At 39.6% G+C, this 288,358-nt stretch overlaps 1 protein-coding gene across 3 annotated transcripts; it reads right to left on the bottom strand.

Moving 5' to 3' along the window:
* Window positions 1-47,030: 47,030 nt before the first annotated feature.
* Window positions 47,031-286,946, bottom strand: LHFPL6 (LHFPL tetraspan subfamily member 6). Of its 3 annotated transcripts, none has more exons than XM_038573159.1 (5): window positions 286,791-286,946; window positions 285,256-285,834; window positions 275,022-275,117; window positions 76,430-76,528; window positions 47,031-48,146 (listed from the first exon to the last, which is right to left on the bottom strand). In XM_038573159.1, the coding sequence occupies exons 2-5, from the start codon at window positions 285,638-285,640 to the stop codon at window positions 48,028-48,030; spliced, it is 699 nt and encodes a 232-aa protein (XP_038429087.1). In that variant the 5' UTR covers window positions 285,641-285,834; window positions 286,791-286,946; the 3' UTR covers window positions 47,031-48,027. The 3 variants fall into 3 exon arrangements, with proteins under 3 accessions (XP_038429087.1, XP_038429086.1, XP_038429088.1); XM_038573158.1 differs by lacking the exon at window positions 286,791-286,946 and adding an exon at window positions 286,206-286,713; XM_038573160.1 differs by lacking the exons at window positions 275,022-275,117; window positions 286,791-286,946 and adding an exon at window positions 286,206-286,708.
* Between the last annotated feature and the right edge of the window lie 1,412 nt (window positions 286,947-288,358).

Here is a 288,358-nt window from a genome sequence, read left to right as displayed (position 1 = left end):
GGGCAAATTATGTCTCAGAACACTGAAATTACTTTTAAAAAGATACATGAGACATTGCCAATGTTTTTTGAAAACCTATGAAGAAAAGATCTAACAGTTCATGACTACACATTGTTTCGATTCTTCAAAAGAAGAAAATAGATTATTTTACTCATGACAGCCATCTTAAGGAAAATTCTAAAATTAATGTCTTAGAAAGAATGGTTTGTGAGGTAATCTTTAGAAGAAAGAATCGTGATTTCCAACCTACAATGTGTTGATTTAAAATTCATGTACGATTATCTACATTTTCTTTTTCTGAAAGGATTACTAGACTGTCAGAGCAGAAAGTGATAGATATAATGGTTCTGGAATTCAACAAGTTATTTAACATAAAACACAGTGGACATGCTGGGGAAATTTGGTTTGGATAAGATTACAGCTGAGCACCTTTGAAACTGATGAATAAATAGTTGCTTAAAAGCCCTGATTGGTTTTCTTGATTCTGGTTCATGATTTTAAGCAATAGGATGTTTATAAAATTTGTGAGTTACATGAAGCTGTGAGGGCGGAAATATGCATTAAGTGACAGAATATGGTTCAGAAGGATCTTTTAGGCTACCCTTCCACATTTGGGGTAGGTAAATATAAAGTCAAAAACTTGAATCCAAATATAATATTGTTGAGACTGGGCTTAACAGTGGTAAGTGTGAAAAGAGTTTTAACAACCCTTTAGATCAAAGTTGAGAGTAAGTTCAATATGAGGCAACAGTGCAATGGAGCTTCCAGAAAGTCTATCTGGTTACTATCATAGAAGTATTATATATTGAAAGGAGAATGCTCCTGGGCAGATATACTTGGAATATCAAGTTTGTATCTCCCCAAACCCCAGAATTTTATAATACCTACTGAAATGTGGTATCTCATCAGAAATTCTAGAAACCAGATTCTTCACAAAGCAATGGAAAACAACAGAAATTCAACAGAAAGACAACAGAAATTCCAAAGTGAAGGAATGTAAGTTGGCAATTTCTTTGATGAATGATGATGGCTTGGGTATCTGGAATACTATCATCAAAGAGCAGTTGTTGGTATGCTAGGGCAAGATCGAATTTTACAAAGGCCTTCCTACTCCCCTCAGTTAAATCCATAGAAAGTTGCTGACCCAACTGTAAGCAGTGGAAAATTGCACAGAAAAGGAAGGGACCAGGTTGGTGCTTCATGCACAGTGCACTTGAACTCTGTGTGATTTCCTTTTCCATTAGGCACTATTGATACATAGGCAAAAGGCTCAAGAGTACAGTTACATGTTTACTCCTTGGCAAAGTTTTTCTTTGTTTTGTTTTGTTTTCATCTCTGTCAGGCAAGTTTTTCTCAAAAGGAGATTCAGGGATCCCTGGGTGGTGCAGCGGTTTGGCGCCTGCCTTTGGCCCAGGGCGCGATCCTGGAGACCCGGGATCGAATCCCACGTCGGGCTCCCGGTGCGTGGAGCCTGCTTCTCCCTCTGCCTGTGTCTCTGCCTCTCTCTCTCTCTATCTGTGTGACTATCATAAATTAAAAAAAAAAAAAGGAGATTCACAGACCATTTGTTCCTCAAGAACCAGGACAGTAGTGATTATGGTCAAATAAGTGGGCACGCTTAGTTAACAGTATTTTTAAATTTTTTTTAATTGAAGTTTTATTTGTTATCAAGTAACAAAAGAACACAATGTTTAAAAATCAGATGCTTCCACAAACTTAAATAAAAATACTGGTGCCTCCTCCCATTCTTCTCATCCCCAATCCTCTTTAGATGAGACCCGACTTGTATTATTTTTTTAACCTCTCTGGAAGCTTTTAGGACATTCTTTTTGTTCCCTGAATTTTAAACTTCATGTTCTGCCACAGTTTGTTTTCTCCCTCAACTAATGCACATTCTGCTTTGTAACTTTCAGAATTTGGATGGTGTCTCTTGTCTGTTCTTTACTTCTTTTCTATTTCCTGTTTTTTAAATCCCTTTAACTGACATTTAAACAGCAATTAATGAGGGAGCACATATAAGTGTTTGTGTGTTGGATCCACTAGGTTTTCTAAACATTTTCTTCACTGTTGGACTTCCCAAAACCTAAAACGTGTAATTCTTTATGAATATCTTAGAGGAGGACACTCTGTGCAGTATTTTTATATTGGTTAGCTTTGTTGCAGTACCAAGCAACCCCTCAGCTTCAGTAGCTTTCAACACGGTGAAGATCTCTTTTTATATACATGTGAATAGATGCAGGTTATCATAGCTCTGATCCACATGTCTGCCCATTCCAGGACTTGGGCTGAAAGAATATACATGGCCTAGAACATGCTATTCTTGTAGCAGATATGAGAGCAAGGAGGCTAGCAGAAACTTCCAAGGCATCTTGGAGTTATGCTTGGATGCTCACATTCCATTAGCCAAAGAATGTCTATCCATCTCCCAGAAAACACTGTGTATCACACAGCAGTTGGTAGCGTGCATGATTCTCTTAAAAGGAAAAGGAGAGTGGATAATTGAGAATGAGAGTATCTACCAATGCACTACAAACTTGTTTGACCATGGAACTCTGCCCCATCCCAAACCTTTTTTTATAATTGCTAACATTTTATAGGATTCATGTTTCAGGGAACATGACTTGGGAAAATATTTTTGATGAAAGTTAAGTATTATTGATCAGGAAATAGAGTGATGTCAAGGGCAAAACCTCCAAGTTTGAAAGCCAAACTTCATTTTAAGTAATAGTTCTATCACTTGCTTACATATGTGGCTTTGGGAAAGTTAATCTTTCTGAGGGATTTCCACATTTGTAAAATAGATATAATAAAATGAACTCCTCAGCTTGAATGAGAAGATTAGATATAATATATGTAAAGGGTCAGTGTGTCATAGTATGCCAGTGATAAATATTTATTGAATAAATAAATGAATGGATGATTAAATGAGTGAATGAATAAAAGCTTTTAAGTGAAGTGGTATAATGGCTCAGTTTAGTTAAATTTGGGCTCACTCTGTCATTTTAAGCTTCTAATGTCTTGAAGAATTTTTTGAGTAACCCGTAGTTGAATCACAGTAATCACACCATTTTAATGGTGTAAACGGTTTTTAATACAATTTCTTCCCAAGAAACTTTTGCATTGTTCTTGCAAAATTGGTATTTTAAGCTTGAGTCTGCAGCACAGTGTTAGTATAAACTATTCCCTACATGATCAGAAGGACCTGGGAGGAAGGAATGTCCTGTGTTCCCATGTTACACTGTTGGCATACGTTCTTAGCTATATGCTATGGACATTTAGAAGCTGTTTCTTCCATTTTGAGCCATTTTGTGAAATACTTTTGCTACTATGGGTCCATTTTATTGGATAATTTTAAATAATAAATTTCATTCACCTTGAGATAGCTTTTGGAGAAATTCACCATGGACTCCAGATACAAAGATATATCCCATAATATATCACCTAAAAAGTCCTTTTACCTCCATTAAAAAAAAGTTGAATGAGAAAGATAATCATGTAAATAATTAAATGAAATACAAGTCAGAATGAAATAAGAACTAGAACAAAGCCAAAACCAAACAAACAGGTCATCAGAATGTCAGTATGGAAACAGATCATTTGGCTGTATAATGTAATTAGAATTGCCTTTACAAAATTGTCAGTTCTTTTTATCAGATGTTTGTCTGACTCTGAATCATTAACAATCATATTGTTGAGAAATATACCTTTAATTATTCTAGAAGTCTTGCCAATTCCCTGGTTTTAGATGATGGACCAATGGTGGGACATTGTGTTGTGGGAAACATTTGCACTTTGTGAATTGTCACCAGCACATTGCATCTGACTGAAAACCCTTTATTGAATTTTCTTCCAGACAGAATGATGGCCATTGCTCTACATGGCTTTCAGGAGGCTGACTGAATAACCCCAAGTTCATCTAGATACCCTGTATAGTCATTTACAGTACATGGTCTTTTGGGATTTTCTGGAAAGCATATTAATAATAAATTACTAGTACTAGTAGTTTTTTTTATCTTATTATGAGTTAAGATTTCCTTGAGTGGGGGGAGGGTAGGAAAAGTCAAAGAGACTATAAAGTCTTAAGAAAAAAATTATCTTTGCTGTGGCATAATTATTCTAGCATAATGCCACAGATCATTGAGGAGTACCGCCCAGGAACACAAAAGAATTGAAAAACGCTAATGTTAAATCACACGTTTCTCTGTGTACATGCTTAATAGGTCCTTCTACCCTAAATTATTTGAAATGAGAAAAAAATCTGAGTCAGGTTTGTGCTTATAAAATAATTTTGAAGTGCTCTTTATCATTTTATAGGAAAAAATTAGCAGTGAAATGAAAATATCCACAGAATCCAATACTAAAGGAATCTGTTCTCCCATGGGTTACTCCTGAAAACTTCTATAAGGAAGAAAATGATGCAGAGCGATCCATTACATTAATAGGTGAAAGAACGGACTTTCCGGAAAAGAATGAGTAAGGAAGTCTTCACAGACTGTAAGAACACAGGAAGGTATTTTTCAGGGCAAGCTATCTGATATTCTAAAATAGATATTCTACTGTTAAATCAGGAAGAGATGGACCAATTTTCCAAGCTTTAGGGGTATAGTCAATTGATTTCATTAGAATAGTCCTTGGTGTCCACTTGAAAGACTCCATCTTTCTGTCATTGGCTGCCTGGCTCACCCATAGCACCTTTCATCAAATGGAGAACATAATCTGGGTTTTCATTAAAGCAAAGATGCTGGAAGGACTAAGTAGGAAATAATGGTTGGTAGCTTATCTTTCATCAGAAGACTCAAATGCTTTCCAAACATGATTTTTTACATCTTTTCCCAAGTTAAGATGGGTTAAGATGATAAGTACTTAATAGTTACAGAACTCATGGTCTATGCTTGACCTGTGTGACCCCAAGAACTGATGACTAAGCAACAGTTAACATACGGTGGAACAAATGTAGAAGTATAATGTTCTATGTAAGAGTAGAAACAGCCTTTGTTTTATGATAACCCTGTTTCCATTGCCATACTTGATCTCCCTCTACTTCTGTGAAAGTGATTTTTGTAAGACCTAAAAATTGCAAGTATATATGTTCAGTGTCCATCTCGGAGGATCCTCAATGCCCATTCATGTTCAGGGTCTTTAAGAGAGATTTTCATGTGCTTCTTCAGATGTCCATCTAAATGTCTCAAAGAAAATCATATGGAAACTGTAAGCTTCAAGTATCTCTTTTTTAAAGGAGCTCTTTGAAGCAGAGCTGATTCTCTATCAGAATTTAGGTTCATGCGTGACTTGTTTATAATATAAAGCCTCATATCTTTCCTTAGACCCATGTCCAAAACCTTAACAAAGGAAATTTCTTTGGAAGTGTGCTTTGGACTTGTGCTTACTGCAGAGTGCAGAACCAAAAGCCTATTTTCAAAAGCTCAGAGGTACACTTGAAAAACACTATAAAAATGGACAATGGCCGGACCGTATGTAAAAACAGAACTCTGACCCACAACCTGCAGCTACCCGCCTAGGGAGCCAACTCCTTCCTATAACTACAACAAATAGCCCAGGAGTCCAGCCTGCCATGCCTAATGCTTACAGGAAGCCAGATTGCCTCCTCTAGTGACAATCCAGGAAGTTGAACAACTTCTGTAATATTGAACCTCAAAAGACCAGGACCTAATTAATAATTAACAGTTTCTCTCATTTTTGTCTCCTCTTCCAGTTTAGGACCAGAGAAAGCCAAATATTCCCTTAACCAATCACACAGCATGCTCTGCTTCCAGCTTCCCTTTGCCAACAGCCTCTGATCAGGGGACACCTGCTCCTTTCCCTTTTTCTACCATAGAGCTCTCCCACTCCTCTCCCTGCCTTTGAATCTCTGCCAAATACCAGTGGTGGAGGCTGACTCCTTGGCTGTGGCAAGCTCTGAATAAATCGCCTTTGCTTTTCTCATTTAATTGGCCTTTGTGTTTACTTCCACACATTCAACTTCTAAGAGAAGTATGACAACTTGTTCAAACTCTCTGGGGCTAATGAATGTAGTGTGAATGAAAAAGCCAGGGGAATACTGAAATGTTCTATTACAAAAATTATCAAATATTTAGAGCTGATATTACAAAAATAACACTAACCACTAAAGAAGTGGCATTGTCTTTTCAAATGATTTGCTTTTCCCAAACAAGCCTGATTGAATGAGGTCAGGATAACATGACATTGTCCAGAAGACACAAAGTTGTTAGGGTTTAAAACAGCAAGACATGCGTGCCGTGACAGACAGGCAACTGTGGCTTACTCCAGGAATGCACAATTAAAAAAAATCTGTTGCCAAAACAGAACAGCTGGAATATGAACACAAGAGGTTTGAGTTTCACACTTAGGCCTATAATGTTAGTAAACCAGGAAGGAGGTGGCCTTGTCTGTCATGCTTCTCTGTAATTTCATATTGAACCGTCCAAGCAAGGATTGAAGGGTAAGGTTGCAATAATAAAAAGATGAAATAAATAAAAACCAAAGGCTGTTTAAAATAATGATTATACAGGTCAAATACTGTGAATGTATTTCTCTCACCAAGAAGCCTGTTCTTAGCTCTTGTACTTTAGGAGCAAAGGTCACAGGGGAAGCAGAAAAGGTAGAAAGAACATTGTTGTACAGTATTTCAGGGAAGACATGAGAGTACTTCACTCTGGGTCAAAATGGTCATCTTCACTTGGTCATCTTCACTCCTAGTCATAAATTAGGATGAATGAATTATTGGAATTAATTATTGCTTGTCAGCTCTCAGTACGTATTTGCTAAATGATTGAACAGCTTGCACAATCAAGTCATGCCTAAGAGGATGAGAGACTTTTTCAACTGTACTGAGCCAAGGGGACATTTTCAGTACTGTGAGCCCACATTTATACTGCTACCTTTTTAAAAAATATATTTATCTATTTGAGAAAAAATGGACAATGGCTGGTCTGTATATCAAAACAGAGCTCTGCCCCACAACCTGCAGCTACCCGCCTAGGGAGCCAACTCCTGTAACTACAATGAATAGCCCAGGAGGCCAGCCTGCCATGCCTAATGCTTACAGGAAGCCAGATTGCCTCCTCTAGTGACAATCCAGGAAGTTGAACAACTTCTGTAATATTGAACCTCAAAAGACCAGGACCAATTTAATAATTAACAGTTTCTCTCATTTTTGTCCCCTCTTCCAGTTTAGGACCAGAGAAGGGAGGACACAAGTGGGGGGGGGGGCGGGAGGTGGAGAGGCAGAGTGAGAGGGAGAAACAGACTCCTCACTGGCAGGAAGCCCTTTGCAGAGCTCTATCTAGGGATTCTGAGATCATGACCGGAGCCCAAGGCATATGTTTAACTGACTGAGCCACCCAGGCACCCCATATTACTACCTTTTAATCAAAGTGGCCCTAACCCAGTATTTGTGGGGGGTGGGCATATGCTGCTTTGATTTCTGATCCCTGCTTTGTTATAACCGATGGCACCGAGGACATGTGTGGGAGCTGAAGCATTCATATGCAGGTTTGGTACCAGGTAAATGAAGCATCTCTGGGAAGTCCTCTGCACTCATCTGCTATTGCTGTTGTCATAAATTCCCACAGCTTCAGGCAACACTTACCTATTATTTCACAGTTCCTGTAGCAGGAATCCCCGAATAGTGGGGTTCAGCTGGCTTTCTGTATAGGTCTCACTGTGCTGACACTAAGGTGTCAGCAGGGCAGCATCGGAGCGTTCCCAGCATGTAGGCTGCCTGCATTCCAGGCTCAGGTCCCCTTCCTCCACCGTCATAGCCTGCTTCTGCATCTTTTCTGTTTCCTCTTCCTGCATCTCTGACTGCCATTTCTGCCCCAACTCTTCCACTTTTAAGGGCCCATGTGATTACACTGGGCTCACTTGGTAATCTAGGATAAACTATTTTAAGATTTGTAATCTTCATCTCATGTGCAAAGTCCCTTTTACCATGTAGGGTAGTGTCTGAAGTTTGTACTGGTTGGGGCATGGACATTTCTGGAGGGCCATTATTCTGCCTACCACAACCCTCTCTAAAACCACTCTAATATAGATGTTCTGTACCTATTTTGAGTGGCAGCATGTCACTGCCACTGGACCCTTTCTTTTAGATGAACCAAGATAAAGCATGTTCTTGGAACTCTGGTTATCATCCCTACAAATGCAAGGCTATTTTTCTAGTTCACTGTGAAGGTCCCTTTATATGTTTTGGTCAGAAAAAATAAAAATAAAATCCAGAGTGCTTAGCTCCTATTTATATTCTTGAGTATCTTTGCAAAACATCTCTGATAATCCTATCTGTATTCTGAGCCTGTATCTCTTTCTAGCAGCCCCAGTGGATTGATTGCCATAACATGGAAGGTTACATTTGTGCAGGGTCTTAAAAAATTCGAAAATCTTGGGAGAAAATACCATTATTGAAGCCCTTTATGCATTGAAAACTGTGCCAGGTGCTTCACATGTGTGATTTCACTTAATCTCCACAACAATCTGTAGGGTAGGTACTGTGTGACCATTTTACAGGTAAGAAAAATGAGGCTGCAAGAGGCCACATGACAACTACTGAGTGTGTCTCCAAGACATAAACTCCAGCTCTAAAGCTGGTGCCCTGCCGGCTTCAAGTTGGAAGAAGATGGGGGGATAGAGGAGAAATAATTATTCCAGGAAGATAGCAGTTTTGTACAACAATGTGTAATTGATTGGGCTCATTTTACTTTTAGCTGAGGAAGGAACAAGAAACAATAGACCCCAGGGAGCTAAGCCTGACAACGACAGAAGGAATAGAAAGAGGAAAAAGAGGAGTAGACCTAAGTCTAGGTCCAAGACTTTCAAATAAATACAAGACTCAGAAAGTCCAAGGATAAGATTTCTTATAAAACTTGTAAAGCTCCCAGAACTGCAGCCAGGCCAGAAATTCCACAGGCCCAGATCACTGCCTGTTTTTCTCTGGTTATTTCTACTTTCATTCTCCAGCAAAAGTGGGAATGTCCAGAGTTTGGGAGGGGATCTCATTCTCCTATTGTACTCGTTTCCCTCAAGCCAACAAAAGTAAATCTAACATCTCAGAATTTGTTCCAGAAGTAGTAAAATAATGAAGAAAATTCTTCCTGTTTCCTGTCACAATTTGGTAGAAAAAAATATGTTAGTTAGGATTCTCCAGAAAGACAGTGTGTGTCTAAAGAGAGAGGAAGGAGAGAGAGAATATTAAAAACTAGCTCATGACTGTGAAGACCAGTAAGTTTAAAATATGCAAGGTGGGACCCCTGGGTGGCTCAGCGGTTGAGCATCTGCCTTTGGCTCAGGGCATGATCCTGGGGTCACAGGATCGAGTTCCACATCGGGCTCCCTGCATGGAGCCTGCTTCTTCCTCTGCCCGTGTCTCTCTCTCTCTCTCCCTGTGTCTCTCACGAATAAACAAATAAAATCTTTAAAAAATATATGCAGAGTGGACCAACAGGCTACAGTCCCAGGGAAAAATCATTGTTGCAGTTAATATCTGAAGTCTTGCTCAGGGTGGGAATGAGAAGTGAAGATTAGTCTTTGTTCTATTCAGGCCCTCAACTGATTTGTGAAGCTTTCCCACATTATGGAGGGCAATCTGTTTTACTCAAGGCTATCAATTTTTTAAAACATATTTTATTTATTTATTCATGAGAGACACACAGAGAGAAAAAGAGAGGCAGAGACACAGGCAGAGGGAGAAGCAGGCTCCATGCAGGGAGCCCGACATGGGACTCGATACCGGGTCTCCAGGATCACGCCCTGGGCTGAAGACGGCGCTAAACCGCTGAGACACCAGGGCTGCCCCTCAAGTCTATCAATTTAAAATGAAATTTCCTCAAAAACATTCTCAGAGAAAGATACAGAATAACATTTGACCAAATGGCCCAGTCAAGTTGACACATAACATTCACCATCACAGGAGCTCCTGGGTGGCTCGATGGTTGAGCATCTGCCTTCAGGTCAGGTAGTGATCCTGGAGTCCTGGGATTGAGTCCTGCATCAGGCTCCTCATAGGGAGCCTGCTTCAAAAAAAATCTTTAAAAAAAATTCACCATCATATGCAAGTTAGCAACCATTTATCAACTTCAAGGGCCCCACCATATTTGTGTTTTAAGATCTCTTTGTTTAGTGAAGTTGGTGGAGCTCACAATATCCAATTAAACTTCTTGAAATGCCTTGTAGAGGAGAAATATTATGGCCTCTTTCCAATTGGCTGATTCAATATGTCGAGAATTCTATAACCCTGGGGTGCAATTAGGATAAGCTCTGGAGCCTGTACAATTCAATTTTTATTTAGCCATGTCAATAAACCTACTCCAGAGAATAAAGGATGAGATATATGAGACAAAAAGCAGAGGCAGCTCATATGTTTTGTGAGACCAGAGAGGAATGTAGAAGAAAAAAATATTAAATCACTTGGACACATTTAAACATTTTCCTATACACATTTCACAAAATCACCTGAAAAATTTCAAGTATTTCCTTAAATATACACATTTATTTATGTGTATATACATATATGTATATATATGTGTGTATAGACGCACATATATATGTATACACACCTCACCTGAAGCATTTCTTTATTTAAATATTTAAATCTATATATTGAAATATCTTCTGATCATATATTTCAAGCAAAACCCAGCCTCATCCTTAATGCTAAAAAATACTAGAAGCATTCTCATTGAGGTTGGAAACAAGATAAGGATATCTATCTTCCATTAACATAGTTATTTAGCTCTTTTGTCATGGGGGTAACAGTCAAGGCAAGAAGAAAAAAATTAAGAGACAAAACATTTTAATAAGAGAGTACAAATTATCTATTAGAGGATATGATTGTAGGTCTAGAAAGAACCCAAGCCAATCAACTAAAAAATTATTCATATACAATAAGAGATTTCTGTAAAGTAAATAGATTCAAAACAAGTATACAAAAATCAATAGCCTTAGTATACATAAGCAACTATCAACTAGAAAAATTAAAATGGAAGAAAAGATATTATTTCCAAGAGCCATCACAAACAACACTAGAAGTAAACCTAACAAGTGATGAGTTAGATCTGTGAGAAAAATTTTTTAATAGTTCAAAGAGGACCTGAGTATAAAGCAAGGTATACTCTGTTCTCAGGCAAGAAGATAATAATATAAACATACCAATTCCTTCTAAGTCAATCTATAAATTATAGTTTATCCCACTATAAACTACAAATAGAAAACTTTTAAACTTAACTACTTCTAAAGTTCATGTGCAAAAGTATATTCTTGTGCAAGCATATTTAGAACAATTCTAGAAATGAAAAGATAAGAAAACTGGAGTGTTAAAATATTTTAAAGAAAAAAATAAATAATGTGCACATAGAAAAACACCATTTTGAGGAAAAGAATGCAGACACAGAGAATACAAAAACCAAGTACATAAAGTTATAACATGATAAAGGAGGTGTTGCTGGAGGTGGGAAAAAGATAAATTCTTTAATAAGTGAAGTTTTGTCAACTTGATAACATTCTGTGAAAAAAGAAGTCCATTTTTTATTACAAAATTTCTAGGTGAATCTAACATTAAATTAGAAAAAGAATAAATTATAAAAGTACTAGAAGAAAATGTGGGTAAACTTTTTTATACACTGTAACACTATTATATACTTTTTTCTAAACCCAAAAAGATTGACAAAATTGACTATATTAAGAAAGAAAAGACAAAAGTTGAAAAAGAACCTTTTAATATGTATGTCTCACAAAGCCCTCATTTTCCTAATATCCAGAGAACTACAAATCAAGAAAAAAAGGTCAACAATCACGTACAAAATGGGATGAAAATCTTAAGTAGTCCTCAGCAAACAAAACTACAATTAAAAACTCTAAGGAAAGAATTCTAATTTATCAGATTAACAGAAGTCAAAGTTTGATGAGGCATTGTGTGTATAGGGAATGGGAGCTGGAAAGGGTGCACTGCTGCTCTGAACGTATATCATTGCATGTTATGGAGGTCAATTTGAAGACATCTAATAAAATGCAAAATGCAGATTGCTTTGACTCGCAGTTTTATTTCTTGGAAATCATCCTACACATGGTCTCTCACATGTGAGCAAAGACATATGTCGAAGGATATTTATTCCGACATTGCCTGCAAGGGCAAAATGTTTAAAAACAACATAAATGTACATCAATAAATATTTGTAAGTCAACTACAGTCTACTCACACAATAAAATACTAGCAGATATTTTTATTTCTTTATTTAGAGAGAGAAAAAGAGTGAACGGGGGGTGGGGAGAGGTAGAAGGGGAGGGAGAGAGATAGAGGGAATCTCAAGGAGACTCCAAGTTCAGCACAGAGTCCAATGCAGGGCTCAATCTCACAACCCAAAGATCACAATCTGAGCCAAAACCAAAAGTTGGACACTTAACTGACTGAGCCACTCAGACGCCCTAGCAGATATCTTTAAAAGTCATTTCTATATGCATTAAAATGGAAATATTTCCAAAATATAATAAGTGAAAAAAGCAAGACATAGAGAACTATGTGCAATATGCTACTGCATATGTAAACTAAAGGGAGTGTTAGTCTGTATGATTGGCTTAGGAAAATGTCTTGTCTACCCAAGGATGCTTAAAAAACTGGGTATAATGATGAGAAACCAAGGACTGTGGAACAGGATGGGAAGAAATTACTTTTTACTACTGTATATTATTTTGTGCCTCTTAAAGTTATACACCAAGCATATACATTATGTCTTCTAAATGAATAAATAAATTCAAAGTTATTGGAAATTTTATGGATGGCCAATTCACAAGATCAAATTGTAAAATAAATGCTATTATAGCACTAGGAGCTCCTGATGATCACACTACATAATCTGTTCAGAGCATTTTTGGATTGCCAAAGCCTGGGTATAGGAAGTCTTCATATGTATATATGTGTATATATATATATATATATATTTGATACTAAAAAGCTTGAGGAAAAAGAGTCAAGCAAGACATGACAATTCTTAGGCTACAGAGTGTAGGAATGACATTATTCCTTTATTTAAAAAAGAATTGAACACAATTATATGTCAGGAGGTAGAAATGATAACAAAAGAGGAAAAGAAAACTCTTATTTCTTGCACTCAAGTCACTTCAAAATTACTAGACAAAAGGGTCCAGAATACAAGAAAGACAAAATAATTAAAATTAATAAGCAACATGAATTAAAATGATTCCAGGTGGTTCCACTAACAGTAAAAGAATAGAGACTAAGAGAAGTTTTGTAGAAGTTAAAATCGTGACCTTGATTTTCAAGACCTTATGAACTCCCTTTAAAAAGCGTAAACTCTTCCAGCTCCAGGAGCAGTTCTCAGCTACTACCAATAGTCCTCCCCAACCCCCAAGTACCCACATAGTTTCAGTTAGCAGAGAATATTCTGTTCTGACCTTGTACATAACAGAGATGTACAGCTGTCAAACAGCCAGTAAGTCAGCCACAGAGGTCAGGAGGTCTTGTCAGGCTGTAGCAGGGAGGAGTTCCCACAAATAGGGCCAAAAAGCTTCATGAAACACTTTGGAATCATTACCAGGAATATCTCTTTAGGACTTGGAAGGATTCAAGTAACAATTAACTAGAGATATTCTGATAGATAATGCAAGTGTGTAGAAAGTTCCAAACCATCCTGGTTTATCTTTATGTTATAATCCATCCTTTTCAGGGGATTTCTCGAAAGCAATATTTCCAAAGGTACAGTTTTTTTTTGCTTCCTCCTACATTGATTTACATAGCCCATTGACTTACATATAATCTGTTTAAACTTGACAATTCATAAAACCTAGACTTTGGTTTTAAATTTGGCTTGAATGGAAGTGCCATCAACAGTTCATTTAGAATTTGAAGTTCTTTTCCAAAAATTCAAAAAGATTCAAATATAATCACCTCAGATGTGTAGATCAGGAGTCTATAGCCTATGGCCTGAGAACCACATCTGGCCCACCAGCTGATTTTGTAAATAAAAATTTGTGGAGCACAGCCATATCTTTTGCTTACATGCAGCCTATGGTGGCTTTCACAGGGGAACAGCCAAATGGAGCACTTGCCATGGGGACCATAGGACCTACAGCCTAAAATATGTTCTGTCTCATCCTTTTAAAACAAATTTGCCAACCCCTAATTGAAATTCATGCAGTCAGAGCCTGAAACATCCAGAAAAACTTCATTCTTAATGATGTGATCACATTAGCAGTAACTAAGATTCTTCCTTTGATAATAGCCAAGAGTTTAAAGCTGGACAGACTTGGCTTTCACTCTTGTCTATAACGCTTTTGCATATTTTAATCAAGTTACTTATTCTCGTGGTGCCTGTTTTCTCACCTGTAAGACAAGGATAATAATATACATGGTGCAAGGTTATTATGAGGATTATAAAAAGATGCCATTTATAATAGTCAGGAGGTAAGGCAAAGAGGCCAATGGATAAGAATCCAATAACTATCTCAAAGAACGTAACTTTTTGTGTGTTTGATTATTTATTGGGCTTCGGACAACAATGATTTTATTAGATCACAGTTCTGTGGTTTAGGAAATCAGGCAGCACTCATGGGAGTGATTCCATTGTTCTAGATGGTATTTTCTAGATGGACTGGTCTGGAGGTTTCATATAGCTTCACTCCCATGTGACTTCTTAAGCTGGGCTCTGCTTGGTTGGTCAACTCGATCACCCACATGTGGCCTCTCAGGCCTGGCTGTTCCAGGGGGAGTGGACTTACCAGAGGACAGCTCAGGACTCCAGGAAGCATTCCAGAGACAAAGACAAAAGCTGGAAGACTTCTTGTGACCTAGCCTGAGAATCACACAAATGTCACTTCCACCACACGCAAGTGAGCCTCTGAGGCCAGTCTTTACCTCATAATGGTAGGACTCAGAGAGAATCTGTGGCCATCATTAATCTATCATGCCCTGTTTTATGTACATAAAACAATTTCACTAAAACCAACCACCAAAGCAACAAGAATTGGACTCAGCCAAAGACTTGGAGAATTTAGGATTGCATGACGCTTGTTTACATTACTTTTCAACTTGTCCTCAACTTGTTTTGGCAGCAGCTAAGCACAACTTGTCCCTTCTAACAACCAAAGGGGCTGGAATTTTCATTTCCCAGAATTTACTAGATTAGCTGAGTCATTATTCTTATTCTTACTACACCTATAAGATGAATGAAAGAAAGGCATTGTCCTTTTCCAAGAGAAATAAGTACAGTGTACCTGAAAATATAAAGGATTTTAGCGATATTTGAGAAGTATTTTGTTGGAAAGTAGTAGCCACCTGCCATCTTTGTTCTTTCCTCAAATGTGGAAATGTAATTTTTCAAATCCATTTTTATTCCAAATGTGTTGGAGGGGAAAAATCCCTGTGATGGTGAGGAATTCAGTCATATGTCATTGAGCTGATCCAAGTGGTTCTACCAAGAAATGCAGTAAAACTAAATGGAGGGATCCCTGGGTGGCGCAGCGGTTTAGCGCCTGCCTTTGGCCCAGGGCGCGATCCTGGAGACCCGGGATCGAATCCCACATCGGGCTCCTGGTGCATGGAGCCTGCTTCTCCCTCTGCCTGTGTCTCTGCCTCTCTCTCTCTCTCTGTGTGTGTGTGTGTGTGTGTGTGACTATCATAAATAAATAAATTTAAAAAATTTAAAAAAAATCGCGAAAACTTATATATATATATAAAAAAAAAAACTAAATGGAAAAGTGAAGTGAGATCAGCCCTCATGTACCGAACAGATGTTAGATCTGAAATAGACACAAGGGCTCCAGAGCTTAGCTGAGGCTGAAGTTCTGTGGAACAGGTTAGTGGAGTCACTTTCTGTGTCTTCCTGCAAGTAGTAAAGACTTTAGAACTGCGTTGGGGGCAAGATCTGATAGTTTATATCTGAGAAAGAATATCATTCTCCAGATGAGAAACACATAATCCAAATCCCTTTTGGAAACTCCTTTCGGGCAAAGTTATAGGAAAGAATCTTTGTAAAATTTACAGTTTTACTCACTCTCTGATATATAAAATCAACAAATTTTTGATAATGTTTAATGTACTATGTCACTTGCATGGACATAGCAGGGTGGCTGGATGGGAGGATGGCCAATAGAATCCTCGGAGTTTGCTAGGCTTGGAAACACAGTTTTTTTAACCACTAGTGTTTTACTTGATGAGAATGAATACTTTAAGATTAGGAGCACTGTTTTCGTTTCCAAACAATGCTTCCAAAAAGAACAGCCATTAATCAGCAAGTAATATTTTTTTAGTTTAAATAACACAAGTCTTTCCTTTTTTTTTCCTCTAGGAATGTGACCTACTTAAAACTCACACACACTAATATCACTAAAAATGTTAACAATTATTTAATATTGTTATTTTAAAATTTAAATTGTAAAAATTTGTTGAGTCTATCATTTAAGATATAATAAAAGAAACTGGAAACCAGATTTTGCTCTTAAAATTTGCATTTAAAAATTAGCTTTTTAAAATGCTTTGGTTCTGAGGTTTGTTCTCAGTGGGAAGATCTCAATTTGGCACACAACTTATATCCTCACACTGAAGAATGCCATTCCTGAAAGCCTGAGTATGCAGGCATGGGGCTGTGGCTTCTTAGAAAGGAGTCATTGAGAATACCCCCTGTTGAGAATAACGCATATTTATAGTACATTGCAGCTTACAAAATGCTTTCACATAAATTGCCTTACTGGTTCTTCATACATGTGAACTAATTTTCCTTGGCCCATTATGTAGTTAAAGAAACTGAGGATCTGAAAAGATAGAAGGTTTTTCCCTTTCCTCCAAATCCCGACTATTCTGAGCTGAGGCAGGACCCTGACTGACCTAAGGTGGCTTTTCACCTTCCACATGGCTCACCAGTATTACCTATTCTGAGCAAGCATGTCATTTCCCTTCTGCCTCCCACACAGCATGTTCTCTCTCACCTATGTGTGCTGGGTGGTTTTGTGTTGTTTGTTTAAATGCTTCTCATGTCCAAAAATGTTTAACTCAGGAAGATTTCCCTAAACGTGTCTGCTCACATCTCTCTCACATTTTTATAACACCCTACACCACATTTATGTGTGATGCGTCATGGCATTTGCATGTGTGATTTCCCTGTTCCTTCTCTAATATTTGCATGTCTTAGGCATCCAAATGGCAAATCAATACCTTGAGTGCTGGGGTTGTGCCCTTCATCCACACTCCTTCACCTGAATGCCAAGCACATTTCCATGTATGGAGTAGGAGAATACTTATTATTCAAAAGAACAATCTGACAATCTCTGTTGCTCAGTAGGGTGCCCGGGTTTCATTCCTCTATTTCAAATGCCCTCTATGCTCCCACCTTTCCAACTATCCTGAACACCCAGCTCCTGAACATCAAGGGAGACTTTAGTCACTGTCTTCCAGCATTTGTCATTTGTCATTTACATGCCCATCTTTCCCAACAAACTACCCAGAACATACACACAAGATCAATAACCACCACAGTTTCAAATACCTCCCATGTTTTCTTTAATTGCTAATAGAAGGAATTCTTAAGCCCTAGGAGACTATAAATTCTTTTAGAGTAGACAATATGTCTTGGGAGATATTTGTGGGGTGAACACAGTCTTTGGAAAAAGATCAGCACTAAAACAGTGAAGTCACCTCTGACAAAAAGCACTCATCCCCGAAAACGAATAAACTAACTCTGTGAAATCTTTCTGAAAATCACTCCAACATTTTTCAGAGGAAGTTGGTATGCATATCTGACATTTTTTTAAAAGATTTTATTTATTTATTTATGAGACACACACACACACACACACACACACACACACACACACACACACAGAGGCAGAGACACAAGGCAGAGGGAGAAGCAGGCTCTATGCAGGGAGCATGATGTGGGACTAGATCCCGGGTCTCCAGGATCACACCCTGGGCTGAAGGCAGTGCTAAACTGCTGAGCCACTCGGGCTGCCCTGAAATTTTTTGTTGTAAACAAATCATTATATTCGCAACACACTTGGCAAAATCCTATTGGAAGAATATTGATGGTGAGCAAGGAGAGTTGTCATGTGAATCATTTTTTTACAATGAAAATGTCTGATGCAAATATTTCTCATAACTCTAGGATGAGCATATTTATGAGCTCCATAAAGATTTCATCTAATTCTAAAATATATGGATTTTGGATTTCCATAGCATATTTTATACTCAGGATAATGAAAAGTAATGAGCTGAATATAGACCATTATATCAAAGTGAATAGGATGGTCATTATTCATTCCTAATATTAGAATCTATTTTCATTACATCTTAGGGAATTTAGCCTACCTATAATAATAATATATAGTAATATCTTAGTAAATTTTATAGTACGAAAATGCATTTAGACTTCTTGATCTGTAATGGCAACACCACATATACAAGACCAGCTTTATATGGGAATAAATATAGGAGCCAGAGCTCAAATTGCAGTATAAGGATCACTGGGGAAATTTGTTAAATATCTAAATAGTCTGGCCTCAGTGTAGAGATCTGAATCAACCTTTATACTTTGAACAATAGCAATAGTGATTCATTCTAAAACTGGGAAGCCAATGGACTAGGGGGATCAAAGTGGTGCCACACAGGCTTGCAAGAGCAGATCATGCCCATCCCTCTTCCCAACCCTGCATTCACTGACGACCTGGTGCTAACTCAGTCAACCATGGCAGCAGTATGTAGACCATGCAACATGATGATGACTATGTTGCTAAACTTTTACCAGCTGTCCACCAGATAAGAAATCAGAGCCTTGGTCTCTCTCCATAAGAGAATTTTTTGGACAAACTTTGGTCCTTTGAAAACTTTCTGACAAACATTCTACTGTAGGTATAGTAAGAGGCTCAAAGTTACCAACGTGTGAAATTCAGTATTTTCCTTTAATGAAGTGAAAATAACAAGGCTCAAGGAAGGGAGCTAATAGTCAATCCGAAGCAAGGGAAACTAAATTTTCTTGTGAGTGGTATTGTTAAGGATTTATGGCCAAGGCTGTACCCTGGGTAAGGTGATTCAGGGGAAGATGTGAGAGAAGAGGGGCCTATAGATCTGCTTTGCCAACTTTCTCATATCTAATCAGGTCCAACTATCCTGTGTCTTTCAACTGCAAGCTAACTTTGCTCAAATATGGTGACTTAATAAGGGGACATTCAATAGCACACCTCTCCTATTCCTCCTGGACATGTAGTCACTTAATGCTCACCTAAGAACAAATCAGAACTAGATAGAGATGATGCTCACTTAATATTTTATTAAATACCACAGGAAACTTAGAGATCGGGCTTTAAGATTTGGATTCTTTCTTCCCTACAGCATTACATGTGAGTTTTGGAATGACTGGGTCAGCAACAAGTCCCATGACTCTGAGACATATTCATGCTCTAACGGCCTGTGTGCAGTATCTTTGGGTGGGAAAACTATAGTTTTGAAGGAAAAAAGAAACTATCTTGCAATTTCAATCACTGAGAGAAATTGAGTGATGAAAACCTTCTTTAAAATAACTGGCAGAACAGCAAAGGATACAGTCAACAAAACTAAAAGACAACCTACAGAATAGGAGAAAATATTTGCAAATGACCTATCAGATAAAGGGCTAGTTTCCAAGATCTGTAAAGAACTTATTAAACTCAACACCAAAGAAACAAACAATCCAATCATGAAATGGGCAAAAGACATGGACAGAAATCTCACAGAGGAAGACATAGACATGGCCAACATGCACATGAGAAAATGCTCCACATCACCTGCCATCAGGGAAATACAAATCAAAACCACAATGAGATCCCACCTCACACCAGTGAAAATGGGGAAAATTAACAAGGCAGGAAACCACAAATGTTGAAGAGGATGCGGAGAAAGGGGAACCCTCCTGCACTGTTGGTGGGAATGTGAACTGGTGCAGCCACTCTGGAAAACTGTGTGGAGGTTCCTCAAAGAGTTCAAAATAGATCTGCCCTATGACCCAGCAATTGCACTGTTGGGGATTTACCCCAAAGATACAGATGCAGTGAAACGCCGGGACACCTGCACCCGATGTTTCTAGCAGCAATGGCCACAATAGCCAAACTGTGGAAGGAGCTTCGGTGTCCATCGAAAGATGAATGGATAAAGAAGATGTGGTTTATGTATACAATGGAATATTCCTCAGCCATTAGAAATGACAAATACCCACCATTTGCTTCAAGGTGGATGGAACTGGAGGGTATTATGCTGAATGAAATGAGTCAATCGGAGAAGGACAAACATTATATGTTCTCATTCATTTGGGGAATATAAATAATAGTGAAAGGGAATATAGGGAGAAGAAATGTGTGGGAAATATCAGAAAGGGAGACAGAACATAAAGACTCCTAACTCTGGGAAACGAACTAGGGGTGGTGGAAGGGGAGGAGGGCGGGAGGTGGGGGTGAATGGGTGACGGACACTGAGGGGGCCACTTGACGGGATGAGCACTGGGTGTTATTCTGTATGTTGGCAAATTGAACACCAGTAAAAAATAAATTTATTATTAAAAAAATAAAATAAAATAACTGGCAGAGTGCACTAGGTCTTGATTTGCAAGGAATTATGAAAGATCAGTCCTTTAATAGAGTACTAAATATACAAAAAAATTCTTAGGGATAGTCTGCAATCTAGGCACCACGTGGGGTCCCATATATATTGATAATCTACACCAACTTGCCTGGTACAGTTATGATTTTATAAAATTCCATTTTCTCCAATAAAAGATTTCCATTACTGGACTAATCAAATGAGACTTATGCATAGCTTATAAAAAATTAGCTTCACAAATTAAAAAAAAAAGAAACAACAACTTTAGTCAGATGATGTGTCCCAATTTGAGATTTGGAGAGTATATTCACCATGTTTATAGAACTCATGATAGGTGCCTGGTAGTTAGATCTGTGTCCAAAGGCAGGCTCTGTGTTTTAAACATGAGAGCATAGCACAAGGACACTCCCGGTGTCTTGAAGCACATGCAAGGCTTATTTCCAGGCCCCTGTCTTCCCCTGATTCACACCTTCTACTTCTCTAAAGCTGAAAGTCTGTTGAATTAGGCAAAGGCAAGCAGCCCCATATGTCACAAGAAAGGTTAATCGATGTGTCTGAGGCTATGGGCTGCCCTATGAAACTAAGTAAAAAAAGAGAGTAAGGAGTACACAATAAAAGCTTGTTGGAGAACTAGAGTATTTTCCTAAATGATTAACTTTCTGCTGTTTCCCCATCCCCACCACCAAATTCCGGCCTCTCCTTGATAAAAGTCATTAAGTGTAGGAGGAGGTCTGCTGGGGAGGAAGCCTGAGAACTTAGGGAGTACATGAGGAAACAAACTCATTATATGGCGTGGAGATTGAGTTCTGGGTGGTCCTTGCCTGATCCAGGCTGTCCTGAGGTGCTGGAACAACACAGATGCCAAGGGAGAGCCCACGCAGAGATTGCTCTCCTACCTCTTATTTTCCATGAGAAACTTTGCATGACCTTTTCCAGTTTTCCTCCTCACATGGACAACTTGTGGCGATATTAGGGCCCAACATTCATGAATGCACCTTGCCCACCCCCAGGGAATATTTTGAATTATCATGTTTTCAAAGAAAAAACATTCCTAACTTAAATATTTCTTTCAAAAAAAGATTTTGTTTATTTCTTCAGGAGAGATACACAGAAAGAGGCAGAGACACAGGCAGAAGGAGAAGCAGGCTCCATGCAGGGAGCCTGATGTGGGACTTGATCCTGGGACCCCGGGATCATGCCCTGAGTCAAAGGCAGACGCTCAACCACTGAGCCACCCAGGAGCCTCCTTAACTTAAAGATTTAAAAGATTTTATTTGGACCGGGAGAGGAAGATGAAGGAATAAGTAGTGGTCTATATTAGTAGTTTCTAAAGCATATTCTATTTTGGGAAAGCATGTTTTACACCCTCTCACTTCAAATAACATTGCACTTGAGCATAATCAACACTCTGAGATATCCTACAGTTAAAATAATCACCCTTAGATTAAAAAAAAAATTGTTGTGTTAACACATATGTATTATAAAATTTACCATCTGAGCCATTTTTATGTGTGCAGTTCAGGGGTATTAAATCCCCTCATATTGTTCCGTAGCCATCACCACTGTCCATCCACAAAACTCCTTCCATCTTGTAAACTGGAAACTCTGTCCCCATTGAATAGGAACTCCACGTTCTCCCCGCTCCCCGGAACCACTGTTTTACCTTCTGTCTCTATGATTCGACCAAGTACCTCATGTAAAGTGAAATCATACAGCACTTGTCCTTTTGTGACTGGATTGTTTCCCTAAGCATAATGACCTCAAAATTCATCCATGGTGTCACCTGTTCAAGAACTCCCTCCCTTTTTACTGCTAATATTGCATTGCGTGTGGACACCACATTTTGCTTAGCCAGTCATCGGTTGTTGGACACATATTTTAGCTACTGTGAACATGGGGGTGCAAATATCTCTTTGAGACATTGGTTTAAATTCTTTTGGGTGTATACCCAGAAATGGATAGATTTGGTTTCATTCAACATTTCCAAAGCTTGTTAATTGCAGAACCCTTCAGTTTATACTCAAATTAAATTGAACCCCATTGATATTAACAACAGCACAAGAAATTCATGTTCTGCAGCCCACTAGTTAGAATATCACTCATATATGTCACTTTTTTTTTCAGAAACCAAGCAAATAAATAAAAAACCTCTGAAAGAGGCTCCTTCCTTTATATACATCTTTATACACAAGAATACTTCACCAGATCAACCCACTTCTGAAGTAATTGGGTCCTGAGCAAGAGCCATGCCGCAGGCCCGGAACTGGACTCCTGAGGTCCTCAGAGCAGAGCACCGTTGCTCGGAAGGGAGGCCCGCCAAGCCTCCATTGCTGGAATTGAATGGTTTTCGTTCCAGAGATGGCACTTCTGCTCAGATGCCAAATGTCACTCCTTGACAATTTATAATTGAAGGTATCAATTTCCTTTTCTGAGGGGTTTTAACTATCTGCCACATGTGCTCTTTTTGTGCATTTACTATCGAATTATATTTTGTAACTTTCTCTTGCCAAATTATTCCTCACCATAAATTCTCAGTAAGTTAACACTTCACCCCAAGTCCTTTGCAGCAATCCACAGTACACGTGGGTGCCGAGACTCTCAGTAATGAAAGGAAAGCTGCTAATGTCGACATAACCATATATCTTAAAGGAGCAGATGGACTGAGACCTCAATTCTTCAGGAAGTGGGGATGTTCTGATCTTCGTGATTTACTCACTAGGCTTTCTTGAGTCAAAGGTTACTTACTACCAACAGACACATCTCTTTCATCCCTTTGAGTCCTGAGGTTCTCCCTGGGTTTAAGCTCCTGGCATTTGAGATGAGCTTCTCCCGTGTTTCTTCAGCGTCCACTCCACAAACACCAAGCAAAGGAAACATTAGCAAGGGGGAGGAATGGAGAGGTCTGTGTTGCAGCTTGGGAGGCAGCTCTGGGAAAGAGGAGCACAGACATTGTAACACCAAGAACTGAGCACTCAAGAGAATTTGTATTCGTTGGGGCTTGTCCAATGGGTTGTCAGGGCCTTGGTGAGTGGAGTAGGCTTCTGACTGCACTACAGACGTGTCATATCTGTATCTGTGCTGGCTGGAGACATGGAATATGGAGGCACTACCTTTCTGCCTCATGGTTCATCTCCTGCAACATGATTACCACCAGACAGCCAGGGCTCCTACCCCAAGTCCTGCCTGTTGGAGTGCCCTGTTCTGGCCAGCCATCCTTCAGCCATGCTTCTCTGTGGCAGACAATTCTGAGCACCAAGCCCGTGGCACCCTCTGCTTCCACACCCTATCCTGCATACCCAGGATCAGAAATTCCCCATCTCAGGGCTCAAGCCACTGCCAGCCGGCAAGGAGCTTTTCCATGGATATATGGGTCTCTGGAGGACCCACTTATAGACCTGAGAGGTGGCCAAAGAATGGTTAATTGCAGGGCAGGAGGGAAGTGGGTTTGGACAGAGCTTAGACATGCAGATAGGAGCATGACACACATTCATGGGTGAGGTATCTTGCAGTGAGAGACAGAGCTGAAATTGGGAAGAAAGTAGAAGTGGGCATACATGTGTATTCTTGCCCCCAAGCCCTGTAAATGATGGAGGTGAACCCGCTGAATCTGTCCTAGTAAGACACTGGGCAGGGGACGACATCTCCATACATTAAAAAAAGGCTTCCTTGCTTTGCTGGCTACCAGCCCTTCATGTGTATTAGACTCTGTGCTAAGAAGTTTACATTCATTGCCTCCTCGAATTAACCAAAATATAGAAGAACTAATATCAGTCTCATTTACAGATGAAGAAATAGAGGCCAATAGAGATTAAGTAATTCACCCACATTAACACAGCTTGTAAGTGGTGGGCTGGGGTTCAAATCCCAGAAGGAGATCTCTATCCTGTGTGAGTGAAGGGAAGCAGAGAAGGCTGAACAGATACAGGTAGGGGTTGGTTCTCGAGAGGGAGGATAACCTTGGAAGGGGTCAGGAGGGATGCAGACACACTCACAGAAAATGAACCGGCGAAGAAGGAAAAAAAGCAGGTCAGAGGCCCAGGACAAAGTGCTGCCTAGAGCCGGGGATCTTGGGGAGGCTGGCTAAAAATTCCAGCTTTGCTTCTGAGTAGAGCCCAACTCTACCTACCAGTGATCTTAAAGCAAATTATTCAGTTCCTTACATAGGACACCTTATACCTATTGGACCAAAAAAATTCTTCTTGAAGGAAGATTTACATTTTATTTATTTATTTATTTATTTATTTATTTATTTATTTATCTATTTATTTTTAACGATTTTATTTATTTATTCATGATAGAGAGAGAGAGAGGCAGAGACACAGGCAGAGGGAGAAGCAGGCTCCATGCAGGGAGCCCGACATGGGACTCAATCCCGGGTCTCCAGGATCACGCCCTGGGCCGAAGGCAGGCGCCAAACTGCTAAGCTACCCAGGGATCCCTACTTATTTATTTTAAAGATTTTATTTATTTACTCATGAGAGATAGAGAGAGAGGCACAGACACAGGCAGAGGGAGAAGCAGGCTCCGTGCTGGGAGACCAATGCGGACTCAATCCCACGACCCCAGAATCATGACCTGAGCCAAAGACAGATGCTCAAAACTGCTGAGCCACCTAGGTGCCTTGAAGATTTACATTTTAGATATAAGTAAATAATTGGCTCTAAATGTTTGTAGTTTGAAGGAGGAATTGCCCACACCCCTTTTTAGTTAACATCACTAGAAAAGATATGAAAGACCTTTGTCATGAGCTCCTTTGCACAGTTCCAACAGCTGAAGTTTGGTTTTGTCTGTTGTCTCAGAGCCATGGAGGATGTGCAGGGCTGAATTTCTGAAAGAGGGCTTACAGCCATCAGATCAAGGCAAGTAGTGATAAATATTCTGAATGTAAACTATTTAATAAAACACTGTTGTTTTATTGAGGTCCAATTAAAGTCGGCTTGGCAAATTTGGGGAGAAATTAAAAGTAATGAAGAAAAATGACCAAATTAATTTCAATGTATCTTCTACTTCTTTTTTAAATGTGGAAGAGGTTTATAAAGCATCTGTGTGTAAATGAATAAAGAATACTCCATTATTTTCCAAATACATAAGTTTTACAGTGAATGAACAGAGAAAAAGTAAGTAGTATCAGTGCTCCATGTAATAAAAATGAAGTACAAAGAGCATCACAATCTCTCATTACTTTGCAATTTTGCCCTTGATGCCATTATATCCCTGTTTGTTCTCCATTAATGAGCTCTTATCAAAAAAAGCCCATCTTCCTTCTCTGACTAGCTAGTCTGAAATTTTCCTTCTTGGTGATTGCCAAAAATAAAAATAACAATCCATATCCACAAGAGAAAAATTAGTTGTTTCTTGTTTTGTTTTGTTTTGTTTTTTCAGAATAAGAGATGAATACAGCAGGAAAGAAGGGACACTCTTTTAGCCATCCAATGGGCCTGCTGGCACCTGCCCACTGACAAGAAGATTCTAGATCTGTCTGTCTTTTGGAGCACTGTTCCTTACTGGAGGCACTTTATATAGGTTATATTTTGTAATCCTCACAACACTTTACTTGTTGTGAGTAAAGGAACAGTTAAGGAACTGAAGGCTCATTAGTCAATATATTTTTATTTCATGTAAGCTTTAGCTTAATTGTCTTAAACTTGCATTTTTATTTTAATACTAATAATTTTTCAAACATCTCAATTCCCCAAAGGTGGCTTGTTAAGGTACAAAAATAGGGATGAAATAGGAACATTAATACTCCAACTCAGAATAGCTTCATCATAAAGAACAGTGAAGAGGTCCCCAAACTAAATTGAGAATTCAACTCTGCATGTGTTGGGATAGTGAATCTGTAAATGAAGGTTTTTCACAAGCATCCAAGGAATGACAAATATTTGAACACTGAATTTTATTGGATTGTCTTTTGTTTAACATGAGTCCTTAGAGTGTTTTCTTTTAGGAAAACTTGTTATATTATGACATTAACCACAGATGCTTTTGTATCATTTTTCAAATAAAGAAAAATTGCTTTTATGATAAATCAAAAGAGTTTCTTCAAAACTTTCCATTGCAAAGCTGATGTTCTTATTGCTGTAAGTAGCACAGTCTAATGGGGCACAGGCTTTGAAAGTAGATGACCCATTGTAAATTCAAGCCTTGCCACTCACTACTTTGATGACTTTGGGTACATTACTTTGGACACAATGTCTCTTTACCACCCCCTCCCTTATATGTAATATTATAGATTTGTTATGAGGGTGAAATGAGCACTATGCCTGGGAAAGAGCAAACACTCATTAAGCACTAGCAATCATCAAAGACAAAGTCCAAACCTGCAGAGGGTTCTTGGCATCACATTCTTCATGAATACACACATACAAATGATAGTAATCTTGAGCTCAGAGAAATAATCTAATAACAGATTGCCAAAAGCCTTTATCAAATGGAGCCAGGGATACTTCACACCCTGATGAATACACATGCTGCTAGGATAAACTTTGCATCTGCGTGAAGATGCACGTTATCGAATAAGGAATTTATCTGGTCGTTGTCCCAGGTTTCTGAGATAGAGCTTCTAAACTTTTGAAATATCCTGAGTGACAATAGTGGATGCCTAGATAGTTCCAGGATGGGGGTTGGCCATGCCAGAAAGACCTATTATGTAATCAGAGGGTTGGGGCTTTGAGCCATGTGATACTAGATATACCTCCAAGGAGGAAGGAAGGCCATGGATTGAGTTCAGTCACATGCCAGTGATTCAATCATTCATGCCTATGTGATGAAATCCCAGCAAAAACTTTTAACCATTGAAGCTTACTTGAGATTTTTGGCAAATGAACACATTTATGTGCAAGGAGGGTGATATTCTGATTTCACAGGAAGAGGACATGGAAACTCTGCATTCAAGATTGTTTCAGACCTTGCCCTATATGCTTCCTCTTTTGGCTGATCCTTTGTATGCTTTATAGTAAGACTGTAATCATAATATGATAATAAAGAGCTTTCCTGAATTATGTGAGTCATTTTAGTAAAGTATCAAAGCTGAGGGGATCAGGGGAACTCCTGATTTGTAGCCATTTGGTTAAAAGTCTAGGTGGCCTGAGGACTCCAAAATTTGCAACAGGCATCTAAGGTGGGGCAGCTAGTGGGGAACTCCGCCTTTAACCTGTGGAGTATGCATTAACTCTGGGTAATTAGTATGAAAAATGAGTTGTGATACTGTACTGTATGAATCAGCTCTTGGCATATGTATACCACATGTATTGAGTAGATGAGCTTGATGGCTTTTTGACTGATTCAACATTGAAACAATGATTTAGAAAAGGAAACTTTTTTTAAAGATTTTATTTATTTATTCATGAGAGACACAGAGATAGAGAGGCAGAGACACAGGCAGAGGGAGAAGCAGGCCCCATGCAGGGAGCCCAACGCAGGACTCAATCCCAGGACCCCAGGACCACGCCTTGGGCCAAAAGCAGGGGCCAAACCACTGAACTACCCAGGGATCCCCAGGAAACTTTTTTTTAAGTCAGGGATTCCTTCATGAGCCATGGTGTGGACTGGAGAAAATGTGTTAACATTAATACTGACAAAACATGAGCTAAGGGCTCATCTGTCACTATCCACTGAACACTTTCTCAGAGACAGCAGTTGTCAGCCAGGGTTTTGGTGAGAGGCACAATTGTAAGGCAATGAAATCAAATACCCACAGAATAAAGGTATTTTCTTCTTATTGTGCAAATAGATTGGAAGTGTAAGCCTACTTCTCATTCTGAATTTCCTTGACTGTCAAATGAGAAGATGCTTTACATCAGCCTTTGAAATTAGTGATAAAACCACACAACACTTATAAGGCCATAAAAAATTTCTGTGATTTCATGAAGCTTATTAAAGTGTCGTAGCTCAATAATATATCAAGAACTCTGAATAGCCTAGACCTATCTCTTCAGAGATGAAATTTCAAGATGTCACTTCTAAGGATATGATAGTAGGATTTTATAAGAAAGACAAGGTATGATAGATTGATTGCTGAGAATTTGGCTTTCTCCAAAAAGTATGTGAAATACTTCATTCACAGGAATTAGTTGGCTTCATATTAGTTGGTTATATTTTAAAACAACCTCCACAAGATGCAATAGATATGGGGGGGGGGGGTTCAGAGTGGAATGTAATCAAAGTGTAGGTTAGGAAAAAGTAAGCTACTTTATCCCAAGCTAAAATACTCATAAGCCTGTTGACTTTACACCTGATGGTGTGCCAGAAGTTGTTTTCAGTGAAAGATGACTCCAGGAACTTTGAGTCCTTGCCTTGTTCTGAAAAATAGCTAACAAATTCACAAGTCACGTGCTTTCTTTTCGAGTTAGCTGTTCTCAATTAGTAAAAAATAAAGAAAACAAAAAACATGAAAACCATACTGAGTGCCAAACCTCACTTATGGCTAATGTTACCTGCCATCAAGGTGAATACAGTAATCTGGGAAATATTATCCATTTATCTAATATGGATTTATCATGTTTAAATTATTTTCATTAACAATAGTAATAACATTTGTTTTATATTTATGTAACATTGACAGTTTGATTCCTGGATGCCTATTAACTGAGGCTTAAAATTGAAAAAGTGGCCTGTTAGGGGATAGGAGTTCTGGAATGGTGATGTGAGCCTCTAGATGGGGATCTAGGGGAATGATTTTCCCAGCAAAACAACCATTTAACTGGTGGCAGTTGTAAAAATAGAAATAGAAACAACTATTTAAAGTCTCTGGAAATTTCCCTAAGGATATACAGCAAACAGCCTGATATTTACTCAAATTATTCTAAATCTTTCTTGATAACAAACAGAAAAAAAGTTTTCAGCATTTGAATTAGGGCCAGCTGTCATCACACCATCACCTACCTACCCACATTTTGTGTAATGGAAAAAAATATTATTTTGAGGAGTAGACAAAAAATAGGGTCTCCTGCTCTCCTTAGCTTCAAGTCTAATTCTATGGTTCACCCTGAAAGTAATAAGCCACTAGGATCTCTCATCCTCCACAGTCTCATGTTGGGAAAGCACTGTTTAGAGCAGGCATGGCAGAGAAATGGGACTGTTGTCCCCACCTCCAGCTCTGGTTCAGGGACTCTGGGCGTCTTCTCTGGGGTGGAACAGGCTCTAAGACTGGAAGACTCCACACCTCCCTCTGACAGGAATGACTTTGAAATGAAGCATTTGCCAATACCCAGGGAACTTTAGAGCACAAAGAGTGGACCTTAATGTATGTAAAAACACTCTTTTAAAAGAGGATTTTATTTATTTATTCACAAGAGACACACAGAAAGAAGCAGAGACACAGGCAGAGGGAGAAGCCGGCTCCATGCAGGGAGCCCGATGTGGGACTTGATCCCGGCTCTCCAGGATCACACCCTGGGCCGAAGGTGGCACTAAACCGCTAAGCCACTCAGGCTACCCTCTAAAAACACTTTTTAAAACATCATTTAGAAAGTGAGGGCATCCCAGGACAGAATGAAGAATGTGAAAAGTTACCTAACTCAAATAAGAGAGACAGAAGTGAAGTGAAAGATAGACAAGTCAACAGTAACAGCTGGGGACTCCAATATTCCACTTTCAAAAATTGATAGAACAATTAGGTAGAAAGTCAATAAGGACAAACAGCAAACCTCTACAGCTATAAGCCACGAAGACCTAACAGACACTTCACTCAACCACAGCAGAGTACGATTTCCTGAAGTACACATGGAACGTTTCTCTGAATGAAATGTTAGACCATAAAAACTAGGCTGTGGCTTTAAATTCTTGAGTATAATGGACCAGATCCTAGATTTATTCATCCAATTCAACACACACTTATTGAATATCTAATAAACGACAAGCACTGATCTGGAAGCTGAGGTAAAAATAACCAACAAGAAAGACAACGTCTCTGCCTTCAAGAAAATTACACTCAGGAAAGGCAGACGCACAAGTCAACAAAACATCAGCAGTATAAATCCAGTGTTATTATTAATGTGGAAGAAATAAACAGAAAGATAGGATAGTACTTAGGCTGTGAAAAGGGGGCAGGGGCGTGGTTGTGTAAACCACTTTAGAGAACGAGATCATGAAAAGATTACTGTACTTGAACTGAGGTCCAAAGATTTTCCTATCTTTGAAGGATAACCCTTCAGCTCAGCTATTGAGAAGGCCAACATCTAGCAGTGGGAACAGCAAAGTCGAAGGCCCTGAAGATAAGGTGAAGAAGGCAGGGGTAGCAGGAGACTGACCATGGATAAGATGAGGTTGGAGAAGCAAGAGGCACAGTCCAGAGCCTTTCTGGACCTCAGTTAAGAACTTGATTTTTTATTCAGAGAGTGATGAAAAGCTAGTCAAGGGTCAAAGGCAGGGAAGTGGCATGATCAGATTTATATTTTGGTAAAAGAGATAATTATTACAAAAACACAAAAACTTTTATTTTATTTTATATTTTATTTATTTATTCATGAGAAACACACAGAGAGAGGCAGAGACACAGGCAGAGGGGTAGGCTCCCTGTGGGGAACCCAATGTGGGACTCGATCCCAGGACTCCAGGATCACAACCCAAGCCAGAGGCAGATGCTTAATCACTGAGCCAGGTGCCCCAAATACAAAAAATTTTAGAGGCTTGGATTAAAGGAATAGCCATCAGTGGAGAAAAACAGACAGATTTGGGATTCATTTTATATTTGGGCCTAGGTGAAAAAAAAAAGAACGAAGATGAATTTTTTACTTTCAGCTTCATTAACTGTGGGTACAAGTCACTGATGGAGATGAATAGAACTGGAGAAAAAAATCAGAACCACAGAGAAAATGAAAAGTTCTGTTTGGATATACTTAGCTTGAATGTTGTTAAATATCTATGTGGAAGCAGCATGGCAGCCGTTAGACGTTTGACTATGGTGCTCAATGAGAGGCCTGGGCATACAAATGTGGCTGCCATCAGCAATTAAGTGGCATGTTAGGCCCTTGTCCCACTCACTAGCCCCATTCTACTCTGTCCTGTGTTCCTGCCATAAACGAACCGCTTTTATCTCCCTACAGTACCCAACTATCTTATGCCTCCATGTCTTTGCTCATGCTGCTCTTGCTTCCTGGACGTTCTCTCTCACCGTGTCCAGCTAGTGGATATCTACTCATTTTCTAGTGCTGAGGAAGAACTTGCAGTAACATCCACTATATATGTTGCTATTTGCAAGAGTGGTAACTTTAATCTGTACCTAAATTTGCTTATCTAAAAATTCTCACGAAATGAAACAAAGCAACAACAACAAAACTCACAGAAATTGGACATGTGTGTGCCAGACCAAGCCAAAGGTGGATCCTAAAGATCTAGACAGGAAGACTGAGGCCAATTTGTGAAGCATTCTTACCAAGTATTCAGTCCTAGGTCTTGGTAAACCACTTCCTCTGCCTAAAAATTCTATCTTAGGATTCTTGAGAAGCATCTTTACTGACTCCCATCTGTGTGTCTATGTGTGTACACATGGCTATAATAAATTCTGACAAGTGCTCGATGCAGTTGCTGGGTTATCTTTAACAAGAATAAAACTCAGGTGGCAATTCCTCTCTATATTGCTTTCTGTCAAAAGCAAGAGAGAATGACCACTTCCTACTGTCTTCCTAACTGGATCGTGTACAATTTTGTATAATTGTAGTTCCGTGTGTGAACAGACTGCCGCCCAGTTAGACTGCTTTTTGAGGATAAGGCCCTTTGTTTGTGGTGCATGCCCTCTCACATACAGCACGGTTCTTGCCCTCACAAATGGAAGGCAGGCAGAAAGGAAGGGACAAAGGACTAAAGGAAGGAGGACATTGTGTGTAGCATGTTTCAAAAGTAATCTGTTCCTAATACTTTATTTAATAGACATTTATAATTTACATTTTCTGTTTTCCTAGAACAGTTGGCAGCCCTGATTTTTTTAAAAAAAGATTTTATTTATTTATTCATGAGAGATACTAAGAGAGAGGCAGAGACACAGGCGGAGTGAAAAGAAGGCTCCCTGTAGGGAGCCCGATGTGGGACTCCATCCCAGGGCCCTGGGATCACGACCTGAGCCGAAGGGAAATGCTCAAGCACTGAGCCACCCAGGTGCCCAGCAAGTCCCAATTTTTAAAAAATTTATGCATGTAGCTAATACCGTATAACCAGAAATTGTTGAAACACAGTAATCTATTCAGTTGCTTAACTAGGTCAAAACACATTTCCCTCTGTCTCATGTCTTCCCAAAGCACCCAATCCTTTTCTTTACTAACTGAATAGCTCAAAACCACTTGCCAGAGGCAGAAAAAAAAAAAAAAATCAGTGCCTGAAAATGTCTGCATCAGCAAGCTGACACTCGTAGCTATAGCTCATGGGAATTGCTGCTTGAGAGCCTTCCTAGGACTGGGAGCAGCCTCACACCCTGGGAAAGCCTGCTGACAGCCTCCAGCCTCCAGGGAGGGTAGGCTCCACAGGCCTGGGGAGAGCCCCAAGATTCTGAACTCAGGAATCAATGTAGTGCTCCTTCTGGCCACTGGTTCTGCGGTCCTTTGGTTTGTGCTGAATATTTCTTACTCATTTCAGGGAACATTGCAGGTGGTGAGCACTCAGATTTCTGTGTCTGTTCCCTGCACATCATGCCCTTCCTTCTTCATGTTAGCCCATGTCCTCCTCCTCTGGCACCTTGATTAGACACACAGAGCTCTGAAGTGTTACATCTTCATTTAGAAGGTGTAATTTAAACAGCATGAATGTGGTGAGGTGCAATTAAAAATACCAATTGGTGGGAAAGAGGTGCAGAGCCCTCTTTCCTGAGGTGGTGGTCTGATGAACTGGTCATCAGTGTCTCTAACTCTGCTGGAGACTGCCTGGTGGGCTTTCCCACGTTCTCCAAGGTAAGTGACTCCCAAAGGACTCTATAGTAGTCATGGACAGAAATTTTCCAATTCAGAGTCAGAGAGAGACTCTCAACTTCATGTAAAAGAGGTTCTCATAGCTTCTTTAATATGTAACTGAGGGGCAGCCTGGTTAGCTCAGCGGTTTAGCACCGCCTTTGGCCCAGGGTGTGATCCTGGAGACCCAGGATTGAGTCCCACATCAGGCTCCCTCACGGAGCCTGCTTCTCTCTCTGCCTGTGTCTCTGTGCCTCTCTCTCTCTCTCTCTCTCTGTCTCTCATGAATAAATAAATAAAATCTTAAAAAAAAGAGATATAACTGAGTACCAGATTTCAAAATGTGATCATATTAATGGTGAAAATCAAAGGAACATTTCCTGAGCACTCATGACTTGACAGGCACTGGATTTTGAGTTTCTCATTAGGTGAGTATGAGCATCAGCTCTGGTTAACAGATGAGGGGTCAGAAGTTTAGAGATTAGGACATTTGTCCAGCTAGTAAGTGGCAAGAACAGGTCTCTGATGTAGACTCGTTTTACAGTGACATACGCTGTTACTAGACCATGGCTTTAAATACCAAGCATAGCCAGAGTTTAAAACAACAAGTAGGATGATTTAATAAAACAAAACAGAACAAACAAACCAACCCAAGGTACAAAACATAGAACAGGAAAGGTGAGAGCAACCTGTCCAAGGCTCTGAGGGCGAGCAAGTGGGACTCTTGCCAGGTCAAAAATATATTGTCCGGAGAAATCTGCTTAAGGTACTTCAATACTGTTCATTCTTGCTTCCAATCCGTATTCGCCCCTCAGCCTACATTCCCACCAAGAAGTCAACAAAGCCCTTGCATTGCTAATTCATAACCCTCTACCAACACATATGGGTCATACTTTTAGAATAGCAGCTTTTTCCAACAACCATCAACTGAGTGACATTTTGCTCTTTTTATTTGAAAATTAACTTGTGGATCCCTGGGTGGTGCAGCGGTTTGGCTCCTGCCTTTGGCCCGGGCACAATCCTGGAGACCCGGGATCGAATCCCACGTTGGGCTCCTGGTGCATGGAGCCTCCTTCTCCCTCTGCCTGTGTCTCTGCCTCTCTCTCTCTCTCTCTGTGTGACTATCATAAATAAATAAAAAATTTAAAAAAAAACTGACTTGCAAGTATATTTTTCTTTGGAAAGAAAGTGTGTTCCTGTTTTAAGCCAAAATACTATAGGTATATTCATGTATTAAATGTATTAGAGAATCATGCTGCTTACATTGTTATCCATCATTTATCTCTTGTGGAAGTTTAGGTTTCTCTAATAAAGAGAAATGAGGAAGCCACACTTGTGTTAATAAATATTGCTGAAAAGACAATGTAGACCGTTCCCTGTAGAAGAAAAAGAAATTACCTCTTTTCTATTCCCTCATTGGTAATACTACTTACTTCTTTTTTTTTTTTTAAGGTATTTATTTATTTATTTATTTATGATAGTCACAGAGAGAGAGAGAGGCAGAGACACAGGCAGAGGGAGAAGCAGGCTCCATGCACCGGGAGCCCGATGTGGGATTCGATCCCGGGTCTCCAGGAACGCGCCCTGGGCCAAAGGCAGGCGCCAAACCTCTGCGCCATCCAGGGATCCCTACTACTTACTTCTGTGCCAAACTCAAGGTACCTCATTTTCTCACTAGGTTATCCCTAATAACCCCTGAGATCACTAGTCTCCCTAGTGGTGAGGACTGTAACAGGATGGGACTCTACAACCAATACAAGTGAACTAGATCCATGTATATGGACAGGGTTAATATGGATGTTCGCTATATACTTCCTTATGGCTTTCTCTGGCTTTTAATGTCTTGACTTATTTTTTGAAGAGCAAATTAAGAGGCCCTGGGCCAGACCTCCTGAATAATAATCTTTGGACGCAGGTCCAACCATCTGTATTTTTAACAAGCAATACAATAGGGGGAAAATTGTACGATGCTTTTAAGGCCTGAGAGGTTGTTGACAATCTTTTAATGTATAAATGATCTCTTTCATTGCCTTCAAGGCACCGTAGAATAAAAAAACAAAAACAAAAACAAAAAACAATCCTTGTAATACAAACAAATAGATTTCTAGCCTGTGTTTGCTTGAACAGAGCAGATAAATAGATTTTGCACTCTGTAGGGTTTCTCCATGTGGAATGACTTCACAGCACAATTTCCCAAACTAGTTTGCTGGGAAACTTCCTTTGACTCTCATTAGAAGGCCCTCCTGTGCCCCACCTCTGACCCCTGCTTAGTCTCCCCAGGAGACTCTGAAGAAGACTGATGGAGAAATTGTGCTGCTTCAGACGTAATACACGATTATTTGCGTTCATGTTGTTCTAAGTGTTTCTCTTCTCGAAGATCACTGGAAGCCATCAGATAAAGAGATTTAGATTTCAAAGGATATCATATTTATACTTTCTCTCTATACAATACAATTTGAGTAATTAATATGCCATATCATTTTCTAAGGAATCCTACTGAAGAGCCTATGCCAATTGATAGTCCCAGACGTAACCACAAATCTGTATTCCAATAGGAAGCATAATATAAGCCTGTGGCTGAAGGTCCTCAGATATAGTACAGCTCTTAAATTCATTCAGTCCTGTGACCAATATTTATTGAATACTAACAATGAGACAAAGGCAGGGCTAAGGGAGGACATGAGCCTTGTCCCTAAAATGACAACAGTCCAGTGACAAACATCAGGCAATTCATTGCAACTTCAGTCACAGGCGGGTCTGTCAAGAGGCTCACTCATCCGAGGAGTCAGTAACGACTTTAAGTTGTGGCCTCATTACACATAGGGTTTTGTCAGGCTGAGAGAGGTAGAGAATGATATTCTAGATGGGAAGACAAAAGTGAAAATGCTACAAGACACTTGCTATCTCAGCTAATCGAGGGAACATAAAGGAGGACAATGCAGCCCAGCACAGTAAATCCGAAGAGTGACAAAATGACAAGATACATACAAAGCAGGTAAAATGAGACAAGTGGGAAGGCACCAAGACAAGGAAATGATTAGGTCTATGATTTTGATTGTTTTACCCGTGTGGAAAGTGAATTTACAGGAGAGCAAGAGAGGTCATGGGAAGATGCCTTAGAAGTATACAGATGGACGGGATACATTGTCTGCAATGTGCTTTTTAAATGTTCTATGTAAATATACATACGAATGTGCATATTATATAACATATATGTTGTATGTAACTACATACAAATATATACACTTTTTTTTACATTTCCATCCTAGAGGTGGCTACTTAACATTCAATTTACCCTCATCAGACATCCATTCCTTAGAGGCCGCTACAACAAATGTCTTCAAATTGTACCACTAAACCTTCCCCACAGTGTCTGTTAATTGGCATAGGAATGTTAGAAGGAATAACTGCGTCGGTGAAGGAGAGGCATTCAAAATTTATGAATTGATGCCTAGCAATTATACATCTACTTCCACCTTTTGAATCATTTCTACCTCCTCAGAATCTCACAAGCCCTGCAGCCTCTCTCATCGGCCTGCACAGGAGCCTAGGCCTTAGAAACCAGACACTTGGTTCTGCATTCCTTGTTTAAAAAAAGATTTTATTTATTTATTCGTGAGAGACACAGAAAGAGAGGCAGAGACACAGGCAGAGGGAGAAGCTCCTTCCCATAGGGAGCCTGATGTGGGACTTGATCCCCGGACCCCAGGATCATGCCCTGGGCTGAAGGCAGACATTCAACCACTGAGCCACCCAGGGGCCTCTGGTTCTGCATCTCTAAATGGAGGATTCTGATCCAAAAGAAGGCGAGCTAAATCCTGTGCTAGAAGACAGTAGTCACATCTCCTTGAGGAGACCCTTCAGCTTGGGTACTCTTCAAAATGCCTAAAGTACAAATAAGTGGGACAGATTGTATGACAGTTTTTGTGCTTACTTGCAAACAAATGCTTGCAATATGTGGCAGAATCTGGTCAGAGACTTGCTTTAATTGTAACATCCCATCTGGTGGCAAACTTGTGGAGGAAGATATTTATAGCTCTCACAAACTTCCAGACATCTTAAGCTAGTGATAATTTGCAACAAGAATCTGAACAGGATTGGGAAATTGGATTGGCTCAGGTCAAATACCATAAACTGGATTAAGATAGTATGTACAGAGATGGAGAGAGGTGGCAGTTCCTCCTCGGGGGTGGATTGATGTGGATGGGGGTGGTTTCTGGCATGAACAACTTGGTTCCTAGCGGTATGATACACATATGAACCCTGGCGATGGAGCTGGTTTAGGAGAAAGATTGTAAGTTCAGCTTGGGCCAGTGGGTTTGATATATTTGGGAGTTTGCTAAATGGAGATGTTGCATATGCCTTTGGGTATGAGAGGTCTGGGGCTGAATATGTATCTGTGGGAACCTTTGACAAATAGATGTAGTTAAAGCCACGAGAGTACATGGGTTTGCCCGGGGAGAAAGTGGCTTAGAAGAGAAGAAAGCCCTGAAGAACTCCAACATGTAAAGTCTGAGTACCCGGAGCACATAAATCAATAATGATTTCGGTGTTACCACTCTAGCAAGGATGTGGCACTTTTATATCACGTTAGAACTGAGAGCAAATTTTCAAGTAAGCTTTGCCTTTATTCAGAAAAATAATTGCACTAGAATAAATGTTAAAGTAACAACACTGGAACACAGAACCACTCTGCAGGAGAGAAAGAGTATTTATTTTGCTTTATAAAGAAGGGAAGAGGAGAGAGGAAGGAGGCCAATGAAGAGAGTGGGCTAGCCGGTTTATAGGAACTCTCACCATGGAACTTCACCGTGGAAGGGCAGCTAAAGGAAGGTTCTCATGTTTCTGTTAAAGTTGCTTGAGAGGCTGCATTGCCTCTTCACCTGACAAAGAAAGCTTCAGAAAAAACAAAACAAAACAAAACAAAACAAAATTTAAAATCTCAAGTTCTTATTGTGAGTATTCTTTCTTTTAGAAACCAGAAAAGAAGCAGAGTTTCAGGTCTAGGGCAAAGAAACAAGGGACGAAGACAAAGGCAGCCTGTAGGTCCATAAGGGATAGCCTCTGAAAATATCCCTCCAGAAATATGCAGAAATGCAGGGGCTGGTTTTGAATGTTGTAAGACTGTGGACCTGAAGGGTTTGTTTTTCATGGATGTTGAGGGAAGGTATATCTGTCATCTCATCTCTGTATTATACACCTTTAAATGATCTTTGTATTCTTTTAAAATTATTTTTGAATAAGTAGCAGTCACAAGTTTGACAATACAAAGGTCCTGTAAAGTTAAGTCTCCTTCCCACCTTTGTCTCTTTTTTATTTTATTTATTTTTGTCTCTTTTTTAGAAGCAACCATTATCATCTGTTTCTTGCTTACCTTTCTAGAGATATTCCTTTTGTATAAAGAAAACTCATGGCTCTTCTTTAAAAATGTTCTTAGAAATTTTAACATACAGTACAAACTCTTGGACATCTTGCTCTTCTTTCTTAAAAGATCCTGGATATCTTTCTGTATCAGTACAGAGATGCTGCTTTCTAAATGGCCATCTAGTTTTCTACATTTGGATAGACCATAATTTATTTAAGGATTTCCCTACTGGTCATCATTTAAGTTGTTTCCAGACTTCTGCTGTTATTGAAAATGCCTCAGAGAAAACCTCATCCACACATCATTTTGCACAGGGGCAAATTGAAATGATTCTTCTCGCTAAAAGACTTTAAAGCTCTCTTATCATGACAAAGGGCAGACCACGGAGGAGGCAGGTGCCAGGAGGAACACAGAGGCTCAGAAAGCTCAGCCTAGAATCTCAGACAGCTGCAACAGCAAAATCACAGGCAGCATGTTTCAGGCCAGTTGGAGGAAAGCAAAGCATTGTAGAGAAACTGATATGGACTTACGACTAGAGATTGGTGTTTTTGGAAGAAGACAGTCTAGAGCATATAAGACCTCACAGGACAAAGCAATGTGGATCACACAGAAGACAAACTAAATTAGCAAGAATCATCCCCTTAGCTTCCTTAGAAAAGGGTGATTAATGGGTCTTCAGGAGAAATAGAAGACAAGGATTAGAAAGTGCATTTTGTCTAGCTTTTACAATCACATATGGACATGGCATTTGTAACAAATCTTTTTAGATGCTTTTTAAAATCTGGAGTTCTTTTACTTCTTTCTCTCTTTTTTGTAAGATTTAATTTATTTATTTGAGAGAGAGAGAGATATTGCAAGAGAGAGCAGTAAGGGGGGGGGGGTAGGGGTGAAGGAGAGGGAGAAGCAGGCTCCCTGCTGAGCAGAGAGTCTGACCTGGGGCTGGATCCCAAGGCCATGGGATCATGACCTGAGCTGAAGGCAGACACTTAACCTACTGAGCTTGATATTGTTACAGACATATACTTGGAATGCATGGACTCTCTCTATTAATCAAAACTCCAGGCCCAGAATGAAACAAACCCAAAACTAATGACAATAACAATGATTAACATGTATTGAGTGCTTATCACCTGCTGAGAACTACAAAGAGCTCCCCATTGATGATCTTTCGTTATTTCCGTGAAACTCCAAGAAGATGAGGTTATTGTTCAGATTCTAAATGAGGAAACTAAAGGTAAGAAATTGGCCTAAGTTCACTAGATTAAGGCATGATGGAATCAAGATCCAAACCTGGGCACTCTGAGTCAGAAACTGAAGCACTGACGTACATTTTAGCCAAACTAAAGCATCTAAGTCCATTGCCTGTAAGTAGCCCCAACCTATCCATCTCTTTGTGTTAGCTCTATCCTTAACCCCAAGGCTGCCTTCGAGACCTGGTGTTTGTCAGTAAAGTGGCTGGGAAACCAACCACTTAATAATTCACCTTGGGCAAATAATAATTCACTCTCGGTAAGTGCAGATAAACAGCCCTTATAATAGTGTCTCCTAATGAAGCTTATTTCTGTGTGTGCTACAGGTTAAACATTCATTTTTTAAAAATTATTATTAGTAGCACTGTGGTCTAATATATGCTTACAGAATTGCAACAAAGAGTATTTAAGAATTTAGAGGAATAGAAACACTTAAGGCCCATAGTAAGGCATAGATGTGTCACAGTGTGTGATGTGTAGTATGTGATCAGTAACCATTTTTTAAATAAATGAGTAGTTAAAAGAAAAATACCAGGACATCAGAAGTCATAAAAAAAGCATTTTGGGTGAGCTAAACAGTATTTCAGGCAATCATACATAGAAGGCACAGCATAATCTTCGAAATAGGGTGAGTAACAGTCCTTTCCTATATCCCAGAGAAACAGCAATTATGAAAGTCATTAGGAAAAAAAATAGAATAGGAAGAGTTTCAAGATCCAATTGCTGATGGAAGTCATTTACAGTCAGCCTGGCCACAGATGGCCTCCTAGCATGGCATTCTCTCCTTGCTCTCGTTCATATTAAAATATTCCCAATTTTCATTGCTGCTTAAAATTCACTTTCAGATATGAACATTTACTTTAACTACCACTTAAGTACATAAAACTTGGACTATAGAACTAAAGAAGACCTGGATGATAAGAATATTGTTCTCTTTCTACAATAGGTGAATTCCTCCAGGGAAAAATTACTTATTTTCTCATTGACCCCCATTGCTATGTGTTAGTGCAGTGACTCAGTTCATGGCATCCTTTTGCCTTGTTCTGGGGAATTAGTGCTGTGCTGTTCACTCTTTTTTTTTTTTTTTTTAAAGATTTTATTTATTTATTCATGAGAGACAGAGAGAGAGAGAGAGAGAGAGGCAGAGACACAGGCAGAGGGAGAAGCAGGCTCCATGTAGGGAGTCTGACGCGGGACTCGATCCAGTGTCTCCAGGGTCAGGCGCTGGACTGAAGGCGGCACTAAACTGCTGAACCACTGGGCTGCCCTGGGCAGTTCACTCTTGAGGGGACAGGCAATTTCTTCTAGGCCCTATGAGCTTGCTCACCCTGATGGTCTTATTTCCATTAAAGCCCTCTTGAGATGCCTCCTCCATTTTGAGAGAAAGCCTGAATCAGAGATGGGTGCATGATGATGAACATTTAATGTTCTGACAAATCACTCCAGTCACCAAGGATTGCAAAAATGAGTCCACAAGGATCCTTTTAACAAACGTGCTGAATGAATTTTGTCTTTCATCTTCCCTTCCCAGCTACGTTTCTTTTTCTTTTTACAACTTAATGAGGTATACAAAATATACAAAAACTGCACATAATTAAATTGATACAATTTGATGAGTTTGGGCATATGCATACACCTATAACCTCATCACCACAATCAAGGTAATAAACATAGCCATGACCTCTAAAAGTCTCCTTGTATCCCTTCTGCATGTGTGTGTGTACTAAGAACACTTTACATGAGATCTACCATATTAACACATGTTTAAGTATGGTCAACTATAGGTACTATGTTGTAGAGCAGATCTCCAGAGCTCACCATCATGTGGGGCTAATAATTTTATACCCATTAGGCAGCAACTCCTCATTTTCTCCTCCCTTTGACAGTTGATTGCTTGAAAGGCCACTCTATTATTATCTCTTCTTCCTCCTCTCTTATTCACTCTTCTTTGTCTAACAATTTCAGCTGCAGTCTGCCACTCTACTAATAGTGTTCTCTTCTGAGGGCATTATTCACCCTCAGGTTACCAAATCAAATAAATATAAATTGACTCCCACAAGACATCTGCCATAAACACTATTGAGAACTCTCTCCCTCTCAAAAGTCTTTTCTTTTCCATGATTGCTCCTTCTACAGGGATCCTATCCTTTAGATGATGATGTTCTCTAAGATTTCTCTTGCATTCCCTTTCTTTTTCAAGTATCACAAGGTTTATGTACAATCAGAGCATGCACATGACTTGATAAATTAAGTAGACATCATTTCAATACTATAATAAGAGGGGCCAATTCAAATTCTCACCACGTGTTTCACACCCACAAAACCACTTCAAAGGCATTAATGATCATTCAAGACTGATCAATTTTGTGCAAGTAAATGATGTTTCTTTTAAAAAGACTTGTGCACTTGTCCAGGCTCAAGGATATTAAAATCCAGTACATAAGGTCCATTACTAGAAGCAGATATACAGGCAATATACTGTTACAGCAACGACCATCAATTAGAGTAAAGAATATTTCAGTCACAACCAATGGATAATCAAATATTGAAACCGCTCAAGTATTACTGAGTAAATCGCATTTCTACAGTATGTTCGGTCTTCTAACGTAAAAACTAAGATGACTGATAGCAAAGAGGGTTCTTGGAATAGACTGCTTCTGCCAGAGAATTTGTGATGTAATTATTGCATGCTGCTAATATACTATTTAAACATTAAAGCTATTCCTAAAAATCTTTGATGGTAGTCTATGATTAAGACATTACACTACAGGGACGCCTGGGTGGTTCAGCGGTTGAGTGTCTGCCTTTGGCTCAGGGCCTGATCCCGGGGTCCTGGGATCAAGTCCCACGTCGGGCTCCCTGCGTGGAGCCTGCTTCTCCCTCTGCCTATATCTCCGCCTCTCTCTCTCTCTCTCATGAATAAATAAATAAATATTTTTTTAAAAAAGTTACACTACAAAACAAAAAAACAAAAAACAACCCTATGCCAAAGGAAATCGTAGCTGATGTGCTTCTGCTTTAAATATTGTGAAAACATTCCTGCATTCATTTCTTATTGATGCTTGCATAGTCATTGATGTTGCCCATATTTGTTATTTCTATATCCTAACTTTCTCCTGAGCCTAAGACCTTAATTTTCAACTACCCATTAGGCATCTCCCCCTGGATATCCCACAGGCACCTCACACATAAAGAGTTCTTAATTACTTTGATGTTCTTTCACATCGTGTCTTGGTGTGGCATTCCACACTGGAGATCAGAACCACCTCTGCTCTCATCCTTCCCACTTTCTACATCTAAAGATCTATTGATTCTATCCTCCTATTCCCTCTGATCTGTCCCATCATCTCCACTTGCACTAATTTTGGTTCTCACATGATGACATCAACCTATTTGTTCACCTCCTTGTCCTAAGCACTTAGACCATAGTAGGAGCTCAAAACTCTTTGTTGGTAAGATGAATACATTGTAACAGTTCCTCTTTCCACCTCTGCTATCCAGTGAGGAACCACCAGAGTAGCTCCAGGGATCTTTGTAAACCACCCAGGTAGTCAGGCCCCATCTTCCCACTTCCCACGTCAAATGCTTCCATTACCTCCGGGATCAATTGTAATCTTCTTAGCATGGCCTACGAAGCACTTCTTGCCTTTCCATCTCATGTCTACCACATCTCCCACCATACCCCAGTGCACCCTCACTGTAGCCTCAGGAGACAGCAGGCAGCACCAGAGCTCTTTAAGGTCCTTCTCCCACTTTTTAGCAATCTATGATTAGCATATGGTAAGGCACAGACTTCGATTGCTCATATGGATGGATTCTGAAAAATGTGCACAACTGTAACCATCATCCTAAGCAACACATAGGACAATTTCCAACACCCCAGGAAGCTCCTGTGTCCTCATCAGTTAATGCCTTCAGGTTAACCATTGATCTGATTTCTATCATGATATATTAGTTTTGCTTGTACGTCTGGCTTCTTTAGTTCAACACAATATGAGATTCATGTGTGTCATCATGTATATCTGAAGTACATTTTTTTTTTATTGTGGAGTAGTATTCTACTTAAATATATCACAATTTCTCTATCTATTGGCAGATATTTGAGCTGTTCCCAGTTTGGGATTATTATGTGTCAAACTGAAATGTACATTTTTATACAATGTTTTTGTGGACAGAAGTGTTTTGTTTTTTGTTTTGTTTTGTCTTTTGGTGTAAATAGCTCGGAGGGGAGTTAGTTTTGTTAGCTTTGTAAGAAACTGCCTAATGGTCTTCCAACCATGCATCATCACTATGCTTGGTAATGTTGGGTGTTGTTAACATTTTTATTTTGGTCATTCTAGTGTACGTGAAGTGGTGTTCCATTGTGGCTGTAAGTTGCATTTTCTTCTTCACCAATGATGTCGAGCACCTTTTCAAAATGATTATTGGCATTTGTATAGCCTCTTTTGTCCTATATCCCATTCAAGTTGTTATTCACTTAAAAAAATTGACTTGTTAATTTTTTTATTGTTACTCATTTGCCAGACATATAACTTCCAGTCTCCTTTTCATTTTCTTCATAATGTCTTTTGAAGAGCAGAAATTGTAATTTCTCATCTTTTTTTTCCTATGCCTTTTTAATTTGTGCAGAATTATTTATCCAGGTGGAACTGCCCTCTCCTCCATCCCCCTCTTGAGAGTCATTTGGCATCATAGGATATGGAAATCACTGATTTTTTTTTCTTCCCTTTTCCCCACAAGCTTGAGAGGAGGCCAACTTGAGAGCAGGAGTCATGTTTTATGGATTGCTTTATATCTAGTGGAATACCTAGCAAGTAGCAGGTGCTCAAGGACCATTTATAACCCCAATATACAAATGAATGTGTTGAAAATTGGAAGAGTTGGTTCAATTTCATCAGTTCGCGTGTTGCATATCATTTTCTGAAAACAAGGAAATCTCCCCACTTACCTCACAAGCATGTACAAGAGAGGAAAGCTTTATGAGGTTGTGAAAATGGAGAGGTTCTGCCTCTAAGTAAGTGTATATCAGTGAGCAGCCTGTGAATAGACACGTTTCACACATTTTACTATTGCTGTTGTAAAGCAATAAGGATTATTTCATGAATCCTGTTTTTATTTGAAAGGAAGTATATGTGATTTTTTGGGTAATTCTTAATAAATTAGATGCTCCTTATTAAATGCTGGGACATCTTGAACCCAAAACACAAATGACTAGTCAGAACTCAAGATGTAAGTGTTTGCCATTTGACTGCATCCTGTTGGAGTAATCAGCTTTTTTATTTTAGTGAGGTACATTAATGTCTAAAATCATATGGGTCACATAAAAAGGACAATGTCATCATTAAATCTGTCCAAGAAATAATCTTAATGAATTCCATAGAGAATCCCACTTGATAATGGGAGCTAGAAAATCATAATACTATTCTGACAGGAAGGTGTAGTTAAAAACATTTGAAAAGCACCAGAAACAATAAAAATGATGGGTTCATTGAATAAGCAAAGTGTAATCTCCTCTCTTCAGGAAACCACAAAGTGGAGAAGCCCCTGCTCAGTGGACAATGAGACACAGTCAAAGGACATTCAGCCCATTATGAATTAAGCATTTGAGAGCAGAATGATTTTTTTTTCCATGGCAACAAAGCCTTAGAAAGTCCAGAATTTCATTGGCTAGATTCTTGTATTGTTCTCCCAGGGCAGCACAAATCCTCACACTAGATGATTAAAAGTATCAGAAGCAGATTGTGGAGGCCGAGAAAAATTAAGGCCATTCCACCTCAAGTTTAGCATTAGCACAAGTACAGCCATCTTAGGCCCCTGGGAATAAGAGCTGAACTTTACAGGAAAAACTGCAGAACGTCCTTGGCAGGGAATCCCATATCGGAAAGACATAAAGCTCAGAATGCCCTTGGCAGAGAATCCCATATCAGATCTTAAGAAACTCCCCAACCCTTTCCCCCATATTGGAATGGAAAAAATTCCTCCATCCCTTCTGAAGATCCCCTAGACCAGCCCATAAAAAACCCAGCTGTAACCCACTTCGGGGTCCAAGTCCCTGCTCTGCTGTATGGAGTATACTTGGACCCAAGCTCGAGCTTGTAGATAAACCCTCGTGTACTTGCATCGGTGTCAGCTCCTTGATGGTTTCTCGGATTCGCAATCTTGGGCACAACACAGATGTGACATTCAGATATTCAAACTAAATTGATAAATATGGATAGGAAGAATAGAAAATAGAGTTACACGTATAAATAACCAGAATGTGCAATGCCACCATTCAGAAAGTACACAATTTAGAAACTAATGGACACTGAAGTTTTAAGGATTGGATTGTTGTAACTCAGGGTTGCCTAAGAAAATAATACATCCATTACCCAAGATGCAACCTTTGCTCCTGGAAGTGTAGGTTCTGCTACGGGGTGATGAGAAGGTCCATATCCTTCACTTCAGTTGAAGCTTTATTCTGGGAGCAGACATGTGAGATAATCTTTCTCAAATGGCCAAGAGCCGTAAAAGAGAGGGGTGTGAAGTTGTCCCTGGCACAGAAGTACTAAGGAAACCCAGTGCCTTGTTCAAGGTGGAGCGGCAGCAAGTCACAGGAGGCTTGTCATGACGCTGGCATATTCCTGGACACTGCTGGCCCAGACATTGCCCAGGCTCTCCTTGCCCTATGCCATGTCCGAATATTGTCCAGATTCTCAAAGTCAATCCAAAAATAGACTTGAAATTCTTCTCTCATGAGAATCTGGTCATGATTTAAATGTAGTTAGAATTCTAGTTGCAAAGAATTTAAGTTGAAAGCTGGAACTCTTACCTTTAATACTTTGTATGCCTAAAACAATGGTTGGTTGGGTGATTAGAGAGAATTAATGGCAGGATTTAGGAGGAAAAGGAAAATTTACAGGACTGTTGGAGTTGAAAGACTATTTAGAAAATTAAAGAAGCAAATCCAGTCTGAATTAACACTTCATGGCTCGTTTATTGATCAAAGAGAATTTATTCACAGAGTTTTTCAAATACAAACAAAAAAAAATAGCACTTTAAAATTTTTTAATACAAAATGAATATTGAAATAAATGTGGTACAGCACAGTACAATAATGAACAAAAGAAAGCAAGATCTAATGAATGGAAAATGTCTCTCATTACTCTCACTCCTTCAACTGAATTCTCTCCTACAGTGGATAGGAAGTTGCCTCTTTACTTCATAAGAATATCATAGCAGAAGCTACTCAAAGAGATCTTGAATATTTTTGAATAATATTGAAATACAAAGGCTTAACTCTATATGTCTGCATATGCAGGATATACAAAATACTGATAGAGTGGCTTATTGGTCCATTTATTAGGTTTAATGTATGCTTTATAAAGTGATAATACTGTATTTTAAGTGTACATTAAAAAGAAAACAGAGGAGTAATGCATTGCTGAACCTCCCATACAATCTGTGCAACAATGTCTATGTTTGTGTGTGGGCATGTGTGTGGATGCGCATGACTCGACTCTATGTGCTTTCAGAAGTGCCATGACCTACAGGGAACATCTGTGGGTTACCCTGCTTCCCAACATAATACTGTTTCTACTAGCCCTTTTAATTTTCTGAGTCCTCGTCTTTAAAAAAAAAAAACAACAAAGCTTTTGTTTGCATATATAGGTTTGTTCTGTGTGTGTATGTGATCTACATTAACAATACTCTGTGGAATAGAAATACTCAACACCCTGCAATATTTTTAGCCTTTGGTCCATTTTTCTCTATTTTTCCATGTTCGCTATTTCTTTTGTAAATCTTGCATAACCCTCTGACATTACATAATGTTTATCATACCACTGGGTTTCATTTCATTTGCACTGTATGGATTAGAGAACCACTATTCCACCTTTTAAAGTAGCTGGATGTTCGTTCTCTCCAGACCCCTTCGGTTTATCTTCTCCTCTGTTTACTCTTGGTGGCTCCATCTCAGTATGGGTACTGCTTCTGTTTCTTGCCTGAGAAGCAAGCCAGCCATGTGCACAGCAGCATGGCGGTGGCAGCACCTGCTCCCGTGCAATAGTAGGCCCAGCCAATCTCACACTTACCTAGGGACACAGGAGAGGGAGAGAAAACAGGCACAGATCAGGATGAATTTTCCAGATGCTCTATTATTTCTCCCAATGTGTATGAACCTGGTGTACTGAAGTAAAACTGAAATACCCATTAAAAAATGTGGCATACTCACCCAAATGGAATGATAACAAGTGCTAAAAGCTATCTCAAGACTAAAGAAAGCCATAATGGTTGTGTGCATTTCAAAAGGACCTCCCCCAGCTACCCTCCTGCTAGCTAAGAAGATACAAGATAGAGGCCTATTCTCTTCCACCAATGCCCACTCTTTTGGCTGAAGAAAAGGAGGAATGATAGCAATCAGGATAGAAGAGATGAAAGTACTAGTCCGAATTTAAATCATCCAAATTCATATGCACAATGAAAAAAAATCAAAATATAGATACAGTCTTTCTGCAAAGGGGCCACTCTGTGGAGGAGATCCATTTGAAGGATGATGTGGAAATGAATACTGCTATTTATATAAAGTTGCCAAATGACTTACATTCTACCTTTTGAATTGAAGAACAAAAACTCCCAGATTCTTCTGGGATCAATACTCCTCTTTAAATTAAAATGTCATCATATGTTCTCATAGAACATAATGAAAAGTGTTCAAATGAGCCCTGACCAGAGTTGGATTAGTACTACTGGTAATAATAGCACACCCACAATTCTAAAAATATAATTAGTAAAAGAAAACAGAAGTAGCTATTTTAATTTCAGAGAGAGCAGACTTCAAAGCAAAAAAAGTTATCAGGCACAAAGATGGGCATTACATAATGATAAGGGAGTGAATTTTTCAAGAAGACAAAATAATCCGTAATGTGTGTGTGCCTATCAACAAAGCATCAAATTACATGACACAAAACCTGATAGGAGAAACAGATAAACCCATTATCATAGTTGGAGACTTCAACACCATTCTATTGGAAACTGACAGATCCAGCAGGCAGAAAATAATCTGGAAGGACATAGTTGATATCAATCAACTGAATTGATTGACATCTAGAGTACTTCAACCAACAATAGTAGAATACACATTCTTCTCAAGGCCACATGGAAAATGCAGCAAAATTCTGGGTCTTATATAATACACACTTTAAAAACATTTAAAAGAATAGGAATCAACATTATCTATTCTTAGCCTACAATGTAATTAAACTAGAAACCAGTGACAGAAAGATCACTGGAAAATACGAAAATTTGTGGTGATTAAACAACACACTTCTAAACAACACAGGGCCAAAGAAGAAATCTCAAACAAAATTTAAAATAGTTTGAACTAAATGAAAATGAAAACACAACTTATCAAAATTTTACACAGCAATGGAAATGGTGCTTAGAGGGAAATGAATAGCATCAAATTATATATTAGAAAAGAAGAAAGATCTATAATCAATAATATAAGATTCTGCTTTAGAAAACTAAAAAAGAAGAACATATTAAACTCAATGTAAGCAGAAGAAAATAAATGAGTTAGAGCAGAAATCATTAACATTCTATGAGACCATCATTGCCCTAACACCAAAATCAGATAAAAATATTACAAGAAAACTACAAACCAGTATTTCTCATGAACAGAGATACAAAAATTCACAACAAGCTATCGCAAATTGAATCCAACAATGTATAAAAAGAAACACACAACCAAGTATAATTTATCCCAAATATACAAGACTAGTTCAGCATTCAAAAGTCAATTAATATACTGAGGTGCCTAGGTGGCTCAGTTGGTTAAGTGTCTGACTCTTCATTTTGACTCAGTTTATGATTTTGGGGTTGTGGGATCAAGCCCCACATCAGGAATCCATGCTTGGTGAGGCATCTGCTTGAGATTCTCTCTCTCCTGCCCCCCCCCCTTCTGCTTGCTCTCTCTCTAAAATAGGTAAATGAATCTTTTTTAAAAAGTTAATTAATATAATGTATCACATCAAAACACTAAAAGAAAAAAATCACAAGGTCATATTGATAGATGAAAAAAAGGGATTTAACAAAATCCAACATCCATTCATGATTTGAAAAAATCATACATTCATGATTAAAAAATCTCAGTGAACTAGGAATAGAGGGAAATTTTCTCAACTTGTCAAAGAATATCTAAAAACATTTACAGCTAATGTCATACTTCATGGTGATAAACTTAAAGCTTTTATTTTCAGATTAATTTCCATTAGTACCTGTAAGACATTCAGGAGAATTTCGAGTGATTGCCATTTCAATGATGTTGATGAAACTGCTTAGATATGGTTAACATTAAACTTCAATAAGAAAGTCCCATAATTTATTAATATCTTCAGGGTAAACGAGATGGCAGAGGGAGACTGCTCCATTGTACTGTGTTGTGCCTTTCTCACAAAGCAAGGATGTTCCCTCTCACCACTCCTTTGCAACATTTTACTGAAGGCTGTTGCTAATGCAATAGGGCAGGAAAAGGAAATACAAGGTATACAGATTGGGAAGGAAGAAATAAAACTGTCTTTGCAGATGGCATGATTGTCTATATAGAAAATGTGAAAGAATCCACAAAACAACAACAACAACAACAACAACAACAACAAAACAAAACAAACAAAAAAACCACTCCTGGAACTAATAAGCAATTATAGAAAGGCTGTAGGACATAAGGATAATATACAAAAGTCAATCACTTCCTATATACCAGTAATGAACAAGTAGAATTTGGAATTCAAAAGATAATGCCATTTATATTAGCACCCCCCAAAATGAGATAATTAGGTATGAATCTAACAAAATATGTACAATTAGGTATAAATCTAATAAAATACATACAATATATGAGAAAATCTACAAAACTCTGATGAACAAAAATCAAAGAATTAGATAAATGGAGAAATATTCCATGTTCACAAATAGGAAGACCTGATAGTATCAAGATGCCAGTCCCTCCCAATTTGACCTATAGATTTGGTGCAATTCTATTCAAAATCTCAGAAAGTTATTTTGCAGATATTGACAAACTGATTCTAAAATTGTATAAACTGTATAAAGAGAGGCAAAACCCTCAGGATAGCCAACATAATACTGAACAAAATTCAATACAGTTGGAGAACTGATACTACTCAACTTCAAGACTTACTCTAAACCTCCAGTAATCAAAACAGGGTAGTACTGGTGAAAGAACAGACACATAGATGAATGGAACAGAATGGATAGGCCAGAAATAGACTCACATAAATATAGTTAACTGATCTTTAACAAAGGAACAGAGGCAATAAAATGAAGCAAAGACAGTCTTTTTAATAAATGGTGCTGGAATATCTGGACATTCACATGCAAAAAAGGAAAAAAAAAAAGGAAATTGGACATAGACTTTACAGCCTTCACAAATATTAACTAAAACTAGGTCATAGACCTAAATGTAATACATAAAACTACAAAACCTCTAAAAGATAACATAACAGAAAACGTAGGTAACCTTGAGTATGGTAATGACTTTCGATATAACACAATCCATAAAAAGCACAATCCATGAAAGAAATAATTGAAGGCTGAACTTCATTAACATTAAAAAAAAATTCTGCGCTGTGAAAAGCAGTGCTAAGAGAATGAGAAGATAAGCTACAGGCTGGGTGAAAATATTTGCAAAAGATATATCTGATAAAGGAATCTCATCCAAAATATACAAAGAACCTTTGAAATTCAACAATAAGAAAACAAACAACCTGATTTTTAAAATGAGCCAAAGATCCTAACAGACACTTTACCAAAGAAGATATACAGATGGCAGATAAACATATGAAAAGATGCTCCCCATATTATATGTCATAAGGGAAGTGCAAATTAAAATGAGATACCACTTCAGACTGATTTGAATGGCCAAAATCTGGAATACTGACACCACCAAATGCTGGTGAATATGTGAAACAAGAGGAACTCTTATACGTTGATGGTTGTGGAGGCCGAGAAAATTAAGGCCATTCCACCTTAAGTTCAGCATTAGCACAAGTACAGCCATCTCAGGCCCCTGTGAATAAGAGCTGAACTTTACTTTACTTCAGTTAAGCCCCATATTAGAAGGAGAACAGAGCTCAATGCCCGTGGCAGAAAGTCCCATATCAGAATGAGAACAGAGCTTAATGCCCTTGAAAGCCCCATATCAGAATGTAAACAGAACTTGAGGAATTCCTCCCCCCGCTTCTGGAGGTCCCCCAGACCAGCCCATAAAACTCAGCTAGAACCCACCTCGGGGTCCAAGTCCCTGCTCCGCTGTGTCGGGTATACTTGGACCCAAGCTCGAGCTTGTTAACAAACCCTCGTGTACTTGCATCGGGGTCGGCTCCTCGGTGGTTTCTCGGATTTGCAATCTTGGGCACAACAGTGTTAAGGATGCAAAATGGTACATTCAGTAATCGCACTCCTTGGTATTTACCCAAAGGAGCTGAAAACTTAAATCCACAAAAAATCTGCATATGGATGTTTTTAGCAGCTTTATCCAAAATTGCCCAAGCTTTAGAGCAACCAAGATGCCTTTCAGAGCCAGGACTCAAACTTGGGTTCTGTGTTCAAGAATAAGAAGTCATTGACCCAGAATATCCTATTTGAATGAACAAAATAGTTTCCTGCATTCATTAATCCTCCCTTCCTCAATTTTTTTACAGCATTCAAATTATTCTTTTTGTGTGCACAGTATGGAAGGCCTCTATATCTTTCATCGAACATTGTCTTTTCTGCTCTAATTTTAATCCCTCTTTTAGCCAGTTTTAGGATATTATCAGAAAATGCTTTAACAATATTTTTCCTTCCTTTTTTGCTATCATTTATACATTACAGTAGATATAAACACATAGATTTCAGTCATGCAACGCATAAGCCATAGATTGAAAACTATATCATTTTTTAAACAAGTCAGTCATTTTATCTTGTTCATTAGTAACTTTTCTCTTGAAAAATACAACGACTGTTAAATGTAGCATGCAATTTGACTTCATATCTTCTCTGAGGTTTACTGGAGGGGTAGTCAGCATGCAGCCCATGTACAGATAAAAGGTGAGATCAGGCAAAGCTAAGTGAGTCATTGGCTTGTGGTCATTATAAAGCAATAGCAGCAGGATTAAATCAAGAGTACACTACCCAGGGACATAGAAAATAGGCTATGTGCAGTCTTCACCCTAGGTGTCATCCTTGATTTCTCTCTCTCCATATCTAATAACAATTTAAAAACAGCAAACACGTATTGATTACTACTTGATCTGAACTGTTAGAAGAGCTTTACAGGGAGTAAATGTTAATGCATTTAATCCTCATAAGAACATGATGTGATAGGTACATTCAGATGGGAAAACTAAAGCCAAGAAAAATGCAATAATCTGCTCAAAGACTCATCCTTAGTAAGTGGCAAGTCCTTTGCCCCTCTCCAAGATTTATCTTCTGTGCTACTGCTCCTCAGATGCCTGCAGCACCCTCATGAAATCTCATCTGCCATCACTGCTTTCCTGTCTCCCTGTTTCTGCTTATGCTATCACCAACAGCAAAGCAGACAGCTACCTTCTTAAAGATAAATCTTAAGGCACTGCCTTACTTAAACTTTTCAAATGAATTGTCAAACACCCAATCTCCTTCCAATGGCCTATCAGGCCTTGAATGATGATATCTGCCTACTTTTCAAAACTCATGACTGACTTCCCTCTTGTCCACTTTCAGACATATTGTCTGCCTTCTCTAGACCTCATGAGGCTTGTTGCTGGCTTGGGTGCTTCATGTTCATTATTCTTTCTACTCAGAAAGTTCTACTCCAGATCATTAGACAGCTGGCTCCTTCTGAAATGGCAGCTCTGTAAAGATATGTCCCAGCCCCCACCTACTTCATCAAAGTCACACTATTTCTCTACCTCACTTTATTGCTTTTGCAGCACCTACCATGGTTTGTAAATTGTGTGTGTGTGTGTGTGTGTGTGTGTGTGTGTGTGTGTGTGTTTAACTTCAGTCTCTTCCACTAGAATGAAAATTTCAATTAGGGGAGACATTTGCATGTTTTCTTCTCTACTCTACCCCTACAAAAGTGCCTGTCTCATAGCAGGTACTCACTAAATAAACGCTGAATGAAAGGCAAGGAAAAGGAGGAACAGAAAGAAAGGAAACAAAGTAGGCAAATAGCTAGTCCCTGGAAAACAGAGTAAATCTGGAATTTTATTATATAGATAACTCTAGTCCTGTTTTGACACAGAACTTTCAGAGAGAAGTTCCCAAACCAACTTTATAGCATTTACAGAGTGTGTTAAATTTAACAGGTTAATAGATCCTGAAAGATTACATCTCCACGGCAGGGTAGGTCTCACTGGCACAGTGACCTCCATCAAAACAGACTCAGGAAGTATTTTTTCAAGAGTAACAGAGTCCCGTTCATGGACCAAATTTTCTGGTAACCATCTACAAATGTGGCTGGAGAATAATCTCCATTTTTAATTATTCTTTAGCTGGATTAAATAAATCTAGGAGGGAGAATTAATAGGTCGCAAAGAGATGGCAAGAGGTTTAGAACCTTTCAAGAAGCCAGCAAAATTTGTGGGCTATCCATTCAGCCTGGGGCTCATAACATGGAACACGATTGTTCATTAATAACAAGGTATTGACCTACACACAGTTCTGTGACCTAACAGGAAGAGCAGAGTACATAATTCTTTATTAATTATTGACACTTATTCAAGAAAAAGTAACTGGTGAGGGCAATTATTTGAAAATAGTCCATGTGACAGTGGCCATGTATACTAAATAAAGATGAAAAGAAGTTACTAAATAATTGACCACTGAGGACCCAGGAGAGAGAGAGAGAGAGAGAGAGAGAGAGAGTGTGTGTGTGTATTTTTTTTGCCTCCAGGGAAGTCAACAGAAAATAGGGGTTCTTAACTGGCAAAGCTGGGAGCAGACCATATAGATATTCTATCTAATTCCTTTATACCCCTTAGGCGATCCTGAGTTCTCACCCTTAGCTTCTGATCGTGCTCTTCTCCTAACAGCTTACCCTTGCGACCCTCTGCAGAGGACCCATGAGAGTGGAGCCACATTGCCCCAACTCTCAGAGAGCTTAAGGGCCCTTGGTGTGGCCAACAGCCACTATACAGAAGTATGAAAGCCGGCTTTCTCACCTCCAGGGGAGACAGACTGTCTGGTGGAATGAATGTTCCAGAGCCCCAGTGAGTTCAGACTGAGGCCGGGACCTCACCTCGAATTGTACCCTTCACATTTACTCTTTTACTACTTTACTTCCCATTTCCTTACTGGTTTCTTGAATATGAATCCTCATCTAAGGATCTGTTCTGGGGAACCTGATTTAAGACAAGAGCAAGGGAACAAAATCTTTCTTGCTTTATCTTTTTCCTAATAAAGGTCTGTGAGGTCTTCGTTGTTAGAGGTTTAACCACCCCACCCACCTACCCACCCCACCCAGGCCCTGTCATCACTGAAAGACCCACAGAACAGAGCCTTGAGTGAGGTGGGACACAAAGACAAAAGAAAAACATTTACATGTCCTTACTACTTATAACTTGGCAAAGTCCTTGAAACAGGGAAAGTGACCTTCCTCTGGGAGCTCAGCTGCCTCAATGTTAATACTTTGCTAGGGGCAAAAGGCAAACTTAGCTTAAATTCTTCCAACCCTCCAGGATCCAGGGACTCTCCTTAAACACATAAAAATTTCTTTGGAAACTTCCTTTATCTCTACCCCTCAAGATATATGTTGGCAATCATCCCCCAAGCATACCCCATTGATATACATCTGAAGGGTTTTGTGACTGGGGTTTTACTAAACAGTAATAAATGATCTTTTCCTAACAATAGCTAGCCTTCTCAAGGTCCTGGAAACGTTGCCTCCAAAATTCCTTACAGACTTACACTATCCCTAACACACTATCCACTTGAAAGTAAATAATCGGCCACTCACAACCCCAGGGCAGCTCTTTCTGCCCACGGATCCTATCCCTGTGCTTTAATAAAAACACCTTTTCCCACTGAAGATGTCTCAAGAATTCTTTCTTTCTTTTTTTAAAAAAGATTTTATTTATTTATTCATGAGAGACAGAGAGAGAGAGAGAGAGAGAGAGAGAGGCAGAGACACAGGCAGAGGGAGAAGCAGGCTCCATGCAGGGAGCCCGATGTGGGACTCAATCCCTGGACTCCAGGATCAAGCCCTGGGCCAAAGGTGGCAAATCCAACTCCATGTCTTGGTAAGTATGTGTGTATTATTTCTAATAATTGTTTCTGGAGCCCTTCTTGTTTGTGTCATAAAACATATAGTCAACTCATCAAACCAGCTATTTATCAGATGAAAACAGAAAGGAGGCTAAATGAAGTTATTTTAAAAGTGTGCCATAAGAAAAGAAAATGTTTGAGGATATCAATTGCCACTAATTACTCATACATGCAAATTTATGTACATAATCTATATATTTTGTGATTTAAATCCAGCAATGGGTTCAGATCCAAAATAAGCAACTAATGTTCAGTGTGATTTATGAAAAAATCTTCTATTTCAGATATGAAGACTTCCACTTAGTAATTCATAAAATACAGAATCATTAAATCAATATGGACTTATCCTGGTATTTAGATTTTTTATTTATATTTTTTAGAAATATACCTAGCCCATCAAATGACCCTCAAAAGAATATACAAAAAAGCACACACACACACACACACACACACACAAATATCTTTTGAGAAGCAGGAGATGGTGAATATCAAATATCAAGATGATATTGGTAAGATCAAGATGTGTCAATAGGATTTAGGCAAAACTACAGGAACATTAAGTCTGACTCTTGATTCCCTTTCTCCCATTCTTCCTTTCTCCCTCATTTCGCTCATTGATTCAACAAATATTTATTAAGTGTCTATTTTGACTAGGAATTGTTGGGCTGGCGAGACTGGGGACCTCAAAACGGCGGACCCCAGGCCAGCAACCTCCCAATAATGCCGCCTTGCAGCCCTACCCCTATCTTCCCACAGAAAACTCTTTATAGACTCCCCTGCGGTTTTCCTGGCCCGCGACTCCCGCTCTCTCCCTCCCCTGTGGGCCGTGGAACCTCGCCCACGAGCGCGGCCCATTAAAAGCCTGTTTTGACCAACTTTTGCCTTGACTCTCTATTCCATTTCACTACCGATCGGATTAAACCTGACAGGAATCACTGGGTGCTGGGGATTTTGTTGCAAACAAGATAAAAGCAGTCCCTGCTATCAAGGAGTTCTGTCTAGTCAAGGAAGTACTAAACAATAATTATGCAGATAATTATATAATGATAATCAAGGCATGTGCTTTTAAGAAAAAAAATTTCAGGATGCCAAGACAGCAAATCACAAGGGATCTTTAGAGTGTGGTCAGTGAAATCGAACCTTAAATTAGAAATGAAATATATATTGAGACTGGAAAAAGAGCAGGCGCCAGCCAAGTAGAAATGGGAGAGGGCAGAGAAGAGTGTACCTGCACTTGGGGACTGAGAAATGGAGAAATATGGGCAAATTTAGCTCTTGTTCAAGTATTGCTCAAGAAAGAAATAATGCCACTTGGGGTGTAAGCAAGAGATGGGGCTGGGTATGAACATCTCCAGAGTTTGATCTCTCCAGAATTTTCACCTGTACCAGTAGATAGAAATGTAAGCTGTGGAGGCCGAGAAAATTGAGGCCATTCCACTTTAAGTTCAGCGTTAGCACACGTCCAGCCATCCCAGGCCCCTGCGAAGAAGAGCTGAAATTTACATTACTTCAGTTACAGGAAAAAAACAAAAGTTTACAGCTTAATGTCCTAGAAAGCCCCACAATAGAATAAAAACTGAGCCCAAGCCAAGGGCAGGAAGCCCCGATTAGAATGAGAACAGAGCTCCATGGCCTTGAAGGCCCCATATCAAAATGTAAACAGAACTTGAGGAATTGCTCCAGCCCTTCTGGAGGTCCCCAGACCAGCCCTTAAAACTAAGCTAAAACCCACCTCGGGGTCCAAGTCCCTGCTCCGCTGTGTCGGGTGTACTTGGACCCAAGCTCGAGCTTGTAAATCAACCCTCGTGTGTTTGCATCGGGGTCGGCTCCTTGGTGGTTTCTCGGATTCGCAATCTTGGGCACAACAAAGCTACTCAACATTTGTCAATAAATCCTGAGCACCCACTGTATGTGTTGCAATGTTACAGGAGCCAGAGACTCAGCAGTAAACAAGACAGGGTCGTTGGTCTAACAAGGTTTATGTTCTAGTAAGACTGATTCTCAAGTCACTCACATCACTTGCTTTATTTTGAAACTATCCCTTGTATATTCTACACATATATTTTGTATAAGTTCAGTTGGATGAAATTGACCAGATACAGAGGGATTTTTTTTTCATGAAACATAAATATAAACACAAAATATCTAGAGTTCATGAGAGTTCTGAGATTTTCCAGCTTGCACTCTGGACACACTGTACCTTGAATTTCTCCAGAGGAAAAAGAAAAGTAGATATTTTTTCCTCTTTGAGCATGATTTCATTGTTAAAACCCCCATGCTCAATGTAAGAAATTAGCACCATGTTTTACAATAATAAGAGGAAAAAGTCTTTTTGAGTACAGTAGGCTATCAGGAAAGTTTATATGTTTTAAACAGCATGATAATCCCTGAGTAGTAACAGGACTAAATGAAACCAGGAAATGCAGGACCTTTCTTCCAAGCTCCTCCTCCCTCTCCCCAAGCCGTGGCAATAAATGCTTGTTATGATAATGCAAACAAAAAGCATTTTACTAGAGGGCAAGTTCTGTCTGTGATCCTTTCAGGAAATTAGAGAAGCAAATCTGTTTAAACTCTCCCTTTTGCTCTGTGTAATGCTCCATCAGACAGGACTCCAAGCTTGCTTGGTTGGCAAATTGCTGCTTTCAACAATGGGGAATACTATTCTTGACAGATAGAACAGAGGTTAATGGGCAGAAGGCAGCAAACCACAGCCACCTGCTAAGTCAATAGGAAAAGATGCTGTGGCGGCGTTCCAGGGCAGCCCCGAGGAGATGGGGTGCGAGAGGTGTGTCTGGTGTTTTCGGAGAGGCTCAAGTTCATTTCTTTTTGTCCAGCTTTGGTCAGGAATAGAGACAGAAGAAAAAGTAGAAAGAATCCAGCCTCACTGTTAGTTAACAATGGAATTCCAGAGGTCTTTTCATCTTTGGAGGAAATGGCAGTTTAACATCTGCCGCAATAATTGGTGTCATTAACATTACAGAACCTACTATGGGCCACCACGCCTCCTCTACTCTGGTAGCTTGGTGCTCAGTACAATGCCCAGGCCACAGCGGATGATCAATATATGTTCATGGCATGAATGAGTATCAGACACAGTACTTGGGCTGAGAAGAGGAATCTGAAGTTAATAACGAGTGTTAACTCGTCACGTATACAGATTGCGAGCCAGGTGTCATCTCACTTCATCATTTTTGCCTCTGATGCTTTCCAGAAATCAGAGAAGCAAATCTGTATGTATTTTCCCAGAGTTCTTCCCACTGTGAGGATGTAGAAATGGAGTTCCATACAAGGTAAGTAATTTATTTAGTATCTCAGGTAAATGGTGAAGCTTCAACTTGAACTTGGGTCAGACTCTGATCCCAGAACTTTCTCCTGTGCTCAGATAAGGTAGTAGGGTGTTCTACATCAAATGCATTTTCCCCGTTTGTTAGATAGTACTTGTCTTTGTTAGAACTTACACGCCAACAAGAAATATATTTTACTCCTTTGAATTCGTGGGTCTCCTTAGAAGACTCCACGTCCCTGTGTCCACCTTGCACAATTCTAGTTATTAAAGGCCTACCTTTGACTAACTTGGTACCCAATTCCTGAGGTGACAGAACCAAACCAGCACTCTCTGGGCAACCCCATCTCTTCTAGACAATGTGGATAACTGATTCTTCCTCGATGTGAACCTGGCTATGAACATGCCCCAAGCTGTGTGTTTAGACCCTTCTTGGGGTGCTGTCAGTAAGCCCTCAGCAGGCTGGCAGGAGCCATCATGCCATCCTCACCCCTATGCAGAGATGTGGCCACAGTGCCACCCACTGCTTACACTGTTGCTGTAGCACAACACAAAACATGGTAGCTCAGCAGTCCCATCCTCTCACTGATGTGATCTGACACACAACTCCATGTGTGCCTGGCCTTCCTTCCTGGGCTCTGCATGTGAACCCGAGCTCCACCTCTTCCCAGCTTCTTTCTTTCTTTACTGATCACTGCTATGTTCCCAGACTTGTGGCCACAAGGGCCCGAGTTCAGATATAATAAAACCACTGACTGCATTTATCAAAGGAGAATATCTTTCCTCTCTGATATTTTAAAATTTTCACTATGTTAAGATACAAATGCACAGCCCATGTAGAAAAGAAGCAGACATTTTCAATTTCATCCTGTTTGCCATATAAATAATGAGGGCTGGCAGGTGGAAGGATCAGAGGAGAGACAAAGATTTTTGTCCTCTTAAAAACCCGCCCAGAAGTTTGATATGTCTTGCTTCTCTTGAATAAATTCCTTCATGTCTCTTCATATTCAGACCATCTTGTCTGCATACACATTAACAACAACAACAACAAAACTCCCAAAACAATCAAGAACAAAAAGAATCTGTCACAGGACCCATTCCATTTGCTCCTTTGTGAGTGACCCAACAAAGGTGTCACTGGTGAAAAAAGAAACAAGTTTCAAACCTTCCGCCTAAAACATACAAAAGCTTTAATTCAAATGTTTAAAAGAACAAGTGGCTAAAATGATACCTTGTATGACTGAAAAGAGAAGAATGCTCAATCTTGGTTGTGGGGGTAAAAAACGGAGAAATAAAAAGACTGAGGAAGGGCAGCCCGGGTGGCTCAGCGGTTTAGCACCGCCTTCAGCTCAGGGCCTGATCCTGCAGACCCAGGATTGAGTCTCCTGTCGGGCTCCCTGCATGGAGCCTGCTTCTCCCTCTGCCTGTGTCTCTGCCCCTCTCTCTCTGTGTCTCTCATGAATAAATAAATAAAATCTAAAAAAAAAAAAAAAAAAAAAAAAGACTGCAGAAGAAAGTACAGAAAGTATGCCTCTTTCTCAAGCTCCCATACTTGTAGTCCATCTGTTCATCACTCGAAGTATAAACTCACATTGCTTATCAGGGCTGTCCTGTATACAGCTGCAGGGATTTATTTATTTATTTATTTATTTATTTATTTATTTATTTACAGATTTATGCATTTATTTGAGAGAAAGAGAATGAGCAGGAGGGGCAGAGGGAGAGAGAGAGAGAGACAGAGAGAAAATCTCCAGCAGACTCCCCACTGAGCACAGAGCCTGACGTGGGGCTCCATCTCACCACCCTGAGATTATGACCTGAATGGAAACCAAGAGTTGGACAGCGCTACCCAGGCGATCAGGGCCCCAGTTATATATTCTGTGTACCCCATGGGGATGTGCTCTATGGTTTCTGCAAGCAGATCTGGGGCACGCACACACCCTGTTAGTACTTCCCCAAAAATAGATAATGGGGAGGTATGTGTAATGTGAGAATCCCTTAAATCCTAAGCACTGAATGTCCCAAAACATCCTAGCAAGGGGTGGCCATGTTGACACCTCAAATTCCAGAGCAGTACCACAGTGGGTGGGCACTGTGTTTCTCTTCAAGGACTGTGGCTTTTGACTCAAATAGAGTAGGCTGACTGTATCCACCTGTTATCTCCCTCATTCCCAGGTTCAGGATACTGAATAGTAGGACCTGAACTCTCTGGAAATTGAATGATATCTCTTCCCCCAAACACAGAACATGCCTCATTGAATAATGATCTAGCTCTGAGCACTGGAGTCACTTAAACAAAAAAGAGGAGGCAAGAAATGTCTTAACAGATCCTTCTATCTTCTTTGTTTACACTACTTTCTCCACAGAGTTAATCAGGATGTTAATAATCAGAATATAAAATGTAAATAAATAAATAAATAACCGAATCAGAAGCTGAAGGCCCCCCCCCACCAACACACACACACAAAAGATAAAATGCAGACATGTCCATTGGTAAGAACTGAGATACTTAAGCCATGGCATTAGTAAGGATTTTCACCACTATGTGTGTCAAAGGGAATAGGGATTTACTCTCTGAAAAAGATAAGATAGGCATCTACAAAGAGCCCATAACAGCATCATATCTAAGGAGATATGTTATGGGTAAGTTTTATTTCTCCGTTTTTTACCCCCACAACCAAGATTGAGCATTCTTCTCTTTTCAGTCATACAAGGTATCATTTTAGCCACTTGTTCTTTTAAACATTTGAATTAAAGCTTTTGTATCATAAAATAGTATGAAATGTTAAATGAAGGGCCTAGTGTGCAGAATACAGGTGTCCAGGTGAGGAGGAAGTGGAGCACCAACTCCATCTGCTCCAGGACGTACCAGGCCAAGACCAGAGCGGCACTGATGCCTGATGCCTTTTCATCCGCAAAGTGCCTCCAGGCTAGAGGTTGTATATGGTTCGCCATGGGAAACAACACTTCCCACTGAAATCCAGCCGATATACAGATTTTACATGAGCAAAGCATATGCTCCATAAGAAAAACCCACAGAAAGTTTATGTACCATCAAAGTCATCCCTGGCAAGTCAGGCTGTGAGTGCTTGAGACAGAAGGACATGGCAGGAGGACGCAGGGTCAGGAGCAAGGAACTCAGAGGCAGAGCTCAGAGGCAGAGCCTCAAGGGCAGAGGCTTTTCTACATTCGAAGCCTTGTCAAGAACCAGTGCATCACACCTCCGTTGCTGTGTCCTCGTGACTTTATCTTTTCTTCCCTCCTCCTCTTCCCGCCTAGCATATCGCAGCATTACAGATTTTAGAGCAAAGGGACATTAGAGAAGGACCATCTAAGGCAAGGGTTGAAAACCTTTTTCTGGGAAGGGCCAGGTAGTAAATCTTTTAGGTCAAAAGCAGCCAGAGACACCAAGTAAGCACTCAAGCATGCCTGCGTTCCAATAAAAGTTACTGAAAAACAAGCAGGATGGATTTGTCGCGCGGCATGCTCACACCCTTGACATCGGTCATCTCCTGTATTTTGCCAATGAGGATACTGTAGCTCGGGAGACAAAAGTCCCCTTCCCTGGTCTCTTGAATGTGTTTTCTTCAGTAGGAGAGCTTTCTCTTTGTTTAGAATTTAGAATTTCCAGGTTCCAATCTAAAGCAGGGTGCTGATGCTGGGTTATTCTTAACCAAAAATTTAGTCCTGGACTATCTGGGTAATAAGTATGTCCACCACATCATTACCTACCTGTACTTTAAAGTCAAATTCACAAAGCCAAAGCAAATAATTATAACGTTGGGGGAGGGGGGGATACACCAACAATCTCTTTTACCAACCAACCAGTGGAACAGATGTACTTTGTGTCAATATAAATAAATCCTCAGTGTGAAAACAACTCTAAATCTCTAGATAAAAAATGAACAGATAGACAGAATGTTGTGTACCCATTTAATGGAGTATTATTCAGGCCTAAAAAAGGAATGAAATTTGGCCACACACTACAACATGGATGAGCTCTGAAGATATCATGCTAAGTGAAAGAAGGCAGATACAAAAGGACAAATACTGTAGGATTCCATGTATGTGAGGTACTTTGAATAGGCAAATTCATAGAACGGTGGTTACTAGGATCTGGCAGTTAGAGATAATGGAGAGTTATTGTTTACTGGATATAGATGCTGTTTAGGATGATGGAAGAGTTCTGGAAATAGGAAATAGTGATGATGGTTGCACATTGTGAATGTACTTAATGCCATTGAGTTGCACACTTAGAAATGGTTGAAATGATAAATTTTATGTTACATACATTTTGGCACAGTGTAACAAAAAAGGAGCTGTGTTATGTGGAGGTAGAAAACAGAGTAGAGATGGGTTAATCAGAGAAACAATCCTGGAAGATCAAAATAATAGACATTCGGGTGATTTTGCACAGGAAAGGTGGCTTCACTTCCTCTCACACCAAGACTGTCAGGCGTGTTTCCTGATCCTACCACACTGAGCCTGTTTATTGTTTTTCCTGCCCATCAGATCCATTCTGGGTCCTTCCTCTTAACCTCTGCACTGATTCAAGGTCCTGCATCACCCCATCCTGAATTCTGGTAAAAACCATTTAACTGTGAAACAGGTCGCAAATATGCTCTGCCTATGTAGCAGGCCTGTGCCACAAAGGGATGTTAAAGAAAATAACGACCCTGGTGCTTCTAGAAATATAATCGAATTTCAGCTTAAGTGTCATAATATAGGGTAAGTGTATCTGAATTCTTATGATCACACCAATCAAATGGACCTCTGTTCTGCGTCCCGGTAAATAATTTTGTTAAGATAAACATTTGCAAGATTTATACATAAAAAAATGGTTTTCCCTCCGTCCTGCCTGGCCATCTGAGTCTCTTTAGCACAGAGACTTAATTTTATTAATCTTTGTTATTAATCTCTGCTCTTAGCACCAAATCCATCCTGAAAGTTTCACTAGAGATAATGCCATCGTTAAGGTGATAAGGTGCACACATTGGCTCTAGATACACAATGTACACTGGTGGCCTTTGTGATCATGCTGTCAACTGACACAGAATCTGCTCTCCATGTGGGGGGAGGCTGAGGTCACCAGTGGTGTTTATTCAGCATATGGTGACAGAGTATCCTTTAGTTTCTGTCTATCGCTGCTGTTTATAAAGGCCGGAATGACCTGAAATTCAGCTCCTCTGACTCATAAATGGCCCCAAAAGATAGTGTGAAAGGACCTAGACTCTCTCTGATTGCTAGTCTTCAGTGTAGCCTGCAGCTGCGGCCAATTTTCCAGCAAATCCACATGAAGAGTTGCCGCACTCCATTCTGATAGCATTTTATCTGCCCTCCTCTGTTGGTCAGGCTTCCCTTGCCATCAAGCTGCCTCTGAATAGCCTCTCTATATCCAGTTAAATGGAAATGGGCTGCAGCAAGCATGGCTTTGATCTTGGTTCTGCCCTCCATCTAAGAGGTTTTCCTGGATGATCCCTCCTTATGTGTCAGGTGGCTGCTTGGGGACAAGCCTAATCCAATTTGGTCAAGCACAACCTTGAGACTTTCTGGTAAATTACAGCAAATGTTGAAAAAGTGTGAGGGATGGTGTCTGGTAACCACTCTCCTACAACCTCATTTCCAGTTTAGAATGAAAACAAGTCTCAGACCAAATGCTGCTACACATAGAGATGTTCAAGAAACAGTTATCAAAAAGCAGACACAAATCAGGTCATCAGCCTTTTCTGGAAGCTAGTCAAAGCCTAGTTAGCTCTCTATCCTTTAAGTGTTTGGAAATACCACTTTGCATGAGGGAACCACTGGAGCGATGTTTTAGGGCAGGATTTGGTTCCCTTTGGCAACAAACAACCAGAAATCCTCCACATAAATACTGGAAATTGAGCTTTTTAGGGATGATCAAGCCTTGGCTGCCATTCCTAAGGGCAGCAAACACATAGCTGGAATGCTTTAGTGAAGCTGTACCAGTTGTTAAAAATCCTAAAATATGTCCCTCTGGGTACTAGTGGGTAAACATCCACTTCTCCAAGTTCCCCAAGTGTCCTTTCTCTGTCTCTGAGAACTCTAGAGAATGCTTGCCTCATGTTCCAGCAACCAAAGAGTTAGTGCCTGGCAGAGCAGGGTCCCTAGGGAGTCTGCTCTAGTGCTGTGGCCAGGATGTGTTTTAGTTTGGATTGGTTAGAGCCTACGAAAAATTGGCTGCTAGATATTTTTCATATCACTGGGACTTAGAATAATGGCTGTATGCCTGGATGGATGTTTCCATCCCTTCACACAAGGATAGGGGGTATCTTTAACTCTTTGGGTTAATCCACAATCCTGAATGTCTTTAATCTCATTGGTAGAAACCCATTTTTAACATTTATCATGTTAATTAGTAAGATATTAACTCCACCAATAAAAATCCATTTCTGATATTGCTACACTAATAGCAAAGCTTCTGGTTTTGGTTGAGATACGGATAACAGAGCACTGTGCTAGCAGCCCTGAGTATCTGTTCTGGAGGATGCACCTGAGTAGTGACTTCTCCTAGCTGATACACATCTCACTCTTTTTTATCCCAAAGCATTTTCAAACGAATCACAGGCATTATAACAGTGATGTCAAGAACTATCAAGAGTCTGAGATTTTACTCTACTTGCAAGCTAGCAAATTAAACTGCCACAATTTCACAGATGCTAGAAAAGCCAGGAGACTCCCAAGTCAGAGATGGAGGTGTACATCACTCACAGCACAGGAAGCAGCTTGAGCTTCACATTTGCACCCATCCCCTTGCCTCCCACATTGCACGGGGGCTGATGTGGCAAACTCAGTGAGTTTGGGCCACAGTTGAGGAATCCCATGCTTAGGGAACCCCAATTTCTTAAAATAGGCTGCAAACAAATCTGCCCAAATTTTGCCCCAGAGGGAGACATTATCTTCATTACACTAAACAAGAAACAAACTTGTCCTCTGCTCCAGAACGATTCAATACCTTCCAAGGCTGCTCATTATACAAACATCTTTGACAAGATAGTTCAGAACCAAAAGCTCTTGGGACACGCCGAAGAGCTGTCTCCTGATAATGGCACCAATGAAACGGACTAGCAGTCTAAGTGGAAACATATTCAATTCACTAGGAAGGTTGAACACTCATTTTTACAATATGATTTCAAAGTAGAATTGGTATATGGGAGCATCTATTTGCAATAATGCTTACTGTAAGTACGATGTTTCCCCTACAACATCCCTCTGACAAACACCTCCACAGGTAATGAAATCAAGTCAAAAGGGTTCAGTGGCTCTCTAGTTTCCTGGGATGGGATGTGTGTGTGTGTGTGTGTGTGTGTGTGTGTGTGTGTGTGTGTGATATTTGAGGATTGTTTGGCAGGGAAAGTCTAGAGATCAAGTTTCTCAGCTTCCTAATGTCACACTTCCAAATGTGGTTTAGCAGAGATTCTAAGTCTTCAGGTGTCAGGAACGTATTTGAATACTGTATGAAAGCTTTGAATAAATTCTCCAGAAAACAACATGTACACATAGCCATATAAAATTTGCACATAATTTCAGTGGGGTCAGAAATCTCTGAAGCCTATTAATGGACTTTGGACCCTCGAATGATCTGAATATATCAATCCCCAGAACAAGGCTTATTGAAACACTGAACTCATTTACCAGTGTCATCAAAATATCCAGTTGCCAAACCAAAGTAGCTTACTATCCAGATATCATGTAGCTGATATTCTTGGCTATCCAAAACATGACCCCAAATCAGGAAATAAGGAAAAATAAAACTGCCCAGAGCATACAAAAATCAGTACTTCAAAGATATATGGTGCACAGAAATAGAGCTGAACTGTGTTCAGAGAAAACAGGAGAGCACCAGGTGGAGGGGCAGAGGTTGAGAGTATCTTAAGTCAATTCTGCACTGAACACAGAGCCCAGTATAGGGCTCCATCTTGCAACCCTGAGATCAGGACCTGAGCCTAAACCAAGAGTTGGATGCATAACCAACTGAACCACCCAGGTGCCCTGGACTGTATTCCTTGAAAAGCATGATTTAAAGGTGGTTTATTATGATTTAGAAAGCATACAAACCAGATGTGAAGAAATGAGAGAAATCCATGATTAATAACTGCAGTGAATAATTGCTGACAGTGGGACATAAAACTTTCGCAAAACAACAAAAAGCTAGAAAGAACTCAATTTTTTCACTCTTGGTTATTTGGTTATTTAGTGTAAAGTTAAATCATTCTACAAAGGCCCATGACTCTTAGTTATGACTCCATCTGAGTCATGAGACCACAATCGCTAATGATTTTTTTTAAAGACTTTTAAAGACTTTTTTATGTTTCATGTATTCTGGCTAAATGAAGGATTCTGGCTATGATACATCTACATCCTCAAACTGTTTCAACATGATTAAAATAGGAAATATGTTGACCTTTCAGGCAGGAAGGAAGAACTAATGGTTACTGTAGGTCTTCCATGTTTAAAGGGCCTTGCACTCTCATCACATTTAATCCTTTCAACGGGCCTGTGAAATAGGGATTGTCATTCCCTTTTAGAGAAATTCTGAGAGGCCAAACCTGTCCAGAATCAACCAGCTAGAAGAGAGTGAAACTGGGATTGAAACCAGTCCGCGCTTTTCCCATTAACTATTCCTTTGAGGGGGGAAATTCATTACTCTGGAATAATCCATTCACATGGAATTTCATGAAAAGATCTCATAAATTAGTTTTGCTCTACAAATTCTCTACATTAATTAGTTTTTGTCAACATTCCAACAGGTTAAAAATCAGATTAGAAGTCAGTTGAGCCTTTTGATGACTTTGTTGTGTTTTTGGTCTTATTCTAAAACACTTTTGATGCGTTGTTAATCAATAATGCTTACATGTAGCCATTTCTTAACAGAAGACCCACTAACAGAGGCAAAAATACACAGGTTACAAAACACATGAGTTCTCAATTCTGGGGCAGAAATATTTCTCCTGAGATTAAGAACCATAACATCAAGATTTGAAAGAACTCTAACATTCATGTAGACAAATCTCCCAGCAACAACACTGGAAGGTCTTTCTTCAGTGTTCCTATTTAATAAGAGAATGTTCTAAGAAATCTGTGACAAATCTCTCAACTATAATCCCTTTGAGGGCAGGGAGCAAGTAGGGGACTGACTTCTCAAGTGGGCTGCATTAATTACATTATCGAAAGGGGTGCACTTCGGTATGATAGGAGGGGATAGGCTCTTCTTCCTAATTAGCAGATTATTCTCCAAATCCTTAACTACTAAGACATTTTAATAAAATCTGCAGATTTATTCAAGATGATGTTCATATAGCTGATTTACGTTAATTGCTCTTTCTTTCTTAGAGACATCATTGATAGAGTAAGGGGAACAAAGTTCATTCCTGAGAGAGGATCCAAAACATCAAAAACAGTTAAATTCGTGCTTTTCTATTGCCAGATTAATATCTGAGTGGAACATACTAAGAGATAGTTAAGAGCACCTAATACAAAAGAATAATTAGAATGGCCAGTTTAATTTCCTAAATTCCTTAAATACACTATATCTAAAATAGCATGCCATTCAGGTGTATCTTTTTTGTTTTGTTTTTACAAAGGGGATAACATTGAAACAATTAATAATCTTTAAAAGGGAGACCATCCTATTCTTCTCAATAGTGTGATGGCCATATCTTAAGAAATATGATTTCCCACAGGTTTTTAAGGAGAATTATCTTTTTCTACAATCACTGAGTTCCACTGCTGCACATCACTATAAGCCACTGAATTAGGTTTTAAGAAGGCTTAATACAGGTTTGAGGATGATCCTGCTCTGAAATAACCAAACGAAAAAAGATATAGATGGAAAAAATTTAGAGCTATTTCTTTTTCCTCTATCAGGGCATTTTGTTCTTTAAATGATGACCCTGAACTTGATTTTTTTTTTTTTTTTCTGGGAGATGGTTAAGCCATATTCCTTTAGAAAGTAATGCCATAATTCTCACCGGATATCCTGGCCAAGTATCTACAGAAGCATAAATGGTGGCTTCCTTTTTAGAGGTCAAAAATTAGCGATAGAATTTCTTCCTTCCTTCCCTTTCATTCTCTTTCCTTTTCTTGTTTCTTTTTCTCCTCTCTCCTCCCTCCATCCCACACCTTCCCTTTCTCCCTTCTTTAAACCATTCCGTAGATGGCAGATATGTGACATGCATAAGAATCATGTTTATCTTAATTCATGATTTCATCCTAAGTATGTGTCAAAAATATGCTTAATAAATATCTCTTGAATAATAAATCTGTTGAGTACTTCTCTGGGCCAAACACTGAGATAGACACTGAAGTTGCAAAATTCCTGTCCCATGGGTTCATCTGAAACCTACAAAGATGTGTTTAGGGAAGCAGACGGAGTTGGATCTATGATTATACAGAAGGGGTACTTTTCCTAAAGCAAAACTAGAGGCATTTACTAAGCTATAATTCAAAGTGGATATGTGCATGGTCTACTCTTGTTGTCATGGTCCCACTGGTATTCGCGGCCCTGAATTGAATTGGTTCTTCTCACTTTCTAGAATGAATGCAGAAAACTCTTCTTTTCATGAAAAGAGGCCCCTAAGAAGGCTGAGCAACCAGCAGAGATGATTGTTTTTCCCTTGCAGGTGCCTGGATGCTGCTCCATAAGTTCATTACTGGCCACATGGAGCTTCCTCTGCCTCAGGAACTTTCCAACATCACCTGGAGTCACAGTCACATTCCAGAGTGTTCCCCTGAGTCCCCATGGGCCTACTCAGTTTGGGGCTTGGTTTAGTGCCCAGCGGCCTCTCCATTTTCCTGTCATCCTCCTGCACTAGCATGCTACATGAGGGAACACAGTCTCCTCTTGGACCTTCCAAATGGCTTCTAGCAACCTGGACAAATTAGATTTGAAAGGAGAGAAAACATGAATCAGGAGTCAAAGAGATTTGTCCAAAGACATGTGACAAGGTCACAGATTAGAGTAGAAGAGATTTCTTCACTGGATTGAAAATTTGGAAGAAACAGACTCTCATCTTTTTCAACACTGAGAGGCTCTGAGTTGCAGAGTTTATGGTACTGTTCTTGAGAAGCCATGAGCATAATTTCAAGAACAGGAAACATGATGGCTTCTTAATCAAATTAAATAGCAAAAATGAAAGCAATAATTACTCAAATTTACTTGGCAAATTAGCAAGGCAAATTAGTTGAAACACTACTTTTGATCATAAGGATATAATTAGAAAAGTTGGGTGGATGAGAATATCTCTGAGGCATGAATTAAATCAATTGGACAACCTGATTGTAAAGACCTTATGCTTAATGTGTAAATCCAAACTTACTGTTATGAAATGTAAAGGGAAGAAAAAAGATGAATCAACAAATATTTATCAAAAATGGTCCTGTACAAATAACGTGAATGATAACAGCAAATATCTACTAGATTTTTATTATGTGAAGATACTGTGCTATATACTACATATAATTCTTATCATTTGTATTGTTTTGTTCTCTTAAAAAGCAATAAATAAATTTAGCATTGTTAACACTTGCACAGCATAAGCTATTACTGACCCTTAGCCTACAACCACAGGCTTCATGATGGAAGGAGCACAGGGCAGCAAGGCCAATAACAAAAGAGAGAAGCGAGAGAGAGAGAGATGTTTTTTCTGTTCTTAGCCTTATCTTCCACTTACAAATGCCACTGCTTCTCAGTAAGATGGGCTTCTATTAAACTCTGAACACATCCATGCTCCACCATAAGAAGCCAATTTGTACATGGCTTCCCCTGACAGCAGCAATTCATCCAAGTTGGTCCAATTAGACTGGGGAGTGAGACGTTTATTCCAATACTGGGACCAGGGGAAAACACTCTCTCTTATTTGACATGAACAAGCTACGAGCGCCAAATGCAATCATCTATGAGAAGAAAACTAGCCTCAAGATGGAGCCAAACTTACTATGGTGGGGCCAGGGTTGAAGAAGAATCTGTAAGTGGAAGGTCTCTGGTTCAGGAAAAACCTGGGCCCTGGACAACATTTATGAGCCCCTGGATCAGTCAAGTCTGCAGCTCACCTTAGCTCTGGCCTTCCTATAATAAAAGACTGTAAATATCTTCTTTGTTTCATCTAGTTGGAATCAGATCTTTGTAACCTAAAGCTAAGGCTCCTTGATTTATATAAAACAAAATGAATGTTAAATTAAATTCTAGCAACCACAAAAAATAACTGTCTACAGAGCACAAAGTGATGGTTGTCAGAGGGGAGGGGATTTGGGGATGGGCAAAAGGGGTGGTTAGGAGTGGGAGGTACATCTTCCAATTATGGGATGAATAAGACGTGGGAATAAAAGGCACAGCATAGAGATTATAGTCATGACACTGTAACAGTGTTGTATGGTGACAGATGGTAACTACACTCCTGGTGAGCACAGCATTATATATAGAGATGTTGAATTACTATCTTGTACACCTGAAACTAATGTAACATTGTATGTCAACTCAAATAATTTTTTAAAAAATCATTTTCTATATAAATTAGGTAATTTTGTTTCAAAGTATGGCTGCTGATCCCTTGCACCTGAGTCACCTGGGATACTTGTTTAAAACACAAATGAGACAAGTCTGCCTCTGATTTTAATGCTGAAGGTTGAAAGCTACTGTCAAGGCAAGCTGTACAATTTTGGTTGGGTAATTTAGGAATTCATTATGCAGCTTGCTTGTACTCATTTCCCTGGTTTAAAAATACGTGTATTCAAACATGCTCCTGGCTTCTTCATAAATAAGAATGATCCAAAGGTAAACAGTAACCATCTTGGATTTGTAAAAGTGAGTATTTTTTTTGAAATTGCTTCAAAGCTTTGCACTTTGTAACAGTAACATGATTGAGAAATAATCAATAGCCTTATAAAATTGTTTTCAAGGCACACATAAAAAAAGTCTCCCCAAATCTCCTGGCTAAGGAAAACGGCATTTTAAAAACTAGATTCTATTAGATTCCTACCACAGTACATTGAAACCACAAACGTGAGTTTCTATGAAATCTGTTTCTTGCCTCACTACTACTTATGTGTTTGGACTCAGTTTAAATATTCTTCCCCTGGGAGGCCCTTCCTACAATCCTTTCCCAGCCAGCATTTCTACCTCCTCCAGTATGGCCTACCTCCTCCTACTTGGGCTCTTTCCTGGTTCTCGTTCCTGCCCACCATGCAACCTAAAACACACTCATACTCACCCTTTATCTACCTAAACCCTTTACAGGCTTGAAGGCTCAGCTAAAAATAATACTTCCTTAGGAAGCCCTCAGAGGAGGTCAAGTCCCCTTGAACTGTGATACAGCAACTAAATAAAATAGCAGTCAGGCTGCATTTAGCTGCTGGTAGAAGAGATGCCTGTAACATTACCCAACAAGGAAATGAATTACTATGTCTCAGCAAGGTTGAAAATTCTTAGGCAAGGTCTGCTTCACCAGGTGGCTGAGCCTCAGCTGGTTGCTCTACCCAGCCCTATCCCTGGAGGCTGCTCCCTCCTGCCATTCTACCCGTCAGAGGCAGCTGCCGGAGGAAGGGGGATCATGGCACCAGAAGGTGCCTTCCCCTTAGGTATGTGATTCCCCTTTTCCCCAAAAGTCTCTGGACACAACTCCTTAGTAATCACTGGTCCAAATGGGCTTAAGTCTTCTCATCCCAAGCTAGTGTTAAGAAGTAAGACGACCAAGTTTAATTTAGAGAGTTTGCCACCCATTCACAACACGGCACAAGGAGGAAGGTATAGCATGTATACAGCATCCCAGGATAACTGGATGTGGCTGCTCAGTCTAGTCTCTGCCCTAGGTCCAGACTGGCTGTCCCCGTGGCTGAAGGGATCAACAAATGAGCATATCTGAAAAGAACTTGTTTCTGGAGCATCGGGGGTATGCTTTGGTGGAAATCGGGCGTCCTCCGCCAATAGCCCCACCACCTGTTTTTGTAAACAAAATTTTAGGGAACTCAGTCACACCCATTTATTCATGGAGCGTTTCTCCTGCTACCACTGCAGAACTGAAGAGTTGCAACAGAGACCACATAGCTCCAAAAGCTGAAAACAGTCCCTGGCCCGCTCTTCAAAGAGACGTTTCGCGGCCTCTGGCTTAGAATGACCAACCAGAAGGAAACAATACTGGCAAGGCAGCCACACTGTCCGGTGCAATGCCTGACATTCTTCAGTTCTAGCGCCCAGCCTGTGGATGTTGTTTCTTGGACATCTGGCTGCCTTGCCGGTTCTTTAGTTCCCTGAGGGCAGTGGCCTTGCTGATGCCATCCGGCTGCCGCTGGGTAACTGAATGGACGCGCTCCTTAAAATGCCCTTCCGTGCGAAAAAGAAAAGCGATGTTTTCTTTCAGGGTGTGTTTTAGAGAAAGTAACATTTCAGTAACGGGACGCCAAGAAAGTGACTCACGACCCACAATAAGGAGAGCGTGAATTTTAACGTTCACATTTCCCGACCTTTGAGAGGAAAGTGTGCTGCCCGCGCTGTCTCCTTTGAGAGGTGGCAGCAATGAGCTCCCGCTCTCCAAGTGGCGCAGGCAGAGTGCGTGCGGTCACCAGCACGCGTGCCAGGAAAGCTGGGGCCCCAGGGCATCCTTACTGAGAGCGCTCCCCTAAAGAGCCTGCTGGGGCTCCCAGCTCCAGTCCTAGGCTCAACCAAGTTAGCCCTGTTTTCTGTGACTTTATTCATTCACTGAAGTTCAGCCTTCATCAGTGTTCAGAGGAATGGCAACAATTTTTTAGAGAGAAAACAAGCAGTTTTGTAGGATGGTTTTATAGGACCTAGAACTCATCTTATCTGTAGATGACGTCAGTTTTGTTTTTTTTCCCCTCATCACCCAACTAAAAGAAACTTAAAAATAAACAGGAAAAATTAAAACACCATAATTTTTAAATTGTTAAAATGGTTTAGTGAGTTCAATAACATAAGAAATTATTACCACCAGTAGAGAGGCAAGCTTTTTTTTTAAGCTTGAATTTCAAATTTTTAATCCACAATGCAATAAACGATTGGGATGCCATAATGAAAATTGTGAAAACAGGATACAGGTTTCATTATAACCTGCTAATTAATATAGCAACACACAATAGTAAGAGATCATCAAGAACAGTATCATAGTGAAGTTGAGGCATGTGTGAAACAGCCAAGTATGTCCCAAACACCAGAGAAAGAAAGATGCCAAACACTGTGTTAAAATATTTCCCCAGGGCACAGTCTGCTTTCCAAAAACAAAGCAAAACAAAAAACAGAAAAACAAACAAGCAAACAAACAAAAACCAAGCTGACACTCAGTTTTGTGCCAGCGTTTTCCCCTTCTCCGCATTTAGGGCAATCATGCACTACACGGAAAACTAACGGGAAAGCCTTAGCCTCGGCAAGGAGGGCAGAAGGGCAGTCAGGCATCTCTTGTCTTTTTCAAATCAATGCAAATCAGCGGTATTAAATGTACTGGCTTCTCCACCCAAAGAACTAGTATTATTTTCGGGGAAGCAGGGTGTTTGTCATCCAGAGTCAAACAAAAATTGCTTTGTTTTCAAATTCACAGAACTTTGATACAGCACCACATCTGTCCATGTTTCTCAGTGTCTGACAGAAGTTTTTTTCACAGAAGTTCTAACACCAAACTTGGAAATGATTTGGGATATAATACTGACATTAGACCAACTCCCTCAAACATTTCTTCTTAGAATGAAGTATTCAATGGAAAACGTGAATCTTTAAGTTAATAACTCACTATACACTTCAGGTCAAAAACTTAATCTGTCTGTCCTTATATGAGGGGAAAGTATTTGCTATCACTTGGCAGTAGTCTTCGATGTAGTAACACCAATTCCAGGGAAAAAACTCCTCAGGAGATAATTCAATAAAGAAAAGACTTACTTTCATTAAATTTCTCATTATAATGTGCCTTAAAATAACAGAAACTGGAATAGATGAATTACCCAACAAGAAAGAAATAAGGAAGTGTTTAAATAAATGTAGGTTTATCAATCAAGCGAAAAATAAATCAATTAGTAGGAGTTATAATGATGCAAACCATGTAGTGCCATGCAACCTTTTTTTTTTAGATTGCTGAGTAGAACACACTATAGCTACAAGTGAAAATATCCGAAATTTCCTGATTAGTACACAGAAAACTGAAGTCTGTGAGGTTCCCTTCATCAGTGTGTGAGCTTCTGACTACTCGATAACATCTCTCCCTGCTTCCCGCATCACCAAGGTCTCCCAGAGGGACTTTTCGGATTGGATTGCTCCCTGGTGCTTTTGCTGTTTGGTACTCTCACTTGCCAGGTGCTTCTGTGTACTGCCCGACAACCCACGTGTATCACTGTGTTCAAGACCCAGCCCCTCCACAAAGTTGTCTATTATTACTCTGGAGTGAGATCGCTTTGGATTTCTCAGCTCTTGGTGAGTCTGTTTGCTTTATCTCCTCATGCAGCCTGTAAATTCCACAGAATTATTTTTAGCACGTGCAATAAGTAATAAACACATGATTTGGGATGAATTGATCAACGAATATAAACTGTTCAGAGCAGGGTCGATTTCTTACCTTTGTGTCTACAATACTCCTCTCAGCCCAGGCAAACAATAGGTTGCTAATAACTTCACGGAACAAACAGGTAAACGAAGGTACGCGTGTTGTGACACATGACCACTGGCTGCAATACACCGTATGGTTCTCTTCCTTATGTCTCTTCCACATTCCACTTCTATGAAAGGTCAGGTAAGGTTCTTCTCTAAAAGAAGTACCGTCAATGAAAAAAACTTACCCAGGTCAAACTGGCCAGAGACGTAGCCACAAGTCTGCCGGACCTCCTCACTGTCCCAGCCCAAGGGGTAGAGGGCACAGCCAGCGCCGATCAGCAGGCCTGCGAAGAGATAAGCCAAGAGGTATTCTTCTGCATCTCTAGAGAAAGCAAGCAGCAGGGAGGAGGAGGGATCGATATTAGCAATATAACAAAAGAGCATGGTGCTTGTTTTTTAGAAGGCACCGGCCAGGGCTCATGTGAGCAATCCAAAGTCAGTCTGATTCCATGAACAATTTCAAATCTGCCTGAAAGAAAAGAAAAAACAAAAAACTGACAGCTCAGTTTGGTTCCAACTCTGCCTTTTAAAGTACTAAAAGCCTTGCAAATCCTGTTTAGGAAATATGATTCTGAAGCTTTTTAAACCACTTTTGTAAAAATCCGACCAATTCTACCATCAATCCGTATTAACAAGTAAATCAAGAGCAAGCAAAAGTGCCTAATGGGTTATGCTTCATCATGCATTAGATTTTTTTCTTTCCAATTTAAGAATCAAAATAGAATGTTTCAGTATCATTCCATTTTACCAGGGGCAGAGAAAACATAAAGATTTTCATGAACCACTTTGGCTATTAGATCTATTAACTGTACCACCTGCTATTATACTCTGTTGAAAAGAGAGGGTTCATTCATCTCAGAAATACTCTGGAAGACAGACACTTATATAATTGAAGTCCTCCTTGCAGCTCAGACCAAAAGTTTTTTTTTTTTTTTTTTTTTTTTCAGACCAAAAGTTTTGATGATTGAAATGAAGAAGGTGGCGGTGTTACTTTAATATAAATGAAGTTATTGGGCAGCCTGGTGGCTCGGCAGTTTAGCGCCACCTTTGGCCCAGGGCCTGATCCTGGAGACCCAGGATCGAGTCCCACGTTGGGTTCCCTGCATGGAGCCTGCTTCTCCCTCTGCCTGTGACTCTGCCTCTCTCTCTCTCTCTCTCTGTGTATCTCACGAATAAATAAAAAAAAATCTTAAAAAAATAAATGAAGTTATCAAGGCAGCACACTGTGGGCTGACAGCTTTTGATTAGCCCATCTTCAGTTTCGTATCAAAGCCTAATACCAGTTGATAAGAAGCTGAATGAGGCTTAAGCACTCAACACCAGAATCTAAGGGCTAATCAGAAAGTAACATCTTGTCATATCAGTGAGCCAGTACTGTCATCATCTGTAAGTCCCACAAGTGTGGGGAGTCAGCAGGACCACTGCACACATATCTGATAAGAACACCAGCCCTGTCTGAGAGGATGTGCATTGTATGGTGCTGGATGATGAGAAAGCCCCTGAAATGAAAAACATCCACTAACGTGGTAACAGAGAGGAAGAATGACAGGGGGCAAGTGCCTCTAGAAGAGATTTCCAATATCTCTGTATTAAGTCCCTGTCCATTCCCTTTTGCTTCTGCCCCTTCCCCTGGCAGATGACTCAAGCATATAGCCCATACATGTAAGTAGTCTGTTTCTTTTCTTTAAAAAAAAAAAAAAAAAAAAGGGCAGCCTGGGTTGCTCATCGGTTTAGCACTACCTTCAACCCAGGGCGTGATCCTGGAGACTCGGGATCGAGTCCCACATCGGGCTCCCTACATGGAGCCTGCTTCTCCCTCTGCCTCTGTGTGTGTGTGCATGTGTGTGTGTTGGGGGGGATCTCTCATGAATAAATAAATAAAACCTTTTAAAAATTATTTATTTATTTATTTATTTATTTATTTATTTATTTATTTATTTATTTATTTATAAATTTATGTGAGCCTGATGTGGGATCACAACCTGAGCCAAAGACATATCTCAACCACTGAACCACCCAGGTGCCCAGTAGTCTCTTTCTTTATAGGCACCTAAGGAGGAACTGCTTTCCAAACCATCTCCAACCTCTATGGTGTGGAGAAAAATCCCCTGTGAACTGACACAAATGTCTCACCTTCCAGTCTGTCCCTTGGTCAATGGTAAAACCACCATTTAATGCAGAGGGGCTGTGATCTGAGGGAGTACCTACAAAGAACCACTGAACGTGCAAATTATGAATTCCAGGAAGCCTCCTATGCAATTGCATAAATATGAATTGTGTCGAGGCTGAAGAGTAACCCAGAAAGCAACAATATAAGGTTTTGCTGACTAAACAAATGTCCCCCAGTGACTGGTTTCCTGAAGTTCTTCCCCTTAGGACAAAACTTGCAGCACTCTGAAGACAACTTTGACAATGCCAGTATTATCCACCATCATGTAAAAAGATGATGAGGAGCCAAAGTTTATGTAAAGTGAATTCCATGAAGGTTTAATAAATAATGTGGTCTCATTTTCATAATACTCAGCTCTTAAATTAATAAATAACACCACTTTTTGAGAACTTGTGAGCAGTTTTTTAATGATGACAAATGCGGAAAGATAGAAAAAAATTCAGATGTAAGAAAAAATGAAAAATAGTAACATGTAAACCATCAGTTTTCTTGGGGAGCCTGGGTGGCTTGGTTGGTGAAGCATCAACTTTTGGTTTTGGCTAAGACCGTGATCTCAGGATGGTGTCATCAAGCCCCACATCAGGCTCTGCACTCTGTCTCTCCCTCTCCCTTTACTCCTCCTCACACTCACGCATGCAGTCTCTCCCTCTCTCATGTAAATAAATAAAATCTTTAGAAAAAACAGACCATCAGTTTTCTCTTTTTCTGACAAGCAACCAAATGATAAATAGTCTTGTTCGCTAATATCCTTTTCAGATGGCAGAAAAATGTGTCACATATTCACCAAAGTGGCTGTTTGGTCCCGTATGATGCCAGGCACTTTGGGAAACTAAATAGAAAGGAGCTTATATATGGAGCAAGTTGATCTGTGGTTCTTTCTTCCTTTTTTTTTTTTTTTAAGATTTTATTTATTTATTCATGAGAGACACAGAGAGAGGCAGAGACAGAAGCAGAGAGAGAAGGGAGCCTGCTGTGAGACTCGATCCCAGGACCACAGGATCATGCCCTGAGCCGAAGGCAGATGCTAACCACTGAGCCACCCAGGTGCCCAATCTGTGGTTTTCTAAGCTGTAGAATGCTTGGCAGTCAGGATTCTTTTGTAGAATGTTGGGTTTTTTTGTGACAATGAAATGTAGATTCAAGCATAGAAATTAAGAACAATTTTATACATAAGAAATTTTGTTAAGTGTGTGATTATTTTTAAAAAGTACCATAGACATAGCTCACATTAAAAAAAAAAAAAAGTGTTAGGGGAGGGCAACTAGCTTATCTGGATTTTTGTATTAACATTTTTACAGCCTTTGTTTTGTCCTCTGCTAATGTTTGCTAGAGTACTGCAGATTATAAAGGTCTGAGAAACATTTCCAGGAGAAGAATATATGTTGCAAACTGATCAGTCTAATTGGCTGTTGCAATTTTAGGTTCCACAGATAAATACCGGTGGCCTCTCACTACCTTTCTGCTGTTGTACTCTTTGGAGAAAGTAAGTCTTAGACTAAATTCAGGGAAATATACAGCGATGTTTATTAGTCAGCTGGCCAAAAAGCAGTCAGATGATCAATTCTGTAAACTCAGTAAAAACCCTCCTCCCCAAATCCATCACACAGTCATTTTAACAAGCGCCTTCAACATACCATAAATACAACAAACATTCAACTGGCAAGTTCAGGACACTTCGGGACAGATCAGGCAGTGTCTCCATTTAAAGGAATGGGAGAGGAGGCACAGGACCAAAGAGAGTTTAGATCTGCACTGCCCAAAGCAGGAGCCATGGGCTCCCTGCAGCAAACTTAAGTTTACTAAAATTAGGCTAAAGATTCATTTCTTCAATTGCTCTGGCCACATTTCAAGTGCCTGACAGCCACAGGGTGCTTTGGGCTACCATACCGGACCCGGCAGAGACCGTTTTCACCGTTGCAGACAGTGCCATTGGAGAAGGTTATTGTAGACCATCAAGAGGGTGCTGGGCTGGACAGATTCTTACACCCTCAGCCGGATACTGCTCGGTAATCAAAATAATCACTACTTTTAGATACTGTCTAGGTGGGGCTAGAGATCAGGAAACTACATTTCAAATCTCTTCTGCTGGCAGAAATTCTGGTTCATGTCCTGTCAATGAGAAGTTTTTGTGTGGAGTTTAGAAGGTAAAAGAGAGAAATAAACCAATTCCCTGTTGGCAGCTGCCACCGGGGCATGCCTTTTCACAGACAGTAGACCTAAGATTTGGGGAGTAACTTCCAGGCAGCCTCCTCACCCACTAGGCGCAAATCATCAGCTGTAGCTTCTTCCTGCCCCTGCATTTCCTGATTTCCCAAATTCTTCATTCTTTTACATGTAGCTGTTCAGTTTCCCCAGCACCATTTATTAAAGAGACTGTCTTTTCCCTATTGTATATTTTGCCACCTTTGTCATAGATCAATTGACCATTTACGCATGGACTTATTTCTGGCCTCTGTATTCTATTCTATTGAGCTATGTGTCTATTTTCATGCCAGTACCATACTGTTTTGATTGCTATAGTTTTATAGTATAGTTTGAAATCAGCACGTGTGATACCTCCAGCTTTGTTCTTCCTTCTCAAGATTGCCTTGGCTATTTGGGGTCTTTTGTGATTCCATAAATATTTTAGGATTCTTTGTTCTAGTTCTGTGAAAAATGCCACTGGTATTCTGATGGGAATTGCAATGAACGAGTAGATTGCTTTGTGTAGTATGGATATTTAGCAATATTAATTCTTCCAATCCATAGGCACAGTATATCTTTCCACTTGTGCCATCTTCAATTTCTTTCATCAGTGTCATAGTTTTCAGAGTATCGGTCTTTCACCTCCTTGACTAAATTAATCCTAGATATTTTATTATTTTTGGTGCAGTTGTAAATGGGATTGTTTTCTTAATTTCTCCTTCTGACAGACTGCTATTAGTATATAGAAATACAACATATTTCTGTTTGTTAGCATCCTGCAACTTTACTTAATTCATTTGTTAGTTTTAATAGTCTTTTGGTGGAGTGTTTATGGTCGTCTGTATACAGTATCATGTCATCTGAAAGTAGAGACAGGCTTACTTCTTCCTTTCCAATTTCAATCACTTTTATTTCCGTTTCTTGCCTGGTTACTGTGTCTAGGACTTCCAATACTATGTTGAATGAAAGTGGGCATCCTTGTCTTGTTGCTGATCTTGAAGGAAAATCTTTCAGCCTTTTGCCATTGAGTACGATGTTAGTTGTGGTTTTATCATATATGTCATTTACCATGTTGAGGTATGTTCCTTCTATACTCATTTTGTTGAGAATTTTTACCAAAAAAATGAATGTTGAATTTTGTCAAATGCTTTTTCTGCATCTATGGAAATGATCATAGGATTTTTATCCTTGGTTTTATTAATGTGATGTATCACATTCATATGGGGTACCACACGGATTGATTTGCAGATGCAAATCCACTGTGCATCCCTAGAATAAATCTCACTTGATTGTGGTATATAATCCTTTTAATGTATCTTTGAAGGCAGTTTCCTAATAATTTGTTTTTCCATCTATGTTCATCAGTAAAACTAGCCTATAGTTTTCTCTCTTTTTGTGGCATTTCTGTTTGGTTTTAGCATCAGGGTAATCCTGGTCTCATAAAATGAATTTGGAAGCATTCCTTCCTGTTAATTTTTTTTGGAATAATAGAGAAAGATAGGTACTAACTCTACTTTAAATGTTTGGTGGATTCACCTGAAAGATACCGGTCCTGGGATATTGTACTTTTAGGGATTTTTAAATTATTAATTCAATTTTAGTACGTATAATAGATCTATTCAGACTTTCTATTTTCTTCATACTTTTGTGTGAAACTTGTGTGTTTCTAGGAATTTATCCGTGACTGGTTAATTGGTGATGAACTTCGTTAGCATTTGCTTATCTAGGAAACTATCTTTCCTTCAATTCTGAACACTTTCATGTGGATCTCTCTGGATTCATCTTGTTTTGGACTCTTTTTGTCTCCTGGACCTAGATGTCTGTTTCCTTCCCCAAGTTAGGGAAATTCTTAGCCATTATTTCTTCAAATATATTCTTTGACCCGTTCTCTTTCTTGTCCTGGGATCCCAATGGTGCAAATGTTAGTATACTTGATATTGCCTTAAGGGAGTCTGTTAAACATTTCTCATTTTTTTAAAACTCTTTTTTTTTTCTGTTCTGGTTGAGTGATTTCCACTCATTTGTCTTGACCCGTTTTTCTGCATCATCTAATCTACTATTGATTTCCTCTAGTGTATTTTTCATTTAGTTATTATATTCTTTAGCTCTGACTGGTTCTTCTTACATTTCTCAACTTTTTGCTGAAGCCCTCATTGAGTTCCTCCAGTCTTCTCCCTAGTTTAATAACTGTCTTTATGATCATGACTTTTTGAACTCTTTATCAGATAAATTATCTCCATTTCAAGAAGGTTGGATTCTGGGGTTTTATCTCGCTCTTTTGTTTGAAACATACTCCTTTATCTTATTTTGTTTGACTTTTTGTGTTTGTTTCTATGACGACGACTTAGGCAGAACAGTTACCTCTCCCAGTCTTAAAGGAGTGGCCTTGTGTAGGGACATTCCCTGTGTAGACTATATGTGCCTAGTGGCTTTGGCAAGCTGGCTGGAGATGGAACAGGCACAGGCAAGTGGGTGAAGGGTCCCAGAGTAGGAGGGAAGGGTTCCCTTGACAGGAAGTCTAGAGCTGGAGAGAGTAACAAGGCCACCTTGATAGGACAGCTGAAGCTGGGCTGGATATGGGAGTAGGGGCTTCTGGTGTGCCTCACCAGGGCCACTCCATAGAATGGCTGGAGGTAATGTGAGCCAGGGGCCCAGGGCCTAACAGACTAGCAGGTCAGCTAGAGTGTTGGACCCTGCCTCTGCCCATGTGATCAAGGAAGGAGGTGATGTGAAAAATGGTACTCACTGGTCTTCCAACTCTGGAGACAGTTCCAGCAGTTCCTTTCCTGTTTGGTGGGTGCTGTAAGGTTAGTAAATGGATTCCCTTCACTTATAGTCTGGTTGCCCTTTTAAATCACTATTTTTTTGCTGTGCCCTGACGTAGAAGTCTGCCCATAGGGCCCTTGGTGATACTCCTCAGGGACCCTGTGGGTCACTGAGTCAGAGGTGGGGTTTCTGTAATTGCAGTGTCTCTGTCTCTCCTACCCTTCTACATGTGGTCTTTCTATCATTTGTTGTGCAGAAGCTGTTCAATCAGCCTTCAGTTCTTCTTGAGGAGATGTATATGTCTGTGTAGATTTGGTGTACTGGTGGGAGGAAGTGAGTTCAGGGTCTTCCTATGCTGCCACCTTGGACCTGCCCCCAAGAACATCTTTTTAAAGGAAGAAATCTGTCATTTTTCACTTTTAGCCCTGTTAAACCTTAGACCATGTTGTAGAAATTAACATTTCATGGAAGAGCAGTCTGAAAATCCCTGAATTAGAAACATCCTAGTTGTTGCCTGCTGAAATGGGGCTCAGAGAATATTCTGGAACTTGAGGTGATTGTCCAAATGATATCTTCATAACCTAATAGGTTTTAATAGCTCTAGTCCCCTAGTTTACTCCTGAGGAGCAAACAGCTCAGTGAGAATCTCTGGCTCACAAACTTTTATATCTACATGGATTTTCTTTATTAGATTTATAAATCTGATGGTTTATAAACTCCATGAGCTTAATTATGTGGTATTTTCACCACATTCCTTTGTCACTACCATAAGAGATGTCATGAAAAAAATAGTCACATTATCACATTTTGGGAAAATCTGTACGTATAGGAGTGGAAGTGAGGAAAGACACTGTGAAGCAAAGCAACGACCTGAGGAAGGTGGTAAATGAGGTGAGGGGAATAGTGGAGGTGGTCTGAGATCATTTGCAACTACAGGCTCCTTTGTAATTAAGAAGTAATCTATTTTTGCAATCCTAAGGACTTTGTACTTTAAAGGAGTCATGAGTAAATCACAAATTGGTGTAAAGTACCTCAATCTTCAGTCTTCACCTGGCACCTAGTTGAAATCCGCTATCGGGGGCAACAGACCATGAAAAAGGTCACCGTGTAGGACGTCTTAGAAATTTAGAGAGATGTTGCTTCCCCAAAATAATGAAAATAATAATCCAAGAAATGACTCAATAAATTCTGTTTTTTTTTTTAAGGTTTTATTTATTTATTCATGAGAGACACACACAGAGAGAGGCAGAGACACAGGCAGAGGGAGAAGCAGGCTGCCAATGGGGTGCCTGATGTGGGACTGGATCCCAGGACCCCAGGATCATGACCTGAGTAGAAATGAAAAAAATTCCATTTCAAGAACTTATTGACCAAGATGCCATTCCAACCTGAATACCCTAGGATTTGGTCTCACTCTGTTCAAGACAATTCCAGTAGTTAAAGAGCCAGGTTGGTGGAATGATGTCTAAGAAGAAGCCAGTGTTAATGGAGAACAGAGAGCGCAGATAAATGCAAAGATGCAAGCACTCGGGAGCTGTGCTGCGAGGCTGTATTATAAAAGACATCTACCTTTATCACCAAAGGGACTCCTGCACCAAGTGGATACACTCTCTTTGCCCCTGGACTACCTTTGGGAGAGTGCCTACTGGAAACTCCATTCCTTCTCACACAATGCTGGAAACATCTGCCATGATACTAATTATTTCTTAGAATTCAAGTGTGAAGTCTGAAGTTCGTAAAGAACTCAGTGGTCAAAGTAAGAACCAGATGCTGGCAATTTTCCCTTCTGCAAAACTCTTTTTATTCAAAGTCGGTGCTTAACACGTAGCCAGAGGAATATTAACATAACAATTCGGCTCCTGCCAAGAAGGCAAAACAAACCTCTAGTCAGCCAATGCCAATTACTCTCCACAGGTGGTAAGAACAGAGTCCTCATTGGAGACTCATAAAGCCTTATTTTTTCCAGGCACTCTTGAAAGTTTTTATGTGATCTCACTTTTTTTTCCCCATGACTATTGCTCCATTCTTTTCCACAGTTTTTTTTTTTTTTTTTTAACACTGTGACTTCTTCCACTTATTGCCCCTTCTGTGGTCACACCAGCATTTCCCATCATTTCATCTTTTGTGTTTTTTGGATACTTTTATCCATCCTCCAGTTCCTTTATCTTCTTTTCTGTGGCAAGCACAGAGGGAAATTGTTTTCTTTACTCTTCTCATGCAAGCTGCTTCGTCCTGTAGCCTGTTATCTGGATTTCTCTTCGGATGACATTGGCACATTTCCAGCTCCATATGCTAATTTATGTACACAAGTCTATTCTCACCCCTAGATAACGGCCCTTTTCCAAAATAAATTCACTGGTGGGGAGGAAATGAGAGCAAGGACCAGTATTACAACTCTTCAGACCTTGTAAGGGCCATCAGGAAGAAGCTACAATTGACCCCTGAACAGTACAGGGGTCAGGGGGCACTGACCCTGTGCAGCTGAAAATCTGTGTATAACTTTTGATTTCTCTCAAACTTAACTTATTAATAGACTTGTGGTGACCGGAAGTCTTACAGATAACACAATGGTCAATTAATACATACTTTGTATATGTATTATAGACTGTATTCTTATGTCTAAGCCAGAGGAAAAAAATGTCATTAAGAAAATTATAAGGAATAAAAATGCATGTACAGTACTATATTTATTGGAAAAAGTCCACGTATAAATGGACCTATGCAGTTCAAACCTGTGTTGTTCAATGGTCAACTGCACTCAAGTATTTTATAAGAAGGAGGCTTATGCAAGCTCTTGTGAGGTACAGAGGATGAAAGAGGATTGTCCAAGGACACAGAGCCCAGATCAATCCCACGGTTCCTGGGTTCCAGACCAGGGTTCTTTTCCACCTATCACAATCCCAGTGCTTGGACATTAGGCCATGTCAATGTCGCACACTCGCCACCTGCTACTTGAGCTTAGCCACAGCTAAGCTGTGTTGGATTTCATCAACATCATATTTTACTAAAGGGGACTTCTCACCGGCAAGTCCATATCTCTTGTGTCTCAAATGATTGAAAGAGGTGTCAGCACTGAACTGGGCAACTGGCACAGAGCCAAGTCAAAGTGGCTCAGGTGCCCTGACCAGTCCCAAAGGCATTTCTGACTGGGGATATCAGTTCTTTGAATATGTCTTGAATTTTCTCATCTCTGGAAGTTGTATCTCTTCTCTTTGACTGAGATAGTCTCACTCCTTACCTTATGCTCAGACTCTGCCATGAAAATACCAGCTGTTAAGGTCCAGAAGCCTCAACAGGCAGCCTGCTCTGGCCACCTCAACAGCTGAGCTATAGGTTTTACCCCCTCTCATGGGCTCCCACTGTGATGCGCTCTATAACATTTATTTGGGACTTACTACCTTGCTGTAGTTATTCATAAGTATCTCCTGGAAAGCCAAAAACTCTACCATATGTTTACTTGCAACTAACTCACTGGTTTGTGATATTTGTTAAATGTTAAATAGCAAAATGATTTATTTAGTATTAACAAAAGCCCCAGCATAATTATATAATACTTATAAAATATCGGGACACCTGAGTGGCTCAGTGGTTGAGCATTTGCCTTTGGCTCAGGGTGTGATCCTGGGCTCCCAGGATCAGGTCCCACATTGGGCTCCTTGCAGGGAGCCTGCTTCTCTCTCTGCCTATGTCTCCACCTCTCTCTGTGTGTCTCTCATGAATAAGTAAATGAAATATTTAAAAAATAAATAAATAAAATAAAATAAATATATCATTGCCTTCATATAGCAAAGGAGGAGACTGAGAATTAGTTAAAGAAGCAGGCTCGGGGCAGCCCTGGTGGCGCAGCGGTTTAGCGCCGCCTGCAGCCTGGGGTGTGATCCTGGGGACCCTGGATCGAGTCCCACATCGGGCTCCCTGCATGGAGCCTGCTTCTCCCTCTGCCTGTTCCTCTGCCCCTCCCTCTCTCTGTGTCTCTATGAATAAATAAATAAAATCTTAAAAAAAAAAAAAGAAGCAGGCTCATGCTCATGAAGCTATATTAAGCAGTAGATACCGGGACTTAAGTCCAGGTCTGTTTGAGCTGGAAGCCAATATTGCTAAACTCTACCCTTTAATGCTTCCTGAATCCCCAAGTGTTCACGGTCCAGGCTCTGGGCTCACTTCCCGTATCCACACATGTACCAACCCCTGCAGATATAAAAATGGAAAAGGCAAGGGGCACCTGGGTGGCTCAGTGGTTGAGCATCTGCCCTTGGCTTGGGTCATGATCCCGGAGTCCTGGGATCGAGTTCTGCATCAGGTTCCTCCCAGGGAGCCTGCTTCTCCCTATGCCTGTGTCTCTGCCTTTCTCTGTGTGTCTCTCATGAATAAATAAATAAAACCTTTAAGAAAAAAACAGAAAAGGAAGAACAGGGCAGGAGATCAAGAAGGAAAGCAAGTCATCATCTCTCCAGGATTGACTCTACTGTCTATATCCAAAGGCAAGGGCTCTAGAGAGTTCTACAGAATCCCTCTTCCCCCAGCGCCAGTGAGGGAAAACCTGGATGTGGGCTCTAGCACACAAAGAACTCTGTGTTCTTCAAAGAGGCAGCAAGATGAAAAATGGATTCTTTTATCATCAAAAGTTTAACCAAGGAAAGCATATCCTATCTTAACACTAAAATATAGAATAGAAATATGATCATTTCTGAACTATCAAAACTATTTTTACAAATGACAGTTAGAGGGATCCCTGGGTGGCGCAGCGGTTTGGCGCCTGCCTTTGGCCCAGGGCGCGATCCTGGAGACCCGGGATCGAGTCCTGCGTCGGGCTCCCGGTGCATGGAGCCTGCTTCTCGGAGCCTGCTTCTCCCTCTGCCTGTGTCTCTGCCTCTCTCTCTCTCTCTCTCTGTGACTATCACAAATAAATAAATAAAATTAAAAAAAAAAAAAAAAAAACAAATGACAGTTAGACCCTTTCTTTGCCAAAAACATACTGCAGAAGACAGCATACTTTAGATTTTCTTAAAATGCTTCCCCAAATGGCTCCTTGATTCTTATTTCTTCTCCTTTTCCAGTTCATGGGTCAGAAGACAAGAAAAGACATACATCAGAATACCTGCTTCTTCACTCAGAGCAAAAACTTCACAAGCTAATTTCAGCCATGAGTGACTTGTCATCTTTACTCTTTTTAGAGTCCTAGGCAATCACTGGTCGGAAAAAAAAGTTGTTTCACACAAAGAAACTTTGGGGACATTTTGCCATTTCTATGGGACAGGTTTCTGATAAATTACATCAGACTAAAAGCAACATCTTTCTAACCCTAGTAAAGAAACTCCAGTTCCAAGGGTATTATGCTGAGTGAAATAAGTCAATCGGAGAAGGACAACATTATATGGTCTCATTTATTTGGGGAATATAAAAATTATTGAAAGGGAATAAAGGGGAAAGGAGAGAAAATGAGTGAAAAGATCAGCGAGGGTGACAAAACATGAGACACCTAACTGGGAAACAAACAAGGGGTAGTGGAAAGGCAGGTGAGCGGGGGGTTGGGGTGACTGGGTGATGGGCACTGAGGGGGGCACTTGGCAGGATGAGCACTGGGTGTTATGCTATATGTTGGCAAATTGAACTCCAATAATAAAAAAAAATAGAACCTCATTTCAATCTGAAAAAAACCTCCAGTTCCACCACTTTAGGGCTCAGTTCCCCTTCTCTGTAAAATGGGGAAACTCTCTACCTCTTGGAGTTGTTGCAAAGATTAAATGAGATAGTTCATTAAAGTGATGGGCACAGTACCTTACAGTAAGACGACAACAAATGGTCTCTATTGTCAGGTGTTCAACTTTGTGCTACATGTGGGAGAGGCTGGAGGGCTTGGCTCAAGCCAATGTGTGCTTATACTCAATTGTGATTCCATAACTTTCCCCTTGCAGGAAATCGGGTCCTCTGCTCTCAGAGAAGGTCATCTTCTTAGACAGAAAGCAGGGAAGGTTCCAGCGGGCACCTTCCTGTAATGATGAGCAATGATCACTTGCCCCCAAAAGTCATATCAGCCATGTAAATCTCAGTAGGAACAAATGAAACTGCCACAGCTTGATGATGCCATTTAGATGAGGAATTCATATACTACTACCAAGGCTAATAATATTTTTTTTCTTCCATTTCATTTTGGTTTTTGTTGCATGTTACTTTTAAAGACACTTTTGGCCTTCCTGTGAAATAGGTAGAGCCAGAACCGGTGTCCCCGCTTGGTAGATGAAGGAATGGGACTCACAGACAGATGGTGAGATCTGAGCTTCTTCAAGTGGATAACTGGAGGCAGAGCCAGGCCATGAACTCAGGGTTCCTGACTCCTATTTCTACGCTTTGGCTCATTGTCTTTGCTATAACACTGCAGAAAGGGAGCTGACAGTGCTCAGTGCTGCAACTACACCTCTGAAACAAAAAACAAAATGGTAATTTTCACTGATGCTAAGGTGTTCCATAGTGTTAGAGCAGGAGAGGAACAAAGACATGGACCTGCATTTCCAGAGTAGTATGGCTCAATGCAGGGCTTCTCAGACTGACCTGCACACAATCTAGCTGGGGGCCTGTTAAAAATGTAGATTCTGGTTCTATATTTCTGGGATAGGGCTGGATCTCCTGTGATTCCAATCAGCTCCTGGTGGGACGTTCTTGGCTGTACAGGACCACATTGCGGGCCCTGAGGGTTGAGTGGGGTATAGAGCAGGCTTTGAAGTTGATTGTGTCAGGTGCAAATCCTAACACCACCTAATCAGATGTGTGACCTCACGCAGCATGCTTTTGAATTCTCTGAGCTCAGATTTTCATCTATATAACAAACCTAATGATATCCATATCTTTAATATTTTTATTAGAAACACATGGCTTAATAAAAGTGCCCACTTCTGTGCTTAAGATGTGTATCAGTACTAATATTGATATTGTATCACTGGACTGCTGTCTTAGAATTGCAAACATTAGTATGTTTGACCCAGAAATACCTGTAAGAACTTCAGGAGTCATTTCACAAAGCCCAGAAAGGTAATGACATAAAGAGTTCCAGCCCAGCCTAGCCACTCAGCTCAGAGTTTTCAGTGAACATGTTTTCTCTTAAGGATCACTGCTGTTTTGTACAAATTGAATCACTTCGAATCCCCACTACCCCCCAACAGAAGAAAAAAAAAGAGAGAACAATGATCACATTTCAACATGAAAGTGTCCTGAGAGCACTGGACTAGGCTCTAACAATATCCTATCAACAACAAGCAAAGAAAGAAATAAAAAACCTAGCTGTGAGTAAACTTAACTTACACTGTAAACTGAACCTCTCCCAACCCCGCTTTGAAAGTGTAGTGTCAGTTCCAAACTAGACCCTGGGCAGTTTCATCCAATTTGGCAAACTGCTGACTGCATTCAGATAAACAGTCAGGGAGTATACTGTGGGGGCCGGATTTTGGAGTCTCACCTGTATTTGAATATTGGGTCTGTTACTTACTAGACACTGACTGAACAAGTCTCTTAAACTTGAACCCCAAGAGTTTCATTGGTAAGATGGATATACCAGGGCCTCTTTACAGGGTGGTCCAGAGGATGAGATAAAACGTCCCGTCACCGTGCAGGGCATCTAAAAGTAGATTCCCTCTTATGAAATAATGAGGAAAGAGAAGGGGAAGACAATACTCCAAACATTTGTATTCATTTCCTCAACAGTGGCTCTATGAAAACCAAGTGCGCCACCCCCAGGATGCGTTCCTTTGTGGGACAGGTTTACAGAACTTCTGGGATTGTGGGGCAGATGGGGCCACAGGTCTGAAGTCTCCCAGGTGACACATCAGAAACCAGAATGCCATCCCCAACCCCCTCCAACCCTTCTCCTGACATGCCTACAGGCCTTTGATTCCTGTTAAAACACTACTCCTAGTTCCTTTGCCTCAGTCCTGTAAGTGATGTGCTCCGGTATAGGAAGTAGCATGGATGCCCCCTTCCGCCCCCTGAGTAATTCTCCCTGAGGCCCAGGTGAGCTGACACCAGCCACATGGGTGATGCGACTGAGGGCTGAGTCGTGCAGAGTCAGCCGGAGAAGAGGCTCCCACAGCACACAGTTTGCCGCAAGGATTGGTGCGGATCTGGGGGCTGTGTCTGGTTTGCCTGGAGACAACAACGGAATCAAGCTGTCCTAGTTCGTGCAGATCGTGTGAGGGACTACCCTGATGAGTGCACTAAGACACAGGGGACTTATGGGGCCGGGCCTGGGGGGCCAGGGCACCAGGGGCCAGCTGTCTGAGGAACTAGTGGGATGTGAGTAGCCACATTCCCTTGAAGAAAGGAGAGACAAGACTGCCGGCTGAGAAGGAAATTAGAGAAGGAGTCTTTTCATATGGATGCAAAAAATATTAATGCAGGAAGTTTTAATTGTTATGTAAAGTTAGAGTCTGAAGAAGGGACTTGGCTAGATTTTAACTCAAACAGGGTCCTGACTTGGAAGGCTGCAGTAGAGAAATGGCAGGAGGGTGGGGAGCCAGAGGCCCTATGGTGTGGGGCCAGACTCTGCCCTGGTTGGAGGTAGCCTTAGGCAGGTCACTTACTTTTTGAGCCTCTGTGTCTCCCTCATGGCCCGTGTGGATAAAGCCCCCTGCACCTCTCAGCGATGGCATGATGACCCAAGACATGCACGCCCAATTGCCCAGGGAATGGTAGCTGCTCCAGTGCATGGTGATTTGGCAGGTTTGCACGTGACAGGGGGAGGGTGTCCTGCAGATCACTCAGGATAAGCCCACAGACAGGACAATGTATTTGAAGGAAAACATCACCTTCTCAAATTCTGACATCCTAATATCATAAAATTACCCGAGACAGTGGAGAACTCAGATAGAGACACCTTCCAAGGGAGTGATGAGCGTCCTGGGGCTTTTCCTTCACCTTCCCTCTAAGTGCTATTTTAGGATCCAGCTTCAGTTCTAACATAACAATATTTAGGAGGCAGAGCAAAAATCTCTCTCCTTAACCAATACATCAAGTGCCCACAAATAGATTCTATGCCTCCAAACCCTGTTCATTTATTTCTACTTGACTTAAAAAAAATAGTGTCAGGATAAGAATGATTTATCTTCCTATTTATTTCTAAGGTCCTTAAGTACTTCAATCAGGGGCCCCTGACAACACTACAGTTAGATGCCAGGCATATTTTAAAAAAGTAGTAAAATCTACATGTGCTGAAATGAAGAGTTAGTGCAAGACTCTACAAATTGAGAGGGATGAGGCTTCTGTGCAGTATACAACCTGCCACAGTAAGCCACTTGAAGGCTCGAAACTCAAGCAAATTTGAAGAGTATTTGAAATAATTTTGAAAGGGATGCCTGGGTGGCTCAGGGGTTGAGCGTCTCCCTTCAGCTCAAGTCGTGATTCTGGGATCCAGGGATGGAGTGCTGCATTAGGCTCCCCACTGAGAGCCTGCTTCTTCCTCGGCCTGTGTCTCTGCCTCTCTGTGTGTCTCTCATGAATAAATAAAAAAAATCTTAAAAAAAAAATCCTTTTGAAAATGTCATGGAGGAAGCATAAAGTAAAAATGGTAGGGAGTAATGAAAACAAGACTACCGTGCAGTGAGGTAGTGCTTTCTCTTGAAGTTCTAGATATTACTAGCTAGCTTTCCAACAAAACAATAAGAGCCTGAAGTTGTCCGGATGTTTTGTCTTGACAGACTACCAGAGCAGAGACTAGGCTTGAAATCTCTGTCTTTACAACTGGTTTCGATGTGAGAATCAAACACCTCACACATTCCCCAAAAGGACACAGCCCTACGTAGTTAGGGCACAGCCTTGGAATATGACCATGTGTCCCTCTGGCTTTGGGATCCTGGGTAACTTTCTTGTTTTTCTCTTGGAAGGTGATGTTTCTCTTTACTGATGGGCACACATTATCAGTTTATTGATGATGTTTCTTCATCAGTAAATTAGGAATAAAATTCATTCATCGAGCTGCTATAAGGATTATTTTATATACATACACACATATATACATATATACAAGCCATATATAAGTACAGACGTAGCCTATATTATCATTTGAGTATAATATATAGAGATCATAAATACACATATGGGGTTTTTTGACTAGACTATAAGACATTTATATTAGGTTTTTACTAACTTTCTGGCTTAGGATATATGTTATTTTTACCACTTATATACTCACTAAAGTACCCTTTTCACCACTAAAAAACTGGAGCACATGAATATACTATAAAATCATTTATGAGTGCCATTGAGGTGGTGCAGGTGACCAGTAGACTTAGGATAGACATTTCTTTATTTTATTTTATTTTTTTAATTTTTATTTATTTATGATAGTCACACAGAGAGAGAGAGAGAGAGGCAGAGACACAGGCAGAGGGAGAAGCAGGCTCCATGCACCGGGAGCCCGACGTGGGATTTGATCCTGGGTCTCCAGGATCGCGCCCTGGGCCAAAGGCAGGCGCCAAACCACTGCGCCACCCAGGGATCCCTAGACATTTCTTTAAAGATATTTTTTTCCTTCACCTACCTTCTGGCATATCAGGAAAGAAAAAACTCATTTATTTTCCTTAGGTCTTTTTAGAATATCATCAATTCCACTAAAAAACAGTAAAGCCATCTGGAATAGCTGACAGACAACAATTTGGAAGCAATTTTTTTCAAGACAACTATAATGATTTTCCTTTTCTGTTTTCTTTCCCTCTTGAAATGTCAAGGATAACTGAAACTTTTTACTTTTCCATCTGTGATTTACTGATCAGTTCCAAACAAGTTTTGAAAGTACTTGAAAATTTGTTTCCAGTCAATTTAAAACAATTTTTTCTTTAATTCTATTTTGAAAATACCACTTTCTGTCTTAAGAGTCTTTTTGATTTTTAGAAAATATAAAGTATTTAAAAACACAAATTTAAACATGATTACAAACTATTTCACAATGAAAAAAACAGACTCTGGGTATTTAAAATATTATCATAAGCTTTCAGTGAAATCACTCATATCTTTTTCAAATAGATTATCCAAAGAAGTTTAATAAAATGAATGTAGAAACAACCCCCCAAATGAGTCAATGCTGCATCTTGCAGAGTAGAACTCGTGGAAGACTGAATCGGGGATTCTCATTCTTAGCCTGCTGATTTAGTTAACTGAATAGGAATTCTACACACAGAGAGAACAATACTAATCTCTCTTCATGAATTGAGCTGGTGGGCTTTTGGGTCTGTACAAAACATGGGGCTCTTTGCTATGGAGGAATTTTTAAAAACCTGAAGAAGATCCATTCACTGTAGCCTTTGAGAGGAAGAAAAGTAACACAGAAATAGCAAGCTTGAACTTTGAGCTTGTACTTGTGCCATGTTAGCAACAAAACCAATGACTGCCAGTGAAACTGGCTCATTTTTGGCTGGAAATCACTAGCAGGATGAGAGGGGCTTTCGTAAGTGGATGTGGTCATCCCAGGGGAAGAAAAGGGCATGGACGATGGGCAAGTGGGGATCAAGAAGAGGACAGGGATGGTCAAGCGGCCAGGATGGGGTCAGTGACTCTTGCAGAGATCATTAATTCTGTGCCAAGGAAACTGGCCCTAACTTAGCAGGCAAAAAGGTCTTATGGTTGTGAATTAAGCTCTCGTATGTAAGAGCTGAAAGAGACCATCAAGGCGATCTATTCCAGCACTTCTCAACCTTTCCACCAAAACATTCCTAAAGGAGAGGAAAGAACTTCATATCATACGGTCAGAGGTCCTACCTTAACTGGGTCCTCCTCTGACACAGGTCTTCCTTACTTCTTCCTTATAAATTACCAAGGGATTTTCCAGCCTACTTCACAGATAACTTTATTTTTTGTGTGTAAAAATGCTTTCTCCAAAATGATGTGAGATATCCACGGTCCAAAAGATATTTGGGGTTTAGCCTGTGCATCACCAGCCTCTTCTGTGGAGCTCAGCTGGAAGAATGAATGCAGGCTGCCACTCAGAGATGAAGTGACATGCTCAGTCAGTAAAGAAATCCAAAATGAATGGTATTTCTTGTCCCTCTGTCCAATACCCTTTTCTGCAATACCACACTATTAACACAGAAAAGAAAGCACCTGATCTGACTGGCACAGGGCATAGCACCCAGCACTACCCTATGAGTGAGACTTGGACTTTCGCAGCCAGCCCCAAAGGCGCCATCTTGCTCCACCATGCCAGCCACTGCCTCTCTCAGGGCAGTGTCCTGTGGTGGAACAGAGATGGCTTAGACCAGGCTTCTTCCAGGGGGGACCATCCTCCACATCGAAATTTCTAGCTTATTCATAAAGGGAGAATAGGGCCTCAGACAAATGTCTCCTTTCCCTAGTGGAACTGAGCAGGTGCTAATCAAAGGCTGTCAAGCATGATTTGTACTACCAAGGGCTCCCAGGGAGGCATAAAAAGAAAAATCACAACACCGTGTTTATCTCCCTTTCATTGCTGGTTCTGGCAATAGTATTATAGTCAGGCAGGCTGAGTCAAAACAATTTTCTAAAAATATGGATCAGCTGAGACCATTTAAAGCCTCCTTTTATGGAGTAAACATCAGGAATTTCCCCTTGGGCTGTTTTGTGTATCCTTTCCCAGAGCCTGCTCTTCCAGCAGCATCTAGCCATCCAAAAAACACAATCTTTCTCCTTGCCAGGGAGATTGCAGCCTCCCAAAGGCTGATAAGTGGGTCTGCATTCTTCCCGGGAGCCTGGGCGGCTATTCCCACGGGGCTCTGTCATTGGGGAAGGTTGTCGCCCGAGCCACTGTCGGAGTTTCTGTTGGGGAGTAACTGGTTCTGTTGGTGCATCTGGTGCCATCTCATAGATGGGACTAGCTGCGAAGTTTCTACTTTCCCAAGTTTCATGAAAGGAAAGAGTTAGATGCCGGAGGGTGAACTGCAGGGCACGATTTTATGTGTGTGTTTAACTTCAGGGGAAAAGAAAATCAACCCCGCATCTCCACTAAGTTTTTCACCCAGCTCTGTTTGAAATGGCTGCTGGTGACAACGCTAAGGTGATCCTGGAGGAGGTTTGCTTTCTGAGTAGATTCTATTTCTTTATAATTAAAATTAACAAACAAAGGAAGTGCAACTGCTTTCAAACAAGCTTTGCAAACAGACTATTTTTAGAATGTATGCTCCTGAAAGCTACTGCTGTCCCAGAATGGGATTTTATTTGAGAAAGGAATATAAGGGCACTTCTACTGCCATAGCTTTCCATGCTGTGCCCCTGGAAGCCCTGGGGGGATCTCCATAGTGTCTAAACAGCATGCAGGCACCAAAGTTGGGGGGAGGGGGCCAGGAGATCTGGACAGGGGAACAGAAAGGCCGTGGGATCCATCGTTCCTTCCACAGGACAGGCAGTTCTTCCTGCTCTCATTCGGGCTTTCCAAATGATCTTTTATGAGGGAAATATTTTTGAAATTATTAAATAATTGCATTAATTAAATATTTTTGAAACTACCCTCACCTGGTATTATGGGCTGAATCATGTCCCCTTTCCCCCAACGACGTATGTCCTAATCCCAATACCTTAGAATGTGATTTTATTTGGAAATAGGGTCACTGGAGATGTGATGAGTTAAGGTGAGGTCATAGTGGAGTAGAGCAGCCCCCTAAATCCAGGATCACTGGTTTTCTCCGAAGAAGACACCTGGTCACAGAGGGAAGACAGCCATGTCAAGATGGCTGCAGACACGGGAGTGAGGAACACTTGGAGGCACTGGAAATGAGGAGGAGGCGGTAAGGAAGGCTTCTCCCTAGACCATTCAGGAAGGGGCAGAGCCCAGCCAATACCCTGATTTCAGACTTCCAATCTCCAAAACTGCAAAAGAACTAATTTCTGTTATTTTAAACCATCCAGCATGCCATCCTTTCCTATAGTAGCCTTAGGAAACTATTGTGCTCAGTCAAATAATACTTTCTTGTCTCAATTTTTTTTTTTTAACCATCTGAGGTAATATGTTGATAAAGGAAAGTACATTAAAAAAAAAGAAGAAAGAAAATTTTTTTTTCAGTTTACTAATCAACTCCAGGCCTTCACCTCCATCTCCACTGCATGGATTTCTTGACAATGCCTCCCGAAAGAGACATACACAGGGACTCCAGTTTCTCTAAGCACAATGCTGAGGTTCACAGAGGGAAACTGTGCTTGGATGCCACACATAGCACCATACATCTCTGCCTTATCATCTTACCACTAAGTCAAAGAACTCAGGGCAGTCAGGGATGCTCATCTTTATCATCTGGAGAAAGCACAACTGACATATCAGACAGTTAACCATGCATGCTTGACATGTGAGATGCAAGCTGTGTAATCATAATTTATATTTAAATAGCTTCTTTCTTGGAAGGGCTCAAAGAAATGTACAGATTTTTACTTAATTAACCCTTGCAAGCCATCCATGAAGAAGGCAAAGAAAGGTCATTTTGCCTCCTTTTCTCGGGTTCATCTCAAGGTGGGCCACGTGTTTTTCCTCTTTGAATTCTTGTGTTCAACACTGTTGAGTTTCTCTTCTTCCAATATACAGACTTTTATTTTGAAGCTCATGTTTCCATAACACCCTATTTCTGGCAGGTCCTGCTAAGTAGAAGAAAATGATCCCTGTTCCCCCACCCTCCACCTCTTTTTTTGAGGGGTGAGGAGAGGCTGCTCAGAAAGACCCAATCTATTCTGAAATTACCATGCACTTAAAGCCTGTACTCCTGGATTATCTTGAGGCTTAAGAGACTCAGTATGCATGAGTGTGTATCTGTGTGTGGAGAGAGAGAGGGAGAGAGAGAGAGAGAGAGAGAGAGAGAGAGAGAGAGAGAGAGACTTGCCAAGTGGCATTAGAATGCCATAAAAAGTGTTTTAGGATCTCAGCCTCTCAGTAGACATTTCATCACTACACACATCTTTTGCAACTTTTTTTTTTAAAGATTTTATTTATCTATTCATGAGAGAGAGAGAGAGAGAGAGAGAGAGAGAGAGGCAGAGACACAGGCAAAGGGAGAGGCAGGCTCCATGCAGGGAGCCTGATGTGGGACTCGATCCTGGGACTCCAGGATCTTGCCCTGGGTCAAAGGCAGGTGCTAAACTGCTGAGCCACCCAGGGATCCCTTTTGCAATTCTTTTGGTCAGTTTTCAGATTGTGTTCCATTGTGACTCCTCTGAGGATTGCCATGGCTCGGAGATGTGTAAGAGAAATACTCAAGGAAACTGAAGAAGAAAGAACTTTAACAATAACCCCTATTTTAAACAGGGCTGCTGCTTCTTTGCCTGTTTTCTTATTGGGCTTCTTGAATAAGCAATTCTATCTCCTGAGCACCTTCATTGATCTTAAGCAAAGATTCAAGAGAGATCAGTGGATTTCTTTGAGCTTTTTTTTTTTTTTTTTAAAGATTTTATTTATTTATTCATGAGAGACACAGAGAGAGAGGCAGAGACACAGGCAGAAGGAGAAGCAGGCTCCATGCAGGGAGCCTGATGTGGGACTCCATCCCAGGACCCAGGGATCATGCCCTGAGCCAAAGGCAGACACTCAACCACTGAGCCCCCAGGTGCCTCTCTTTGGGCTCTTTAGAGAAAGAGGTTAGAAAAAAGAAAACAAAAACAAAAGTGTTATGTACCATTGGGTTCTCTGGATTTGACCTGGGAGGTTCTACCTTTAATTTACCATAATGAGAAACGTTAAAAACTATATTTCTCAATTTGCTAAATGCTAAGTTCTTCTGTACTTAGAGTAGAATAAGACACTTCAATCTTTACTAGCCCATATTTGAAGTAACTTAGCAAAAGCCTACATTTTACCAACCTGGAAGATTTGCTGATACTAGTTTGCCTTCTGGGATGATGTGAATTGACGGCACTCAGCCAAGGGCCACCAGCCTCTACTACAGCAGAGCACCTTCTGTGTGCATTTGACATGTGTGCAGCCAACCCGCCCTACAACTGGAAGTCTTTCAATGAGCCAATAATTAGTGCAAGAATTCAAGTATTTAAAAACCCTATGGTTTCTCAGATGCTATAAAAATTCCAACCAAAGACTTCAAAGTTCCAACACAAGTGTTTGCAAGCCAAAACAGCTTAACCTTCAATCTGCTTTTTTCTGCTGCTTACCTTAAAATTTGTAACTAACCACATTTCTATACTACTTGCAGCCATATTCTTGAGACAGTAGAGAAATCACAGTCTAAGGTGTATCCATATATTCATTTCTACTCAAAATAGTTGAGTCAGAAGAAAAACTGAGTTTAGCCTCTTTGAGCAGAAGGATGTTAAAACAGAAGATTCTAAACCAGCAAGAAAGGTATATTTGTTAGTATTAGAAGAAAAAAGTGACCATTAAGAAGGAGCCAAAATTAGAAGGGAAGTGCACTAGTTCTTCCTCAACTCTCATCAAAAACATTTATGTAGGTCTATCTTGATTGGCAGCTAAGAACAGCAGAATTGAGAAGGCAAGGCAGGAATCATTACATCTTGTGAAAGGGGGAGAAACATGGGGTCTTAGATTGGATTCTATAAAGATCAAGCTGTGGAAAAGAAAAATTCATTGAGTCAAAGTGTTATGGCTAATATTGCCTAATGCTGCCTCTTGCATCTTAGGCAAGATAAATTGCATCATTACCAGCACCTGCAAGAGGTTGGAGGAAATCTGGTGATCACAGGGTGCTGATTTCCAGGGTTAAAATAAAGAAATACAGAAAATAAAATCTGATATAAGAAAGCAGCCCCAAAGTAATGTGTAATTAATAAGTCTACTTTAAAAAGTAGAATGGCAATAATGTGTATTTCAGCATGACACCTTTTGCTTCAACTGGTATTTTCTGTTAATGTTAACTCATAAAAAAAAATTAGGCCTAAGTTCAAGCAAATGTAAAATAACATTTAGTTTTTCAGTCATACCAGCCACATTTGACATCTTCAATCAAATGTAAGTTAAAATTCAGTTTTTTAGTCACATGAGCCACATTTCACATCTTCATTAGTGATACCTAGCAACTGTATTGGATGGCACAGATATAAGACATTTTCATTATTATTTGCAGACAGTTCTGTTGGACAGTGTTGTTTTAAAAGGAATACCTTTCAGACTATTATAAGGACGGCTGGCATTAGTAGGACCCTTCTGTATCTTCTGAGCACCAGAATGCCTGTCAGCATCAACTGTTGGGTTCATCCTAAACTTCTTTCATTCCTTTTCAATATTATGTCTCAGTTTCACCTATTTCAAGCTTAACCGCTAATGAAATAAACAGGGAGCAAATATCACAGAAAAAGATAATTTAAACATACATGCTATCCTATAATTAATGTATAGAAAACTAAGTTGGACGATTTGTTCATAGAGCCTATGTGACATTGAGTTCTGGCCTATTCACTATGTGGGATGTAACTGCCAAGGTCAGAGCAGACATAGCAGATCATGCAAAGAACACCAGTAGACATACTGGCTTCCTCATGACGTGGAGCATGACCACAAAGATCACAGCAGACACACTGAGCATTGGAGGTCCCACAATTACAGAGCCCCCAAAGTTCTCTCGAACATGGGAGCATTTTACAATATCTCTGAACTTTTAGAGAAGTGCACACAAGTGCCAAAGTCATTTGCGTAAACCCACTTAGATCATCAAGAATGAGAAGTGGAAACTAGAAAAGAAGAAAATGAGTACGATGAGTTCCTGCTTCTCGACTCCCCTCTAGCGCTGCCCTCACTGAAGAGGGGAAATTCATCCGTCTTGTGATCACGCGGATAAAGGACACTAGAAGAAGCAGGCAAACACCACCTCCCCGTCTCATGCCCTCGGACGCGGTAAGGGGGGGTGGAAGGTGGTTTCCACTTGCACCAGTTCTTTCAGGTCATTGTTATTAGACTGGTGCTAAAGCAGAAAGATAAGCAACTCGAAAATCTCAGGTTTTTAAAGATCTACACGTGTAGCCTTTTCCTTCCGAACTTTTTAAAATTTAGGTTTCTCCGGACTATCATGAGTTCTTCTGCCAAATCATTCTCATACTTCCCCTGGTTTGCTGATCCTCTGCCACCATGAGCCATTGGTCTAATTGCCATCACTTCTGTATTGCTGTGAACGGTTAACCAAAATAGTTAGGGTGTGAGGTTAAAGGCTTCAGGGTCACACGATTGAACTCTAGGTGGCCAGTTAGCTTGCCTCCAGCATCCCCTTAACCCCATCATCTCAAAAATAGGAGCCACTGGTCCTGAGAACCACCAGGAAATAGGGAAGGATCCAAGCATACGCTTTTAAAAAAATCTATTCAAACGATAAGCGGTATGGGAAATGGATTATTGAGATAACAGATTTGTTGGTGATAGTCTCTAAACTTCCTGCTCTTGGGCATGGTAGCCACTGCTACACGTGGCTACGGAGCTCTTGACATGTGGCTAGTCCAAACTGAGATACGCCAACAGTGTAAAACAAACATGTGTTGCAAACACTTAATAAGAAAATAAGCGAAACCTCATTAATAATTTTTATACCAACTACATATTGAAATGACACCATTTGGACACTGTTTGGATATATTGTATTATGAAGAAAGTATTATAGAAGTTAATTCCTGCTTCTTTTTACTCTTGGAAATCCAGCTTCCAGAAAATTTGAAGTGACATATGTGGCCCACATTATCCTTCTACTGACGACACAGACTGGGATCACAGGTTCTATCTGTAATACAAAAGAGCTGAGAAAATGCTGACTCATGAAAAGTGACTCTTAAATTATCTGCTCTGAAGGCAAAAGAATCCTCTGGCAACAACAGCAGAAGAGTGCCTGGAATTGAGAGTAGGCATAATAATATTTCCACTACCGGGAGCAACATAAAGGCCTAGCCAGCAGCTGAAGCTACGTAATCTAGCAGTATCAAAAAGATATCAAACATAGATTTCAAAATCCCTGCCTTGTCTTTTGAACTGACTGTGAGAAAGCAGCTCCCACAGTCTGCTAGAGAGACTCGGGCTGTGAGTCCCGAGGTACTCAGATCTTTACTTTGATTTTTCTTGATCAAAGATGGCACCTCATTACTGGAATTGGGCTAAGGGCTCCTGGAATTCCCCCAGCAGGGTATATAATGACTCAGGGAGAGAGCAAGATAACTTGATCATTAGATCCAAGAGGTTTTGTAATAATATTGAAATCCCCATACTAACAACTAAGTAAAAACAGGGATCCATACAGTGTAAGACCTGGAAGAAGCAATGCTTTTCTCAAGTGGCAGTTCAAGTCATTCACAGAGCCAGACATTTGCCAGTTTAGAAAAGGCAACATCCAACCAGCTTTTAGCCTCTTCCTTTATTTCCAAGTTTCTATCCTTGCGTTCGATAAGCTCTTGTGTTCTATCAGGAAGGGAAGTTAATCAGTATCAGCTTTCCCATCCAAGAAAAATTTTATCCTCGCCTCCTTTTTCCAATTTTTCCAGGCTTAGAGATAACCACTACTCCCTTATTACAAAGTCTGTAACGTACTTCATTATATATAACCAGTGTAATATTGTACATATACTGTCCAGAAGTCATTAGCTAACATGCTATGAAGAATGCCCAGGCCAGGGTGAGAGGTTGCAGAAAGAGCCAGAGTCTAGAGTTAGTTACTACAAGCCCTACCATTATCTGTAGTGCAATCAAGAGCAGCAACTTTGCCGATACCAAATAAATGTGTTTCTATTGGTCAAAGTAATATTTTGTTAATTAGCCTAATGGATGTAATAACATGATCTCATTAGGTGACATCTCAGGTATTCAAAATATGTACATGAGAAGAAATAAATTAGCTATGGCCCCGCTGTTGCATGAAGGTTCAAGAATCCAGCTTGGCCTTTATTCTGGAACCCTTAGGCCTGATTCCTGTACCTCTTGGAGGAATGGTGCCTGTGGCTTGATCCCTAGTTGGATCTATGCCCAGCCATTGGTGTAGAAGGATTTTTGATTTACAATGTCAAGTAGAAGTCATGGAATCCCTCTTTGTAAATGCTGTGGTTTCTGTCTCAAGTATACCTTTCCTCTAAAGTAAGGTCAGCTCTCCTAGAAATACAGAGAGCTTGGATTTTATAGAGCTTGACGAATAAAGCATATGAATTATTTTGTGCCTGCTTTACTACAGGATGTTTATTAAACAAACGTGGTAAAATTTTGTTTGAAATCTGTATGTTTTATAACTGAGTAGGCAGGTGATAAGGCAGTAGCTTTCTCTTCTCTATTTAGGACTTCTTAGTTACTGCTCTGGTCTTACAAAATTAACCTCAGTGTCCTGCATGGCCAAACTGGCTTAGGTCAGGTGGCAACTGTCCCATTTTTATACCCTAATTCCACAAAGAGTCTTCTTTTAGTCCCCGAGTCCAATCCTCCCTGCTTCAAGGAGCTTTAAAATCCTGGTCAAGTCTGATGTGCCCTTCGGGTCTCATCTTAAATCACTGGTTCTGAAACTGTGCTGTGCATTAGAATCCCCATACTAAACTAAACTAACAGTCTCTAAACTACCCCACAGCCTGGATCATATCCCATGCATATTAAGTCAGGACATCTGGAGGTGGGAGCCAGGCATCTGTATTTTTTAAAGATTCCCTACCTGATTCCATTAAGAGGTCATTTGGGAACCATTGGCTTCAAAGTCATTTTTCTTAGCACAGACTTTACTAATCACTGTTCCTAAATTTAGGTTCCTCTAAAATTTAGTTTCTCATGTCTTAGAGATTTCTTGATGTTTTCTTCTGTTATAATTAGCTGTGCCATTTCTGTTTTGGTGCTGTCTGCCTCCTAGAGTGGATGTCCTGCTAACACCTTGACTGGTTTTTCTAATATCAGCATCTGAAGCAGCTAAGCCCATGCCTGGTCCATAGGAGATGCTCATTATATGTTTGTCAATAACGAGTAAATCAATGAATTCAACATTTACCACTTCACTGAAACTGTTCCTCCCCCCCAATTATTATTATTATTTTTAAGATTTTATTTGCTCATGAAAGACACACAGAGAGAGAGGCAGAGACACAGGCAGAGGGAGAAGCAGGCTCCCTGTAGGGAGCCCAATGTGGCACTCGATCTCAGGACCCCAGGATCACGTCCTGAGCCAAAGGCAGACCCCTCAATTGCTAAGCCACCAGGTCCCCCTGCCCCCCCCCCCCCCCCCCCAGTTAAAACAAACCAACTAACCAAACATTGTTAGCTGATAGCTGTTATGTTTCTAACAGGTACTTTGGGATGATAGGAGGGAACTGTAATCTGTTTGGAAATAGGATTAATGCATATGGGATCATAAGAGAATTGAGTAAGGCAGAACTATAAAAAACAAGGACTTGGATGAAGTGCCAGTGAGTGTAAGGTGATGGGTAAAGCCTGTATTTGGACACTTGTTCTCCCAGGCTTCTGTGGGTGAACCTGGGCACAGACAGTCAAATTAATATCATACAGCACAGACTGTCACCATCCGTCGCAACTTTGCCTACTTTTGCTCAGATTTTTGAATTCTATCACCTGGCAAAGTCTTCCTGAACTTTACACAGCATCTGCCGAAATCAACAGCCTTTTATTTATGTGAATCAGAAAACTAGATTCACTCATAAAATGTGAAAGAAGTATCTCCATCTTGAAAACTGATTGTCATCGTTATTTAATTTTGATCAAGTCTTTGGGATGATATTTAAATGATTAGCCTAATGAATTATAGAGCCATGTTAGCAGAAAGAGATTTGTTTGTGTGCTCTAAAATATTTATTCTCCTCACATTCCTTTTCTTATCTTCCACTCAAATCCTTGGCAATGTAAACATTTTGGGGGCTGTCTCTACAAACCACAATTCCTGGGTCTGGTATGAATAGATAACTTCAGAACCCAAATTAAGGGCAGGGGGCAACAAATATTCTTGCTAATTTCAACAAGCCAACATATAAACAAATAGACCAAAAGAAGTTCTCAGACTCTTTTGCCTCCTGACATAAGGAGGTGCTGCCAATTAAGGTAACGTTCACTGGCCACATCAGAGAGAGAGGATGAATAAATTTTAGGGAATTCTAGAATGAAAGAAGGCATGCAGTAAAAGTACTAATGAAAGACACGCAAGATTAATTTGAGCTGCTTGGAGGCAGCCACAGCCCTCTCTAGAAGCAAAATCTGAGTTAATGGTGGGACTCATCCTATTAAAGCAAAGGATGGAATTTGTCCAACCTGTTTTTTCAATTGGTAACATTAAAGAGGCCTCGTATGTGTGACTGACATTAATTTATTTTTCTGCATTGTCAACAAGCTCCCCAGAGTTCAGGATGAATGGGAAATGAAAATAAGGCGTTCAACACAGTTTCACTTAGGTCCGGCTGAGTCCCGTATCTTAAAAGGCAGCAGATACTCTTTCCCAATCAAGCCTTGAGACTTTAGGTAAAATGTCCAGTTGGGTGCCTTTTCTTTCCAATAAACAATACACTATTTGAGGAAGAACTGTGTCAGGAGAGTATGAATGTGTGACTTTCAGTATCTCCCAGGGCGGTTTTTGTGCACTGTTAGGATAATCTAGAAGTTATTCTAAAAAAATAAATATCCCTGAAGTGTCTAAATACAATTTATTACATTTTTTTAGTCTCTTGAGAAATTTAGCAACTATCAACAATTCCTTTTGAGGGATCTTTGATCAATAACTACTCTCATTTATTAATCAAATTTCATAAACACTTCAAAAACCACATTTACAAATTTATGTTTAATTTCCTTAATTCCTTGAATTGTTTGAGAACAAACTCTACCACATACATAATCAGTTCTTGTAAATATAATAAACAAAATCTTAAACATAGTGAATCTTAACTTATATAAATGATTCAATATTGTTTTTATACTTATTAGTATTTCAATTTAAAACCACAAGCCTGAATGAGTCAATTACTCATATCTTAATTTAATCATGGGGCTCAATGAAGATACTCAACCCTTAAGATGCCAAATACATTCAGATTTCTTTATACAAAACACTTAATATTGTGGGGTGAGTCTTCTCAACATTGTACCTTTTTTTTTTTTTTTTTAAATTTTGAGTCTTTTGAAGACAATCAAATCACCTTAAACAATTTTGTCATGCTGACAAACAGATGGATGAGGCCACATTCTCCAGTGGGAGTGACTGATTATCAACTGCAGGTTTTAGCCTCGAGGTAAACTCTGGGACTGTAAGAGATTCAGGGTGATTTATCTCTCTACGGTCATCAACGTGCTAAGAAGTTCACTAGGGCAACATGGATCTCAAGACTATGCTCTTCAAACAGGGCGATCTTGTAGCCCATATCTCCACATTCAAGTAATATCTTTATTTAATTTTCCTTTACTGACAGAATTTGGCAACCCACATTAAGCTCAAAGCTAACATTCTTCACTGTTTCCCTTCTATTTATTTGTGTTTATTTGCATTGCATAGATACTTAATTTCTTCATTGGATTCTATGAATCCCTTCCCTTTTTAAAAAAGTGTACTGGGGGCTCCTGGGTGGCTTAGTCTACTCTTGATATCAGCTCAGATCATGATTGCAGGATCATGAGATCAAGCCCCAGGTTGGGCTCATGCACCAGGTGTGGGGCCTGCTTAAGATTCTCTCTTTCCCTCTCCTTCTGCCTTTCCCCACTCTAAAAAAAAAAATGTTTTTTAAATAAGAAAATAAAAAAAGTCTGTACTAAGTAGTTAATGTTTTTTCCAGTCTCTCCATTTTTGTTACAGATCTTTTGCCTAAGAATATCTAGGGTAGAATCTGGTTCTTCCAGACCAACTTCGTGAGTACCTCATAATCTAGACACAGCTCAGCATGAAGTTCACCTTGGGGCAGGCAAAGGCTTTACCCTCCAGTACGCAAGTTTTTCCATTTTCCAGATCTTCACCTACAAACAACTTCACTAACTTTTCTTGATCCTTCCCAGGTAAGTGCCAAATAGAACATGGGCCAAGCAGAAGTTGAAAACTGGAAGAATTAGGTCATGTCATCAAAACTTTGCTATGGAAAATGACTCCAAAAAGCTTTAGAAAAATATCTGCTTGCAATTGAAAGAAGGATCTGAGCTGCAAATAGGAAATGAATGTCATGAGCTATGAAGGCAATGCTCTTCTATATAATAAATATTTGTTTAAAAGGGTGTTCACCTTAATATTCACTGATTTATGACCTATCAATTTTTTTCTTCAAGAACTACTTTACAAAAGTTGGTTTATTTAATTATTCATCAAACCAATTATTAGAGACAGATAAACAGTACTGGATTTTCTTGGAAAGAAAGGGGCATTTCCTTTCTGAGATCTAATGAAAGGTGCCAGATGCCTGTCTGGGACACAGTGTCCTGCACTGTGCTTTCCTTCTGCATAATAACCAAGGAGTAAAAATGGATGCCAGAGACTACTTATCTGTATACCTGCCATAATATGAAGCAGGAAGATATTCATACTCAGCCATCTCAAATCCTTTTCAAAATGCAGTGGAAATTAAGTAAAAACAACATATATTTACAATATGTATACATGAACAGACATGAAAAGATGCTCAATATCACTCATCATCAGGGGAATATAAATCAAAACCACAATGAGATATCACCTTACACCTGTCAGCATGGTTACTATCAAAAAGACAAGAAATAGCAAGTTAATAAAAAACCCAAGTGTTGGAGAGGATGTGGAGGAAAAGGAAAGCTTGTGCACTGTCAGTGGAAATGTAAATTGGTGCAGCCACTGTGGAAAACAGTATGAAGTTTCCTTGAAATGTAAAAATAGAAATACCATATGACCCAGAAATTCCACTGTTGGATATCTACCCAGAGAAAATGAAAGCACTAATTCAAAGAGATATATGCATCCCTATGTTTACTGCAGCATTATTTACAATAGTCCAGATATGGAGGACATTCAAGTGTAGATCAATAGACAAACAAATGGATAAAGAAGATGTGATATGCATATGCACATATATATAATGGAATATTAGCCAGTCATAAAAAAGAATGAGATCTTGCCATTTGTGACAACATGGATGGACCTAAAGAGTACTATGCTAAATGAAATAAGTCAGATAGAGAAAGACAAATATATGATTTCATGATACAGGGCATCTAAGAAAGAACACAAATTAATAAGCAAACAAAAGCAGAAACAGACCCATAAACACAGAGAACAAATTGATAGTTGCTAGAGTTGAGTGGGGTAGGGGGATGGCCAAAAGAGTGAAGGGGAGTGGGATGAGGATGAAAAGTACATCATAGGGAATATAGTCGATGGTATTATAATAGCATTGTATGGTGACAGATGGGAGCTACACTTGTGGTGAACACCGCATAACACACAGGGTTCTTAAATCACTATGTTGTACACCTGAAACTAATGTAACATTGTGTGTCAACTATACTCAAATATAAATAAATAAACTAATTAATTAATAAAAAACCCAATATATATGCAATCCTAGAAATGCCAAAAACTATTGAATAAACCATTCAATCATGCTGAGAAATAGCTAAGTTTTAAGTGAGCTTATTAATAAGTCAGTTACATAAATTGAAACTGCTATTTTATTTCTTAGTGGTTTAATCTATAGACTAAACTAAAATGCCCTAATGTAGGCAGAAAGCTTACCTCAGATTATCAGATCAGAAGACCAGAGAATTATTCATATTAATGAACATAACTCTTCATACTCAAATTAAAAACAATGTTATAAAGTTCCTAGCATAATCACTTTAATTAAGTGTAATTTATTTGATCCTTACATGGATCTTCCAGTATTACTACTTGCATTTAGCCAATTATAAATACCCAGAGACTTTCCAGTTCTCATTACAGGCAAATAAAATGCTTTAATAAATAATGCATCCTCCCATAATTTTGTTATGGTGCTTTCCTATGTTTTGCATGAAATATGCAATAAACACTATTCTTTACCTTTAACTTTATGATTAGATTGAATTATTATGGCTTGAATTATGAAAAACAAATGAAATTCAAATAGAAGTGGACTATGAAAGACAACTAGTCAACTAGTTGATGCCATTATATAACATTCTGCCTGGCAGCTTCAAAAAAATAAATAAATAAAAAAGGAAATGGGTCCAGTTTGGAGCTTTCAGCACCATAGCCAGAAATATAATTTAGAGAAATATTTTTAATAGTAATACAAGGGATGAAAAGTGTGTGTTATTTTTTGATTTGGGTAAATTGGTTATCTTTAAGAAAATAAAACCTTCTCATTTGGCTTGTTCCATCCAAACAAAACAACCTGAATGTTTTCTAAAGAGCCATCACAAGAACAAAAGTAGCCATGTATTTGTGTGCTATTGTGGGAAAGTGGCTTAGTATACTGTAAAGTATAAGGAATTTGTGGTCTTAAGGAGCTGATCTTGACAATAATACCTAGATCTGCAGGCCGAAATGACTTTGATTCATAATTCTCTTCAAGACCTAACTCCTTGGCTCATCTGACCAGACCTCTAAACACTGTACAATTCAAATTGAGATGCACTGAAATACTACACATGACTGCCAATGACAGGCATTTTTGGTCATCATTGTGTTCTAAGCCCTGATGCACTTTAGAGACTCATATATGTCTCTGGGTCAACTAGGCTTCATAGACTTAAATGCCTGCTTTCTACTGTACATAATCTGACATGACAGTTCAACATACACAGTAACTCTTTATGTTTCCTAAAGCAACCACTAAATTATTTGGATAAAACTGAGAATGGCCTTTGGGTAATGGTATTTAAAACTGGTACTTGGTTAGGAAAGAGATAATGTGACCAAAACAAAGCAAAACAAAATCAATCCAACATAAGTTGTTCTGCAACAACAGGTTCCTTTTGGCCTCAGGCATCTACTAGAACAAGAATAATTGAATAGTGTTCAATGCTATTCAATATATGGCAAGATCTCTAGGCCAGCTTCTGGAAAGTTTATCATTTTTGTTCCAGACACAATAATTCTGTGCTGGAGCATGCTCAGCATCAAATGCCAAACAAATATTTAACAGGGAAACTTTCCTGTAAGATCAAATTTCTTAAAAGACTATATAGATTGGAAATCATTGTTCAGATATCCACATACTTTATCTATGACTTTTATGTTGCTAAATTTGTACCCATCTGAATTATGCATCACATTTTGGATAACAAGAATGTCGTCTGAAGAAAAAAAAAATTTTTGTGATAAAAAAAAGCCAAGAAACAAAAAGTCTTTCACAACAGTTCAAAAATCCTGAGGCCAAATTTATTCATTCATTTGGCTTTCAGCGGGCAACTGCTTTGTCCCCTGCAGTATTATGCAAGCTTACTTAAGGATGCAGAAGAGCTCATAGAGCTGAAAATTCTATTCCCATTGCCATGGTGAAAACCATAGTGTATGAAGACAGCAGCCCCCAGCACAAGTGGGGTGGTCTCCAACACCCTTTTGGGACCCCACCACTGAACTTGAAAACAAATGCTACAATTTAGAAACAGACCTCCTGTCTAGAATCTAGAAAACATCACTTCAAATACCATTTTGGGGAAAGAGATTCTCTATTCCCCATCCCACCAGCAAGAGAGATACAAAAGTAACAAAAGACCATCATGAAAAGACAAGAATGCTTCCCATATCTGAAAACATGTATGAATAACATTCACAACAGATAACTTCCCACATCCTAGGGAGGCGCAGCTCCGTGTAGCACAACCTAAACACAAGTATTTCATATAAAACCATCCCAGAGGACACTCCTGCTGAGACAATCAATCAGCGCACAGTGGCTTTGGGATGTTTTCCAAAAGCAAAGTCACTGAAGAATGTTAACATTTCATTACTTCCTTCTTTTCTGAGGATTACTGAATCAGGAAGTCATTGTTCCCTATTAATCTTTGAAGAGAGAAAAAAAAATGGCAGGAACCTACAACTTCCTCATAGCAGAGCACAGCTGCTTGGCTTCCAATCAACATTCCATATTTCAGGTAATTATTACATGTTAAACCATAGAATTATAAGTGGTTTATTAGAGGGAAACCTTCCCAGGTGGGCATCTCTATTAAATGCATATTTGAATAAAAGGCTAAATTTACTTTTTATAATGGTACATCGACTACCATAAACATATTTCCGCATGGGCGGTAGGTAAATGCGAGTCCCCTGTTTACTCTCTACCCTAGGGGCGATTAGTTGCTATAGCTAGAGTATACACTTCAAGTGTAGTTAGCTGGTGTTTCATCAGAAGGCCACGTCGCAGGGTGGCTGCTACAGATTTGCTTTAGTCATTTTTATCACTGCACTAACCTTAGAAATTTTTATAATTGGCAAAATGGACATAAGAGGTGAGGGTTTGGGTTAATGAAGTTACTGGTGCTTTAGGGATGTGAATTGCGTAGAATATAGAGACATCCATACTCTTACATGTTCATATTAGAAGAGTCTAGTGAGCTGTGTATGGTCTCTGAGACTTGACTCCAGAACACTGCTGTATCCAGACATGATTTGTAGGACCTTGGTTGCCAGATTTTATCACTCAGGTTAATTGAAGTCCTGCCCTCCTGCGTTTATCTCAAAGGGACTCTCTTAGGTCAGCCGTGGTTGAAATATCTAAAAGGACAGAGTGCTGGGATTTTGATGAGCTTCAGAAAAGACACTATCATTGTTAGGGCCTGATTGTTAATAAATATACATGTGGAAAAAAAGTGTTTGAGTATGCTTCTGTATTTGTACCAGGGTTGTCAAGGAGAAAAGCTACAACTTTCAGTTACCTCAGTTTATATTGACAAACACTGCTAATTGTTCTCCAAATTCACTTTCTTCTTCCTGGGCACACACTGAAACTACATTTACCAGCCTCTCCTCAATTGCATGGGAAGTCGTCAGTAGCAGCTGAAGTCTGGCCAACGGAATATGAGGGTAACGAATATGTGCCATTTTGTTTCATGGCTTTTAAGAAGCAGATGCAGTCCCTCCAGGTTCCAGATATAGACAAGGATGAGGCTCAGGGAATGGTAGTTCTATGACGGAGCCTGGGTCCTTCAACCATCATGTGAAAACTGAATAGTAATATTTACTTGGACTGTAATGTGAGCTAGAAATAAGCCTTTTTTTTTGCCTTTCAAAATTATTCATTCTGGGGCTGATTTGTTACTATGTCTAATCTTCCTAACTGAATCAGGAGACCACCAATAGTCACCAAAAATAACCCTAATTAGTGTGTATGACCAGACTGATTTAGAACATTTTGGATACATTTAACTATAAGATATCAACACACTGTATTTGAAGAATATCAGGAAAAAAGCTGTAGCTGGGAATAGGCAGACACAATCTTTACCAAAAATTCTACCTCTGATATATGACTTGACTGATTATTACTGCTAGGTCTTTTCTTTTTTTTAAAAAAATTATTTATTTGTTTATTTATTCATAGAGACACACACACAGAGAGAGAGGCAGAGACACAGGCAGAGGGAGAAGCAGGCACCATGCAGAGAGCCTGACGTGGGACTCGATCCAGGGTCTCTGGGATCACACTCTAGGTTGCAGGCGGCACTAAACCGCTGCGCCACCAGGGCTCCCCTGCTAGGTCTTTTCAATGTCTTTCTTTTCTTTTTCTCATTCAGGAATCACAATAAAAAATCACGATATGACAATGACCAAAAATAAAAACTAACAATTATTGAGCACTTACCATGTGTCTGGAACTATTCTCATAACATTATGCATCTAATTCATTCACTCTTTATAACAACCTTAAGAGACAAATACCACGATTATCCTAATTTTATAAAGAAGGGAATTAAAGAACAGAAAGGCTGTTTACCCAAAGTTATATAATTTATAAGGGCAGAGAGAGGCCTTGAACCCATGCAGTCTAGCACTCATGCACAAGTTTTTAACCTCACCACTATATTGACGGTCTACATTATCATAGAAGATTCAAAAATGAATAAGAGACTTGACTCTGCCCCAAGGTATTTAGAAAATTAAGTATAATACAAGGTAGTATACATATCCCTAAAGGGAATACAAAATATTGTGGAGTTCTAAAGAAGGGAAAGATAATGTCTAATCAAAGAAATTCAGAATGTTTTATAAAGGAAAGTAGCATTTGTTGTTTTAATTCAATTCAATGCACTTTTATTGAGCACCACTTTATACTAACTCTTCGAAGAGTTCCTAGTCAAATAATAACTACACAATGTATTCACACTGACATGCAATCAGTAAAATATTCTACCATTTAAAGTTAGAAAACAAGATCTGAATATTCACAAAGTATGTTTCTATTTAAACTTCAAACCCAGAGCTACTTTTTTTAAAGTAGGATGTCTTAACTGGATTTTTTCTACTGCTACTCTTTGATGAATGAACACGTTTGCTTTTGCACAAATGTATTGAAATCTTACATGAATATTGAGAAGTGCACATAATCAGGGCACAGCTCAAAGAATTTCCATAAACTGAATACCCCACGTAACCTTTACTCAGATCACAAAACAATGTGACTGGCATCCCAGAAGACTTCCTTCTGCTCCTTTTGAATCAACACCTACCCCACATGTAACCATTATCCTAACTTCTAACACACTAGATTGGCTTTGCCTGTCTTTGTACTTATATAAATGGAATCATAAATTATGTACTCTTCTGTTACAGTTTCTTTCACTCAACTTTATGGTTGTGAAATGTTTATGTCATTCTTATTGCTGAGCTTCATTATAATTGGCTTATTGCCATTGCTGCATACCAGTCCATATGTGAATATATCACAGTATTACCCACTCTACTGCTGATAGGCATTCAATAGCTTCCAGTTTTTGTTTGCTACCAAAAAATGCTTCTGTGAACACTCTCTGTCTTTTCATTCACATATCTATATATTGCTGTTTTGAATACACTTGGGACTGGAATTGCTACAGTAGAGAACATATGGACATTTCAAAAGATATTTCCTACCTGGAAAAGATATTTCCTATTCTGGAAATCAAGTTCAGTATATAATATTATGTTTTAGTAATAGCACACATCAAATCAGAAAGCACTAATAAAATAAGCATTGCTTGTGGAGAAGTGTCAACATTCATATATAACTCTTTCTAGAGTCAGATTTTAACCACAACTCAAGAGTAGCCTATCACGGGTACTGGCTGTTGTTGCCATTTTCCAAGAATTTATTTTTAAGATCTCACAGCAAGCTTTAGGGCATATGCTTTAAAAATATCTAAGAACATTCTCCTGGGCCATTTTGGCTAGAGTGCAGGTAGAACAATGAGTCCCTGCTCCGGGGCATCTCTCTTGGGACACTTCTTTCATTTTGATTTTCTTTTTTCTAGAGCAGTCAAGTTAATTTCACATAGAGTGATTCAAGTTCCTGTTGCTGTGGGCTCATATTTTTGTTATTTGTGTTAAAACATGCTACAAAATTTTTGCTTATGAAACTTTTATAGAAAGCATAATAATGTCAGTTATTTGTTTTATCTCTGCCCAAACACCTAAATGGCATAATCCTTTAGCAGTTAAAGATTTTTTTCCCCCATGGCACTTAAATTCTAGGAGTGTCAGGTTAGGGTAGATTAGACTTTAAAAAAATCAGCATGTTAACTTATTTTAAAACATAATTTACTAAAACCAGGCTGAAACAATGTCTTTGTGAAGACATTGGGCATGGTATTTTTCTTAACACTTAATATTCAAGGGATCACTCAGATTTGAAAGTTTGGGATTCTCCCTCTTTCTAATTCTTATGTAGCCCATGACCAGGTTATTTGGGGAAAAGCACGTTCCTCAGCTCCAGGGACAGGCCAACTTGGCCTGGCTTAACCTGCGTTGTGTTTTTTTGTAATAGCAACCCAAGAAGGAAACATCTGGAAAAATACCGTGGCTGAGCTGGTGAGATCAGAGACCAAAGTGAAGTAGTCTATTGTTAATTTCCAGGAACTGACACAGAGTGTAGAATGAAATGATTCAGTTGGGCATGAATCCCATTGGATTTTTTTTTTAATTTTTATTTATTTATGATAGTCACACAGAGAGAGAGAGAGAGAGAGAGGCAGAGACACAGGCAGAGGGAGAAGCAGGCTCCATGCACTGGGAGCCCGAGGTGGGATTCGATCCCGAGTCTCCAGGATCGCGCCCTGGGCCAAAGGCAGGCGCTAAACCGCTGCGCCACCCAGGGATCCCCCCGTTGGATTTCTGAAAGGCTGGTGTATCACTGTATTGCCACACCAGTTAGCTGAAGAAAAGATAGTTCAGCAAAAATAAATCTGTGTGTGTGCATGTGTGTATGTGTGTGCATGTGATATGTCCACACATACATGTCCAACAACTCAAATCAGTAATTGATATGTTTATGGTATTTTACTCTGACGACAAAGAAAACTTGGCCACAAAGATATGAAAAAAATATAGAAGCCAGCTGAAGAAACACTTAAGTCATTCATGACTTGGAGTCAGGAATTGAGTTTGCAAAGAAACATCTTGGTCCCCGACCAGACTGAGTTCCAGAAGGCAATGACTATCTGGTTTATTCTTGCTCTACTTAGTGGTTCACAGCAAACAAAAGTCAACTGGGTGAAGAATAAATGAACGAATAAGGGAATGGGAGAATAAATACAAAAAACAGCCAAACTTCATAGTCTAAGTGGTGAGTTTGACTCTTCTCAAGTCTTTCTTATTTGCAGGCAGGTTATCTCTTTGACTTTTGGTAAGTACGTTAGGAAATGAGGGCAGAGAAGAAAATATTTACCTAGCCCGTGAGGATATTTGATACTTAGGAATATACATAATAAGGACTAGAAAGACCCTTCAGATGTCACCTCTCTATTTCTCTGGGCATGGAAAGTGTTGAATGAGAAACAGAATGGATATAGGCTGAAGAAATGTCCCAAAGATGAGATTATGCAGTTTCCCTAGGAAACATCTGAAAGTAGAGCACTGAGCATACAGATACTGCAATGGGAATGGTAAATAAAATACATATGAACTGAATTTATATGGATTAAGAATATCAAGAAGATTTAGAGGGGAAAATCTAAACCTCTTTTAGAATCAGGTTATGAGACCGTGATTCTGTCCCAGAATATAAACCTCAAGAGAGCTAGTATCTTTATCTGATTTGTTCATTAATATATCCCAAGGATCTAGAACAATGGCTGCCAGCCACATTAGAGATGCTCAGTTCTTTTTTTTTTAATTTTTATTTTTATGATAGTCACAGAGATAGAGAGAGAGAGAGAGAGAGAGAGAGAGAGAGAGGCAGAGACATAGGCAGAGGGAGAAGCAGGCTCCATGCACCAGGAGCCCGACGTGGGATTCAATCCTGGGTCCCCAGGATCGCGCCCTGGGCCAAAGGCAGGCGCCAAACCGCTGCGCCACCCAGGGATCCCAGAGATGCTCAGTTCTTATATGTTGAATCAATGAATAAACCTCATAATGTTAAAATTAAAAAGAAGGGAGAGGAGGGTATTAACTCTATTATATTAGCTGCATTAGTTGGCCATTTCATTTATTCTACATTTTCTCAGTTGAAAGCAGAAGATAACAGTCCTGCCTACCTGTGGTGTTACACAATGATACTTAGGACTGCGCTGTGCAAAGGATAAAAAGAGAATAAAATGTTTTCTCTCTTTGCCCCACTTTGGGCTCTTTTCCCACACAACCTCTTAATATTTGGGCAATAGAGTCCAAAGTTGGAAGCTGGAAAAAGTCAGATTCATCTACTTAATGTATGATGCATTATTTAGTTGCAAGAAAGAAGAAGATGCCAGCTTTTTCTCTTTTGCAGTTTGTGTGACTATAAATCAAATGTAGGCAAGTCCTAAAGTCATTGTGCAGTTTTGAAGACTTTTATAACTCTGGTGTCAGGGGTGGTAGAAATTATTTGTAAATGGTATGCAAATCAAATTTTCCTCTGCAAGTTGTTAAAACCTCAGTTCTGCTGGGCCCAGCGCCTATTTTTAATCTTGTCGCCTACTGGAGGCATATAAACATTTGTCACAGGCATCTGAAGGATGAATACATTTTGTACAATCACATGGTTGTTTTTGTAAACGTGAATACATTTTTGCTTTAAAGTGTCATTTGTAGATTTCTTCTATCCTGTGCATACATTCAGGTTATTGCAGATTTTAAGAGTCCAGAGATGAGTGGAGATACTTAACTCCTGAAAGAAAGAGAGATAGAATAGGCTAAGGTGCTTTTATTACACTTCTTATCAGTGTCTTATCTCTGCCTTGAAACCATCCCGGCTTATTCATATATGCCTGTTGAGCGAGAAGGAGACCGGACTTCACCATAAAGACTAACAACCCAGCTTTTCTCCCAAAGGCACTGTCTGTTGGCAGCCAGGGTGCAGAGGCATCTGAGGGAAGCCCTGAATCCTCTGCCCTGGATTAACAAGACTAAATTAGGTCATAGTAGCTGCATAATACTTAGGGCTGTGCTAGCAAATCCACCAGACGCTTACATTCCTCAAAGCATGTACTGGGAGCTAAAGTGAGAATTTTTGTTCTACGTTTTCAAAAAAATTATATCTTTCTGTTCCCACTCAGCTTTTAACCAGCAGCTCCTCTAACTTTCCTCCCTCTCAAAAGGGCAGAGAAAAGGAAAGGAGTCATATCAATGATAAAGTTTCCCTCAGCAAAATTCTTCCCTGGTAGCCAAGTTGCAAAAGTTCATTAGCTGAATCGACCATTCTCCACAGAACTCATCTTTATTCCTTTCTCTTTCCCCCTCCCCTCGCCTTTCTTTTTAACCTTTCAGTGCAGAATTAAGTCTTTGTGATATTCAGCACATCAATGAACTCTCCCCCAGCCCCTGAGGAGCTCCTGGGCCAGGGCAGGGGCCACTCTGTGGGCTGCATTCCAATTCAGTGAGGTGGTGACAAGGAAACTCAGCCCAGCCCTCTAAAGGGCCCTGTGTCTGAGTATGATTCATAACACAAACATGTTTAGAAAGCTAAAGAAAGGAAGAAAAAGGCATGGGACTTGGAGTCATTGAGTCAGTATTGTTGGAAGATTTAGAGCATTATGAAGGGAGAGAAAGAGGATTTATTATTCTTGGGCCCCAGCCCCCAATCCACAGGCAAATCTGCTCCAAAAGAAGGCCAAAGGCATTACACAACATCTTCCAAAATAAGCTCAAATTAAAGCAAAGCAAAACAAAACCCACAACTACTCTTCCCATCCCACCTCTTGCTTGGACCTTGTCATGGCAAGATAAACATATGAACGAATGAATGAGTGAGTGAGTGAATGGAATAAACAAGCCATTTTTGACAAGGTCTTGTCTATAATATTTTTTTTTCCTTATGAATAATGTAGGGGCAGAGGCTGAATTAACTGCTGATTCTTTTTTATGAGATTTGGGGGGGGGAAAATGCTGCTGGGACATATAAATATTCAGTGAACTTAAAGAACAAATTAATTTAGGTGTTCTCATTTATCCACATGGAGTGTAATCGATTCAAAACCTACAGAATTGATTGGCTAGAAATATACTCTGATTTCTAAAATAAAAATTCAGAAAAAAGAGTAAAGTTTTGACTTATTTAGGATGCAATAGAACAGATTCCAGAGTAAAAGAGAACTGGCCATGTCTTATTTTTGTATTGTCTTATTTTTAATAGATTCATGCATATTTTACATTTCATCCAGGAATCTCCTTATAACGCACGTGGTCACATATTAAAAATTGGAGAAGCTAGTATTAGTTTGAACATGCGCAGCCTCTGATGGGATCATCATACACTTTAAACGACAGACTTTGGTGTGACCCTCCCTGTTAAGGCAGGATTCTTGAAAGCTCCAAGTAGCAGCTATGCATTTTTTTTCAGTAATCCAAATACAATATTTGATTTGTTCACAGAAATCTCACAATATTGTCTTATCTGTGGGAAATGAGAGAGCTTTGCCTTTCCTATTTTATGCTCTCATAATCGGTTGCGTTAACATAAAATATCCACTGTGGCCAACCAGACGTTCATTCTGAGTTGCCAGTAGAGTAGAGGTGGAAGGCGCTGCCCAACGAGCAGTATAAAGATTCAACGCATTCACTTTTTCTGAAATGTTTCAAAAATATAACACACTCCCCTCTTTTAAAGAAATAGCGGGTGAATTAAGCTTTTCCATTTGTCAACAGTGGGTCAGTCTACACTTTAAATGTTAGTTCATTAAGAAACCAGTTCCACAAATCAAGGACACTCCTCACTCTCTTTGGATTGATCTCGGTCTTGCTTGCAAAAGACAGCACATCTTCAATGTGAAATAAATGACACATAATAACTGGCTGTTTCTCTCCTCTGGGACTAATTGCTTCTTGTAAGGTACAAGTACAATCCCATATCCTCCCGACAGGAAGTTTAAGCTGATGTCATTGGTGGGACCACAGTGATCTAAGGTCAACGTCTTTTATATCAGTGAACAAAGAAAGAGAGGAGTGTTTTCAGGCCGCTTTGGAGAAATGGGGTTTCAACACCTACTTGGTATTCCCATCCTCTTCTCTGGGAAGAAAATATAAGATAAAGTGCTATGACTCTTACCTAAAGAATTAAAGTAAGAATTATTTTACAATATTAAAAAATAGATATTATTTTATTTCACCTGAATGCTTTACAACTAATAAATTCCTCATTTACTGTGTGTAAAATAAGAGTCTTCTGAAATTAATTGACATGTTTAATTTCTTGCCAAAGCTGTGACTTTCCTAATTGGGCAAAGGGGTTTAGGTTCATAACTCCTTGTAGATCCTCATTTTTACTGAAATTTTTAATCACTATGAGTTTTGCACTGACCTGTCTCAAATTTAAAATAGCATCACACACATTCCCCTGCCTACAAAGAGTTCAGAAACTTTCTTTTTTCTTGAGGGTATTTACCTAAGTTGAGCTTTACCAATACAGGCTAGAATTAGCTAAAACTTCTAGAGATGCTTTAAAAAATCCAAGTATGTTGTATAACTGTTAATAAGACATGTGTATTTCCTTTATAGAAGTAAAAATGGAGGGAGTGATGATTTTCAATAATGTTACCAAAGGCACAAGGAGATTTTATGGAAAATAATAGCATAATAGCTGGTGTGTTCCTAGAAGGTCTGGCTCACCAGCTCTGTGTGCACCTGTTTAGCTGCCCCTGTATGTTATCAGGCAAGCTTTCTTCAAATTAGGCTCTCTGGGGTCTGCACCCACTGTTCTCCTACAGTTTTCTCTTCCTAATTGAAACAAACCATATCCTCAGAAATAATTATTTCCCAAAGGCTTTGAAGTGTCTAATGATTATGTGTCTGGGTTATCAAAAATTCTCAACATACAGAGTATGCCTTTGCCTACCCAAGTGTGATCTGTATTTCAACTTGAACCTCTTTGGGTTAATTCACTCTTTGCATATCCTTTCTGTAAGTAGTAGTTAATGTTGCTACCATTATAGGGGGAAATAAGACCTTGCCATTTAAAAGAACTGTTCTGAAGGAAGAAAAGACTCATAGCCATAGCCAGAAGTTGGGACCTACCACACCAGTTTTCTTAACTCATCAAAATTACAGGATTTCTCTTATACATAATATAACCTAAGATGCCCACCAAAAATTGGCTTGTGAATACCAAGGGTGGTGAACTTTTTGACATTGGGGTAGGGGAGATGACACCTTCGACTTTCAGCAAAAAGAGGAAGGTAAGCTTTGGCAAAAGTTAGAAAACTTTCAAAGGCTATTTGAAAGGCTTGAAAAAATTGAATTTTTACTTTCATTGGACGAGGTACTTGTGGGAGCCAAATATGACAAGAGGCGGGGAAAGAGAATGTTCCTGGTGTACTGCTGCAAACCATGGAAGCAAGGTAAAAATTGCCCTGAATTCTACACTCCGTGTTTGCCCAGCACGTCCTCAGTTGTACCAGTAGTCTGGGGTTATTTGTCTCTGAGAGAACTCTCCTCCTCTCCTACAGTACAGTTCTGACAAATACTGGTATCTTGTCTTTAAATTCTGAGTCTGGGTTATTCTTTTCTCAAAACTAGGGAACAGTTTTGCAGAATTGCAAGGGAGTTATTTTATCATTTCTGTTTTGCCAGAAGGGCATTCTTCTTTCTGGTGGTAGCAATATCTATAAATGTCTACCCTATCACACACAAAAAAACTATATCACAAATGTGGGTGCCCATTTACTTCCCTATTATATCCCCAACAGACAGGCTGTCAATCGTGGATAAAAGTCAAAAGACTTAAAATAAAACTTCAAAACACGCTTCAAAAAAGAGATGCTTAGACTTCCTATTTGCTTATTGGTTTACAATTCCTAATGATGAAAATGTTCATTTCAAAAAGTACTTTGCCAAATAGAATTAAGATCATTTTTACAAATGTTGCTAAGTGTTGAACTTGCAAACATTTAAGCCTTAGGTTCATAACACACCAATCACTCATAGACTGTGATGAAATCAGTTCCAGCTTTTTGACTGATCCTACATATTGAAAGAATTTAAAAACCATTCTCAATGTCATTTAGATGATTTCATTGGGCGAATGATAGTCCACTGTTTCACTTTTTGTCTCACAAGGTATAAAATCAGATGTTTCCTATCAATATTATCATCATTTCCAAATGAACGTTCACTTGGCAAGATTCCATACTATTGGGACTGACAAATTCAAGGTCCCAACTTCATTCCTGCTGGTAAACAATGGAGAAATTAATGGGACCATTTATTTTTATTTTTATTTTTTATGATAGTCATACAGAGAGAGAGAGAGAGGCAGAGACACAGGCAGAGGGAGAAGCAGGCTTCATGCCGGGATCCCGAGGCGGGACTCGATCCCGGGTCTCCAGGATCGCGCCCTGGGCCAAAGGCAGGCGCCAAACCGCTGCACCACCCAGGGATCCCAATGGGACCATTTTGGAAACTCACAGTTGTCATCTGTTTCTACTCAACCCAAAACAGATCAATAAAAAGACCTTGGAGGAAGGATGGAGGAAGGCTGAAAAGTGGTTTTGGAATGCTGTAATTTGAAGGCTAGGCTAACAAAACCTTTTATATCACCTATTGAGTTCTGTTCCCTCACCAGGTGAAATACTCTGACAAAGCCAATTTGAGGGATCTGACTTCACATAGAGGACAATCAGGTAGACTGGTTGTCTTAACGCGTGACTAGTACAGTAATTTAAAGGATGGAGTAAATATAAAAGTTGGTTTGGGTTTGTTTGTTTGTTGTGAATCTTTGGGAGATGACCTTGTCAGAGATAATTGTGGTCGATTATCTGAGAGCAAGTACCAAGAAATGGCAAGTTATGAGAGAAGTTATGTTGCTACCATTATTTTTTATATAAATGGCAACAGACAACCTTGTGTGCTTTAACGCTAGGTATTAATTCTAAAAAAAAAAATATGATGCTGTGTATTTCAGTTTAAGAAGAAAATACAGTGGGTGGTAGCCGCAAGTTGCATATAAAAATATACCCGTATCTGGGAAGCTTTCATTTTAGCTCCTTTCCCCCAGCAACTTGTTTTGGGTCAGGAGCTTTATTTGTGTTGTCTTTTACTGGATCCATGAATCAATGAGAGGATGCTCCACTGTGTGTAATTCTCAATGGGTCTTTTGCAGTACTTAGATTACAACAAATATTATACACAAATTTATTGGGTTGGAATATCAATACCACTTCAATATACCCAAAGACTAAGTCTTATTTTAGAAACATTTGAAGCATATACTTTTCAAACACACCATGCAATGAAATCTTCAAAGTTATACGGACTGTTGGTCACAAAGTGCAACCTACATGGGATTTCACAAATGCCAATTTCTATAGCTGAGAATTATATTAACAAAGAACCTTCATTTATCTTATTTCTTTAATTTATCCCATGTTCTGGTGGTGACCACAGAATCATCTGTAGTCTCATGGATAAGATGGAAACTCTTAGTGTCTAATTCATTATCAGAGCATCAGGACCAAAATTTCCACCCTCTCCTGGTCCGACACTCATTCATCTCCTAATCCATCATTGCTGTGGGGAGACACATGGTTTTCTAATTAACATGGGTGAATTCTCTAGGTGTAAAGAGCACATTAAAATATAAGAGGAAAATAGTAATTTGAGATAATCTATTCAAATACTGCATCTCTCTGAACATAGAAGCTGCATGATCTATATTTGTTTAAAGAAACCCAGTGACCTGAGTTCTCTCCCTTGGAACTTTTTCACCTTGCATTTCTCAATGGCTGTCTCTCTGTGTGTTTTGTTTTCCTTCTTGTCCCCTCTCTCAAACTTCAAAATGAATTGACTATAACATAAGACTGAAGAATGTACCATGAAGTGGACAGTTCAGTGGCATTAAGTACATTCCCACTGGTGTGCATCCATCACCATCACCTCCAGAACTTTGTCACCATCTCAAACTGAGTCTGTCCCCATTAAACCATAACTTCCTAATCTCCCCTCCTCCCAGACTCCAGTAACCATTATTCTGCTTTTTACCTCTGTGAATTTGACTATAGTAGGTACCTTGTATAAGTGGAATTAGGCTGGCTTAATTTTAAAAGGTACAAGTAGAATAATGATCACTTATCTCAATAAATAAACACATCAAGCTAATTAAGCTAGCTTGTGTTTATGTGTAGCCTTCCTTTTGTTGGCTTGGATATCTTTTTTTTTTTTTTTTTTTAAGATTCTATTTATCTATTCATGAGAGACACACAGAGAGAGGCAGAGACACAGGCAGGAGAAGAAGGCTCCCTGCAGGGAACCAAATGTGGGACTTGATTCCAGGACCCCAGGATCATGCCTTGAGCCCATGGCAGACGCTCAACCACTGAGCCTTTTTTTTTTTTTTTAAGGGGCTTGGGCATCTTTAATTCTAAATAGAAAACAGAAGTCCTCACTTTTTGCTCCAAAATTATCACAGATCCATTTAGTTTGTCATGTGTGCCTTTTTCTCACCCTCTAGATAATTCATTTGTCATTTGGTCCCTATCATATACCAGATATGCTAGGCAGTCCTGGAGGATAAAATGGTGATCAAGAAAGAGTCCCCAGCTTTGCACAGCCCATGGTATAGTGGGGGAAACAGCTACCAGAGCATTCAAACTCTCTAATAAAGGTTCTGACAGGAAGAACACAGGGTGCTTCAGGATGCACAAAGGAGAAGCATAAAGCCATCGTGGGAAAAGGAGGGCTTCTAGGGAAAAGTAATCTAAGAGCTGAAACATAAGAGATAAGTGAGAATTCGAGGTGGGAAAGAGTGATCCCAGGCACAGGACAAGAGCATCTGTGAAAAAGACCTGGAGGAATTTCAACAGAGAATGAGTTAAGTATGAGACAGGGAATAGAGACAGATGAGATAGAGTGGGGCCAGCCAGGCATGCAGACCTTATATGAGTCATGGTGAACTGTCTGCATTCTTTTTCCAAAAGTGATGGTACTTGCAGGACTCCAGGCAGTCCTGGGACGTGATTACATTTCAGGATGCTCACTCTGGCTAAAATTCAATTAGAAGTAGAAACTAAACCTAATAAAACTAGTTGGGGATTATAGCAGTAAATCAAGGATGAGTGTATATGACCTACAATAGAGGCAATAGAAGGGAAGTAAGTGACATCTCTGTATAGTTTCTGTAAACCACTATACACACACACACACAAATGTATACATATGTACATTATATATATATATTTAAAGAGCTCCATACAAAATAGCCGCATAAAATCATGGATTATCTTTAAGTGACTTATGCATCAAAATGAAAATATGAACAAAACTATGTGAAATTTGATAATAAAATGAAAAGATTTTTAAAAAATTGTTTGATCTTAGACTTGGAAATTCAATGAAAATTAGGGGAAAAATTAGATTTTCAGCTTATATAAATGAAAGTTGTAAATGTGAGAAATACTGAGTAGTTATGAACAGGCTGCCAAATAAAGCTCTCAACAATTGTACCAGGAGCTCAGCCTCATCACACTGATAACCATCATGTGGTCTGTGAAGGAAACATTAATATTGCGTGAATACACATGAGTAAAGAAAATAGCAAAGCAGAGCTACAGAAAAATCTATCACTTGCTTATGTGCCACTTTACATTCCCATAAATAAATAGTGAGATAACATCGAATTTAAAATTATGGGGATTTTTACTAAGTTAAAAAAATGTTATAATTTTTCAAAATGATGACCATATCCTGGTATAATTTCAGAGATCTGGAATCTATGTGGCTATCTTATCTCATTTCTATCTGTAATAAAAAATTAATATGAAACTTGGAGGGTACCCTACATTCCTAGATTATTTCCCAGAACTCTTAAAAGTGATAGGGGGAAGGGCGCCTCAGTGGTTCAGTTGGTTAAGCGTCTGCCTTTGGCCCAAGACATGTTCTTGGGGTCCGGGGATCAAGTCCTGCAATGGGATCTCTGCTCAGCGGGAGTCTGTTTCTGTCTTTGCCCCTCCCCCTTGCTCATGCTCTCTCTCCCTCTCTCGTGAGCTCTCTCTCTCTCTCAAATAAATAAAAAAATTTTAAAAAGTAATAGGGGGAAGTATGTTAGCATTTTTTGACTATTAACATTTTATTTTGTACCCTTATATTGTTTTAGTTAAATTTACTAGGTGTGAGTGACCTGCAATAAACTCCACATATTTAAAATGTACCATCTAATAAACTTGGGCATGTACATACCCATGAAACCATGGCCACAGTCAAGATAATGAGCATATCCATCACTCTCCAAAGTTTCCCTGTGCACCTCTTCTCCTACAGGCAACCCCTGATGGGCTTTCAGCCACTACAGGGCATTTTGTGTTCTCTAGAGTTTTATATAAATGGAATCATAGAGTATGCACTCTGTCTGCCTTCTTTCACTCAGCATAATTATTTGAGATTCATCCATGTTTTAGCCTATGTCAGCAATCCACTCCTTTTTATTGTAGAGTAACAGCCCCTTGTATGAATTTATCACAATTTGCTTATCCATTCACCTCTTGATAACATTTGTGTTGGTTCCATTTATTATTACAAAGGTGTTAGAAACATTTGTATACAAGTCTGTGTACAGATGTATATTTACTTTTCTTTTGAGAAAATATCTCTAAGGGTAGAATGACTGGGTCATATGGTGGGTATATGTTTAACTTTTTAAGTAACTGGCAAACTTTTTTCAGAGTGGCTTTACCATTATACTTTTCTATCAGCAGTGTAGGAGAGTTCCAATACATTCACAACCACACCCACACATTTTAGGGTCCTTTTCTAATTTTAGCCATCCTAGTAGCTGTGCGATGCCATCTCGTGATTTTGGCTTGCATTCCTCTAATGCCAAATGATATGGAGCATCTTGTCATCTGCTTACTTTCTATCCACACGTTGTCTTTGGTGAAGTGTCTGTTCAAATCTTTCTTCCATTTTTGTTAATGGACTGTTTATCTATTTTTTGCTTTCTTACTATTGAGTTTTGAGAGTTCTTTATATATTTGGACACAAGTCCTTTGTCAGTATATGACATACAAATATTTTTTTCCCTGTATGGTTTGTCTTTTTATTCTCTTAACAGTGTTTTCTTATTTTTACTTTTACCGTGGTATACATAACATAAAAATTAGCTATTTTAACTATTCTTAAGTTTACAATTCAGTGGCATTGATTAGATTCACAGTGATATGCAATCATTACTACTATTTACAAAACTTCTTCATCACCTCAAACAGAAGCTCTGTAACCAAAAGCAGTAATTGCCTAACTCCCATTTCCCTCAGCCTGTAGTATCCTTTAATTTACTTTGACTCTATAATTTCCCTATTCTACACATTTCTGGTGAGTACAATGATACAGTGTTATTTCTTCTGGCTTTTTTCATTTAGTACAATATATTCAAGGTTGATCCATGATGTACCATCAGCACATCATTCCTTTGCATGACTGAATAATATTCCATTGTATAAATATCACACTTTTTTCCTTAACAGTCTTTTAATGAACAAAATTTTTAGTTTTCTTAAGTCTAATTTATCAATGTGTTGTTTTTATCGATCATGTATTTGGTGTCATATCTAAGACATTTTTGACTAACTGAAGATCACAAAGATTTTCTCCTATGTTTGCTTATAATTTTTACAGTATTAGGTTTTATATTTAGGTCTTGGTCCATTTTGAGTTAATTTTTTTTGTATATGGTGTGAGGTATGGCTTGAAGTTGATTTTATTGCATATAAATATCGCATTGATCCAGTCCAATTTTATCCACTTGTTCCAGCCCAATTTATTGAGAAAACTATATTCTCCACTGAATTGCTTTTTCACCTTTGTAAAAAATCAGTTGTCCATGTATGTGTCTATTGCTAGAATATAAACATACAATTATATTTTGTATAGTGATCTTGTATCCTCCAACTTTACCAAACTCAGTTTTTAGTTCAAGAAGTTTTTTGGGGGGGATTCTTTTTGATGTTCTATGTAGACATACATGATACCTGAGAATAAAAACAGTTTTCTTTCCTCTTTTCTAATCTGGATGCTTCATATTTCTTCTTCTTACTTTATTGCAGTGGCTAGAACCTCCAGTTCAATGTTCAATGAAAGGGAGGAATAATACATCCATGTCTTGTTTTTGGTCTTCAGGGAAGGCATTCAATCGTTCACCATTAAAAATGTGAACCATAGGTTTTCTGTAGATGATCTTTATTAGGCCACTGAAGTTCTCTATTCCTAGTCTGCTAGGAGTGTTTATCAGGTATGGATATTGGATTTGTCAAATGTTTTTACTGCTTCTATTAAAATGATATGTTTTTGTTAAATTTTAAAAATGAAGTAATTTACACTGGTTGATTTTTTGAGTGTTAAACCAGCTCTGCATTACTAGGACAAATTCCACTTGGTCCTGATATATTATACTTTTTACATATTATTGAATATAGTTTGTTGAAAATTTTATTTTATTTTTTAAAAGATTTTATTTATTTATTCATGGGAGACACAGAGAGAGAGGCAGAGACATAGGCAGAGGGTGAAGCATACTCCATGCAAGGAGTCCAATACGGTACTTGATCCTGGCACTCCAGGATCACACCCTGAGCCAAAGGCAGACGCTCAACTACTGAGCCACCCAGGAATCCTAGTTTGTTGAAAAAAATTTTTTTTTTTTTTTTTTTTAGTTTGTTGAAAATTTTAAAGACCTTTGGCACTTATGCTCATGAGTGATAGTAAACTGTATTCTTTTCCTGTAATGTCCTTGCCAGATAATGCTGGCCTTACAGGCCCACCCTATTCAATTTTCTGGAGGAAATTTATAAAATTAACATTATTTTTTACTAAGTGTTTGGCAGAATTCATCAGTAATACCAACTGGGCCTACAGCTTCCTTACAGGGAAGGTATTTAACTATAAATTCGTTTTAAAAAATAGATACAGGGATGCCTGAGTGGCTCAGTGGTTGAGCATCTGCCTTCAGCTCAGGCCATGATCCCTGGGTCCTGGGATCAAGTCCCAGATCGGGCTCCCTGCAGGGAGCCTACTTCTCCCTCTGCCTGTGTCTCTGCCTCTCATGTGTCTCTTATGAATAAATAAATAAAATCTTTAAAAAAATAAATAAAATAAAAAATAGGTACAGTGTTATTCATCTGTTCTAATTCTCCTTTGTTGTTTATGTTTTTCAAGGAATTTTTCATTTCCTCTAAATTGTCAAATTTATTGGCATGAAGTAATCCAAAATATTTCCTTTTTATTCTTTTAATACCAATAAAATCTTCAGTGATATCATCATGTCTCTCATTCCTGATATTTGTAATTAGCTTCTTCTCTCCTTTTTTCTTCTATCAGTCTGGCTAGAGTTTTATTAATTTTATCTACATTCTCAAAAAACAAGGTTTTGGTTTCAGCAATTTTCTCTATTGTTGTGTGTTTTGTATTTCATTGATTCCCACTCTGGTATTTATTATTCCCATTCTTCACTTCGGATTTCATTTACTCTCTTTTTTACGGTTTTTGAAGTGGAAATGGAAGTCACTGATTTGAGGCATTTCTATTCTAATAGAGTAATATACTATTAGGGTAAATTTCCCTTTAAATGCCACCACACTAGCAGCATCCCACAGATTTTGATGTATTTGTCCTTATTTTCATTCAGTTCAAAATACTTTCTAGGGCAGTCCGGTGGCTCAGCAGTTTAGTGCTGCCTTCAGCCCAGGGTGGGATGCTGGAGACCCAGGATCGAGTCCTGCGTTTGGCTCCCTGCATGGAGCCTGCTTCTCCCTCTGCCTCTCTCTCTCTCTCTGTCTCTCATGAATAAATAAATAAATAAATCTTTAAAAAATACTTTCTAATTTCCCTTTTTATTTCTTCTTGACTCATGGGTTATTAAGAAATATTTTTCTATTCTGAATAATTGCTAATTTTCAGATATCTTTATGTTATTTATTTCTAAGTTAATTCCATTGTGTTTAAACAACATATATTATAAAACTTGAATCTGTTTACATTTATCAAAATTTGCTTTATAGTCTGGAATATGGTGTATCTTGGTAAACATTCCTTTTGCATTGAAAAAAAATGTATTCTTTGTGTAGTTACTGGTAGGGTATTCTAAAAGTGTCAATTAGGTCAAGTTGATGGACAGTGTTGTTGAAGTCTTCCATATCCTTATTGGTTTTCTTTCTAATTGTTCCATCAATTATTGAGAGGAAGGTATTGAAATCTTTCACCCGTAATTGTAAACTTCTCTATTTCTCCTTACAGTTCTATCACTTTTTGCCTCATGTATTTTGAAATTTTACTATTAGGTGCATAAATATTTGGGACTGTTGCAAGGTCATCCTTATGAACAAACCCCTCTGTCATTAGAAAATGATCTTCTTGTTCCCTAACAACATTCTTTGCTCTGAAATCTACTTGTATGCTATTAATATAGCCACTCTAATTTTTTTTGATTAGTGTTAATGTGGCACATCTTTTTAACCTATTTGTGTCTTTATATTTAAAATGCATTTCTTGTAGGCACCATATAACTAGGTCTTATTTTTATCCAATCTTTGCATTGTATTTAGAGAGTTTAAACTATTTATATTCAATGTGATTGTTTCTTTTTTTTCTGAGATTGAGAGAGACAGAAAGAGCACATGAGAGAGGGGGAGGGAAGAGGGGCAGAGAGAGAGGGAGAGAGAGAGAATCCTAAACCCCACGCTGGACATGGAGCCCAATGTGGGGCTCCTTCTCACAACACTGAGATCATGACGTGAGCCAAAATCCAGAGTCAGATGCTTAACTGACTTAGACACCCGGGCACCTCCAATGTGATTACTGATGTTGATTTTTCTGCTTTTGTTTATGACAAAAATCCTCCAAAGAATGGTATAGATGCATTCTCTCCAAATCCTCTTCTTCCATTATCGTTTGAACCTGCTTCAGTCTGGCTCTCATTCCTACCACTCCACTGAAACAACTCTTTGTCAGGTTAACAACTTCCTCGGTCTTGCTAAGTCTGGAGGTCAATTGTCAGTTCTCATTATACTTGATCTCTCCATAGCATTTGACATAGTAATCACTGTCTCTTTGCAATATGTTTCTTTACTTGGCTTGTAGGACCTCCTCGCACTCACTGGAAAATACTGTCTTATCCTTCTCAGAGACCTTTGCTCTTTGTACATTATCACCTCAACTTCTAACTTCAGAATGCCCAGGGCTCAGTCCTTGGATGTCTTCTCTAGCTGCATTCATTTCTGTAGTGATCTCATTCTTCTCATCAAGTTAAATACTATCTGCAGTAGATGTTGGTACCAGATCCCCTGCTCATTAGGACTGCAGGACTGCAGCACTCATTTCCTCGCCTGCTGGAATTGTTAATGGTTGATGCCTCAAAACTTATTCCTCACCTCTATCAAGGAATTGCCCTACCAAAGAGAGCTGACTCACTCAGGGTCACACTCTTGGGCATCTAATGACTGATTAATGTGGAAGATATAAATTATGACAACTTTGCAGGGTCATTCCAACTCTAAATGCTCTAAATCTAAAGCTCTCCTTAAGATTAGTGGAAGCAGTTCTATTTAAAAAAAAAAAAAGATTTTTATTTATTTGAGAAAGTGACAGAGAGTGAGTACACTCATACAAGCAGTGGCAGAGGAAGATATGTAGGGCTTGATTTGAGGCTTAATCCCAGGACTCTGGGATTATGACCTGAGCTAAAGGCAGACACTTAACTGACTGAGCCACCCCAGTGGCCCAGTGGAAGTGCTTCTTTAAGATCTTATTATTACCTAACTTTTCCTTCTGTGCAATTTTGCTTCCTTTACTTCTTACAGTTACTGATCTCAGGAGTACTTGTCAATAAACTTCTGGTGCAAGTCTTCTTCTCAGTGTCTGCTTCCTAGGAAAGTTGGCATATGACAGCATCCAAACACTGACACCTAAAAACTTATATTTCCAACATGTTTCTTTCATCTGAACCCCAAGATTGAAGTAGCCATCTTTCTTCTCAACTTTACATATTTTCTTGTCACTTTGATGTCTAACAGAAATCTCAAACTTTGTATCTAAAACTGAGTATCTGGTATAAACCATTCACCTCACTTTACTCCAAAACTATTCCACACATGGTCTTCCCCATCCAAGTTAATGAAAACTCCAACCTCCCAGTTTCTTATTACATAAAAGCCCTGGAGAAAATTTTGGTGGCTTTTTTTTTCTTTTCTTTTTTAAAATATATTTTATTTATTTATTCATGAGAGACAGATAGAGAGAGGCAGAGACACAGGCAGAGGGAGAAGCAGGCTCCATACAGGGAGCCTGGTGCTGGATTTGATCCCAGGACCTTGGGATCATGACCTGAGCCAAAGGCAGACACTCAACTACTGAGCCACCCAGGTGCACTTGGTGGCTTTTTTTTTTTTTTTTCATATTCCAAAACTGATTTTGTCAGTAAACCTGTTGGCTCTATTTTCCAAATCTTTAGCCATTTCTCACCCTTTCCAAACTATCACTCTGACCTGAACCACTGTTATCTCTCACCTGAATTAAATGCAATGCTTCCTAACTTGTTTCTTTGTGTCTGTTCTTGTCCTCTACAGTCTAATTTTAACCCAGAAGCAAACGTAATTCTATTAAAATATAAGATATATCACATTACTCTTTGCTCAAACTTTCTGATGGTTTGCCTTTCATCTATCCCCTCCCGCTCCACCCGCCACCTCCAACCCCCATCCTATACTTGCTATTCCCCTGCTATTCCTCGTCAGGGCCTTCACCACTGGCTAGTCCCATGGCCTGCAATGCTCTCCTCCCGGATATCTGCAGGGCTTCTCTCTTGCCTACATCAAGTCTTTGCTAAAATTCAATTCTCCATTAGAATGGCAACTCATGTTCACCCCTGGTATTTCCTGCTTCCCTTTCTGGTTTTATCATTTTTTCCTTTTTTCACACCATTCCCAGAACTTAAACACCATGATTTCAGGGATTTTTATCAGCTTTACTTATCGTTTCTGCAGGGTTGTGACCATAGCCTGGCACATGATAGGCAGTAGATATATGGTTGTTAAATCAAACAATTAATTAGTTAATCAATCCACCAATCAACTGATACTGACTGAATATACTTTTGGTTTTACCCTAATTTCTGTGGCTGAAATGTAGTAGGGTGAAACAAAATGTAGAATATATATCCTATGGATTAATAGACATATACCCAAAGAAAAAGTAAACCCTTTTCAATTTATCGTCCCATGAGGCAAAGGAACACATTTGGCAAAAATCCATTCACGTTATCCAGTCATTAAGATTTTTGCTTTCTGATACTAAATTAAGCAGATATGATTTCTAGTTAGGACGCTGACATTGTCATTTTCCTGCTGACTGGAGTTTTTCTAATCTGTAATATTAAGGAACTGGCCATCTAAGCTCTTACCTTGAAATTAGCATAATGTTATGATAATTACATTTCAGAAACAACTAATTCGGTGAGTAATCCTTTTCCCTCCAAATAGCAACTAACGTTCACTATAAAGTATATTTAACTCTCACTTAAAAGAGTAACAATAAACTAAAAAATAAAATAAAAGAAACCCTAACACAGCTAAGACAGGAAATAATAGGCATTTCTTGTGATTAAGAATTTTATAACTGTATTAATACATGTGCATGCACAATTCTGTCCTTAATGATGCTTTATATAGAGTAAAGAATGTGTAATCCATATAGATCTTTGATGATCTATCTTGTTGAGGGGTGCTTAATAAATTCCAAAGAGCAGCAATTATGTCAGTGGAAATTCCTGACAAGGTTACACACAGCTGTAACAGTGATGCACATCTGTTCAGTGATCTGTACAGAAGACCCTAGAGAAAGAATTAGTGTCAATCTGATATTCAGTGATAAACGATTATTACAAAAAATTCAATATGACACTGGAGATAACAACAAAACTGGCAAGTTGAGTGAAAACTGAGTGACATCGGATTTTATAAAATTTTGAAGCCAAATGCTGCTAAAGGCTGTCATGCTGGCAAGAAAATTCTCACTCAGCCTGAAAGTATAGGAAATTCCTATCTGTTTCGCTCTGGCCTATAATCCAGCTCCAGCAGCCACCAGGGGCCTCCTTTGGTTTAAACCTTGTTTCTTCTATTGCTTTCAGCACATTGATTTCTGCTCCCTGTTTCCCGGACTCTCTGGCCCTATTTCTGACCTTCTTTTTGTTCTGGTGACTCTTAACCACTCTCGCATCAGGTTTTTTGCTTCCCATTGCTCGTCCCAGCTTCTGCCACCACCCCTACCAATGGAATCTTTGATTTGCACTCTCAGCGGTGGCTATGGGTTCAGCTAAGAGACCTCTCAGCATCTTTGAGAGAAAATTCATTATTATTGACATTTTAGAGATGAAAGATCTGAGAAGTTAAAAGTCGAGTAGCTAATATACAAAGAAGGTATCATGCTTTCTGCTCTAACACAGTTTCTCTACAAAGCATTTACAGCATGAGTGAATCCAATGTCATCATTTTCACCTTATATTACATAGGGGTCAAATTGATGGAAATATTTTAACCATTTTGGTACCAAATGAAATTTTCCCTAAGCCTGGAAACTATACCATTAAGAAAGGCCATATAAAAGTAAAGTACACAAGTATGCTAGGAGTGCCTATGTATAACTTTCTAAAGGGCAGCTTGAAAAGTATTTATTTGTTTCAATGCAGCACTTCCACTTCTAGAAACATATCCCAAGAAAATCTTTACAGTTTTAGAAATAACTGGTATGCTCCCAACATAGGAGATTGATAGAATTAATTTTGAAATTTCAGTGTACTGTCATGGTTTTCAAAGCATGGTCTGTGGACCACTGACAAGGAATTCATGAGGTCGATCATCTTCTATAATAACACTAAAACACTATGAGTCTTATTCAGTGTGCTGACATTCGCACTGGCAGTGCAAAAATATCCACGACTAAAACTGCAGGCACCTTAGCCCGAGTCAAGGTCACAACACCAGACTGTACAGGAGGCCACATCAACGTACACTATACTGGGGATACACAGTCTTCCTCACTATGCACTTGCAATTGAAGGAAAATGCCAGTGTCACTTTAGAACATTTTTGATGAAGAATTAAGATGTATTAATTTTACTGCATATCAACCTTGAGTACTTGTATTTTTCATATTCTACATGAGAAAATGGGGGGATGCACCCAGAAGCAGGATAGTTGTCTTCCGGTAAAACACTTATGTGATTAATTATTTGGAGTTTCAAGCTGAACTAACTTAATTTTCATAAACCCCCAGAAAAAACAAATGACAAAGTATTGTTCTGACTTGAGGATTTGGCAGACGTTTTCTCTACAATGAGGAAAAGTGAGCTCTGTGTTGACAGCATCTTTTGCCAATGATAAAATTTGAACTTTCAAGTAAAAATAAGAGTTTTGGGAAATTTGTTTCTGTCATAGTATGCTTGACATCTTCTCAATACTGAAAGACCTTTCATATGGAGTTGTGATAGTAATAAATACAATTTTTTTTAAATTTTTATTTATTTATGATAGTCACAGAGAGAGAGAGAGGCAGAGACACAGGCAGAGGGAGAAGCAGGCTCCATGCACCGGGAGCCCGATGTGGGACTCGATCACAGGTCTCCGGGATCGTGCCCTGGGCCAAAGGCAGGCGCCAAACCGCTGCGCCACCCAGGGATCCCTACAATTTTTTATATATTGTAAAGTGACATGTATCAATATTTGGAAGGTGTAGGTAACTCAGTAAATCAGTTTTCCAAATGACTAATGTACAATGTCACAAATTTACACATGGGTAATGGTTCCATTCAAGATGGAAGACAAGAGGATGGATTTTGATGTAACAGAGTATGAAAAGTTCATGAATTCTCCATATTTCAACCAACTTTTAAGAAACTACCACTTGCCAAGTTTGGCATAGCTTCAAAACGGAATATTCATTATTATCTGATGCTATTAAATACTGTTCTCTTCTATAGCTACGTATCTGCATGAACGAAGATTTTCATCATATAGTCATTCAATCAAAACAATATATTGCCAGACTGTGGGCACAAACATAAGAATCTGTCTTCTATCAACCCAGATGTTAAAGAAACTTACAAAAATGTGAAATAATGTCAATCATCACTTTTTGTTTTGTTTTGGAAAAATATATTTATATTAGCATGTATTAGCATGTAATTAACTAATTAATTAATATTTTAATCCTTTCTCAGTTCCAATTTCTGCTAAGGTAAACATCAATAGCTGTAACTCAAGCCAGAATAACTTGAAGTCTTCAATAATTTTAAGAGTATAAAGGGGTCCTAAGACCAAATCACCTGAAAACTAGTGATGTAACAGAAGCTTATGTAGCCACTGAATATTGTAAGAAACTATGTCCAGAAAGATCCCCAAATAAAATACAACATGCATCCCCCTAAAAAAATGACTGAACAGAGATGTACTTGAATGTTGACAGCTGCTGTAAGTTGTAAAATTATAATCTTATCTGTTTGTTTTTAATGTTCTGTTAAAATCTGTATAAAATGAGTACAGCTTGCTTATGTAAAAGCCAACAAACTGTTAGCAAATGCATAACTGAATTGTGTCCTACATGGCAGTTTTAGCTAAGAAAGAAATTTCTTTCTTCATCGTCCTCTTCATTTTTCTTCAATCCTCTCGTTTCACAGGCCAGAGGCTTATATCCCTGCCTGTGTTTCATAACCTCTGTAAACTTCAGTTTCCTCATCCAAAAAGTGAGAAACTTCACAGAGTTATTACAATATAAAATGCTATGCTTCCAGTGTTCCAGTGCTTCCATTATTAGTATTACTGGTGTAATTCCAGCATTAATTTGCCATTTGGCCCCGCTCTCCTTAGACATCAGTAGAGTGGGTAACGGTCAATTTTTCTTCGAGTCCCACTTCATCCAATAGCTCTTTCCACATGAATCAGTGAGTACACACAGCTTAAAGTGGTGCAGTTTCATCATCTCTTCAGAGAGAAGGGACAGAGACTGCACAATGTGTAGGCTAGATGACCATGGGATATTTGAGAGAGGACCACCTGGAGAGCCTGCACAGGAATGTGCCACACTTCACAAAGGAGGGGTGAATATAAGGAGGAGGGTAGGAGGACAGGCTTGAGGACAAATTCGGCCAACTCTACAGTATCTCTCCAGGTGCCTGAAATGAGAGCTTTGGGGCGTCCACTCCATACTCTTGTTTCAAACACAGAGGGCAGATACCTGGACCCTTCCTTTCATTTTTTTTTTTTTTTTTTTTACAATCTCCCGGTACATCGTTTTTTGGTGCTTGGTATCTGCTTGATTAAATGCATTGGTTACTAGGTGATCATTTAATCAAGAAGTTAGAGCTTAAAAAAAAAAAAAAAAAGGAACTTGAGCCCATTAAGCCCACTAAGGGCTTAAAATATGGCTGAAATAGAAATTTGTAGGTCCAAGGCAGTTCATTTTATGCCTCCCTCCTCCCCACTTGAAGTTTTTGTTATGAGAGGAAAAACATATTCCCTTACTAATACATTGCTTAAATTTTCTCATTTATCAAGTTTAGGTTTTCTGGGGGAAAAAAAGAGACTTCTTTCAGTAAATACCAAATAGTCTTCTGTGGTTGGGAAAGAAGAGAACTGAGTCATCTAAAACAAATTGACAAAGCTTGAAAATTTCAGTAAGTATACTGTTAAGCTGTGTAAAACATTGTTATCCCAAATTCTCCTTATCTCCTATTTGGAAACACATCTCTCAGCATTAAGAGACTATGAATAAGTTCTGCAACGAAAGAAGCTCTTAGGCAACTTTTAACAACAATGACAAAAACACTAATGTTTCCATGTGGAGAGAAACGCTCTGTGAAAAACTGTGATCATGTTAAAATATCATTCTAACCAAAACTCTGGAACTCCTAAGGGTCAGCATGGGAACCAATTGGCCACAAAGGTAGAACAGGCTGGGAAGCCACAGAAGCCCTAGGCTGGGAATCCGGAAATAGCACTGATGTGGGATCTGGGGTTGATCGGTTGTGTGGGGCTTTGCCCAAGTGCCCTACCCTTTCCTGACCTTAGTTTTTTTGGTCTGAGTGTTAACACTGCAAAGAGTAAGAATTAAAGATCTCAGAGGTGTCTTTGAGCTCTGGAATTCTATTTCTTTTTTAAGATTTTATTTATTCATGAGAGACACAGAGAGAGAGGCAGAGACACAGGCAGAGGGAGAAGCAGGGTCCATGCAGGGAGCCCGATGTGGGACTTGATCCCAGGACCCCGGGATCATGTCCTGAGCCAAAGGCAGATGCTCAACCACTGAGCCACCCAGGCATCCCTCTGGAATTTTCTTTCTTTCTTTCTTTCTTTCTTTCTTTCTTTCTTTCTTTCTTTCTTTCTTTCTTTCTTTCTTTCTTTCTTTCTTTCTTTCAGACACACAGAGAGAGACAAAGAGACAGAGAGACAGAGACACAGGCAGAGGGAGAAGCAGGCTCCTGATGTGGGACTCGATCCCAGGACTCCAGGTTCATGCCCTGGGCTGAAGGCAGCACTAAACCGCTGAGCCACCCAGGGATCCCCACCTCTGGAATTCTATTCTTTCTTTTCTTCTCTGCGTTGTTGGCACCACTGGCAACAATCTTCTGAAAACTCCTTCCTTGGCTTTTATTGTGAGGAAAACTCAGGGGCTCATTCCATAGACTCCTGTCCTCAATCGTGGCTGGCCCTCATGGCTCAGTCCCTGAACTGGGGCTCTTTGTCCCCTGTTTCAAACAGCTGACCATTTCTATGTCTTCTAGCAGTGCTTCTACATCAGTAACTTCCAAATCTCTATCTCCAGGCCTAATGACATCACATCACATACTGAAAATGGGTTAAGGGCAATTTGGGGATTTAGCAGTACTTAGAGATGCTCTTTACCACAGGCCTTTGTAAAGACCTGTTGAAAATAATTCAGGGCATCTGGGTGGCTTGGTGGTTGTGCATCTGCGTTTGACTCAGGGCATGATCCTGGAGTCCCAGGATCAAGACCCGCATCGGGCTCTCCTCAAGAAGCCTGGTTCTCCCCCTGCCAGTGTCTCTGTCTCTCTCTGTTTCTCATGAATAAGTAAACAAAAGTTTTTAAAAAAGTAACTTTTTCAGTTTTGCCAATTAAAAACATAAGATGCGAGAAGTTGGATTGTTTACCCGCCCAGCTACTAAGGTGGACCTTACCAAAATTAATGGGAAAGGGCCCAGTCCTAAGGCCAAGCAGATATAAATAAACTTTTGGTATTCTTTGGAATCCCTGCCAGGTGGGATTCCAAAGAATACCAAATCCCTGCCAGGTGGGATAAATAAAAGAGACAAATAATCTGAGTAAGTACTCCGGGGATTGTAATTACGTAGTACTCATTTTCGATAATTTACATGATAGGCCTTTCCAAAGAGTTATTTGATCTAGTAAATACATATTTGGCACAGCCCACATGTTTGCTGCAGAATAAAATAAGCAAAAGGTGGTGCAGTCAGAATAACCAAACAGCAGCTCAGCATCCTTCAAGGAAACCCACTTCCTTAGAGGACATCAAAGTTTGAAATAAAAACAGCTTCCCCAAAATGGGTCCTCAAAGATGGCAAGGTACTGCAGAACAGCTTTACATTTAGTCTTTTTTTCCCCCTCTGGTGCTTTAAGTATAACAGATGGGCCTTCATAATTAGCATCATATTTGCATTTTTCTCTCCACACACACACAAAAAGAGCTAATAATCTTAGAAGCAGAGTTAAAAAAGCATCATTCCATCAGATTTTATTGATCTTATTTAGAATTTGTATGCTGAGTCGTTTTTATGGTCCCTATTACTTCCAGCCCTCTCCTAGAAGATGAACAAACTTATACATAAGGAGACGTGCAGGGTAGTTCCTTATGAGAACAAACGCAGACATGAGTTGAAGACTCAAAATACCTGGCAAGCTCTGAATGTGGAGGCGATGAGGAGATTTGGATGCAACCTTGAGCCCACTGATGCAATTTCCAACAGAATGGGCCTATTTATCTTTTACATACATGTCTGGGAGACTCCCATCATTTCCTTGTGCTATATGACTCCCACCACACAGAACCAATTAGCTTAAAGGTGCTATTAGATAAATGAAATCATTGAACAAATTGCTTTCACAGGCAAGCTCATTAGGACAGCAGGTGCCTGAACCAGGCAGGGTATAGGGCTTGAGCACATGCCATCTGCAGCAGTGAAGCATGGCGGGGGGGTGGGGGGGGTGGGAAGGGGTCCTGGGATATTGGGATTGGAGAAAATGTACCCCAAGGGTGGTAGGCCAGGGGAAACAAGGATCATATTTCACCGTGTGTACAGCAGCTAACATCTTGATAATCTTCTTACCCTCCCCGTGAGGCTGATTTCATTCTCAGTTTGTAGATCAAGAAACTAAGACTCAGAGGAGTGAAACATCTCTCCCAAAAACTCTATCATAAAGTGACAAAGGACAGTTTTCATGTAGGTCCTGCCCAATAGCAAACTTCACGATCATGACTAGTGCGCCGTCTTGACCTGCCAACACATGCAATCATTTTGCTACAGTTATACCTTTGCTTTCATTCATTTATACTGAATTCTCCATCATCAATTACATAACTTTGCAAGTTGCCTGAATAAGGGATTAGAAGTGTGATCAATGACCATGAAACAGAGAAGATAAACTGGTCCACAGGGAAATGTGATGCTTGACCTTAGGCTCTTGAGGGCTGATTTCTAACCAACTCACTTAATTAGCCACAGACTATTAAATGAACTAATTAGGATCCAAATCCTTTCAAACCACAAATCTGAGGTGACCCTTTCTAGAAGCACAGAGTTAACATGCACTGATTTTGAGTGTGCTCCCATTTAGCACCCTGTGGTGGATGAGTATCCTAACACACATGAATCTTATTTTGACATTCTCTTGAAGTAATAGTGCCTATGCTTTGCTATTTTTTTCTTTGATGATATTATATCTAATCTAGGAATCAGGGTCTTTAAAATATTGTAGTTGAAGTGCCAATTTTTCATAGGTTCATTAAATTTCACCCAATAGACAAAATCAGACGTCAAATTCTTGAGTTGGAGAGATTCCCTGAAAGACACAGTATGTCCAAAATGAGAAGCAATGGCACCATACCCCTAACTGCTAAGATCTGTAAGCCCAGAGAGCCTGACAAAGGACACCCCTTCCCCTAACCTGTTGCTCCTGGACCTCAGACCTCCTCAACAGTACATTGACTATGTTCTCCTCACAAGCTCAGTCTTCACCACCAACTTCTCACCTGAACCAGTCACTTCAGGGGTAAGTTCTTACTGGGCAGAGGAAGAAAGAAAAGGAAACCAGAAGAGGGAGTGGCATCCTCTACCTGGTACATAGGTGGCCCATTGTACCCTCCATAAACTCTCCATAATTTTGAAAGGGCTGGAAAGTGAGAAACAGAAAAGATAAATGGGAGGGAGGAAGAAAGGAAAGGAAGGGGAGTTTTCTGGGGTTGCTTTTCCATTCATCCTCCCTCAGCCCAAACCCCCTTGGCATCTCCTTCCTATCTTCATTGTAATTCCTGGCACGACCCTCTTACCAAATGCCCAATCTTTTCCACTGTAGCAGACCCGGGGAATTACACATTCATATTTGTGGGCATCTCCTCCCACTTCTCAGGAATGGTCAGAAGGCAAGATCTCAAAGCTACAGAGTTTTAATAAGACCAGATTTATTGGTTACATTTAATTGAGAAGTCTGTCTTACCATCCCTGGTTTCTTACTCTGAAATCTGACTTATCCATAAATATCAGTCTGGCGATCTCACATTTTTGGAGCATAACTGAGAATCAGTGAATTAAGTCACAAAATAGAAGTAACAAAAGTCTCCACTGAGCTTTGGAGAAGAGCCTCTTGTGCCACCAACTTTAAAGATTATTTGCTTTTATACTTTATCTAAAAATATGATAGACCTAGTGACCTATTTTCTAAATTCAAAGAATACTAAAAGCCATAAGTAAGTGAGGTTAGGACTTGCTATGAGAGCAGAGAGAAATAATGGCCATGATAGTAGAGAAAATAGAAAATCTACTAAAACTGGCAAATAAAAAGCACAGTATTCTGGGAGAGATAGCAATAAGATCTACCACAACCCAGTAAGTCCTGCTGACAGCACAGTTTTATACACGTGACAGAATTGATGGCCGTTGAGAGGTCTCAATTATCCAGAAAAGTTCATATTTTGTTTGATTAGTCCATTTAACAGGTCATGAAAGTGTGAAGTCATTTTTGAAAGTTATCCATATAAAGGGCTTAAAACAATATCTGCTTGTATGTGCATATGTGTGCAAGTGCAGATAGATGGATGGCTATATCTACCTATCTATCTACCTATCTATTGAGAGAGATGCTTACATTCCTGAAATTCAAACTGATTTTTCCTGAATTCAATTTTTAGTTACATACTTCTTATATTTAGCAGTGTCTGGAATACAGAAGTAGTCAAAAAAGCAAAGCAAATCTTATTTATTAGTTTGGTATAAAGTCCTATATACTATGGTTGACCTTTTTCATATGTTCTTTCTAATTCCCAAAATAGAAGAGAAAGGTAGGTCTTGTTATCTCTGTTTTCTCAATGAAAATCTGGGCTCAGGAAAGATAGATAACTTGGCCAGAGTTTAGAGTTACAGGATCAGTCTGACAGAAACACAGAGGACTGACTTACTCCAAAGTTCATGCTCTCATCACAATACTAATTTCTGCCCTGAAAGCACTCAGTAGGTGGCTTCTCAACTTGAACCATTAAATAGTGCAGTGTGAGCTAAGAGAATGCCATTTTTCTAGGTCAAAAACAGTCAAATATCAACAAGTTCATAAGGCTATAGCTAACAGTGTACATTTCAAAGCATTATGGACCATTTTGTGACCTGTTATCTTCTCTATATTCTATTTTACTTAGGCCAATTACAAAATTAGATTAGATCATAAACACAAAGTAACTGGATAATGGGGGCCTTGGAATGAAAAGTATGGTTGATATTCTAATGGAAACCATGGTGATGAAAAAAAAAGTTGATACTTGAAAAGTCATACATTAGGACATTCAATTACCACAAATTCAGCATGAAGAATTTAATTCAAACTCACACTAATATTTAGATAGTATTTTATTCCTATTATCCAGAAAATGGATCATTGTTGGCTTAGGATCCCCCAGGAAATCTGCACCAAAGCTGAACTGGAAATTGTCAGATTTTCCCCTTCGTTATGAGTTCCATTTTGTTTGTTTACTTATTTAGTGAGAGCATAGGTTAGTTATGAATAGTTTGCAGAGCCAACGGAAGAAATTATTAAGTTTGCTCAGAGCTCTGGTAAAACAAAATACTTTTGGTTTATTCTTCAGCAACTAAGATACTGCGTGATTGGCAATGGAAAAAGAAACATCAAATGGCATTATTTTATTATAGGTAAATTTCTTCCCTAGCTTGTTGTATGCTTTTTGATTGAAGAAGATCAAGATTTATAATAATTGATCATCTTTATAATAATTGATCGACTGACCTGTGTTCAACCTATTACACGGCTTAGCCAAAGAGACAAGTGTTGGTAAGATTCCACTACACCCAGTGGTCATACTATTTGTAGACTATGAAATGAGCTTTTGTACTGACGTGTATAGTATTCAGAAGATTAAAGGAGTACATTTTGAAAGTACATAGAGTGGTTTATAATCAAGCATGTTATTGTAATGGCCATCTAATTCTTAACATGTTCTCTTAGCAAGTGTTCCTACTGCTAATATTCTCTTTCCAACAAGTCTCATAGAATTAAACCAAATAGGTTTTATTTTCCTATTTTTTTGTTTTCAGCTTTATCAAATTATACTCTTCACTTTTATTCCTGAAGATTTGAGTATATTCAAATATTCCTGTTAAGTTGGGGGAGAGAAATCCTATCTACACATAGTGATAGAACAGTATAGAAATACAGAGAGTGGAAGCATGAAACTTAGGGCGTGTGTCCACATGCGTGCGTACTGATCTCTTTTAAAAATAGATGGGCTGAAGAAATATTTCTGGATCAGGGCCATGAACTGAATGAACACTGACCTCATGGAGCCCCAAGCAGACTCCTACATGTTGAAGGAATAAAAGCTTTCCAAAGAAAATTCGTTATGTATAGCTACATGATGTTTACAAAAAAAAAAAAAAAAGGGAGTATGAATCAGAGAGTGTAAAACAGGTCAATCGAATTACACCAGCTGGTCCCACTCCCTACCAGACTGCAGAGGGAAGTGAGGCATTCCACAGGATACCTGAGATTTAATCCAGACAAAGCTTCACAGAAAAAAAGAATCCACCAGTGAATTGTGCTGAAAAAAAAAAAAAAAATCTTCAGCCATCCTAGATTATAGAGGACTAATAGAACTTAATATTTTAATAATGTCCAATGTTTCCTCTTCAAAGAGAAACTCTTACATAAGCCAGTTAGTCTGGGTTTTGATACAAATTGCTGAATTCAGAAATACAGCCTTCAGTTTAGAGAAGAGGAGGGGCATCATACATTATAATTGACGCAAAAGTTAAAGCACAATTGTCAATTAGACAATAATGTCTTAAAATCTAAGGTTGAGCAGTGAGGGAGACACTCTTCTGTTTCTTTGCAAACACCAATGTCATACGCTTTTGGAATGGGGTGACAGGAGGACTTTGTACAAGTACTGTGATGTGGCCCATTCAGATGTCTACATGCCGGGTGTCTCACACACATTTCCCTTCTGCTGTCTCCTTTGGTCTTCCCTTCAAATACCGGAGTCAATATGTTGAAGGCTAACTGAAGCTAAAGTGAGGGCAGCAGGAACGGTGGCCAGTGCATAAATGTGTGAGAAGTTAAACAGAGCCACTCATCGATTTTATTCATTGGAAAGGGAGTTCAATTATGATACAGGACATCCTGGTCCTTTCCTCTCTGTAACTTCCACTCTTTGTTTCCCTGGCTCTATTCTTGAATATTCTGGCCCATCCTCTGGCTCTGTCCATCTGTCCCAGTTTCCTCCCTCCAGAGAGTGTAATCTTATTGCTACTCTGCAGAGAGGCAATAAATGCATGTGCTGCAGGCAGCCTGGGGGAAACGGAGATGCCAGTAACAAAGAAGTCTCCCTGGAATCCTAACCTTTCAAAGGCTTTTTATGGACACTTAGGATAAAGAGAAGCCTGCTGACTTATCACACTCACATACACAGAGGCAGAGGAGCATACAAGGAAGTTCTTTCTCTGGCTTTATCTTCTACTTAATGCAATTTTCACTGAAGAGCTCCACTCAAAGTGATAACACTGTAGTTATGCCTTAAGATCAGACTTATTCAAATAAAATATGCAATGTGTCATTGAATGTACATGGGTGCAGTAAAAAGGCAGCATTAGGTTAATTAGGATAGATTAATTAAGCTACATATGTAGTACTTTTATTATAGGCCTTGAAGTATATCATGTTGTGCATTTAAATTCATGCAGTGCCTTTCTTCTAAAAATACAGAACACTTTAGCTTGAAAAGCAAATAAAAACTTTTATGTAGCATGTTTTTTATAGTGCTGAATTAAAAAGGAAAATCTTAGGTTAATACTTTAATTTTCATTAAAACATGTGACATTGGCAAGGCAAGTATTATTATTCCCTGTTAAAGAGTACAAACTGATGTACAAAGAACCTGAATGAAAAGCAAGCCACATAATTGGAAATGGACTATTTCTACTTCTGCCTTGGCACTAGCTTCCCTGAAGTGGCAGTCCACTCGGCCATTCTTTTTTTTTTTTTTTTTTTTAAGATTTTTATTTATTTATTCATGAGAGACAGAGAGAGAGAGGCAGAGACACAGGCAGAGGGAGAAGCAGGCTCCATGCAGGGAGCCCGATGCAGAACTCGATCCCAGGACTCCAAGATCATGCCCTGGGCTGAAGGCAGCGCCAAACCGTAGAGCCACCCAGGCTGCCCTCCACTCAGCCATTCTTAAATTCAACTCCAGGACTATGGGTTGGACAAGACAGATGGAAAGCCTTCACTATGACTGGAGAAAGAACTCAACAAGTAAGTCATGTGTGTGATGTATTTGAAGAGAAGAAGAATCTGACCTTCTTTTCAATAACTAAACCACCAGCACCAGAGAGAACTGGGAAAAGGTCAAGGCCAGAGGTTCTGAGTGTCTTCATGTGCACCCCTGGCTAAACCTCAACTGAGCTCTTTTACTGCATTCCCCAAGCAAATGAAATTGATTTTGGAATTGTCAATTTCTTTTGAATAATCCAACCAAGTTTGCCTCCATCCCTGTGGAGATTCAACAACTGATGTAAAATTAAGAATTTAAGGAATATTAGATCTCAAAATATCAGTATAACCTTCTTATCTGTCTCCATTATAAAATAGTATACCTCTATAGGATGGGTTAAGAGCCCAGAATAATGAAACCAAGACTATCAAGACCTATAGTTAAACTTTAAAACATAACCCAATATCATTTAGTCTTCTGGGTTGGTAATACTTCTATCTTCTCTCTATAATGTGTCCTTAAGAGTTTCAATCAAGGGATGTCAGGCAAAGAGTTGGGTTCACTTTAAGATTGAAGTTCTTCTTTCTATAAATCCATTTTTAGCACCCCCTGATTAACATAAATACTTTAAATAGCTGCTTTTTGTAGACAGAATGAATTTATTATTGTACATATTCATCACTTTTGGCTTCCTAGTGATACTATTTTGGAGAATAAAGATACAATATTTTCATCTGAAAGGTCACAATGTGTGCCACTGATGGCATTCTAACTCATTTGGAAAATAAATATAATCATTGTATCATTGTAGAGTGCCCTTCACTTTCTTCTTCTTATTGTGGTACTTTGGAGATTCTGTTAGTAAAAGTCCAGTAGTTTTCAGGTTTTCAATGATTAATTATTTAATAACATTCACTGAGCAGCCAGAGTCCAGAGAACACGCCACCTACCGCAGCTACAAAGTGGTGAGAGGCAGCAGCCCCTAACCCTACCTGGGTTAGTCACTGAGGAACACAGAAGGTTGAGAAGTCGTTGTTTACACAGCATGTCCTGAAATAAACAGATAGAAAGATATACTCTGCTCTCATCAAAGAAGAAAAGGTGTGACTTTGTTGTCACATACCATCAATATTTTCAATGTAAAACTAATTAAATTATTTGGATAATAGCCCCTATTTTCCATGTTATTAAAAATAATGACCAACAGTTACATTAGTTCCAGAGAGAGTAGTCATGCTTGACACAGCAGCAATGACTCCTGCTCAGAAGCCTGAGGAAGAGAAATGGTTTATGAGAACAATAATCTGATTTTATTTTACTAGGGAGCAAGGCTTTCAAGTCTCTTGTTACTTCTCACAGTAGATGTAAATACATTTATCAAATGTTACGAAGCATTTACTTCATCTGCTCCAGTCATCAATGGCAAATAAGGTTCCAACATGAGAGGGGAGGAAAAAGAAGTTTGTTCTTTCTATTCACATTAAAATCACACTACCAGAGTTGCTGTTTAAATAAACAAAACACATATGAAAAATAAAATGACCATAGATATGTGATTAAATTTACTAGGAGCTGTACTGTTTGTGTGTACATATGGATGCCTCTGAAATCCACAGGTAGGGCAAAAATCCTCATCTCCTACATACTCTATGAAGGACACAAATGCATTCAAGAATACTGGTGATTCCTAGAGTTTTGACTGCCAGAGGCTGAATGTGGCAAAAGCTGTAGTGCATTACTTGTCATGGTAGATAGGGAAACAAGACCAATCTACTAGTGAGCAAGAGGAGAACAAAAGTTCCTGAGCAAAAGCCATTTCTAACATAGGTGGACTCATATGTAAATAAGTGTCAGTGTCTTAAAGATGCTTATTAATCAACTATAGCCCAGTCTTCCTGGAGATAACTTGTAATTGGTAAAAAACTGAACCTTTTTGATGATACACTTACTTTTCCCAACTTCAAAAATGATTTCAAAAATGATTGTTTTTGTTTCAAAGGACTGTTTCAAAAATGATTCAAAGATTTGACTTTACTCCAAAATCTGTAAAAAGATAATCACAGATAACAAAAACACAAATTTTTACTTTTAACAAATTGGTAACATCAAAGGATCAGTGAATTTCCTTACATGACCCTTTTGACCTAAGGTTCTAGAACAAACCCAAAGATATAAAGGGTTGAGGGAGGTATGTGGATATCATTCTCTTTGGGTTTGTCTTTATGTTTTGAAAACAAAGATAGAAACAATGTCAATCCTAACTAATTCCTTCAGAAATAGAGGAAATTGGAAAACATCCCAACTCATTTTATGAGACTAGTAATATCCTGATGCCTGATAAGCCAAAGACATTACAAGAGAACCAAAGACAAATAGAAAAAAAATTCTAACAAAATATTTAAAATTGAATAAAAAATATATAATTAGTATAATATGACCAAGAGATGGCCCTGTCATGACCCAGAGATTCAAGGAAATAAATGTAATTTAATGGAGAAAAAAGACTTCAACAAATGATGCTAAATCAACCAGATATCTGTATGGAAAAAACCCAACACACACACAAAAGAGCCTTGACTCTGAACTGCATATAACATTCAAAAATTAAACTTAAATGGTTCATAGATCTAAATATAATAGATACAAATTTTAGAAAAAAATACAGTAAAAAGCATTTGAGACATTGGATTAGGTAAAGATTTCTTAAGCACAAACTATAAAAGAAGGAATTGCTAAAATGGATTTCAAGGCTAAAAACTTTATTTGAAAGCTATAGTTAAGAAAAAATAAGCAACAGACTGAGAGAAATTATTTGCAAAATACATGTCCAACAAATAGCCTATATGCAGAATAAAGAACTCTTACAATTAAAGAAGGTAGACAACCCAATGAAAAATAAGCAAAATATCTGAACAAGCAGTTCACAAAAGAAATGTGTACAAATAGGAATAAACACATTAAAATATGTTCCATTATCACTAGGCATTAGGGAAATATAAATTAAAACCATGATGAGATATGACTCCACACCCATTAGACTGGCTATGGTTAAGAGGAGTGACAATATCAAGTGCTGGAAAGGATTGGGAATAGTGGACTGCTCATATCTTGCTGTTGAGAATGAAAAACGATCCAGATACTTTGGAAAACAGTATGGCAATATCTTACAAAATTAAAGATAAACTTATCATATGACTCAGCAAACCCATCCCTAGAAATTTATCCAAAAGCAACGAAAGCTTTTGTCTGCACAAATGTAATACCACAGAGACAAAAAGCAGACCTGTGCATAGAGGGTGAAGATTAACTATAAAAGGACACAAGGGAACTTCTCAGGATGAGGAAATCCTTCTGTGAGAGTGGGGGTGGTAAAACAAAGGGAAGTGTTAGCAACAGTCATCAGGTCACCCCTACTAAAAGGGCGAATTTTACTGCATGAAATACCTTAATAAATAAACTTGAAACTATGTAAATATTTCTCTTTATATGCTTTTAATAAAGAAAATGGCATAATCCTGGGGAAAACCACCACAGAATTACATGATGAGGTTGAGATTTTGAGAAGAAAGTGTTCAGAAATCCAGATCCTAAAATGTCCATTTCAACCCAAGCAAAACTACTTTCCAACACCATGAACATCATCCAGTAGCACTTTCTTTTTCCTTTGGTGGAAAAAATGTTCATGGGGCGGGGGGGGGGGGGGGCAGCAATAACAGCTGTTCTGGATATATTAAATTACATAATGGAGAAAGAGCTTCATCCTATGTCAGATTTCCAGCGACAGTCGGCCTTAGTAAACCCTGGAGGCTGGAAGATCAGTGCCAATCAGAGACAGGAAGCTGATGACTAAACCAGTAACGAAGTATCAGGTGAAATGAAAGGAGGTTAGAGAAAAGCAGAGGAAGAGCTGCATGATAGCAAAGGAAGAGTAGAAAGAAAAATAAGAGATGTGAGAATGAGTACCAAGGCCCGTGAAAGCAAGCAGGGTTGGAAACCAAGCAGAACTGGTTCAGAGAGAAAAGAAAAATATGGAAATTACAAATGTGGAAAGAAAAAAATGAAGCTAAGAAGGGATGAGAAGTCCAAATTTGGATGGGAATTTGACAGCTGATCCTGCCAGTGCATTACTTTGTTGTAAAATTATCATATTTTAAGGAAATACCAGAGAAATAACTTGAATTTCTTCCCAGATGTTCTCAACATATTTTTTCCCCTTGTATGAAATATAACCTTTCTGAGGCCTTTTGAAAATCTTATTTGGCTCTCTTAAATAACTCAATGTAAGGCATGGTTTCTCTTCCAGGGACATTTTAATTAATGCATTTTTTTTTTAATAATGCTTTTCCAAGAATACAAAATGACTATGGAATAGTTTTCCCTCTGTGATGCAGAGAGACAGGTGGGAGATGAAGTATAAGGACATACCTGTATTCTGGTTCCAGGTCTATGAGCAAATGTGTGAGTTAGACAAGTCCCTTAATTTCTGTGTGTGTGTTTGTGTGTGTGTGTGTGTGCTCATGTATTTTAACAAACTCTCTTCCAGTCCATTTATTTCACTTTCTCCCCCTTCTTTCTTTTTCTCATCCTTTTTCTTTTCTCCCTCTCTCCTTCCCTTCTTTTGTTAGCTTCCATCAAATACTGAGCACACGCCCTGCTGAGCACTTATGCCAGCGCTTGGGGACACAAAACCACACGGGGTTCAGCTCTACTCAGGATGTGGACGGGCCTGGAGAGAGCTGATTTATCAGTAACCTTCAGCGTTTTAACATTAAGGAGAAGTAACCGCTTGCTGTCCTATCCTCCAATATTAATCATTTAAAGTATAAAAGCAAGATTTTATTTAACTACAGGAATATAGGCCTTTTGGATACAGTAATTTTCCAGTTATATAGTCTTATTTATCTTCCCATTCCCTAAATCTCATGTCTTCATAATTCCGCTTAGAATTTTAAACCTCAGCCTGACAAGAAACAGCTTGAGGGTTCTCAAACAAAATCATGTGAACCTAAAGATAATAATTTGTGGTAACAAGAAAAGGCTTCAACAACCTGGAACATAAACATTTTCAGAAGAAAATGTGTCTTGTTTCAGCAAATAATTTGATATGCAAGAAGTCACCTACAGGAGGCTCAAAACTATGCTAACTGGCATGGACATATCAACGTACCTTTCTTTTTGTTTTTCTTTTTTTTTTTTTTAAGATTTTATTTATTTATTCATGAGACAGAGAGAGAGAGAGAAAGGCAGAGACACAGGCAGGAGGAGAAGCAGGCTCCAGGCCGGGAGCCCCAGGTGGGACTTGATCCAGGTCTCCAGGATCATGCCCTGGGTGGAAGGCGGTGCTAAACCCCTGAGCCACCTGGGCTGTACCTTCAACTCTTTTAGATTCTCACGGTAATCAGGAAGAATGTGATATACAGATTTTTTTTAAAAAAAAGATAATACATCTTTATATATCTCAATCCCTTCTCTTCTTAACTTACTTTGTGTCATTCAATAAATCCCTTGAGCACTGATTGACATTTCTCTTCCCATGCTATGACTAATCGATCTCTGGAAACTGGCAGGTGTTTTAACCAGACCTTCACACAGGACGCTTGGTGGTCTAGTTGATAAAACCCTGGAAGCCATGGCAAGCTCAAGAAAAAGTAAAGCTTACGTCTACCTTCATACAAGTTAAGGCTCAAGGATTCCATGGTTGATGATCTAAAATAAGATCACAAAAAACCTTCTGATCAAATCAATAAGAAGCTACAATCCTTTCCTCTGGGACAAAGATGACATCCCTGCTTGACATCTCAGAGCTTCTCCCTCTCTAGCTTTCCTTAGTGCTTTCCAACAACTGCTCAAAAGGAGACAATTCAGCAAGAATCACGGTGCAAATATCAAAGGTATAGGCTTGCAAGACAGCCTGCATGCCAGTATTAAAACAGGAGAAGAGAAAACACAACAAACAAGCAGCTAGCTCAAGGCTTGCAGCAGCTAGCTCAAGGCTTGCAGCAGCTTTCTGCAATTCTGAATTATAATTTCTCAAAGAGCAATAGCTGGTTCTTTTCAGTTACTTGGTACAGAACCCAGGATAACATTTGTGGGCACTTAATACACTGTATTTTATGACAAAACAAGTACAAACAGTGTTGGTTATTTTGAGAGTTGTGCTCCTAAGTGATTTAAACTCTTAACAGATGCTCTATGTAGGAGTTAGAACCCTTGGAGTGGATACTCAGTTTGCTCTTTGGAAATATTAATGGGGAGAAAAGACTCTCTGTGGTCCTGCCAGTGCTTTAAAAATAAATGTCCTTATTTGTATGTGTTTACAGCTACCTGGGCAACAGTGAGTCATGGGGAGCCTTACTCCATGGTCAACAGCCTATCTGGAGAACCTGAGCATCCACAAGTCACTATCCCCTGGGCAAGTTTTTCTTTACAGCTGAGGTTTATATTCACAGATGCTTAGGCTAATCTATGCCCAGAAAGGAAAAAAAAAAAAAAGATCCTTATCTAATTATACCAGGGTAAGGGATGGGAGGAGGCAGAGATGGAATGTCCAGCTGGAATTTCTTCCTCCCTTAATATGAGCTTCCTACAGACATTGTCATGTTATCAGCTATTACTATATTTGCAATCCCTGAAAACAAAAAACAAAAAACAAAAAACCTAGAAAACTCACAACAGCATACTGGAGAGCAGACTAGGATTTGTGGGAAAAAGCCCCATGGCTGGGGTCTGTCATTTGGAGATGGTGCAAATTCAGTCCTCCATCGAAGGTCTGTGCTTAGCAGAGGTGGGGCTGCCACAGAGAATTTCTTGCCTCCAAGGAGTAGGGAACTTGCTCTTCTGCCTGGAGGTCAGCCTTTTCTCACTGTGCATCCTGTAACTCTTTGTGGATGGAGTGGACACTTTTCCCCTCATCTTCTTCTTCAGAAAGCCGAGGGAGGACAGTGTGCTAACACTCCCTTAGAGTAAGGAGAAGAGATGGCTCAACCCTCAGAAACACTCTCCCAAGGATTTGTTTATTAAAATGTCACTATAAAACATTTCTCCCTGGATAGAGCTTCTTTTGGACTATAGCTAAAATTCCTTTACTTTGATTTCCTTTTCTTTTTCTCCCCCTAACTTATGTCCTACTATCTCCCATGCACCATGTCTCTGGGAAAGTTTACTGAATTGAAAATATCTGGCCTTTGCTTTTACTCACAGAATTGTCAGAATGTTGAAAATCATTTCTCTCGACAAACATTCCCAAATTCTGCCATCCTGTCCCTAAAATGATGTCATTCAAGGACTTTTAGAAAAAGGGACCAAACCTGCATTAAGTAAGAAGTAAATGTCACATATTAGGCTATGTACTTTCTAGTACTGTGTCACCCTAGGAAGTGGGCAGTGGATATTACTGTCACTATTTCATAGATAAGGAAACAAATTCAGTTAAGTCCCACAAACAGTACATGGTAAAAGCAAGAATCAAACCCAAATCTGTGGGATTCCAAGTTCTAAGGGTGTCTTTTCCTCTGCTTATTCTGACCCTCAAAAACCTCAGGAATTGAAGTTTTTGTGAGGTCAAGATGAGAGTCACTACTGACAGGCTTGAGATTATTCTTTAGGTTAGGGCTTGGGGTATTATCATAGTTATCCTTAAGGAAAAGCTATATAATATAAGCTTTTAATGGCTAATGCCCTCTGCTTTTCTGCAAGAAGGGTCTCATGAGAATGTTCAGGAAGGGGAAGTAGTCCCCAAGGGAAATTTTCATCCTACACAAGTGCACTCTACCTCACCCACAAAGGCATCTAAGCCTGTGACAGGAAATGGGTTTCCATCCCAACTGTCAACACAGATTAAGAGTGCTATCAAGAGTGATGGGTTGACAAAATTCCGGGTCATGACAAGAGCACAGAATCAATTATGAAAGGCGAACTGTCCTCCCTTCCTTTTTGCTGCTGTTATGAGTCCGGCCAAATGATTTCAACCTCATAAGACTTCAGTCTCCCCTACTGTCATCCCTACAGCTTCTCCCCAACCATAAAACAATCATTGGTCATTTATACATTTTCAAAACTAGGACAGTGGATCTAAGATCTATTGTGGATCCTACTATGTTGGGTAAACAACACTTGATATTGATGTAGTTGATGGAACCTGATCAGAGGCCACCTTGGCTACTTATATTGAGTATAAAACCATTTAACATAACAAAATAGGATCTAATGTAAAATGATCTAATCTTTCCAAAACCCTATTAACACATACCTTGCATACAAATATTAATTTGGGTAGGGCTAATGGTCATAGTACCTTAATCTCTAGGTGGATGGATGCCTGTGACAGTCCATGAGTCCCCATGAGGTATGAAGACTCTACAGTAGAATGCAAAAGGTCTGAAGATTTCAGTGAGAGATTTTCAATCAGGCAAGTCTCTCTCAAAGTGAGTGAAAGCTCAAAAATTCTATAGTCTTCCTACCTGTATGGCTGCTAAAGAACTCACTCCCCTAATTTAGAAACTACCCAACCTATTCCATGGTTTCAAATAGCTCTTACCCAATGAATGCAATGTTAGGTTAAAGGAAATGAGAGTCCCACTGTCCTGAGATCATATCCCTCATATTGGTGCCCTCTGTCCTGACATCCAATTCATTCCAGCAGGAATGTTTAGCACACCCTAGTACTAGGGATGCTCCTCCAGAAAAGACAAACTGAGAAATTATTTCATAATTCTTGTTTGAAGATATTTGAACCATTTGTATGTAGAAAAAAAAAAATCAAAGCTCTTCTACATGGTCTTAAGGGGGTAGAACTGCAGGGCGGCCTGAGAGCAGCGGCATTGCATTATAAGGATGCTAGTTTGTATCAATATGAAGAAGAGAGGCATTAGTTGCATGGAGAGAGGGTTCACTTTCACCCTTTTTGAAGGGTGTCTCCATGTCCACGGGGTTAAGGATTCTTCTTGCCTGTCATGTTAATGCAGTACTCATTCCTCTTAGTTCCATATTCCTTACATTCCGTGTCATTAAAGGCTTCCCCAAACACTGCCACCCTTGAAATGGCACCCCACTGCTGTCTCTTCCATCAATCCACATAAGCCCAAATCTATCTCCCTCACTGTTATCACCCACAGTGCAAACTTCTTGATCAGTATTAGCAGATCTGTGCATCTGTTTCTGATACACCCTTGTCACCTTTCTCCTACTGCCTCCCTGAAAGTTCTTTATTTTTTAATTCATTCTTCTCACTTATCCTTTCATTCTTCCATAATAGACAATAAATATTAAACAGATCCCTCTATAGCTGCTGGAAAGTAATCATGCATTTCTGCCTGGCCTTTATCATTTTTTTTAAGATTTATTTATTTATTTATTTATTTATTTATTTATTTATTTATTTATTTATTTTTGATAGACATAGAGAGAGAGAGGCAGAGACACAGGAGGAGGGAGAAGCAGGCTCCATGCAGAGAGCCCGACGTGGGACTTGATCCTGGGACTACAGGATCGCGCCCTGGGCCAAAGGTAGGCGCTAAACCGCTGAGCCACCCAGGGATCCCCCCGGCCTTTATCATTTAATTCCAAACAGTGAGCTGGTGAGGGCTGTAGGGACTGGGGCTTAACTCTTGTGCTCCAATCATCTAGAGGATCATCCAGTATTGAGTGCTTCCTGAAAAAAAAGTGCTGGCTGATTTCTTGAACTGGGCCAAGATTCATAGGAGAACATCTTGACATCTCTTCCACCAGCATAATGCCTCCATGATGTATCTCCTTAGCCATGTCCTAAATATAATGTCATGATTTGTACTCTGAAGTTCATCAGGATTATTCATAATCCCCAGGAAACTATCTGAATATAGTTTCCAGATAAAAAATATCCAACATTACCCTTTGATAATCTCATTACCAACTACTTAGGACTCCTCTCTACACATGATAAACGTTCTTGGAGAGAGGGGCACCTGGGTGGCTCAGTTGGTTAAGCATCTGCCTTTGGCTCAGGTCATGATCCCAGGGTCCTTGGAATTGAACCTACATCAAGCTCCCTGTTCAGTGGGGAGCCTGCTTCTCCCTCTTCCTCTGCCACTCCGCCTGCTCATGCTCTCTCTCTCTCTCTCAAATAAATACATAAAATCTTTAAAAAAAAAAAATTCTTAAAAAAAAAAAAAATTCTTGGAGAGAGCCCAGCCTTAGATTTTCTTTCCCTGACATCAAAACCTTAATCTTTTTCTTTTATAAAAAGATTATTTATTTCTTTAGCAAGAGTGTGGGGGGAGGGGCAGAGAGAGAGAGAGAATCTCAAGGAGACTGTGTTCTGAGCCTGATGCAGGGCTCCATTTCATGACCCTGAGATCATAACCTGAGCCAAAACCAAGAGTCTGACACTTAACTGACTGAGCCACCCAGGCACCCCATCAAAAGCTTAATGTTGATTTCATAAGGGAATTGTTATGACTAGCATCCTCTTTTTTGCCACCTGCATGGCTAGAAATGCCAAAATGTGACAATAAAAACATTTTGAACCTATATGAGCTTCAAAATTCATCATTCCCTTCAAATAAACACCTCAACACTGTTTGTTGTCCTAGAAATATTTTTAACTAAGTCTGTATGCCTCAGGCTGGCATGACTGTGTAAAGCCTAGAAGAGCACTAGCTATTCCAGGAGTAAAACCACATTCGTCAAGATTTCAATGGTTAGATGCCAGTCATTGTAGCCTGACATTTGTTAACTCTCTTGCCGGGAGAACTCTCCTAAAAGTACTTCAAGTTAGACTCTGCCTTTTATCTCCTGACTTCCCCAACAGCTTCTTTCTCTCTTTCTCACACCCTTCACCTTACAACACACACATTTTACATTAGCAGTGGCCAAGAAGTCATTTAGTATTCAAAATACTCCTGAGATTCAGATTCTCATGGTCATTCAGTTCATAACTCTGTCCCAGCCCACTCTGTCATATGCAAACCACTGGCCACCACCTTCTTGCCCTCTTTACTAACACATTTCATGGTCTTCTGGCTCTTTCCTCCTCGAAGGTGTCTGATGTCTTTCTTCACTGTGTTTGACTCATATAAAATGTGGGTCATATAAGTTCCCAGAAGGCTTATCTACACCTGGGAATGACCCTCAAATCCTCCAGATGATGGCCATGCTTGCTTGCTAGCCTTGAGAGCAAATAAATGGGTAAGTGCTCAGGTTTGAAAAGAAATCAGGAGTAAGTCATCAAAATACATAATAAGCCCTATCTTTGGAAGACCAAATAGACTAATGGAATACACTTGTAGAAGACACTGGTTTTCCACTGACCTAATGAGCTACATCTATCTCTCCTCACCAAAGTGAAGCAGAATCAAAGAATAATTTCACAATGCATTTGCTGAATATCTGCTGTGCCAGGCTCTAAAGAACCAAAGGAATGTGCTACATGTTGCGTCTTTCTTTGAGGCTTTTATAATCAGGTGAGTCATAGACACAGACACTCACAATCACACCACAAGGGCATATTACTATAAATCAAACACATGTCCAGCACTACAAGAACACAGAATGTGGGACCCAGGAAATTTAACAAAAATCCCCTACCCCTGGACAAGCAGAGAAGGACTGATTCCATTCTGTGCTGCCCCCACCACCTCCTGTATGACCCCCACATGACCTGCTTATTGCTTAAGGCGCTCCCCACCCTGGTCGAGCCGCTGGGCACCCCCTTACCGGAAACCGGCTCATAACAATGTATCCCCGCCTTGTGCCACCAAAACTGCGCGCCGATTCTGACCAGAGCGATAGGCCAGCTCCAGTGGATACTATAGGGTAAGGTGTAATTCAATTGGCCACCTGCGTGCAGGCCCACAGGACTGGGCAACTTTCTGCGTATGGTACAATCCCATGGGCCACTGGCCCCTATAAAGCTGCTTCGCCTCTTAGTCTAGGGGTCCAAGTCCCTGCTCCGCGGTGTCGGTGCACCTGGACCCAGGCCCGAGCTTGTAAATAAACCCTCGTGTGTTTGCATCGGGGTCGGCTCCTCGGTGGTTTCTCGGATTCGCGATCTTGGGCACAACAACATGACCAGCAGTTCACTATGCCTTGTGAAAGAGTCAAAGGAATCTGAGAAAGTCCTACGAGATGGAATAGCTATCTCCAGGACCTCAAGTGAGATGGCATTTGGGGTTAAATAATCCAGGTAACCATCTCATCTCTCTGCTCACTTTTAAAATATATATATAATTGAAGTCATAAGAGGCTAGCTAAATTGGAATATTACTGTGGTAGAGTTTTGCTGAACTAAATTGCAGGATGAACGCCTTTTCAATGTCACCCATTTCAAGTATGATGTTTTGTGCTGGGTGTGTTTGAAGAAGTGCAAAAGGAAAACCATCTTGAATGTTCAACTTGTTAAGGAAGTTCCTATCAAATTTAGTGAATAGTGAGCTTTAATTGCATTTTAATATTTAGCAGTTTACTCTTGGTTTAGATTCTATTTTTTATTTACACTGTCAACTTTTTAGTCACCATTTTATGTCAGTTTTTCTTTAGGATAATTAATCATTGGGTGCTGAGAACTAAATCAAAAAGGAAATTTCTTTAAATAACAAATGCAGACTTTAAAAAATCTCATAAATCAAAATGAAAATTTCTTTTGGGATTTAATGAATTCCATTTCAGCTACACATACATACTTCTAACTTACTAAGCAGAGGAATGGGCACTTTTATGAATCCATGTTCCATAACATATGGATGAAAGAATTTACAATAAATAATAATTAGACCTATCGAATCATGCATTAAAAGCCTGATGACTAGCCCAAAAACTTTCTAAACTTAAACATTAATTTAAAAAAAAGAATCTGGGTGGAAAATATTGATTTCAAAAGAAGTTTAATAATTTCTCAGGTTTTAGATAATGCCTTTCAATTTGTAAAATGCCATTACATAATAATAATAGCAAAGGTTGGGGATCCCTGGGTGACTCAGCGGTTTAGCGCCTTCGGCCCAGGGCATGGTCCTGGGTCCCGGGATCGAGTCCCACATCGGGCTCCTTGCATGGCGTCTGCTTCTCCCTCTGCCTGTGTCTCTGCTTCTCTCTCTCCCTCTCTCTTTCTCTCTCTCTGTCTCTCATGAATAAATAAATAAAATCTTTTTTAAAAAAATAGCAAAGGTCATAGTTACATAAAAGAGTAAAGATAGCAAATTAGTAAAATTTTGATTAGTGATCCAAAATAGAAACCCGAACATCCCTCTCCAATTCAGGCCTTCAGGCATTTGCTCAGTAAATATTCATTGTTGCAACCACAACTAGTAAAGCTCTATTCTTGGCACCATGAGCCATTGAGGAAAATAAGAGGATCTTTTTCCTGAAAGGATCTGGAGAGCAGTCAGAGGGACACCAAGGAAATCAACTTCTACTAGAGCAGGTCTAGTAGACGTGAAAGCTGGATGCTAGGAGAGTGTCCAAGCACAGAGAGGGAGAACGTTGTCTAGAGGGAATGTTACTTGCACTGAATTTTGAAAGACTCTCGGATGAAGATGTGTTGGCCAGAAAGAGGAGAGAAGGCTGCTTTAGGCAAAGGAAGCAGGAATTTCTTTTATATATATATTTTTTTATTGGAGTTCGATTTGCCAACATATAGTATAACACCCACTGCCCATCCCATCAAGTGCCCCCCCTCAGTGCCTGTCACCCAGTCACCCTATCCCCCCACCTCCCTTTCCACTACCCCTTATTCATTTCCCAGAGTTAGGAGTCTCTCATGTTTTGTCACCTTCTCTGATTTTTCCCACGAAGCAGGAATTTCTATCATTTCCACCCTCCTACCTTGAAAGCACTGAAATGAGTTCTCTCCATCCTCACTGTTACTGCATTATTTCAGGCTCTCAACATTTTCTCCTGTAAGACATTAATAACTGAATTCCCTAGAGGGCTTCGGGGATTGTTATAAGGTGAGGCCTGGTGAGCGCAGAAAGAGAGAGCTGTCACTGTCCTATCGCAGACAGCAATGATGCCTTAATGGTCCTTTATCCATACATTGCCCACCCAGAAGTCCTATAAAAATGATGGCTCCTTTGGTCCCAATGCCTCCAAGACTCTCTCATGCCTCCCTGCCACCCAGCCCAGCTCTGGACCCCCATATATACATTTATCAAGGGCATGTACTGCTTTGCTACTAAGTTGGATTTTGGCTGACTTTGTTATATATTGTTACTTATGCAGGTGCAATGCCATATGTATCATGTATGTCACTTGGTCAGTCTTGTAGAGAAATTAACCACGGGACTAGAACTTACTATTTAGGCATTAGAAGTTATTCTTGTAGCATAAAGCTCTAAACTAATGCAAACATCATTATCATTCTTTTTCATCGTCCTCCTAGCAAAATCCAAAGTTATTTTCAATAAAAAAGGGACTTATTTCAAAATTTAAGCAACTCACCACCAAATGATTCTATCCTCTCCAGAACAATGATGTGGATGGGATACATGAGGTGCATTTATTTTCTTCGATCTGGTATCATAGGAAAGGAATAAACACTCCAGGTAGTATTCCCACAATCACACAGTAACTTGGTGACAGAGCTGAGGCTGGACCTGGGACTTCCAGGTCTTTTGGCTTTCAATTCATTTTTTTTTTTCACGTCATCTCTCAAACCCTAGACTGTTAGTGGGTTCTACACGTGCCTGCTCCCTGCAGTTCCCTATCCTTTCCCAAATATGTTCTCTTCGGTCATTTGCACAGGAGAAAAGAATCAGATAGAAACTAATATCACAGATTAGTTTAATCCAATTTAAAATGCCTTCCCCTTTGTAGTTACTAGCACCCTTACCACTTCCTCTTCGCCTGGTTTTCCAAAAGGCTCTTCCCCACAGTAGAGGTGGGGGAGAGGCCAGCCTCCTGCCCTCCTGTTATTCTCCTGTATCTTCACTGTTTCAGGACTGTGGTTTAAAGTCTGATAAACAATACACAGCTTCCATTTGTTTTATTTCCTGGGGAGTATGCCAAGGCTCAGCAGTGAGAAGGGGAACATTTTCTTTTCTTTTAATGAACCTGAACGGTTTCCCTGTTCTATATTAACAGTAATCTGTGCACTGGTACAGCTCTTTCTGCAAATGTAACTGAAATCTCTTGAAGGTATTAGGGCTCTAGTGATAACTCTGCATTCCGGGTGTGGTGATCACACAGTGGAGGGACCAGCTGAAGCAGAGCCGGGATGGGTATCTCCAGGTAACAGCGCTGTGCAACCCTCACACCATCTGGGATGCAGATGTGTGGGCTGGGGGCAGAGCTCATGGGATTCCCAGGAGAAATGGAGGGTTTAATCAAGCTGTCCTCTCAAACGAGAGTTCTGAAGATGGTTGGGGTCCTCTCCATATCCACACAAGCCAGGCCTTGATGCCACTTCACTTGCCACTTTCAATCAGGTGTGCCTTGAGAACCAGACATCTCGGGGAAATGCCCAACTCTTCTAGAATAAGGACAGAAAGATAGAAGATCTCCTTCTCTCTCTGTCTCTGTCTCTCTCACCGCCCCCCCCCATACATACTCACACAAATTAAACACAAATACATTTTGTGTTTACCCATCCAAATGTCTCAACCATGCTGAGACATTAATTGTAAAACTTGCAAGAAATCACTGAGTTCCTGAAAACTCTAGAATGAAGGAAAGAAAGCCAATGATAGTTCATGTGAAGGATGTGTTGCTTTCGTCCCTGACAATGCTATTGAAGCTTAATTTAATTTCTTCCAATATGAATGTGTCCAATTTCACTTTTTTTATTAGGTTAATTTATAAGACTTGATATAGTGGAGCTCATTGAAGTCCTCTTTTCTTTCAGGCATATTGACCACAGTTCCCCTCATTTCATTGATACAAGTCATTCTCTAGTCATTGATGTGAACCTGTCACATACTGATATTCGGTATGAAACCTTTCAATGGAGAGGGGTAGATGTAAAACACACAACAATTGTATTATTTAGAATTCATGTGAGCCAGATACTATATCCAGTTACAGAGTAAGCACCATTGACGTATTTCAGAACTCGAAATCATTCACAAGTGTTAGTGCTCTGCAAAAAGAATACTTGGAATGATTGAGATACCCAAGTTCAGGCATTCACCTGAATCAAGAAGACAGTTCTAAATCGGCATGGTATTTACATGAGGATGTAAATATCAACAGATAACTCCTAGGCCAGTTCCTTTACCAATGCAAATTCTCACAGAGACAAGTTTGTAATTAGATATGTAACCTTGAGTCTGGGCAAAGAGCAGCTTGAAAGTCAAATAAAACCATCAACTCTACTTCAGAATTTCCTTTGGATGCGTTTCGTATGACTAAGGAGCATGTTAAGTCCAATTCATTTCTTTCTCTGCTCATCTAGAGAAGCAAAAAGAGGAATGAGGAGGAAAAAAAACTTCCCAGAACTTGATGACCACATTACACAAAATGTCCTCAATAGGTGAGGACAGAGTCTGATGGAAGGGTAACCATATAACACACACTCATTGATTTGAGGGCGATGTTGGACAGTTTATCTTCTTGAATAAAACTGCAATTGCAACTAGAAGAATTCTGCCACAAAGCCTCTGCTTATAGATATTTTATAGGTATGCCTTTTTATGACCCTCTATTAAACATTTTGTTATCTGTGATCTGTGAAGATGTAATACAAAAGGTTCAGTAATACCATGTTAGAAAGAAAAGGAACAAATTGTCTACTTGTAATAATACAGCTTTTCTATTTTATGGGCTTGTTTAAAATAACAATGCATAATGTTTTTAAGTTTCATGAAGACAGTTTTGCTGGTCCTCATTTTTCCATTTGTTCTGATCTGAGTCCATGTGCCAAGTTGTACATACGAAGAAACTTGGCAAGACAAATTACTAACAGCTTTTTATTTTCATTCATACTTGGTCTTTATCTCCTAATTTAAAAAGTAATATTACTATTTTCCCCTCACTTGTTTAAACAGAATCTCTTTTTAAGAAGAAGAAACTAATGCTTCTTTACTTGTCTCTTGCCCCTCTAGAGCCAACTTGAAAAATCAGTTTGACTTTAATTTAAAGAATACTCTTAGGTTAATACAATGCCATGGCACACCGATGCTGAGTTGACAATGAACAAATAAATAAACACTTCATAATCCCTGCTCTGCACAACACCTTGTGTTAAGTATTGGACAAAGGGAACTCTCAGATGATGTCCCAGCCCATAGGGAACTGGCAGTCAGTGGCAGGACAGACATCATTCCACAGGCAGTAAATCATCTCACACCGCATGATGCTACAGGAGCGTGTGGAGAGGAGAGACCCTCTCCTCGTGAGCACAGAGCAGAGAGACCCTGACAATTAAGGAAGGGCCTCCTAAATGGACAACAGTGAAACGGATTCTTCAAAGAAGGGATTTATTTTGTAGATCAGTGGTTCTCACATTTTACATTGAATGAGTTAAAAAGCAGAGCAACTCTGCTCCCCCAGAACCCTATAAAATATGTCCAGATGTGATCCAGAAATCTGTGTTTTGAATAAGCCTACCATCTGATCTTGATTCAAGTGGGCCCAGGACCACCCTTGGAGAATCATAAAGCAGAAAGATGGGGAGAGGTAGTGTGGGGTGGTGGTGGCAGACCAGACAGGAGGAACCATCTGTGAGATACAAGTAGGGGAGTGTGCACCAGCATGGAGTGACTGAGAAATTTTAGGGGGAAGATGGAGGTGTGGGTAGGTACCTGACCACAAATGCCTTGCTTACCATGTGTAAGAGCATGAACTTGATCCTGAACATGATGGAGAATCAATCTCAGTGTTAGAAAAAAAAAAAAGAAGAAGATCAGATATACTTAATAACTTTTCATGGTACTAACAAAGTGGAGGATCAGCCCTTTCAATTTGATTAGTTGATCCATTTTTTAATAAAACCATGAAGAAATGAGAAATACCTTTTCTGCTGTTTTTAATGCAGACACTAATGTCAAAAAACAGTGATTTAAAACACCCACCAAAACTGCAAGAGTACTGCAGTGACAGTCCATCTCATGACAGATGATGCCAGGTGGCCCCTGAATGCCATAGACACCATCTACAGCCACACACAAGAACAGCACCCACCTTCTTGATGGCACCATGATGTGCCCCTGCATCCTGGGTGAGACCACTACTAGGAGGGGTCAGTCAGCTCCATGGGAAGGCCCCCACATAAAGTAGCAGCAATAGGCTACCACGATCAAAGCATAAATGAAGCCTCTCTAGTAACCGGTACCAGTTAAGAAAGTCAGAGGATCCATCCCACACTATGAAGTGACAGCACACATGATGACACGTGGCACTGCCACCAGGAATGAACAGTTGAATCTGCATCACCCCCGACTGGAACAACTATCTCATAGGAAACAGTTCCACAATGTAAAAAATGAAAAATCATGTAGGGAATGGTGTGGACTTAGGAGGTCTGTGTCCTGACTATACATTACTAGTAACTTTTAAAATTTCATCGAAATGAAAAAAATGAATTACCTTTTTCTATAAACTGATTATTTACTATTTCTATTAATGAATTATGGCAAACACACATGATCAATATTGTATTTAACCTAATGGAGAATATATTCTCTTTCTTTTTTTAAAGATTTTATTTATCTATTTGAAAGAGAGAGAATGAGCAGTGGGGAGGGGTAGAGAGAAGGAGAGAGAGAGAAGAGTAGATTCTGCTCAGCAGGAAGCCAAGACCTGGAGATCATGACCTGAGCCGAAGGCAGACATTTAACCGACTGAGCCACCCAAGCACCCTTATTCTCTTTTTTTTTTTAGTCTGTATGAGAATATCTACTTTTATTTAAAACCGCTTTAATTAAATTAGAAATAAAAATTTGAAATACAAAATAAAAAATAAGTTCTCTTTTAGATTCAATTAGATAGTTACAATTTGAATAAGGGCTTGCAACTAAAATAAGATACCATGTGCCAAAGAGGACCACCTTGGCATAACTTCTAAATTCTTACTAAAGATCTAGCAAGAATTTGGCAAAGTAGCTGAGCCTAAGGTCATTCTGGTGAAGGTAAGTAAAAATTTTAATAAAAACCGAATTGAGAGCAAAGTGCATTCTTAATGCATTTCCTCAAGCTCCAATATAATTTATATCAATTGTAGCATTGCTAGGAACATAAGTCTGGTAAAAAAAATATTGCTGGTCTGCAGAATTTGTAAACCATATATGTGCTCAATATTCTAGAACCTGGGAGGAGTTTCTTCCTTTCAAGATGATGGCAAACAAAGACTCTTAAGCTTAAAAGTACTGTCTTAATGAAATGCACAGTCTTTCAGTCTCATTAAATATGAAGCCTGTTGCTCCAGTGCAAAAGAGCAGTTACATAAAAGGAATGTTTGATTAGCTGTTGACAGTATTTGTAAATCTCAAGCATGAGTAGTTAAAGAGAGGTTTGGGCACATTAAAAACTCAATCTCATTTCCCTTTGCTCCCCAGCAATCATTCCATGCTTTCAGAACTGGCCTTCTCGCTGTCCAGCCAACCCAATCATCTCCCCATTTCTCCCTGACCTCACCCCCACCAGCTACCCCTGATCCAGCCCCTGCATCTTAAGCTGATGATGCACTTCATGCCTAGACTCACCCCACCCTCCAACTGCTATCACCATGACTCCAAAGCCTCTTCCAGCTATTCCATTTTGGATCGGTCCACCTCTTTTCCTAACCACTGTTGTATATAGTCAGCACTATATTGCTTATTTATGATCATATTTCATGTGCTTCTGCCTCTCTGAGTAGATTTCATAGGAAGAGACTTATTCACAAGTATTTTTAGAATTCTGTTTGAAATCTACCATGGGAACTATGGAATATTTTTAGCAGTAGATCTGAATCTACAAACTCTTTGTCCCAAGGAAGATTTGTGAAGAGGAACATGACCCTGTTACCGAATTCCCCAGCCTTAGGACACTGTCCAGAAGGAAAGAAGGTTCTGCACCTTAACCAAAGAGCACTTTCATAGCATGCAAGAGTTCATCCCTAGTTGAAACATGTTGTCTTTTGCTTGCCTGGTTAAATGAAAAGAAAATGACACTTTGGAAGGAAAAAAATAAAGACCAAATGATTTTTTGATTCTAGTTTTAGCTCTTCTTGTGGTTTTTGAGAAGCACCTTAGTAGGGTGTCACGGAGTCAACAGGTAGCTAATAATGATGGTCTCGGCAAGCATGAATCATCTATATATTGATTTCCCTAACAGTCATGGTTAAACTTATCTTTAAAAATGATGAAATTATGAAGACGCAAGCCAATCAATGTCAATTTAACAGCATCAACCTGGAAAACAATATCTGGTTTTGAGAGGAATTAAAGTAAAAAAAGTGTTCCAAAATGAGGAGAGTCTTCCCATTTTCCAAGCCAAACTAAAGATGGCTGGGTGTTTACTGAGCACTTACTATACGCAGCATCATTCTAAGGAAGAAGGGGATAGGGCTTCTCCGAAGTGAATATCCCTCCCCTCAAGGAGTAGGCATGCTCAACCTCATGATTACTAGAAGTTATGAGAAATGGTACCTAAATGGAATCAGAATATCCGCAGAAGGCTTTGTGGAGTCAATTGGCTATTTATTGGATTTTCCTTTAGGTAACCAGAACAAACTACAAACATTCTTTGAGCCTCTATGGGCTGCCAGGCACTGTGCTAAATGCTGGAAATACAATAATTAATAAAATAACCAGTGAAAGAACTCCCAGACTGTACCTACAAATGCACAAGCATTACTACATAGCTTGCATACTAAGAGGACACTAAATTCATTAAAATTCATGCACAGTATTTATTTACTATAATTCTTCCTAACTGCCTTGTCATTTGTCCACTGTTATCCCAAGGTAAAGGGTCCTTTCCAGCATTGTTAAGAAGGAGGGATACCGAGCTGCGCCTCTTTAGATGAAGGCCACTCACTATTACCCAGAAAGAATGTCTTGGTGGCTTGTGAACAGACCTCAGAGAAAATGCCACAATAGGGATATCTTTGTGGGGGTTTTACCATTCACAGAGGGTGGTAACCTTGGTTCAAGAGGTTACCCTTTTTAATTCAAGAAAAAATCCCAGTAGAGAGACTGACTTGTACATGGTAATTCAAAGCAGAACCAGGCAACTGTCGTGCCATCATATTATGATTATTAGCATGGAGTAAACTCAACAAGGCTACAAGCTTATCTCTTATCAATATTATTAAAAGAACAAATTTTAGAATCAGAGTTAAAAATTATTTTTAAATGTTAAAAAACAGGTACATATTGGGGCATCTGGCTAGCTCAGTCAAAAGAGCATGAGACTCTTGATCTTGGGGTCATGAGTCTGAGCCCCATGCTGGGTATAATGATTACAAAAAAAAAAAAATAATTAACTTAAAAAAAGATACATATTGTACTGTTTTCTTAATATTGAAAACCTGGAATTAACATAGAATAATGAATATGTCATAGCCATACAAACCACCATTCAGCTATTAAAATTGTATTTATTAGCATGAATAATTTAATTTAATTTAATGTTTTTAAGTACATATGTATTCATGAGTATTATGAAATCTTCTCTCTTAACTTTACCTGTATATTTTTTAAGTTCAATCAACTAACTTGTATCAGTTTTACAATAAAAGAATACTTGTAAAAAATGTCTAATAACACAAGAAAATGATAATATTATGATGGCAATTGGAAAAATCAGGCCATGAAAACTTAAAGAAGATATGGTTAAAAATAATATTTTCGCTCATAGTAAAAATGGACTAGAGGAAAATACTTCAAAATATTTGTTCAATAATCATTCAGCCCATATTTATTAAGCACCTGTTTCATACCAAACACTCTTCTATTCCCTGAATGTAGAGTGGGAAAGCAAGATCTTTTCAGAAACAGGTAAATGTTGTGAAGAAAATATCACAGGTATAGTGATGGAAGTTAAGTGGAAGGGTCAGGCTACTTTAGGCTGTGCAATTAGGAATTGTTGGTTGGGGGGAAAGACATATGGGATGGTTCCTAAACAGTAAGGAGAGCCAGCATGGGAAGATGTATGGACATAGAGAAATAAGTAATCATGAAGGCAAAGACCCCCTAGATTAAATGAGCTCTTTAGAGCTGGAACAGAGGGAGCAAGAAGGTAGGGAGACTGGTATAGGATGCATGTAGAGGAGTAGGCAAGGGTGAGATTGTGCAAGCCAGAGTGAGGAGTCTGCACTTTATTTCAATTAGTGACAATTCATTGTGAAATTTTAAACAGGAGTATGACATCATCAGAGTACTTGCTGACGGAGTAGAGGTTAAGTTGGAGGCAGGATGAGACATCAAGCATGACCCCAACATGTAGAGCTATGACTAGATGGTGATGCCATGCTGTGATGATCACTAAGAGAAAGCTGTATTTCAGGGTGGTAGAATGTGGATCTTAAGAATGAAATGTTCACTCTAACCATGTTTCTTTCTTTCTTTCTTTCTTTCTTTCTTTCTTTCTTTCTTTCTTTCTTTCTTTCTTTCTTTCTTTTTTTTTTTTTTTTTTTTGTCTTCAGAGACTATTCATGAGAGACACACAGAGAAAGGCAGAGACACAGGCAGAGGGAGAAACAGGCTCCCCATAGGGAGCCCGATGCAGGACTTGATCCCAGGACCCCGGGATCACAACCTGAGCCAAAGGCAGATACTCGATCACCCAGGCGTCCTCTGACCACGTTTTGTTGGACATACCAAGTGAAGTGCCTGGTAGGCAGCTGGTTATCTGAAGCTCAGTGAAGAGCTGGTGAAAAACAGGAATTATTGGGATATGGATAATGTTAAAAACATAGTTCTGGGTGGAATCACATAAAAATTAAGTGAAAATAAAGAATACTTGAGAAGAACTGCTTCTGTCCCAATTCACAGGTAGAGCAGAGAATATAAAAAGAATAGCTGTAAGTTATCAAGAAGACTGGGGGCGGGGGGTGGGGTGGGCATTGATAGCTTGCAAGATGACCTGAAAGACAATTTCAAGATGGAGAAGTAATCAATGTGCCAAACATAGCGCAGAAGTTGAATAAAACAGGACAGAGAATTAACTATTGGGTTTGCAACACTGAGGTCATGGGTGACCTGGATAATGGCAGTTTTGATACAATGGTGAAGAAATAAGATCCATTTGGAACAGGATGAGGAAAGAATGGGAGAGAAGGGAGCAAGAAGAGCAAACATAGAACACTCAATTGTATGAAAGTGAGTGAAGTAGTAGTAGTAGTTGAGAGGGAATGTAGAATTTCCTTACAGGAGGGAGGTATGGGGCAGCCCCAGTGGCCCAGCAGTTTAGCGTCACCTTCAGCCCAGGGCATGATCCTGGAGACCTGGGATCAAGTCCCATGTCAGGCTCCCTGCATGGAGCCTGCTTCTCCCTCTGCCTGTGTCTCTGCCTCTCTCTCTCTCTCTCTCTCTCTCTCTCTGTGTGTGTCTCTCATGAATAAATAAATAAAAATAAAATCTCTTTTTTTTTTTTTTTAAAAAAAAGGTGGGAGGTATGAAAGCTGACTGAAGGGGGAGGGATTAGACACAGGGCTTGCTCAAGTGGAGGGGTTCCCTTCATCCACTGCAGGGAAGTCAGCACAGTGGGACAGGTACAATGCGGGTCAAGTGGTGAATGTTCTGGCAGATGAGTGGGGGAGCCTCCATCTTTTACCTTTCCCATCTCAGCAGTAATTATCTCTGATGGACTGGATTATTGGTGAATTTTGGTGTTATAACACTTTTTTTTTGTATTTTTCTAAAGCTTCTATAATGAACATATATTATGTTCAGAATGAAAACAAACATTATAAACCAAAAGTTCAATGAAACTTAAAACTACACTGGAAACATGTGAAGACTTTAAAAATAGTAATGTTACATAAGAGATTTATTTGAACATACATTATAAAGAGGGAATATGGGGCAGCCTGGGTGGCTCAGCAGTTTAGCACCACCTTCAACCCAGGGTGTGATCCTGGAGACATGGGATCGAGTCCCACATCGCGCTCCCTTCATGGAGCTTGCTTCTCCCTCTGCCTGTGTCTCTGCCCCCCTCTCTCTCTCTTTCTCTCTCTCTCTCTCTCTCTCTCTGTCTCTCATGAATGAATAAATAAAATCTTTCTTAAAAAAAAGAGGGAATATTTTTATGGCACAATCCCTGCGCTGTTCCAGCTCTCAAGCTATTAAATACACTTCCCTCCTTAACTCTTTGTTTCTATGCGTTGTGTCTGGGGCAAGGGCTCAAGAAAATGCACCAGTATTATGATTCTGGAACTCAACTAGAAAACAGAACTTTCCTTCGCTGCTGACTCAAGTCTAACACAAAAATGTCACGTATACAAGCAATCAGTCTACATTATCCCAAACCCCTGTCTGCCTGGTCACAATTTTTTAACAAAGCCACATCTTGTTGCTTTTCATCCATTTCTGTCTCAGGCAAAAGCATTTTATGATGTTATGAAACATACAGTTTCCTGGTATAGATTTCCTTTTAATTTTTTTTTAGATGAAATAGTGATGCAGTTTTCTTCATCAGCTTCAGAATCCAAGTAGATCCAATTTAGGACTTTATATAAGCACCAAAAAAATCAATGCAAAGAGGAGGAAGTCAGAGCTGCCAATGTATATGGCTTATCGACTGAGAAGCAGAGGGGGGCTAGGATATCCAACCATTACTTCCTTTTGAGTATCTGTCACTGTATTCCTGCCATAGAAGAAAGTGGCTTGATTCTCACTGAAATTTGCATTTTTACATTTATAAGTGACTCTAGATGTTTAAGGCAGTTTAAAATCTGGCATACCATAAGGAGGAGAATATTACTGACCACAGCCACAAGAATTATTAGTTATCTTCATAGATGAGTAATAAATTATTGTTCTCAGTTGTTGTTGTTTTTTAAGATTTTATTTATTTATTTATGAGAGACCCAGAGACAGAGGCAGAGACACAGGCAGAGGGAGAAGCAGGCTCCCTGCAGGGAACCCAATGAAGGACTCCATCCCAGGACCCCAGGATCATGCCCTGAGCCAAAGGCATCTAGATGCTCAACCACTGAACCACCCAGGTAGCCCTTTGTTCTCAGTTTTAAAAGATTCACTTGGATGAGCACAATTACTCAGGTGTTTTTCCAGTTCTATTTTCTACAAATAGTTTCCTAAATTTCACTTTAGTTTGCTGCAGTTGTTAGAAATTTTAATGAGAAGAAACCCTGGCTGGTCAGACAAGTCATTTCTTCAGTGAACACCTGACACTGAATTATAAACAGGGTAGGTCTTCTGGGGAAAGGCAGCCACTGACAGAAAACCAGCAGCCTTTCTCCTTTCTTCTTCCTTTCTTTATATTCTTTTCAACCCTCCTTTCATGTATAAGACGATTTCTTTTCCTTTTGGGCTTTTCTTCCCCCATTCATGTGAATTTCCTCGGAAAAAACAACAACAAAGCATCAGAAGAGGACGTTGTAGTTGGTTATGAGGGTTCTAAATACCAGCCTTTGTTCATCCACATTTGCAATAGCCTATTCTCAAGATTATTTTTTATTATAGGCTGAAGTTCTCACTTTGGTGGAGGTGCAGTTCTGTGTGATGGGAGGCAAGTCCCCTCGAGATTTGTATATGTGACTGCCTACTATCACCCTAACCTTCAGAATGGCTGATGGGCTTTTCCCCCTTCCTTGCATAGCAAGATAAAACTTGCTGATATTTACAGTGATTAAAACAAATGACCAAACATGGCAGTTTTCGTCTAGAGTCAATTCACAATTATCTTCCTATAAGCCTGTGGATTTTCCGTGGCCAATTTTCAATTCCAGAAAGGTTTCTACTGGTCCCTCTGATCCTTCAGGGTTACTTCCCCCTCATTAGTCAGTTACTGCTCAGGGAATACCAACTACATTTAATATTAGATTAAGCAAAATATATAGGAGGGTGAATCAGCAGGAAAACCCACGTTGCATACAAAACACAAAAAGGAATGTTCGGGGTGTACCTCTTAGTTTGTCATTGGCACCATTTTGTAACTGAACAGTGTGTTAGAAGCATTTTAATACTCTCTAAAAATCTTGTTTGCATGTCCAATTCAGAGAAATGGGTCTGGCTATTTCAATTATTCTACAATTCATTATCTAATTTATAATTTATAAATGATTCAAGGGAAATCTGTTCTTCTCCCACCCAATAGTCCTTCTTGTTTCTTCATTTCAGCAGACATTAGCAGCACCGTGGACAACAGGAAAGAACTAGGGAAAGGAGGATTAAAAAGCTCACTTTATGACTTATTAAGTTTCTGGTAAATGCAAGAATGGACTAGAAAACAGACTGAAGGGCAGCCCTGGTGGTTTAGCAGTTTAGCGCCACCTTCAGCCCAGGGCATGGTCCTGGAGACCTGGGATTGAGTCCGGCTTCGGGCTCCCTGCGTGGAGCCTGCTTCTTCCTCTGCCTGTCTCTCTCTCTCTCTCTCTCTCTCTGTGTCTCTAATAAATAAATGAAATCTTTAAAAAAAAACCAAAAACAAAAACAGACTAAAGTAAGATTTCCTCATGTTCTACTTTGGAACTTCCTCTTGTATGTATTCTTGTATGTATGTATTCATGTATTCCTTGGCCCCTGCCATGGTGAACAATCGAGAGCTAGCTAATATCAAGGCAGCTATGAAAATCAGTGTTTTCAGGGAACAAATCAGGATGGAACTAGAAGAAATGGCTAATGAGCCCAATTTTAACAAATTAGGAATTGTAATGAACGAAATTCAACTTGCTTTGACTTCCTACAGCACTTACACTCGTATCACTAACTTGGCAGTTAGCACACACTGGTTTGTGCCATTATTACTATCAGTAATAGTATCAGTTGGCATGTATTGATATTTTGCTGAATTCTGGGCTATGTATGGTCCCTTACAATGTTTCTAATCTGTACAGCAACCATTCTAGTATCATTATTCCCATTTTACTGACAAAAAAAAAAAAAAAAACAAAGGCTCAGGGGTAAGTAATATGCTCGAGACCACAAAGTCCATTGGGTCAGTGGTAGCATAAGGGTTTTCCTAAGACTGGCTGACCCCCAAATCCTCTCCACATGGCTTTCTCAGTGTCAGGCGTAACTATTTACAGGTCTCATTCTCTTTCCTAATGAGACTGGAAGCAGCCAGTGGAGGATGGAAGAGGAATCCCTAGGGGCACAAGGACCTAAAAAGTTCCATATCCTTGCATCGCTCATTGTTTCCTGTGCAATGCTCAATAGGTAGATTGACTGTGTCTCCATTTTGGTTGGGGGTTTTTGTTTGTTTTAGCATCATTTTTGTTTCTATAGAAAGGCCAACTGCAGCAATGCAGTTGCTGGTAGTAAAAGCACTACCAAAGTATAGCTTATTTTTTTAAATGTGTCACAACCCTGTGCTATCACTTATAAATGGGTAGTATACATACAAATCCAACCCAGGGGACCCTTGGGAACAGACACAGGAATGTAAGCAGCATTATCCCAATGGTCCCTGAGTATTGATGACAACATGACGATTATGGTCAGAATGTCTTGCTCTACTCTAAAGATGGATTTGTCAGGAGGACAGGCATCACAATCTGTAATTACAAGTGAAAATGCAATCTCACCAGCCTGAGTTGGGTTACTTTGAACCCCTTGTACAGAATAGAAAGAAATGGTAACATACCAGGTGCCAAATTTCAAAAGAGAAAACAGGGTAGCTCCTCAACTCTCCCTCAATAATTTAGAACAAGGGGGTAATCCCAAAGAAAAAATTGAAATTGTGTCTTTGCTTATAAAGCGTACTAAAAGTTGTTTGGCTATTTTTGTTAATTTATTCAATGATTCTTACTCGGCACACAACAGAGACGTCTATACAAATGCTACTATCTTCAGAGGTTGCCATTGCTTACACAAGGGTCAACACACAGCTCAATGAATGCATATTTACCTTAACTCACTGATCAATGAAATGAGAGCTGCTTCTCAGAAACGAAACATACAACCTTGGAAGCTTTTGGAAACTATCACACAGAGAGAAATGGTCACTGTAGAAAGCTTTCTCACAAAAAGTGTTTAAAATGACCAACAGACCATCCACCCATTTGGGCCATACTCTGCACCCCTCTGACATTTCAAAAAACAGATGGAGATGGAATAAATAGAGATTTTTCAATTCTCAAAATTTTATAGTACCTTTGGGCTTGATTCTTAGTAGACAAAAGAGCAACTCCTCCATTTTTTAGTAGACAGGCTTGTGCTTCAGCCTAGAGCTCTCCTGTCCTGCTATAGCTGCACTTTTAGTTTCCTAAGTGACCTTGGGTAAAGCACTTAACCTCCTTGCATTTTAGCATGTCCAACTGTGAAATAAGAAAGATAATGACAACAACAATATTAAGGCTTAGCACCTACATACCGCACTCAAGTGTTTTATGAATTCATCATATTGGGCTTGGAAGGGGCTTTTAGGCTTTAAAGCATCTGAGAACCATTAGCAAATTCCCACATTAATGTAACATATATGGTCCATAGAATTACCTGAGAGGTTTTGCAAGGTAAGTGCATGCAAGTTACTTTGCAGGCAAGACATTAGGTAACATTCAAAGAAATACAATAGCTTTTGCTATTTACCTCAGGAAGGAACAGGGGGAAAAGCAATTTTAATGCATCTTACCCAGTTTGGTGAGAATTATAAAAGTACCCAAGTAAAAGATCAGCCTCTGAAAGTTTTAATGGGAGCTCTGAGAATAGGTAATGGGTAACCAGCAAAGTGATTCTTCCTATTATCCCAATCCCACCTTTAACACTGTCACCATGCCCTCCTCTCTCACTCTCCACCATTTCACATCCTTTTCTCCCAACAAAGATGTAATATCTAAGCAGATTTTTCAGGTTAGACAAACCTGCTTTGATCACTCTAGCCATATGGAGAGAATCTTAACTACTAAATGCAGCTCTAATTATGTCCTGTTAGATCATGCAGTACATTCTTAACTGTAATGAACTTTATGCTGACACATGACTGCATTAGACTGTCAGCACTGGTGCCAAGCCCTGGGACCACACTTCCTGAAGAGTAGCATCAGCCAAGTTTAACACTCTCAGTTCCAAGACCATGCAATGAATAGTGCTGATACATTTTAAAACAGTCTGGATATTTATCATAGCACAAAATTTCAAAAGTACATTGTCACAAATATATACCGCTTGGACTCAAGCGGTGACTTTGTAGATGATTTCAGATGCTATGTCCTTCATCATGAACATGGAAGTTGTAGGCAAACCCCTCCTTAACAGAAATCTGATCAGTTTATGTGGCTCCTACACCTTCCTTTATCTGTTGGGTTTACTTTCATTTTGCCCCATCTCTCATGCGTGATTGACGCAATATCATTTAAAGACTCCAATTTGTTGTTTCTTACAAAAACAGATCTGCCAGCAAGTTTGTTGAGTCCTGATCTGTTCTTTGCTGTGGAAGGCTTTGTGGCATCTCATCAAGTGGTTGTGGTTGATGTCCACATTGTAACTGGTGTGCAGAAGTCATTGAACAATGGCATTAAGACCTGAACACTAACTATTGGGAGATCTAGGATACTACTATACAACCCTGAGGAATCGCTTTGCAAAGCTGATAATTTTTTCTATTTCTAGAACCAAAGAATTTCTAAAATGGAGCACTAACCTGGAAGTCAGGGGACCTGTGTTCTAGTCCCAGTGTGGCCCCTGAGCAGGAGGGGTGCTAGACAAAGTAGTTCAGTTACCTAGGCCAATATTTCTTCAAAAGGGTTGAATTTGATGCTCTATTAGCTCCTATGAATCTTAAAATAGGTATATAATAATATGATTCCATGACTTTTCATACTTATGTATATTTACAAGATAAATTAAAGGGGGTGCCTGGGTGGCTTAGTCGGTTGAGGGTCTGACTAAAATTTGGCTCAGGTTGGGACTCCTGGGTGGCTCAGCAGTTGGGCATCAGCCTTCAGCTCAGGTTGTGATCCAGGGTCCTGGGATCGAGTTCCACATTGGGTTCCATGTGAGGAGCCTGCTTCTCCCTCTGTCTATGTCTCTGCCTCTCTCCGTGTCTTTCATGAATAAATAAATAGAATCTTTAAAAACAAATTTGGCTCAGGTCATGATCTCAGAGTCATGAGATTGAGCCTCCAGTCAAGCTCCATAATCAGCAGGTAGTCTGCCTGAGATTATCCCTCTCCCTCTGCCTCTCCTTCTCCCTCTAAAATAAATAAATAAATCTTTAAAAAATGAATAAATATAAATTAAAAAAAATAAAACAACATACTAAAGGAATGGAGAAAGCTGTGGTTTTTTGAAAGAATAATAATGATTTTCTGCGCAACTGTTGGAGAGCTGGAGCAAAGTACAAACTTCTGTTTAGAGAGTCGCAAAACAAACAAACAAACAAACAAACAACAACAAAAAATCAGTGCACATAAATAAGAAAAGGCAATAGACATGAAATTAAAGAGACTACTTAAATATAAAATAAAAACTGCTATTTCTGTACCAAAAGTTGGAAAGCTGGAGACAACAAATAAAAGAGCAATAGTTAACAACAACAACAAAACAGATAAAATTATGGAATAAAGAAGATTCTATGGGACTCAGCCTCTTCTACCTCTCTCATTTCTATTCACTGTTAAGGTATTTTTCATGCCCCGAATAGAGAGAACAGATGCAATACAGTACAAAACAGGAGGGGAATATGTTCATAAAAAGCCAGCTAGGGGAATAAAGCAGGGTGGACAAAATCATAGTTTCTAAATGGGTGCATGGATAGATAAGCCTTAATAGGATGACCAAAGGAGAGATAGGCCTAATTTGGCCAGTGGGAAGGTATTTCTCAGGTGTGTGTCTATCTCTGTGTTAACTCCATTTCCACTGTGGAAAAAAAAAATGATGCTGGATGCAGTGAATGCAGCTTTGCTGGAGGGGTTAGGGAAGTAAGTAGTCCCTAATGCTAGGATTACAGCAGCAACTGTGGCCACGTCATTAGCCATAAAGCCAAGTGTCTGCCACAAAGTTGCAACTATGATATGTGAACTGATAACAGCAGCAATTAAAACAATAACACCACAAAGCCTCAAAGAATCTTTAATTACTCATTTATTTGGAAAGTAAGGTTGAAGATTACAGCTGCTAAAGGCTACAGCTCTTCCTTACTCATTTCTATTTATTTGGCTTTAGACATTTTTCTATTGCTAATGCAATTCTCCATGTTTAATGGGCCCTGGTTTTTCTAGAAGTCCTATAAAAAGATCAGTATTAAATCCTAGTACTTCCAATTACATCAGGCATGTGAGCAAAATATTAGCTCTTTAAAATGGACAATCAACCCAAACTTCACTAGAATAAGAGTCACATGGATATTTAACACAGTTGAATGCTGCAACTAAAATATAGTGACTGGTACGTGCCTCTACATTTAATCGACACAAATCTGTGAGTCATACCATGGCACACTTAAACTACTCTGAGACTTTACAGTCTAGAAGAGGAAAAAGGGATTGGGCAAGAAATACAATACAATGCAATAATGTCATGTAAGCAGCACAGATAGATTCTGATCCATAAGCAAGAAGTGGGGAGGGGTGATTTCTGAATGGGGATTAAAGAAAGACTCATGGCAGAGGTCGCATTTGAAGTGTTTCCTAGTCTGGATGATGAGGGGAAAATGGCATTTCTGACAGCTGGGTTAGCATGATGGGTAAGCAGAGACAAGTGAGAGCAGAGGGAGCCTGGGAGATAGGGAATGGTTGCCATTAGATGAAGTCTTAGATATGGCCTTGGGGGGGGGTGGGGTGAAGGATGGGTTATAGGAGGCTTGCTTGAAGAGTCTGGAATTTATTTGGAAGTCAAGAAATAAGTCAACTTTTTTTTTTTTTTTTTAATTTGGGAGTTACAGTTCATCACATCCCTGTAAGGATTATCTGTCTAATGAGGATGGGCAAGATCGCTTGTGAGGGAAATCCCTGGAGTCCTCATATGGGGCTATAATGAAAGCATAAGAAGGACTTTGTGAGGATGTGGAGTGGGGGTGGTAGGATAGGAGTGCAATATACTTCCTTCTAGAACACAGCAGTCCAATACAACTTTCTGCTATAGTGGAAATACTCTATATCTGCACTGACTGATGCAGTAGCCACGAGCCACATATGCCCCGTAAGTACAATGTGGTTAGTGTGACAAAGAAACTGAACTTAAAATTTTATTTAGTTGTAATTAGTTTAAATTTAAAGAGCTACATGTAGGCAGTGACTACTGTATTGGACAGCACAGTTGTCAAGTAAGAAATATTGCACAGGTAAGATGTCAAAGAAATCAAGAGAAATAATATTAAAAATGTTTACATAGCAGAAGGCAGAAATTCACGTTACTTCTGGTAACTTTCCTAAAAATTTGGCATGACTCAAGTGCCTGTTAAAGTACCTTAAGTTGTGACTTTCTGGAAGACAGGAATATTCATTCATCTTTCTATCTCCTAGTCCCTAGTACAGTCCTAGCACTGTAAGTACTCAAAGTAAACAATTCAGAATGAATACATAAATGAGTTACTAAATGAACACAGTATGTATATGCAGCTTGCATTTGAATTTGGGAAAATGTTTTAATAGGTGAGGGTAGCAACTGTGGGCTCCCTCTGTAACTTCATTCCTTGACTGCTCCAAAAATAAAAATAGCAGAGCATATGAACTGAATAGCTAGAAGAATTGAACTTTCATTTTCTTAGTGAAGCTGGTAGTGTTATTTTTGCTCAAGAGCTTTAAAAAAGTCAAAGGATTCATATGAATGATAGAGCTTTAGCACCATGATACATTTAGTTTAATGCTTTGAGAAAAACAATTTCCTGATTATAAAAGCAGTACATACTTTTTATAGAAACTTTGGAATGCACTAAAATAATAAAGGAGAAAATAAAGTCATCAAAAATCTATAACCAAAGGCATTCACTGTGGAGATATTTCCCTTATGCCTTTTTTTCTGTCTATGTATCTATCCTTTTTCTCCAAATAACACAAATCTTCATAGCATGAGCAATGTTCTCATTCTTCTAAAACATTCTTAATAGCTGCATAATATTCTGTCATGTGAAAATGCCATAATTTATACAACCATACCCCTACTATTGGCCATCTACATTGTTTCCAATACAACTGTCATTTGTCAATTTGTACCAAGAGACTTAAAATAGGTAGTAACTACTTCTGGGAAAATATCTTAAGGAAATAGTTCTCAATGAGCATCAAAGAATTATTTACAATAGTGTAGGACTACTTTAACATCAGATAATAAAAGAATATTAATAAGTTATATTACATGAATATTAAACCTTATAAAAGTTGTTTTCGAAAAATTTGAAATAAGACTGAAAATACTTCTGAGAGTAAGTGAAAAACATGATATCAAATTACATAGGAAGTATAGGCTCCAGTTTTTAAACCAAAGCCAAAACCTATGCATAGAGAGAGTAAAAATAAAAGCCTGGGAAGTACACAGTAAACACACACACACACACACACACACACACACACACACACACAAATCACAATTTTTTTTGTTTTTGTTTTTAAATTCCAGAGTAGTCAACATCACAGTGTTATTTTCAGGTGTACAATACAGAAATATTAGCAATGGTTATCCTCGGCTGAGAGACCAGACAGTAATTACATTCGCTCCCAACCCCAATACTTCTACACCTTGTCTGTTAAGGAGACCATTGAGTGTTGTGGGTAAGACCTCAGAGTGCTCTAATGCTGTCACAATGTCCTCAGAGAAGACAGCATGGTGACATCCAGGTTACCCACTTAAGCTGTTTAGAACACTGTGAGACAAGTTTGTCCCTATTCCTATAGAGAGAAGCAAGAGAGTATGAGCTCTAAGCTAATGGAGACGTGGGGACTCTCAACACAGCACATGTTCTCATCCCTCAAGGACTTGGAGACCTTGCTTAAAACATTAGACAACAATCATAGAACGTTAACTTCATCTGCTTCCCATTAGAAACAAAATCACTGTGTTAAACATGTCAAAGAACCTTAGGTCCCACGCAGGGGATTCTGATTCTGCCAGTGGTCTCCCATAAGACCATTCCAATACACTGGGCAGGTGGTATTTGTTTACAGTCATGACCACATGCTAGAACAGCTTCCCACGTGAGAAGGCAGGAAAGTATGGCAGAGGCATAATAGCCTCAAAAACTGTTGTTATCACTTGCAGGACTATTACCAGTGCTGTCTTTATGTATTGCCCTTAAGGGAGACACAGTGCTAAGCAGTTCCCATTATTTTTCATCATTCATGTCCCCTTTTGCCAATGAAAAAATATTAATTAAGAGCTTGTTAATATCACTATTTTACATATGGGAAAATTGAAGGATAGAGGTCCTTTTATAGAGGATAGAGTAAGTTGGCTGAGGTCCTTTTACTAAGAAAGCTTCAGAGATGGGATTTTGACCCAGGCAGTCTCCCTCCAGAGCCTAGCTCCTCTGCTTTCTCCCTCACTCCCATTCAGCTCCATCATGCTCTTAGCCTCTGCTCCAAACACTGTTTACATGATCAAAATAAAGTTTACATTCTTATTTGTAAGCCATTTCTAGCTAATGTCAACAATTATCCCAATAACATCAAAGTGAATAATAATTCACAGAACCCCCTTTTAACAGATGTAGCTCACAAAACTATAGATTCATTGGAGTACTTCATTTGAAGTAGGTTCCACAATCATTTAAGATTCAATTTGAATAAAATTTTCCAACTTACTGTATTGTGGCCCTCACAGAATAGGATTATCTAGTGCCAGAGTAATGTTTCTCTGAGATTATGAGCATTCCTATTTTTAAAAAGATTTTATTTATTTATTTATTCATGAGAGACACAGAAAGAGAGGGGCAGAGACACAGGCAGAGGGAGAGGCAGGCTCTCCGGGGAGAACCCCATGTAGGACTTGATCCCGGGACTCAATCCCGAAATTCTGGGATCAGGCCCTGAGCCGAAGGCCGACGCTCAACTGCTGAGCCACCCAGGTGTCCCATGAGCATTCCTTTTCTAATTAGTACAGAATTGTCCTTTTTTTATTAGCACACTGTTTGTACCACTGATTACATGAGCTGGAAGCAGGAAAGTCATTTAGCTCTGTGACTATGAACTGTCTGTACCTTCATAGTACTACACTTCATGTCATTCTTAGGCATTTAGTTAGAACACGTAATGACTGCATTCCAGTTTCCCACCCCAGATTCTCTTTGCTCTCCACATTCATATCTGTTGGTAGAAGGGAGTGATGGAAAACAGTTGAACTAAATCAACGTTCAGACATAAAAGAAAAAGAGGCCTTCCGAAGCAGACATCGTGACTCCAACCAGAAGTCTATTTTCCATGTACATTCACTGTACCTTGAGTCCTTGTAACACATTTTATAAACATGAGAGTATATCTCAAGTCGATGGATCCTTTTAGGTTTCCGGGTGTGGATCTCCCAGAACCTCCTTACTAAGCTACATTGCTAGCTTACCACATCTTGCACTCTGACCTGTGATTTCATTTAATAGAATTCAGTGCATCTAGTAAATCATGGTTTATAAGAATAATATCACTTGTCTTGTTCTTTCTAGTTTTCAAAGCATTTGTTGAGTGATCACAACATTTCAGTTATGGGCATAAAAAGAAACAATGCCCCTTTAAGAGGCTGGGAATGAAAAGCTAAGAGTTGTACTACTAACACAGAATAGGATGCATCTCCTTTCAACAACCATATTGGGATTTGTTGATAAGTATATGGTCATCCCGTAACCCAAACATTAGAGATTGCTTACTATCTCAATAATTGCTGGTCATCAAATTAATATTTGTAATGTGCCTCCTAAGTGCCAGGCCTCAAGTCTGGCCTGGAAATAGGAAAAGCCTATGCTGTAACTCAAGGATTCTTTTAGTGACTTGCCAGCTTATGCTGCTGTACCTCCAGATTGGGACCAACAGTGCTGTGGAAAGAGCCCAGGCTTTAAGAAACCAAGTGACCTGGAATTGAAATGCTGTTTTGGGACACTTGGGTAGCTCAGTGGTTGGGCGTCTGCCTTTGGCTCTGGGTGTTGTCCTGGAGTCCTGAGATTGAGTCCCACATTGGGCTCCCCTTGAGGAGCCTGACTCTCCCTCTGCCTCTCTCTGTGTGTCTCTCATGAATAAATAAATAAAATCTTTAAGAAGAAAGAAAGAAAGAAATGCTGTCTCAATTGCTTACCAGCCAGTGACCTTGAGAGTTACTTTACTTTTCTGAGCTTCAGTTTCTTTACCTAGAGCCAATGGAAACAACCTCTTGGGGCAAACATATAGTAAAATAAGGGAATGGATATAAAGTGTCTGGCACATGGTTCAATTAATAGGAACTCTATAGAAAGTTTAGATGAGAAGGAAAAAAAAAAGATGGAGAGCTCAACCAATTCAATCCCTTGATACTTGATGAGACCAGTGTTATGAGATGTGATATAAAAGATCCCAAAGAATGTTCTTTCCACCCAGCACCTCAAAAATGCATGCATGCATGTCATTTATGCCTCCCAAATGCAGAGAAGGACCAAGTGTTTGTGTGCCAAAGACAGACATCCTTCCTGCAGAAGAAAGACAACCCTTATGCATACATTGCTCTCTACTGGTGAGCTCACCAGTAGAGAGGTGTAGAAAAGAGTATGAAGCTCTGTGAGCAGCTAGACCTAACACAGTAATCACAGGAGGGCAGGCAATCTATTAGTGAAAAGGCTAATGACATCCTATTTTTGAAAACATCGGCCCTGCTGGCTACTACAGAGATCCAGGGGTCACTTGTGCCAAAGGCATTTCCAATGAGCGATGGGCATGAAGTGCAGGAATTACCTTCCAGGAGCTCTGGGTGGAGTGTAATCCCCAGAGCAAAGGGCACAGCACGGGCAGCATCTCTGCTGTGCAGACTGCAGATGGCCCCATGAAACTAACTGGAATCCTAACGGTTTCCAACCCAAAACACAGAGGTTTATCCCAATTCCAACAGCTGGCTGGAGCCAGAAAAATAACTCTGAACAATTAAACTTCAGGAGGGAGTATGGATTTAGTGATAGACCATTCGGCTCATGATCTTGAGCAAGTAAACTACTTTCTAAATCTATTAATGGGCTTTACGCCAAATCCCCACTTACTACTGTCTCCACAAGAGGCAGACAGGGGCACTGGGTCAGGTTTTATGGTAATGCTCGGCAAAAGTGAGGTAGGAAATTGGGTGATTGCTAAACCACAAGGGCTTTAGTTACTGGCATTGACTGCAAACGCTACAAAAGGAAAAGGTCAAGGTGACAGGTCTGAAAGAGCTGATTTTATTCTTTTTTAAAAAATATTTTATTTATTTATGAGACAGAGAGAGAGAGAGAGAGAGAGAGAGAGAGATAGGTAGAGATGCAAGGAGAGGGAGAAGCAGGCTCCATGCAGGAAGCCTGATGTGGGACTGGATCCCAGGACTCCAGGATCACGCCCTGAGCTGAAGGCAGCTTAACCCCTGAGCCATCCAGGTGTCCCTGATTTTATTCTTGATACGTGGGCTCCACTTTTACTGACTTCACCCTGATTGAGGGAGAGAAACGAAAAGAGAATGCTTCTATTTACAGGAACTTGAACGAAATCCCCAGTAGAAATTTCATTACATCTCTAAAGATGCTCTCAGGCATGAGGAACAAACCTGTCGGAAAAGCCAAGGATGCTTTTTTTTTTTTTTTTTAAGAAAACTTACTATCATAATTTACTTCTCTCGTGCAATAAGATGTTCTTTTTTGACTTTTTTACAGCCAGAGGAAAAATTTTGTGTGACTAATGAATCTTTAATATTTGTATAGGAGTCAATCAGTCATAAGACTTCCTGCTTTGATTTCATACTTAGTCTTCTGGTATTTTGACAGCACTCCCAAAGATAGGGGGAGAAGCACACAGATGTTTAACTTAGGGTCTTTTCTCCACTCTCTTTACAGCATTAAGAGTGCTGAGCTGATGATAATGGCATTATCTGATTTGATTTGAGTGGCAATCTTTTCGATTTAATAACTCTGATGTCAGCTTCTCTGTCGTGTTGCCAAGTTTAATTCCCATTTCTCCTGCGATTAATACTCTAATGAAGACACCGTCTGATTTTAGTGCCAGCATGCTTGGGAAGCTTTACTCTTCTTAGCTACAACTGGAGCTTCTGCCATGAACCATGATAAATCAACCTCAGCTAGAGTGCCTAGCAGTTATAAGACTAAAAAGCCATCAAACATCCCCATTTTGCTCTAAAATTATATTACCCTATGGCATATCTAATATTTTAGTATCACTTTATTTTCCAGTGTTTCACTCTGTCTTTTTGGTAATTCTTCCAAACCATCCCACAGAAGATAAATAAGTGGCTGGGTCCTAGGTGAGACCTACAGAGTTTCAGTGACTTTCCCCAAATCGGAATTATTCAAGGCCCTCTGAAGAATCAGCTGAAAACTTTGTTCCCTAGTGCACAGTCCCATTAAGATGAAGAGCATTTGCAAGCACCTACACGGTGCAGTGTTGAGCCGAAGCTGGCTAACATGAGTGTGTCACATTCCATTTGTGCAAGTGCTTCCAACGTTCTGCACGTTTTCCATTGCCATGTAGAACATGGACTATCAGGGGTACTTTGTAACTTGATAGAGTCGTATTAGCCACTTTTTCTCCCAAAATTATGTACTTCAAAGGTGCAAATCAGGGAGAGGAAATCAGTACAGACTGCAGGTCTGAGTAATTGGAGTGAAGTTAGGAATCCAAAAAGCAGCCCAGCTCTCAAAGCTCAGTGTGACACTGGGAAGGGATAAACAAGCCCCAAGGTATCCGGTTTGACAAAAAAACCCAGAAAGGCATGTAAGCACTGCCAGTTGTCTGGGTTAAGAACTCAAGGAGGGGGGACACAAGAGCAAATGTCCACAGTTTCCGTCTCTGGCCATGGCACTGACGGAGTCTCTCAGCACTCACACTGGCAACTACACAAACCTCCTGGCGTGCAATTGTGAGGCTTTGCCGTGTCTCCAAATTTCTTAACTCCACTATGGCTGGTAAGAGCACCAACCTACCTCTCTCCCATGCTCCCGGCATGACAAGAAGGTGGTGTTCTTTTATTGCACTGTTATGAGAGCCATGGTGATAATTTCTTTCCGCGATGGTCAAAGTTTGTTCTCTTCAAGAGGTTTTGAAGAAACCATTCCGAGCCCAGCCTTGATCAATCTGTACCTGAATCACGACAGGAACCTCGTTGCTGACCTTCCTTCCTTGAACCTTCCTCACTTCAGGATCCCTACAGAGGACAGACCTGCTGCCCAGGACTTAGGCAGCCCCTCTTCTGAAACCTACTTGTACTGCTGTATGCAGTCCATGAGGTGGAGGGGTCAGAAGCTCTGACCATCCCCCTTCCAGGATGGGCATGGACCTGGTCCAGCTTATCTGAACCCAAAGCTCAATTCTAGGACACTGCCTGGGTTTCTGGGGATTTGACATAGACTTGAAGCTCCTGGCTACCAGCTTATTGCCATAAGAAGGGCACCTCCCTGAGAAGGGAGCCGGCATAAAGAATGGCAAGAAGGGAACTCGTAGGTAATAACCTTGCTGAAGCCCTTGGACTATTCTTAGACATTAATGACATGAGTCAATAAACTCTCCCTTGGGATCCCTGGGTGGCGCAGCGGTTTGGCGCCTGCCTTTGGCCCGGGGCGCGATCCTGGAGACCCGGGATCGAATCCCACATCGGGCTCCCTGCATGGAGCCTGCTTCTCCCTCTGCCTGTGTCTCTGCCTCTCTCTCTCTCTCTGTGACTATCATAAATAAATAAAATCTTTAAAAAAAAATAAAATAAAATAAAATAAACTCTCCCTTTTAGATTCAGCCAGTCGGAATCAGGTTTCTGGCTCTTGCAGCTGAAGCCTTCCTGACTGATCAATCCCACACACGTCTGATGGGGTCTTCTTGCTTGAGAACTCTTCTCCTGGGTTGTTTGGTTCAACATTCTAGCAGACTTACCTGCAAAGTACAAACTGGTCTCCTCTTCCTTTCCAAGCTCTTCTCTCTTTCCAATTGGCTCCTCGTAGATATGCCAGTTTCTGTTGGCCTTGCCCTCCTGGACCTGGCTCAGTGATTTCTTCAAACCCTGTACTGTCTCCTCAAATAAAAGTCTTCTGTATATTTCGAGGCTGCTTTCAGAACTCAACTGATTTCTTCCTCCTACCCCCCATCGGTGCATCCATTCCCTGTACTCCCTCATCAGGCATCTGATGACAGATTTTTTAAAAATATTTTATTTACATATCATGAGAGACACAGAGAGAGGCAGAGACATAGGCAGAGGGAGAGGCAGGCTTCCCGTGGGGAGACTGATGTGGGACTCGATCCTGGGACCCCAGGATCATGACCTGAGCCAAAGGCAGATGCTCAACCACTGAGCCACCCAGGCGTCCCTCTGATGATAGATTAATGGAGATGCTGATCACTTAGTTAAACAACACATTTCTTAAGGACCAGGAACTGTGCAATGAGTGTTCTCAACCTTTTGAAATCTACCCCGCTCTTTTTGTTAACTACAAATCCCCGAGCTCTTTTATCTGAAATTTCATAACAAATTAAATATGGTGACCAAAACCAAACTCAATATTTGGTATGATATTAAATATGTATTTTTAAACTCAGCTTGGACAAGAAATCTGGATTGTACCCTGAAACCAGTGGTTCTCAAAACTTGGGCAAACATCAGAACCACCTGGAAAGCTTTGGAAAACACAGATTGCTCAGAACTACTCCTGGAGTTTGTTTTTCAGTGGGTCCGGGGTAGGGCATGAGAATGTATGCTTGCAACACATTCCCAAGTGATGCTGAGGCCCCGGTTTGAAGACTATACTTTGGAGAAAGATTGTGCCGGAGGCATGTTCCTTCCTCCCTCCATTCTGTACTTGAGAAGAGCATGTCTCTGAGTTCTGGATCCAGAACTCCATGTCTGCTTCTCTATGATCATGTGAAGTTATGATCTGTGGCAACAGACCCCAAAGCTCTGAATATGAACTCTGCAGCCACACAGGATAGATGACCATCCAGATCTGCCATGTTGCTGGAAGACCCTGATTGCTCAAACTCCTCACTCTAAGTATCCCTTCTTAATGTGTAGCATGGGCAATTATAGAACTTATGTCCTTACTTCACAAGCAAACGTTAAAACTGAAGCACTTCTCATGACCTCAGCACACAGTCAGTGCACAGTGAATTCTGACTGTTACTCCAGGAGGGTGTCATCATTGCTGTTGACAACAGCAGGTTGATGGTCTTCTGATTCCCAGCCCAAGATTCTTTTTACTCGGCAATATCTCTTTCAGACATTATTTAACTTTCAATATCTTTTAGGTGAATACACCTTTCACTACAGCACAGGCTCTAATAGTATCCATCTCCCATCTCATGTTATTACTCTGTTCTATTACAATATTGGAAATCATCTTTCTTTAACAGCCAGACTTTTTTCCTTCCATCATAGAATGTACTTTTTCCTTCAACCTAGTTCAGTTAAAATTCAATTTTTAGACTTTCTAAAATTTGTGCATTGAAACAAATCCAATTCCAGGCCTAAAATAGCCCCTAATTTCTCACCCCCTGACAATCATTAACGGTTTTCCTGTGAAATACATTAAGCCTTCTCATGGACTCTACCTCTGGAATTCTCTACCACATCAGCACTGCGGAGAATAGTTATTCGTGGCATTTTGCAAAAGCAAGAAGAAAACAAGATTCATTGTCTCCTACTCTCTTTCATTCACTCCATGGAGCACAGGCTGGGAATTTACTCTTAGTGTGGTCGTGGAGTTTCTGAAGAGGCATCAGGGGGGGAGGAGCAAGATGGCGGAGGAGTAGGGTCTCCAAATCACCTGTCTCCACCAAACTACCTAGAAAACCTTCAAATTATCCTGAAAATCTATGAATTCGGCCTGAGATTCAAAGAGAGACCAGCTGGAATGCTACAGTGAGAAGAGTTCGCGCATCTATCAAGGTAGGAAGACGGGGAAAAAGAAATAAAGAAACAAAGGCCTCCAAGGGGGAGGGGCCCCGCGAGGAGCCGGGCTGAGGCCGGGGCGAGTGTCCCCAGGACAGGAGAGCCCCGTCCCGGAGGGGCAGGAGCTGCACCGACCTTCCCGGGGGAAAGGGGCTCGCGGGGAGTTGGAGCAGGACCCAGGAGGGCGAGGATGCCCTCGGGCTCCCTGGGACAGTAACAGCAACTGCGCGCCCAGGAGAGTGCGCCGAGCTCCCTAAGGGCTGCAGCGCGCACGGCGGGACCCGGCGGGACCCGGAGCAGCTGAAGGGGCTCGGGCGGCGGCTCCGCGGAGGGGGCTGCGGGGCCCCGGGAGCAGCTCGGAGGGGCTCGGGCAGAGGAAGACGCTCCGTGCGGAGGGGGCTGCGCGGTTCCAGGAGCAGCTCGGAGGGGCTCGGGCGGCGGCTCCGCGGAGGGGGCTGCGCGGCCCGGGAGCGCGAATCCACCAGCGCAGGCTACGGAGCACAGGGCGCCGGGACACAGCCCAGGATCCCGCCTCCCCCGGGACAGGCAGAGGCCGGGAGGGCCCAGGACAGCAAGGACGCTCCTGCCCCAGCTGAGCAGATCAGCGGCCCCGCCCCGGAGCCTCCAGGCCCTGCAGACGGAGTTCCTGCCGGAGCTGAATCCAGGTTTCCAGAGCTGCCCCGCCACTGGGGCTGTTCCTCCTGCGGCCTCACGGGGTAAACAACCCCCACCGAGCCCTGCACCAGGCAGGGGCACAGCAGCTCCCCCAACTGCTAACACCTGAAAATCAGCACAACAGGCCCCTCCCCCAGAAGATCAGCTAGACGGACAACTTCCAGGAGAAGCCAAGGGACTTAAAGAACACAGAATCAGAAGATACTCCCCGGTGGTTCTTTTTTTGTTTGTTTGTTTTTGTTTTTGTTTTTGTTTTTGTTTTGTTTTGCTTTTTGATTTGTTTCCTTCCCCCACCCCCTTTTTTTCTCCTTTCTTTTTCTTTCTCTTTTTCTTCTTTTTTTTTTTTTTTCGTTTTTTTTTTTCTGAAGAGGCATCAACCGTGTGTTCAGAGGCTTGACAAGCGGCTGGCCCAGAGTGAGCCAGGGTACAGGAGCATGTTGCTCAGGAAAACAGGAGCCAAGAGTCAAGCAATTAACATTTTTTTCATGCTTCACTATAATTAGCCAGATCAAAGGGGACCTGGGCTTACAGATTTCAGCAGGCCTGCATGACTCTCTAAGAGCAGTTAGCAAACAGCATGATAGACCTTCAGTGTGACTAATTAATTGTTCACAAGCAGAACTCATTTTCTTATAAATCACTCCCTTCTGAATCCTTTACCAGTTACTCCCAGTCTCAAATGCTGCACTTGAGAAATGTTCAGGGCTTAACATAGTTCCTGTTTCCTGAGTGTTCTTTGTGGCTCTAGCTCACGTGATCTGATGAAGCTTCAGTTCTAGGAAGTGGGAGGACCTGAACTCAGATCTTTCAAAAAGTCAATGATTTGCAAATGTTCTTGATCCTTAAAAAAAAATCTCCTGAGCGCTTATTATCAATACACATATTACTCCAGTAGATCTGGAATGAGGCTGGAAAGCAGGATCTTTAAAAAGCTCCCACTGATTCTTATTTTCACTGAGGCTTGGTAAACCAACTGCAAAATTTAAGAGACCTTCTATGAAGGTTTATGTTTCATTCCAACACACTGAAAACAGAAAGGGATGTTTATACTTTCATGACATGTTCATCTCTTATAGTCTTTTCCTTAGAAACCCAGATTCATTTCTATCATAGTCCATATACATGCCACTCCTCTGCTCAGAACCCTGAGCAGTCCCCAGTTTCATTCAGCATAGCAGACAGAATCCTTACAATGGCCTATCGTGCCATATGGATCTGGTCCATGTTTTACTTCTTGGACACTCTCACCCTCCACTCATTCCTCTCTAAACACATGGCCCCTTGCCATTCCAGGAACTCCTGTTTTTGCACCTTTGCACTTGTTGTTCCCACTGCCTACAGTACTCTTCCTCCAGTATTCACATGGCCAACTCCCTCATCTGCTGCAAGTCTCCGTTTAATTGTGGCTCAACAAGGACTGCCCTGATTTGATTTAAAACAACAACCATGTCCCACCCCTGTAATTCCTAATATCATTTACTTTATGTCACTTTTTTTCTTTTTGTCATACACTATCACCTTCTACTATGCCACATAATTTACTTATTAGGCTTATTATTTATTCACCAATTTCTCATCTCATAAGGTAAGCACCATGAGGTCAGGGATCTTTGCTTGACTGCTGATATATCCCAGGAACCTAGAACAGTGCCTGGTATATAGTAGGTGCTCAGTAAATACATGTTGAATTAATGAATATAATAGAAACAAAACTTCATACAACTCTTAACCTCACTTTGTTAATGAACTCCAATACAGCCAATCCAATTCTATTCTAATTTATTTTATTGAAGTGTTGGCTATAATTTGCAACTTGGTCAGTGAAAAGCACTGACATAATTAAAATTATTTTTTTTAAAAAATACTTTTTTTATTTATTCATGAGAGACACAGAGAGAGAGAGAGAGGCAAAGACACAGGCAGAAGGAGAAGCAGGCTCCATGCAGGGAGCCTGACGTGGGACTCGATCCGAGGTCTCCAGGATCAGGCCCTGGGCTGAAGGCAGCACTAAACCGCTGAGCCATCCGGGCTGCCCCATAATTAAAATTCTGTTGCTTATTTGCTGATAAATTGCTGGGTGCCTATTTAAGCCAGGGTCCCAATTCTCATAATGCTCCGCTTGACCAGTCAAAGATAAAAAGCTTCCTCCAAAGGTTAATGACCATAGTGATGGCAAACAGTCCATGAGCAAATAAGAAAGATGCTAAGATGATAAAATCAGAAGTTTTGGCATATATACATCCAAGATCTATAAAGAATTTATCAAACTTAACACCCAAGAAGCAAACAATCCAGTATAAATGGGCAGAAGACATGAACAGAAATTTCACCAAAGATCTACATGTGGCCAACAAGTACATGAGAAAATGCTCTGCATCACTGGCATTCAGGGAAATACAAATCAAAACCACAATGAGATACCACCTCACACCAGTGAGAATGGGGAAAATTAACAAGACAGGAACAAATGGACAACAAACAAACAATGGACAACAAACAAACAATGGACAAAAACAACAAATGTTGGAGAGGATGCGGAGAAAGGGGAGCCCTCTTGCACTGATGGTGGGAATGTGAACTGGTGCAGCCACTCTGGAAAACTGTGTGGAGGTTCCTCAAAGAGTTAAAAATAGATCTGCCCTACGACCCAGCAACTGCACCGCTGGGGATTTACCCCAAAGATACAGATGCAGCGAAAAACCGAAACACTTGCACCACAATGTTTATAGCAGCAATGTCCACAATAGCCAACCTGTGGAAGGAGTCTCAGTGTTCATCGACAGATGAATGGATAAAGAAGATGTGGTCTATATATATATATATAATGGAATATTACTCAGCCATCAGAAGAGATGAATACTCACTATTTACATTGATGTGTTTGAAACTGGAGGGTATTATGGGGAGTGAAATAAGTCAATCAGAGAAAGACAGTTATCATATGGTTTCACTCATATAAAAAAGAGTGAAAGGGATTATAAGGGAAGGAGGGGAACTGAGTGGGAAAAATTAGAGAGAGAGACAAACCATGAGAGACTCCTGACTCTGGGAAATGAACAAAGGGTTGTAGAAGGGGGTGGGGTGGGGGGGATCGGGTTACTGGGTGACAGGCACTAAGAAGGGCACTTGATGGGATGAGCACTGGGTGTTAATACTATATGTTGGCAAATTGAATTTAAATTAAAATATTAAAAATAAAAACTGAATAAAATAAAATTATTCTAAGACTTTTACTTTTTCTCATCAAGTAGGGAGAATAAAAGAACTTCTACTCAAAGCTTGAGTTTTCTTCCTAGATATTTCATTTGAGATCGGTTTATACGGACTCATTTTTTCTCCTAAATAGTCTTCTCTGAGCATTTGGTGAAAATTAAAATGAGAAAGGGACATCCACCTGCGGGAGGATCAGTCATGATCCTTCCTGGAGGAAATAGGAAGTTTAAATTCAACTGTGTATAGATGTTTTGGCATCAAAACAACTCAGGAATCACTGCTGTCTCTGTGGTGTATGGAGTGGAATCTGAATGGAATACAGTAGTCAGAAGCATCTCAGTGGGATTCAGAACAAGGTGATGTGAGAATTTTCTCAAGTCAACATTCATTCCCTGAGGGCCTACTATGCGCAAAGAGTTGTGTAAGACCCTAGGGGAGATTTGGCAAGACACTACTGAAAGAAGTGAGGAGTTTTTACTAGGTAAATTAATTTCGTGGAGATATGAGAGCTGTCAAAAAAACTTGAGGGCTCTCAGGCAGAAGAAGGATTCACTTTCTCAGAGGCTCTAGAATGCACAGTTTGATCAAGTGGTTCAAACTCTGAGAGGCTGCTTTTGGCTCTAAGAAAGATGAACTATCTAACAGAACTATCCAGTAACATTGAGGTAATGAGTTCCCTCTCACCAAATATTTTCCAAAGGAAGGCTGTGGTGCTATTTATTGCAGGATTCACATGTCAGGGAGAGAATAAAAAAATCCCTTGGTTCCTTACAAGTCTGAGACTCTCCCATACGTTCATTCTCTCTATAAGTTTCCAGTGATAGAGTCAACGATAATATCTACTTTTAAGCATTGCCTAAATAATATTTTGTCTACAGGAGAAATGAAAACATTATCATCTATTCCATGTGACCTACTGTCACAATAGATTTATCCAAAATTTCTTCAGTCCTTACTAGTCACTGTTAAGGATCTGTGACACATCTCTCCTTCTATCCCTTGCCACTAAATTCAGATCAAGCCTACAATCAAAACTGACCACCTTATCATGGATGTGACCCAGACAAAATAACCCAAGTGTATCACTGCAGGAAATAGAATCAAAGTAACATAGCTCCATTCCACACTGTGATCCTCGATGGTATCTTCGTTACAATACCACTTTCTTGGGAACAATATGATGGTCTCCAATACTCAGTACTGGCTTCATGGACTTACTTCCTATTCTGTGACCAACGAGGCCATTACCCGTGACTAGGAGGAAAAGAGGCTACCGCAAAACATAATTGGATGGGGTTCTGTTGTTACTGCTGCAAACATCTTTGCCAAGTTGTTAACGAGGGTTGAGGATCCTAACATTCAGTGGCAAACGCTAAGCCCAATCTTGAGAACCGACCTCAGGGGTAGATGTTCTGAATGGTGGGGATGTTCTGAATGGTCCCTGGGTGGCTCAGTGGTTAAGTGCCTGCTTTCAGCCCAGGACGTGATCCTGGAGTCCCAGGATCAAGTCCCACGTTGGGCTCCCTGCATGGAGCCTGCTTCTCCCTCTGCCTGTGTCTCTGCCTCTCTCTCTGTCTCTCTCATGAATAAATAAATAAAATCTTTAAAAAAAAAAAAAGAAAAAGGGTAAACATCTGTCAAAGTTAAGTTCCATTTGATATCACACTCCGATAAGCAGTGGAAACCAAAATCACCTAATTTTCTACCTAGTTAGGCTAGGATGATGGTCCCCAGTGACACACATTTCACAATTGTCATATTTTATTTGATTTTCTTTTTTGCTTGTCACCCCTAAGTTAATAAGGGCCACCACCATCCAGCAGCTTCATCAACAGAGCTGCATCATTCTGGCAGCCCCTTAGGAGGGAAGGAAGTATGCCAAAGGAAGCCTCGCTGGGGGCGGGCGCGGGGGGGGGGGGCGCCTGATGGAGAAGGGAGGGGGTGGGATGAGGATTGAGAGAGAAAGGTGTGGACAAATAATGTGAGACTTCACGTATAATCTGAAGCTGAAGCAGCCATGTAATTATAAAGCTAGCTTTTCTTTCACTTGACAACACAAGAAAAGGAGGTGAAGAGAAGCTTATAAATGAAATATGACATTCCCTTATTAAAGTCTGATTTAGATTTGACTGGCTTAGTGCTTTGCATTTACTTCCACACTCTGAGCTGTCCAAGGACTAGATGTTTAATAGAAAGAAGAACTATAGATATTTTTTTGGAACAGCATTTGCATGTTTCTAAACAAACAAATTCTTTACAAACATTTCTATGTTTATAAGAGCTTTCTACAGTATCCAAGCGATAGGTGGCCACCTTTTGGTAAGCATAAATGTATTTTCACTTACAAGGAAAACACAATGTGGCTTTTTGTTCAAAAATAACATGATGCATAATCTGTGCAATGCATTAAGAATTTATTGCCTGTTTCTGCTTCAGTTCCTCTACTGGGGGTAGCCCACAGAAACTGCAAGTCCCTACAAGCAGTGCTCCATGGCCCGTATTAAATTGGAGCATTGCATGCTGGGACCTGTAGACCCCAAACAGGAGAGCAGCTGCAGTACATTTCCTGTGTGATGAGTGGTCTGACAAGTTTCAGGGTTTATATTCTGTCTCATAGCCAAAGATGAGCACCCCTGCGTCTTCTTTCCTCCCCATACCCATCTTATCATCCCTCCCACCCTAGGGTACTCCAGACATTTCCTCTCAAGGTGGGTGTGGAATGCCCCAAATTGCTGCATCTGCTTCATAAGTATTGTCAATAATATTCATAATAATGCTCGATAACTACTGACCATTTTGGCATATTGCAAAAAATATTTTATATACATTATCTGTGCATGAGATGAATATTATATTATAGATACTATTAGCCTCATTTTATAGATAAGAAAGCTGAGGCTCGAAGATTGCAATGTACTCACAACAGATACATGGTCAGTAAATGACAGATCTGAGATCCCAGCCCAGGTCTCTGGCTCTTGGTCCAGGCCTCTCCTGCACCCCTCACCCTTCCTCTTTTCTTTGTCTTTCTCATCCCTGCCCTTCCCTTCCCTTTTCTTTACCTTTCTTTTTAACAGCTTTATTCAGGTACAATTGACATACTGAATAAATTGACATAAGCTAACTTACTAAATGTATAAAATTTTATCAATTTTGATGTTATATAACAGTAATATCATCACTATAATTAAAATAATAAACATATCCATCGACCCATCAAGCTTCCTCCCAATCTTTTGTAATGCCTCCCTGTTCCCATTCCATACTGGCCTGGATCAGGCAACCACTAATCTGATTTCTCGCACTATCGATTAGTTTGCCTTTTTATTTTATATAAATGGAATTATGCAGGATACACTATTTTTTTGTTTAGCTTCTTTCACCTAGCATAATTATTTTGAGACTTAACCATGTTGTCACATGGATCATAAATTCATTCCTTTTTTTGCTGAATAATATTCCAATATATGGATATACCACCAGTTGTTTATCCATTTATCTGCTGATGAACATTTAGACTGCTTCCACCTTGAGACTATGACAAATGCAGCTGCTATGAACATTCATATACAAGTCTTTGTATGAATATTTGCATTCATTTCTCTTTGGTAAATACCTAGGCATGGCATGGCTGGGAAATACAGTATGTGTATATTTAACTTTTTGAGTCACTGCCAAGTTGTTTTCCAAAGTGGCTGCACCATTTTGCATTGCTACCAGCAGAGTGTGAAAGGTCCAGTTCATCAACATCTTCACTAACATGCAGTGTGGTTAGTCTTTTTTAACTTTATTCATTTTAGCGGGCTTGAATGATAGCTCATTGTGGTTTTAATTTACATTTCTCTAATAACAAATGATATTGAACATCTTTTCACGTGGTTATTTGTTAACCATATATCTTCTTTGTTCAAACATTTTGCCCATTTTTAATTGTGTCTTTTTGTTTTGTTTTTTTTTTTTACTGTTGAGTTTGAGTGATTTTAGATATTTTGGGTACAAGTCCTTTATTGGATATATTATTTACATATATTTTCTCCCAATGTTTTTCAAAGAACAGACATTCTTAATTTTGACAAAGTCAGATTCAGCCATTTTTTTGTATGTTTATGGATCAGGGTTTTGATGTTGTATCTAAGCAATCTTAGCCTAACACAAGGTCATAAGTATTTCATCCTTGTGTTTTCTTCTAGAAGTTTTATATATAGTTCTTGGTTTTACATTTGAATATGTTTGGGGTTAATTCTGCATATGGCATGAAGTGTGGGCTTACGTTCTTCATTGCATATGTATTTTTAAGTTTGATTATTTTTATTTCACTCTTCTGTGTTTGACTATTTAAAATGTTTTATTTGTGACTATCTTAAAGCATCCTTCTCTTCCAATTCTTTTTCATTAAGAATGCCAAGATGATCAATAAGGAAGAGATTTTTTTTTAAAGATTTATTTATTTATTCAGAGAGAGAGAGGCAGAGACACAGGCAGAGGGAGAAGCAGGCTCCACACAGGAAGCCCGACGTGGGACTCGATCCCAGGGCTGCTCCAGGATCACACCCCAAGCTGCAGGTGGCGATAAACTGCTGCACCACCAGGGCTGCCCAAGGAAGAGATTTTAAAATGAAGATGGTAAACAGCATAAAGTAGACAACATTAAAGTAACAACTAACAAGGTACCAGACTTTGAACAGGCTCTATGAGAGGAACTCTGCTTACAGAATATCTTGAGAGAAGGCTGACGCCCACTCAATCGCCCATCTGCTGGGAGTTACCAATGGCTCTGCACACGGTAAAAGTGAATGGTCACACAGTGTATGTGCACTGTTCTGGAGTCCTATACAATCAGAGCACCTCACTAGAGATTGAAAAACTAAAGATAACATCCATTAAAGGCAGAGTTCAGTCTATCAAACTATACACTCTGGGCAGTGCTGGTTTATAAATAACATTTCCCCAGTTTCCTTTACCTTTGGTTTTGTTCTCTTCCAGTTTTAAGACCCTTTTTTTTTTATATGACGCTATTGTTCAGAAATGCTACTTTTACCTTGGGGCAGACTGGAGCAGAAATGTCTATAGTAACTGCCGAGAGCACTGCTTTGTCCCTTGCCAGGGGTATGTCACTAGAGACTCAAAATCTAGAAGAAACTGTCTCTCTTGCTGCTCCAGGATTCTAATTTTAACACTGCAAGATGGGGATGGTAGACACCTGGGAAACTGCGTTTTTTATATAGACCTGAAATCATTGGATCTGTGCCTTAAATTCTTCACCAAACCCTATGTTAATCAAGAGGTCAGATCCAGAAGAAAAAAAAAAAAGGGAGAAAGAAAGATAGAATAGGGAAGAGAGTAACAAGCTAGGGGTCATGGAAATTAATTAAAAGTAATTTTTGTTTTTTTTTTTTTTTACAGAAATTGATAAATTTTCTTCCTGGGTAGAAAAAGTTAAGTAGGGGCACCTAGGTGACTCAGTGGTTGAGTGTCTGCCTTCAGCTCAGGTCGTGATGCTGGGGTCCTGGGATTAAGTTCCGCATCGGGCTCCCCAGAGGAAGCCTGCTCCTCCCTACCCCTCTCCCTACCTCTCTGCAGAGACAGGCAGAGGGAGAAGTAGGCTCCCTGTGGGGAGCCTGATGCAGAATTCAATCTCAGGACTCTAGGATCATGACCTGAGCCAAAGGCAGACACTCAACCACTGAGCCACGCAGGTGTCCCTATAGCAATCATTCTTGATTAGAAATTTATAAATAAGAATAAACTGCAAGGCATGAAAAAAATATACTTCCTCCAATCCACAGGCATTGGTCATCAATCATGGCACTCTTCCTTCCTAACCTCTATCAATTGATTAAAATTGGTTCGAAAGAAAGAAAGAAAGAAAGAAAGAAAGAAAGAAAGAAAGAAAGAAAGAAAGAAAAGAAAGAAAGAAAGAAAGAAAGAAAGAAAGAAAGAAAGAAGAAAGAAAGAAAGAAAGAAAGAAAGAAAGAAAGAAAGAAAGAAAGAAAGAAAGAAAGAAAGAAAAAAGTAATCACCACTCCTGACAAATGAATAAGAGGCAAAAACATGGGGTTCAACATAAAGACAGGGAGAAATTGAAATTTCTAGATCAAATAGCTTGACTTTATGAATAATTACAGAAATTTTGCTTTATGAAAAATGAGTAACCTCAAGCCAGGCTACTTTGTTTCTATGAAAAGTCCAAGAAATCAAAGGTTAGAAAAATAATGAAAAATTATTTTTGTCTGAATTTTAGTAATGTCTTGGAATCAATCAATAATTTAAAGTCTGGTTTTCTCTGGATTCATAGTTATACTGAAAAGGTATTTGCTATCTATATTTCTGGTGCTCCATAGTAAGATTTTGTCTACTGTTAGGTATCTACCTCATGGAACACAAACAGTGCAGAACTGTCTTTGAGAAATGCTTCTTAATAAAACAGTGATATAGGGTCCTTTCCTGAACCTTCCATTTTAACTTCCTGTCATTCCTTCAGTATTTTCCAGCACTTTCTAGAGCACATCCATCTTTGATTTCTCACCCAATCCAGCCAAAGCCTGTGGGTTCTCTGAAGGTTTCCTCTCCACACACAGGGTTCACAAGACTCTCCCTGAGACCATGTACTAATAATACCTGTTGATTTCCAGTTCTCATGTAGGATGAGATGTTAAAATGCTTTTTTATTTGAGGACATAATGCAAAGAACCTATTGAGTTTTATTTTATTTTTTTTAATTTTTATTTATTTATGATAGTCACACACAGAGAGAGAGAGAGAGAGAGAGAGAGGCAGAGACACAGGCGGAGGGAGAAGCAGGCTCCATGCACCGGGAGCCCGACATGGGATTCGATCCCGGGTCTCCAGGATTGCGCCCTGGGCCAAAGGCAGGCGCCAAACCGCTGTGCCACCCAGGGATCCCAAACCTATTGAGTTTTAAATGTTTACCTATGACTCCAACAACTTCCCAATCCTTACTTTCTTCATGCTTAATGCCCTGGCTTCATGTAACTTGTCATCTGATGGTGGCAGCTCCATCTTTGTGGCTGTCTGTTTCCCTGCCTGAACATCAAGTAGTTCCTTTCATAGTACGTAAAATATGAAAGAGATAAAATCAAAGTTCTCTCTTTGTCTTCACTTACAAAATGATTAAGCCAATCCTGTCCTCCTTCTCTATTTTATTCTGTGAAGTTGTTTTGGAAAATACTCATATCTTCCAACTGCTCTTCAATTCTAAAACAGGATAGCGTCACTGGCCTGGGATGTTGGAATCTGGAAGAAGATGATATAAGAATGCAGGCTCTTTTCCTGACAGTTTTGTTCTAAGAACTATCCCTTGCGTTTGCAGGGTTTGGATGGCAGGCATGATTGGAAAGGACTGCCCAGTCATATGCTTCATCTTTCAGACTTTCATTTCTCTACTTTTGGCCACTAGAGAGACCACAATTATCAAGACCTATGACCAAAATGTGTTTGGTGCAGTAAGACAAAAATATCCTCATTATTTCCTGGCTTTTGCCCTTGCTGACCCCCGTTTCCTTCCTTTGGAAGCTCAAAGGACATTTTTTGAAGAATATTAAATAAGCTTAAAAGCTTACTAGCTGGAAATGTTGGTTGGGAGAGTGTCCTAGATTAGTTTTAAGCATTTTAGATCAAATCAAATTACTTCCATTTGGAAGTCAAAGGGAATGCTGCTTCTTATGGCATTCATGGAATTCTGACCTAAAATAACTCCTTTATTCTAATCATCAAATAAATTTTCTCAGCCCTCATCACTTAGATTCCCAAGTTTGCACCATCTTCTACACACAGTCTACACGCTTGTACACACTTTTGATTGTATTTCTATTCCAAATCTTCCAGTGGCCTTCTTTATTTGAATCTCTCAAAACAGTCTCTGGAAATCTTAAGGGCTAAAAGTACCTAAAGAGAGTTCTGAGACTAAAGAAATAAATGTACATGTTCTACTGGATGGATGCTTAGAAAGCTAGTTTATGGGGACGCCTGGGTGGCTCAGTGGTTAAGTGTCTGCCTTCAGCTTAGGGTGTGATCCCAGAGTCCCGGGATGGAGTTCCACATCAGGTTCCCTGCAGGGAGCCTGCTTCTTTCTTGCCTCTCCTTGTGTGTCTTTCATGAATAAATAAATAAAATCTTAAAAAAAGAAAGCTAGTTCATGGAGAAATGTGAAAATGAAGAATGTGAACCATACTTTATTAAGTGCATATTATGCACCAGACATTGTAGTAGACGCTTTCACATTCCATATTTATTATTCACAATAGCTCTATAAAGTATTATTTCCACTTTACAGCTGGGAAACTGAACTTGGGAGAGAATAAATTTCATGCCCAAGGTCACATCTTCTAAGTCAAGATCTAATACCCAGGGCTTTAAGATCCTGGCCCTTATGATCACAACAGTTATGTGACCCTCTTTAGTTCCAGTAATGCCTTTCTCCAACCACGCTCAGGAAGTATTTATGTTATATGATCCATACTATACTAGTATATTGATATTATGGGATAAATAATATATACAGTTAGTCCCTACCCTCAATAGCCTTAATCTGCATATATTCCATTTCTTTCAATTAAGGGGCATGTAATTATTAAAAATTGGGGGAGGGCAAAAGACAGCAGAGAGTAAAATATAATCAATATTGTGGAAAAGGAAAGTCTTGATGGATTGATGGAGATATGGGAACCCCATGAGAAAAGGGCTAATTAAAGTAAGCCTTAATGGAGCTTAAGATTTCATCCACACTCACCTTGCCCTTGCACCTTCTTTAACAGATGATTCACTGTTAGAGGCGGGGGTGGGGGGTGGGGTGGGCAGGTCCTCCCAATAGCAAGTATAGTTCAATCTTACCACTGCACAGATGGTTAAGGACCATCTTGAGGACCCTCAAGTCCAGAGGAAGCAACTCAATAAAATCTACCCAGCTAGAGGATCAAACTTGGACTTTGAACTTGTTCCTTGTCCAATTTTATTCTTCTTCCACATGTTTTAGTGCAAAGCATTCTTAATGTTCATTCATTCATTCTTCAAAGAATATTAAGTACCAAGCATTTTCCAGGTACTATGATAAATGCTGGAGAAAGAATAGGGAACATGTCAGGTGTGGCCCCTGCCTTACGGAGCTTACAGACACAGATTTTCAAACCACCCCCCACCCGCACCATAGCTATTAATAAAATCATAGAATAGAGCTACAGAACATTTGTTTTCTCCTTCCACTAATCATGATTAGTGATCTGTGATCATTGGTCTATTTTCATGTGTTTCTTTTTTAATTCTCTGAGTTCCATGAGTATTTTCTATGCTTTAGGAAAGCAGAAAGAATTATTTATTTATTTTTTGTAATAAATTAATTTTTTATTGGTGTTCAATTTACCAACATACAGAATAACACCCACTGCTCATCCCGTCAAGTGTCCTCCTCAGTGCCCGTCACCCACTCACCCCCACCCCCCGCACTCCTCCCTTTCCACCACCCCTACTTTGTTTCCCAGAGTTAGGAGTTTTTATGTTCTGTCTCCCTTTCTGATATTTCCCACACATTTCTTCTCCCTTCCCTTATATTCCCTTTCACTATTATTTATATTCCCCAAATGAATGAGAACATACACTGTTTGTCCTTCTCCGATTGACTTCCTTCACTCAGCATAATACCCTCCAGTTCCATCCACCTTGAAGCAAATGGAAGGTATTTGTCGTTTCTAATGGCTGAGTAATATTCCATTGTATACATAGACCACATCTTCTTTATCCATTCATCTTTCGATGGACACCGAGGCTCCTTCCACAGTTTGGCTATTGTGGCCATTGCTGCTAGAAACATCAGGGTGCAGGTGTCCTGGTGTTTCATTGCATCTGAATCTTTGGGGTAAATCCCCAACAGTGCAATTGCTGGGTCGTAGGGCAGGTCTATTTTGAACTCTTTGAGGAACCTCCACACAGTTTTCCAAGTGGCTGCACCAGTTCACATTCCCACCAACAGTGTAAGAGGGTTCCCTTTTCTCCGCATCCTCTCCAACATTTGTGGTTTCCTGCCTTGTTAATTTTCCCCATTCTCACTGGTGTGAGGTGGTATCTCCTTGTGGTTTTGATTTGTATTTCCCTGATGGCAAGTGATGCAGAGCATTTTCTCATGTGCTTGTTGGCCATCTCTGTCTTCCTCTGTGAGATTTCTCTTCATGTCTTTTGCCCATTTCATGATTGGATTGTTTGTTTCTTTGGTGTTGAGTTTAAGAAGTTCTTTATAGATCTTGTAAACTAGCCCTTTATCTGATACGTCATTTGCAAATATCTTCTCCCATTCTGTAGGTTGTCTTTTAGTAGAAAGAATTATTTAGATCAGGGTTCTCGAACTTTAGTGTGCATGAAAAATCACTTGGAAGACTCATTAAAACACACATTGCTAGACTCTACCGCAGAGTTTATGATACAGCAGGTAAGGGATCCAACCAAAGATTTACATTTCTAACAAGTTGCCAAGTGATGCTGCTGCTGCTATGGGGACCACACCTTAAGAACCACTGATTTAGATCAGCCCCAGAGTGAACAGCCTCCTACACAAGAAACTCAGGGAGAGCAGATGGCTCATATCATCTCTTACCAGTAGTAATATGGTAACTATTATTCTGATTTACACATGAGGAAGCTGAGGCAAATAAAAAATCAATGGCTTGTCCAAGAATATGTCTCCTGACTGATAATGAATGCAGGAGGTCAGGTTTCTGCAAGCAAAATTGAAAAGGGTTCTAAAGAATAATACTTAGAGCCTCGTGCAATACCCAAGAAATGGCCCCTCTTTCCAACTCTGAAAACCAGTCAAACAGACCAAATAGGCCCGTCCTGAGCCCACTCTCCAACCTGATTCTTGAAACCAAACAATTAATTTTCATAATCTCTACTTCTGGTTGTTATACTCTGCTTGATGAGTGAAGGGTGTATGAGACTGAGGGTCAGAAGACCCACATCCTGGTCCAGCTTTAGACACTGAGTATTTAAACTGGCTGAATTACAGTAAGAAAGGTATTTCCTTCTTCTGTGAACTGAATGATTGGAAAGATGACTTGTCAAGTCCCATCACTGGACCGGGAAGGGACTATAAACTGGAATAAAATAAGAGGTGGGCGATAAGTGACAAAGCTGGAAGTGTCAGGGTGTTTCCTGAAGGCACAGGAGAGCCTCATCCTTTCACTGAACCTGCAGACCTGCAGAGCAATGACTAGTAGTCTCCTCTCATGCAATCTGAGCTGTCCACTCACCGTTTACACTGACAATGGAAAAGTCATCTGACATTGACACTGGTGCCCAGGCACCCCTGCTTGGACCTGTTACAAATGGGTACCACAATAACCTAAGTGGGAACACCATACTACATGTGAAAACAAGGTTTACCAAAGAAGTGCAAGCCACAAAGCATCCTCATTATTATTCAGTGAAGGTACCTGAGCTCCAAGGGGTAGATGGAGGGCAAGACACACCTTTGTCAACTCAGCAGAGCTCCAAAACCAGGAGCAGGGAAGGAGCAGCAAAGCACCGGCTACAATGCAAATGCACTTCTGCACTTGCACAGTAAAGAAAGAATTTAATATTCTGAAGAACATAACCAAGAAGACAACAGTAATGTAAAATGTTTAATTCCAGCCAGCCAAAAAAATAATAGACAAACACTGAAATGCTAAAGGATAAGTAAGGACTCCTAGCCCCTTGTAATGCCACAAATATGAAACAAGACCAAAGAATGTGTAAGATGAACATGGGCATTTTCTAGGCATTTGCAGGAAGAGAAAAATCAATAGATAACTACCAAAGCCATCTCACAGCTTCTTTTTAGGGCTGCCTGAGCCACTGCCGTTGAACTACATTCACATGATCCTGATGAGACTCGAAACCCCTTTAAATGGAGTGGTTGCACCTCTAACATCTCTGTCCACTTCACCTGCAAAGAATCTTATTCTGGTTTATACTTTATTTTTTTATTTATTTATATTTTTTTTAATGTAAGACTTGGGATTTTATTTAAATCACTAATTCAGGGCTGCCTGGGTGGCTCAGTGGTTGAGCATCTACCTTCAGCTCAGGTCAGGATCCTAGGGCCCTGGGATCGAATCCCACATCGGGCTCCCCACAGGGAGTCTGCTTCTCCCTCTGCATAGGTCTCTGCCTCTCTCTCTGTCTGATGTTATGCAGCTTTCTCGTGACTATCATTGGAAAGTTGACTTCAAAATATTTACTGGGGAGAAGATCTTCATCCTTTAATCTCCAGAAGGTACTATCCATCCCAGCCCCAAGATTAGGAATATGACAATGACATTCTGTCTTCCGTAGAAATGCCTTGATAAGCTGACTGACAAAATATTGTCCTTGCCCACTGGCTTCACTTACTAAGCAGTCCCTATCGGGAAGGAGCCTGGCTGCCTTTAAGGAGTCATGTGCCCTAAAACTCAGTGCAGCCACTTCAGCTTTTGCCCACTTTTCCATCAAGGGTCCAGGATTTTTCCAGAAAGCAAAATAAAGCCCGAAGCACACAAAGCTGTAAGTTAGCATCAGGAAACAAGATCATGCGTTTCACGGCATATGATCCAAACCCATACTGCGTCAGATTGGCCTTCAGTCACTTGAATTGACACAAAATGTGCCGAGCCTGACACTTTATTTTTACCATTTGCCCTTACTGCAAGATAAAGGCTGTCACCTTATCCTTCTTGGGGATTTCTCTCTGGTTTAACAGCTTCCTAAATGCTTGCCTTTGTTTGATAATCATTTGAAAGTATTGCTTTAAATTATCTGTCTCCCTCTAATTTATCTCTGCCCTGCAGCAGAGCAATCTACGGAGGTAGGTGATTAAGGGGGGGGGAGGCTCACTGAGCGCCTCTGTGTTAACACCAACATTGTCTTCCTGGACACACCAACATGAGAGTGGTGATGGAGGAAGGTGGGGAGAGATGCAAATTGAAGAAACTGTTTAAATAAAAAGCGTTATTAATTGAGAGGGGAGACCAAGAATAGAACACATTTGCTTTCACAAAAATAATAAATTACTATCGGAAATCTAGTTTCACAGGAGAGGAGAACTGTAGCTAGTGTCTAGTTTTAGATGAATTCATACTCCAAAAGTTGTACGTAATCACAGTATACCATTCTCTTTATTCATGCTATTCACTTAATATGTTTAAATTAAATTTCAACAGAGGAATTTTTCAAAGTGCCTTTGCATTCTAGCATATTCTAGAAGACTCAAGACCGTGGAGGCTAATTAAGGGTTCCTATTGTCTAATCCTTCTGGAATAGTCGGTTAGCTGGATTCCTGTGAGCTTCACATTTGGTATCTGGGCAGACAAAGCCCTTCACAGCAACAGCAACAGAAGTCTAACAGCTATGCCACACTTTCAGCAGCCTCTAGGAAATGAATGCAAAACATTTCTCTCCTGGTAAAGTCTTCGTGCCCCTAGAATGAAGTAATTTATTTGCAGGCCATTCTGCCTTCTGCTGTGCCAGCTTCAAATACCAGACAGCACATGACTTATCATCCCACCCCACACAGGCATCCTAGTGGTGAGCCTGAGCAGCCCACGGCTTGATTTTGCTGGCATGAGGTAACAAATCCCTAGAGAGCTGCATCTGCTATGCAGGAGATTACCATAATTGATCTCTATATGTTTCTCATTTGCAGATAAGTGTGCATGAGCATGCAGACTTCCCATAAAGTCCCACTGGTGTTGAGGGCCCTTAAACATAGCCAGTTGATAAGGAGAGCAAAAGGATGACTTGGATGTTAATTAACAGATTGACGAATGTATAATGCCGGAATCAACAGGGACTAAAAGAAAACTCATCTGGTGATAAGACACTGACATGCAGGACAATGTTGGCCAAGACACTTGACCTTTGTAAGCCTCAATTAGCTGAACAGTAAAACTGAATAAAACAAAAACCTGGATGAAAATCAGATGTTGGCTTTAATTTCCTCTGATGAGCTTCCTGGAGTAACTATAATCTCAGAGACAACAGTCAAAACACAAAGCAAACATCAAATGTGCCAGCACAGGAGGAAGCTGGGTCACTTCACCTGGTCAGCATATTACACAAAGTCTCTTAAATCATCCCGAGTAGCATTCTATTAATGTAAAGCACACAAACAAGCAATTTAAATCTTCCATATTGGAAATATAGTGTGCTATGTAATTTTAAGGAGGGAAGGAGGTTAAAACAAACAAACAACCTATCCTGATCTCCCTATGTGATCCCAAAATAATACCTTTTCCTAGAAATTGCTTTAAAGAAACCCTACAATGATGTGAAAGGAAGAGGCTTGCCAAGTGCTCTGAGGGTTCCAAAGGAAAACACTGCAGACTGTAGGGGGGTAATGAGAACTTTCACACTTCTACATTATATAATTAGTTCCTGAGTACCCAAGACTATTTAAAATGCAATTCGCTGATTGGAAAGGAAAGAAATAATGAAGTACAAAGAGGATAAATGAAGATACCACTTGTTAACCTGGTGAACACGCATGGTATGGGGGGTGGGGGTGGGAAACAACAATCGTATCTGCTCATGCTCTGAGCATTCAAGACTTTCAAGAGGATCAGATGAAAAATGATTTTTGACACTGATTTCACAAATAGATATGGGTCTTTGGCTCTCTTTTCTTTATTCAAAATCTGACATAACCTCAAGTAAGCCAAGCATTAACCTTTATCACTACTATCTATTCTGAAGATCCCAAATACATGTCTCCAACCCAGATGTTTTCCAGATCCAAATTTCCGTCCAGCTCTCCTCAACTTCTTGAAAATCCCTAGAAGTTGTCTCTATTCTTTCCACACTTAGTACTACTTGACTGGGACAGTTCCAGTTGATGCCTGATATCCTGGGGTAATTATTAATAGTGCTTCCTTTTACTCTCAGAATGGTCCAGAGATGAAGGAGAAATTACTGTGATCATACCACATCCTCATTCCCCATCTCTTCACTCTGCCCACCACAGCTTGAGGTAGGCCTACATCATCTTCTCTAGCTCAGACTGCTGAAATAATCTATTAACTGGGCTTTGAATCTCCTTTCTTTTCCTCCAATCCATCCAGGATAGGTGGATATTTCTAAAGTGAAAATCTAATTAGGTCACCTCCCTGCTTTATTGGCTTTGCCCCTTTTCAAAATAAACTTTAAATGCTTTAGAGTACTAAAGTTCAAAGTCCTCTGTGAAGGGACTTCATTCAGTAACAAAATGTTGTCTTCCTAGCCACACCAACACTTGAGTGCTGATAAGGGAAGGTAGGGAGGGGGGCAAACTGAAAAAAAAAAATCCCTTAAGCAAAAATATTTGTGATTGAGAGGAGAGACCAATAATAAAATTTTTTGCATGATGTATTTCATGTTTGCTGAATATAATTACATGAGAACCACCCAGTGACCCAGTGACAATGATAATGCAAACTTACAGTCAGTTTTCCCAGATCCTGAAGTGTTGATGAGCCAACATTTCAGGTCCCAAAGAACTTTTCTGGTAAATAAAAGAGAAGAAAAAAAAATAATAAAAGAGAAGAGATCTGAGCCAATCTGGCTACTGTTCCCAGTAACTGTGTTTCAAAAAATTGTATGTCAGTCTTTGCATACTTCAATAGCTTAATTTTTTTAGACAACTTAAATTTTGAACGTACTAGAGAAGCTTTCTATTAGAAATAGCTCTGCAGAAAATCATTCTGCATGATAAAGAAGTCTCATATATTTTTCTGTTTGTTAACTTCTTATCTTCATAGGTTCTCTAAATCTTTCTAAAGCTCTCTGACATCTCACACTGGACCAGCCTATAAGGAATCTCAGGCTTGGAAAAGTCTCTAAAGGCCATACCTGTTTGGTCTTTACTTGAGTAATGGTTTCTTAGCTTTGAGATACATTGAAATCACCCGGAGAGCTTTTAAAAAATGCAGATGCTCAGGCACATCACCTGTGATTTAATATATCAAAATCTCCAGAGATGAGGCCCAAATTGGTGTGTCTGCTGATGCTCCCTGAGGTTGGACAATGTTGAATAACATCCAGTCCATAACAGAACATTCTACCCAGAGAAGTGGCAAACAAGCAGAACCAAAGCTTATTTGGTTACAACATGGGAATGGATGAATAGATTAGGTGTTAAGCAAAGTAGCTATTTGGAAAGTCAGAACCCAAGCATGTGAGAAACTATTTAAAACATGTAAATATTTTACAATTGGGGTTTATTTATTACCTTGCTTCATACTCTCCAAACTAGTCGAATTTTACACAATCCTAAAACTATGTCTATACATGCTAAGTACACAGTGGAAATAAGTATATCATCAATTTATGTACCTAAAATGTTGTTAAGAGAAAACTGGCTTTCTATCTTGATCATATAAGTTTCACATGATCCATATAGTTTTGCTTATTTTATTTTAGTGATACAGTTGGCCCAGGGAAAATTTTAGGATGTATTCATGCATGCCAGCAATGTTAACTTGCAATACATTACTTGCAATACATTACAATAACTAATACATATAACTAAAAAACCTAGAGGGGTAGGCCAAAGTCCATTCACTTGTATTATTATCCTAACAATATTCTGTTTTCTTTAGGGCTAAAATATGGTCAAAATAGTTAACCCTATAAGAGCTCAAAAACATAAGTATCACCCATCATGACCCATAAAGCCAAATGTCTCAGAAGCACTTTTGTCTTGCCAAAATGTAAAAGGAGCTATCACAAAACAAAACACTACTGAAAGCTATTTGATTAAAAAAGAAAAAAGAAATGGAAGTCAGATAACCCTCCCTAGGGTCAGTTTTCATTGAAACCCAAACCCCAGCCCTCCCTAACTCATGACTTCCATGAGCTGATTCAACTACGTTTGTCTCCCCAGGGTCACAGTTCAACATGCCTGTCAAAAGATTTGTCAAATCAATGTATATCATTATAAAAAGGGGCTTTCACTCAGAAAGCATACTCAAAGCTATTTAGTGACTTTTTTTGGAAACTATAATATAGCCAGGTTCTGTCTAATTCCCTTCAAACAAATTACAACATCAAAAAGAAACCCACTCAGGAAAATCACTTAATATAAAATAGTCAAATCCTGGAAGACCAGAGACATTCCGTCAGGGAAAATATTGTTATAATGTTTCTACTATGTTGCCTCATAATCACAGATTACAAACATGTCCATAGAAATATTACATACATTCACATAATAAATTTTGCAAGCCCAATTCAAATATATATGTGTTTGAGGAGTCTGCTAATGACAGAAATTCTGCAATATATCTCTTCTAAAGAGTCATTATTTTATTTGTCTTTAAGTTTGGTTTTTGAGCATTTGAATTTTTCAATGGGGAACCAGCAAGGACTTTTTCTTCAAATTGCTACTTAGGTCAGCATCAAAGTTCCTAATGCTCTGAATATTAAGAGATATCAAACATTAGTTCATCTCCTTCTACATCTTCCCCTGCATCCCATCTGCAATTGATATTAAATCAGTTAGACCAGGGATTTCATCATTCTGTGGCTTTAGCAATAAACAAAATCCTTTCTTATCAAACACTAATAGGTTTTCTTCTAAGTATTTCCACCAGCTAAAATTGTGAAGCTAAGCAATATACATGAGAAATATGTCATCAAGGCTGAGAATGGAAGCTCTAATCCATTCCTACTCCTCCTGTGACCTTTAGATGAGCCCCATACTTTTCTATGTCAAGAGAGTGAACATCCACAAATACTAATAGATTTCTGGAGGACAGATAAGGTAATATATATATTACCTTATCTATTTGGGATATTATTAGCATTAGCATTCGGGATATTATTAATAGAGAAAAAACCTAAACTGTTGTTAAATCTGCCCAAAGCAGGGGCACCTGGGTGGTTCGGTGTCTGGCTCTTGGTTTTGACTCAGGTCATGATCTTAGGGTTGTGGGATCAAGCCCTGCATCTGGTTCTGCACTCAGCAGGGAGTCTGCTTGGGGTTCTCTCACTTCTTCTCCCTCTGCCTCCACCCACCCCATGCACATATGCACTTTTACTCTGTCTCTCTCTCTCAATCTCTGAATGAATGAGTAAATGAGTGAGTGAATAAATAAATAAATAAATAAATCTCTAAAAAACAACTACCCAAAGTGGAATATGAAAGAGGACATTCAGTTGTAGTACCATTTGGAACATCTAGTTGACACCAGGGAATTCTAGTGGCAATTTACCAAGCAAGGCTCCAATTCCTCCAGTGTAAAAAAATAAAAAGTAAAAAGTTTAGGTCTTCCAGAAACTGTGATGAACTAGGAAGATTAATAATTTGTGACCTCAACCACAAGAAGAGAAAGCAGGACTCTCATTATTAAAAGTAGGGTCAAAAGGGATTTGAGTCTTTCATGTTGGTAGAGAAACCAGCTTTAAAAATGTAGCCACATCAAGGCCAGGCAATAGCAACAATGGTGGCAATGCTAAGCCAAAGAGTGTTCATCTCATTCTGCTTAGATCCCTCTTGCTTGAGCTGTAGATGGTCTCTAAAGCAGAGATTTTCAATGCTCACTGCCCATTAGAATCACTAACACCTGGACCCCCTACCAATTTAATCACACTAGACTCTCCATATGGAGCAGGAGCACTGGTATTTTTTGGCATTGAAGGTGATTTACTGTGCAGCCAGCATGGAGAATGACTGCAGGTCTTGGAAAGGATCACTGATGGGGCATGTGCAGTGCTAGTTATAGAGAAAAGACAGCTGGACCCAAAATCAAGAGCATGCTGGGACCCAGGCAGGATCTGAAAACAGAGGCCCATATTCAAATTCTACATAATCCTAAAACTGTGTCTACATGGACACCAGTTCTGCTCCTTTCTTTTAACAACTGTCTTACCTTCAAAGGTCTAAGGTAGCATAAGGTGCCTGCAGCCTTTTAGATCACTAGACAAATCACACACAGAAACAAAGGCCCTCGCTCAGAGCTTCAATCAATACTTGTAAGTTTGAAGACTCCCTCTTTTTAAACTATCTTACCTCACTATCCAGGGCTGCACATTACAATACTTACGGGCTTCTTTTATCTTGAATTGAATCTTAGAAAGCAGAACTTCAGAGTGTCCTGAAATACCAACATTACATAGTCAGGTTCTACTGTTAACCTCTCCTTTGCTGGATGTGTGTTTCATGTACATCTCATGTGATGAAAAAACATTTAGAAGCTAAAATATGAGACTCACAAATTTCTCTACTATATATGAAGAACTTCTGGCTGGATTATCAGGTTCATATCATTTGGTCAGTAGCAGGCACAGGATTTTACATAGCAATGGGACTGCTGATAAGATAATGCTGTGTGGAGTTTGTGTGTTGTTGTTTATTAATCATGTTTACACAGAAAGCAGTGAACTGGATGCTTTCCTTGAATTGCAAAAGTAAAACATAGTCATGATAAAGAGTCATCATCTCTCCAAATGTCAGTAACATGTCTTACTGTGCCCACTGCAGAGCAGTCTAAGGATCCTTGGCTGTTGACTGATTGTGCTGATAACTTCTTTCCTCAGAAGGTGGAGGAGACTTAATTCTGATCAACCAACAAGGATGAGTCAATTAATGAAGGGCAATGAATAGAATACTGAATGAAGTGGCCTTCTCAGTATTCTCTTTGAGACTGTCTCTTATTATTTCTTGCCCATTCCACTGGTTTTCAAATTGTTTTCACTATAACTTCTCCCTTACCCCAACCTCCTGCTTATACATAGCCTCTCACTAACCCATCACTCTTAACCACTGCCAGAGTGAGCATTTTGCTATGCAACTTTTGTCATGTCACTTTCTTCTTCCAAAGACAGAAATCTTTCTTCTCTTTAACAAGCACTTAGCACCTACCATTTGGCAGGCACTGTATAAGTTAACTCATTTAATTCTACAAAAACTTTATTTTTTTTAATTTTGTTTATTTATTCATGAGAGACACACACATACAGAGAGAGAGAGAGGCAGAGACAGAAGCAGGATCCATGCAGGGAGCCCGACATGGGACTCAATCCCGGATCTCCAGGATCACGCCCCGGGCTGAAGACAGCACTAAACCACTGAGCCACTGCGGCTGCCCAATCCTACAAAAACTTTAAAAGGTGATTGACATTTTAACTTCATTTTGCAGACAGGTAAACCAAGGCACAGCAGGTGTTAATAAGTTACCTAAGGTTACACAGCTAGGATTCAAGCCCAGGTAGTCTGGCTCCAGAGTCCATGCTCCTGATCAATACACTGTTGAAGTGAAAGCTTCTTATCATGACAAAAATCCCCCATGTCTGTGGTAGGGGAGCAAAATTGGCCACAGTAAACTACATCTCTTTGGAATGTAGATACTTTTAAGAAATGGAAAGCTCAGGAAGAAACTTTGACTTTCCTCCCCATTGCCCACAAGAATTTAGATAAAGGAGCTGCTCCAGTAAGAGAGCTATCACCAGGGCAGCCCCGGTGGCGCAGCGGTTTGGCGCCGCCTGCAGCCTGGGGTGTGATCCTGGAGGCCGGGGATCGAGTCCCGAGTCCCGCGTCGGGCTCCCTGCATGGAGCCTGCTTCTCCCTCTGCCTGTGTGTCTCTCTCTCCCCGTCTATAAATAAATAAAATCTTAAAAAAAAGAGAGAGAGAGCTATCACCATAGATAACTATAATATAACAAAAACTAGGTGTGGTAAACAGGGAGGAATGTAGCAAAGTATGTTTGTTAGAATCCTCTGTGCTCCATTGCTTCTGGATGGCCCAGCAAACATTTGTTTACCAAACAACATTTACTCTTCTCCATCTTCCTGTGAATTGTCTCTCTTCCTTTAAAGTCCCAGATACCTGCCTCCTTCTCCTTAGCTCTGGATAGCATATAAGCCTCAATTGCCTGTGGTACTCACATTCTTATGGATGCTTCATCTGTATGTAATTAATTAGATTTTCTCCTATTAATTTGTCCCAAGTCATCAATTTAATTCTTAGACCAGCCAAGAGAATCTTGAAAAGTAGAGAAAAAAATTTTTCTCCCCAAAACAGTCCATGACTGACCTCTCCAACATTATTATACACTGAACCCCATCATGCACCCTCATGCTTCCCAAGTGAAAGCAGATGACTTACTGTTCCATACACATGGCCTGTACCAGTCCATCTCCACATGTACAGGTGACATTCTCTCCATCCACACAGCTTTCTACATCACCTTTAAGATCCAACTGGTATATCTTCATTTAGATGTAGTACTCTCTTCCCCTAAGAAAGATCTGCTCTCTCTTATTTTAAATCTTGCTAGGTCTTTAGCTGAGAGGAAATTAATCATGTTTTAATTATAATTACCTGTGTACATGTCTGTTTCCTCTCCTCCCCCAACCACAAAAAGACTATGTTTTGCTCTGTGTGTCCTTTTCATAGAATCTAAAGCAGTTCCTCATTCTTGTTGATTTCAGTTGCATTAAATTCTTATAGACAATGTAGAAATATGAGCTGAATGACAGTACAGTTAAATGGAATCACAGATTGTTAATCAATGTTAACCTAAATATGTTCAGTAATGGACAGTCACCCCAATAGAAAACTTCTGGTGGTGGACAACATTCCTATGCTTTTGGTCCTGTCTTGACTTGGTCCTGTTGGTAATGTTCAGGCAGAAAAAGAAGGAATATTTATCATGTCATTGGAGGATGCAAAAATATGAGAGGAATAGAAAATCAATAACATGACAAACTCAGCCTCAAAGAATAGGTTGAAACTAACATAATTGGAATATCATATAAATAAGTATAAAGACCTGGAATCAGCAGTGTTAAAATATAGGTTGAGAGAAATACAATCTCATGAGTCTTTGCAAAGAAGAAGAAAAAAACCTGCCTTGATCTGTGCTAATTGCATCGTCTTGGACAATTTACATAATTATTCTGAGCCTTTATTTAATCCTCTATATAATCTTATACTTTGGAACTGATACATGTTAAAGTTCCTGTTATACAGAAAATAACAGAAACTGTTACTAAGATTGTCATCATATAACAAGGGATTTAGGTTTCTGAAAACTCAACACCAGCCAATGATGTGACATGATTACTAAAAAGTTAGTAGAGGCTTTAGCTGCATTAATAGATATGAAGATCCGAAGCATAGGAGAAATGAGCCAACTGGACTCCTCACTGGTCAGAGAACTTGGCTATGGGACTGGATTCTGGAGAACATTCCACAGTAATGTCAAAAAGAACATAAAAGGCCTTAAAGAGAAATTCTAGATGTAGAATTTACTTTTTCACTGTTTGCCACCATAGCAGCTCTGCTCTCAAGCAGGTAGAACAATATAGCGCCCATTTATTTCACAAAAGATGAAAAAGCAAGTAAAAATTCTAGAATTCAGGTGGCAGGTATTAGAACAAATGTGAGAAGGACAGAGTAGAGCTTCATGGACTCAAGTCTTGAGAGTAAAGAGAAACTCCATTAATGTGCTGGGTGAACTTTGAAGCAGCATTAACATTATCATCACGCTGAAAAGAAAGGATATTTGAATAGTCATATTAGAAGACAGGTGAAGATGCCACATGTCCAAATAAAAGATAGTAAAAAGCAAAGGCTGACAATGGTATGGTTAAAATAGAAACAAGTCATACTTTAAAGATGTAAAGAACATACTGATGGCATGAAACATGAAACACAAGCTAAGATTAGAAAAGAAAGAAGCTAAGGGACTATGCATAAGGAATGGTGCTTCATCTTTGAGAATTAAATACTCAACAAATGTCTCTATAGTGGCTATATGAAAGAAGATCTCATCTATACTGATTTTGTATAGACTGGATTTCCCTCCAAATAAGTATAATCAGCAGCTTTTTAGGAACGTTGCAATTTACAAGCATGGGCTAGGAAACTGGGGGGTCGGGGGGGTGGGGGGAGGAGGTGGATTCTAAGTGGCTCCATAGGAACTACATTTGTTAGGACGCCTTTCAAAATTCATTACAATTTTATCTCATGTAATTTGCAGAAACTTAGCATATGTGGAGATGGTACCACTGCCTGACTCAAAGGTCCACTGAGAGGAAAGAGAAGAATATCTTGATTCAACCCTCCGGAACACTCTGCAGTTACTGTTTTGATCTGTAAACAGCACCTCTGTATGAAGGGAGAAAGGTACCTTGACTTTTAGAAAACCCCTGTCTTCTTTGAGCTAAGAGCATTTGGAAAGAATGGCATAAACATCAGCCACCTTGACTGCCTTTCTCCACACCTATTATGCAACAGTGGGCTTAGTGGGAAATGAGACCACAGGTCCCCTGTTCTCATGGCCATCGGGAAAGGTGAATCTTAACGTGGCTAGGCACAGAAACCATGAACTATTTTCAAGGGAAATGTCATAAATCAGTAGAAGGGGGCACTAATATAGCATATCACTGGGGGTTCTAAGTCTGCAATATATGGAGTGATGAGAAAATCAACAAAGGAAACAAAACTTCTTGAATAAAATTTGATTATCTACCAGGTGTGGCAACTCTGCTATCCTGCTGAAAAAAATTTATTGCTAGAAAATAAGCCCAGCTGGCAGAAATGCAAGAGAACATGACTGGCAGAAAAACAAAAATGTATTTGTAGACCACCTCTGGTAAATGCTCAGGGCATTTGAGTTCTGCACAGAAGCTGGAGAAGAGCCATGGTCCATTGGCAGAAAGTGGCCAAAGCAGCTGTCAGCTGCTTTCTTTCCAGTCATGGCATAACTCTTTGAGTGGCCTGTTTCCTTAAAATTTCCTTTTTTTTCCAGACATGAATCATAGTTCTGCCTCTTAGATCCTTTTAAAAGTCATTTTCATTACATATTTTCATCATGAGTTTATTTCTGGGGTCACTGCCTGAGAAAGGTATTGTTTTTTTTTAAACTTGGATTTCAAAAGTGAAAAGCATTGGGACATAGTTCTCCTTTTGACTTCATTTTTATATTAAAGGAGATAATAAAATAACTCATTTCCATAAGAACATCTTTTGTCATAGTATTGTATTTCTGGAAGGATATTATCCAACTTGGTAATGAGTTTCTCTGCATTTAATATTATCTTAAGCCTTCATGTCAGCCATAGTAAGTTTACTGTTATGCACTAATTGCAGATTAGCCATTCCAGAGGTGATTTAAAAAGCATCACATCAAGACACTGGAAGGTGGGGAGAGGGGTGACCAGTAAATGTCTACTTAAGTGCCTACATCACCTTGCATCTTCTTCTGTACACACTTTGACACTAAAGAACAATGATGATATAAAATACAGATGGCCAGGCTAAAGACATGTACCCAAAAGTCATATTATGTATTCAAGAATCATTATCTCTTTTTAAGTTGATCCATTAGGAAACTCTCATAGTTGAATGATAGAAACAAGTGCACCATTAATGCAAATGACTTTATTATCACCAACACAGTAAAAGCATAATCCTCATAAAAAGTCTCAAGGTTTCTAATTTGTAATAACAACTTTTCCTCATTTTGTTTAAAATTCAGCATGTGCTATAGAAAGGTTAAAAGAAATACTCCTGACCAGTCACAGAAAAAGAATGTTATCTAACAGGTGCTAACTCTCAACAAAAGCAGCATCCTAGATAGAACCAAGTCCTTCCAGTTACAATGAAAACTCTCACTTTCCTCTGCTAACATTGTTTCATAATATTATCTTTGTGTTGGTCAGGAATAAGTATATGCGTTGTCATATCATCAAACAGACAGAGATCTAACTCTCATCTTGTTCAACAGACACCACACCTACCTTGATTGATTGATTGAGGCAAGCCCCAAGAGCTTAGCTACAATCATATCTCAAGTCCCTAGTACAAGGACTACTATATAATCGTACACAATAAATTCTAAGTGCTAGTACTTAAATGGCTCATTGACTTTTGATATACTTAAAAAGTATTAAAAGTTTTTATATTTTCCTTTGTCCAATCATTTCTTACTAAATGGTGGCTGTACGCATCCTCCTCGGTGTCTTTCTTCTCTCAACTAACCCCTAACCCACCGTGCTCTCACGCCTGTTTCTTAGCAAAGAAGCCTGTGGCCTTCATGCTATTGCCCAAAGTGGTCCACTTTCAACAAAAAACACATATAATATCATGCAATAAGAAAAGGGAGCTTCATGGGATATGAGGATAGTACTTAGGGTAGAGACTTTAAACAATTTCAGTTATGGCTAACTTTATTTTAATAAGAAATTTCTCTTGTTCACCTTTATACTACAGACAACGTGGCTCAATCTGTTATTTTAAAAAGTGTATATTCTATAGTCTGGTGAGATCTAAATTATTTCTCCTTGGGCAGCTGACAACACGTCTAGGATTGTTTTTTCCCTGTTTTCTGTCACAGATATGTACTAGAAGATTTAGACCTACCTAGTTGAGGTCAATTCCACAGGCAACTCTATGCTGCCAGAACCAGAAACGATTTCATGCTCTGTGACCACAATAGTCCATGTCAGGTTTCAAGTTTTGCACTGAACCCAAGAGCTTCCTCATGTTGGTATCAAACTGTGGCATGCTTCTAGTTTTAGAGTTGTTATTTTCCTGTGTCCTTGATACATAGCTTTACCAATTGCTTTGAGCCTTCCCAAACTGGTTATAAAATCAGTAGGATGGGGATGTACTCTCCTATTTGTCTTTATTTATATACCAGAAACTTTACTGCACATGCCAGGGGTTTGGCCAACTTGTCAGAATTCCAGACTTAGGAACTTCCAGTTACTTCTATTAGAAATAAGATTTGCAGTCATAAAAATTTAAGCTAGAATATAAATTCAAGCTTGAAAATTTGTATCGGACCTGTCTCCTATTCTGTGTAGATTCAACAGCTTGTGCTCTACTTCTGAATCATAATCTCATCTCCTTCCACTTGAGATGACCCTACAAAAAAGCTTTTGTTGAGGCTAAGAAAAAGGACCCAGTGGCCCACGCTATGACTCAAGCTAGAACTCAAACAGAAGCTCTACTGGGCACCTTCTTCATTCTATGCCTCAGAGTCCAAGGCAGCTCTGTACTCCCTGATAAAGTCTAGTCCTGTCCTACCCCCTAAAACAGGCTGAATCTGCTTCTCAACAGGGATACTTACTACTACCTCTTAACTTAAATGCTTCCTCTCCCCTCTGGTTGAAAAGAATGAGGCTTCTGAATTTTGTATAAGCTGAGTTAGCAAGAGAAATTAAAGGACTTCTAATCAGGTCCCATATCACCTCCTAGTGCCCTGAACAGCATCTTGGAGACCCCTGAGAGGAACAGTGATGACGGGCCCAGTAGCATCCTGAAGGGCTTGAGTGCTGAGCTGCAGGGTATCCCTCTATCCCAAAAACCAGATACTAAAATAGACAAGTGTCCCTGTAAATGTTCATTCACCATAGTGTCACCTTTACAAATAAAGGTGGATTTTTCCCATCTTTCTCTATGATATTAAAATTAGTTCCATTTTAGGGAAAGTGGCAGGCAAGATAAAACATAGTGAGAAATGGAATTTATGAGCTGCTTCCTGTACATCTGAGCTACAATTCTTGCATTTGTCACCCCTGTTGACAAGCATAAAATAAAAACGAGATTTTTATTTTTAGGTCCCCAGATATTCTTCCAGGAATTCCCTTTAAATTATTTTTCTTCTTTGGCAACAAGAATTAACATGGAATGAATAAAAAAATGTATTTATTGTGTTGCTTACATGCTTTGGAAGGAGAAAAATGTATATGACTAGATTTTCAAATAATTACTCTCTCTTGTCAAACGAGAGAAAGATGGCTTAAGGCAGCACCAGATAGTTTCTGTTTAGGACAGCTAGAGGGCAAGGTTGCTATCTGCCTCTACCCAATTAGCAGAGATGCCACAGCCAAGAAATACTACATAAAATTCATGCCAATTCCCTAATTTCTATATAAACATATTTAGTGATAGATACCCTATGTGTTTTGTCCATTTATTCAACAAACATTCAGGAGTTCCTACTATGTTCAAAGTCACAAGCAAAGGGGAAGAAGAGCACTACTAATCGGGAGGACACCTCATATGTTCACACTCAGTGGGTAAGGCGCTGAACGAAGCATGGACAAACATGTTCTCATTTAAAGTCTAAGGACACAGAAAAAAACTTTGTTGAATTGATTTAATTTGATGTTCTCATCTCCAATACACAAATGGGGAATCCAGGATTTAGAGAAGTTAATTAACTTGCCCAGCTAGTAAGAGGTACAGCTAGAATTCAAATGGTCTATTCTACTCTAATTTTTGCTCTTTCCAATTCACTGAGCTATTTATTGGGAAATAAATAAAAAATAATATCTTGTACTCAGAGTACTTATCGTCTAGAAAGAAAAAAATATGCAGATACACTGAGCAACCATAACACAATGTAAACAAAAACTATGTGATAATTTAAAGGAAGTTTTGTAAGAAGTACCCAGTAGAAGAGGTAACTTTATGCTGAGGTTTCTCCAAGAATTAATTTATCCAATTCAAGACTGTAATTGAGCACTTTCTAACACAATACATGACATACAGTAGGTCCTCAGGAAATAACTGTTGAATTGTTGAATGCATAGGTAGGATTTCTTTAGGTAAACACCAAGTGGGGGAAGCATTACTAAATCAGAGATATGTATGGATATGCATACCTCAGAAAAGCCTAGCTTCCCTTCTGGAGCTGGAAGAAGGTAAGGAGGGCAGTGGGAAGAGAGGAGCCTGGAGAGATGGGCAAGGGCACACCATGGAGCATCACATCTGCCTGTGCTTAAGAATTTGAACTTAATCTCACAGGGGATAAGATGACACTCCATCACTGGAGGTTTATAGTGTGGGTAATCAAGATCAATGTCATCACATCCCACAAATCCATATTTACATGAATGGTGCATTAGGCAAATGGAAATCCTGACAAGTTAAATGAATGAATGATACCACATACTTCTGACTAGACCTAGGGAAACACCATATGGAAAAGAGCCTAAAAGTTGCAGAGAGAGTCCAAATTTCCAACTACATAATGTCAAGAGACAAAGAAGGTTCCCCAAATGGCATTCACTGCCAAAACTATAGTGCTGGAGGGGCACCTGAGTGGCTCAGTTAGGTAAGCATCTGCCTTCAACTCAGGTCATGATCTCAGGGTCCTGGAATTGAGCCCTGCATCAATCTTCTCGCTTGGCGAGGAGTCTGCTTTTCCCTCTTCCTGTACCTCTGCCCACCATTCATGCTCTCTCTCACTCTCAAATAAATCTTTAAAAAAATTTTTTTAAAAAGCTATACTTCTGCTAATAGAATCAAGCAGAAACTCCACCTGAAACCACTGTCTCCTGCTTGCTACAGATAGAAAGACATTCAGTTAACTAAAAAATTGTAATAAGGGTGGCATTCATGAGATATCTACAGTATTGCAAGCAAAGTACACCTAACTGCCTCAGCTTTGTACAAATTATTTGCAAGTTAACTCGTGCCAGGGTCATGTATTACAGCTAATGAACAAATCACAGCTTTTCCCAAATGATCTCTATGAGGAAAGTTTATTGGCATAACTTAAGAGCCATTATTATTATTATTATTATTATTATTATTATTACTATTACTATATTATTATTATTTTAAATATTTTTATTTATTTATTCATGAGAGGCACACAGAGGGGGGCAGAGACACAGGCAGAGGGAGAAGCAGGATCCCTGAGGGGGGCCTGTGGTGGGACTCGATCCCAGGACCTTGGGATCAACGCCCTGAGCCAAAGGCAGATGCTCAACTGCTGAGCCCCCCAGGTGTCCCAAGAGCCAGCATTAAAAACAATCTAGATATGGACCATACCATTAGGAAACATCCTTTTCTTTCTGGATAAATTGCCTCTGGTTTGTAATAGGACAAGAGGCTACACTGGTAGAAATATTTTTTATGCGGATGAGAATGAATGAATCTCATCATCTCTGTGTAGATAGCTGTGCTTACATTTTGTTTCCCTTTGGACACACAATCTCTTAAAAACAAAGAAGAAATTAGAGCACTTCTAAATAAAATGGAAAAGGTTATTTTAAATTAATAAAATGTACTTGGAAGCTCTGGGAAAATTCCAGACAACTCAAATCAAAACATTGCTGTGGGGCCAAAGCAAGCATATACATTTGGAAATAAAAATGTACCACACAGAAGTACCACATTGCAAGTGGAAATTTCAAAACCTTGAGTTTTAGGTAGTTAGACTTGTGGATTCCTTGCAAGTACCCCAATTCTCTGTCAACTGCCAAACAATGGCTATGCGTGGCCTGGAGGTTTTGCAAATTTCCTAATGGAGATTTAAACATTGCATTAGGAGCATGAGAAATTCAACTACAGAGTAAATAACTTGTGCTGAACAAATCACACTTTCCAGAACATTATTTCATAATTCAAGCCTTTTGCCACAAGTGTGCCCAAGACAGGAGAGTTTGGGACGACAGGTTACAGGACTGGTGCTAAGACTGTGAGGAGCCATGTGATGCCCTTCTGCAGCAGCTGTCCAAAGGCAACTGTGAAACAGATACAGTCCCAGGTGTAGTCGTGTGCCTCTACTTCTTAATCTTTTATTATTGGTTTATATTTCTAAAAGCCCACATGTCAGCTCTATAAAAAATGTCATATCAACAGGATTGTGGAACATGGAAATTCTGAAAATTCCCTTCCATCCCTCTGCCCCAGATGATTGCAGGGGCCTCCTGCCTGGTTAATCTGGCCTCCCTCCAGGATTTGACAACCCCAAACCATTTTTTGTTCTGATGTCAGATTGTTATTCTTAAACAACACTAATTATAATCCTGCCCAGATCAGAAACCTGCAGTGGCTCCCAAGTGCTCACCCAGAGTAAGCATAAAGTCACCCCTCCACCATACAACCTCAACCTGCTCTATTAACACCAGTGATGGTTTTTCAACTGACCGCTGTGGAAGCATAGCCATTTTTTGCCAATAAAATCTTATAGATAATCCAAATAATATAAAGGGGAAGGGGATAAAATGGATTCTTATTAGAACATATTACATCATTTTCTTTTTATGAAGACAAATACTAATATTTTTACTTGTATATAGCCCATGGGACCAAATGTGAAGAACTTCTCCAGATGTTGAAAATAAAGAAATATGGCTGCCAACCATGAGATAAAATTTTAATCAACCCAAAATTGATGAGATACATAGTTATCTTTAAAAGAAACCGTTGGTTCATTGACCAGTAAAATATAAGATAGCTGGAAACCACGTAACACTGGAATTTCAAGCTACCTGTCAGAAGAACACTGGTTCTACAAGACATTAATACGTGTTCCAAAGAAAGAGATCCATGGAAAACATGGAGTACCATGTCATCTTGCTGGCAGATCAACAGTATTTCTTTCTTTCTTTCTTTCTTTTTAAAGATTTTACTTATTTTATTTAAAGATTTTATTTATTTATTTATTTATTTATTTATGAGAGAAACAGAGAGAGAGAGAGAGGCAGAGACACAGGCAGAGGGAGAAGCAGGCTCCATGCAGGAAGCCTGATGTGGGACTCGATCCCGGGTCTCCAGGATCACGCCCTGGGCTGAAGGCAGTGCTAAAATGCTGGGCCACCCGGGCTGCCCAGATTTTACTTATTTATTCATGAGAGACACACACACACAGAGGCAGAGACACAGGCAGAGGAAGAAGCAGGCTCCTGAAGGGGAGCCTGATCCCAGGACACTGGGACCATGACCTTAGCTGAAGGCAGACACTAAACCACTGAGCCACCCAGGCATCCCAACAGTATTACTTTCTCATTATAGAAACTGGTTGGAGTTATTTGACCCAATACTTCTCACACTTACTGCCTTCAAATCATCCCCTACTCCTTGTTTTGGAAGAACACTCATGTGATATTGTGATTTATAATAGATATAAATCTTGGTTTATAGCACTCAAAGTTCCTGGCTCATAAAATCCCCAAACTCTTGAAATTTCCAGAGCAGCAAGAGCAATAGAGTAGCTTTTGTTATAGTATTTGGTCTCTTGTCCTCAGTTATGAAATTGTGTCAGAGCCATAAAGGTGAAGTGGATGTCTTATTATTTATAAAAAGACCCTTTACACCACAACTGGGTTTATGTCAATGAGATGACTTTTGGAAAGCACCTAAGGATGCAGGCTGCTTGCCAGGGGACCCAACCACCAACAGCCAGGTAGAAGTTTCAGTCTGACCTCCTGATTTCTAGAGAGGGGAGAGGTGCTGGAGGTGGACAGTGGTCAGTGATGTAATCACCCTTGCCTCTATTTTTCAACCTCCATAAAACTCAAAAGGAGAAGCTTCCACGTGCTACCATGCGGGCCCCAAATGCCAGCAGGACAGAAGTTCCTTGTTTGAGACTTTTGCCCTATGTATCTCTTGACTGGACTGTTAGTTCAAATCCTTGTCTATCCTTTGTAATAAACTGGCAAGCTAATTAGCAAATGGATTTCCTGGGGTTTCGTGAGCTGCTCTGGCAAAGTAATCAAACACAAGAAGGGGGCCATGGGAACTGGTTGATAGCCCGTCAGTCAGAAGCACAGGTAACAACCTAAGCTTGCGATGGACATCTGCAGTGGAGGGCAGGCTTATAGGACTGAACTTTTTACCTATGGAAACTGATGCTATCTCTGGGAAAATCATGTCAGAATTGAATCGAATTATAGGACACTCAGCTAGTGTTGGAGAACCGCTTGTTGGTGTGGGGGAATCCATCCTTCATCCTAGAATTTGGTATGGAATCCATAACACATCCATACAAGTTTCTTGAAAAGCAGCTTGGAAAATATTAACAAAAGTAACTAATTCAGTGCTAACCAGTCTTATTTCATGGCATAGACATTTCTAAAACACAAAATTAAAAGGAAATGAGAAACGTTATCTTCAAATGTAGGCTGCTCTGACACCAGTAATTTGTATGTTGAATATATAAAAGATAGGTTAAAGATGTGGATGGCCTAGTGTTTTTTTGTTTGTTCATTTTTGTTTTTGTTTTGTTTTTTCCAGTAACTGGGACTATGGATATATTAATTAGGGCACAATCTAAAATAGTGAGAGAAAAAAAAACACCTCCCAAATATAGAAGCTTAAACAAGATAGTTTATTTCTCCCTTGAGGAAGATTCTATGGTGGTGGGGTGACCCTGCCATCCCCAACATGTGGCTTCCCTCTTGAGTCCAAGGTGGCAGCTCCAGATCCCACCATCACTCGCGTATCTGAGCAGCAGTAAATGAAACAGGAAAGGCATATACACCCCTTCCTTTCAAGGGACTGGAAGTACCCCACATCTATCTACATCCATTAATGACACAGCACCTGGCCACCTGTCACACTTAACTTCAAAGGAAGCCAGTATAAACTCCCTAGCTATGGTGTTGATGGAAAACAGACAACATTCTACCTCCTTTCAATTCTTAGCTGTCAAGTTTCCAATGAAGAACCCATATTTGAACTAAGGATAGTAGTGATCGTCATAGTAATCCTAGGGTGGCACAGTGGGCTGTAGGTATAATTGGCTCACAATCTCAGTATAAAATACATATGTACCCTTGCTTTCATCCTAGTTAAGAATCTTCAGAAAAATCAAAACCAGGCCCTGCTTTGCTAAGCATAAATTCTTTAGAAAGAAAAATTAAATTTATGGCACCAAAGAAATACTGTTTTCTCAGCAATGACAAGTAAAAGACAAGAGAAGACTTTTAACATATAACTAACCTTGAGGCAGTTTGGCAGTAATCAGGACTACGTATAAAAATTTCCATTTTTCATTCTTCTCAGGAGGCTACCATTCAAATGGAACTTGATCCAGTTCTAATAGTAAACATTTATTTTATGTTCTTACACCAAGGAAATAGACGTTTTCTTGTTAGTCCTACCCCCATTAAAGAACAAGTCAAGTAAAATACTTTGTACAGTGCGCAGCCCATGGAAGTGTTCAAATCAGGGTAGTATTAAGCATTTCACATATGATTGTGTGATATAATAACAAGTAATAGTAACAGAAATAATTATTGGATTTCATAAACAAAGAATTCTATGTAAGTCAAATTTAAATATTTCTTTTTTAAGATTTTGTTTATTTATTTGAGAGAGAGACAGAGATAGTGACAGAGCATGAGCAGGGAGGGAGAGGGAGAAGCAGGCTCCCTGCTGAGCAGAGAGCCCAGTGTGGGGCTCACTCCTAGGACCCTGGAATCATGACCTGAGCAGAAGGCAGACACAACCAAGTGAGCCATCCAGGTGCCCCTTAAATATTTTCATTACAAAGTAGCTCTATAACAAAGTAGCTCTATGTTGACATGCAAATATTTCAAAGTTATATTATAAATGATAAACAGGGTTCAAAATGTGTAAAAAGCATGTTGTCATTTGTTGGAAGAGGATGGGAAAATAGATATTCTTATATGTATATAAATGCATTGTACACTTTCTGAATGATGCCCAAGAAAGTGGTAACAGCAGATGTCCTTTAAAGGAGATCTGGGTAGGTGGGGGTAAATAGAGCAAGAGATGCTTTATACTGTTTTAAAACTGTATAAAAAGTCATTTAATGTCAAATTCAAATTCACTTTACCTTCCTTTCTGATTGCTTCTTTAATTTTTTTTTGTATTTGAGTGTAGTTGACATATATTACATTAATTTCAGGTATACAACATAGTGATTTGACAACTATGCATTATACTGTGCTCACCACAAGTGTAACTCCCATCTGCCATTATTTGTCACTACTACAATACCATTGACTATATTCCCCCATGCTCTACCCCATGCCCATGACTTATCCATTCCATACCTGGAATCCTATATGTCCTGTCTCACTTATAACTACGAACCATATCCAGGCCTCGCTAATTCAAATAACAAAAAACTGCAAACTGAGTATTTTAAAACAACAGCCAAAAATTGTCTCTCATGATTCTGGAAGCTAGAAATCTGAAATCAAGGTTTGGCAGGATCATGCTCTCTACCAAGCATCTAGGAGAGGGTCTTTCTTTTCCTCTTCCAGCTTCTGGTAGCCCCAGGCACTGTTTGGTTTGTGGTGGCATAACTGTAATCTGTCCCATGGTCACATGGCATTTTCTGGGTTTGTGTCTTCCAAATTCCCCTTTTTTTATAAGGACATCATTCATATTGGATCAGGGCCCATTTTCGTTCATATGACTTCATCTGAACTTCAAAGATGTATGGTTACATCTGTAAAGATCCTATTTCCAAACAAGGTCATATTCACAGGTGCCTGGGGCTGACCGCAACATAACTTTTTGAGGGACGCAATCAACTCCTAACACTAATCTACATCATTGTCCACTATATTCTGTAGACCTGGTTTCTCTGCCCCTTCTCTTTGGTCAGAGCTCAATATAGCAGAGTGGCTGGGTGACTCCAGTGATCATTTGTCTTCCTTTAAAGACTTCTTTGGCATTGTAAAAATGAAAATGCATATCATTTGGGAGAAATTCAGTAAATATTCCAAAGAACAGAAGGGTAGATATGTTTTAGCTATATTAATAGGGAAAGAGGGTCATTATGTATCATTAAATTGGAATATCAGGCACTTGATCAGGTTACTCTATGAATTCAGGGGTAGCACACACATTCTGTTTTACTAGCTATCAATTTTTACCTGGTTGAAGTTGACCTACACAAAGATGTATGCTGTTATATTTTATAGCTAAACTGAAGCAAATAAGGAATTAAATTGAAGCTTTGCTAGAGACAAAATATCTTTCTTCTGCTGTAATTTTTCTCTTCTTTTGAGTCATAATCACCTGTTCTTTGTTATTACACTGAATAAACATTTAAGGTCAGGACACAAGACAGAAGAGGCATGGGGTGAGACAGAGACCATCAGCATTCTAGGTAAACAGCTCAATCAAGCAAGTAGAGATCAGAATAAATTTACTCAACCATTCACAAAGCATTAATTGATTACCTACCTTAGCACTCTGCTTAACACTGTGTAGGAAAGGAATAAGACACAATAATCTTGTCACTCTCTTTATAGATTATCCAGTTAGCTGAAGATCTACTTGTTTGTCAGATCACAGCCCTTAATTCACAGGCAGAACTTGCACTATCAAAACATAGTAAACATGCACTATCAAAACATAGAAGCAATCTCTTAAAATGCTAAAGAAATATACATTGCAAAGTGTCATTCTCTTTGTTAATTTACACAGCCAAGCAATCCTATAAGGACATGGAAACCATGAGTGAAGAAAGGAGTGACAGAGATTGCTTTAACGGACAATCCTATCTGTGGCAGCTGTGGAGTTGCAACACTCACAGGAGTTCAGGGTCAGCAGTGGATGCCAGTTGCCATCCTCAGGCCCTCTGCCCTATTGCCAGAGCCACAGCTCCCCAAGTCTCTCCCAGCCAATGATTGAGCACTGCAAGAATAATACTAAGTCTACACATTCTTGCCCAGTTCAGTACCCTTCTAATGGACAATTCATGCTCAGGGATTCCCCACTGGCCTCCATGAGGTCTTCTCAGAACTATACTGAAGTCTGAAGGTCTCTTCATCCAGCACTTCCTTCCTTCCTCCTCTCTTTCACAGGCATCAGACTTAAGTCAGTCCAGTAGTTCTCTCCACCTTCTCCTGATTTGTCTCATTTTAATCAACACTAGTGTTTCCCCCACAACTCAAGCTGTCTTGAATGCTCGACCAGGAGAGTGCAGTTCACATTCTACTTGAACGAGAACAGTAGTGAATCAGCCAAGAATGAATCCAGTTCTGACTTAACCTTTTGTCTACCTAAGACTTCATGCACAGAGATAGTTTCTTTTTCAGCAATCGATTGTCCTAAAACAATGAAGTATGATTATTTTTCAACTCCTTATCCTTAGCTATCTCCTCTCTACACCTATTCTAAAACATCCAATATCCAAGAAAAGCTCAGACACTTTCTTGAGGTCATTACAAAGCTGCGCAGCATGGTCCCTCTGACAGGCTTATACTTCTGTATCTGTCATTTTTAAAAAAGATTTTATTTATTCATTCACAAGAAACAGAGAGAGAGAGAGAGAGAGAGAAAGAGAGGCAGAGGGAGAAGCAGGCTCCATGCATGGAGCCCGATGTGGGACTTGATCCGGGGTCTCCAGGATCACGCCCTGGACTGAAGGGGGCGCTAAACCGCTGAGCCACCCAGGCTGCCCACATCTGTCATTTGTTTTGTTTTGTTTTTGTAGTTTTCCTTTCTTTCTTATTAGTTTTTAAGATTTTATTTAATTATTCATGAGAGACACAGAGGGAGAGACAAAGACATAGGCAGAGGGAGAAGCAGGCTCCCTGTGGGGCACACAATGTGGGACTCAATCTTAGGACCCTGAGATCACAACCAGAGCCAAGAGGCTCAACCAATGAGCACCCCTGGTGCCTTATTTATTTATTTATTTATTTATTTATTTATTTATTTATTTATTTATTATATTTTTTTAAAGAATTTTTTATTGGAGTTCAATTTGCCAACATATAGCATAACACCCAGTGCTCATCCTGTCAAGTGCCCCCCTCAGTGCCCATCATCCAGTCACCCCAACCCCCCGCCTACCTCCCCTTCCACTACCCCTTGTTCATTTCCCAGAGTTAGGTGTAGGTGTCATTTTGATTAACTGTTTTCCTACTGATGGGAGCCCCGTGGGAATTTCTAAAGTTCATTCACTATTCTCTGCAGTGTCTTTCTACCTTCACTCTGTCCCTCCTCTTGCAAGACCCATAAATGCATTCCTGCCTGAAAATGATGGGACAGATTAGGCCATTGGAGCTACAAGTTTCAAAACATACGCATCAAACAATATTACGTGATTTCAGCTAAGATGCATAAAATACAAGATCTGGGCTACAAAACACAAGTTCAGGAACCAAAGGAATAGGAGTTATAAGACAAACTAGAAAACAGACAAACACAATGGAAGTCCAGCATCAAAGGTCACAGGTTCCAGCGTTTATCAGCCTTAGGCAGATTTATCCTTACACGTCCAGTGTATTATTTAATGCCAGAGAAGGAGCCTCTACACCACCCACGTTAAGAAACTTCAATGCCCGAACACTTCATTGAAATGTTTAAAGAGTTATAATTACATAAAAGCAATTGTTAACTTAGAACTTGGGTTTCCCTCTTTATCTCAATCATAACTCCTTTCGACTTCCTTCACATCTTAATACTAGTCTTTATGATCTTGATCTATTTTCTTGTTTTCTCTCTCATATTACTTGACTTAAAAACAAAATAAGGGGGATCCCTGGGTGGCGCAGCGGTTTGGCACCTGCCTTTGGCCCAGGGCGCGATCCTGGAGACCCGGGATCAAATCCCACGTCAGGCTCCCGGTGCATGGAGCCTGCTTCTCCCTCTGCCTGTGTCTCTGCCTCTCTCTCTCTCTCTCTCTCTCTCTCTCTCTCTGTGTGACTATCATAAATAAATAAAAAAAATTTAAAAAAAAAAAACAAAATAAGGGGATCCCTTGGTGGCTCAGTGGTTTGGCGCCTGCCTTCAGCTTAGGGCATGATCCTGGAGTCCTGGGATGGAGTCCCACATTGGGCCCCCTGCACGGAGCCTGCTTTCCCTCTGCGTGTGTCTCTGCCTCTCTCTCTGCATCTCCCATGAATAAATAACTAAATCTTTTTAAAAAAAATAAAACAAACAAACAAAAAAAAAAACAAAGGAAGAAATGCCACATAAGCAAAACTCTCAACAACTCAGAACCCACATGGGACACAACTACCAGGAAAATATGTTGACGCCCACTCTACTAAATAATCACTACAGGACTTCATTAATTCAGAGTGGGATCCAGGGACAAAACCACTTTGAAAACCACTTTAATACTGAAATTAAAATTAAAAATTGTATTAAAAAAAAGACAATGGCGAGTCAAGGTCAGGTGACCATTAGTCCAGAACAGTACAGAGAGCAAGAAATGAACGTTAGGTTGCAAGTTCCATTTCTAACTCTTTGCTTGCACTATGCTTTTGACTTTTTAGACACCATTTTTCTTATTCAAATAACTTGTTGACTAAGTTGATGTTCAATCTCAGCGTGACCAATGGTGGCACAAGTTTTCAGATCTGATGTAGATTTGAGGATCATTTCTTATGATTCCTGGACAACCATGTTTAACCAGAATTCAGTTGAGATCTAACTTTCAGTTGACAGTAAATCCAGGGCAGACATAAGAGTTGATAGCCCTCAAAGGCAATCAGATATGTGGCAGAAGGTGAAACATTCTACTGGAAACATAACATGGCCTTCTCAGAAAGTCAGTGTCATGAAAAAAGACATACCTTGAGTGAAGGGGACTTGAGAGACACAAACATCAGACACAAGGTATAATTCCAAATGGCTCCCAGTTTGGGCAAAAAAGTTGTAAATGATATTTTAGAAACAATTCAGAAATTTTTATATGAACTGGCATCAAATTACATTAAGGAATTACTATTAACTTTGTGAGGCATGATAATTTTAAATTGACCATACAGAAAATATTTTTTTTGAGATATCCATTGAAGAAATTAGAGGAAGAATGTGAGGATATCTATAATTTACTTTGTTTTTATTTTTTTTTAAAGATTTTATTTATTTATTCATGAGAGACACAGAGAGAGAGAGTGAGAGTGAGAGGCAGAGACACAGGCAGAGGGAAAAGTAGGCTCCATGTTGGGAGCCCAACACGGGACTCGATCCCGGGACTCCAGGATAGCGCCCTGGGCCAAAGGCAGGCGTCAAACCGCTGAGCCACCCAGGGATCCCCCTATAACTTACTTTAAAATATCTGCACATAAAATGTGATCTATTCATTTGCCACATGGTTATTCATCTAATCCAAGGATTGGCAAACTTCTTTTGTAAAGGGAAAAAGAGTAAATATTCTGGGCTTCACAGTCCATACAGGCTATTGCTTTTACTCAACTTTACTGCTGTGGCACAAAGGCAAACATAGACAATAATAAATAAATGAATGTGGCTGTTTCAATACTTTATTTACAAACACAGGAGTCTACAGGCCATAGTTTACTGACCTCTAATGTATCCTCTTCATTTAAAAATAGATGCTGGGCTCATAAGCAATATAATCATTGGCCATAATATACCACATGGCATTACCTTAGCTTTTTAGCTCTTTTTTCCATTGCATTTGGAACAGCAGCATTTATTTCTCCTTTGAGATCCATTATATCTGGCAAGTGTTTTCCTATTCACCTAGTCTTTTCTCCATCATGTGACTCAGAGAATTCATTAAAAAAATAAAATCAGTGTGACTATAAAGTAAAATAACCATATCAGAAGAAAATTCAACTCTGGGAAGGTTCTTTTTTTTTTTTTTTTTAATTTACTCTGAGAAGGTTCTGCTCAACTATGGGCCAAATTCACCAGATCTCTGTCTCTAGGACTGATTAACCCTTGACCAGCTTTTGAAGACAAGTGGAAATAGTCATTGGACCCTTACCTCACTACACCACTGAAACCAAATTCACTCTTTCAGGTCCTTGGTACATTGGCTATGCAGCAAATCAGAATTTTCCTGTACAAAATGCTGCATTTGCCCAGTGGTGTGGGAGAGTAAATATAGTTTCCCAGTCGGTCTGGATAAACCACCATCAGTGGCTAAGCTGCTGTGAAAATTGGACTTAACCTGCACACAGCATAGGAGAGCTCAGTATCTCTTATCATGCAGGTACAGGTTCAATTATAATAGACATGTCTGTCTATCAGGATGCTCATAAATGAGTAATCCTTTAAGAAAGAATGATCCCCCCAAACTCAGATATCTCTTCAAGATGACATTAGAAATAGAGAAGCCAGGGGAAGCCTGGGTGGCTCAGTGGTTGAGAGTCTGCCTTCGGCTTAGGTCATGATCCTGTGGTCCCTGGATCGAGTCCCACATTGCGCTCCCCTTGGGGAGCCGGCTTCTCCCTCTGCCTATGTCTTTCTGCCTCATGTGTGTCTCTCAGGAATAAATAAATAAAATCTAAAAAAAAAAAAAAAAGAAATAGAGAAGCCAGGATAAAATATTTAGAGAGTTAATTAAGTTGCACCATTTGTTCAGACTATCTATTAAAAGTTTACCTATAATCGAAAGCTTTAGTCTGTCCACCTTTGTGCTCTGCCATTAAAACTGCACGTAATAAACTTTTATAGCATATGGCATGTCATGAAGCTTGAATAGATTTAGTTCCTAAAAGAGTTTCATAGAGATGATGAATAAAAACTGAGAGAAAATTCATGTTATATGGATTCTCTGTTAATAAAAAGAAACCTAAATCATGGCTCAAATATTTAGGGAAAAAAACCTAAAGAGTTAAGATAGCCGATAAATTCTTTGGAAATGGGGGTGGGCAGGGGTGGAGGAGTAGAATTCCTGCGAAGTTTCAAGGTCATAAAAGTACTTGAAATAAAATACAAAGCTATAATATAAGGGCCACATTTTTTCATGGTAATATACTTTATGGTTCAAACTGGGCAGTTAAATAGAAGAATTGTGAAAAAATACATTAGAGTCTTCTAATTAATTCTATGTATTATTTTGGCATTCTTAATTCAAATTGACTGACATAAGGAAAGATAGAAGAATGAAATTACTACTGTTAAGACTTATGAGAAAGTTGTTTATAGAAATATGTTGTTTTTAAAATATCTGCTTCTAAGTATGCTATTCACCTGGAACATAATGTATATACTATTAGATATACTATTATATTTCCACAACAACTTGTGCTCTGAAATTTATGTAAATTTGTTGAGAGGAGGGGAGATTTATCTCTGCTGTAACCGAGCAGAAAGGATTGTTTGACAAGAAATAAAATCATTGGGGATATATGTAATCTACTTAAAACAATAAATTTTCACCCAAGTGGAGTTTTGGGGGTTAGCAATTAATATCTTAATTGTAAAACGGTTGCATCCTTCTGTAAAATAGGCTTCCATTGGTCAGTATTTACCTAGAAGTTGGGGAAAAAAAATCTTTTTATGGAGAAATAATAAAGTTACACTCCTTTCAAAGTATTTTAAATTGTCCAATCTCTGCTTAGCTAATTTGGGAATAGCTCTTTCATTATTATTGAGATAAAAGAATGCTTACCAGGAAGTAAACAAATGCATTTACAATTTTTTTCAAACAAACATTAGAACACGCATGAACAGGGAGGACACTCACACACTTCAGCACTTCAGTTCTGAATAAAAGTTTAAAGTGAAACAAGAACTGCTAACATGTATCAAGTACTGCCACTGAGAAACAGTAACATTAAAGCTATACTTTCTCTACAAGGTGAGTAAATCTGGCAAGAGAAGTAAAGGCTTAGCTCTGCTCTAGGTTAGCAGGTTAGCAGGCTGTGTTAATGGCGGCCACCAAGGTTCGCAGCGCGGGAACTGAGCTGTCTCTGAGAAACTCGCTATTGCTTCTAAAAGCGCCCTCCGTCTCCCCTCCCCAGCTCGGCCGTTGCCCAGGAGTTGGATCACACGGACAACCTCAACGGGGGAGACTGGTTTTGGTGGCGGCAAAGACACAGCTTGAACACAAATCAAATCCTGTCATTTCTTTGACACTCTTTGTGAAAAAATTTGGACAGAAAAAAAATCAACGAATTAAATTTTGCAGGTATGTTTCATCATTCTGGTATTCAAGGCCCTCCACATGCTGTCCCCGACCTGTGTGACATTTTTGTCAATTATGCAATCACGAGGATTTTATACCCTCTATAACCCACTACTAATTATTCATGCCTCTGGGCCTTAACTCCTGGTGTTCTCCTTACCTGGAGCCCTCATCATGTAACTCTGCCTCTCCAAATCCTATCTATTATCTTTCAAAGTCCAACAAAATTCTCATCTCTAATACAGTCTTTTCTAGCTCACTGCCCCTTGTACATATATCAATTGGAGTAGTTATACCATTATTTGTTTGTGTGTTCATTTCTATCTCTGAGCTCTGATCTACTAGAGAGCATGGATCACTTTATTCATCTTTGTACCTGCTCCAGTGTCAAGAAAAGCGCCTGCCACATAGTAGATGCCCATTTAAAATGCATGGAACAGGTTACCATGGGCAGGTAGAGTGGGGAGGGGTGAATGGAAGCAGAAATTGGGAAGCCTCCTGGAGTGCTGGGAATATCCTTTATCTTCACCTGGATAGTATATGGTATGTGGTCTTTACACAATAAAAATTTATTGAGTTGTAAATGCATAAATATAGTGGATGAAATGAATTCATGAACTAGCAGCAAAAAATATCCAAGGCTGCTTTCCTCTGAAAACATGGCAACAATGGACAATCACAAACACACACACACCCCCACACACAGCAGAATGGCCTTTCTCCTTGGATTGCTACTTCACAGTGCTTCCTCAGCACCTGCCACCAGCGTCGACCTTCCAAAACGGCTCTACCCCCTCCAGTGTCAGGATGCCAGACCTTACCCTTAAGAACTGTCCACCACACAGACACTCAGTAACTCTGAACTGTATGATTATAGATAAGCATGAATCTATTTATTATCTCTGGGATCTTGGACAAGTTACTACTCTCTCTCAGTTATATCACCTCAGCAATGGGAATAAGAATAGTGCCTATTTCATAAAGCTGGGAAAGTCTTAAATCATATATTGTAAATAGGATTAGCATTTATGCATAACTGATGACATAAATGTCGCATAAGTGGGGAACAGCATGTGGGAGACCCTTGAACACCAGTGATTAGACAGAGCCTAGCCCACAGTAAGCCCACAATAAATATTAGCTATTAGATTGTTAAAACTTATGAGGTTACAGATAAGAAAATGGAAGCCAGATGACCAGCTGGTAATCCATGTCCATGTCTGGCTGCCTCCGAGATCACCCCAGTCCAGACCACAGTTTTTGTTTTTGTTTTTGTTTTTTGTTTTTTTTTTTTTTTTTTCAATGTGGTCTATGGTCTCACCAGCATGAGAGATCACTTCTGGTCTTTATAAAAAATGTAGATTCCTGAGCTGACCCCCAGAAACAGAAACTCAGTTAACCTTAGGGCATAGGAACCTCCATTTTTTCAAAGATGTATTTATTTATTTGAGAGAGAGGGAAGGATAGAGAGAGCACAGGCTTGCAAGCAAGTGGGGGAGAGGCAGAGGGAGAGAACTAGCAGACTCCCTGCTGAGTGCGGAGCCCAATGCAGGATTTGATCTCAGGACTCTGAAATCATGACCTGAGTTGAAACCAAGAGTTGGATGCTTAACTGGCTGGGTTCCCCGGGTGCCCAGGAATCCGCCTTTTAAAAAGCACTCAAGGGAATTCTGATATATATTTTAATCTGAGAACAATAATCAATCCAGTGGCTCCTGAGATTGCTATTTGCATCACCTGAGAACTTGTTAAAATGCAAAATCTTGGGTCCACCCAACCCAGTGAATCTGAAGCTTGAGGGTAGCCAGCCATCTGTGTTTTTTTTGTTTGTTTGTTTTTTTAAGATTTTATTTATTTACTCACAAGAGACACACAGAGAGAGAGAGAGAAAGAGGCAGAGACACAGGCAGAGGGAGAAGCAGGCTCCATGCAGGGAGCCTGACGTGGGACTTGATCCTGGGACTCCAGGATCACGCCCTGGACTGAAGGTGGTGCTAATCCGCTGAGCCACCCGGGCTGCCCCCCATCTGTGTTTTCTAAACCTCTGGCTGATTCTGATGGACACACAAATTTGAGAACCAGGACACTAATCTACACCTTCTCATCCAGATACAGCCAGAGCCCCAGGCACCAGAAACCTGGGGTCACTCTTGACTCCACTCCATCTCTCTCCTTTATTTTATTTTGTCCTTTCTCTATCCCTCCCTCTAATTCTCTATTCCAAGTCTTGCCCACCTGCTCCTTGACTTCCATAAAAGCCTTCTACCAAATTACTAGGTTTCCAATCTTGTTATTTTCCAATCCAGAGCTGTACCTAAATTGCAAATCCAACAATGTCACTTCCCTACTTGGCACCCTTCAGGGGCTTCCTATAGCTTTTGGTGGTAAACATCGTTAGCATGGCTTATGAATCCTTTTGTACTCTGCCTCTGCTCACCATCCCAACTTCATACAATACCATCCCCTGCCTCCAATTTTCTACCCTAACAGCATGAAGCCACTTAGTAGCTTCCTTCACAAATTGTGCTACTTTCCACCTCTAAACTTCAATTCCTGCAGCTCCCTCCCCATATTCTGCTTTCCCCATCCCACTGTCCTAGCTAACTCCAACTAGTTCTTCAACTTTAATTTCCTTGTTTTCTGGAAAACATTTCCAAGCGCTTTTTACTCTTGGGAGAGTAAAAATATCCCAAGGCTGTTATATTTCATTCTGTGGTGTCCAACAAACTGCCTCTGTGTCTTTGTCTGCCTATCTTCTCATATCTGTTTTACCCACTCATTGCTCCATTCATCTTTCTGCCCCCAATACCTAGCACAGTGCCTTAGCACAAAAAAAGAGATAAAAATCTACTTGCTGGACCACTCAATCCACCAATAACAAGCATTTATTGTGTTGTTGGCTAAGATGGGTGGTGCAGTCTGCAATCAGGCACTTCTCTATATAATCTGTCCAAGGAACTAGTTTTAAATTCATTCCCACTATGCTCAAATTAGCTAAACTAGTGAAACAGTGATCCCACTATGCTCAGATTAGCTAAACTAGTGAAACAGTGAATACAGACATTTCCTGAACATTTTGCAAAACAGATACTACAGCAAGCCTGGAACAGCACCAGCAACTGAGAAACAAAGCTTCTCTGTTGGATGCTGCTAAACTGAAACAAATCCAATGTTGAAATCACATTTTTTTTTTCTAATCAAAGAGCATCCCTAATGATTCCAAGCTTGTTTATCAATATCTGTTCCTTCCTCTGTTTTCTAACATTGTTAAGAATGAAGCATCATTCTGATAGAAATTATTTAGTTATCAGAATTGATAGATTAAGTAAAGCCAAAATGCCCCAACATCGAAAATGCTGTGTAATCCCATATCTTAGTGTAAACTTAAGCCATTTTCTTTTTTGGGAGAAAACAGATCTACATCTACCCACCTTCACCACACTCCACCTCACTCTCTAGAAAATCAACAAAAATTTAGCTCTCAGATAAAACAATTCCAAGGCAAGATAAGAAGGGCTGGAAACATTCACAAAGTATTATGAAAGACTGCTTGCAAAGAGTACATCCAGGTAATCCAATTCATTTAAATTAAATAGCATTATGGAAACATTACCTAGGAAATTACCCACTTCAAATGATTTAATAAGAGAATATACATTGGAAATTTGAAAAAGACACTGTTTCCCAATGACAAACCAATGAGCAAATTTAGGAACCACAGGACTGTGTCCCTTTATGGTTTGTTTGACTGTTGTTATCCTGAAAATGTGAGAAGAAAAGCTTTGGAAACAACAGGTTCTACAAGTAGTAGTAGAATCTCAAATTAAAGAATCATCTGAACATTTTTAAAATATAGAAAGGACCAGTGATCTTTTCTATTGTATTCTCACTATTTGGATGCTTCACATCTCTACATAGTTAGCAACTGAGGTAGATTAGGATCTATGGGACATATTAAGATCTGTCTTAAGAGAGCTCATAGCCTTTTTTCCTTATTATTATTCTTTATTTTTTCCTTATTATTATTATTTTTAAGACTTTATTTATTTATTCATGAGAGACACAGAGAGAGAGAGGCAGAGACACACCAGAGGGAGAAGGCTCCATGCAGGGAGCCCGATGTGGGACTCGATCCCGGGTCTCCAGGATCACACCCCGGGATGCAGGCGGCGCTAAACCGCTGCGCCACCGGGGCTGCCCTTTTCCTTATTATTTCTTGGCAGGAAAAGTCATGTTCCCTAACTTCATAATAAAATTCATGCCCAAAATTATTATGCAGAGTTACTCAGATATCTACAGTAAGTGTTTGGGGAGGAAAGAGATTTTTCAAACTCTCTTAAAATGTTTAAAAATCACCAAAATTCTGCCTCCCTAAAACCATGCCTCAGTAAAGGAAACCAAAGATTGTCTGGAGAGATGGTCGACTCCAGGGTGGGCAGAGAAAGTCCAAGGTGAGATCTGGGACATCTTGTTATATTACAAAACAAGGAAATAATTGAAAAAATTATGCGTTTCTGTCACAAGGATGCAGGAACCAGCTTGAGAGCATGAAAAGCACACTACATAAAGGTAGAAATTAACAAATTACACTTGATCAAAAACAAACACTTCTACTCTTTGTAAAATACTGTTCACAAGAAATGAAAAGACAAGTCACAGACTGAGAAAATATTTGCAAAATACAGATCTGATACAGGACTTTTAACTAGGGAATATAAGAATCTCTCAAAGAATTATACTAAAACATTCCTACTACAAAATTAACAAAGATTCTGAAGAGATGTGTCATCAGAGAAGACACACAGATGGCAAATAGGTACATGAAATAATGTTCACTGATCATTAGGAAAATGCAAATTGAAATTGCATATATAGTCAATTGATTTTTCAACCAAAGTGTAAAGGCAATTCAACAGAGAGAGGATACTCTTCACAATAAATGATACTGGAATAATTGCATGTCCATATGAAAACAACAACAAATCCTTTGACTTCCACCATACACCTAAGTGTCAAATCCAAAAAATTAAACTCCTAGAAGAAAATAGGGAAGAAGTCTTTGTGACCTTGGGTGAAGCAAAGATTTCTTAGCTACAACACAAAAACCACAATGAGATACCTCTACACCCACATAAGAACAGCTACAATTAGAAAGACAGGTCACACAGAGTGCTGGCAAGGGTGCAGAGCAATCGGAGTTTCTCATATACTGCTGATGGGACACAAAATGGTACTGTCACTCTGGAAAACCGTTTGGCTCATGAAGTTAAGCATATACATACAATGTAGCAATCTTATTTCTAGTCATTTACCCAAGAAAAGTAAAAATGTATGTTTATAGAAAACTTTTAGGCAAATGCTTTTAGTAGTGTTATTCATTATCCCTAAAAACTGAAAATAAAACAAAAATGAAATGAAATGAAATAACAAATAAAATAAAAATAAAAATAAAATAATAAAATAAAATAAAATAAAATGTCTTTCAACCAGCATATATAATACCAAAGTGGTACATCCATAAGATGGCATACTATTCACCAATGGAAGGAAACAAAATATTGTCAATAGAAAACAACATCAATGAATCTCAAATGCATTATGACTAGTGAATGAGGACAGATTCAAAAGGCTGCATGAGACACAAAAAGTAGATTAATGGTTTCCCCGGGCTGGGAAGGTTGGAAGGGTAAGTGACTATTAACAGGTATTGGCATTTTGTGGGAGGCGATGAAAATGTTCTAAAATTGATTGTGATGATGACTGCCCAACTCTGTCAATATACTAGAAACCACTGAACTCTACGCTTTAAATGGGTAAATTGTATGATACTGAATTTTATCTTAATAAAACTTTTCCGAAAAAGGTCATATACTACATAATTCCATTTACACGACATTCTACATAGGCACAGAACTATACTAACAAAATTAGTTACAGAGGACTTAAGGGAACTTCTGAGGGGTGATGGAACTGTTGTGTATCTTGATTGCAGTAGAAGGTATACAATTGTATGTGTTTATCAAAACTCGTGCAACAGTTAGCTAAGTGGAATGAATTTTAATGCAAGTAAATAATACCTCAATAAACATGATGTTAAAAATAAAATTCAACTAAAATAAAATAAAATAAAAATAAAATAAATTAAAAATAAATAAAATAAAATTCAACTACATTTCCTATCAGAAAAATAGTCATTCCTCTTATGGGTTTTAATTTGTATATTAGAGTGATAGTACTAGCCACCTTCTCCCCAGATATCATATTACCAGTGGTCTGTCACAAATATAACACCTATGAATATATGGGGTTTATCATTACATTTTTTATAGCTGAAGGGGTGTTATGCCACTTTTTAAACATTTTTTAATAAATGTAAGAGGTAATGCAGTAATATGCATTTCCAGACACAATTATAAAGCCTACCTTTGGGTCTATTTATTATCATTTTAGGAATCAGATAAATTCAGTTTACATGTGCTTATTATGTTAATGATGGGATTTTATATTTTTAAAAAGCATATGCAGAGGGAAATTTAATTGCCTATTGAAGAGAAATGTTCCAAAATCAAAATTATTTCATTCTTGTAAACTTTCTTAAAACATATTAGATTTTCTAATAGCAAGGTAGAATTTTTTAAAAAGTCTTAAAAAGTGTCAAACATACAGAAAATCTGCAAGAATAAGAACAGTACTTAGAACATCTACATACCACTCACCCAAATTTACCCCTAATGCTGACCCTTTACCCTGTTTGTTATCATTTGCTCTCTCACACACATAGATGGGTCTAATTCTGGGCTGTCTGGACTGTTGCATTCATCTATGTGGCTATCTTCCTACCAGTCCCACACCAACTTGATTAATGCAGCTTTCCACTAAAACTTGAAATCAAATAGTTGTCTTCCAACTTTGGTCTTTATTTTCAAAATAGCTTTGGCTATTCTAGTATCATTACCTTCCTATTTAAATTTTTGGATCAACTTGCCAAAATCTAGAAGTCCAGCTGGGATTTTGATTAGGAATGCACTGAATCTATAGATCAACTGGGAGAGAACTGACACCTTAACAATATATGGACTCTTCTGATGCAAGGACATAGTTTGTCTCTCCCTTTACGTAGGTCTTTGATTTTTTTTTCTAAGGGGAAATTCAGTTTCTCTTCCTGGCATCTTCTTTTCCATCACTGCCTATCCCTCACTCCATTCCCCAAAGTCAAGTTTTGACATGTTAAAGAATGTGCTTAAGACATAGATAAAATGTAATATTTTTGTATTTTTAATTTTTCAGCTACTAACGTAATGAGAGCCTTCTATACTTAAAAGTTTCCACCTGATAATGACTCAGAATATCTTGGTTAACTTCCTTAATATCTGTGAATTAGTTAAATATAGTTGGCCTGGGCCAAATTTATTGCCAGACAGGGCAATTATTTATTATTGTTGGACAGAGCAATTATTCAAACATCAGAAAAAATTCATGAGAAGATAAAATTTAAAAAATCAGTACCCTCTGTGTCAGGTACCATTCCCTTCATGGATCAGAAACAGCACGTGATGATCTCGTTCTCAAAGTCTTTTGATCAAAACAAATGATACACACGGATAACTTAACCCCAGTGTCAACAAGTCAGCTTAAACACAAACCCGGGAAGCCTGTCAGATCCAGAGGCCAGCATTAATATAAGGAGAATCTATGAACCAAAGGAACACACACGATCACATTCAAAGACTATGTGTATGACAGTAATTGGTAAACTGAATATTTTTCAAAAAGTCCCTTTGTTCTTAATGGCATTGAAACCATTGTTGGGCTCCCACTGTCACCAACAGGACCAGCAGTAGTTGAGTACTGGTGCATGCAAAAGATCAAAAGCTGTGATGAAAGGGCCTGTAATTAACAATAATTGCTTCCCAAGGATCTATTTTACATAGATCCCACTTCATAAGGAATACATTCAAGTCCACTGGATAGGCTTAATATTTTCACTGTGGGTGGTCTTTTCTGGGAAAGTTATTCAAAGGCTCTGCATGGGGCTAGCAAAACATCATTAATAAGAATGATACAGAAGAATTACAGAGAGGAAGCACACCTTCACCAGTGGGTGACATCTTACAAAGCAGCCCATGCAGTTTTGGAAGCAAATGAAATGAAGGGCTTCTAGAGATAATGAGGGGAGTTTACTCGTTTAGTCAAGTTCTTTTTATTTAATGGATGTTTTCTTAGAGGTGGTGACCAAGAGTGGGATTGACACTTGCAGGCTTGGTTATATACTTAACTACTATTTTTCTGTGGGTAATGTTAAATAAAAGGGGAAAACTCGATTAATGCTTTTGAATGGAGTTAAATACAGAAATAGGAAGCCACATAAACCAAGCAAAGGGAAGATAGGATAATATTTCTATAACTCGAAAAAAAGTGACTTTAAATAAATACCAACATTTTTATGCTTACATTACAAGATTGTTCATTTCAACTCTCATTGGAAAACAGATTAATACTATTAATAGAATACAATTTTAAATTATTTGATAACCACTTAATAATCATGATGGTCATAATCACTGTGGCAAATTGATTAAAATAATAGCCCCATTCTTCACTCGACCCTAGATCTACCCTCCATGAAATGAAAATTTGCAGCTTGACCCCTTGAAGTTGGACTGGACTTTGTGACTTGCTTTGGCCAAAAGAATCCAGTAATGAGACTAGATCTCAAGAGGCCACGCATGTCTGGGAATTCCACCTTGCTGTCATGAAAATTAGCCTGAGCTGACCTGTTGGATAATAAGAAACAGATAAAGAAGAGCAATCTCAGCTGAGACCACCCTATACCAACCTGCCACTACGCAACTTGTCTGCAGATGGCAGACACATGAGTGAGAACAGGTGCGACCTGATAAACTACCTTGCCAACACATAAACTCATGAGCATAATTAATATACGGTTATTTTTTGCCATGAAATTCGGGAATGGTTCCTTACACAGTACAGGCTCACTGACACACACAATCACCTACGTTTCCAAGTTTAGAAAGAAACTTTAATTTCATTCTGTATCTTTCTCTTTTTCTGCCCTTGTGTTTTCTCAACTACCACTACCACCATCAATGTACTTTGACCTTGGCCTCTCTCATATTTCCCATGATCAGTCACCTACTTAGTCTTACAGCTTCTGAATAGAAGCAGTTCTCAAATCCATCTGCTTTTCTCCATCCTTTCTGCATTCCACTGGTAAAGGTACTTTGGTTGTCTTCTCAAAACTTTCCTTTCCTCATTCCTTTGTTTCTTTAATGCATTCTTTAGTCACTAAAGCAGAGTTATTTTCTTACTAAATAGACATCATTATTTCAGTAAGACACATGCCAGGACATATTCCCCATCTCAGATACTTTAACAGCTGCCAGTTGCCTTTAGAGTGCTCTGAACAGCTTAGCATGGGATTCGAGATGCTCCAGCATCTGATCCCAGTCTTCTCTCTTAATCACTCCCCACTGCATCCTTCTATAGTTCTTCAGTAACATCAAGCTGGAATTATTACCAATACTCTTTCCTATCTCTGTGCCCTCTTGATGTTATTTTCAGCCTCTCTTCCCTACCAAACTCTCAATCAATTCCACTACTGACTGCTCTCAGACCCTCTTTTGAAGTTCCCTCCATTCACACCTCTTCCCCAATGCCTTGGGTGGATTTGTCCTTACCCCTGAACATCCCTGAAATTACAGTATGTTTCCTCTGAACATACAGTAATTTTTTCATTAGTTTAATCTATGCTTAGTTGAATACCTGAAGGTTATAAATTCTTTGACAGCATGGCACATGAGTCCCTTTACCCCTCATATGCCCAGCACAGCGCTTAATACGTCAAATGTAATATGCTAGGGATCCTAGAGTGAAGAGGAACTGTTCAGAGTAAATTTAGTTTTCTGGCCAAAAGACAAATCTAGATGTGGGGCAAATAAATCCTTTTGCCTCATGATCAGAAATGGAAACTTATGAATACCAGCAAGTTAGTTTTTGACTCCTTCAAAATTCTAAACTTAAACATCACAAAGCACCATCAGCTACTTCACTCCTATTAATATAGGCTATGTTAAATTCATTTAGAATCAGGACCTATAATGTTATAACCTCTTTCTGTTCTCACCCTGGTCTGCCTGGCATATTTGGCAGAATCAGATAAGTGAAGGGTAATTTCTGAATACAGTAAAACCTTGAAAAGCAGAGCTCTCTTAAGCAAACCATTTATTTTTAAAAGCTGCTGTAAAGAGAAGAGGAGGAAAATAAGTTGATACCAAGACTCACGCAATAGCTATTTACAGGCATATATCATCTTCAGAAGAGAGTTCTGTAATCACATGTACCTTTCCCCTCTAAAAAGAAACATAGTGACCCTGAGCAAAGTCTCTTAACTTCTCTACATTCCTATTTGCTCATCTGTTAAACGAGTGGCTGATACTAACTTAGGAATAAACTTCAGTGAGTTGTTTGGGTTTTTTTTAAGGATTTATTTATTTTAGAGAGTGAGAAAGAGAACAAGCAGGGGTGGAGATAGAAGGAGAAGGAGAGAATCTCAAGCAGACTCCATACTGTGCATAGAGCCTGATGTGGGCGGATCTCACCACCCCAAGAGCACTACCGAGTGGAAACCAAGACTCAGACACTTACCCAACTGCACCACCCAGGCACCCCTCAGTGAGCTTTTTAAATACAAGTTTATTGAAACTAATGTTCACAATAATAAATATAAGAGAATGAAAGATTTTCAATAACAAAAAATTTAAATATTAAATTATGCACTATATATTTTAAGAGACAGCAAAAGACACCAATATAATTTTGAAAGATTTTTTAAAGGTGGAAAAATAGAGTATTTTCATGGCCTTTAATTAGTTAGAAATTTCAATTAATAAGAACAATCCATTTCCACCACGCAGTCAAGCTAACCAAAGTACTAATGTAAATATTAAAATGCTGGTCTTATGGAGAATGAAACAACCATAGCTTTGTAGATGAGCTGTGGGACCTTAGACAAGTTATCCAATCTCCATTTCATTGCCTGAAAAATAGTGAGTATAATTCTTTCCTCTTTGGAGGTTGTAAAGATTGAATGAGTTAATGTCCATGCAGTGACCTGAAAATAGCAGGTACCAAACAAACTTTAACTTCCCTTTTTCCTTTTTTTTTTTTAGATTTTTATTTTATTTATTTATTCATAGAGACAGAGAGAGAGAGGCAGAGATACAGAATTTTCCTCAAGAAAATTCAAAAGCACTTCAACAGTGCATGACTAGAAGTCACCTCTCAGATGTATAATGCCTTTATTGTTTTTCATTACTTAACACGCTCTCATATGCTAAAATATTTTATTTTCACAGATATCACTTGCTTCAAAGTCACTTATCTCTTCTGTTTACTAGATGACAGGCTGATGATGCCATAAAAAGAGCCACAATAAATTTATTCATAAAAACAATTATGACACAAATTTGGGCTTCAGTCATATGCTGGCATACAAAATAAAGTTAGAGAGTATCTGACAGTATCTTTGGTTACTAGAAATACCATAGAGAGTAGAAACCCTTGATCTTCCTAACTCTCCCCAATACTAGGCAGGATATCTTATTTTAGGAAAGGAAGAATCTATCATTTTCTTAATGATGTTTTCTGATCTCTAAATGCCACTCTCTTTGCATATAGTTAAGCAGCACTGAGCTTTTAAAATCCTTCCTGGAAAAGGAGGAACATTCTAGAAAGCATTCCTTTTAATGAAATTCCTATTAATTTAATATAATCATGCTTTTGGTCTTGGTCCACTAAGTTTAATTGGACAAAACAGACTAGGAGGGGCAGAGCCTGGAACCAGAGCTCCCATTGGAGAGGTGTCACTCTCGGTGCTGAGATGAGAGGCCCATCTATCTGACCAAACACAGTATCCAAGGAAATGGTAACTTCTCTCAGTGATGGAGAGTGGCAAGGGTGATATCAGCTTCAAGGCCAAAGGAGCACCAAGTGCCGCTCCTCTAGGGGCAGGTGGAGATGCCTTTCCAGGAAGGCTACACATAGCAGAGACCTACTGGCCCTGTTCCCAGACTGGAATTCAGAGACAGCCTCTGATTTCTGGGAATAGGATTTATGGAGGAGACCTGGTCTTTTTTCCACTGTGATTGGCCTAATGACCAGGTAACAAGATGTGGATGCAGATAGGGTTCAAGACAGGCACTTAGATCTCAAAAACAATATCTAAAAGAGGGCACAGGATCAGAATTGGACTAATTGAAGAGGACACTGCAGATCTCCCAAGGCAAATGGGATGGAACTTCTTAAACACCACCTCCTCCAGCATCATTCCTTTCCATCAAGCACGATATATATCACAGAATAATTGTGAAGATGAAAGCCATTTATTGAAAGCCATCTGTGTGCCCCTGCTCCAGGCAGTGGAAATCAAAAATGAGGAAGACAACTGTCTCTGCCTTAAAAAGCTCAAAGTCCAGTGGAAGAGGCAAAATGTGACAAGTCCTGTGTTGCAGATGGTCACCTCATGCTGCAGAACACAGAAAAAGCCATCTAACTTAGAGCTGGTTAGGTCAGAGAACCTCCTCAAATACATCCAATATGTTTTGTTGAACTAAATCCTTGGACATTTACTATGGCAGTCCTCCATCTTCTCTTCCCTTGGGAGAAAACATTTCTTTGATTTTCTTATGTTAAGCATTTAAGAAAATCCTTCCCATTTCTTTACAGAACACCCTCTAAATTCTCTTAGAGCACTGTTGAATCAGACAACTGGTGATCTCTGCGACAAAGACCAACTGAGCTGTTTCTGTCTATACAGGGATCACAATACCAAATGGGAGAACAGGCAATTGAAAATCTATCAACATGGGTGCTGTCTAGATTATTTCCTAGGCAAGAGTTTGTATGAGCTCAAAATCAACATTACTAATAATTATGTTAGCAAACACCTCCCATTAGCACCAAACTGCAGGCTTTGTCTAAGTAAATGTTTCAGTGAGTAAATGATTTACCATAATTCTTCTGAGATAGTATTTATTACCTCCACTCTACAGATGAGAAAATGAAGATATAGAAAGTAAATCAGTTTTCACAAGATTATATAACTAGAAGGTAAAATCCTTCTAGTGGAGCCAGAATCTAATTCCTGATGTTTGTCTCCAAACTGTTGAAGTCTACAAGCCTACCTCTCATCTACAAGACTTATTCTTTTCATTTACTACCTGGGAATATTCCAGCACAATCTAGTTTAAGTTATGGAAATTATCTAACATGGTATACAGCATTTGGCTGTTTTCAAAGCAGTTTTACACATATCATGCAACAGCTACATTAAGCCTTGTGACTCTATGTTGGCTCCATCATTGAGACTGTGTGTGGCCTCTGTACCTGAGGTGTGGACATCTCCCAGGTATCTCTAGTGCTCCGCAGACCCGCATTATCAGTCAACACTGCTAACGAGGTCTCTTTGACTCCGGTGTGCTTTAGACTTGAAAGAGACTTTCTCTCCCAGGCTATGGATTTCAGGATAAGAGGAGTGGAATCTTACTAGTCCTCAGAACTCAGTACAGGACCCAGCACTGAGGAATACTCTGTAAATGTTTGTTGAATCAAAGTGAATGTGTGATCTCATTTGAGTCTCACAACCTTCTAAGATAGGGACTACTCTCTTTATGTTACAGATGAGAAGACTGAGGCTAAGGCTTTAAGAAAATTTCCTAATACTAGGGGTGCCTGGGTGGCTCAGCCAGTTAAACAACTGACTTTGGCTCAGGTCCTGATCTGAGGGTCCTGGAATCGAGCCCCAGGGCAGACTTTGTGCTCAGCAGGGAGTCTGCTTCTCCCTCTCTCCTGCTGCTTCTGCTGTCTCTCTGTCTCGAATAAATAAATAAAATATTTTTAAAAAAGAAAAGGAAAATTTCATAAAACTCATACAGCCAGTGATTAGCAGGATGAGGTCCAAATCATATTTATTTTCATTTCCTGCTACAATACTCCATGCATTATAAATAAGAACAAGTATTTATCTAATATCTCACATGACATTTATTTCCGTATTAGGAAATCGCCCAGGTGAGATTAGCAGACACTTGGCATTTAGTGTTCATGCAGTCATTTATTCCTCTACACGGTAAAACCTTACTGAACAGCTACCATGGGCCGTGCCGTGCAGTGTAGTCAGAATTAAAGACGTAGAGGAGGACTAACCAAATCAGTTCGTGCCTTCACAGAGAAGCCAACGAATAAAGAGCACTCCTCATCCAGTCTGAGAAGTGCCAGTGATGTGGTGGAAGCATGAAGGAAAGACCCAGGAGTGAGACATACAGTCTGGCTGTCTATGGAAAAAAAAAATCATGTTTTGTTTCATTTATCTCTTAATTTTCCAAGACCACATTTGTGCATGCATGTGCTCGTGTGTGTACGGCATGTGCATACAGTAAAGGGAAAATATGAGGAAAGGCGTATTAAACAGCTGACAGCACATGCTGCCAAACAAAATCTGGTAAGGTAAGATAGAGAAAAAGACCCACCAGGGTGTCATTTAGTTTTCAATCCATCAAAGATGTACACACTCTTCCCATTATCATTAATGGTTATTATGAATGTAATTTGTCCCCACGTATCAAGGAGAGAATAAATTCCTCACAGAGGGGAAATAGAGGGTATTCAAAGAAAAAAAATATTTTATGCAGAAGGCTGATGACTGCTAGCTGATAATGAATGCAGTAGGAATAATAATAATTTTTTAAATTCCTCATTAAATGAATCATAAAGATCACAGGACAATACTAGAAACACACACACACACACACACACACACACACACAACATCTCTAAATTCTCCCACAAAACAACAATAACAAAAATGGCTTTTTTAAGTACAAGCCTGAATGAAAATAAAAGTCAGGATGAAATGAAAATAAAAGGGAGCAGAAATTCCAACAACTCTTTTTTTAAAAGATTTTATTTATTTATTCATGAGAGACACACAGAGAGAGGTAGAGACACAGGCAGAGGGAGAAGCAGGCTCCCTGTAGGGAGCCCGATGTGGGACTCAATCCCAGGACCCCGGGATCATGACCTGAGCCGAAGACAGATGCTCAACCACTGAGCCACCCAGGTATCCTCAGTATCTTTAAATTATAAAGATCAAAATTTTTTTAAAAATCCAGAAAAGTACAAGGATGAAGGATGTAAGAGAACCTCTTCTGGAATAGTCCATTCTTCCAAAGCCACTAAATCTGTTGATGACAGAAACAAAATATAGGAAGATACCTTTGTGTAGAGGGAAAAAAGCAAACACATTCCTAAATGACTAGAAAAAGTGAATCCTATAGGTTGATCAGTGACTTATACAGTTCAATATGGGTGTTAGATAATTAGACAAGGGACCAAAAATATTCTTAAAGGGTAAATGCTTACAAGTCAGCAAGTTAGAAGCATTCTCAAGAGCAGCACTGTTGCATATTTTAATGCCTTCTTGGCTCATCAGAATAAAAGAAGAGGCAAAGTGAGGTATGGGATTTTTACTTTCCTGGGAGCAGCATTTCTTAAGACGATTGGGAGGTTTTTGTTCCTCATCACATCCTTATTAATCCACTATCATGTCTCTGTATTTTATTATTCCTACCAGGGTAACAGATTATAGCTACCATCTCGGGTCATAAAGTGTTATAGCTAACTCAGGGGATTGAAAACCAAATTCAGAATAAAGAATAGCATGTTCCTTTACTTCTCCAAGCCTGTGCTTCCTACCCTGTAAAAGAGGTTAATAGACATCATCCCCTAGGGCCATCCAGTAAGAGAATGCACACTTGTTGCCTATTCTCCATGGGCTACCAAAACAGTGTAATATAGATGTGAGTCTCCTAAAACCAGGCCAGGCCCATCATGAGCACTCAGTAAACACAGGCTGCTATTCTTGCTTTTGGAAGGCTTCCTGCTATGGAGAGTCATTAAATACAGGAAATTCTGAGCTGTTTCCTCTGGAGAGTTTTTTCTTTTCTTTTTTTTTTAAAGAAATAGAGTACAAATTTAGCCAAATCAGTAGATAAATTCAGTCCAGGGATAAATTCTAGTTAGCACACTCTGAATACATTATAAATACGGAGTGCTTAATGAGGAGTATTTGCTAAAAATGGTAAAGTCTACTGCCAGGGTTAAATGAGGTGACCTCTTTGGACTCCTTCCAAATGAAGGCAGTAAAGTAAAAAATGAGTATTAAATATCTATCTGTCTATATATCTAGACTGTGTCATCCAGACTGGGGCAGAGCAACAAGCATGTGGCCTCTTCAAATTTCTAAATGGTAGTGAGTGGCCCATGCAGTACAAACTCAAGAGCACTGAATAATAGTCCTTAATTGTGGTTGTAATATATCACCTGTAAAGACCCCACCCAGAGGTGAACTACATAACAGAAAGAATTTCTGTGGCACCAAATGAGACTCCCATAAAACCACACTGTTAAGTTACACTATTTTGGTTGCCTTTGGGGAATAAACAAGTTGTAAGCATCTAATCATGGCCAAGTGCATTGAGTTTGGACTCTCAGGAAAGAGAAACACTGATTAAAGATTAAACTTGCTTATTTCAACATAAAGCTCTTTGCACAACGGGTTAAACAATACCACTGCCATATTCTGCCAGAGAGCAATTCTCATCTGGGAACTGGGGCAATATACCAACTCTAATGTGACAAAGTGAAAAAATGCTGATGGGGCAAGGTTCTGGAAAACCTGGCTATATGCCTTATTATATCTTGATATTATATAGCTAGCATTCCTCAATAATAAGTAAAATAAAAATAAAGGGCAATATATTAAAGACTGTATTCTCTGGATAAGTGGCAATCCCAAAGTATAAACATTTCTTCCACATTCCAACGTCCTAAGAATACTCCAAAGATCAAAATGACCCATGCCGTTTAAAAGATACCATTTACTTAGAATAAAAAACACACTACCCTGAAATAATTATGCCATCCAGCTCATCCCATATCCAGGAAGCAGAGAAACCAAGAAAGGAAAGATGAGAAGTCATTAAATTAAAACATACTATAGCTCTCATCACAGAGGAATAAAGTTTCTTTTCAAAAAACAATCCAGTTTATGTCATAGAGAGCATCATTTCTAAATACTCTGGTCAAAAAGAAAGAAGTCCTTTTTTGTTTAGGCTTTTTTGTTTGTTTTGAGTTCAAGTTTACTGCAAATTACATATGACAATACAGTTCTTAAAAAGTGCAAAAGGAAGCTCCAGCTATAATTTTGGTGTTGTGGTTCTTATATTTATGTAGGAGTTAAAATAAGGTGAAATGCTGGCACAAAAAGCAGCAGAAAACAAGCTACTGAATGAGGAGGAAGTGACCAAAAAACAGTAGGAAGGTGAAGGGTAGTTTGAGAGGGATGTTGGTGGGAACCGTGGGGTTTTTTCTTAGTCTGCATTAATTGGCTTATTTCTGAATGAACATGTGATTATTATAAAAGAACAGTCTCTGTATAATCTAGTAAAACTCTAAATTCCTGGCAGAGTCAATCTGAAAGTATAAGCCCTTCTTTTGAAAATCTGAGAACTATTTGCATGAGAATTATCACTCTGAAGTGAGCAAATTCCAGTCCTGTTGACTCACTGCCTCTGCCACCTACACTGGGGCTCCCAGGCCTGTGAGTTCCAGCCCACTGTACAGGGGATTCCAGGACCAAACCGTTTAGCTTAGAGGAGTGATGTGGGGCACAAGAAACACAATGAGAAAGCTTGCTGTCAAGTTAAAAAAAAAAAAAAAAGCCAAATGAAAGAAAAGCCAGAAGGCCATTTTGTTTATATTTTAACTTAATTTTTAGACTATTCCACTCAAAAACACATCTGAAGCACAAACTCAAACAAATGCAGAAAAAGCTTCTGGAAACTCAAGAAACTGTGAATAATTTTTATGGCAACTATACATCTCGAGAGTTCAATGTGTCAATGTATGATTTTATCCTGTTAGAGTAGAAAGAGGAGGAAGCCTTCATATGGAATTAGTGTTCACCATCCTTTTAAAAGGAAGGAAATTATATTTAGCTGGAGAAAGGAACAAAGGAACATTTGACTGCTAATTGGCTAGCTCCTCCTTTTCCTTATATTCTATTAAGGCAACCAATTTCTCTGCTTTCCCTCCCTTAAGCAGCATTTTGCGATGATAAATCCTTAGAAAGCAGAAATAGTATCTCAATAACTCCCCATATATATTATCTATTGTGGCATCACGTGTGAAAGTTTTATGAAAGATTGATGAAGTAATAAAGGATAAGTGAGCTCTGAAAGGCATTGAATGAAAATGAAAGTGAAACTTCTACTTGGAGAAGTTGTCCAAAACCTGTGTTCAAGTCCGACATCTGCCATTAGCTGCTGTGTTACCTTAGAAAAAGTGCTTAACTTTGCTGTGTCTTGATATCTTTGGGCTCAAAACTGGGGGTTTATAATCACACTCATCTCCCAGGACAATTGTGAGAAAGTGTATGCTAAGCACTTAGCAAGGTGCCTTTCACATAGGAAGCACTGAATAAATGTTAACTAGTATTATTTTTTGCCTGTCATCAAAGAACATTTCAATTATTTTTTTTAATTTATTTATTCATGAGAGACACAGAGAGAGAGAGAGAGAGAGAGAGAGGCAGGGACACAGGCAGAGGGAGAAACAGACTCCATGCAGGGAACCTGATGCGGGACTTGATCCCTGGTCTCCAGGATCACGCCCTGGGCCGAAGGTGGCACTAAACCACTGAGCCACCCAGGCTGCCCCTAAACATTTCAATTATTAAAAAGGTCTTGGCATTGACAGAGCATGCTTGGTCCCATATAAAGGTTAGAAAAGTCCAAACTTCAGGTGCAGTAATGGTGTTCTATATGCCCACTTAAAAATATTTTTTTGTCCTTCTCCGACTGACTTACTTCACTCAGCATAATACCCTCCAGTTCCATCCACGTTGAAGCAAATGGTGGGTATTTGTCATTTCTAATAGCTGAGTAATATTCCATTGTATACATAAACCACATCTTCTTTATCCATTCATCTTTCGTTGGACACCGAGGCTCCTTCCACAGTTTGGCTATCGTGGCCATTGCTGTTAGAAACATCGGGGTGCAGGTGTCCCGGCGTTTCATTGCATTTGTATCTTTGGGGTAAATCCCCAACAGTGCAATTGCTGGGTCGTAGGGCAGGTATATTTTTAACTGTTTGAGGAACCTCCACACAGTTTTCCAGAGTGGCTGCACCAGTTCACATTCCCACCAACAGTGTAAGAGGGTTCCCTTTTCTCCACATCCTCTCCAACATTTGTTGTTTCCTGCCTTGTTAATTTTTCCCATTCTCACTGGTGTGAGGTGGTATCTCATTGTGGTTTTGATTTGTATTTCCCTGATGGCAAGTGATGCAGAGCATTTTCTCATGTGCATGTTGGCCATGTCTATGTCTTCTTCTGTGAGATTTCTGTTCATCTCTTTTGCCCATTTCATGATTGGATTGTTTGTTTCTTTGGTGTTGAGTTTAAGAAGTTCTTTATAGATCTTGGAAACTAGCCCTTTATCTGATATGTCATTTGCAAATATCTTCTCCCATTCTGTAGGTTGTCTTTGAGTTTTGTTGACTGTATCCTTTGCTGTGCAAAAGCTTCTTATCTTGATGAAGTCCCAATAGTTCATTTTTGCTTTTGTTTCTTTTGCCTTCGTGGATGTATCTTGCAAGAAGTTACTATGGCCGAGTTCAAAAAGGGTGTTGCCTGTGTTCTTCTCTAGGATTTTGATGGAATCTTGTCTCACATTTAGATCTTTCATCCATTTTTCATTCATTTGGGGAATATAAATAATAGTGAAAGGGAAAATAAGGGAAGGGAGAAGAAATGTGTGGGAAATATCAGAAAGGGAGACAGAACATAAAGACTGCTAACTCTGGGAAACGAACTAGGGGTGGTAGAAGGGGAGGAGGGCGGGGGGTGGGAGTGAATGGGTGACGGGCACTGGGTGTTATTCTGTATGTTAGTAAATTGAACACCAATAAAAAAAATAAAAAAATAAAATAAAAAAATAAAAAATAAAAAAAAATAAAAAATAAAATAAAAAAAAAAATAAATAAATAAAAAATAAAAAAAAAAAAAAAACAAAGTGAATCTAAAAGCAGCCTCAAAAAACCTTTTCTCTACAATAGAAACCACTGACTTTGATAATGCATTAAAGTCAACATAAATATAAGTGTACAGTTCCTTATTGTAAACATTATTTTGAAAGCAGATCTCTCACAAGCTAAATCTTAAAACTCTTACTTTTTAGTTTGCATTTGTCACAGAAGCAAACAATTTTTTTATGGTGGTATATATCCTATATCTCCTAGAGCTAAATGATACTGTGAAATAGTAAAACCTTATAGAGCAGAATTATGGTGGTATTTCTGGTTTTTAAACATTAAAGAAAAGTGAATAAATTTAAGGTGAACCCCCCCTCCTTAAAAAAAAAAAAAAAAAAAAAAAAAAAAAAAAAAAAAAAATATTTTTTTGGTAACAGAATAATTTACATTTAAAAAGTTCTCTGTAGGGGCAGCCCGAGTGGCTCAGTGGTTTGGCGCCCCCAGGGCATGATCCTGGAGACCCGGGATCGAGTCCCACATCGGGCTCCCTGCATGGAGCCTGCTTCTCCCTCTGCCTGTGTCTGTGCCCCTCTCTCTGTGTCTCTCATGAGTAAATAAATAAAATCTTTAAAATAAATAAATAAATAAAAATAAAAAATAAAAAGTTCTCTGGAAAATGTTAAATTTTAGAAGAATGAAGTGACCAAATAAAACTATCAATGTAATTTTTTTTGATATTCAATGTATTATCAAGATTTTAAATTTTGCATAACAAGCTTTTTTTTCCCCTCCATATTACTAAGACTTTAACCACAGGAAAATAGAAAATGAGCATAAAATTCATTCCATAATTTGAAATTATCAAGGAAAAAATACACAGTCTTTTGGAGTAAAGATCAATAGACATTTTCCATAAAAATCCAAACAGTAAATATTTTAGGCTTTGTGGGCCACATAAGGTCTCTCAGTTCTACGTCAAACACACACACACACACACACACACACACACAACGGAATATTACTCAGCCATCAAAAAAATGAAATCTTGCCATTTGCAATGACATAGATGGAACTAGAGCGTATTATGCTAAGTGAAATGAGTCAATCAGAGAAAGACAATTATCATATGATCTCACTCACATGTGGATTACAAGGGAAGGGAGGGAAAAATAAAACAAGATGAAATCAGGGAGACAAACCATAAGAGACTCTTAATCATAGGAAACTAAGGGTCACTGGAAAGGACGGCATGGGAAATAGGGTAACTGGGTGATGGACATTAAGAAAGGCACATGATGTAATGTACCCTGGATGTTATATAAGACTGAGGAACCGGGATCCCTGGGTGGCTCAGGGGTAGAGCGCCTGCCTTCGACCCAGGGCATGATCCTGGAACCCAAGGATGGAGGACCACGTCAGGCTCCCTGCATGGAGCCTGCTTCTCCCTCTGCCTGTGTCTTCTCCCTCCCCACCCCCCACTGTCTCTCATAAATAAATAAATAAAATCTTTAAAACCAAAAAAAGACTGAGGAACCACTGAACTCTACCTCTGAAACGAATCATTGTATTTAAAAATCAATCAATCAATCAATCATCCCCTCCCCCTACCCCTCCCTCTTCAGTCTTTAACAACCCTAAAAATATAAAACCATTCTTAGCTCTAAGACAATACAAAAAACAGACCTTAGGGCAGATTTGGCTGACAGGCCATTTAAAACTCTGGTTCTATAGCAGGGATCAGGAAAACAAGAGCAGAGGCCAAATCCTGCCAGCAGCTTGCTTTTGTAAATAAAGTTTTATTGGAACATAATTATTGTTATTCATTTACAAATTGCTTTTGGGCTGGTTTCCCACCCCAAAGACAGACTTGAGTAGTTTTTACAGAGACCCAGGGACCCACAAGCCAAATTTATTTACTATTTGACCCTTTACAGAAAAATGCTTGCCAATATCTGTTCCAGAATAATGAGAATGCTTCATTAATAGAACTTTTCATTCTTCCTTTCCACTATGGGAAGAACTTGAACAAATGGCCTTAGTTACATTGTTGAGCTCTTTTCCCCCTATCATTAAACTCCATAAAAGCCAAAACATACTAAATTTTATACATGAAAGTAGCGTTGGGTAGAGAAAATTTCTAGATAGCCATTTGTTGCTTTATTTTTTTTCCTTTTTTTCCCCCCATTTGTTGCTTTAAATGCATGGCATGTATTTTCATAGTTTTTGTAATGATAGAGAATAGGAAATATTGCCTCTTATGAAATGTTGAAAGAAAGCAATACAAAGCTGAAATAGGCCATACAAAAGCCCAGAATAGGATATACAACATAAACTTAGGCAAGAAAAACACTCTTCGTGATATATGAATGTTGGGTAAACTTGCATAGTGTTTGGACTGTAGTTGCTCAGTTTATTCAGGACAATAACTTGGTCAGTTCTGAAAATGTTGCTTCAATTTTAGTCTCAAAAAAAAGTATAAACCTATGTCAATAAAGCGAAGCATCACACATACATATTGTCTATATGAATAGAAAAGTCTAATCCAAATCAAATCATTTCTAAAAGCTATATATACCAACTAGCCAGTTTTATCTCAGTTCTATAAACAGAATATTTTATCCTAGAAATAAATTTGGAAAGCATTAAAAATTGTTTTCATATCTTGTATTTCACTCTCTTCGGTATGATGGCATGAAGTCAAAATGCTTTCTGGCCCATCTCAGAAGCTCCAGGCTCTAGCTCTTCCCCCATCCCTTCCACCACAGTTTGCTCTATCCAGATTAGGTAGAGGCTAATAAAACCTCTAGGGAAGGGATCTTGCTTTACTGCCTAGAATCGAGCTGACTTTATCAGGCAGTGATAAGAAGATTCAACAAGCAAAAAGGGTTTTTTGTTGAGCCTTCACCTATTCTCCACAACCTGAACAGTTAACCATTTTCATTGGTGCTTTAAACCATTTTCCATACTGGTTTTCACTACAGCTTGAAAATTTAAAACCTCAGCCAAGTAAAATCTGTGAGAGTAGAGATCATGTCTGCTTTGCTCACCAATATCCTTAGTCTTTAGCTTGGTGACTGCCATAGTAAATATAAATCAAATAAATCTTGCTGGTGCACAGATGAATGGATAAATGGATGGTGGTTGGAAACTATAAACATCAGAATGGTTCTGGATTTTCAAACTATGCAGTGTTTATCCACAAAGGTTTTTACAAATATTTTTAATATGTGTTAAATATGGTGATTTATGAGTTTATAATTATAAGGGCTCTATTACCAATGAACTGATGACAAAGATGTCAACAAGCACAATCTAGACAGCTAGGTTTTAGAATCTTTCAAATGATTGCTCTCATTTTCAAAAGGGAAAAACTTTAGTTTTTGGAAAAGCTGATCAATAATTTTACAGTGCAAACCCCTCAAAAAATTACAGATTTAACTATTAACCAAATGGTCTAAAAGATTTACTCAAGAGAAAGTTTACCAGAAAATAACACTATAGCACTAAAAATAAACTGTTAAATTCACCTCATCTTTAGTTTTGATGAGTTAAGAAAATGCTACAGACATAATGTGTCTTCATTTTTGCAGGATATTTGATAACTTAATATTATTTATGGTCAAGATGGAGAAATGTAGACTGGATGGCAGGACAATAAAGCAGGTTCAAACAGATTGAAAAATAATTATAGAAGAGTGCTATTAATTAATATCTTAATCTTCTTGAATGTACAGAGGTCCAGAGGTCCAACTAGAAACAACAGAAGTGAGAGGAAAGCACAAGCTTAAATAATGAAATAATGTAAACACAAATAAACAGAATGGCTGTAAAATGGGTGAAACAATTTTCAGAAGTCTTCACACTTGTTCAAGTGCAGGATGACTCTGCCTAGAAGTGATGACTCAGAATGGCCAGAGATAGATCCACTCTTAGGTGTCTATCTCTTTAAAATTCCATAAGTCAGGGCACCTGGGTGGTTCACTCAGTTAAGTGTCTGCCTTCAGCTCAGGTCATGATCCTGGGGTCCTGGGATCCAGCCCCATGCCAGGCTCCCTGCTCAGCAAGCAATCTGCTTCTCCCTTTCTCTCTCCCCCTTCCCCAACTTGTGCTCTCTCTCTCTCACTCTCTCGCAAATAAATAAATAAAATCTTTAAAAATAAAATAAAATTCCATAACTCTATGAAATAGTAGACAGAAGGGGAACAAGGGCATAATGTAAAACCATGTGTGTAGGTTTTATCTCCAATTTAGCTTTTCAAGTGTAATCTTTCTTTACTCCTTTTATATTTATCATGCCAACAAATTATACCGTGTATCGGTTCCCAAACACATTCTACAATTTTCCACCTTCACAGATTCTTCTCTGCTTTCCTGAAAGTTATCTTTAATAGTTTATATTAACTATTAATATTTTAATCTTTTCTATTATGAAAACTTACCTCATGGCCAAAGGCCCACACACATGCTACTTTTAAACTTTTCTTCATCATCCACCCAAAAAAATGAGTATTTTTTACCTTGACCTTTCCTGGACTCTTGTAATGTCATGTTTGTAAGTCTTACAAGGCATATCTTAGTTAGCATACACTATGCTTAGTGGTCTATGGGCTTCTACCTGCTTTCTTAATGATCTCATTTACTCTCACAAACTTTAACATCACTGGCTACTGACAAGTACAAAATTTATGTCTTGCCACAATGTCACCTTTGTGTGTAACCATCACCTGTCTAGTTGCCAGCAAGACATCCCCACTGCAAACAGAATAGTATTCAAAATTGAAATCACCAATTTCCTTCAATATACCTTTACCCCCTGAACTCTTTATTTTAGTTGGTGACACAACCATAGCCTCATTCTCAATACCAGGCCCTGATGATTTCATCTCCTCAACAGATTCAGATCCAAGTCCTCTTCTCAACTTCTCATGCTGCTTTAATTTAGATCCTCATCTTTTCTCCCACTGGTTTGCTAATGATCCTCTGCCCTGAATCTTTATAAATCTATTCTACAGAAGGCGTCTACCTGAAACACACATAACAATAACTTTATACTTCTTAAACCCTTCAATGTATCCCCATCATATCAAGTTCAAGTTCAAGTCCCTCAAAAGAGCCTTAAGGAGGACCTTGTCTGTCAAGTTAAGCTTACAAGGTTAAATCGTAAAGAGTGTTTGTCACAACCTAAAGGCACTCTGAATCCAAAGCCCTCTTCAACCAAAATTCTTTATTGCTGTGTTTGTTAATTCTTCAGAAACAGAACACAAGGAGCCAAAGTTGTTTTGGGACCTATCAGCAGTAAACTGATCATTCTTCATTTTCATCTCCAATTCATTCCTGTCATGTTCTTGGAAGGCTTTGGGGACATGAAGCAAGGAAAACGCATACTTCCCACAATGATTTCTTCTACATTCCAAAAATCTAGAGTTGAAATCTTACTTCATGCCTTAGAAGACTTATATAATTTTTAAATATCCAGCAGGATTCATAAAAACAATGAAAAGAAGAGGTGGAGGTAGAACCTTCTATGATAGAATGATAACCAAAGAGCTAAGTTGGAAAATAATCACATAATTAATATTTGTGGAAACTACAGTTTAACTAGATTGAAGATAGGGCAGATATAAGATGGTTTCGTTTTGAGCTGGTAACAATTGCGTGTGTGTGTGTGCGTGTGTGTGTGTGTTGTGTGGTGGTGGTGGTGATGGTGGTATTTTCCTTTTAAGTGTTTCAGACCATAGCCTAAAATAAATGAGGCTATCTCTTGAAGGGAATATTCGAAGTAAGAAAAACCCTATAATTTCTTTTACTCACGGTTTATATTCTTTCCCTTCTCATCCAGTCAGATACAGTAAACAAGAAGCCTCAATTCCCATTAGGACAACCATATAACCACCATTCGACTGAAAATGTAAACAACAAAAAACTGTTTTGGATAGTCCAAATTTTAGCCAAGCTTATTCTTTTTAGGAACTCTCAAGAGATGACTCCTTCTACAAATCAGGATGAAGAATCAATGTTTGTGAACATATATATAAAAGGTTATAAATGTAATAAATAAACACATAACAGAAAAGGACAAGTGCTGCCAAGGATATGGATAAATGGGAATCTTTGTGCAGCATTGGTAGTAATGAAACATGGTGCAGCTGCTATGAAAAGCAGTATGGAGATTTCCTAAAATACTACAAACAGAATTACCACAGGATCCATGTACTCAGTTTCTGAGTACATCTCCAAAGGGATTGAAAATAGAATCTCAAACATTCATATTGGGTACAACATTATTCACAATAGCCAAGAGGAGGAATCAATCTAAATACCCATCAACAGTTGAACAGATAAAGAAAATTTGGCATATATACACAATGGGAATATTATCGATTCTTAAAAATGAAGGAAATCCTGTCAAATGCTACAACATGAATGAAACTTGAGGATATAACGCTAAGTGAAAATAAAAGACAAATACCACCTGATTCTACTTTTATGGTGTACCTAGAGTAATCAAAATCAAAATCAGATAGAAACAGAATGGTGGTTGCAGGGGGTGGGAGGAGGGACATTGTTGTTCAATAGATGGGAGTCCTAGTTTGGTGAGACAAGAAACGTTCTGAAGATCAGTTACAAAATAAGGTGCTTATAGTTAATACAACTGACTTGTTAAGATGGTCAATTTTATGGGGCATCTGAGTGGCTCAGTCTGTTAAATTTTTGACTCTTGATTTTGGCTCAGGTCATGATCTAGGGGTCATGAGATCAAGCCCCAAGTCTGGATCTGTGCTCAGCAGGGAGTCTGCTGGAGATTCTCTCTCTCCCTCTCCCTCTGCCCTTCCCCTACTCTCCCTAAAATAAATAAACATTTTTTAAAAAGATGTTAACTTTTACATTGTGTTTTTAGCACATTAAAAAATGAGGAATGGCAATTCCTCACAATTTCAGTACCCCAAGAAATCATGGCTTCCTTTTTCCATTTTCTACTCTAGTTCTTGACCCGATGAATAAATAGGATGGCACAGCAATGTTCAAGGTCCACATTCATATCTGTGTCTAGCTTTTTTCTTAAAACTGTATCTCTCACATTTTTATGGGTTATTTTGCAATTTTCATGACCACTGAATTGCACAGACTAAGTATGAAATAAAGAATGTAAATATGTCCTTAATAACTTTTATATTTATTACATGGTAGAATGATACTCCTTTGGATATATTTATTAAATATGTTATTAAATAAAAAACAAATTAAGGAGGAAAATGAACTGGAGAATATTATACCACAGGACAAGGAATTCGCAAGTAGAGTAGTACTGTGCCCTACATAAGTAATAATCAGACAGCAAGATAATAAGCTTTAATAGAAATACTTGAAAGTCCTCTAAAGTTGCATCTGATCAAATATATAATAAAACATTTAAGACACAGAGCAGTCTAAAGAGCAGCTCCCCTAAGGCTCAGAGTTGTTTTTTAAAACTTTGTATGTTACAGTCCCCGTTGGGAGTCAGATGAAAATCTGAGACCTCTTTCCAGCAATATGTGCACCTACACACATGCAAGGCCCAGACATAAACCTATAAATGTGTGACATAAGAAGCCCTAATTCAAAGACACCTGAATGGCGTTGGTGGTTGAGTGTCTGCCTTTGGCTCAGGGCATGATCCCGCAGTTCTGGAATAGAGCTCTGTATCGGGCTCCCCACAAGAACCTGCTTCTCCAGCTCTGCCTATGTCTCTGCCTCTCTCTCTCCGTGTCTCTCATGAATAAACAAATAAAATCTTTTTTTTTTTTTAAAGAAAAGCAGCCCTAATTCAGAGGTGACAGACCTATAGAGGTGACAGACCTAACAATATTATACAGTATTTCATCACCTGCTATTCAAAAACCTCTTTCTAAAAGGCAAAAGCTTTTTTTTGAAAAGGCCAACACATCACAGTCCGATTTTCTGCAAAGGGGAGTCTTGGCCACTTGTCTTCCTTCTGCTCATTTCTATAGTATATTGACTGTTCTGTGTCTCCCCTACCTTTCTGTCTTCCTGTCTTAGCTGTGATTGTCACCTTCCACTCTAAACCTCAGCTACTGTACAAATTGCCAAACCTTAACCTTGTGAGCTTTCATGCCTGAGCCATCAAACACCAGTGGAAAAAAGCTATCTTGATCCTAATCACAGGATTAATGGAAAATGTCAGTTAGTGACCATTAGTGTCTACTCCTCCATGTCCATGTGATCTTTCAGCCACTGGTCATAGAGCTAGGGCAAGGGAGTTCAGGAAAGTAATGAATGATGTCACTGAGATTAAAGGTAAGGGACACAATCCAATGTCTGATGATGGCAAAATTCCGAGGCAGCTTACATTCATAAAAGAAAAAATAACCAGGATTGAAACTAAGTGTATTATACACAGGTTGTTTTCATCTAACCAAAGCCATATGTACAATTTTTGGAGATTTCTAAAAATGTATGGTATACAATCCTACGTGCAATAATATTGGGGATAGATAGATTTTTCAATGGAGTTTTCCTTGTCAAAATAAAAAATGGAGAATAAAGATTCATTATTTCTGGGGCACCTGGGTGGCTCAGTGGTTCAGCTCAGGTGATGATCCTGGGGTCCTGGGATCGAGTTCCCCATCAAGCTCCCCACGGGGAGTCTGCTTCTCCCTCTGCCTATGTCTCTGTGTCTCTCATGAATAAATAAAATCTTTTTAAAAAATTCATTACTTCTTCTTATTATTCCTATATCTATTAAGGAAAAAAAGCAAGTAGGTGAAACAAATTAATTCCTGGAGTAGATTATTTTATAATAATATATACTATTGTAAATAATATATATACATATTATTATATATATAACAGATCTTAGCCTTCAAAATAAAGACATCTTTTTAAATGTGTTTTATAAAGAGAACTGCTCCTATATAGTTTGTTTTAAGATTAAGAAATACTTAGAAGCTCGGGGTAGCCCTGGTGGCGCAGCGGTTTAGTGCCGCCTGCAACCCGGGGTGTGATCCTGGGGACCCGGGATCGAGTCCTGCGTTGGGCTCCCTGCGTGGAGCCTGCTTCTCCCTCTGCCTGTGTCTCTGCCTCTCTCTCGCTCTCTCTGAATGAATAAATAAATAAATCTTTAAATAAAAAAAAGAAATACTTAAAAGCTTAAAAAAAATACAAAGGAGACCATTTTGAGAGACTGATAATTATTAAAACAGTTTAAATTTAAGAGTAAATATCTGCATCTAAGGAAAAGCAACCAGTCATGAATAGAAAATTTATAAGTCTCGATTTATATAAACTCTTTAAAAATATTTTTAAATCTATGAATTTTTAAATGACAGTGCCTCTTTATTCTACTTTGCCCTATAAGAAAGTATTTGAAATAATTTTGAATCTAGTAAATCCTAACACTATAATTTATGAGCTCATAATATTTGAGTTCATCTTTTTGATACTCTATAGGAAATACATATAAAATATAAAAAAGGAAGCTTGAAATCTTTTTTCCTCAATTTCTCAATTATTCAAGTCATAGATGTTCCCAGGCCTCATCTGAAACCTACACATGGTTCATGGCACCTTCTCTGATCATCGCTGGGGAAACTAAGGTGTGTCTCAACAGAACAGGAACAGTTTTACCACAATTCATCTGTGTAATGGAAAGGGAAGGAACATGCTATAGTGGGGAGAGGAACAGTCTGGGGCTCACTCAATTCATGTTTGAATTCCAGCTTGGTCACTCGCTTGTTCCATGCTCTTGACCCCTCTAAACCTCAGCTTTCCCATCTGTGTAATAGTGCCAACCTTCCCTTACAGAAATGGGGTAGAGATTACAAATAAAAGTGTCCAGCCTACAATGAGTATATAATTGATATTTCATATTATTTAGATAATTCATCTGTTTTTGTGTACTTAAATCTTGTTCTTCCAGCTCCACTGAAGAGCAAGGTCCAGTATCCGTATTTAGTTGGATGATGACCAGGTGAGGTCCCTGCTGACAGATTGCTCATGAATAGTGGGGGCAAGGCACGAGCAGGATTCAGGATGTGGTGCCTTCCTTTCTCAGGCAAGGAGGTGGATCCAACAGGTTTTACTTCTATTGCCTCCTCCCTGGTCTGCTTCATCAAATGAAAATACAATCATGATCACATACGTGGGTGACCAGAGCTATATTACCTCTCCCGGAAGTAGCAGAGCACAGAGCATAGATGTGAAGGCAGAAAGACAATGTGTTAATAAACCCCGGACTGTGATCCAGCTAATGCACACAGAACAATCATCTCAGAAGCTGCTGGTGTACTTACTGGCATTTCACACTTTAGCATATGGTGAAGTAATGATTTTTTAAAAGCATTTTTCCCAATCTACTAGTACTTCATTATCAATACAAATTAAAGACTAGTATCATGAAAATCCACAGATAGCCATGACATATCATTATGGTCACATTTTCCTCCTTCATACTAACTTTTTATGCCCAGAAATCAAGAAGCATAGGTGGCCAAATTTATTCTCAGCCTCACTTTAATTCCAAAAAGTCTATCCTTAAAAAAAAAAAAAAAAAAAAGACTTATTTATTTTTAGAGGGAGAGAGCACACAGACAAGTGGAAAGGCAGAGGGAGAAGGAGAGAGAATCTCAAGCAGACTCCCTACTGAGCACAGAACATCACATGGGGTTCAATCCTACGACCCTGCGATCATGATCTGATTGGAAACCAAGAGTCGGATACTTAATTGACTGTACCACCCAGGCACCCCCAAAAGGTTTATCTTTTGGTCATAAGTGACATGTCACAAAGGCAACTGACTAAAGGATGAGAAGCAGCAAAGGACACTGGTAGCAATTTGGCATTCAAAAAGTTCAAGTTGGGAAGGACACAACGGCCAGGTCTGGAGGGAGCATGCATCTTCCTCTGCCCTGTCCGGTTCCCTCTGCCCAGCTGCACAGTTTCTCCTTGTGGCTCATTTCTAGCGATGGGGCAGCCCAGTACAGATTATGGGCAGCTCCTGATCTTCAGATTTACTTTTAGCAGCTGATGGATAATCTATGCTGACAAGTCTGATTAGAAATCACCAATTTACTTTTAAGTCTTCAGAGACCACAGAGAGGCCAGCATTTACTTTGCACTCAGCTTTATGTACTGTGCAAGTAGCCCTGGAAGAGATATCTCTTCCTTCTGCTTTATTACAATTCAATTTCGCTTGTAAAGTAAACCTTACCCCAGGGGATTTTTTTAAATGTAAAGGTTTCCCTTACCTCTTCTTGGGACAAGTGACTCTTTGGCAACCCCATTTTACACTCATCCCTATGTAAAGCTAACAGAAAAAATTAGCTCATTTTTCACTGTTCAAATTCATAATCATTTTACTAGAGTTCATACAGACTAGATTTGGGTCAGAATGATTTACTAGTGCAACACAGTTGAAGTCAGTAAAATACTAGCACCATGGATGAGAACAGATTGCTCAGGTTGGTGGAGTTTGCTGCTTTACATTTTATGCTAAGAAAACTGGCACAAGCTGACTTCAAAGATGGTAAATTAAGCATTAATTCAAATTTGTGCTGTGACAGGTACTAGTTATTAAGCACTTGGTCTTCCTGTCTCATTAGGAATCAAAGAAACAAAGCTTTCACACTATTAACTAGAAATGAGAGAATACAATATGTTTAATTCATAAGCAAAAACAAGAAAGATGGGGATTCAAACCCTTGGTTCCTCTCTGCATTAGAGCAGGGCAGCTTCATGGTGTGCAGCCTGTGGAGCTGCACGGGGCCACAGCCAGTCTCAGTGCTTCGCCACCACCATCTTGAAATTCCTATTAATTTCTGAACAAGGGGCCCTATATTCTCCTTTCCCACTGGACCCTGCAAATTATATCACCAGTCCTGTATGAGAGGTGTGAACATTATTAATCAGCTATCCTTCCCTCCTTACTAACAGAATAGAAATCATCCATTCAGTGGCTATTCACTGAGACATACTGTGTGCTAAAGATGTGAGAAACTCTTAATAAAACAGAGTCTTCCCCATGGAGTTAACAGGGTAAAGAAAAAATGAAACTGTGAAAAATAATAGCATTTAAATAAGAAAAAATATTTAAATGCTAAACAAACATCTAAAACTTGAACAAAAATCCCATAGGGCAGTTAAAAAGGATCTAGTCCTACGTTGAAAAAAATATACTCAACTTTGCTGCTCCTCTGAGTTTTCTAAAGAGCCTTCTCCTTCTTTCCTCCATGCTACAAACTGACGAGGCACGACCTCTCTAAGCAAAGCCTGGTAACACTTGAGGGCCACCTGCAGCTCACAGTTTCAGGAAATCATTTTACACATCTGAAAAGTTACCATTTTGGAAAGGAGCACAAAGAATTTTCAAATACAAATAAAGGAAAGCATCCAAATGGGTACACTCAAGTGTTCTACTTATCTCCAAAGAGCTGAGTCTGACGTACCCCCAAGAGCTACTGCTCATTATGTGTACTGTGATCATCTACCAGACTGTCTGGCAGGGCAGCCCTAATGAATATCACATTATCCACATTAATTGATGGCTTATGGGTTTCCTCCCAACAGCCCCAATATTGATAGCTACATTTGCTAGGATTTTGAAATAGAAATGTTTGGTGACATGGAAGCAAGAATGCCCTGGGAGTTTGCCAGATAAGACATGCTCTCCATTAATAAAGATCGAAATAAAAAGAAGTAGTCTTAGTCCTACATTCACCACCTTTAAAATACACACTGGCAGCATGTCTCAACCCATATCACTGACAGTTTCTCTTTTTCCTTTTCAGAAGAGGGGCAAACAAGTTGGTTTTTATCTAAAGTAAATGACTGAATCAATCATCATGGAGTAGCAGGACAAAAGCATCCTACTAAAGACCCTGACAAAAATGCCTAAATCAACATGGAGTAATGGCTGTGAACTATCACAGTAGCATTTTCTATTGCTGGCTATTTTAGTGCTGTCTGCTGGTTTGAATGTAACTAAAACAGGAACAGGTAAAACAAGACCATCTTCTTTCTTTTTAAGTTGGCTCCACATGGGGCTTGAACTCACAACCTTCGGATCAAGACCTGAGCTGAGATCAAGAATCAGATAATTTAACTGACTGAGCCACCCAGAGGCCACAGGAGATCATCTTTTGAAATTAACCTGATCAGGAATATCTACATTTAAACAGATCTTTATTTTCAGCAGAGGCCTATTGGCCTCCAAAACAGAAAATTCCATGGAATCTGTCTTCTATTATGAGGCATGAGAGTATTGGACACAAGAAGTGACCTAGCCTAAAGAAAAGGGGAGATTAATAACAGAGTAACATAGAGAACACCGGGCAAACATGTCATAGATTCCAAATTGAATACCTAGGTTTATAATTGTCCAGGATGATTTTAAGCAAAATATAAGCCAAATGAATGCAACAATGGTGACAGGTACAGAGTGTGCTGAGAGACTGTAGCTAGAGGGCTGGCAAACATACATAGTAGAGAGCACACTCCCCAGGCCTCCACCAGGAGGAAAAAAAAAAAAGATAAGTTCCAAAGAAACTCAAGAAAGGCAGGATTCTCTCAAGTTGTACAATCAGAGGAGACTTTAGGAAGAAGCCAACATTCCAATCAGTCCTTGAAAGACAGATTCTGGGTCTGGGTAAAAAGGAAAAGAGGATGAAGGCAAAGGCACAAAAGTGGGATTATGTAGAAAATGCACTGGAAACACAATAAAATCCAGTTTGGTCAAAGTGAGATGCACAGGAAGGATGTCAGTGAGCAGTAATGTGACAAATGGAGCTTGGGAACACAGCAGAGAAGGTCCTTCACCTACAGGGAGCAACAGAGGTATTTAATGAAGGTCCATGATCACAGCCAAGAGGATTGCTCTGGAGGCCACGTGAGGATGGATGGGAGGAAGGCAGGGTGTGCAGGAAGGGAGCCCAGAATGACAGACATTCACCGCTGGCACAGGTCCTCTGGGGTCATTTGAAATAACATGATGGTGTGCCATGACACCAATTGAGAATAATATTTAATGCCAATATTTAATGCCAAATGACTTTTAAAGTGATTACTCAGAGATCATGACTGTAATAGTAGCATGTTTCAATCCCACATAATTACATTTAACAGTAACTTTCTCGTAGCATATTCAAGACAATAAAATATCTCGTCATTCTAGAGGATTCAGCCTCTGATGTCAAAATAATTTACTGGGTTACGGCACATTCTTCTGCCCCATCTCTACCTTCAATACCAAAATACATTTCATCTTCCTTGTACAATATACTTGGTAGTTTTTAAAGAATTATATACAATGATTAAACATATTTTCTTTTTATTTTACTCAGCTCAATTCCCCTGAGGATCAGAAATGAAAACTCCCAAACTCCTGTATTGAGCTCTAATCTTAGAGAACATCACTTCAACACATACCTGCAAATATCACTGGCAAGGTTCATTTTGTAAAGATAAAGTAACGATCTGGCTATATAACACAGTACTGAAGCCTGCTGTTGATAGAATAACAATGACATCTTTCTGAGGGAGAGTCGAGTGACCAAAGCCATGAATTTATAAACTCCTTGAGGTCACAGACCTGTATTACATTTACTTCTTTGTTTCCCATAGTAGTGATCACAGTTTCCAGAACAAAGCTGCAGCAGGATTTTAAGACTAAAGGAGAAACTGTGTACAAAACTGTTTGTATATTACAAAATGCCATATTAAAAGTAGCTGATGTTAGTTGACTTGGAACTCTAAAGAACTTTTTTTTTTTTTTTTTTTGCTTTCAGTTAGTCTCTGGTTATTCAAAAGAGATAAAAATATAGACAGCAGTAATCAGGCTACAAATACATGGGGGTGTATCAGACAAGACGTGGAGGGTTAAAGAAAGAAATGTCACAGAATCTGCAGATCATATAAAAAATTTCACCGTGATGGAGAAAACCCACAATATGGGGGCATATGCTGTAGAAGAAAGAAAAAGAAAAGAAAAGAAAAGCCAGGGAGGAAGGAGAGAGGGAAGGAACCCACTTGGCCAGTTGTTGAGAATACCTATACAAATATCAATTTCACTTCAAAAAATAATCTACCAAATACAACCAGATACAAAGTCTGTTTACGAGGTTCAGAGTAATAAGACACCAGTTAGATAAGATTATTAGTTCAATTGGTTGAAGAAATGCAGGAGTGTACAAAGCAAGCTAAAAGTAGATGGAAATATAGCCAATGTTCTCACTTTATAGGTCTTTACTGATCTGCTTCTACTTATTTATCCTCGTTAGCTAGAATATTCCCTAGCACGGAGCAGGAGTCAATAAATATGTGTGTAATGAATGAAGCATATTAGCTTCTTAAGTTAAAGTTAGGTTTGAAATTTTAAGTCAAATGAGCTATGAGTAATAGCCACCATTTACTGAGCATCTACTATATTAAGGTATTACATGACTTACACATATTTAAATTCCACAAAACCCCAATGAGTTGGGACTACTATTAGTCCTAGTTGAAAGAACTGGGGCTGAGTGGCAGTAATTTGCCCAAGATCATGAAGCTAATGAGTGATGGAGTTCAACCCTGTCCACATAGATCCTGTGTTCACTTGCTTCACACAACATATGGCCATAGAATAATGCAAACACATGAACAGAAGGCAGTACTTGAAGACTTGCTAATACAAGAAAAGTACTAACATTTCATTTACTTACAGTCTCACAGACACAGTTTTTTCCAGGATCTGATTGCATGTAAAATTCTGAAGCATCCCATGTGGGGGAAACTGTTGTTATTCTAATCTTATGCTGTAAGTAATGCTACAAAAACAATCTGCCACAATTTACAAGCCTAACAAGCTAAATAGAGCAAGTATAGAGAAATGAAAACATTTCCTTCATCCAATATTTTCTACCATCTTAAAATCTCATCAGATTCAGAGTCCCAGATCGGCCCTAACTGGACAGTGATATGATTATGGTAAAACCACTCCACACAAAGCATAATTGTCTGAAATTACACTGAAGTTCAATGTACATAAAACGGTGCCACACAGGGAAGAAGAGCTCACTGCTGTGTAATTTAATGAAACCTACTGAGTGTCAAGGGCACAGGCAGCCAAACTGAATTCTAAATGGTGGCCTACCAGGAGGCTATAATCAGGATAGCCACCAGTGGGTGGATGAGATAAACTGAGTTTCTTCCACCAGACAATCAAAATAGAATGCCATCTTTATGCATGACACCAAAAAAAAAAAAAAAAAAAAAAAAAAAAAACAGTTAAACTATTCACCCTTTGCACCTCTGCTTTTTATTTTTTTTAACTATGTGGTCATTTCTAGACTCTTTCTTCTCCAAAGCACCTTTTTGTTAACAAATACCATATAGAATTTTTTTTTCCTATTTGGCTTTTCTTGTCATTTCGTTTCCAGAAAAACAAAATCTAGTTTTACAAAGTGCAAGCTTCTCTAATCTCACCAGCAGAGTAGCTGTTAAGCAGCTGACACTGTCCAAGGGGTGGCGTGTAGAATCAATGATTAAGTTAGACACAGCTAGAAGCCTGATTTCTAACCAGGACTGCCACATGGCAAAAGGAAGTGTCAGGATTTAAGCCATGCTGTATTAAAAGTAAATGAAGTAGTACTCTCTCATACGAAGGTTTTCAAAGACATATTTTCCTGAATCTATGTATTTAACTGTGACATTTAACCAGCCACCCACTTGACCTTCCACCTTAAAGTCCCACAGAACCTGAACCACAAACTGTCCAGAACCAAATTCATAACCTTGCCTCACAAAACATGCCTCCTACGGACACCTCACTCTCCATAATGGCAGGCTTGTTCCAAGAGGCACAAAGACATGAAAATAGAGAGTTACCAATGAGGTTCATTCTCACCAACGATCAGTTGTCAAATCACATTGACTATATTCCATCTTACCTTTTATATCTTATATTTCCTAGAGTCCAGAGCCTCACTGTGTAGATCCCTAAGGCCCACTCAAATGAAGTGCAGTCTGGTGAGACTCTATCTTACTGAGGGATGTGGAGGGTAAGGAAACAAGGAAATTAGGCCAAGAGTGGATCCAATAAAGCAAGGTAGGAGAAGATCATAATTCAGTGATCACACTGCCACCTAGGCTGACCTCCAATGATTGGGAAAGCATTTTATGAAAGCATTGGATCAGTAGCAAAACATTTCGTAGTACTCATTGTACCCTGCCTTGGTCCTTTTTTACTTTTTCAATGGGCTTAGGAGAAAAGATTCAAGGTCTATAGACAAGTTTAGCTAAGGCTAGCAGAAGCTCACCTGTTCCATGGCCTGGTCAATAAACAAGATCCTGAGGACATCAACCAAATAACATCTCTCTGAATCCTCTTAGCACCTGTATCACTTTTGTCAGTAAAATTTCTCATATTAGAGCTTGTGCCTTTTGACATCAGACACTGTCAGATTCCAGTAAGTATCTAACATGGGGCCTAGTACCTGTGCCATTCTGCAAAACAGGAGCTTGATCAATATCTGCAAAGTTGAACTGGAAAAATATATATACAGAAGATTTCCAAACAGAACACATTATATTAAGTATCAAGCAGACAGAAAATTCTCATTGTCTATTTTCTCTCTGGCACTTTGTTAGACTCTAGGGATACTGTGGTAAATAAAACAGAGGAGGTCCCTATCCTTGAGGTATTACAACCAATTAGGAAAGGCATTATACACATAATTGTAAAGATTAAGTAATCACAAGTATACCAAATGCCATGAAGGAAAAGTGTAAACATAATAGATACAGCAACATGGAAAAAAATTACATATTGGTACCTTTTTCCACTCATTTTTCATTCTATTCCATTCCTTTGAAGGGTGCACAATTTTAGCAGTTCTATCCCCTAACCAAATACCTAGACATTGGATCTACCTATGTATTCAAATAATACACAGAAAAATTCCACAATGATTTTTTCTCTTTTCAAAATATACAAATGGGGATCCCTGGGTGGCGCAGCGGTTTAGCGCCTGCCTTTGGCCCAGGGCGCGACCCTGGAGACCCAGGATCGAATCCCACGTCGGGCTCCCGGTGCATGGAGCCTGCTTCTCCCTCTGCCTATGTCTCTGCCTCTCTCTCTCTCTCTCTCTCTCTCTCTCTCTCTCTCTGTGACTATCATAAATAAATTTTAAAAAAATATATATACAAATGATTATTACCTCTACCTCAAAAGGCCTAGTATACGTGAAAAGAATCCAGGAGCTTTCCAGCTAGCTACCTCTCAACTTAACTCTCCAGTAACGTGCCTTAAATGAACAGAGTTCTTATATAAGCTGGTACAGGGATAAACAGCATCTCCCTGCACAAACATTCTTTATTGGTTTCTGATCTCAGGAATATCTCGAGTACCAGATCCTTAACACTAATCCTTCCAGCCTTTCCCTCTCCAGCCTCGTCTACTCACCCTCCCTCATGCTTTCTGCCCTGAGTGCCTCAAGGGCAACCTGCATGCTCACTTGGTAGGCTTTGAGGTTCCCTCCCTGGCATGCTCTTCCCTCCTCCTCTTCCACGTTTCAAGTCTCAACTCAAACCTGCCATGTCTTAGAAAGCCTTCCTTGGCACCTCATCTAGGTCATGATTGTCCATGATGTACTTTTTCTTCCTAACATTCATCAAGTTTGTATCTCTATATTCATTTTGGGGGAGTATTTGATTAATGTTCATCTCTCTTACTAAAATTCTAGGTAGACAAGAACCATACGTTACCATGTCAGCATTCTATCTCCAGCTAGAACAGAGCCCGACACAGAGGAAGCACTTAAAAATCATTTGTTGAGGGGATCCCTGGGTGGCTCAGTGGTTTAGTGCCACCTTCGGCCCGGGGCGCGATCCTGGAGTCCTGGGATCGAGTCCCACGTTGGGCTCCTGGCATGGAGTCTGCTTCTCCCTCCTCCTGCATCTCTGCCTCTCTCTCTCTCTATGTCTATCATAAATAAATAAATAAATCTTTTCAAAAAATCATTTGTTGAATAAATGAATGAGAAAAGCACCACTTATAGTAAATATTTCTTCATGTTGTCTATACTTTTAAGCCTTGTAAACACCAGGGTAACTTCCCTTGGAGCTAAAATTGATTATTCTTCCTCAGAACACTTCTAGAGGAATTAATTCTTGCTTAGAAATAACTATAGAGACCATAAAGGAATTAGCTTTACTTGAGGATTACAATTTTCCATTTAAATTAGGTTATGTAACACCAAATGGGAAAAACAAAACAAACAAAAAAAAAGTGACATCCTAGCATATGTCGCATCATAGAAAATAATAACTGTCCTTGTAGGTCCTTTCTAGACATGAAGAGAACATGGAAAATCTGATATTTGTATCCAAGACAATGGTGTACACATAGGAAGGAAAAATAATATGGGGAGCTTGGACTGTTATGGGAAGTCATTTGTAGCCAGGAGTGAGGAAAAGCTATCTGGACTCTGACCGTGAACCATTTGCCCTTTCCAGCCACACTTACCCTGGAAAGCCATGGTTCCGTAGAGAATCCAATGTTTCCTGTTTGTGCCTAATCCTATCCAACATCATTGACTGCTATCTGTTTGCTACCCACATAGATGGCACATTTATGGCTGGCTGAGAGGACGATCCAGGTAATGTCAACATAAGATAACATGAGGGTATATGTTTTAGTGAAACTCTAGAGCTGAGAGGAAGACATCCACATTTTACACAGTGACTCTCACCTCACCAAGAAGCATTCTAACAGGTGAGGATTAGATTCAATCACAGAATTATACTATTTTAGAGTATAAGGGCTATTTCTTTTTTTTTTTTCCAAATTTGATATGACCAATATATGAGAATGATAAATTACACCGGAATGACAAAACTACATTTGGTGCCTCATGGCCCTCAATGCAGCTGATTCAGGGAAGATAGATAATAATCACAGAGAATATGAACTCATAGGTTCAAGGAATACCTAGTTTCCACTCTTGTTCTGCCTTAATATGCAACGGTACCATGACTAGCTAAGCCAGGACAGGAATCGATCAGGTCTGAAGCTACAAGAGTCATTTAGTACAGGTAGCTGACAGCAATTTTTGTCATAAACCTGTTGACAACAGCATTCACTTATTTCTTTCTAAATAAAATAAAGGCATAGTTGGGAATGTCAACAATTTCTACAAAACTGAGATGTATGCAATCAATCTTACACCTACATCTTCTACATCTTGTTTATATATTTACACATTCATTAGTTCCTGCACTTTTAGGGACAGAAGAGGAGAATGCTTGGGAGAAGCCAGCAAAGTTTAATAACACCAACAGTGACTTCAGCTGTCATCACAATCCTCCTCTCTGAAGCCCCCAAACACTCTTGAGCGCAGTCCACAACCCTCATTTACACACAAACATGCACACAATTCTAAAACAGAAATATCCACCTTGTGGGGCTGTGTAATAAATTATATCTACGTACATACATTGTTGTGGTGACAACAATACTTATTATTTTAAAAAATGTTTTGAAAAGGCCTGGTTTCTTATATAAATAGAAATACAATATTACTGAGACATTCATTCGTTCACTCATCTATCCATTTAAAAAGAGGAGCAGCAAAACCTATTTACCTTCTACTTCAGAAATGTCTTCAAACTCTTGTTCTCTTTATTCCAGCAACTTCAGTAAAGCTCCCACCACCTCTGGCTAAGACTGCTGTTACAGGCTTCTCACTCCCTTTCCTTGGTTTTGGCTATTCCCCAAATCAATCTTACTCCTCGTGGCTACTAGATTACAGATGATACAGTTCCTAAGTCAATTCTACCCATAACCACTCAAGAGCTTTGGTTTGATTAGTATAGAATCCTCACCATGGAATATAAACAAGGACTTCCACAAACCTGACTCCACCTGTAGTCTCCACTTCCAACTTGGGGCGCATCAGACCTGCCCCCATTCCTTATAATATGGTACCATTCTCTGAACTCACATCAGATCTTTTCATGACTCCTTGGCTTTGAGAACCTGGTGTTCCCCCTGCCTGAGGGCCCAGGGAATCTTCTGCTCACCCTCCAGAACCAGCTTAACTAGCACCTCTGCTCTGAAGCCTTTGCAGACCGCTCCAGACAGAAAGTCATTCCCTCTGCTGTGTCCCTCCAGCATTTTGTTCATACTTCAGTGGACTGTGGCGATTCTTGATTAAACATCTGTAATTTTTGTCTATTCACTACAAATCCCAAAAGTTCACAGTATGACATGATCCTCCACTTGCCTGAGGTAGGAATTTGAATTATGTATTGTATTTTAGCAAGGGTCCAACTAGGGACGCAGAAGCTGTCCTGAGGTATTTTAAACATGGATAATTTAATATAGCACAGGAAATTGGTTACACAGATGATGGAAAAGCCAAAAAACCAAACAGGAGATAAGGAGGCAACCCAGAAACTGGTGACAGCAGGAAACTGCTGCCATACATTAGACTGGAGTGATGTTGGGAAAAGATGGCATTACCAGGGGCTGGAAGAATTGAGCTGGAGTAGGATTATCACAGTGGCTTCCTGAAGGAAGCTGGGGCCATAAAAGGTAGAGCATTCCAAGAAAAGAGACAATTGCTGCCACGGATACTACCCACGGAAGAGCTAGAGAGGGAGAAATACCCTGGCTTCTCTCTGCTTCCTGTCTTCCAAAAGGGCTTCCCATTGGCTGAAATGATCCAGACGCCAGGTGCCAAGAGTTCTGGGAAATGTGGACTCCTGCAATAGAGAGACAAGTGGGAGAAGCGTAGGATAGAAAATAACTGGCACACTGTTACGAGGCTGGCAAACACCTGGCTTGGCTGCTGAGTGAGACTCATCAGCCAATCGCTGTATTCAATAAAATGTGCAAGTGTGTGTAGGTATCACGAGTCCTTTAGATTGTAATTATACCTTACATGTTGGTTTCCCTCCACAAGACTGAGAGCTCCTCAGTTCCTTAAAAAATTAAAAATAGAAATACCATATGACCCAGTAATTCCACTGCTGAGTATTTACCCAAAGAAAACAAAAACAGTAATTTGAAAAGATCTATGCACTCCTGTGTTTACTGCAGCATCATTTACAATAGCCAATATATGGAAGCAGCCCAAGTGCCCACCGATAAATGAATAGATAAAGAAGACGTGGTAAATATATACAATAGAATATTACTGAGCCATAAAAATGAACGAAATCTTGCCATTTGTAACACATGGAAGACCTAAGGGCATTATGCTAAGTGAAATAATTCAGACAGAGAAAGACAAATATCATCAATTTCACTTATATGTGGAATATAAAAAAACAAATAAGCAGGAAAAAATCAGACTCATAAATAGAGAACAAACTAGTGATTGCCAGAGGAGAGATGGATGGGTGGGGATACATGAAACACGTAAAAAAGATTAAGAAATACAAACTTCCAGTTACAAAATAAATGAGTCAAGAGTAAGAAAAGTACAGCATAGAGAATATTGTCAATAATATTGTAATAATGTTGTTTGGTGACAGATGATAAGTATACTTATCGTGGTGAGCACGAAGTAATATATAGAATTGTCGAATCACTATGTTGTACGCTTAAGACTGGATACAACTTTATATGTTAAGTATACTTCAATTAAAAAAAAAACTGTAAAAAAGACTGTGGGCTCCTTAATAGGAGGGACCTTATCTCAATTTGTATCCAAACAGCTAGACGTTATTTGGCATATAATAGGCACTCAATACTGTTAAATGCCCATAAACACTAGTCCACTGGATTTACTATGTATCTTAACTCAACATTTCCAAAAGCTTATTCTGTTGTCTATTAATTCAAAAAGATCTTATTGCCTATCACAGGTAAATAGGATTCTGCTATTCCCAAATAAGTTTGTGAATCACAGCATTAGGCAGATAGTATCTTAGTCCACTGGGGCTGCAATAACAAAATATCACAGACTGAATGGCTTAAAAATACCAGAAACTTATTAAAGTGTCAGTGTGGCTGGATGGGGGCCCTCTTCTCATTGGATCCTTGAGGGGCAGAAGGAGAAATGAAGCTGTCTCTGATTTCTGTTACCAGTGGCATTTATTTCATTCATGAGGGCTCCACCCTCATGACCACATCACCTCCCAAAGGCCCCAGCTACTGCTACCATCTCATGGTGAATTAGGACCTCACCAAATGATTTGGGGTGGGGTGGCCAAAATTTTTTAGACCATAGCAGCTGGTTTCTTTATTGCAGAAAATGAACAAAGTTCACCCAGAGCTTTTAAAATGTGCTTGAAGAGAGAGTTGTATTATGCAGCATCATTTCAACACAGAACACCTTTTTTTCCCAAAGGACTAACATTATTCAGAGACATCATAAGGAGACACTGCTTTAAATGTCTTCATATTCACGGCATTATTTTATTTCATCTCTGAAATATTTCTGTGAGGTAGAAAAGAACAAGATCACATCATATAAATAAAAATGTTGCTAAAAAATAATTAAAACTAAATAATTCATCGTCAAGTATTAATTGAACCTGTAAGATGTCATTTACTATTCCAGTCACTGTAGGGCCAGAAGAAAATCATAAATCTTGGTTCCTGCGCTATTTGAAGGCATCAGACATATGAGAAAAACAGAGAACCATAAAATGGAAATTTCTTTTTATACAACAATATTTTTATACTTGTTTCAGTATATCAAAGTACCTAGTATTGCTTGATTATTGAAAGTATAAGACACAGGAAAGGTAAATTATTTACCAGAGTTATAATCAGGTCATTCCAGAGCTTACATTACCTTTGAGCTTCATGAACTGTAAAACCAAATCACTAGCCGGTATGACATTTACCGTATAAAGAAAAAATACCTAGATCCCACAATAATTAGTCAGCAATATCAATGCACCAGAACTAGAACAACGTTGAAACCTCATGATCTTCTAAAAATAACCATTCAGAAGTCCCTAGTAAATACCTAGACTTCTCAGAGTGATCTACCTAAAACTCTCTTTTTTTCTATCACAAACATTTTAATGATAAAGATTGACAATGTCAAACATTATCCTTCATTTCTATAGAAAGATCCAAGGTCCTTGGTTTTGTTATCTAAGAAATGTGTCCTCTGGAATTAACATTATCTTTAGCCTTAACAAAGGATTATTACAAAGGCTTCTAACACTGGGGTACTTACACTAGGAAACTCAGTCAGCATATAATAATGGAAGATAACATTCTTCTGTTAAGTAATTGTTAAAAAAACTTTAGTCAAGTGTTCTGGCATTCTCCCCTAATGGTGTCTCTCCTGCATATCACATTATTAATGTTAACCTGCAATGCATTTTTTTAAAGATGTTAAAGATGTTATTTATCAATTTGAGAGAGAGCGTACACACACAAGCAGGGTGAGGAGGGTGGGCAGAAGAGGAGGGAGAAGCAGACTCCCCACTGAGCAGGGAGCCCAACATGGGACTCCAACCCAGAACCTTGGCATCGTGACCTGAGCCAAAGGCAGACACTTAACCAAATGAGCCATCCAGGTGCCCCTGCAATGCATTTTTTGAGAATTGGCAATAAGTTGCCAAGTCATGTTACTAAAAGTGGTTTTATCACACTACAAACATAGAGGGAGGACCAAGGAACAACAAAAAATATTTACCTATGTTGAAAGACATTATGATCCACCATGGTCAGATATTCTGAATTCTGCATGATACAAGGTGGAATTTCAATGAACACTTTATCATGGGTGATAGCATTCACAGCACAAACAAAAACTAATGAGATACCTTTGGGTGTCACTCTCTAAAGTTCAGTGTTCTCAGCTGCGAAAAAGAATAAATTGCCTGCCTCAATGGGGTAAAATGAGAACAGAATAAGTTCCACACAGTACTGGTCCCTTCAGGGCGCTGGGCCTAAATAAATTAAACACTTAATACTATGCTGTCCCCATTCCTCCGGGGAGATGGTAATCGACAACATACTGAATTCTCTGCTGTAATGAAATGGATTAACTTCCCATAACCAAATGTTTCTCGAATCTACTTGTTCCTGTTTATTCTTTCCTGTAAACATCTATTGGTACACCCAGGAATTAGTGTCCTCAGAACACATGGAGGGTGATATCTTAAGAAAAAAAAAAAAAGAAGAAGATGAATTTTAATGACATTCATGAATAACTTTTGAACCCGATGCTGGTATTCTGGTATTCCTTCTGACCACACCCAGCACACGCCATAAGACACTCTTACCCAGCTGGAGGTAGCAGGAGAGATCAAGTACTCACAGTGTACCAATAATGACTATATGCCCAGTGCAAATTTTATGCACCTCATGATATCATATAGGATGATGTAAAGCTCTCCAGAGTATGTGTTTTGAGGTATTTTCTTTTATGGGAATGGTTATGAATCACGTTCCTCAGTTTGCTTTCTTTGTGACAACACACTTTTATATAACAGTTCACCAGTGTGCAATCTCTGCATCAGAGAGGCTAACTAACCCATACTAACCCTAGTATGGCTCCAGTGGTATCTAGCTACAGGTATGTTAGCTGGTGATAACAAAGGGAAGTAAGCTAAAAGTCAAATGACTCTCTTAGAAAGACTCTACTCCATAGAAAGTAAATGAAGACTTGGACCCTGTCAAAAATATCAATCGAAATAATTCTAGGTTAAAGGTCTTGCACAGCTGTTTGCATGATAGGCCCAAGTGCAATGAATAACCCTTTATTCCACCATCTTAATTAATTACTACCATTAGCATTTTTTTTTCAGAAATATAAACTTAGGAAGTAAAAAACCTGTCACTCAAAACAGGTAAAAATTGAGTACATTTGGCAGTAAAGAAACCAAGAGTTCAGTACTGGACCACAGAACAGTTGGGACTGTTCAGCAGCTGTGGCTGTAAGCAGTCACAGAGTGAACCTCAGAACAGGGCCAGAGCTCCTGGAGCCTGTATGACGTCTGTGTCTGCAAGATGGGGCAGGGGAGGCCTGGCCAATGGGCGCATGCAAACCTGGCTTCTACTACTCTGGGTCAGATGATCCCAGACTGCTTCTCTCTTGGCAGCTTCCACTCTAAATTTGAAGCACAACTGGAGGAGACTCATGGTGAAGTTCAAAGGAGTCTGGTAACTAATCAAAATGTCTCCTCCCCCTCCCCCCTCCAAAAAAAAACAAAAACAGAACATAAACCAGCAACAATGCATTTGCAGGCTGCAGGATACAAACACAGCATAGGAAACAATGGCAGACTTGAAATTTGCAGGTGGAGTCACAAATCAAAATAGTCTTTATCTAAGCATAGCATGGAAGATTTGGTTCTTCTGCTTTCTGAGTGTATACACAGGGCTGATGTCCACCAGTAACACCTAAGATCTGTGAGCTCAGAAAGAACACAGCTATAAACTGGTCTGTTCCTGCTAATCGTGAAATTTTACTGCACATATCACATTATCCCCGAGGTAACTATGGATAGAAGGAGATTGATACTCCACACTTAGCTTAGCAGTAGACGTAAGCCTATGCCCCAATATTGATATCATATGGGGTTTGAAGTGAACAAAATCGGTTCATGTTTCTCAAAATGTGGCCTGGGGACCATCTGTGTTCTGAAACCCTTGGGGACTCTGTTAAAAGTGCTTTACCTGTGCCCCACCCAGACCTGCCAAATCAGATTCTCGGGGTCAGAGCTGGACCCCCCCAGGAGAAATAAACTCCTAGGGTGCTTTTAGGCCCACTAGAGAGTTCAAAGAACATTGTACTGAATTTTGACGTTAATTATTGATATGGAGAACTTGAAAGTTTCATAGGAAAATTTGAAAACCTTGAAAAACTTTTCAAAGTAAGCCTTTAAAATAAGAGTTCTCCTGGGTTAAAAAAAAAAAAAAAGTATGTACAAGAAAACTTTACATGGTGATCATGACTATTTGAAAATGTAATTTTAAAACATTAAATACAAACATATAAAATTTGGTGTTTTAGATCTTTAAAAAGATCAGCTAAAAAAAAAAACATCAGCTAATTCATTGACATCCCTGCCTTTAACGAGTCCAGAGCTCAGAGTGGACAGTACCTGTGGCATTTGGTTCGGTTATCCACAGTGCTGACCCCTCTCGCCCCTTCCTGGCTGGCAAAGCCCCGCTCGCACTGCCACACTGCCTAGCTTCCATCTGCACCCTGTACCTCTAGACAAGCAGTGTATGTGGGACATATGGCTGGGAGGAAAGGTGTGGCTGGTGGCCCTGGAAAGTACCTGTCTTCAGGCAGAACACATCATCTTTTTCCCTAGAGACGGTTAAGACCAGGAGACCTTTACCTTAGTCGAAGCCAATTTAAGTGCCATCTTGCCTACTGGCAGAAGCTCTGACCGGCTGGCTCCTGAGTGTCCTGCTGGCCTAATCTTTGCTTTTGCTAGACGTGGTTTCATGGAGTTCATCAAGGGTGGTGTTTGCCCATCTTTCCAGTCTGCTATATAGACTTCACATCTTTCAACTGGCAATCCATGACAGAAAACCCACTGCATAAAAACTACAGAGGGTGTGTCAAGGTGTTATTTTGAGTTCTCCATCTATAAAATCTTGTTTCCGGCATAGGGAAATGGTAAATGAAAGTATACACACACACACAGTCCATATTATATATAACATACATATTATAATTATAACATGTATATAGTATGTATTCAGAGAGAGAACCTCAGGAAAATGATTCTCTGTGACAAAGACAGGAGAGTTGTAACAAGGATGTCCCTCAGCCAAGAGGACGCTACACAGACAGTATCTTTCCACAGCCCAATTATAGAAATCTATGTCAGATTGTAACACAACTGAATATTAACTAAGTTCTGAAAGTAAACCATCTACCAGAAGTCCCATATTTCTATAATATGAAATGGTTAACCGAGAACAGGGTTCTCAAGGTATGGGCTCAGAACCAGCATCATCTGGAAACTTGTTAGAAATGCAAAGTATCAGGCTGCTCACCAAACCTACTGAATCAGAAGTTCCTGGGGAGGCCCCAGAAATCTGTTTTTAAAGCCCTGGGTGATCTTGATGCATGGTAAAGTTTGAGAACTGTAGGTTCAGATCTCAAGACAACTCACCCGGACTTTACCTTGTTGGTTAGGGAGGAGATGAAAGGAGCAGGAGTACAGTAGTAAGCAATCATAAGGTGTAACTCAAAGAGAAGGAAAAAGAGCCCTGCCTCCTCCCCCACCTGGCCTCAGAAGTATTCTGATTTCTTAAAATCAGAGCAACCTCTTCCAGTTAAGATACAGTCACTAAAAAGCCACTATGCCCATTAATATGCCAACACTTCTCATTTATCTTACTCCTTAGTGGTCACTCGACAGATAACCAGAAAGGAAGGAGAGCATAATGTGGCATATCATGTGACAAGTCAGACCTAACATGGAGCAGGGGAAGGAGAGTCACAAGTCCTCATCGTAAAGGGATGACAGACAGGTCCAGGTGGGACCCTACCGTGAAGGGACTCTGGAAAGGCAATGATGCTTTCAGCAGACAGAGAAAGTGATGCTCAGAGGAACACTTCATCATCATTACTGTCTTCAGCAGCACTTAACTATCAATTAGCTGAGAAGATGGGTCTTCCCCTGGCTTCTTAGAAACAGGACACCCTCCAAACTGGAAAGGTCACCGTTTGCTACCGATTAGCATCCTGTACCCATTTTATACATACATGTGACGCACATACAGGATAAATGTGGAAGAGTATAAATGTAGGACTCCCTCCCGTGCTCCCTTATTACAGCAGCAACAGTACTTTCTTAGGGCAAAAATCAACACATTCAGATCCTGACATTCACAAGCACCAGTTATAGAACTTACAGCAGACCTGATATGTCTTTACAACGTCCCCCCATGTTTTATTTACAGGGCATGCAAGTCAGGCATTTTCCCAACACATGCATTAAAAAGTGTGACATTAATGTTTAAAAACTTTGTGGGAGGACTTCATGACGACACAATTTTATATTCAACAAACAAATCCAATGTGAAAACCTGTTTTCTCAGAGCACCATCACCATCCAATAGGCATGCACCCATTTTTATTCCACACTGTACTTCTCCAAGGCTCTCTGCATGCCTTTTAAAAACTCAACTGAGAGTAAAACTCCACCGAAGCCAGTTTTTAAAAATTATGACAGAAACATGACTTAAAATGTAAGATGGAGATGTGGCAATTAAAGTTTATGTACAAGCTGCCACAAGAAAAGCACAAATCATTGATTCCTTGAAGGACTCCTCTATGGGGAGCAAATGTCATATGCAACAGTCTATCTTGCTTTGCTCTGCCTGTTGACAGGTGACATTTTAACCTCTAACCAACCATAGCAAGACAATTCAAAATTAAGGTTGACACTTTGTCCTTTAACTAGTTCCAAAGTACTGCAGGGGTTTTACTGCCTGATGTTACACCATATGTGCAAACTCTAAACACAGCAGGCAGGGTTAAGCAGGACGCCTCTGTACTTTACCATTTTTCTGCTTCCTGTTGTTTTTGGAGCAATTCTAACTTTAGCTAAACATAACCCTTCTGAGTGAATCATTTTTAGTAAGCGAATCCGCCTTATAGCAGAGTACGCTGCATGTTGACTGTATTTCTGAAGCACGGCCACCTACAGAATTCAAAGAACTCACTGGCTTGGTATTTTGCAGTTTTTAATGAAACCCACTCACTTTATGAAACAGTTCATAAAATAAAATTATGTATCACTTAAGTTTTTATGTATAAAACCCCAAACAATTATGAGATGAATAATGGGAATAACTATTTTTGAGGCTGTTTTTCAACTCGTCTACCATTAAGCAATAGTGATGAATGGCAGATTTTTCAGAACCTAGTCCATAACTCAGGTTATTTTCTCATTTCAAATTTACTATTAACTTGAATAATGGGATGTATTTACTTACTTGTGCCCTCAAGAGGTCTGAATCAGAAAAACCTTTTAGGTCTTACATTCATAATTATTTTTTACCAGGTAGGAGAAAGATATATGAGAAATGAGAGAATACCAACTGCTAATAATAAACTATATCCTAGCTTAACGTCAGTGACTCTTGCCAAGCAGAGTTCATGAAAAGCATGTACAAAGGGAGAAAAGGTCCATTTAAAAATGCACATAACTTCCCCAGTGATCTTTCCCTTTGAGTTTTCTGTAAAACAGAGCATTTAGCTCTATATTATTCCAAAAAAATCTATACATCACTTACAGAGGGAAGCATAAATCTCATGGGTCTCAGATTCACTTACTGTTGCCTTCCTTCATTATACATTTAAAGATAATCAATAAAAACTGATTTCTCTTTGTATTTTCCTGTTCTGCCAGAAATAATAGCAGTCCCTGCCCTAAAATGAAGGAAAAATGGAAAGTGAGATATTTACCATAAGCAGAGAAAAAGAAACTGCCTATGCATTTTTCCTGAGCCAAGTGAAACACAAACAGCAAATCAAGTTTATCCTTAAAGAAAAAAAAAGTTTTTTTTTTAAATACTCCTGGCATTAATTCTATTTCTGAAATCTGTGGTATCAAAGAATTTTCAAATTCTGTATTTATATCTCAGCTTTCAACAACTTCTTTGTGTTTTCTAATCATTTTACTTTACTTCTATGTAAATATATATATTTCATCCAGTAGAGGAATAAAGAACCGCAAGCAACTCTTGTCATTTATTTTAAAACACAAACCTTCTTTGCCCCTTGCCTTTTTAATGCAAGGGTTTTCTTATTCAAAATGTCACCTGAAAGCATTATATCAAATAACCCACAATCATCTGTTGGGGTTCCTCCAATATACAGAGCCTACCTGAGAACTAACCATTTTAATTTTTTTCTTCTTCTTCTGTATTCTTCACAAGACTGTAAGAAAACCCCAAATGGAAGAGGAACAGACTTTTACTTTGTAATGAAGTTACAAATACATTTTTATATGTTTTCCTGGCTTCCTATTTCCCTTCATTCTGTGCTATCCACAGGTTGTCATATTTTAGCAGGGTGGACTATAAATCAGACAAGTTCAACCCGTCAGTTTGAAGAATGGAGGTGAAAAGCACAGTGGAAAATATATAAAGTATAATTAAAACCATATGATCAGAGATATTGAAGTAATACTTGTTGGAGGAAACCCAAATAGAAATCAAACCTTTTCTGGTGTTAGTGAGACTCTCCAGTCCATCTGGGACAAGCACACAGTATTTGCTTTCTTTTTTTTTTTTTTTTTTTTGCCTTCACAGGAAGAGCATCCAAGGAAGTTAAATCCTAACAAGATAATTACGCCTATAGCTGTATTTGTAAGCATAGTGAAATCTACAGTCGTTCATGTAAAACTGATCTCTCATTTAAAACAGTAGTCATTTATTTAGAAATATAGTTTAAGACTAGGCAAGGGTCAATTTTACACCTGCCAAAGAGAATTAAACGCTTATAACAGCAATGTTGAATCAAGGATCTTTTCTACTCTTCATCTCTAAAGACCTGAAGACGCCAGTAAGACACAGATAATCTAATTGCTTACTGTTGAACAAGAAGAGCAGGAAGTCATAAAATCTAAACTATCTCCCCTACTTCATTTAAACAGTCTCAATGTTACTGCCTCATATAGGTTGTACTTAGCAGGCCAATGATGTATATATGTCTAAGGAGGGTCAGAAATTAAGATCTCTTGAAGTTGTAAAACAGTTCCGGTAAAAAAAAAAAAAAAAAAAAAAAAAAAAATCTTGACTTTGGCAGGCTATCTCCAAAGCTATCCCATGTCTCTCTCTTTCTCCAGAGCATTCCAAGTGCCAATTATAAGGATTTCTGCAGACAGCTGGAACATAATTTTCAATACTGCTCTGGGATTCCAGTAATCAAGTCAAATCGAACAAGTCACTTACCCCCCAGAAACTGAATTCCTCCAGCCACTCTTCCCACGGTCCTCGAGATGAGCTCCGACACACAGCAAGCCATGAGGGCAGTGAGAGCCACCAAGAGGAGGAGGCCACAGCCCAGGCCTGTCACGATGGTACAGATCCTCCATTCTGCACTGGGGATGCCCTGGAAGGAGGCATAGCGCCCACATTCCTCTACCATCACCATCATCTGCCGGCTCTCATCATGCACAGGGTAGGAGCACCTCCGGAAAGTACCAAAGGACACAGACTTGCCCAGCTGTGATCCCCAGAGCCAGTAAGGCATAAAGAACCCCACACAGGAGGTGGCAGCACAAAGAAAGGAGAGCAAAGCCCAGATCACCCCGGTACAAGTCAGGCTGGATGCCATGTTTCAACAGATAGGGCAAAGAGGACCCAAAGTAACAGTTCTGGGATTGCAGGAGTGAGTGAAGGTGTGCAACCACCAGGGAACGGCAGGCAATCCGCAGTTCTGTGATGCGGGCAGGGGTGTCTAGGAACGGAATGGATCTTCAATCTTACTGGCCATCAACTTCCCATCCTCTGTAGTAAAGATGATGGTCCCTGGCAAAACAATGATAAGCATTAGAAAAGTTAAACGTTTTTAGAGAAGCGACACCACCAGTTCAGTTGGTCTGCAACTGTTAATTAATAAACATTCAAACTTGCCTCAACACTTCAAAAGCGGGAAGAACTAATTCTCTCTGTAAACTTCTCTACAGTCCAGGTTTTGTCAAAGTAGCTCAAAGCCTTCTCAAGTCTCCATGTCCTATAGATGCTCCCAGATTAACTCTTGACAGCTATTTACTTAAAGAAATGCGTGGCTTCTGTTTGCCAAGTCAGTGAATTCGTTTCACATGCTCGCGGTAAAAGTAATGTAGCATTTTTACTGCCAGTAAACATAATTCCGAATATCAAAATAAAGTGAACCATACCATGGTTTGTTTATTTGGCTTGCAAGTTCACGTTCCTAACTTGTAGCAACTTTTCCGTGTCCCTTTAGGTGCAATCACTGTGCGTGAGCCCGAAGACAATAATTAGGGCAGTCCTCGCAGTTGCAGAGCACGTAAGTCAGCGAATGCTTCAGACCGTCCGGGCACCCGGCGCGGATGGAGCCACGGGGCGCTCGCCAGGCTCGTTCAGCGGTCTGTGTGGGTTCCTTCCGTCTCTACCTCTCCTCTAGTGTCCATGAAACAAAGCCCAGGCATCGCTTCCTTCTGATTCATCGGTTCCGGCGAAACTGTTAGGCCCGCGTCTCCCGCTGCACGATCCCGCGTCCGGTGGAGAAGCAGCGCCCTTCCCGGGGCTCCGCCTGGAGCCCGCTCGGCCCGCGCCGCTCCCGCCCGCCCGTCCGTCTCTGCGGGGCGGTCCTGAGCCGGTCCCCCGGGTCTGCGGGTCTGCGGCTCTCCCGCGGCTCTCCCGCGGCTCTCCCGCGGCTCTCCTCCGGGCCCCGGCCCCCGCTCCGGCGTGCCCGCAGCCAGCGCCGGCCCCCCGGCCCCCCGCCCGGCCCTCGCCCCTACCGTTTCCTCTCCGCCCGCCGCCCTTTTCCAGTCCAGTGCGTCACTCCCGGGCAGCCTCCACCACTTTTTTCTTTCTAGATCGCGTCCACCAGGCAGCGGCGGCGGCGGCGGAGGAGCTCGGCGGGCCCGGCCCGGGGCTGGGGGACGCGGCCGCGGGCAGGCGGGCGCGGAGGGGCGGGGCGGGGCGGGCGGCGGGGAGGGGAGCGGAGGGGAGGGGAGGGGAGGGGGGCCGCGGCTGCAGCTGGGGGGCCCGGGCGGGCCGGGACGGGGCGGGGCGAGGCGAGCCCAGCGTGGGCCCCCGAGGGGCGGGGGGGCAGCGGCCGCGCGCAGCCGGGCCCGGGGGTCGCAGCCCGAGCCGCGGCGGGGACCCGGGGCGCCTGCTCACGCGGCTGGCGGCTGGCGGGCGGGTCACCCACGGCGCCCGCAGCGCCCTTCCTCGGCCCGGCCGGAGGGGGAGGCTCTCCCGCGGCGGCTCGGCGGGGCGCGGGGGCCACGCGCGGGCCGCGGAGCTCCCCCTGGCAGGCGGGGCGCGCACCGCCCCCTCCCCCTCCCCCCCCCCCCCCCCCGCGGCCGGCGGACCGGGACGCGGACGGGGACCCCTGCGGGCAGGGCGGGAGGCGCGCGGACCCACAGGTGGGGACCAACCCCGCCCTCTCGGCGCTCCCGCCGGCCGCGGCTCGCCCGCACGTCCCCGCTGGCTCCCGGGGCTGCGGCGGAGGAAGGGGCCGGAGCGCCGGGGGAGCGGCCGTCGGGGCCCGAGGACAGCCGGCGCCGTGGCCACCTTGCAAGGACTGCGCAAGGCCGGTGCGCGGAGAGGCGGCGAGCGGCGAGCGGCGAGCGCGGGGCCCGGGGCCCGGGGCCCGGGGGGCGGGGGGCGGGCAGGAGGCGGCAGCCCGCGGGCCCCCGGGGACGCCCCCGGAGCGCCCCAGGGTCCCCGTCCCCATCCCCATCCCCCACACCCCTCCCCCCAGCCGCCCTTCCTGCACCTCCCCTCCAGTCACCCGCAATCAATACCACCGTGAGATTCCTCTTTCTTTCTTTCTTTCTTTCTTTCTTTCTTTCTTTCTTTCTTTCTTTCTTTCTTTCTTTCTTTCTTTCTTTCTTTCTTTCTTTCTTTCTTTCTTTCTTTCTTTCTTTCTTTCTTTCTTTCTTTCTTTCTTTCTTTCTTTCTTTCTTTCTTTCTTTCTTTTTCTTTTCTTTCTTTTTCGCTCGTCCCTAGCGCTTACCGTCTCCGGAGTCCAGAGCTGCAGTCAGTACGCGGACGGCGCGAGGGGCTGAAGACAGTGTCCTAAGAATCCCGCCATCTGGGAATAGCAATATGCGAAGCAGACACTTCCCCAGATGAGTCTGTGAAGTGTTTTTTTTCAAAGTAGTTGAAAGTAATAAATGCATAGGTATAAATAACATTTCATAGTAAATGTTCAAAGAGCATCGTTTCAGTTAGCCACGATTCTGTGCGTTGTTCCCACAACGACACTGGAGATGTGTGTTCTCTCATTATCCCATTGAAAGGATTTCAGTAATCCGCCCCAACCTTTTTGAGGTTATATAGAACTTTTTAAGAATAT

Source organism: Canis lupus, chromosome 25, assembly GCF_011100685.1.
Source record: "Canis lupus familiaris isolate Mischka breed German Shepherd chromosome 25, alternate assembly UU_Cfam_GSD_1.0, whole genome shotgun sequence".
NCBI lineage: Eukaryota > Metazoa > Chordata > Mammalia > Carnivora > Canidae > Canis > Canis lupus.
This window is presented reverse-complemented; position numbering and strand designations above follow the sequence as displayed.

Coding starts and splice junctions, on each gene's coding strand:
- LHFPL6 (XM_038573159.1), bottom strand. CDS start 285,640: ATGGCATCCAGCCTGACTTGTACCGGGGTGATCTGGGCTTTGCTCTCC. Junction 275,118..285,255: donor AGGAATTCAGTTTCTGGGGG/GTAAGTGACTTG, acceptor TCTCTATTGCAG/GAGTCCACATTTCCCAGAAC. Junction 48,147..76,429: donor CTCTGGCCAGTTTGACCTGG/GTAAGTTTTTTT, acceptor CTGTGTCCCTAG/GTAAGTGTGAGATTGGCTGG.